Source organism: Tympanuchus pallidicinctus, unplaced genomic scaffold (assembly GCF_026119805.1).
Source record: "Tympanuchus pallidicinctus isolate F22 unplaced genomic scaffold, pur_lepc_1.0 scaffold6, whole genome shotgun sequence".
Taxonomy (NCBI): Eukaryota; Metazoa; Chordata; class Aves; order Galliformes; family Phasianidae; genus Tympanuchus; species Tympanuchus pallidicinctus.
Genome location: NW_026294780.1, coordinates 35,943,814 through 36,232,171, shown reverse-complemented (window position 1 = coordinate 36,232,171; position 288,358 = coordinate 35,943,814). Strand labels below are relative to the sequence as shown.

Genomic DNA, 288,358 nt, shown 5'->3' with positions numbered 1-288,358 from the left:
ACCAAATTACTCATTTAAAGATATTGAGCAATAGGGGATGGTTTTAAATAACTACCTTTCTCTTCAGAAGCTAAACTATGCTCCTGCTATACCCTCTTACACTATTTCTTTGCCTTTTCACAGAGTAGCTAACTACTTACATTTTCTCAATGTACATTTTCCATGTGTATTTATTTATAATGTAGTTTTACCTTCGAACTAGAAGACTTAATATCCAAGTGTTTCCCACCCAATTTATTTGTTCATTCATTCATTCATTCACTCGTTCATTCATTCTCTTATGTAGTTGTTTCTGGTAATATTCTCAATGAAACTGACAAAAACCAACCAACCAACCAACAAACAAAAAAACATTAAAAAAAAATAAAATTCTATTATTGAAATCATAGAATCATAGAATCACCGAGGTTGGAAAAGACCTAAAAGATCATCCAGTCCAACCGTTCATCTATTACCAATAGCTCCCACTAAACCATGTCCCTCAACACAACATCCAGTCTTTCCTTGAACACCCCCAGGGTCGGTGAATCCACCACCTCCCTGGGCAGTCCATTCCAGTGCCTGACCACCCTTTCTGAAAAGTAATACTTCCTAATGTCCAGCCTGAATCTCCCCTGCCGTGGCTTGAAACCATTCCCTCTGGTCCTATTACTAATGACACAAGAGAAATGTTCTTGTATGAGTGGTCTTACCAGTCTCAGACAGCAGATAATGAATTTTTCCAGTTAGGAAAAAATCATAATATTTTCCCAGATAACATTCAGATGGTTACTGAAATGAAGTCCCAGACTTGTGGAAGATGACTGCACTGAGATGATTCATTTTGTCACTGTGCTTGATAGATTCTTTGAAACACAGATGTGTTAGCACATGCCCAGAAAAGCCTTAAGCTGGATGAAATATTTCATGTGAATCTGAGGCATAATATATTATGAAAATGAGATTCAAAAAATAGTCTGTCTTACATGATCTCTGTTACATCACAAATATTGTTTGCCTTCCAGGATTTAAGCTTTGCTTTGCAATGATACTGCAAAAGTTTCCACCAGATATTATAGAAAAGCTATGAAGGAAATAAATGTCCAGGAGACTTAGTTCAAGATACATAAAAGTATGTCTCAAGCAAAACAAATAGTAACCTATTAACTGATGATGACATACAGTTTGTCAATAGTACCGAGCCAAGTTGTAGCAATATACTATACTGCTCATTCCTTCACCCTTTTCTATAAAGGAAATTGTTCTCCAGGGCATCAACTGAAGACATGTACAAGAGAAATGAGGTTAGTTTTATTAATTTACTTTCTTCACAACTGACTAACCATAGCTTTATTCTTTTATTCCCCTTGGCACTACTTTGTTCCTTTCTTTAATAACAGTAAATGTGAAAAATCAGGATTTGTTCTATTCAGCTTCATTTCACTTGGAGCGCTGTAGGGAGATGAGATTTGAAATTGTTCACTGCAATGCATAGGTTATCTAGTGGATTCACTTTACTGATGATGCAGTATCACTGCAGATGTATCTCTGCAGGTTGTATACTTTTATTTGAATATGAAGTCTCCAAGTTTTCATGCTTTTTGAGTAGCACACAGCAATTTCAAAGGAAGATATGTAAGCAGAATTCTTCTTCAAGTAGTTTTCCTCTCAGTGTAAATAGAACTTAAAAAAAGAGAACACAAAATCACAAAGAAAAGGAAATGAAATATTGAATCTTTCTCATAACTAATGAATGCTAATGAATGTTTTGTGCTCTCAGAATTTACAAAGGTCAAAAATTCACCTGCAGACATAATTGGTATTTTAAATGTTCATTGCCACAACTAAACTAGCTTAACTTAAACTGATTTTATTTTCATTTGAAGAATCAATAAAGTCTTCCAAGGAAAAAGTATATCATTTTTAAGCAAAAATAAAATGATTTATTTTATTTTGGGCCATTTAAGCTGCTTTTAAGAAATTTAAGAAAGAGAATTTGGAAACAAAAGTACTCATAAAAATTAGTAAAGACCTTGTGAATATCAGCAAACACAGATTTTCATTCCTCTTCTGATCTGATTTGCAGAATGGGCTTAAAAGTAACTTTCCTACACCATAAATGAGTACCCTGATAATGATTTAACAAATATGTGGGAGTGTTTATTTTCCTGATCATGCAATTTCATTCAACAACTGAATATCCTTTGAATATTCTATGCATTCTTATTCCAAATGACTAAAAGAATGTGAATGAAAGTATATTGGGCTGATGTGGCAATGTTTTGAGAACATGCGTTAGGGAGTGAGTTGCGGAGGTGATTTCTCTGAGAAGAGTCCATCAGCTGACCCAAGTTAGATAAAAGCCAATTCCAGTAGATTCCAAAAAGGATTAAACACTGGCCAAAGTAGAGACAATGTGTGATGTTGTTTCTGCCTCTGTGAGAGCCTATTTCAGAAAAGAAAAACTTCTTCAGAATAGCAGCATTCAAGAGTGAGAAAATGAGAGAAAAACAATCCTGCAGACAATAAAGTCAGTGCAGGAGGACAAGAGGCACTCTGGGTGCTGGGGAAGAGGTTCACTGTAGCCTATGAGGAGGTACACATTGGAGCAGGCTGTCCCTCTGCAGCTCATGGGGTACCATACAGAATAGATTTCATTTTGCAATTTGTGGAGGAGCCCAACTGGACCAGATGTGGTCTAAAGGAGGCTTCAGCCCATGGATGTCTTTCACAAGAGCAGGTCCGAGGCTGAAGTTGTAGCCAGTGGAGAGGAGACCATGATAGAGCAGCAGATCTGGGGGAGCTGCTGTCTGTGGGACCCAGTGCTGGAGCAGTATGCTCTTGAATGATAGTCCTCATGGTACAGACCCATAATGGAGCAGTTTCTGAAAAGCCGCTGTTTGTGGGAAACCCACGTTCAAGCAGATTTTGAACTGCATCTGATGGGAGGGATTCCGTACTGAAGCAGAGGAAAAGAGTTAAAATGGTGAAGCAGCAGAGATGAAAATTTATGGACCGAGTATAATCCCAATTCCCTATTCCCCTGTGCTATTCAGGAGGAAGAGAGAAAAGAATGTGGATGTGTGAAGGTGATATTTAATTTTCTTTTAGTTTCTCACTGCTCTCATCCGTTATTAGGCAATAAATTACATTAATTTCCCTTTGCTGAATCTTCTTTGCCTGTAATGGTAACTAGTGAGTGATCTCCCTGTCCTTATCTCAGTTCACAACCTTTATATTTCATCACATTTTTTGCCTTGTTTTGTAGGGGGGGGGGAATGAGAGTGTGGTGTGTTTGAGCTTAGGCTATAATTAGTGTTAAAACCACACACAAAAGATATTCTGGAATGGTCTTTCTGTGGTAATGAATATTTTCATGTACTCAGTACAGAGAAAAAAAAAAGAAAAACATTGTGTCAGTTTTATTTAATTGTATACAATGTATGTTTTATATTTTATATCTTAAATACAAATAGAAGACATATACAAATATTTGATGGGTGTTACATCACTCAGCTTTACAGGCACTGCAATTGTAATACACTATGTCTACATTTTTTGTTACTAATCCAAGTTTTCCTTTACATTTAGTTAATGGAAAAATACTTCGTTGTTATATATATATTTCAAATTGAAATCTATACTTGCACTTGATAGATGATCAACAACTAGATGCAACCATTGCTTTCTGTTAGTGATGATGGTAAGTTCAGATAACTAGACATGTTCAAATATGTGTGAGTCTCACATCAATTATATTTCTCTAAGTTGGTCTCATAGGACCTTGGTAGAAAAGGTGGGAGTAAAGACTGAATGAGCAAAATAAATTTTTTGCTCACTTTCACTGATCAGTCCAATCAAGTTTGTCAGGTGTGACTTGCCCTTGGAGAAGCCATGTTGGTTACCACCAATCACCTCATCCTTATTTTCCATATGCCTTAGTAGAGCCTGGAAAACTTCTTCAATTAATCACGCTTTCACTATTTTATTAGGGTACAACTGCTCTGTTGTGAGAGTGTTTGTACAGATTCAGTCCAAACCAAAGTTCTCCAGCTATATCATAATTTCTTCAGTTTGAAGAGGCATGTCATGAGTTTCTCTTAATTTAATTTATCAAAATATTCTATAGAGTCTCCAAAAGATCCTCTCAAGAAAAGAAATAAAATGAAAAGAACATGAATATGTCCCTTGTGTTATTTCATTAGTTAAAAAGAAAAACAAAAGCAAAACCAAAAACAACAACAACAAAAAACCTAGGAATTACAGGAATTGCTACAATTAAGTTCAAGTCAATTTGCATTCACTATAAAATTTAAGTTAGAAAAAAGCAGGAAAATCCACAAATAGAAAAATGAAAAAATCCAACCTAAGAATATGGGAAGAACTTTGATAAGGTTTGAGATTTTTGTAATGTTGTCAGTAGAGCTGTTGCTAGTACGTTGTTTTCCGAATTTAAAATTAAAGTTCTATTATCAAATGTATGGATAAATAAAGCAGGAAAATCATCACTAAATATTAAATAACATTTTGTACTGTAATTATCATTATAAAAGAAAAAGGGAACTTTTATTTTCTGTGCACAGATTTGCTTTTCAAGTGTGACCTTTATCTCATTTCCTGTTTTGAGTAAACCACAACAGAGTAATGGAAGTTATTTTTCTCTCTCCAAGAGCAAAAGGATGGAGTTTGTTTTGTTTTACTGAAGGTGGCTTGTTTTTTTTATTTTTTTTTTCTCTTTTGTACAGTATTACTTTTTTTCTAATTCCTTTTAGATAGGTTCAGTATCCCCCGATACTTAATGACTCACAACAAAATTAGCTTTGTCCCAGTAGAGTGACTCTTAGAAACAAACCGTATCAGCAACATTGAACAAAATGCAAATTAACACCGAACCCCAACACTGGGAAAAAACATTTCTGAAGATTTTTTTCCTTTAATAGATATTATTACAACTTATTTTTGAACTGCTACATCTGGTTAGTTATTTTTTCTCTCCAGTAACAAGGTATGCTTCACTGTTGCACATTTTGTTTTGTAAGATGTTGTTAGTAGTTCCATAAAAATAAAACATTTAATAGGGGACAAAAAAATCTGAGAACCAGAAAAAATAAGAATAATATTTGGGAAAAACAGCCAGAGGTTGAATTTTCTGTAAAATCAATGAGATCTTTGATTTTAGGGCTATGAATGTATTCTGGTCTCCCTGTATATGTTATATATAATCAACAATTCATTTTAAAATGAATAGATTGCACATATGCTGTTACCAAAGTTTAATATGATTTCACACTTCTTACATGAAAACTTTACAAAAATAGCATTGCAGTAATAAAAACAGTAATAATAGAAAGTTATATGCTTATTACAAAAAAAAAAAAAAAAAAAAAAGGAAAAGAAATGTTGGGAAAAAATATATTCTCTCTAAATATATGATCTTGTACTCTCTATTAACCTGGGGGGGGAAGGAGGGGGAGGGGGAAAGGGGTAGAAATCCAGCATATCTTAGAATATATGGAATCATGTAACACATGAAATGTGTCCCTTTAAAAGCTTTTTGGAAGAGAACTAAAACATATGGATAAAAACGGAATTGAGAACTTGCAGATTTTTCCTGAAGATGAGAATGTGCAAATAATCTTCAAGAGAAAAGATGGGTCAAGTCAAATGAAAATTAAAAATCACAATTAAATTTACCTGAAGGAGTTATCTTTGTTATGTCAATTAGAGCAATATTAAAGTAGGGAAAAGTATGAGACCAAAGAGAAATTAAGTGGTAGTGAGGTTAGATTATTATGATTATTATTTAATTCAGGGAAAACCAAAGCACATGTGAAAGTAGTATTTGAGGTCAAAAAATGATTAACAACAAAAAAAAATGGCATGAGATGAAGAAGTGAAGGAAAGAGCATTGAGGTAAAGCATGTAGGATCCAAGGGAGTTATAGGCAGATAGGATATGGGCTCTTAAAAAAAGTCTCAGTGCACCATTATAGCTCTAATATTGCAGATGGGAGAGGAGAAATAGGGAAGAAAGAATAAGAAAGAAATGAAGAGCTGTGAGAAAGAAAAAAAAAAAGATAAATTGTTCTCAACAGAAGAATTAAGAATGTGATGTTTAAACTTTAACCATGGGTATTTTTTTTGTATCTTCAAAGAACATTCCTGTTCTGATTTTTACAGTAACATCTGAGAAAAATAAAACCATCTCATACAAAGTGCATCTTGTTCTTTTGACTTGAGTAACATTGACTTTTTGTTTTATTTTCCCTTTTTTTTTTTTTAATTCTTTTCTCTTTTCAGAGAGAAAACTCAACTCTGTTTTCCTTTATTCTGTGCCAATCTCATCAATGATGCAATGCATTATATGCTATCAACACAGCTGAAAAATGAGGTTTTTTTTTTGTTGTTGTTGTTTTGTTTTGTTTTAGGAAAACTTGCCAGCATAGAAAATGCAAATTGTGCAGCTCTACAGCAATTGGGCACATTCACACACAAATTATGGCCATTCTTTGTTTGCTTTTTGCTTTCTTGGCAACATCTGAACAAATACTGACTAGGAAAAGAATATGGTACCCGAGATTATTAAAAAAAATATATATAAAGAAGACTAGATAGTTTATTCTTTCATTACAAATGTCATTTAAATTGATTTATACGTGGTTTTAATAAAGATAATTTGAAACATTTAATATTTATTTTTTACCAAATATTGTTCAGAATTTTTCTGCTAAACAACAACAACAAACAGAACATATTCTGTGTATCAAAATACATTTGTTCTTGGCACAAGAAGAAATAGAAAACCTTTTTTCTTCTAAACATGTTTCTACATCTACCTTTGTTTCTTATAGTCTTTTCAGTGAACACAGAGAATACTGTGATTGACTATACATACACATACTGTGTATGACTAATCAGTGTATGTAGATGACGTTTACATGGATATTAGTGACTTTTTTGACTTCAAAATACCATGAAGAATCAAACAGTTCTGCTTGCAAACCAACACCCAACATAAAATCAACATGCCATCAACAGTGGTAGATGGAAGGGACAATAACTGATTAAATAAAAAATGATCAAATAGGGAACATTCTATTAGTTGACCTAAACAATGTCCAGATCAGGAGACTAGTGATATAAATGCAACATAGTAAAGCAAATTCTGGGATAAATTGTACAGGAACATTAGAATAAAAGCCACTAACTTACTTGCCCTTACTACCTTGCAGAAACAGAAGAGCATGGCAGATTTATCCTTCTCACTTGAAAAGGGATGGTTAAATATTCTGCTTTCAGTTTGAATTGGAATAAGCACACAGGAGCATGATGTCAACAGCACACTGAAGCACAGGAATTTTACCACAGATTTTTGAGGATGCTAAGGAAATAAGGACTTCAGGAAAAAGAATACAAAAAAAAAAAAAAAAAAAAAAAAGAACTGATGAAATAACTGAATCTAGCATTTAGGAATATCCCTTGTGATTTAAGTATGTTTTAATATAGCTTATCCCTTGAGGTTTTATTAGAAATTTCAAAAGCACAGAAAGAAAACAAGTCAATTTACTAGTTAAGAAACAAAAGAAAAACTAATTAATGGTCTAAAACATTGGGAACAATGTTATTAAATTTTCTTCTACAACATAAAAAATAGAACACTACATTTGAATAGAATATTTTATACTTAACAAGCAACAACAAAAAAAGCAAGGAACAAAAATGATAATGGCAGAAGTTCTCAAGTTAGACCAGATTAAAGGTAGAGTTACTTTGTATAAGTCCAGATATTTTTGTATGAAATAGTATGGATAAATATATATATATATATTCTCTCATACATTACTAATTTAAAACACAACCTCTTCTGTTGTTTTTGTTTTGTTTTGTTTTGTTATTTTTTTTATAGTTGATAATTATTTGAGCTTGACTCTAAGGGAAAGAAAAATTTATCAACTTTAGCTTCAAATTCCATTTAATGGACTACTTCATGCTTTTCGCTTTTTTTATTTTTACCCATGTCCAACGCATCACAAAATTATAGGAGAGAGATAAATGTGAGTTGAAGAAGGAAGTACTGAACATGAGCTTTATAATATGGTTTCAAATTGGTGCTCCAATGAATATTTATTATTTATACAAAAAACAAACAAACAAACAAACAAACAAACAAACAAACAAAAAAACAAACCAAACAAACAAATAAACAAAACAGTTTTGACAGGGGAAATTGAGAAATATGCCTGCAGCTCAGAATAGCTCATACAGAACATGATTTCAAGTAACTTTTAAATTGCTATATCTATCTTTTTCTGTGCATGATTCTCAGGATTCTTCTGCAAGTGGTTTTGCTATCTCATCTTCCTAATTATACGTCGATCCAATTCTTCTCCTATCAAGCTGTACTCTAAATCTGCCATGGTAACTAAATTCTTAAATTGCTACCTTCTTTAACTTTGACTTTCAGGTGAGTTACTCCCTAAGGTTGTAAGTTGGAAGTTTTGGAACATTTATTTTGTAGGAAAGAGCAGTGAAATTAGATGGAGTTTGCTAGTCAGGAGACATAGTTCATATTGCATTTAAATTCCCCAAAGATCAGCCACAATTTTTACCATTCCAATCTGTAAATTGCTTTGCAGTGTTCAATATGTTGCATTTCTTTCAGGGGAAAAAAATGAAGAGTTTGTGACTACCAAGAGGATTCCTTCCTATTCCATTGTAAGCAGGCAAGTTTCTATCACACATTTGACAAGATGCTCATTTAAAAACAATTACTATTTTTGAATAGGAAACAGTATATATGACATTAGGAATAAAATTTTACTGCAAAAAATATGTAAATACAATAAAAATAAAAATAATAGAATGGTTTTACTTAGAGATTTTATTTCAATCTAATGAGTTTATAGTTAATAAATAGCACCTTGAAAGATATCCCAAGTGGAGAATGTCTATTCTAGCATTTGTGTAGCAAATGACATTTCCCTAGCATTGGGAAGAAAATCTAATGGTTTTACATATAGCAATATTTTGTAAAATTTCATTTCAGAAACAAAGTTGATATTAGTATTAGAAGATGGTTAATAGATACATATCAATCACCCATGAGTGCACACTGTTATCTTAACATTACCTTTGAAAGAGTATTACAGTAAAAACATCCACAGTCATTCAGATTTCAATACCTCTGTGAAAAATTACCTGTACTTTCCACTTAAGGTTTTCTAGAATGTCTATTTCTGGTGCCTTTTATTTGAATGAAAATGTGTGTACTGAGAAGCTAATCAATTAAGTTACTTATGTATTATTTTCTTCTCCTGAGTGTCGGGGATCTCCAAATAATATGTTCTTCATCATTCCATGAATATTTGACTATTTATTTTTACTTCTACTTTGTCTTCAAAAGATAATTAAAAACACTTAATTTCATTCAGCTATTTCATGCCAGCCATACCATATCTCAGTAATGATAAGTGATCAACAACTTATGAAATTAACATGCAAAGTTTTTCCTAAGTTGAACTATCAATTGTATCCCCCTGCACTGCTTCAGTTGGATGAGGAGAAGAATTGGGAATTCACATACTTTTTCTTCTTGTTTTCTTCCCTTGTCCTGTTGAGGGGGAAAGTAAGAGAATATCTGGGTGAGCAGCTGGAAGGCAGCTAAGGTCATCCTGTTACCTGTGTACATTCAGTCATGACTATAAGCCTAATGCATTGTCTTGTACACCTGAAATATTAAGTGCACCCACTTGGGAACTATAACTTTATGAAGATAAGAGTGTTGAAATATATTCTTCAAAGGTTCTTAACTAAGTACACATTTCCAGCTTGAGCACTGTGAGTGACCAATGAATCTACACTGAGAAAGACTAGGAAGAGTACTAGTAATCTTACAGCAAGCTAAGATAGGAAATTTGTAAAATGTGGCACAATCCATGGGAAAGGGATCATCCAGTGTTTTAGCAACAAGGGTTCCCAGTATCAGGAGGGACAGAAGTTTACTTCCACCTTTTTCATAATTTTAATTCTTTACTTAATAATTTAGTTATCCAGCTTTGAGTTTGGGTACATAACAGCTGTATTTTCCTACAATACTCTATGTGTGTATAACCTGTATTAATACAGACTTAAAACTCGGCAACCTTTTAATGCTGAATTGTTCCACGCTATGAGGTTACTCCTTAATACACTGCCTGGCAGCACTGGGACAGCTACAAAATCTATGCTTCATGTTAAAGTTGGCTGTGCTGATTTGTTATTTATCATTTTTAACAAAATAAGGAATATGCCTTCTTTAGCTCATCACAAAAAAAACTTAGTGTAAATTATTTAGAAAATATGGGGGACTTGAAATATTTCATAGACAAAAATATTTTTTATGATGTGTCTTGGATAGTTCAGTTCTTTGTTTTTCAAAAAGTTCTTTACCCTACCCTGAGTATTTTTATAAAAGCTGAGATCTTTATTTTTCTTTCTTGCAGGGAGCACTCAAAATTGATTTCTCATGCTGAATAAGGAATTTTTTAACTTACTGTTTAGAAGGAAGCCTGAGAATTTCTCTTTAGGTTACGTGGGAGAACCCAAATGTACTTCCTAATTGGTAAATGGATGGATTACCTGCAGATGTACTGAAGACTAAAGCAATGAAAGTGATGGGCCTTCATCCTTCATGCATTATTTGTGGACACTTGTTTGCTGGCAACATTGTGATCTGACAATAACAGAGCTACTCATTTAGGTACCTTGAAATGCTTAGATTGCTGTATCGGTGCTTTGAGGTGAAATGTCCTCTAAAGGAAGAGAAAGTAAAGTAGGTGAAATTAAAGACAAGCTAAAAGCAAGAAAAACAAAAATATCATGACATAGTTGAACAAATATGATAAAGTGGGTATTAAATGAAATAGACATTAACTTTTCAAATTATTTATACCTTACCATATTTCTTTTCTAACAGTGGTGCTCTAGTAAATAACTTTGGGATCATTTATCCAAAAATACAGACTAGGAAATGTAAGGAAAAAAGAAATAATACCTTATTTGCTGTTTCTTCTGTTGGCTCTCTTCTATTTCAGAAGTTTCCTAAGTTTTATATTTTCATAAAAATACACCATGGATTTTCTTTTGTTATACAAATTTCTGCTTCCTTTTCTTTTTTTTCATAACCTTGCATTGTGTTAGACAACAGAGACAAGAGAGACGCAAGTAGAGCTACTAAAATTGTATCAAATTCTAGTACTTCGATTTTACTGAAAAGGGATTTCATAAATACACCTTAATGCCAAATAAGATAGGGTGTTCTCTGTGAGAAAAATACCAGAGAGTTCTTCCAAAATTGTACTGCTTCAGTGATGTAAATTTTTTATTCAGTATTATTCAGATAAATTTTTAATTTCAGTATTGACTTGAGATGCAATGTTCTACCTCAAATTCCAGAAAAATCTGAATTATACATTAGGACTGGGATTTTCATACTTCATTTCAAAATCTTATGTCTCAAAATCAATCACAGATGTTTTTCAGACCTATTGTCACAACACTTTCCAACAATCTAGGTAATTCAGGTTTAGGTAATATTAAAATTTATCTCTGATTAACGCATCGTGGCTGTTTTTCATTATTGTACTTCTATAAATACCCAGTGAAGTCTATTGCATTTGTCCCACCATTAAAAAAACAGGGTGCTCCTTGTTCTTAAGTGGTACAATGTTATACTTTAATTTTTACAAAGGCTTCAAATTTCTTGAAATTTATTTGAATTGTCTTTTTTTTTTATCTCTCATAAGATTAGTCTTCATCAGATGGAAAACAAATTTCCTTTTAGTCTGGACTTCTATTTTGAAAGATTTTAAATGAAACTTTCTGAGAATTTAAGTCAAAAGTTCTGTATTCTTATGCTGCTCAGTCATGTTTTGCTGAAAGGTGCTCTAGGATACTCGTTTCCCATTTCCAAGTCTTCATAATACATAACTCTCATAAGCTTTTTTTTTTTTCTTTTTTTTTAATCTTCTATCCACTCTCATGCTTTTATGCTGTATATTCAAAAATAATGAAAATTGATACCATTATATTTTTCTCTCTGCTTGGACTTTGTTGATAGCTATATAACCGTTGTATAAATGAGGAAATATTGATGGTAAATGGAGAAATTAAGAGTGAAAGCAACAAATACTGCTGAGGAAAAAAAATTAAGAAAATCATTGATTTCCTTATTTACAAATAGATAAATGATGTATATTTTTTCTTTTTGTTTTTAGCTCACCATAGCAGAAATCCCCCTGAATCTCTGATAAATGATGGCTATGTATGTAAACAATACTGATTAATATATGGAATGATTAAAATAATAAATGTGAGGGATACATTTTGATAAATTGAAAGATGCTTCTTGTATAATAAAGAGCTATGGCTCCGCTTATAAATAAAAACAACTTGCTTGTCTCAGTTTTCTTATGGAAACAGTCTTTGACGATGATGACACTGCATAAATCACGTATTTTAGCAAAACCCTCTCCAAGATATTCAATTATTCTCTGAGGGAATAGTAGACTTTCTTGGTCAATCTAGAATTGGATTAGCAATACACAAAATTCCTTATTTTTTCTACTTCTGGAGCTTATCTATAGATTAACATATATTTATGTTATTATCAATCCATTGTCACTTAAAAATCCTAGTTTTATTTTTAAAAAGTGTAAAAATTCAACTATAGAAAAAAATCAGATCAATTTAAATTTTTCAAATCAATCCACATTTATGTTTCTTAAAAGAAGTAGACTGCTTCAGCATAAACAGCATTCTATTGTTCCATTCCAACTAACATTTTCAGATTAAGCAAGAAAACTGTATTTTCAAATTCTAAGTACTGTTGGTTGACATTCTAGAAACTTATTGTAGAATTTTTAGTTACTTGCAGGTCATAGTCAAATAATTCTAAATTCTCTGGATGGGTCCTTCTGAGATGAGAACACAAATGAAGAAGAATCTTCCTTATAAATGATTTTATCATTAATTTTGTTTTTCTGCTTTAAATATTGAACATCATTTTATTTTGCAAGGATAAAAACAAAACAAAGCAAAAACAATACTTGTTTTATTTGTGAATTCAAAAGAGGGTCATTATATATCTCTGTTATATCATATTCTTGCATCTTTTCAGCACTATTAAAATTAGTCTCCTGGCATGTATTCACAAGTGTATTGAGAAGAGAGAGGTACAGGAACATTCTATGAGTGGCCAATTACTTTGCATGGTCTTGGCAGTTCTTTCTCTGCTACATATTTCATTCCATTTAAAGAAATATCTGAGTCATATCCCTGTTTAGTATTTGGACTTGCTACAGAACTCCTTTTGAAGAAGTCCTCTAGAATCCTAATGGCCTATATGACTAAACATTCTACAGACCATTATCTCTCTGAAGCCCAAGTACCTTCTCCAACTTGTCTCTACATGTCAAAACTGAACAACCAGCACCACCCTCAGTAAAATAGCTTAATCAGAATTTCTTATTAGAGACAGTTCCTACCAGGCAGTGTCTCCAAACTGATGTTTTAAACATTATATGAGAGAGCAGTATTTGGTCAGAGCCAAAATAAAAATAAATAAAAGTGTGGTAGTGGATAAACTTGAGCCTGGCCCCAATTAAAAAAACTAATATACATGTATCCAATGCGATAAATTCAGACGGAAGCTTCAATAGACATTCTTGGAAAGGTATTGACTCTTTGAAATGAGAATTGATCTCTAATTAGCTTTTTTTTTTTTTTCTTTTTCCACCTTCAGTAATGCATTTCCATTAATTTTAATTATCAAGTAAATCACAGAATCACAGGGATTGGAAAGAACCTCAAGAGATCATAAAGTTCAAACACACCTGAAAAAGCAGATACTCTACAATAGGTGGCACAGATAGGCATCCAGACAGGTCTGCGAAAACTAGCTTCTAAGCAGGTAAGTCTGCTCTAGCAAGGGATCTGGAGTAAGAAGGCCAACCAAAAACCTCTTTTTAAGGCTTTTTTTTAAGGTTTTTGAGGCTAGCAACAGCACTATGCTTATCCTGGGGAGCTAGCAGCTTGTGGGCAGGCTCCTGAGTCACCAGGGGGGGAACTGGCACATTAGCGACACAGCTTAAACATCAGCCCTTAACCTTCATACTTGATAATAAGCTTTAAATAACTTCAATTACACAAAACACATCAGGTGAGTAATCACTGTTTCTGTTTGCTGAGAGAGGGGAGGTTCAGTGAGTGAGCACAGCTCACACTTCCCATAGGGTGCTGCATCTGTGCATATAGGAGGTGGGTCTAGTGGTGAGAATTGTAAGCTTTGGCCCCTCCTTGCTCAGGAAACCATTTTCCTTGGCAGTCTCTGTGACCACAGGCCAAAACGTGGTCTCCACTAGACAGCTGGCTTATTCTAAGAAGACCGTGGCAACCCAAACGGAGAGCTTGCTGAGAAATGTCGCTGTTCAGATCTCTGGCTGCAGGGAGTGCCTGAGCCTGCTGCTGCCTGGGAAGAGTGGCAGGGACTCCACCTGTGTGAGGTGTGAGCAGGTGGATGAGCTACTCAGCCTGCTGGTGGAACTCAAGGATGAGGTGCAGAGTCTTAGGACCATCAGGGAGTGTGAGTGGGAGATCGACTGGTGGAGTGACTTTCTGGCTTACCAGAGGGAAGGGTTCCAGGAAAATACCCCCAGAAATGTCTTGGACCCCCTGCCCTGTCACAGTTGGACAGACTTGACTGATGAGGAAGGTTGGAGAGAGTCCATACTTGGTGTCACAGGAGACACCCCCACGTGCCTAACCGACTTCCCTAGCTCCCTCTAAGCAACAGGTTCCAGTTGCTGGAATTTGAAGGGGAGGTGAGTGAAGAGAAGATGGAGGATCTGCCTAGGAGAGAACCTAGGGTGAGGCGGTCACCTCCACGCCTTCAGACTGCCTCTGACAGTAAAGAAAGGTGGTCGTTGTGGGTGACTCCCTTCTCAGAGGAACGGAGGGCCCCAAATGCAAACCTGACCCAGGCTGTCAGGAAGTGTGCTGCCTTCCTGGGATTTGGGTCAGGGAAATAACCAGGAAACTCCTAAGCTGGTTAGATCATCTGACTACTTTCCATTACTCGTAGTTCAGTTGGGCAGTGATGAAATTGCTCAGACAAGCCTACGATCTATGAAAAAAGATTTCAGGGGTTTAGGGCATTTAGTTCAAGGAGGGGAAGCTCAAGTGACCTTTTGCTCTATACCTTCAGGGGCAGTAAGGGACACTGAGCAGGATTGGAAAGTATGAGCAATGAATAATTGGCTCGGAGGCTAGTGTTGAGCCAGAAACTTGGGTTCTTTGATCATGGGGCATTTTACTCAGCCCCTGGCCTATTGTCTATGTGCAACCCACCTATCTCAAAGGGGGCAATGAATACTACTAGCAGAGGAGCTAGCAGGGCTTATTGAAAGAGCTTTAAACTAGCTATGAAGGGGAAGGGGACAAAACAGGCCTCCTCACAAGCGATGAGCCTAGGGGAACGATGCTTAAGCTGGGGGTGAGGCAGATGACTCGACTGAAGTACATCTATACCAATGCACGCAGCATGAGCAACAAGCAGGAAGAGTTGGAAGCGATTGTGAGTCAGGCTAATTATGACCTTGTTGCTATTAACGAAACATAGTGGGACCGCTCCCATGACTGGAGTGCTGTGATAAATGGGTACAAGCTCTTCAGAAGGGACAGACGAGGAAAGAAGGGTGGTGGTGTGGCCCTTTATATTAAAGACTGTTTTGATGTTAAAGAGCTTGGGGTTGGGAATGATAAAGTTGAGTGTATATGGGTAAGGATCAGGGGGAAGGTATGTAGGGGTGACGTTTTGGTGGGGGTCTGTTATAGACTGCCTAATCAGGATGAAGAGTTGGATGAAGCATTCTATGAGCAGCTCATGGAAGTCATGCAAATACCAGCACTTGTTCTTATGGAACACTTCAACTTCCTTGATATATGTTGGAAATATAATACAGCACAGAGGAAGCAGTCCAGGAGGTTTCTAGACTGCATGGAAGATAGTTGCAACTGGTAGGAGAGCCTACTGGGGTGGTGCCGTGCTAGACCTGCTCTTCAGAGAAGGACTAACAGAAAGGACTGGTGGGAGAAGTGAAGGCTGGGGACTGTGTTGTGTGGGGGAAGATGTAACTGTGAGCAAGTCAGCAAGGAGTTTATCAGACTCTTTGATAGACCCTATCAGTGTGAAACCTTGGGAGTCTGGAGTTTAAGACAGAGAGCAAATGGTATTTGTTTGCGTCTAAGGATAAAAAGGAGTTTCTGTTTGTATGCATTGTTAACCTTATCACACTTTAGAAACCTTTCATCCTTTATCACTGTGTTTTCGGAGAAGTTAGACCAATTAACGGATTAGAGAGACAGGAATTCCTGGCTTATAAGTGAATGGTATATAAGATGTATGTTGAACACAATAAAGCAGAACTATTCTGAGAACTATACTGATGCTACAAGAAACCATGAGAGCTCTCTAACTCGACTGAGCAATGACAGTGTTGGGCAGAGCGATCATGGAGTTGTAGAATTCTCTATTCTTGGAGATGTCAAAAGAGTGACCAGCAAAACTACTTTCTTGAACTTCCAGAGGGCCGACTTTGACCTTTTCAGAGCGCTTGTAGCACAGGTCCTTTGGGCGTCGCTTCTTAAGGGTAAAGGGGCCCAGGAAGCCTGGATGCTCCTCAAGATGGAAATCTTAAAGGTGCAAGAACAGGCTGTCCCTCAGTGCCATAAGGCGAGATGTAGGGGAAGACGACCGGTGTGGATGAGCTGGGAACTACTGTTGAGACTCAGGGAGAAAAAGAGTCTACGTCCTCTGGAAGAAGGGACAGGCTACTTGGAGAGATTACTAGGAATTAGCTAAGTTATGCAGGGAGGAATTTAGGAAGGCAAAAGCACAACTTGAACTCAGATTGGCCACTGCAGTAAAAGACAATAAAAACTCCTTTTATAAATATATTAATGGCAAAAGAAGAACCAAGGATAATTTTCATCCTATACTTGATGAAGCAGGGTCAGTGGTCACTGAGGACAAGGAGAAGGCTGAGGTCCTCAATGCCTTTTTTACATCTGCCTTTAATAGCCAGATCAGTTATCCTCTGGGCATTTTATGCCCTGATCTGGAAGTCTCAGAATATACCCCCATTAATATAGATTTCTAATTTTATTCCTAATCAAACTCCTAGCGATAAAAGACTTATCCTGCAAAGACTGATGGGAAGACTTTTACTCTTCACTACCAATTATTTCAGAATCATGAGTTTTATATATGCTTATGAACCATTCTCTAGTGTCAGTGCTTTTGTGAAGAAGATATTCAGACAAATATTTAAAAAAAAAAAACAACAAAAAAAAAACCTACAAAACTCCTGTTGGAAACAAAACTCAGAGGTATTTGGAATTTTGAAATTTTTGAGCTTTTGAAATGTCATCTGCCATATTCTAAGATAAACAGTGTGTGGTCAATCTGAAAACTACTTAAAAATCCAGATATTATTTTTCTGTTAGTGATTTATGCGTTAATGAATGATACTAGTAATAAGATTGTGATGGTAGAGACTGTATCTAAGAATTTAATAAGATTTTGTTCTATCTTTATTTAAACATCTGTGCAAGCACTTACACTACTGTCAATAGTATTTAATATTCTAAATTTAAATTAATTTTAGCATTTGAAAATCATATCTACAGGCACTAATGCACATAGATATGTACTTTGTAAAAGCTTAGTCCAGGAAGGTTAGGAGGATACAGCAAAAGCACATATATTCATCAATACCATATGCATATTAAATAAGACTCCTAGTAAATGAGACAAAAAACAATGAAAGTACTGGAGAATTAAATATATATATATATATTATTATTATTTTAAGCATCAATTTTCATTATTCTAATGTGAAAAGCAGATAAAATGTTCAAATTACAGTCCAAATTTTAATAACTAGAAAAATTTCAGAACTATATTTAACAAATGTACACACCTATTAACTTTTTTCAAAGCATATACTATTATGCAGCTAGTAAGCCCTATATCAGTTTTGAATACAGAGAGAATTATTTCCAAAGTATAATTTAAATACCAATGAGATTATTCGTTTCTATTACATCAGAATTAGGTTTTAATGCCTTCTTTTTAAACTGGCTTCAAAGGCAGTAACTTAGAGCTAAACAAATAGTCCTTGTATCTCTGAAATGGTTGTAAATTCTCAGTATCATATTCTATTTGTAGTACCTCATCATACAGGACTGCATATGATTTGCCATCTTTTCTAACACAATCTTTTCTACAAACATTTTAAAAGTATGGTTTTATTTGCTTTCTTGTTCCTTTAGTTTTTTCTCTTGAAGTCTGAAATTTCTGTATATTTATGATTTGGTAAAGAGTCTGAAATATTTTAGTTAATATTTTTAGTTAAGAAATATTTTAGTTTAGTTAATAGTTTAGTTTAGAAATATTTAGTTAATATTTTAGTTTTACAATTGTTAGACTGCAAACCAGTTATTTATAATAATACTGATTTGAAAATAGTACTGATTTATTTACTTAAGATTATAAGAAGTCTTATGAGCTGAGGAACAGTACAGCACTAGATGGAAAATCTGTGTTTAAATTAGTCTTTGTGTTTTGCAGTGTAACTATCATATTCTTTACCAATGAATAGCTTATATTAATGAAAAGTTAAATTAACAACAAATATCCCACTATCAGTTGGTGTATTTATTGGACTGAATATTTAAAGCATAATCTCTCTCTGAAAACACAGAGGCTTGTCATCAGTGTTGTTTAGCTTTCTAGACTTTAATCACTAATGAATAATCTATCACCAAAAGTTATGTCCAAAAGTTTGTTATTGCACGAAGAAAAATATGATGAAGTTAGTACTGCAAGTATTTATCATTTACCATTTATCGTGGGGAAACTGGCTGTCCGTAGCCTGGACAGGTCTACCCTTTTTTGGGTAAGGAACTGGCTAGAGGGCTGTGCCCAGCGGGTAGTGGTTAATGGAGTGAAGTCCAGCTGGCTACTCGTTTCAGGTGGTGTCCCCCAGGGGTTGGTACTGGGGCCATATTGTTTAATATCTTTATCAATGACCTAGATGAGGGAGTTGAGTGTAAGTTTCAGTAAGTTTGCAGATGATACCAAGCTGGGAGGTGGTGTTGATCTGCCTGAGGGTAGGGAGGCTCTTCAGAGGGATTTAGACAGGCTGGATCACTGGGCTGAGGTGTATGGGCTGAGGTTCAACAAGGCCAAGTGTCGGGTCCTGCACTTTGGCCACAACAACCCCATGCAGCATTATAGGCTTGGGGATGAGAGGCTGGATGAGTGTGAAGAAAAGGACTTGGGGGTGTTGGTTGATGCTTGGCTGAACATGAGCCGACAGTGTGCTCAGGTGGCCAAGAAGGCCAAAGGCATCCTGGCCTGCATTAGAAACAGTGTGGCCAGCAGGTGATCATCCCCCTGTACTCAGCACTGGTGAGGCCGCACCTCGAGTACTGTGTGCAGTTTTGGGCCCCTCACTACAGGAAAAATGTTGAGGTCCTGGAGCGTGTCCAGAGAAAGGCAACGAAACTGGTGAGGAGTCTGGAGCACAAGTCTTATGAGGAGCAGCTGAGGGAGCTGGGATTGTTCAGTCTGGAGAAGAGGAGGCTCAGGGGAGACCTCTTTGCACTCTACAAGTTCCTGAAGGGAGGCTGTGATGAGGAGGGGTTTGGCCTCTTCTCCCAGGCAACAAGCAGGACACGGGGTAATGGCCGCATATTGTATCAGAGGAGGTTTAGGTTAGACATAAGGAAGAACTTTTTCTCTCAGAGAGTGGTCAGGCACTGGAATGGCCTGCCAAGGGAGGTGGTGGAGTCACCGTCCCTGGCAGTGTTCAAGAGGTGCCTGGATGAGGAGCTGCGTGATATGGTTTAGTTTGTGGTGGCAATGACAATGAGAAGACAGTTGGACTAGATGATCTTATAGGTCATTTCCAACCTTATGATTCTATGATTCTAGGTCTTGAATACCTCCAGAGAAGGAGACTGCACAACTTCTCTCAGCAATCTCTACTAATTATTAACTTATTTCTTCATAAAAGCGTAATATAAAACTCATGTATCTGAAATAATTGGTAGTGAAGAGTAGAACTCCTCCCATCAGTCTTTGCAGGATATGTCTGTTACACTTCATATAAACTGAAATAAGACTTCTTATGTAGATTCAAATTCACACAAGTCAGAAGCTATCACCAGGAATTTGATTAGGAATAAAGTTAGAAATCTATCTTAATGAGAACATTAGAAGTGTAATTGTTTAACTGTGATTCTTGATTTGATCTATGACATTGGATACAATTTGAATGAATTTATCATTGCATGGCTTTGAAAGTTAATCGAATAGCTCTAAATTTAAAAAAAAAAACAAAAAAAACAAAAAAAAACCAAGAAATATAAAAATAATTTTTATACATAATACATATGCATATTATTATGTATTGTACATATATAATACTTTTGCAGTATATATATTATTATACTAACATTCTAAGACATTTTGCAGTGTACAAATTGTTACAATAGGAACATTTCAGTAAGGAAAGCAAATATAATTTATATAATGTATAAATATTTTAAAAAAAAAATTAAGAACAGAGATGGAAGAAGGAAATGAGCAAATAATGGACATTAACCAGTTAATCTACCTTCAGCTTTTAAATTGAATGTATTTGGCATTTAAGTTAGCCTGTTAGCTTTTTTTTTTTTTTACCTTTGCTATCTTTAATTATTATGATATAGAAATCTCTTTATCCTACATTTTAGATGGACTACTTCATCATGTGAAGGTGACTTTCCCCAAAATCTGAGTGAAAGCTGGGGAAATGAACTTTTAACTTCTTTTATCACACATATGTTTGTAATAGCACAATACAAATTAGGCTGAAAATGCTACAATTTGTTTAGATTTTTACATGTATCTTCTTTGTCAGTTGTCACATCATTTTTACATTAACTTATGTGTTCCAAATAACAACGTAGATTTGTTTAATCAGATGAATTTGTGAACATTTAATAAAAAGTAAAACCATCTGTTATCAAACACTTTTTGCTCAAGTGTTGTAGCACAGTGCATTGAGTTCATTAATTTTGAACAATTATAGGTGCAGTTCTGATATGAACAAAAGAATAAAAATAAAAAATAGAGGGTGACTCATGTCACTCAGATTTGTTTTTTGCCATTAAAACTAATATTGAATCTGTTGTTGCAAAAGTGGACCTTATTTACAACGCAGAAAATTTTGATTTGCTCCACACAGTAGGTGCTGTTTGCAGTATCCTAGGCATGGATTCATATGTAAAGAATCCATATTGTTTATTATGGTTTATCATTTATACATTCACAAGTTTTCTCTTGTAACTTTCCCACCCAGCTTTATGTGTCAACAAAACATTCTACAAACAATCCTGAACCATGCATGCAGACGCTTATCCAATCAGGGTCAGGAGTTGTTCTTAGCCACTCAACTAGGATTGCAACATGTTTTCAAGAATTAATATTATTGTCTCCTCAACAGCCCAAAAGTATTTTTTACTGTGCGTTACCAGAATACAATTTTTTTCCTGAAAGCCATAAAATCTATGATGAAAAAGCTTGACAGAGAAAGCAAATCCTTTCACCTTCATTCAGAACTTGATTATTACTCAGAGTTTCTCTTTCCAATTTGCAAAATAATGACAGAATTATTCCTCTATTTCTTAAGATTTAGCATCCAGCACAGCTCACTTTGTGCTATTTTTGCCTTAAGAATCAACTGCTGTACTATTCTGATGACTGATTTGTTAGAAAAGTCCTTCTGGCTGAAATTTAGTATGCATAGGGAACAGCTGTTCTATTACTGACACTTAGTAAAAAAGAACCTTAGTAATCCACAAATCACTATGCTGTTTGCTTTTAGCTCTTTGCTGTCAATAGTACTTATCTAAGCAGTGAAAATCTGCTTTGCTTCCCAAGATGCTGCATCTTGTAGAGCAGCATATAAACAAAGACTGTACATTCATTTCACACACAGGAGGACATAACACATTATGACAGTGCTGTTTTAGCATAATTCAGATATGTTTTACTGAACAATATTTCCACAATTTTCTTTGAATGTTGTATTTAACCATGAATACAGATTTTCGATACACATGAAAAATACACCATGACAAATTACAGTTTTGTGTTTGCAAATGCATTTTCATATGTGTGTTGAAAATTAGACCACAATACTCTCCAATACAAATATACCTACATATTGCTCAGTCTTCTAGTCATTATTCTTACCTCGACTCAACAAGAAGAAAACTAATGGAATCCAACCTGTATTATAACAAAATTAAAAAGAAGGGAACCAAATTCATTGCATTCGTGCTGTAAGAAATACAGTTTCATGATGATGATGTTAATGATGATGATGACAATTATTATTATTATTTTAATCTATTGATATTATTCTCTTTATACATTAAATTTTAAAATTGTCCTCCTTTTTGTTTCCCCAATTGGTAAGATGCACAAAGGGACGCATGTATGCCTTATGCAATAATGACGCTGTGCCTATGACATAGTGGACATTAAACATAAATTTTGTACTTAACCATAATCTTAAATTGACCTTTATCTATTAAAATGTTAGCACAAAGAGATCCAAAAATAGTATCAATGTAAAAAGATTTTATTTTCCTAAGTAATTAACATTTCATTTATTTTTCTCCCCCTGTAAACTTTTATCTTTGTTATCTATGATTAGGACTTCTGTGACTACCTGTTCATCTTAAAAGAAAAAAAAAGTGCTAACAACAACAACAACACAGAATCACAGAATCACAGAATCACCCGGGTTGGAAGGGACCTCAAGGATCATGTAGTTCCAACCCCCCTGCCTAGCAGGGCCACCAAACGTACACATTCAGATCAGGTTGCCCAGGACCCCGTCCAACCTGGCCTTGAACACGTCCAAGGACGGGGCATCCACAACCTCCCTGGGCAGCCCGTTCCAGGGCCTAACTACTCTCCTTGTAAAGAACTTCCCCCTAACATCCAACCTAAATCTTCCCTCCTTCAACTTGGATCCATTTCCCCTAGTCCTGCTGTTGTCAGCCCTTTTGCAGAGTTTACTCCCCTCCTGGGTGTAGGTTCCCTTCAGGTATTGATAGGCTGCACTGAGGTCACCCTGCAGCCTTCTCTTCTCCAGGCTGAACAAGCCCAACTCCCTCAGCCTGTCCTTATAGGGGAGGTGCTCCAGCCCCCTGATCATCTTAGTCGCCCTCCTCTGGACCCTTTCCAAAATCTCTCTGTCTTTCTTGTACTGAGGGCTCCACACTTGGACACAGTACTCCAGATGGGGCCTCACAAGAGCCGAGTAGAGAGGGACAATCACCTCCCTCTCCCTGCTGACCACCCCTCTCCTGATGGAGCCCAGGATCCCATTTGCCTTTCGAGCTGCCAGAGCGCACTGCTGGCTCATGTTAACAACAATATTGTTAACAACATTAATAACAATAAAACAACAACAACAAAAACAAACAAACAAACAAACAAAAAAAACAAACAAAAAACAAGACAACAAAAACATAGATCTCACAATGCAAAACAAATGCTTGTTCCCCAAAACTCAGGATTATAGCTTGTTTGTCAAAGCAGAGGTTTATTTACTTAAACAGATATGAGATCTGAGCAGCCAATGCCATCATTGCTCAGATAATTAGCCTACTGAATATCAAATCCCTGGATTAGATGACCATTTTGTCCTTGGTACTCAATAGCACAGAATTCCTTCCTTTTAAATTCCTTTTTTCTTCATTTTAATGAATCCAGATCATAAAAAGAGCTTCTTTGTTCAAAATCTTTGTATGTGTATTTATACACTGATCTTCTTTGCTAAGATGTTAACAACTGTTTTCAGATCTTTTAAAAGACATGACTATCTTTCTGACTATGTAAATTGAATGGGATAAAGTACTCCTTATGATATTTCAAGAAGTGGGTGGGGAGTATAGAGAAGGGAAGAAAAGGGAAGAAAAGGAAGCGAACTCAAAAAAAATCCCACTGAATCAGATATTCTCTGTCAAAGTGTAAAAATCTAAAATAAATTTGTTCTATAGCTGATTACCTCTTTTTTTTTCCTTCATTTTTCCTCTCTCTGTAATCTATGCATGTTTAAGACTGCTTCTGTTAAAAGCTCTCCTCTGCCCAAGGAGATTATTACCCTGTCTCTAATTTATTTTTTCTTTAGTCTAGCTTTCCTTTTTTGTTGTCTCATCTCTTCTCCTCCTAAACTATCTTTCACAGATTGTCTGATACATATCTAAATAAACTATGAGCTATTGTTTTCACCTTGTATTTTACTTTTAAATTTACTATCTATATTTTAGACTTTGAGAAATGCTTGCACTCTTGCAAAGCATAGTGATTTTTTCAGCCATGGAAATTAGTCCAATAAAGAGATACTGCCTCTAATGACAGATCGTGACAGTAAGAGCAATTGCACTGCAAGATAGATGTAAGATAATATACTATATTCAAGGTCTGCTTTAAAAATAATGCCTCCTATTTTACTATGTTGGCAAACTACATCAAATCCGGAAGTTGGTTGTATGGCAGTAGAAACTGAATCTTCCTACTGGTATTCTGTTACATTTTGTTGCTGTTACAGATGACAGTAAAGAGTCAGTCTGACAAAATGGCATCTAACATGAAAGTGCATATGAAGCAAAGGTACATAATTGAATTCCTTCATGCAGAAAAAAATTGCACTCACTGACATTCATCTTTGCTTACTTAACATTTACGGAGAACAGCAAATGTTAGCACAGTGACGCACCTTCAGAGTAGCTGTGAAACAGTGGGTCACCACTGATGGTGCAAGTTTTGATGAGCTCAACATATCAGTTCTTGTTCACCGCTGGTGAAAAAGCATAGCTAATAGAGGGAACTATGTTAAAAAAGTACTGTTTTGTAGCTGATAATTTGTTCTATCAAATAGTGTTGTTGTTCTCTTCTATATGTTGTTATTCCCATCAAAAAAAACCATGTGGCATTACTTGCAGATTGACCTACATATATTCCGTAAATTCAAAGAATCACAGAATTGAAGGGGATGGAAGGGACCTCAAGTGATCATCAAGTCCAAACATATCTGAAAAAGCAGGTACTCTAAGTGGCACAGATAGGCATCCAGACATGTCTTGAATATCTCCATAGAGGGACATTCCACAACCTCTCTCAGCAACCTGTTCCTGTTTTCCATCACCCTTACCGCAAAGAAGTTCTTCTGCATGTTTGTATGGAACTTCCTATGTTCCAGTTTTAGGCCATTAGTCCTTGTCCTATTGCTGTGAACCACTGAGAGGAGCCTAGCCTCATCCATTTGCCTTCCATATCCATTTAGATACTTATAAACATTTATCAGATTACTTTTCAGTCTTCTTTTCCCCTGTCTGAACAAACCTGGTTACTCAGCCTTTCCTCATATGGGAGAAGCTCCAGGCCCTTAGTTGTCTTTGCGACCCTCTCTGGACTCCTTCTAGGAGATCACTGTTTTTTTTTTGAAATGGGAAGCCTGGAACTGGACACAGTATTCCAGATGAGACCTTACCAGGGCAGAGCATAGTGGGGAGGATCATCTCCTTTGACCTGCTGGCACACTCTTTCTAATGCACCCCAGGATATCATTAGCCTTCTTGTCCACAATGGTGCACTGCTGGTTCATGGCCAGCCTGTTGTCCTCCAGGACCTTCTTCACTGAGCTCCACTCAAGCAGGTCATTCTCTAACCTGTACTAATGCATGTGGTTATTCCTCCCCATGTACAAGACTCTACACTTCCTCTTGTTAAACCTCATCAGGTTCCTCCCTATCCAGCTCTTGAGTCTGTCCAGGTATTGTTGAATGGTGACACAGCCTTTTGGCACGTCAGCCACTTCTCTCAGCTTTGCATAATCACCAAACTTACTGAGGGTATTCTCTATCCCTTCATCCAGGTCGTTGATGAAGATGTTGAACAAGACAGGATCCAGCACCAGTCCGTGGGAAACACTACTAGTTACAACCTCAATTAGTAATTTATTTATTCATATAATCCCGAGTAAATATCTATATAGTGCTAACCTCAAAATATTTTTGTTTTCAAGATACAGTAGCCTAAATTGGGATAATGGGATCCAACCTCTCTAATAATTAAACTTCTGACTGGGTCTCAAAATATGGTGACTCATTTACAATTCTAAGATTCCAGGTTCCAAGTCAGTGTTTTTGAATATTTGCATTTAAGGCCATTATTAAATGGAAATCGTAAGGTTCTAACAAAGTTTTTAGGTTTTTTTTTTTTTGTTTTGGTTTGGTTTTTTTTTCCCTATAGTTTCAGCATGATTCCTTATAGCATCCTTATAGAATTTTTTTTTTTATAATTATGCTTGAGATATTTGTTTTTTGTTTGTTTTTTTTGTTTGATTTTTTGTTTGTTTGTTTGTTTTTAGGATTAGTGTATAGACCATAAGAAAGGAAAACAGTATTTTCCTCTACAACAGGAGAAAAACACTTGCCACTAAAGTTTCTAGTATATGGCACTGTACAGCAAAACTACATAAGGCACAAGCAAGCAAATTTATAAAACTTACAGAAAGACCTATAAATGTTACAAACTTTATTCTAATTTGACATCTTGTACAATTCAGGACATAGAACTAAATCATTTTGAAAATTAAGGTACTACATCACTTGCTCTTCCTATTCAGCTCCTATTTCATCTCCTATTACGTAAATACCATTCTACTTCTTAACATGGTTGAGGAACCTCAGATTTTGTATATTTTTTCTTTTTAGATTACAGAGTGACATTAAAAAACAAACAAACAAACAAACACCAAGAATACTTACTGGAGTAAATATAAAATATTATTTATTCAGAATATATTTACAGTTATTTATATTTATACTTTATTATTTCATTCAGATCATGTTTTATCTATAAATACATACATTGGGGAGCAAAGACACTTACATTTCAGCATTCATTATACTTACCTTCCTACTCCAAAACATTGCAAGAATGGGAAGACATATTAAATTCAGCAGGAAGTGTTCAGAAGGAGTATGTTATATTATTACAATTGTAAAAGCACTGTGTAAACACAATATGTACAGAAAGAAGAAAACAATAGTTAAATAGCTGACAGAGAAACATAAAACATTTTCCAAAATAATAATGCATTAATATGCATGCATACAATTATCAACTGTGTTACATATCCCTATGAGCATAGAGAGAGAGAGCCCCTGTAGTGGTTATCCAAACAGAAAGCACCCTGAACAAAAAGACATTTCAAGTCAGTATGCCGAGGCAGAGCTTGACAGAAATTCTTCAGGACTGATGTGAATTCTTGCCCAAGCACATAGAGAGTAAACATCAGTGCCTCTTATTTGGAATTACAAAGGAAATGATCATTGACATTTAGGGTCACAATCCTGAAACTTTTGTTAAGTTTATAATCATGCATGTCCAATACAAGACATGGGGCCATGCAGCCCAGTCCGTCCCGTCCAGTGGCTGGCCCCTTCCCTCACTATCATGACAGTAACTCTTCTCTGAGCAGCCTAGTTCAGCCCCAGGCACTTACTCATTGTTTGGAGACAACTATACAGGATGCTATTAACTCTGTCTGTAATGAATCCAGGACACAGGGAGCGAACAAAGCAGTGCTAACCATACATCTCACACCTGACATATATACATTCAGCATAACTAATATCATTTCAAAAGAAAACAGAACCCTCCCTCCAAAAAAAAGAAAAATTGTAGATCACACACAGCTGTTCAATGAAAAACGGGCAGATGAATATTCTCTTTTGAGGCAAGTAATATGGCATTATGCTTAGTTTGTAAGGAAATTATGTCTCATTTTAAATATTACAATTTAAGGAGGCATTACATGCAAAAAACATGCTGCCAAATCCAATGCATATTGAGGAATGGTTCATAAAGACAAAATAGTGGTACTGAAAAAAGTCTGCCATCTCAATAAAAAATTTTAGAAGTTACAACACGAGCAAACTCTGTTAAAAAAAAAAAAAAAAAAAAAAAAAAAAAGCTACTTATGTGGTAGCAAATCTGATTGTAAAAGAATCAAAACCATTTACTGATAACAAGTTTATTAAGCAATGTTTGGAAATCATGGCAAATGATTTCCTCATTTTTTTTTCTCAATTTTTTCTAAAATCAGTTTGTCTCACCAGACTGTAGCCAAGCAAACTGGAGAAATAGGAAAATCTCTCAAAAGTAATTTGGAGAGTAAAGCTACTAATTTCAAATTTTGTGCTTTGGTGATAGTTGAAAGTACTGATGTTACAAATATGTCTCAACTTGCTGTTTTTATTAGAAGTATTGATAATGAATATAATGTCACTGAAGAAATACTTATTTGGTGTCATTAAAAAACACAAGTAAATATCTTGATTTTTATAAAAAAGTAAAAATTAAATGACAGGAATTTTCTTTAACCTTTGTCAACCTATCTGATATAGCTACTAATGGCACCTTGGCGATGGCTGGTAAGAAAAGGGAACTTATAAAATTAAGAGAATATGATGCAATTGCATCTGGGAACTTGCATTTGATGAAATATCACTGCATTGTACATCAAGACAATTCATGCTCAAAAAATTTAAAAATTGATAATATTTTGCAAATTGTCATCAAAATAGAGAATTTCATAAAATTCAATGTATTGAATCATTGCTCATTTCAGGAGTTCCTTAATAGTATGGATTCTGATTATGGGGACATCGTTTACTTTTCTGAAGTAAAGAGGCTGGGTTGGGGAAAAGTGCTAACATGATTTTATGATTTGTCATTTGGAATTAAAAGGAAAAAATGTGCCAGAACACGAAGATTAAAAATGGTTCACAGATTTGATATTTTTGGTGGGTTTTATTGCTCATTTAAATGAGTTAAACATGAGTCCTTAATGTGAAAATCAACTCATTTGTGGTATATTTCAAACTGTAACAATGTTCAAAAAGAAATGAAAATTATGACAAGATTAAGTTGTGGTTAGTCACTTTATGTATTTTGATATGTTAGCTAAATTTAGTTCTGTGAACAGAAAAAAAATATGCAGCCTTACTTTCTGTTTTGATAAAGGAATTTGAAAACAAATCTCACAATTACAAAAACAACAACAACAACAACAACAACAACAACAACAACAAAACATTTTTTTCTTTTGTATATTTGCAATTTTATTCCGTTTACATAAATACATTATCTACAGATTTTCTAGTGGGATGTACAGAATTTTAATCAGACATTCAACTCAGGGAAAAACTTGATCATGTCTCCTTACTAGACCTTTATAAGCTTTATCTTACCAGAGAAACATATCCATCTCTCCACAATAATGCTTTATTTATGTCATTGCTTTTTGGCAGTGAGCCTGACCTTGGTATCAGGGAAAGTTATGGAGCAAATCATCTTGGATGAGATTGCACAGCATGTGCGTGGTGTCCAGGGGATCAGGCCCAGCCAGCACGGGTTCGTGAAAGGCAGGTTGTGCTTGACCAACCTCATCTCCTTCTATGACTGGGTGACCAGTCTGATAGGTGAGGGAAGGGCTGTTGATGTAGTCTATCTAGACTTTAGCAAAGCCTTTGACACGATCTCTCACAGGCTTTTTCTGGGGAAGTATCCATTTGCAGACCAAGACACACTTCCCCAGTTAGGTTAAAATTAAGGCACTCTCTCTGTACTGTTTTGCAGCAGTTTTTGTGAGGGAATTTAAATGATACATTAGAGCACAGTCAGGGCCAGCTGCTCCGTCCAAAGCCAGGAGCTGCAATCTGGAGCAGGACAACTAGAGGAACAATGACAGCCATAATTTGGGGCTTTGGGCAGATCTCTGAGGTGAGCCCTAGGCTCGGACAGCTGTCAGTCTAGACCCTGTCTCACAGAGTGAAGACTGAGTGCTAGAAGGTTTGCGAAGCAATGAGTCTGGAGCTGTGTCCAAGCCTGAGTGAGCTGCATCCAGCATCAGCTCCCAGGGCCTGGAGTAGATATTCTGCCTCTGTCTTCAACCTGTGCTGCCCAGGAGCCTCTCTCAAGAGTCTATAGTGGGAATCCTCCGTGATGGCTAGCACTTGATCCCTGACAGTCCAGTCACAGAATCACAGAATCACAGAATTGTAGGGGTTGGAAGGGACCTCCAGAGATCATCGAGTCCAACCCCCCTGCCAAAGCAGGTTCCCTACACCAGGTCGCACAGGTCGGCATCCAGGCAGGTCTTGAACATCTCTAGAGAAGGAGACTCCACAACCTCCTTGGGCAGCCTGTTCCAGTGCTCCGTCACCCTCACTGTAAAGAAGTTCTTGCGCACATTTCTGAAGAACTTCCTGTGCTGCAGTGCCACAATACAGAGTCTGTGCCCTAGATCTCAATGACATATGTGCAAACGGTGACATCCTGTTGTTTCGTACGTATTGACATGGTTTCTAGAGAAGAAAATAAACATCAAACGGAAAGAATAGAAAAGCATGACAAAGAGGTGCAGTAAAAGAGGAAAGAAAAGACAGTGATCTTGCAAGGTAGTGCAAATGCAGAAATTGTACATTGTCAGAACATGTGATGTCAATTCATATTTTAAATATACTCTCATTAAGAGTATTTCGCTGCTAATAGAGAATGAATTGATACTACTGAGATTCAATAAACAAGGTACATAAATTTACTTGCCATATCATTATCCCAAAATGAAACAGGTAATAAAAACACAATCTCAATCTTATAAATAGGAAGAAATTATTTAAGTATTTTAATTAGCAATTGACTAGATAGCTATGACTATACTAAAATAAATGCCAATTAACATGCTAATTTTTGGCAATTAATTGATATCCAATCAACCCAACAAAATTATTTTGTTAAACACCCGTTAAATCCTAAAGCTCTTTACAAGTTTAATTTATCAATTACAGCACAAAAGCTCATTTAATGCTGGCATGGTTGGGTTAATTATAAGGCAAGCATATTAGGTTGGTACTACTTTTTAACTTTATTAATTCTTATTAAAAAGGTTATGTATTTAGTATACAATAAACATTCAATTTAAATTAAATATCTGAATTTAATTAACTTTTTAAAGTTTTAAACAGCTATGTGACATTACAAAGTAAGTATCTCAGACGTGAGAACAGTTTTAATCTATCTGTTCGTCTCTTCATAGAATCATAGAATGGCTTATGTTAGAGGGAACCTCAATGATCATCAAGTTCCAACTCCTCTGCCGCAAGTACTTTTGCCAGTCTCTAGATCAAACATTCAATCAGGTTACACAGGGACTCATATGATGGGGTATCCACAACCTCTCTGAGCAACCTGTTCCAGCATCTCACAAACCCTCTCAGTGAAAAAATTTCCCCTGACATCTAATCTAACAGCTGTTCCTCACAGCTGAAGATCCTTGATTTCTGCAGCCTGGAGGAGACTCAGAGGAGATCTCATCATGGCCTATGCCTTCATCAGGAGGAAGAGCAGAAGGGCAGGCACAGATCTCTTCTCATAGAACCTGAGGGAATGGAATGAAGCCGTGACAGGAGGCTGAGGCTGGATGTTAGGAAAACATTCTTCACCAGATAGTGTTTGGCACTGGAACAGGCTTTCTAGGGAAGCGGTCATGGCACGGAGTTTGCCAGAGTTCAAGAAGTGTCTGAACAACACTGTCAGATATGTGGTTTGATTTTTGCATGGTGTGAATTAAATTGGTGTTGAGCAAGTAGATAAAAATTCCATAAATAGCTTTTCAGTCTTTCTTTTCCTTTCCAAAAATGTAAGAAATACTTCAGTTATTTCAATATACACACAATTGCACTCTTAAATAACTTTACCAGTAGAAAATATTTGATAGTTTATGCATTTTAAAATGATTGATTTAAATATGAAACTCTCAATGATGAGTTTGCAGTTTTTATCCATAATAAATATACATGAAGAAACCTCAGGAATTGTCCAGAGGTAGGAGTTGTATCTTTCCTGCCTTCTCCCTCAGCAGATAATACTTCCTTGATTAGTAATCGAGAAAACATGTAACATGGAAAAGAATTCCCCAAGAACACAGCACTTCATGCATCCAAGATTTTACACTGCTTTTTGTAGCTAAGCTCCTGACGTTCTCAAGGCAGAACTGGGTGCACGAATCTGTAACTAGAAGTGTTACTGTAAAGATTCACATTCACTATTTTTAGGGTAAAAACAACAAAAGACAAGATTTGTTTTATTTAAGTGTTAGTAATAAAGTAAAAAAATGCAACAATAATATAATTTTATATGAGTGCATAATAACAATTGATCAATCTAGCTTTTAAGAAGCTTTTGTTATATCCCCAGCTCAATCTGATTTGGAGGAAAGACTTCCTGAGAAGTTTGGGGAAATAAGTCAGAATGGTTTGAATAAAGTTTCCAGTGAGGGTCATTTGCAAAACAGTCACCTAGAAGATACCTAGGCACCCTCTGAGATTTATTCTCAGTGCAAAGTAAAAATTTCAGTGCTTATTAAGAATGTTTTTTTTCCTATCACTGTACTGGGTTGAGGAAATAGGGAGGAAGGGGAGAGGTCTGTAGGAGTGGCCTTGATAATGAGTCCAGAAGCTCCATAACTCCAGTCTGCTCCAAAAGGGACCCACCGCTGGCCAGAACTGAACTGTGAGCAATATTGGCTGTGCCACCATAAGAGCACATTTAATAAAAGAGTTCTGGTCCTTTTGGAGCTGGCTGGAACTGGCTTTTAACTGACGTGGCAGCTTCTTCTCTCTTCTCACAGAGGCCACCTCTATAGACCTTTCCTACTGCTACAAATATCAAACAATAATAATAATAATGATAGTAAGCCCAGTACAAACCAGTACCTGTTAGGCAGAAGTTAATAGATCTTATGTTTCATTGAGCTTGTATTTTAACTGATGATGGTTAAAATACTGATGGCAGTTTCTAGACAGACAGTGATGTTCCATTTAATCTTAGCTTATATTCAAAACGTCTGCCAGGGCCTTAAGTGTAGTAACAGACTCTGCAGTCTCTTATCTCACACAGATTGAGCTGCTAGTGCTTAGTGCTATTTGTAGTATGACACAAATATTTAACTATAGATTAAATTTCTGTGAAAACTGCTATGTGAGAATTAACTTCGAGATCAGGAACAGGTAGTTCCTGTCTTCCTCCTCCATTTTGGCACTGGAATTGCATTTGAGACAGTAATTCTGGTCTGCTGACTTAACTGCTTGCTTTCACATACAGAATCAAACAGAATGGCCAGGGTTGGAAGGGACCTCAAGGATCATGAATCTCCAACCCCCCTGCCACATGCCAGACTAGAATACTAGATCAGGCTACCCAGGGCCCCATTCAACCTGGCTATGAGCACCAGGGATGGGGCATTCACAATCTCTCCGGACAGCCTGTTCCAGCACCTTACCACTCTCATAGTAAAGAACTTCCCCCTGACATCCAACCTAAATCTTCCCTCCTTCAACTTAAAATCATTTCCCCTTGTCCTGCTGTTGTCTACCCTTTCAAAGAGTTGACCTTTGGACCTCATTGCTGGTCTGACCTGTTGGGAGGCCCAGATTACTGTCACTCAGCCAGCTCTGCTTTTCTTGTTCAGCTGTTGTGCTTTGTGTCCCTGTTGCTGAGGTCACTGCCTTGAGTGCCTCACTGTCATTCTAGGCTCCTGGCTCTCTGTTGCTTCTGGATGAGCTTGTTCTTGCTGTTTTCTGGCATTGTCAACAAAATTGAAATTATAAAAATTTATTCATTTTCCACATACATGAAAAAGTGAATGCAGTGAACGTTTTCATCACATTTGAACAAAACAGAAGCTCTTTTACTGATTTAGATACGCAAAATGTAGATGTCTTAAAGATGTCTTTAAAAATTTTTTTTTTTTTTAACCTGTTTTTCAAAGAGCTGCACAAATTGCTTAATTTGTTCCTCAGCAAAGAGAAAAGGGATTTCAGTTACTGGTATCCACCTAGATAAATTCCCTTTTCAATTTCTATATATTCCTGCCAGTGTTCTTATGTTGATCAAATAGCTACTGATTTAATCTAGTTCTGCAACTTGGTACTTACTGAGTTCCAGATGTTGTAGTTCCTGTAATTATTCCTCTTAGTGAAACTTTACATTCAGTATTAATATTTTCTTCTGTGTAATAGATGCTAATGTGACTCAGAACAGAATTAACAACAGAATCTGATGATCAAAGATTTTGCTAAACTAGCCAATAAATCTCTTCACAAGCAAGGCTTTCGCTTATTGATGGCACATTGCGAGGTGAAAGATTCCTTGAATTCCAGGTCTGAAGCTTTCAGATAAGAAACTACAAGGGAAGTCATATTCAAAAAGGCATACCTACACACAGTGCATGTCCAAGAAGGAGTGGAGAGCAAGAAGACTTTTGCAGAATTAGTTAGCAGAGGAGGACCCATTGTTTAGAATGAGCTAGCATTTCTTGCTTCAGAATCATGATTGTGCATTTTGTATGGTATAAATGTCTGCTTATGAGCCACTAGTTGCACAACTGGGGGCAGTATTAGCCTTCATGCACCAGTGTGCACCTTAAACTAATAAAATTACCTTCATTCTGACTCTCTGTGAGTCTGAGTGGTGTTCCACAGGTCACAAGTCCAAGCAAGTCCTGGTCAAGGGTTGAGAAATCCTTTGTTTGGAGAACACTGATGGACAAGGCCTTGGGCAAGGTTTGCAAAATCTTTTGTGTAAGGGACAGAAGATGGACAAGGCCAGGGTCAACGAGAGAGAGATAATCCACAGCTTAATGGCTGGGAAGCAGTCTTTTGTGTGGACTTACCTTGAGGGAGATGGTCAACTCAGGGGGTACTCACACGACACTACCCAAGCACCCAGGGATGTAACGTAGGCTGGAAAAAAAAAGGATAATAAAAGAGGGATCGACAACCATATGGATTGGTTTTTAACAACGGATTCTTCATGAAGAAGACATTTCTGACAACAGATTCCTGATTTCTGACAACCAGAGACCTGCATGCTGGAGAAGAGCAAGAAAGGTGTCTATCATCAGAAGCCTCATGAGTTGCTGCCTGCAAGCTGACAGACTCACTCCTAGGCCTTCTACCTGAGACTTACTGCTTCCTCTTGGATTTAACCTGCTGTCTCTTCCTGGTATTTGCTTGCTGCCCAAGGCCGGCCACCCTGTTACTACTCTCCCCCTGCACTTTTGCCTCAGACCATCAGAACAGTGTGCAATGGGACCACTGCTGGATCCTGGTGGTGAATATCCCCACTTTACACAATTATTACTTCTGTCCTGTCTTTTTTATCACCCTCCTTCCCTTCCCCATCACCATGATTAAGATTTGTAATAAACTGGTCAGACCAGCATTTGAACAGTTGCTTCTTAATCTCACACCAAGTATACATATATCAAAGAACCTCCCTTCCCTCCTATAAATTGGAGCTAAACAATTTTTTTTTCCTTTCATGAATAATGGCATTTTTAATCCTATTTTTTTATATTTATCCTTTTTCCTGTGAGTACACTTTTCAATATTCCTTGCTGATGAACAAATGATTCTTAGGTGCCTCATAACATTTGCTATTATATATACTGTATAGATATATATCCACTGGGATATTCATTTGAAAAGCACATCCTTATCTGAACTAGAACAGTAGGCCATACTCTTTCTGTCCTGCTCTGTGTGGTTTTATAGAGGTGTATGTTAATAATTATAGCATTGTATTTGTCTCATTTCTGTTTTAGATGTAAAAAGAAGAAATAAGAAATTTTAGAATAACTTTGGTTTATAATTTATACTAGTGTTTGGTCTTTGTATTAACTTTTATTTATCACTTCTCTGATTATAGAAAAGCTGAAAATAAGGGAAAGTGTATTTAAATCTTGACATAAAGGTTGCACTACAATGCTTTTAAGTTATTTTATAGATCTATTCTCCATTTAAGAAGAATTTCCTATTTACTTTTCTGAACACAGTTATTTGTTACTTCAATGAGCTATATAATTTACTCCAAAAAGGAGGAAATATCATATTAAGCAGTTTCGATTTTCAAGTTTACTCCTTAAAAACCACCTGCCCAAGACATCTGTTGTCAATTGTCCTGAACTATGTTGTGTGGGGAATCATCACACTGAAATAACATGCTGTTTTACTGATGATAGTTCTACTATACTATTAGACAATTTATCTAGTTTCCAGACAATAATGACATTCTGTGTGTGGCTTGTTATTTAAAATGCCTGCTAGTATTTTGTCTTATGATCTACTAGAAAGCATGCACACATTGGAAATTCAGAATGAAAAGCAAGATATGAAGGATGTATCTTTAATTACACTGCAGCTTGATTATTTGATCTCCTCCGGGAAGCAAAGATTCACATAGACTAATTCACTGTCCAATCTCTATTTGCTTCCAACATCTGAAAAAGTCAACTGCTTTCTTTTTGTACCAGATATAGAATACTGCACTTAAAAAAAAAAAAAAAGAAAAAAAAGAAAAAGGCCATCCTATGTGAATTCTCAAGAAATCAATCCTTTGTAAATAATAGACATCAGAACTGGACATCTGCCAATAAAGGCCACTGATAATAATTTGGTTACTCTCCTTTCTCAACCACAGCTGGTACTTTGGCAGCTCTCCTCTCATATCAACCAAAAATCTGTCTTCTCTTTTGTCAAGATCCATCTGCTCTCTCCTACCTGACCCAAATGCCTAGTACAACACAATTTGAGAGGTTGTGTTCCAACTTCCATGTCTGCATTCAAACACTGGTACCTGGTCATGTTTGCTTTTGTTCTCTGATAGATTCCTGCAGGCTTTATATATGTCTTCCAAGAAAATGTCCTATATGTGTGCTAAAATATATAACCTGATTAAAAATAAATAAATAAATAAATAGTGGAATGAAAGAAAAAAAGATTAAAAAAAAATCCTTGCAAAATTTAACAATTCTACTCCATATATTACTCCTCCTAGAGGCTGCCTTGTCTTTGGCACTAAGAGCATAAGCATAAGCAGTGCCAAAACAAAATTGTTCCTGTTAGTACTGACATTCTGGATTAGCACTGGAGAGCTTGTACCTTGATGCCCAAAGGAAAATACTGTTTTGCTATCACAGTGCATGATATTATAGACTGAAATGACACTAATGTTCTTCTTTCTAGCGATTCAGCTTCTCAACTATTTGATACTAATTAGGACATTTATATTACCTCAGTAAGTCTACTACTGTGGAGAAGCAGACAGAAGCTGCTTCTTGTCATCATCTGCACTTTCAGCCATAATCCCATGTAACTCTTTTTTTGGATTCGAGTTTTCTACACCACTGCTCTATGATAAATTTCACAACCAGTGGTCAACTCAGAGATTGTGTACAAGCTGATAAAGATAAAATGAGTATTTTCTGGAAGACTGAATTAGAAATGAAAGTGGGAAAAGCAATTTAGATTGTGTACAATGCAAAGTGCAAATTCCCACATGCAAAGTGGGAATATAGAATCACAGAATCACAGAATTGTAGGGGTTAGAAGGAGCTCTAGAGATCTTCTAGTCTAAGAACCTTTGCAAAGCAGGATCCCTATAGTAGACTGCATGGGAAAGCATCCAGGTGAGTTTTGAATAGCTTCTGAGAAGGAGACTCCACTACCTTGCAGGACAGCCTGTTCCAGGGCTCTTTCACCCTCAAAGTAGAGAAATTATCTCTTATATTCAGATGGAACTTCCAGTGTTCCAGTTTGTGACTATTGCTCCTTCTCTTTTCATTGGGTACTGGTGAAATAAACCAGGCCTCATTCACTTTACATCCACTGATTAGATAGTTCTAACCAGTGATAAGATTGCCTCTCAGTCTTCCCTTCTCCAGATTAAGAAGTCCCAGATCTCTTAGCCTTATCTAACAGGAGAGGAGCTCCAGGCCCCTAAGCATATTTGTAGCTGTCCAGTAGTTTCCTGTCTTTCTTGAAAGGGGAGATGCCTTTATTCCTCTCGAGCAAATAGATGCCAACATTAGTTGATAGTAACTTCGTCAAGAACTGATCTGCACTAGTTCAGAGGCAGTAATGCCTTTCTTCTTATATGTGACAGTTTTGGTAGGTGTACTTATTTGTTTGTTTGTTTGCTTGCTTGCTTGTTTTTGCTAGCCCATTACATGAAAAACTGAGAAATATTGAGGGTTCTCAATTAATTCTAAAATTCTACCTTTTAAAATTAAAAAATAGTTACTTGAAAAAAAAAAAAAAAAAAAAAAAGGAGATTGTAGAAATAGTGCAGTTAATCTATCATTTCCTGTATCATAACTAACTGACAGCACTTTATCTGCATGACAGAATTGCAAATGAGGGGGAAAAAGTATTTTTAAATATAATTCTTTCTAATTTAAAGTTATAATGATTAACGTTCAGCTAGCTCAGGCAGCTCAATACCAAAACTATTAATAAATCATGATTTTTTCATCACAAGCAATCGTGAGAAAGATGCACACACTCAAATGTGCACATAACCATAAAGGCAGTATACCATGCAGACATATTGGGATTCTGTATGTGTGACATCTATCACAGTAATGTATTAGAATACACTGCAGTGTACCTACATACCTCTGCACAGTTTCTGGTATATTCCTGTTCTAAGAGAAGTCACTTATAGAAGTGACTTATAGACTAATAGAAGTCACTGGTTCTAATAATAGCTATTAGGTTGTTAGGTTTTAACTGGAAATGTTCATCATACTGAATTATTATATAATATATAATTCATATATATATATCATATGTATTCATTATATATATATAATATATATATAAATAATTCAGAATATATATATATATATTCTGAATTATTATATAATATATAATTCATATATATATATCATATGTATTCATTATATATATATATATTATATATATATAAATAATTCAGAATATATATATATATATATATATATATATGTATATATATGTGGTTTAGTTAGTTCCAAAATGATATACTTTAAAAACTTATACCTCATTGGAAATTGTACAAGAGGTATAGTTGGCCAGTTTGTTTCTTGTGCAAGAAATCCTATTAATAGATTTCCATGTCGCTAAAGATGAAGATCTTTTCAGGACTTTGCTGCCCAGTGCATTAGATGATAAATCCAGATTTTACTTACTTATTTTTTAATCATAGAATCACAGAATTGCCAAGGTTGGAAAAGACCTACAAGATCATCCAGTCCAACCAACTATATATCACCAATAATTCTCTCCAAACCAAGACCCTCAACAAAATGTCTGAATGATCCATTAACATTTCCAGGGCCAGTGACTCCACCACCTCCCTGGGCAGCCCATTCCAGCACATGAATAATTCTTTAAATTTAATATTGCTTGTTTTCCATTGGCTGTATTTTTCAAAGATATGATGAATTACACTAGTAAATATGTTTATTAGGCAAGAAATCACATTTATGACATCTTTCATTCTCATGTATAAGCTATATATGTGAACTATAACAATTATTTTTTCTGTACCTCTAACATCTTTCTAACAGTTACTGTAATACATTTTGTTCTGTGTTACATCTCTGATTAGCTGATATTTTTCCAATAACTCTTGTCAAGTTACTAATCTACAGTCTAGAATCTCCTTAGAGTTCTGTAAAATTATTTGCCATTGTCTGTGAAAGTTCACTGAGTAATTCCTTTAGCACCTAATTTCCTCTGATGTATTTAATCTGGCCCTGCTGATTCAAGACATTAATTTGGTCCAGCTATTTTCTCATTTGCTTCTTAACAGTGTTGATGTCTGTTCTCTTATGTTCTTAACCTACTCCCAGCATAATTAATCATTTCACACAAGAGTCCTTTTGAGTGAAGTGAAGCAGAGCAAATACTTAAAAATTTTACTTTTTTTCCCTCCAGTGTATTTCCCTTCTGATAATTAGAGCCCTTCCCTTTCCCTTTATCTTCCTTTTTTCTCTGAAGTAACTAAATAATTGTTTTTGTTTCCTTATCTATTACAAAGAAAATATTACCACTGATGTTTGCTTATCCACATTTATTTTTTATAACTTCTCACTCTGACTTTGCTTACCCTTGCAATATAATGTAGATGCAACAAAAACTTTTCTCTGTGTGTTGTGGAATTTCTGACTCTAGATCAGATAATTATCTCATTTTCTGTTTGTTTCATTTGTAGAACTTCCTCTTAAGTGAACCAAGTGTCGTATAAACAAATTTTAACCCCATTAAAAAGTTTTATACAACAAAATACCGAATGTCTTTAAATCATTTTCTATAAATGACCAATAATTAATTCAAAGGTTTTAACGAAAACCTTTGTTGAAAAAAGGTAGTGAACTGAATTTAAAGTACACACTGACTTTGGTGTGGATTCATCTGCTACAAAGTAGATCCAAGAGAGGTAGAAAATGTGTGGCTATATCATAAAAGGGATGCCTAGGATCCATTCAATACAGTAAGTAGAATTAATATAAGATAAAAGTATAGAACTTTAGAACCTTTGGGCAGAACTAGAAATAGTTCCTAGACATTCCAAGTCAGCAAAACAGAAACAACAAAGCAGAGAAAAACTCAACAAAATGTATAATAAATAAAATGCAGCCATTCAAAACTAAGTGTGTGTGTATGTGTGTGTGTGGGGGGGGGGGGGGGGGGGAAGGAGGGGGGGGGGACAGAGAGGGGAGGGAAGAATTAATCAAAGCATGATATTTGGTTTGAAGAGGCCAAAATTTGGATATTGATCTGAATTAAATATTCAAATAACTCATTATATTTGATTTATTAGCTTCAATTCTTATTATATTGTATTAGTTACCTTGCATTCCGATATCGTATTTAGTAAATTAGTTTGTTTCTCCTCAGATCGTTGCAGCTGTTTTCAATTATTTTGGGGTCCCCTGTTTCCCTTTTTCCAGAGGTGCGGATTTTGTGAAATTCCTCCACCCTGCTAGTCACGAGGTGGGCTGAACCAGCCCGTAAACCATTGACATTCTTGCTGGAGAGTTGCTTTTAGAACAAATCTCTCTCTTCTCTAGGAGAGCTTCGTTGGGAAAGTTTATCTCTTTCACAGGTGCTCGCTGAAAACTTGACCTTGAAAGTCCGAATAGGCAGGCTGCCAATATTCTGGGATATCTGTAAACTTTGAGCACTGCTATCTTCCTTCTGGGAAAAGAAAAAAAAAAAAGGTTACACTTTCTGTTTTAAAACTGCTTGCAGAGGGAGCTGCTAATTTTACAGAACTTGTGATTTTTAATCAGGTTCCCAATCTCTCCTCTGAATCCTTTATGCATTTTTTAAATGCTCATTTGATCATTTTGTTAATCTCCCTGAATGTACTGTTCATTATTTTATTTATTTCACTCAGTATCTGGATTTATAATATTTTGAGGAAGTCTTCCCCAGAACCAGAGAATACTGAGTGGCAGGGAGTGTGGAGAGGCCTGGGAGAGACTTTAGAGACATGGACATCTTTGGTATTATGGAACTTTACTCCTGAGCCCCTGAAAGACCCTGAGAGCTTAAAAAGATATTTGAGACAGGAATGTTTCAGCTCAAGCAGATCTCATGAGACACAAATGATTTGGGGCCTGGCTAATGCTTATCAGGCCTTATTCAATACTATCCCAGAGAGGGAGAGAGTTTCTGAAATTGAGAGTCTCCATGCTGAAAGAGAGAACCGAATCTCAGAACCTGTAGGGAGTATCTCCAACTCCAGAGGGAGTGTCTTCTTGCTGAGAAACAGAATCTCCAGGCTGAGTTTCCAAGAGAGTCTCCAAGCTGAAAAGGAGATTTTCCAGAAGAGAGTCCAATCCGATAAGGATAATCTCCAGGTCCAGAAAGAGAGTTTTCTAGTTGAGAAATAGAATCTCCAAATCCAAAGAGAGAGTCTCCATACCAAGACAGAGAACCTCCGGATTGAGAAAGAGAGTCTCCTAGCCAGAAGAGAGAATCTCAAAACCTGGCAAGCGTGTCTCTGAGCTGAGACAAAAAGTCTCCAAGCCAAAAGGAAAGATATCCAAGCTGAGAGAAGGAATCTCCAATCTCGACAAGACACCTTCGACTCTGAGTGAGACACCTTCGAATCAGAACGATACACCCTCCAAATTGAGCGAGTCATCCTCCAATCTGAACTAAATACTCTCATAATCAAATGAGATAGACTCTGAGCTCAGCTGGAGGGTAAGAGCATCAGAACTGATCAACCTAATCAATCACAGGAGGCACCACAATTGATGTCAGTTGCTCCTGTAAGACGACAGAAAATGAAACAAATCTTGACTCTGTTGGAACAGAAGAAAGAGGAGGAGGGTAAAGTAGAGGAAGCAGTCCCTATAAGAGAGGAGGAAAGAGGTCCAGAAAAGTGGCTCTGAGATCCAGGGGAAGCACCCCTGAGTCCAGGGGAGGGGTCCTCAATAAGACTGCAGTCACCAATGCCTACAAGGGCATCAAGGAGTCCCGAAAGAGTAAGAGGTGAGCAAGACATCATTACTATTACTGACTGATCTCTGAAAATGAATGAAATTCGAGGTCTGAGAAAAGACTTTTCACACTAACCAAATGAGCCTATTGCTACTTGGTTACTTCGATGTTGGGACAATGGGGCCAACAGTGTGCGGCAAGATAATGGAGAAGCTCACCAATGGGGAGGCTTTGCTAGGGACTCAGCCATTGACAGATATTGGTACATGCCAGAATGAACCCTTCACCATCTGGAAACAGATGTTGTTAGCTGTAAAAGATACCCCTTCAAAGACAATATCATGCCTGAGAAAAAGAAATGGACTGATATAGTAAAAGGTATCTGTTATTTGAGAGAATATGCCATGGTAGAAATGTTACATAGCCCCACTTTCATTCCTGATGATCCACACCAAGAGCACGATCCTGAGAGAGTCAGGTGTACACCAAACATGTGGCGTACATTCACAAGGACTGCATCAGAAAGGTATGCCAGGACATTTGCAGCAATGTATGGCAGAGGGGAAAGAAGACCCCTTATAAATGAACTGATTAATAAACTTCAAGACTTGAGTTACATTTAAGTCCTCTATGAGCTTGTGTTAGAGTCATTGCAAAAGTAGCTGAAAAATTGCAAAGAATGGAGAGCAAACAAGAAGATATAATAGACAAACTGTCAACTGTGCCTAATGATGATGGATCCATGGTGGTATCAGATATATCCAAGGGAGCCAGGATTCCCAAAACTGACGACTGCAGGGGCTGATAAACTTGGTTTCCTCCCAGCCAGCACCATCCGATGTCTCAATGTCATGGTTTTATGATTTTTGGTTGTCAGTATTCCACATCATAACATCATGTAGTGCGCTGGGAGTTTAACTGTTAATGCTCAAGTCCTGGATACCTGTCCGGAAGAGAAGAACTACCAGGGGGCTTTGCAGTCAGAGAGGAGATGTAACTCCTGACAAGGTCATCAGATGTTCTCTTCTTCATCTGTGTTTTTTCGTCTGTGCTTCCTCGTCTGCTCTTCTTCATCGGCTCTTCTTTGTCATTTTCCTCCTGTCTCCCTGCTGCTCAACTGGACTGCACATCTCACCTCAGCATTATGGTGAGGCCTATCCACCTTTTGGACATTCTCTCTCTCATTATATTTGATTTATTAGCTTCAATTCTAATTATATTGTATTATGGTGTGTTATCTTGCATTCCCATACAATATTCAGTAAATTAGTTTGTTTCTCCTCAGATCATTGCCGGTGTTTCTGATTATTTTGGGGTCCCCTGTTTCCCTTTTCCAGAGGATCCCTCCAGCCTGCTAGTCACAGAATAGGGACAAACCAGCCCATAAACTGTTGACACTCAGCTATCAAAAGAAGACTTCCTCCTTCTCAAGCAAGTGACAACAGTAAGACTACATTGCATTTTGCCTTGTGGCATTACCTACATGACCATGGAGGAGATATGAAGAAGTGGCATAAAAAAACCACTCCTGCACAAGTAAAAGAATTACAAGACAGATCAACCAGCAAGGTGAACTTCTCCATACAGGTGATTGTTCCAATTGCTACAGACAACCAAGGTAACAAATAGAGGGGCCCTGCCCCCAGCCTGGGAGGGAAGGGATAATAGAGTTTGTTGGACTGCGTGGATTAGATGGCCTGGCACATCAGAACCACAAAAATATAAGGCCCTGGTGGACACTTGTGCAAAGAGTACTCTAATGCCCTCGAGTCACCAAGGGATTAAATCAATTTATATTCATGCGGCGACTGAGGGTTCCCAAGAACTGACTGTGTTGGAGGCTGAAATAAGTTTCACTGGTAAGGACTGGCAAAAGTACCCTATTTTGACTGGTCCAAGGGCTCCATGTATACTTGATATTGATTACCTCAGAAAGGGATACTTTAAGGATCCCACAAGTATTGATGGGCCTTTGAAATAGCTGCTGTAGACACAGAATGTGTTAAGCAGTTGTCTGTTTTGCCTGGCCTATCAGAAGATCTGTTGCAGGTTTGCTACAAGTGAAGAAGCAACAGGTACCGATTGCTACAAAAACGGTGCACAGACAGCAGTACCGCACAACAGGGATTCCTTGCTCCCTATTCATAAGTTGGTTTGTCAGATAGAGAGTCAGGGAGTGATCAGCAAAACTCACTCACCTTTTAACAGCCCCATATGGCCAGTGTGTAAAGCCAATAGAGAATGCAGGCTGACAGTAGAGTACTGTGCCCTGAATGAAGTCAGACCCCAACTGAATGCTGCTGTACTGGACATGTTAGAACTCCAGTATGAAGTTATTATTTTGAAATACTAAATGAAAGAGTTATTCATAAAGAAATAAATAAACAAATAAAAACATTTCAATTAAACTACACTCAAATAAGCCAGGTGCTAGTTCATACTGAAATTATCTACTCTAGAACGTAACAGTGTAACTGGATAATTTGTAGAAGAAAAAGCTTGAATTTTAGTGATCTAATTCCAATCAAGATATTGTGTATAATCATTTAGTAGTTGAGAAACTGGTATTTCCAAGTTTATTTCAATTAACAGGAGAGTTACTTTCAGAACTCATTAGGTTGGCGGTTCCACTAATAGGGTGCAAATGACCAGATTTGTGGCCAGGACATGACACATAGCTAAAAATATATTTTCTATCAATTTTCCTTATGTGCATGGCTTTCATTTTGATTCTAGACATAAACTGAAGAAAAATAATCTAATAATGATATTATATTATATGTTTCATTTCAATATTCCATTATAATTACCAAAGTGCTTTCAAAAAAAGATGTTGGCTTATATTTCTGTGTGGTCACTATTTTCATTCACAATTTGATTTATGAATATTAGCATGATTTTTATGATTCTTGTTATCCAGTGCTTTGCATAAATTAAATTATATACAAAATTCTTTGCCTTATATATGGTAGTTTGGAAAATACTTTTCTTTTAGATACGTATGTCACGTAGTTTAAGAAGTAACGGCGTTGTACAGAAACCTACAGTTACAGTCTAATGATGAGAGTTACGTTTTGTTTTTGCAACTCAGTTCTTCTGGACAGCTCTACAAAAGCATTCTAGCAAAATTTACAGTTGTATGTAGATGCACTTTCTTAAACTATTAGATATTACAAAAAAAATAAAAGTATCTCATTGGAAAATACGAGTCTCTCAGCTGTCAGTCTGAAGGCCAAAGAGGGGAAGGTTCTGGACACTACACACACATGCTAGAGAAGACCATTAAAGATTTAAAGATCATTAAAGGTTTATCACTGCAAGACCAAAGCCTTTTCTGAAATCACATATGAGGATGGGGTACGGAATTCTAGGGGACTGTAAGTTCTTGGTTACATAAACAGGAGAGTAAATCAGTAATTTGGCAGTAATTTAAGATTTGACTGCCAAATATTAGTACCTGATATTTTGGAATAAACAGAAAATATAAATCTCTTGCTTCAAAGATTGAGAGGTTTGAAAATATTATTTTTCACCAATATTCTTAATATAATATTACAAGAATAATTTGAAAAATTAGGTCCAAAGGGTTAAATTAACACTTCTGTATCAATGTGTTATAATTGAATATGTATCTGCTCCTCTCTGTATCAGTTAGAGTATTAGGCTGCTGTGGAAGTATTTAGAGTACATATCAAGGTATATATCAAGTCAAACTTTATAACAAAACATCAGTAAATTCATTAATTAACAACACATTTCTGTATAGTTGTACAGTTACTGCCAATGGCTGTAGTTAATGGTGGTTCTTAAATTGTAGACACCAAAATGATCAATCTAGGAAACATTTTGGCAGATATGGAGTTCTTCTCTTCTGGGATCCAGATATCCGGAAAATTGTCAGTCCACAGAACTGGAGTATTAACTCTTTAATTACCCATGCTTCACATGATGTTACGATGTGGAATACCAATAACAAAATTATAAAACCATGACAGTTACCCAGTTACCCAGTTTCAAATATTTACATTTGGGTTCAAGGCCAACTGAAACTCATTATATCCTTTTTAATTCGTTTGTACTTTGAAGTTGTTTCAGCCTCTGAAATGCTTTGGTGGATTTTTTTTTACTTTTAGACTTTCTTTCTTAACTTCCTATTTACTTTCTTCAATTGTAAACCATGCATTTACATGTACTTTTTTTTTTTTTTTTTCTACAGTGGCTTTCTCTATATTAACTAGTTAGCTCTGTTTCACATATTCATATCTGTATGCGTCCACCATTAAAAACTGGTCATACATTACATGAAACAGATTAACAGAGCATTGCCTGAGATGTGCTATTCAATTTATTTTCCTCTGCTTACTCTGTAACTCAATTTGCTTAATTTTACCATCTTACTTTCTTGGAAGTACAGAATTTCTGTTGTTCAGATCAACATTTACAAAAACAGACAGACAAAACAAACAAACAAACAAAAAACCACTAGTGAATTCTAATGTTTCCAGTTAGTTTTCAAAAACTGTGTTAAAAAAATAACAAATACACAAATCAAAATAATCAAAATTTACTTTTTGTTATGGGAACTCATTATTTTTAATCTCAAGAGATGTGCATTTTTTATTGTTTAATATAAGAATCTCAGGTTATTTTTTTTTTTGTTTCTTTTGGTCATTTATCAATGGCCAAATATATAATATATTTCTTTGATAATGTCAAACAAACATATCTGAAAGAAAGAAAGAAAGAAAGAAAGAAAGAAAGAAAGAAAGAAAGAAAGAAAGAAAGAAAGAAAGAAAGAAAGAAAGAAAGAAAGAAAGAAAGAAAGAAAGAAAGGAAGAAAATAGTATTGTAAAATAATGGAACTAAGAATTCAAGACAAAAGTAATTCCTGGAATCTACAAGAAGAGTAATATGGCTTAGTAATGTCATAGCATTTTTCAGATTCTACTAAACTGTGACAGAAACCCCTACTCCTGGATTTGAGCTCTGCTATTATGATATATGCAGCTGTTATTTTTGGCTTTCTGATAAAAAAGATTTAAAAACAAAGAATATCATGGAAGCATGCTACATTTAATGTGGAGAAATGTGGACATGTGCAGTCATTTCTAAATTCCAGGAAATGACAATGACAAAAGCAACCTATTAATGACAGTGCAGGACTTCAGGAAGTGCCATGACTTCTCCAAGGTTGTAACAAGCCTAATAAGAACCATGAAAATAAAGAGCTGATTACAAACTGAATAGCTTACAGAGGGAATATGCACTATAAATAATATGGGGCATGGTGAGATTAAATATAATTTAATAAATTGAAAGAGCAAAATTAAAAACTACTGAGGCGTATAAGGAAAATTTCATATAAGACATGAATCAGAAGGACAAAATAATGTCCATTCCTCCCCCCCCAATATTTAGTTTAAAGATTACCAGTTTTATATCAGACCTTGAATAGCTTCTAAAGTGATAAACCCATCTGATCTTTGAATCTGTGTCAAATTAATGAAATATGCAGATGGTCATTTCAAAATTTGTCTTGCTACTGTTATAAATTTACCAATCAGTCATAAAGAAAGCACTTCGTTCCAGAGTTTGAAGTAATGATTCTCCCTTCTCTGTTTTCCTTGCCTTCCCTCAAACCCCATAAAAAGATGTAACAAAGTCAATTATAATGGCCCATCAGAGCTACAGAAGTGAAAAGATGGAGAACTAACATCCATCCCAAAAATCTCTAACAGGTTCATTAGAGAATACTGAAGCAGGTAACAGGGTCTGAAAAGACAATGAGCAAGTTAAGATTAAATAGTCAACATGCAGAAACCAAACTGAACTAAATTATTTGTTGTTGTAAGAAAGTGTTTCTCCTGTATGTGTTAGCTATCAGGTCAGTTTTTGGTCACTAGTGACAATAGTATTTCAAGAATGTAGATTTGTTCCAGTGTAGCAATCAGTAACTGAAGAATTAACAGTTTATCTTGTGCTTGCTGTAGTTAAGTTTATTTTCATTCATTATGAAGCTATAATGGATTGTATAGAGGATGGAGAGACAATTTTTTATGAAGCTGATGTTCTTGATAGGACTTGGAGAATTCTGTAGTATTCATGCACAATGCATTTATATCTTGTACCTTGGACACTGATCATGAGCAAATTCTGTTACACGGTGAAAACGATTGCTGCTCATCTGCAACACCAGACTGTAGGAAATAATCTATACACTATAGGAAGTGCTGGTGTAAATTTGCCAAGTGTATACATGGTATAACAAATTGTACAATGATACTTTAAAGAAAGACTGCGTTTCTTAGGCTTTTTTTCGGGTCACTTATAACATGCATTGGTTTTGCTAAATACTTTATTAATCCATTATATAATATCCTTTATGAGCAACATTAGTAAGCCATGAAAATATTTTGCTGGAAACAGAACTTCAGCATGATGACAAGGAAACTTTACCTTTACCTTGTATATCAAGAATGGATGGTAATTTTAAAGGTACAGACAGACTTGAAAAGTGCCATATTTTATCACAGATTGCTTCTATTCCAAACTTAGTGGGAATTTCTGACCCTAATGTGAGTGAATCTACAACTGGTCTACTTCAACCCTTTGAGAAGTATTTTACTTCTTAGTCGTTCAGCTCTTTAACATTTTTGCAAAACATTCATTTTAAATTACAGTATAATCTCTTTGAGAGAACTATCATAATTTGTTTCGTATTTGTTAAGTTTGAAAGTATCTACAGGAACTGTGTCCAACTTCAGGGGAAATAAGACAATTGCATAGTAAGTAATTACTGAAACAAAATATGCTACTCTTAGGGTCTTAGGATTGACTTTCATTTTATATGGACATTATGGTGACTTTTAATTGTGAAGTAGAATATAATTCAGCACATTACTGTTTTCATCAAAGTGATTATGTATTTTACCATGCTGTACATTTCCTTGCAGTTTCATCTTTCACACTTGTTTTATGTATACTCATAATTCCTAAGATGGTGCAATTGGCACATTAATATTATGAAGTATATTTTGACATGTTGTTATTTATTATACTTTTTAAAGACTTCATACTATTATCTGAGAGCTGTTATGGTGGGCTTAAGCACCTCAAGTCAATAGTTTTGGTGTAAATCATGACATGTTGTCACTGTAACTCATAAGATTTATGCTATTAGTTTTATATTGCCTTGTAAATTACCTAGCTAATAAATAACAGTTGTGTCACACAGTATCACAATTACCGGGTTTCATATAAGTCAACTTAGAACCTATCATTTTATCCATGTTCAAAGGATACACATGAAATGGAGTATCTGTGAGACAATGAGTAGATCAACTCGCATGTTGCATCATACTCATGTTTAATTTTCTTAGTATTGATGAGATTTGTTAGTTACACTGAGCCAAACTTGTTGTTCAGTGATGAATGTCTGTAAGAAAATACTTATGTGCAACAATGGTAGAAAAGAACTAGTCTTACTGAAATAGAAAATCAGTATTTTGTCATCTCTATCAATTATTTACAGTAGCACTAATTCTTCCCAGCAATTAAGTATATTTCATACTGTGAAGTTCAGTAAGTGCAACTAAATTTATTTTAAACTTATGCTAACACTTTGTTTTCAAAAAATAGGAGTGAACTTGGAACACGGTTTATCATGGTTAATCTGTAGCTCATTTCAGTTTTCAGAGATCTGAACCTATAAAAATTGTCACAAATACGTTCACCGCTTTGATTCAAGAAATTCTAATATTGTAAATATTGTCCATTATGGAACACAATTATTAGAAGTCTATCTAACATACACAGACACAAAAACAATCTGATAAGATTTGCTACTATTTATTTATTTACTATTGTTAAGTTTGCTTGTACAGAGTTTTTTTCCATGAAAATTCAAATGTGACACACAATAAATTAATCACTTTTATTTTCTTCAAATCATAAGTAATATTAATCACTTTCCATTCTGGTATGCAACTAATGTAATAAATGAACTGTTGTCATACATTTTGAAAATAACAGATATATGGAAATTGTGTTTTTCAGTTTCATTGGGACTGAAATTTCTTGCTTGTTTTGTGTTATTGTTTTTTTTTTTTTTTTTTTTTCTCTGAAAATAGCACTATCTTTGTTTATATATATATATTTATAAACATTATTATGTATATTATTATATATTGTCAATGATATATATATATATATCATGTATTTTTATGATATATTTTGATGATTTTGATATATATTTTTATAAAGTTTTTCATTTAGTTTGTTGAACTTGTTTTCAGCTCTGGCATTGCTGATGTACTAACTCCTGTTTCCTATTCTGGAAGTATTAGCCAGTTTCTTTGATAAGAAGATTTTTCTCTCATAATTAAAAAGACTATGTTACTAGGAAGTTATTCATATCCTCCTGACTTTGTATGTGAATTGGTATCAAAACAGGGAAAGCTTTTACAGCTTTTTACTTCAGCTAAAACAATTTTTACAGTACCCAGTATACAGAATACTTTAATACACCTAGTGAAGCAGATTATTTTCCACAATTTTTTTCTTTTTTTCCTTCCTTCCTTCCTTCCTTCCTTCCTTCCTTCCTTCCTTCCTTCCTTCCTTCCTTCCTTCCTTCCTTCCTTCCTTCCTTCCTTCCTTCCTTCCTTCCTTCCTTCCTTCCTTCCTTCCTTCCTTCCTTCCTTCCTTCCTTCCTTCCTTCCTTCCCTTCCTCCCTTCCTCCCTTCCTCCCTTCCTCCCTTCCTCCCTTCCTCCCTTCCTCCCTTCCTCCCTTCCTCCCTTCCTCCCTTCCTTCCTTCCTTCCTTCCTTCCTTCCTTCCTTCCTTCCTTCCTTCCTTCCTTCCTTCCTTCCTTCCTTCCTTCCTTCCTTCCTTCCTTCCTTCCTTCCTCCCTCCCTTCCTCCCTTCCTCCCTTCCTCCCTTCCTCTTTCTTTCTTTCTTTCTTCTTCTTTCTTTCTTTCTTTCTTTCTTTCTTTCTTTCTTTCTTTCTTTCTTTCTTTCTTTCTTTCTTTCTTTCTTTCTTTCTTTCTTTCTTTCTTTCTTTCTTTCTTTCTTTCTTTCTTTCTTTCTTTCTTTCTTTCTTTCTTTCTTTCTTTCTTTCTTTCTTTCTTTCTTTCTTTCTTTCTTTCTTTCTTTCTTTCTTTTCTTTCTTCCTCTCTCTCTCTTTTTTTTTTTTTTTAATATATATTGATATTTCTTGGGCACAAAATATTTGTTATTGTTTTAAGAAAATACAGAGGAATATAACTATAAAAAATACTGTTTCTATTAATCTGGTTAAATATTTTACCTTTTCTCTGGAATTAAAAAAAGAAAAAAAAAGAAGAAAAAGATCCTTGAGTTGGGAAACAACAATCTATGTTCCATTCCTCATTATTGAGTTTACTTATTACCAAGAATTATGTTTTTTTGTTTGTTTGTTTTTTAGCTAGAGATGAAAGGTTGCAGGAGAAATTGATGTCTCTTCTCTTCCTTGGATATTTTTCTAGGAAGTTTGTCCATTTTGGTTTCACATAAGCATTAGAGGTTCCCTGTGTAATCTATTTCTAAAATTTCTCTGATATCCAAATCGGAGCTAGTGATAAATGTGAGCTGGGCAGAGATAATTTGATCTGCATGTGAGATAGTCTTTTAGTATTTAAAAAAAAAAAAAAGAAAAAAAAAAAGATTTGTGTTATTATATGTGCAGGCTGAAGGCTCAATTGATGCATCCTCTAAAATCAAAAATGGTTTCCAAGCCTACCATCCCAGTTTTAAGGTGACAGTCCAAACTAACAAGACTCCCCACAATTATTAGTTTTCCCTTCTTCAAACAGAAATTCTAGGAGTTAATGATAAATAGTAGGCCAGAAAAGTTTTTTTAATGAAACACAACCCATTTTCTAACAGTTCCTATTGTTTACCCTGTGGCCAGTGAAGATGTGCTAGAAATAACTAGGACTATGTGCACTATCTATTGTACATTTTCAGTGTTGCCTTATGAAAATTTTGCCTTATTGGAAAGGTTACTTTATTCATCTCAGTATACACACAGCATTCTTACAAGAGCTAGAAACTAAGGCTAATATGACTAATTTTTAATTTTCTTTTATTTGCTTGATATCTTTTATTTTTAATGGGATCAGAGCCATAGTCATCATTTGGCAGATGTTTTCTTTCAAGGGATTTTTACTTAAAATACATTTTTTAAAATATTATAATTTTACTGCTCAATGAACCTTGCAATAACAACATTTAAGCATCTATCTGCCATGGCAGATGGCAAACTAATGAGGCCTGCTGTAGCTGCATACTGATATGTTCTGTACGCAACACTTCTGTGCTCCAAAGGCAGGTCAAAGAACAATTTTTATTTATATTCTCTGTTGCATTCGATTGTTGAAAATCATACGGCAGATTTTTAGAACAGAAGAAAAAACATTTTTTGCGTCTCTTAATTAGATTTACTAATGTTTATTTCAAACTATAGAGCTAAAAACAAAACAAAACAGAAAAAAAAAAAAAAAAAAAAAAAAAAAAAAAAAAAAAAAAAACCAAACCAAAACAAAACAAAAAAAAAACCAGAAAAAACAGGGCATAATCCATATTTCAATGTGGCTTAATTTTTATTTTTAAAAAGAAATAGCACTATTCCACAATGATTTTTTCCCATCTGTTTAAAATTTGTGTTAGAATCAAAGTTAATATTTTTGCTATTTGTGTCATCAGTCATTTCAGTAAAATGTATATTTTACTTTGTTAATTTTTGTGTATTAAGGATAGTTGCATAGGAAACTTTCCATTTTGTGTTTCAAGTAACCAGTGAATATTTCCCAATCCCTCATCCTCCCCCTAGAATTCTATATTTTTCCTGAATGTATATGCCAGATAATTTTCATTAAATAAGGTGGAGGATAATCAATTATAACTTAAGTTTTTAGTGACTTTATGAAAAATAAGGTAAAACAAACATGAAAAACAATGAGCCTGTTAACATGAGCAACTGACTGACCACAATCATCTAAAAGAAAGGTATTTAATATAAATATGTGATCTAGATTTCCTGACAGAGCAAAGGAGTTGTACAACAGAGGAACTAACTAACACTTTTAGAAGATTATTAATTCAACTCACCTTCAAAAAATACCTGAATCACTCTTTTTATTTCTCCTATTTATTTCTCACTCTTTCGTTATTGTTGTTGCTTACAGGACAAAGGCGTAGACTTGGAGAAATGTTGTCATTAACTCTTACCATTATCTTTACAATATATATGTTAACTATCTTTATTATTATTATTCAAATTCTAATATAGATTTTCTTTCTTTAAATGATTAGGGTCTAACATTACTTTCAGTATGCTCATTTTACATTGATGTGATTTCACTTGTTTCTTCTTTTTTATGCATCTATTTCATTTTTTGTATACTGATGTGAAAGGACTTGGAGACTATTCTACTTCGATAATATGTGTTTATATTAGGTTTGCTTTCCAATATAACACAGTTAAAAACATTTTGGCACAGTAGTAGGATTTTAAATATCACAATAGCCTAAAGGTAATATTTTACATTTCTGTGTACTTTCAGTCTTTTTTTCTTTTTTTTTTTTTTCTGAGATGTCTCACTTTTCTTTAAGATCTTCACCTTCAGTTGTTCTGAGCTGGAGTAGCTCATGGTTTAAGAATATTAGCAGTTGAAATCTTAGTTGAAATCTTAAATATTGATGCTGTCATCTTTGTCTTTTCTGTCACTCACACACTAGTAAGAGATAAAGAAAAAAAAAATCCTATGGAATAAAAATTACTATTACTGTAGTTACAGATAAATTATAAAGATGCAAGTGACTCATAACTTCACTGAAAAGAATCAGTGGATTGTGAAACTTGACTGTCTTGTGCGTTGGCTAGTCTTCAACTCTGTTTTTGTTTATTTTGTTTTTGTTTTTGTTTGTTTGTTTGTTTTTCCTCCAGAAAATGGAAGCCCTGAAATATTCCTGGAATCTTTGAACACTTTTAATGCCAGTTCCTGAGTACATGTTTGTAGATGTTGGTAGCAATTAGTACTCAAGTGAAGTAACACTACACAAAAATTCTTATCAGTGTGAATTTCTGAGTTTATTCTACATGTTATTTTAAGGGTTATTTAATATTTCTACTCAACCCAGAGGGCTTTCAAGAACGTCATTAGCTATTGTGTAATCTGACCATTATCTTAACAGTTTGCCATAAAACACATATGATAGTCAGAAGCAGCTCCCTCAGTATATTTATGGAAAAGTCATGCAGGGAACAAATATTAAACTATTTTCAGTTAGGTATGTGTGGTTTTCTTACAGCCTATCATTTCAAAATATAGTTTGAATGCTAATTCTAAATTACAAGTCATCTGTACACTGGTTGCTTGATAATGGTAGTTCTTCATTTTAAAAATTTGCTTTTATATCTCTAGATGGTGCTATATGTATCTCTATTGGTTGAAGCAGCATAAAGAATTTTAATATAAAATTACACATATTATAATAATAATATAAGTAATAATATATTACTTATATATATATTATATTATATATTATATATTATATATATATTATATTATATTATATTATATTATACTGTAATAATAATATCAGTAATAATAATAGTAATAGAACAAATAAACTACTTTGAAAAAGTTCTTTTTGCTTTTGCTGTAGGTCATGTAGGTATTGTCAGGTGACTTTGCTCATAAGAAAGTTAATCCTGTGCAGTATTAAGTAGGAATCATAAACAAGTGCCATAAAATAAATAAATAAATAAATAAAATTACATTTCTTATGGAAAATATTGGTCTAATTCCTTGTCACAAGTAGACTGCAGAAGCTCTTCTTTAGTCAGCTCTATTATATGTCAACACCTGATGTTCTCATTCATCTTCTTTAGATGTATAAGTTACCTAATAGGAAATTCCTTATGTTCTATATATAAGATCTGCACCAAAGGTAAAGCATGCTATTTTATTATGTTGGGACATGATGTTGGAGGCAGATGTTAGTGATACTGCAGGAAAAACTGGGAAGCTACAGGCCACTGAGTTTCACCTCTGTTCCTGGGAACGTATGGAGCAGCTTGTTCTCGATTCCATCACCAAGCAATTGAAAGAGAAGGTCACCAGGAATAGTCAGCATGGATTTACCAAGGGAAAACTGTGCTCAACCACCACATAATCTTTTATGATGGCACCACCAGCTGAATAGAAGGGGGGAGAGCAGGGGATGTCATTTACCTTGACTTCAGCAAGGCTTTTGATACTTTCTTTTTTCTCCCATAACATCCATATAACTAAGCTGAGAAAGTGTGGGATAGATAAGTGGACAGTGAGGAGGGTTAAGAAGTGGCTGACTGGTCAAGCTTGGAGGGTTGTGAAGCCTGTGACTAGCGGTCTTCCCCAGGGGCTGGTGCTGGGTCCAATCTTGTACGATATCTTCACTGACAACCTTGATGAGAGAACAGTGTTCACCCTCAGTAAGCACACTGATGGTACAATGCTGGGAGACCTGGACAAACTGAAGAGCTGGGCAGCAATAAACCAGATGAGGTTGCAAGTGCAGTCTTGCACCTGGGAAGGAATAACCACAAGTATGAGCACAGGCTGGAACATGACCTGAAGGAGAAGAGCCCTGAGGAGAAGGACCTGGGGATCCTGGTGGATGACGGGTTGGTGATGAGCCAGCAATGTGGTCAAAAAGGCCAGTGGGAACCTGGGGTGCATTATAAGGAACATGTCCAGCAGGTCAAGGAAGGTGATCCTCCCTCTACTTTGCCCTGGTCAGACCTCACCTGGAGTACTGTATGCAGTTCTGGGCTCCCTGGAACAAAAAAGACAGAGGTGTCCTGAGACAGTCCAGTGGAGAGCCACAAAGATAATAAAGGGCCCGGAGCGTCTTCCACATGAGGAAAGGCGGAGCGACCTGGATCTGTTCAGCCTTGAGAAAAGAAGACTCAGAGGTGATCTTATTAATGTTTATAAATATCATAAGTGTGAGAGTCAAAGAGACAGGGACAACCTCTTTTCAACAGTCTGTGGGTAAAGGGGAAACAGCCATAAACTGGAGTGCAGGAAATTCCACACCAGTATGCAAAGAAATTTCTTCATGTTGAGGGTGATGGAGCCCTGGAACAGGATGCCCAGAGGGCTTATGGATTCTCCTCTTCTGGAGATATTCAAGACCCACCTGGATGCCTATCTGTGCAGCCTGACATAGGGAGCCTGTTTTGCAGGGGTATTGGACTCGATGACCTCTTGAGGTCCCTTCTAGCCCCTAAAATTCTGTGATTCTGTGATTCTGTGAAAGGTTGGACCTTCCCCTCAGAATTCTGTTAAATTTTGTTGCTGTGAGACACATGGCTGCAGAGGGACAATAGTGAAACAATAGTGTAAATGGGTATGAAGAAAAGGGTATCACTGAATTTCTCCATATGGAAAATATTGCATTTACTGACAATCACTGACATTTGGAGAAATTTGTGTTTGATTGGACCTTAAAGATAATGAAATTCTAATCCCTCTAACATGGGCAGAGATAATTTTCAGATCGGGTTGCCCAAGGCCCCATTCAACATGGACTTGAATACCTCTAGGAATGGGGCATTCACAGCTCCTCTGATCTACCTGTTCCAGTTGTCTTACTCCAATTTATAGGAGGGAGAGGAGGTTCTTTGATATATGTATACCCAACATGAGATTAAGAAACAACAGTTCAAATGTTGGTCCAGCCAGTTTATTACAAATCTTAATCAGGGGAATGGGGAGGAGGGAGGCCGGCGACTATTACGGTGATAGGGAAGGGAAGGATGGGCGATAGAAAAGATAGGAAAGAAGCAAGAATTATGTAAAGTGGGGACAGTCACCATCAAGATCCAGCAGTGGCCCATTGCGTGCCATTCTGATGGTCCGAGGCAAAAGTGCAGGGGGAGAGCAGCAGCAGAGTGGCCAGCCAGAGGCAGCAAGCCGGTACAGCGACAGCAAGTCCAGGAGGAAGAGGCAGGTCTCAGGTAGCAGGCCAGGAGGCTCTATCAGCAGGTAGGCATCACATTGTGAGACATCTGATCAGATACCTACCCTTATGTTATTGGTCCCTTTTTTATCCTCCTCCTTCTCCCAAAGTGGCATTCCTGGGTGCTTGTGTCAGTGCCCCCTGAAATGGCTATCTCCCTTGAGATAAGCCCACACAAAAAAACTGCTTCCTGGCTGCAGCTTATCTCTCTCTCTTTGCCCGGGTCTGCAAATCTTCAGACAAAAGATTTGGCCAGCTTTGACCAGGATTTGCCTGGACTTGTCCATCTGTGTCTTTTAGACAAAGAATTTCTCAACCCTTGTCCAGTACTTGTTCATCAGTCCTCATCAAGCTCTGAGACAATAGTGCAAAAAAATAATCTCTTACACCAGTACCTTACCACTTTTTGAGGAAATAATTTCTTCTTAGTGTCTAATGAGAATCTATCCTCTTTCAATTTAAAACCATTATGTTTCATCCAATTGCTGTACTTCCTGATTAAGGACCTCTCCCCATCTTTCTTGTGGTACTGGAAAGCTGCTTTTCAGGTCTCTGTGGAGCCTTCACTTCTCTAGGTTGAACAACTTCAGTAATCTCAGACTGTCTTCATAGGAGAGATGCTTCATACCCCTGATAATTTTTGTCTCTTTCCTCTGGAGCTGCTCTATTAGGTCCATGACTTCCTTTTCTTGGGGGCTTCAGAACTGGCAGCCTATGGCACTCCAGGTCTTACAAGAGTGGAGTAAAGAGGGAGAATCACCTAGGATATGATTTGATTGGGTTGCTCGGCTGTTAAAAAAATTAAAAATAATAGATCAGGGATAACAACAAAATAACTCTTGAATAGCACATTATATTTTAAAAGAAAATAATGTAAAGAATGATAAAGTGTTTAACAATATGAATTTGTGAATACAAAAGAGCAAATCTTACAAGAACAGCTGTGTTCTGTTCTTGGGACCTTTACGGACATTACAGAATATACTAGATATGAGTACAAAGCAAAATCAGCATGTGCGCTTTGGTTAAATCCTCTCCAATTTTATTTGTGGTTCAAGAATCAGACTGAGAAAAAGATGCATCTGAAGTGTGTCACCTTGATGAATTTGAAGGGACAACACCAGATTACGATTTTTTTTCCTTATAATATGCTTGTTAATGAAAGCTTGGAAAGTAAAAGGAAGAAGAAAAGAATTCAGCTAATAATCTCAGTTCAGAATTCAAACACATCTCTCTATCAGAGACTGTAAGAGCATAGCATAGATATATATTTATATATATGTACATACATATCTCTATATTTTTTTAGATTATCAGCTGCAGAAAATGTGTGCTACACTTTTCCAAGCAAGAGTGCATATTTATGCAATTAATCATAAGCCTTTTTAGGACTCTTTTCACACTTCATTTACATATTTTAATGGAATAGAAGGATAGCAAGATAAAGTATTTATTGTCTTGTTAAATAGTTTCATAGCAGTAACCATTGGTCTCTCCCAAATTTAACTTGTGGATTATGCTTGCTGGTAGCATTTGCTAATGTAAGTCTTGTTTATGAACTATAAACTACTGTGTTTTTAGCTTTCTTTAAAATGTAACCTTTTTTGCAGTGAGGAAAACAATGCTTTATGAACAAACAAAGGATGCAGGGCCTGATCTGATACTCAACAGTACATTGTTTTATTGACTTCAGAGTGTTTTGAAATCAGCTTCTCTAGAAAATCTGCTGGAAAGCAATCTCTGTGAATGTACATCTGAATTTTTAAAGTGCACTTAGCATACATTCAGATTCTTCTGTTTCTTTTCTTACAACACATGCTAAAAATGCACTTAGAAAATTTTGCAATGAAAATAACTATAATCAGATGTTGGAAAATACTCATTCTAGTCAATTTGCATAGGTAATTACAATTTGACAAGACAAGAGGGGGAAAAGAATAAGAATGATTCTACGCTAGTAGCCAGGTCATGCATTCATAATTATGTCTATATGCTGAAAAAAAAAAAAAAAAAAAAAAAAAAAAAAAGTTAATAAAGTCTATAAAACAGTCTCAGAAAAATAAAGAGAATTCACATGTTCACATCCTCCAAAGATCCTTCAAAGCTATCCACATCTTGGTGAACAGAGTATTCCTTGCTAGGGGGGGCAAATAGAGCTTTAAGATATCTAGAGTAGAAACAAGTTGTAAATGAAATTATTTTATATACATTTTTGTTTTAAGCATTAGGAAAAATTTTACTGTTCTAGGTCTCCTGAGAAAAACCTATAACATGACTTTTAGATATTATTTTCTGGAAGCTGATACAAGTTTTTATGTTGCTTGTTGGAACCCTTAGAGCATTAATAGGCTTTATCTGTCCTGAAAAACTTCAACTGTGTCCCCTGCCCCCTACTCTTTTACCTGTATGCCCAGGACTGCCTTTTAAGTTTGGGTGCTCAGATCTGTTCTGTGCTATGTCTTAGGTGTGCTGCACTCTGCCTTTGTTTTCTGCTGTACTGATGGATTGTTGTGGGTTTACTTGAGTCAATTGGCAGGTGCCTACCAAGCAGATACCTCACTTCTTGTCCTTAGCAGTAAAGGGAGAGAAAATATGATGAACAAGCTTGTGGGTTGAAATCCAGACAGGAAAATTGCTCACGAATTACTGTCACAAGAAAAACACACTTGAGTTGAGGAAGATAAATTTAATCTATTGCCAACATATTGAGAATTAAACAGAAGCTAAAAACAACTTTCACTCTAGCTCCAAGCTCAACTTCAAACTCAATTCCTCTACCTCCTCTCACCCGTGAGCATCACAAAAGGATATGCAATGGAGGTTCTGGTCAGGTCATAACTCTTTACCTCCGATGTTCTTTTCTCCTCATACACTTCACCTGCTCCAATATCCCTCCCATGAGATACATTCCTTCATAAACTGATGCAAAGTGGGTCCTTTCCATGGGCATTGGGAATGGACTGTTTCACTATGAATTCCTTAGGAATTATAATTCTTGACAGACAAGTTGCTCCAAAAGGAGTTCCTCTCTACAAGTTGCAGTTCCTGACAAGAATCTTTTTGTTTGTAGGCTCTCTATAGCCTGCAGCCTTTTTCAGGGCAAATTCACTTGATGTGACATGGATTCCTCCACAGAATGTTGCTGTTTTAATTGCTCCATTGTGGTCCTGTATGGGCTGCAGGCAGTCACCTTCTTCACTGTGGTCTTCTCCATGAGCAGCAGATTAATCTTTGCTCCAGCACCTGCAGCATCTCCTCCTCTTCCTTCTTCATAGACACTGGGGTTTGCAGAGATGTTTCTCTTGAGTTTCCTCATTCTTTCAGCTCCTATACAGTGTTTCTTGCTCTTTCTTAAATATGTAATTGCAGAGATGCAAGCAGTATAACTCATTAGCTCAGTGTTGTCTAGTTGCTGCTCTCTTTTAGATCTAACTGGAACTAGTTCTATCCAACATGTGGCAGCTTCAGGACTGTTTTGCAAGAAGCCACTGCTGCAGGCCCCACTAGTAAAATCTTGCCAGATAAACCCAATATGTTTCTATATTTTGGTGGATCCAAGTCTACATTGCAAGTCACCTTCAGCCATACCTCCAGAATGGACTGTAGGATTTACAATACAACTATTATACAATACAACAATTCAGCCTGGAGAAGAGGAGGCTCAGGGGAGACCTCATTGCTCTCTATAACTTCCTGAAGGGAGGTTGTAGTGAGCTGGGGGTCGGCCTCTTCTCTCGTGTCATTAGTGATAGGACCAGGGGGAATGGTTTCAAGCTACGGCAGGGGAGATTCAGGCTGGACATGAAGAAGTATTACTTTTCAGAAAGAGTGGTCAGGCACTGGAATGGACTGCCCAGGGAGGTGGTGGAGTCACCGACCCTGGGGGTGTTCAAGGAAAGGCTGGATGTTGCGTTGAGGGACATGGTTTAGTGGGAGCTATTGGGAATAGGTGAACGGTTGGACTGGATGATCTTTTAGGTCTTTTCCAACCTTGGTGATTCTATGATTCTATGATTCTATGAACTAGTCTTGTCTCAAGTCAACTTTCTGGGCGAGCTTTGAATACTAACCCAGTCCTCCCCCTGTGCCTGTTCTTGCTTGTGCGATGGACATTCAGAATGAACAGCAGACCTGACTCATTACTTTTGTCTTGGTCCTGATGATGAACCCTTTTGGTATCACCAATGTTACCCTCTACAAACATTTTGCATGGTGATAGTTTGGTGTATGCTAAATTCACAACTTATGTGTCTTCATGGAGCAGCCCCACTCCTGTGGCTTCCTAATGCTATTAAATTATCTTCCTCTGAATCATCAAATGAATTTATGTGTCTTCTGAAATTATTTTAGATGATAGCAATGTACAAAACAAATATTCTAAGGTAAAGATATTTTTTCCTTAATATATTATGATGAGTACAGAGAATAAAGATAGAAGCATTTCTATCACCCAGATATCCAAAATCATCAGAGGATTCACAATCTTCTGTTCACAATCCAACTGCTGTTCAGCTCAATTAAATGTGGAACTGAATTTCAGAAAATATTTTTTAAAATTCTTTAATGTGCCTGATTTCATTTTCAGAAATATGAAGGTTTTATGGTACATAATGTGGGAATTAAATATTGTTTCTGCATTAGAATTGGAAAATATATATTTTTTTTATTTCATGGTCTTTGCTGACATAGTTCTTTTTGGGAGTCTTTCTACTTTACTTGGGAGGGGGGGTCTCTGATAGTTTACATCCTCTAGATGAACCTTCCCCAGGAATGCACGCAAGGTATGTAGGTGTATATATGTACACATACACATTGCAAGAATATCTGCACGAGATTTATCGAACCAGATAACAAGTCATGGCATGTCCAAGGAAATGCCTGAAGAGACATCGGGAAGGCCTGGCATCACCCCTGCTCCCCTGTGCTCTTTGTTTAACAAAGACTTTGAAGAAAATTACCATATCAGTAGGACAGGAAGAGCACTGAGACATCTTGGAAACAACAGGATGGCTACTGATTGACACCAATAACACACCAATTAACAAGTGTAAAATGGGAGCTAGATTTATGAATGGATTTAATGATTACTCTCACAAATGCTGTTATTTACACTATACAGGTGCTTTTACTAATTTATTTATGATTTTTATTAGATCAACTATTCATATAGTTATATGAAAACACATAGTATGTAATATTCATGTAATTAGTATTAGTGATAACCACTGTAATATTCTTCCAGTCTGACTCCAAATCTAGATAAATACATTTTACCAGCTCCTGAGCATGTTTAATGCATACATTCTATATAAAATCTATATAAAATATTTACTTTTAGGACTTAACAGATTTTCTCACAAATCCTAGAGTGCCATATTACATCCAAGAAACTAGGAGTTGCAGTATGGTGACTTGACTCTTATTTTTGTACTTCTACCCTTTCTACCAAACTAGAAGGAATAGATTAAAAATAATAATAATTATTATTATATGGAAACTGATTTTTATAATAGTTTATTACCATGGGAAATCCACAGATCATGGCTGTCACCAGAGAAGTCCCCTCTCTTTCTCATTTTCTTAAAAATTTGTGATTCAGATATCCACATTTTGCTGCTATGTTTCACAAGGCTGTTTTCTTATTTTTAGTTTTAATATCCTCATTTTCTGTTCTTCATGTGAAGTGAATAGATAGCTTTTACAGCTTGTCCTACTGCAATAAAGCCAAGTGATGTTTTGTCACTTGAATTGTGTTTATTATCAGCAAGTACAGGATATATCAGATACTTTATGTCTGTCGGGAAGGAGGAAAGTTATAGATTAGCAATATTTGACCAGATTTATTTGTTGCTGAAAGGGAGTCCAGATACCAATCTTTGCTGAGATCAGTCTGGAACATAATTTTATATTTTGTTCTTTCCTTTTGTCTGTCTCATCACTTACTTGTTGCAAAATTCCTATATGCTAATTTCTTCTCTCCAGCAAAGGACTTCCTTGTTCAAGATTCAAAGAGGGAATTCTAACTTTCCATTCTACCTTGCTTTTTAAATACTTCAGAAACACTTGTCACTTTAAACTTACCATCACTGATCTAAGTTCAGGCTATGCAATTGATTGCTTGTTTCAAGATCATCTACTCATCACTTTATCTCTGGTGAATCTAGCCTAGATGCTGTGTGAGATCTACAGAATTCTTCCCACTTGTTCTGTAAGTACATTTATAATGAGCTGCAAGAACTTCCAGAAATATCCACCTACAGCCAAATGGCAGTAGCCAAGACTCTGGACAGAAACTGAAGTCAAGTTAGGTTTTAAAATTACGCACTTAGTAGAAAGACTGCCTGAAACTCTGTCATGTTCTTTCTATGACAACACATCCTGACAATCACCTGGTAAACATTTGTAGAATATACTGGCTGAAACACAGCCAGACAGTTGGCACTGTGGCTTCACTGATCATCCCCAGTGAAAGTACAATACAGCAGTTGTAACTAAATGTTATCCGTGGTGTTATGTTGCTGACAAGTGGCTACTCTGCAGCATTAGTTTCCTTCAAAGTGAGAACAGCTACATAGAGACAAGAAAATGTTCTATGTTTTCCCATCTTCCTAAAGTCTTCCATTTTGGGGAATGCTGACATAAATTTAGTCTGAACATGGTGCCACATGCACAAATAACATATTTATACTTACACACTGAGATATCACAATGTATTTTTGGTTCCTGTACATATGCACAAAGGAATACCTAAATTAGCTTAGAAGTACGAGCAGAATATGTGTATTATCAGACGTATTTTGAGCATAAGATATTTTAAGTTTACTATTATATTATTTATCTAATTACTACTTTATCATCATATGCACAAATTGGAAAGAATGTAAACACCCTATCTATGATTCAAATATTATGAAAATAAAGTCAGTTCTCATCAGACCTACAGTGCTGTAACTGTGAACAGAATTCATCTCACTATAGTTGACTAATGGAGAATTACTAAGTGAAAACCAGTTACAGCTTTTCATACTGCTGCTTCTGTTTTAGAGGTGTTTTTAAGTGAACTTGCTTCTGTTTCCTCTTCTGGTATCTGGATATATGCCAGAGGTTCATAGGGATATAATTAAGGTCTTCACATGCCAAAGACTGAATGAAAAACGTTACCAAGTACTGTTTAGGGGCTATATTTTAAAGAATGTCCTGCCAGGAAAATAGGGAAGGATGCAAGATCTGGAAATGGTAAATGCCTTTGGGATATTTTAAGAGAACCAGACAGCTGCTCAGGAAACAGAAAGCATACCATCACTTTAATTAGTTCTTTCTCCTGAAGAGAGCTTGAATTTAGGACAAATTTAAAGTGAGGGGCAAAAGAGCAAGAGCATATCTCATTCTTCAAAATATATGCTTGCAGGAAAGTTCAGCTGTTATGCCACATTAAACAAGTTTCTATTATGTGCAGAAAACAGAAAATATCAAGCCATTACATGTACTAACAATTTCTGCTGTACAAGAACAGACTATCAAAAAACACTTATTTTGTATCATGTTTTATATATAATGTAATCTGTTACCATACTTTACGACCGTAAAAATTTATTTAACCTTTTACTTTACAGCACAGCACTTTTAAAAAAAATGTGATAAAAGCATAGCTTTGAAAGTAGAGACACATTGTTTTTTTTGTTTGTTTTGTTTTGTTTTTTTTTAATAATGAAAACAGTAATCATTACACTCTGAGTTTTCTTGTTCACTTGTTAGATTTCTTCAGATATTAGGGTGTAATCAGGAGGTGACAGAGTTTAACTTGATGAGGAATTAGTATTTTATATGATTACCAAATCATATAAATCACTACTGATTGAAACATACTCTCAGCATTCACTGTTGGAAAATTTGTACGGAAAAGAAAACCATCTGCAAGATTAAATTTTGTGGGGAAAAAAAATTCAAGTCATCAGCTTTTTTAGAAATAGTTGACTGCTTATAAATAAAATAGTAGAATAACTACCAAAATTAGTGAGGTTGTTTAATGGATTATCTCATGTTATATCTATTGTCAGGAAGTCGGAAGGTGCCTATAGACATCAACAAATTCCAACATCCTTCCTCAAAGCAGGAAGGATCAAGTAAAACAGGTGGCTGCATCAAGCTGGGTTTTGAATATTTTCAAGAGTAAAGACTCCATAAACTCACTAGTCTAAGTGTTCTTCTCTTTCATTGCTTTAACAGTAATATATATATAATAAAATATATTATAATGAAATTTCCCGTTTGTTATCATTGCTTTTTTTCTTTGCTTTAAGTACCACTCAAAAGAACTTGACACTCTATTCTTACTCTCAGATATAATGTTTTTATGCTTACTGCTCAATTTTCCCTAATTCCTCTCTCCCCCAGGCTAAACAACCCCATCTTTTTCAACATCTACTACTGTTTGTTTGTGTTTCTTCATTTACTCTCTTCAGTATATCCATATCTCTCCCGTGCTGGAGAGCATGGTACTGATCCCAGCACTCCCAATGTCTCAGCATTACTGAGTACAGGGGAAGATGATGTCCCCTGATCTGCTGCCAATGCTTTTGCTAAAACAACTCAGGCTTCTATTGGCCTTCTTTGGCCACAGAGGCATACATGTGGCTCCAAGTATGCTTAACATGTCACAAGATAACTTAGCGTGTCACAGGAAATATGCAAGGTATAATTTCTGACCAGGTAAAAAATACTGCATTTCTGTTATTTTGAATTTCATCACATTACCATCTGCCATTTCTCCAGCCTGTTTATGTTCCTCCGAATGGCAAAACACCGTTTGGTTTGTCAGTAACTTTTGTGTAGTCTGCAGACTTGCTGAGAGTGTGCTCTGTACAATCATCTAGGTCATGAATAAAGCTATTAAAGAGTTTTGGGACACATGGGGCACACTGCTGATGACTGGCCTTCAAATGATTTTGTGGTGCTGATTATAACCCTTTGAGCCTGGCAGTTTGTCCAATTCTAAGTCTACATCGTTGTCCACTTACTTGCTCCATACCTCATCTATCTGTCAATGAGGATGTTACAGGAAACAATGTTAAAACCATGCTTAATTCTTCTGGTGCCATGCCCCCTTATCTGCTGATGTCCTATTGCATACTCTGTTTTGTTTGTTTGTTTATTTCAAAAGAAAAAGTCGAATATCATTTTGTGATTTAGCCTAGCAGGTATTTAAGCACCATGTAGCCATTTGTTCACACCTTTCTAGTGGAATGAAGGAAAGAATTGGGAAAAAAAAAAAAAAGGGGAGGGTGGGGGAGGGAGGGGGGGGGGGAGAAGGGTTGGGAAAGGAATGTGTGAAATATCACAAATAAAGAAAATGATATAGAAAGTAAGTGACACTATTGCTAGCTACCAACTAGTCAATGCCCAGCATAGGTACAAGACCAGGTTGCCCAGGACTCCATCCAACCTGGTCACACATATTACCAGGGATGGGGCATCCACAGCCTCTCTGGGCAGCCTGTTCCAGCACCTAAACACTCTCTTGGTAAAGAACTTCCTCCTGGCATCTAATTTGAACCTTCCCTCCTTGAGCTTAAAACCATTCCCCCTTGTCCTATCACTATTTACCTCAGCAAAAAGTTGATTCCCCTCCTATTTATAATCCCCTTTTAAATACTGGAAGGCTGTCATGAGGTCCCCTTGCAGCCTTCTTTTCTCCAGATGAACAAGCCCAGGTCCCACAGCCTGTCTTCATAGGCTCCAGCCCTCAGATTATCTTTGTGGCCCTCATCAGGACCCTCAACATCTCCACATCTTTTGTGTATTAGGAGCATCAGACCTGGATGCAGTACTCCAGATGGGGCCTCACAAGGGCAGAACAGAGAGGGACAATCACCTCCCTGTCCCTGCTGGCCACACCTCTTCTGATGGTGCCCGGGATGCCATTGGCCTTCATGTTAAGCAGGAAGAAAAGAAGGTTATCAGGAGTAGTCAGGAGGGATTGGTGCTAGGTCCAATCCTGTTCAACATCTACAGCAGTGACCTGGATGAAGGGACAGAGTCAACCCTCAACAAGTTTGCTCATGATGCAAAACTAGGAGGATTGGCTGACTTGCCAGAAAGCTGTGCTGCTATTCAACAAGCCCTGGACAGACAGGAGAGTTGGGCAAGGAGGAACTTGACGAGGCTTAGTAAGGGTGAGTGTAGAGTCTTGCTTCTGGGGAGGAGCAACCACATGAATCAGTACAGGTTAGGAGATGAATGGAGAAGAGCTCAGTGAAGAAGGATCTGGGTGTCCTGGTGGACAGCACATTAGATATGAGCCAACAGAGTGCCCCTGTGGCCAAGAAGGCCAATTTTATCCTCGGGTGTGTTAAAAAGACTGCGACCAGCATGTCGAGGGATACGATCCTCCCCCTTTACACTGCCCTGGTGAGGCCACACTTATACTACAGTGTCCAGTTCCAGGCTCCTCAATTCAAAAAAGACAGGGATCTCCTAGAAGGTGTCCAGGGAGGGCCACAAAGATGATAACTGGAGCATCTCACATATGAGGAAAGACTGAGTAACCTGAGTCTGTTCAGCCTGCAAAAAAGAAGACTGGGGGGGAATAAAGGGAAGTGAGAGGCAAATGGATGAGGCCAGGCTCTTAATGGTGGTGCATAGCAATAGAACAAGGACTAATGGCCTAAAACTTGAATGTACAAAGTTCCATGCAAATGTAGAAGAATTGCTTTATGTTAAGGGTAATGGAACACAGGGACAGATTGCTGAGACAGGTTGTGGAGACTCCTCCTATGGAGATATTTGAGACTTGTCTGGACACCTTTATGCATGACCAATTGTAGGGTACTTGCTGTAGCAGGGGGTTGGACTCAATGATATCTTGAGGTCCCTTTCAATCCCCACAACTCTGTGATTCTGTCTGAAGATATGAGGATACTTGTTTCTGTCTTTGAACATGATCTTCCTATTACAATAACTGTCCTGAAATAAAATTTTGATAACTACAACTCTTGGAGATTTTAGTTTAGTGCTTTAGCAGATCAAAATGCATACTTTCTTGTCTCTATTCGCTAGGCAAATATTGACTCTTTTGTCTGTGATATGTACCTAAACAAGATGAATTCTTTGTTTTCTCTGGTGGCACAGCCTCAATAAATTATATTGATAGAGCCTGTTGATCAGGAGTCCCTGTGGACCAGAATGCAGAAATGTCAATATGCTGTGTATATTGTATTCATACACAATGAATTTTATTTCCAGGAAAAAAAGAAAAAAGTACTTTCTCCAGACATATTGCAAAATAAACTGAAATTACAGTTGATTTTTTTTCAAGAAATATATTCAAGCAACTACCCACAGAAGCAGAATATGCATTCTTTTTTTTTTTTTTTCTTTTTTCTTTTTCTTTTTTTTTTTCTTTTTTTTCTTTTTTCTTTTTCTCTTTTCTTTTTCTTTTTCTTTTTCTTTTTTTTTTTCTTTTTCTTTTTCTTTTTCTTTTTCTTTTTCTTTTTCTTTTTCTTTTTCTTTTTCTTTTTCTTTTTCTTTTTCTTTTTCTTTCCTTTTCCTTTTCCTTTTTCTCACTGAACAGGCACATTTTCTACACATTCCAGAGCTTTTGTCTTGAAAACATGAAATATTAAACATATGCACACTTTTACTAGTTCATATTGTTTAAAGCTAATTCTGATAGGTAACTAAGCAGCACTAGTTGCCCTAGACAAGCTGGAAGCTCATGTCTTGGATTGGTACACTCTTTGCTGGGTAAATTACTGTGTGGAGAACCGGGCATGAGTGAATGAGAGAATGGTCGTGAATGGAGTCAAATTCAGCTGATAAATTGTCATGAGTGGTGTTTCCCAGAGTTCAGTACTGGGCCCCTGTCCTGTTTAATATCTTTACTGATGACTTAAATTAGGGGATTGAGTGAAAACTCAGTAAGTTTGTAGGTAACATCAAGCTGAGAAGAAATGTCAATCTGCCTTGGGACAGAATCACGCTTCAGAGGGGTTTGGACAGGCTGGATCACTGGGCTTAGACCAGTGGGATGAAGTTCATCAAGAACAAGTGCTGAGTCCTGCATTTTGGACAGAACAATACTATGCAATGCTGGAGGCTTGGGACAGAGTGGGATGTTGGCTGACACTCAGCTAAACATGAGTCAGCAGTGTGCCCTGGTAGTCAAGTAGGCTAATGGCATCCTGACTTGTATCAGAAATAGTGTTGCCAACAGAAGCAGGGAAATGTTCTTCCCTCTGTATTCAGCTCTGTTGATGCTTCACCTTGAGTAGAATCATAGTACATAGAATCATAGAATCGTAGAATCGTAGAAGCATAGAATCACAGAATCACAGAATTGTAGGGGTTGGAAGGGACCTCCAGAGATCATCGAATCCAACCCCCCTGCCAAAGCAGGTTCCCTACACCAGATCATAGTATCATAGATTTCTTAGAGTTGGAAGTGACCTTTAAAGATCAGCTAGTCTAATGATCTAATGCAATGAACAGGGACATGCACATCTAGATCAGGTTGCCCAGTTCCTGATCCAACCTTGCCTTTGAAGTCTTCAGAGATAGGGCATCAACCACATCTCTGGACAACCTGTTCCAATTGATTTGTTGAGTTATAACTCCTCTCTGTGACTGCAAAGCCCCCTGGGGAATGTACTTCTTCTTCTCTTCTGGACCGGTACCCAGAACCTGAGCATTAACAGTTAAACTCCCAGTGCCCCACATGATCTTATGATGTGGAATACTGAAAACCAAAAATTACAAAACAATGACATCCCATCCCATCCATGACATCCCATCCCATGACAACAATCCCATCCATCTGGTGTGTCAACTGCATTTCACAGCTTGGTGTCAACTGCAAACTTGCTGAGGGTGTACTTGATCCCACTGTAAATGTTACTGCAGAAGATATTAGAGCATTGGTCCCAGCACTGACCCCTGTGGGACACCACTCATTACTGATCTCCGAGTACTGCATTCAGTTTTGGCCCCCTCACTACAAAAAAGACATTGAGGCCCTGGAGTTTGTCCAGAGAAGTGCAACAAAGCTGGTGAGGAATCTGGAACACAAGTCTTATTAAGAATGGCTGAGAGAACTGGGATTGTTTAGTATGGAGAAGAGGAGGCTCAGGGTAAATCTTATAGCTCTCTACAGCCATATGAAAGGAGGTTGGGGCAATGTGCTTGTTGGGCTCTTGTCCTGTGTAACTAGCGATAGGACTAGAGGGAATGGCCTCAACTTGTGTTAGGAGAGATTCAGGCTGGATGTTAGGAAAAGTTTCTTCTCTGAAAGAGTGGTCAGACTCTGGAACGGGCTAACCAAGGAAGTGGTTGAGTCATCTTCCCTAGACAAAGAGAGAGATTTTTCCTTTAAATCAAACAAAATGCACAAAAGACAATTAATTCATCTTGTCAAGTGTACAAACAGATTATTCTACACTGCTGCCTTGTGCATTCTTTACAACAAATCTTGCCACAGGTAGTAGGACACTTGTCCAATTCATCAATAAATTCTGATTCTTATACTGATTCTCTCTTTCCATTCCTACCTGTTTGCTGGACTCCTTTTCTCCTTTATGGCTTCTTCCTCTTCCTCTCTCTCTCTCTTTCCTTCTTTTCCTCCTTCTATCTCCTTATAATTCATTTCATCTTTGGATGTTTGCAAGGCAAAGAAGAAAACAAAATAAAACATGGTCTCATCCCACTTAGTAGATTTCGAGAGAAGTAAATCTTTTTCCTGAGTTGCACCTCCCCTCAGAGAAATAATGCACATCAATTTATTGAGAGCTTTCTTAATAACAGCTAATATTCCACATGACGGTAAAATTGGCTAATTTGCTAATTACAATTAATAAGCATTACAGGTAAGAAAATATTAGGCAATTGCTACTACAAAGAGTAAAATAGTAAAAGAATAAAAAAAGATAAAGAGAAAAGAGAAAACGGAGAAATAGATACATATACAAACATATCAAAGCAAAGCAGATCACCATGCTTCAATTCAGCAATGTGTAATACTGATCTTCACTAGTGGTGGGTCATGTAAGGTTATGTTGGTCAGTTGACAACTAATGATATTACAAATTCTTACTTATAGTCTAAAGTGGCTGGGCCTTCTCTTTTTGAGTGACAATTTCTGGCTTCAGGTGTCTCAGCAGGAACTCTTCTGTTCTCATCTTGCAACCTTGCAAATTTAGATCAGCAGATAAGGGGAAGCAGGGAGATGCTAGCCTTGTATTTGCTTTCACGAGATACAGTAGTATAATCTCCCCATTTCTTGTATCAAGCTGGAATCTTTTGCTCACGGGCCACCTCTTCAGCCAATAAACCCAACTGAAACCCTTCAGGGATCTCCGAGACAACAGAGCAGCCGGTTGACGCAGCAGAGGTGTTGCCAGGGCAATGGCAGGAGATTTAAACAGGCGCAAACCCAGAAGAAGCCCTTGACTGATGAGGTTCACAGAATCACAGAATCACAGAATTGTAGGGGTTGGAAGGGACCTCCAAAGATCATGGAGTCCAACCCCCCTACCAAAGCAGGTTCCCTACACCAGGTCGCACAGGTCGGCATCCAGGCAGGTCTTGAACATCTCCAGAGAAGGAGACTCCACCACCTCCCTGGGCAGCCTGTTCCAGTGCTCCGTCACCCTCACTGTAAAGAAGTTCTTTAGCGCACATTTCTGAAGAACTTCCTATGCTCCAGTTTCCGGCCGTTTCCCCTTGTCCTGTCTCCATTCACCACTGAAAAGAGTCCGGCCTCACCATTCTGCCCCCCACACCTCAGATAGTTATAGACCTGGATCAGGTCCCCTCTCAGTATTCTTTTCTCAAAACTGAACAGACCCAGTTCACTCAGCCTTTCTTCATAGGAGAGATGCTCCAGGCCCTTCACCATCTTTGTGGCCCTCCGCTGGACTCTTTCCAAGAGATCCCTGTCTTTTTTGTACTGGGGTGCCCAGAACTGGACACAGCACTCCAGATGAGGCCTCACCAGGGCAGAGTAAAGGGGGAGGATCACCTCCCTCGACCTGCTGGCCACGCTCTTTTTAATGCACCCCAGGATGCCATTGGCCCTCTTGGCCACAAGGGCACACTGCTGGCTCATGGCCAACCTGTCGTCCACCAGGACACCCAGGTCCCTCTCCGCAGAGCTCCTCTCCAGCAGGTCATCCCCCAACCTGTACCGGTGCATGCAATTATTTCTCCCCAGATGCAAGACTTGTTTTTGTTAAACCTCATCCTGTTTTTTTTCTGCCCAGCTGTCCAGCCTGTCCAGGTCTCTCTGAATGGCAGCACAGCCTTTAGGCGTGTCAGCCAATCCTCCCAACTTTGTATCATCAGCAAACTTGCTGAGGGTGGGCAAACTTGCTGAGGGTGGAACTTGCTGAGGTTCGCTGCTTTGGAGCTGTTCCAGCCAGAACTACAGCGACTGACTGTGAGGTACAGGGGGTTTCGGTCAGTTCCCTCATTCAGGGATCTCCAAAACAACAGAGCAGCAGGGCAGTTCTTGCAAGAGCGGCAACGCAGCAGGGGCATTGGCAGCGTAACAGCTCTGCATTCACCTAGGGGGGTCTAGGAAAAGCTTCTGGGAGGCCTTTTGAATGTTTTTATTTGCACAGTGCTACTCTAACTGGTCTAGTAATGACTGCTGTATTTTCATTAGAAGTTAAGATTTTAATTAAATTAACAGTGCATCTTGGGCTCTGTGTATGATTTGTTCCCTTTTGCTCATAGCAAGACGCTGAGTATAAGATTGCCTATTATAACTGAAGATTGTAGATTATTGGGATTATAAAAACAAACTGAAATAATTTACATTACTCTAATGCTATCATGGATGGATATAGACTGTTAAGAAAGAGGTTTAGGAAGAATTGAATTCATTTGCAAGTAGTTTGGTAACCAGCGAGTTGACAGTTTACAGACAAAGACCAAAAAAAGAGACTAACACAGGAGACCTTGGTGGATATTTGCAAAACACAACAAGATCAAGAAGAAAAGAATGTATATAGTCTTTTTCAAACAATTGGAGGAAGTCTGACATTTCTAGGCCTTACTTCTAATGAGCTAAAATCATCCCTACATCTGTTAGAAAGGTAATGCTGTAAGAGAATCTCCGAAGCACATAAACAAAAAATTGTTGATGCAGGTCACTCATTAATTGATATTCCCACACTAATGAAGTAAGCTACTAAATGGGACTTATTACTCATAAAATATTGTAGTTTATTAATTGTATGAAGACTGGTGTTAGTCTTGGTAGCACCATGTATAAGTCAAGAAACTAGTGACAAAGGATATACAGAATTCTAAGGCACCTTCAGCACCTTGTCTTGATCTTTACTAGTAAGTTTGCCCTTAAACCTTGAATTTTATTAATCCTGGTGTCAGAATTGTAGGGGAATGAAGCATGGGTGAGAAGGATGTAGCTGAGAACTGCTGAACTGCACTGTATGTACATTTATGTAGGCTGCTCTGAAAGTAACGCCTCCTATTTCTTTTAATGGAAACTACAACAAATACAAAAAGCACAATCACTCTATTTGATAGAGCAAATTCTCAGCTTCTGTTTCTTCAACATGATCACCACAATTAGCTGTGCACTTTTGCCAATGATGTACAAGAGCCTGTATACAGTGCTTGTAAAAGTCTGCACTGGGGGAACTGAAGCATTGTCTCTGTCACAATTGCTGATATGTAGCCCCTACTACTTCACTCTGCTCGCATCCACAATTCGGTCTCTGTAAACACTCATCAAGTGTTGATAAATGTCAATGGGTGCCATTTTTTCTGCATGGAAGAGCTCAGTTACACACCTTTGCTTCATATGCATTTCTGTGTCAGATGTCATTTTGTCAGACTGCCCCTCTGCTACCATCTGTCACACAGCAACAAAATTTAACAGAAATTGGTAGGAAGTGTCCTCTTCTACTGCTCTACCACTAATATTTGCCTGATGTCATTGGCTAACATATTAAAATAGGAGGCACTGCTTTCAGAGCAGCCCTTGTATTATTACTAAAAATGGGAAAAAATATATATTTTACTGTACCACGGTGTTCTATTTTACAAAAGGCCTGTGAAAGTTATCAAAATATACTGCTTATCATTACTATTATCTGAATATATTCTGTGCATGATCATGATCGTAATGAAAGTGCCATTATCACTATCTTCTGTACAGTTTTTTCTCATCATTCTTATTTTCTCCATAGATCCACTAGCTAGTTGGAAAGCAAATTAGTGTTCTCCTGAATGTGTCTAAAAGTGTAGTAGTTTAATCAATAATTTGAACCATAACTGAGAATCAAAAATCATAAAATAATTCTCCATTCAATGTGTTCTTTTTTAAATTTAACAAACCACAAATATTTAAAAAAAATTATATAGAGATAAACTGCTCAGCTACACAGTGCATATATATATATATATATTTATTAATGAGATTTCATGTAAATTGAATGTTTTGAATCTATATTTAGACGATTCATTTAAATACAGTACAAAAATGAATTAGACATTTGATAACTGCATGTTTTCTGCTTCAAAAAATTAATGGATTATTTTTTATGTGAAAGTAATACCCTGCGTTTGTGAGTCATTTTTAATTATGGTGGTACCATTTTTATGGAACATATGCAGTGTTGGTCAAGAGGTGTTGAATCTACCCTCTTTTCTCTATCAAAAATTTACCCTGGAACAACCATTCCCCAATTTTGAACAATAATCTGTTCATAAGAATTGCTAAGATAGTGTTTTGACTCATATTAATAAAAGATAAGCTGTAATTTACATGCCGCAGCTTGCTCAGTACACATCCACACATGAAAGAGATTATACCATTATTAGTAGTCTTTGTTCAAATGGAAAGACTTTGTCAGTTTGCTCCCTGCCTTCTGCTTCCTAGAATGATTACATTTTGTGTAGGCAGTATTTTTCCATGTGTTTTATGAGATAATCTAACATCACTAGTATCTTGCTCCAATTTATATGAGGGAGAGGAGGTTCTTTTAATATCTGTATACCCGGCGTGAGATTAAGAAACAACGGTTCATATGTTGATCTGATCAGTTTATTACAAATCTTAAACAAGGAGATGGGAAAGGGCAGGATGGGCAGTATTATGAATTAGGGTAATGGGGAAGGGAAGGAGAGCAATAGAAAGGACGGGAAAGAAGAAGCAAGGAGTCTTTCTAGGCAGCAAGAGGGAGATAGTCACCACCATGGATCCAGTGTGTTCAGAGTGCTGGGTCATAGAGCATTGTTATTCTGTTGAGGATGACAGTGACCATGGTCATGATGGCAACTTTTCAATGGTAGTACCAACTTATTTATAAGTCCAAAGTGATTGAGTCAGTTCTTTTTTGGAGTGACAGCTCAAATCCAAAGTAGTTGAGTCAGCTCTCCTTGAAATGGCAGCTTCTGGCTCTGGGATCTCAGTGGAAACTCCTTTGTTCCTATCTTCCTGGTCTTGCCAGCAGATAAGAGGGAGCAGGGAGGCATCAGCTTGTATCTTGACTTCACAGGAAACAGTGGTATCATCCCCCAGTCTCCCATAGTAAACATGAGTTATTTGATCACAGGCTAGATCTTCTGCCAGTAAACAGTTCTGAGCACTATCTTCCAAAGGTAAACAGCTCCAAAGAAATGCTTTCAAATGTAAAATTGTCCACACAGTGATGTTGATTACCACACAGCAACACCCATCTCCCATCTACTAGATTCTTATTACAAAAATACCTCAAAAAGCAATCTTTGAGCCAGAGAGCAAAGAAGGATTCATAGAAGTAGAGATATATATAAGCATTGATAATTGTTTGGGGGCAGATACTCGCTGATCAAACCTTGTAATGCTTATATTCCTTGTCCTTGTTCTACTTGTAGGCAAGTGGAAACTGAGTCTTGGTTCCTGTCTTACAAGTTACCAATTTAGTTTGCATTGCACATTGCAATAAGGATCTAAGATGAGTAGTATACATATGCACTCCTACTATAAGTAGGAGTACATATATATATATATTTCTGTGGTATGAGCACTTTTTTTTTTTTTTTTAATATATAGAGAGAGATTTATACAATGCCTAACAAAACATTATTCTCTGCTAATCATGACAGTTTTCTGGTACTGATATGAGTTTACCAGCAGGTTTTGAACTGAATAAAACAGGAAAATGCTCTCACTTGTTTTAATTTTAGATACAAGTGGTAAATAACACTCTTCATTAAAGAATAATAGCTGCTTATGTGCATAATGATAACTAAATGCACCTACTTTTAAATTACTTGCTCTTTGTCTGTTACAGTCAAAAAGAAAAAAAAAATATTTATCTTTTTCCTTCAGGTAGGTCTATGTGCCCTTTCTTGCAATACATCCTTTTCAGAAGGCACCAAACACATTGCATAATTGGCATACATTTCCCTTAGTAGGCATCACTAAGTGAGAAGCATGGTAAGCATGCAAAATTTGTCTAAGACATGAAATACCGATTTTTCAAATAAATTGCATAAAATAAAGAGTAAAAAGTTTTAAATTTATCTGGATGTGCATTCCTTTCTATTGAAAGTAAAGGCAATAAAGCATATTTTATTAGCCTTTTACTATTAGAGTAAGAGCACAATGAATTAACACCCCAGCAAAATACATTTTCAAAAAGACTACAGAATCAAACAGAGATTGTTACAAAGAGAAAAGAACACAATCAATTTTGTATATTGCAATTGAAATATGTATTTGAAAGGTTTATTTTTTTTAGAAATGCACTCTTCCACAGCTGACTCTGTTTGATGAAATGGCTATTTTTACTCATTCTGAAGATTCTTCTATTGAAGATTCATCTGTCTCCTTTGCAGTTTTCTAGCCTCTCAGTCTCAAAGCAGGATTCAAGATTAATAAAATATGCTTGGCTGCTTCTTTCATACAGAAATCTACAGAATCATGATAAGGAGCAGTGGGTACATACGTTGCTTGTAGGTAACACAGTTTTGAAAAAAACAAATAGTATATAAGGCGGTATTTTGTTCACTATTAAAGGGATACATTCATTTGGGAATACAAGGTCGTGACTGTACTGAAGTCTTAAGCTGCATAATATAATCCTGTATTAAGCTCAGAATTTAAAGTTATGTGCAGGTTAACTTATGAATCACAGTGTAGAACAACTTTTTGTGCTTTTACTTTATTTAAAAAAAAAAAAAAAGAAAAAGAACAACAAAACAGAAAGAAAAAGAACAAAAAAAAAAAGAACAAGTCACTCAATATATTTTGAATGGGAAGCTGAAAGTATGCTTGCCTTGTGAGGCTTTTCATTTATCCAATTCTAATGGAGCATTTTCTTAATCATTTCTGTAATTTTTTCTCTATCTCAGAACAAACAGAATTTAATTTTACTACTCCCTTTCCTATTCTTAGTCCCTGATTTAGGTGTCAAAGACACATGAACTACCTAAATAATGCTTTGCTGTTAACTTTACTTAATATGCCAAATCAGTTTAATTACAGTTTCTATAAATAATCTATGCAAAATATTTCCCTGAACAGAATGCACTTTTCCTTCTGTATGTGGTGCATTTAATACTTAAAAGCATTAGAACAGATGTTAGGTGCCTCCTAAACTTGTTTTCAGTTTTCTTTTATTTATATGTTAATGAGAATTTAATTACTTCATGAATACTTAAACAACCTGAGGGTGCCTGATATCATTAGCTTGAACACGACAAGCACCTCAAGTGACCACATGGGAAGACTGAAATTGCTTTTAGTTTACTTGATGGCAGAAAGATGAATTAATTTCACCCCCTGCTATGTTCTACCTGTGACAAAAAAAAAAATAAAAATAAAAAAAAAAATTCTGAATAAGTAGCAGGCATTGCTTATTTGTTTCAGATTGACCAACAGTATGTGTGGAAAGAATGTGCACCTAAATACACAAATTGTTCCTATCTCAGTTTGCCTCACTGTCCTTTAATAAACAATCTGAGAATGTCTGTTACTGCATCTTATTTTTTCTTAATAGTTTTTTCATTGCAAAATTGCCTTCTGTCATGTAAATTCCTTGTTCAGGTTTTGTAAAATTATGCAGAACTCAGATACACCCTGAAGTGATCAAATTATTCAGGATAGAAAAACTGTACAGAACAAATCTTAACTATGTCTATCAGCAAAATTGTAATACAAGTGTCTTTCATGAATGTTGCCAAGAAAGAGATAGGAACTGACTTTGACCTATGGAAATAATCAGAGAATGGACAAAGAAATTGATATTCATGGAATAGGATTATTAACAAGTAGTAACTATTTTCTGCATGTTGTATTTGTGGCTAAAGACAATGAATGTGTTACTGGAAACCACATAATTAGAAAATAATGTTTCTGAAATATGTAGGATGCCACTATTATTTTGTTTGTACAGTTCTCTTTCTCATGATATCTACGAGAAAAGAGGGTGGAAATAATATGAGTACTAAAAGGAATAATGATTTTATTTTTAGTCTTATTTTCTGATGGGGTGACAAAGTGGGTTGAAAAACAGTATGTGACATCTTCCCAGGCTTTGGAAGGACAGTCTTTGGAAGAAATTGATTTCATTTTGATTCTGACTCTGCAGAAATTCCCTCTTCTATAAATTTTACTCCTATAAATGTCACAAAGAACATATTTTAAGTACAGTAGGCATTTTTTAAAATATGTGATACAATGCAGTTCAACATATCACTGAAGGAAACTTCTTCATTTATTATTCATGGTATCTTATATCCACTTCCATTCAGTGCTAAAGAAATCAGAACAGCATTTCAGGTAAGCACTGCAACAAAACTATGAATAAAAATAATATTCTAGTTCATTGAATTAATTTGTTATTTCTCTTGGCTTGGTAGGAAATGGAAATGTAATAGAGCAGCTTAGAAATAACATTTGACCAAGAGTGAGATGAAAGGGACAGACCATAAACACTCAGAACAAAGAATAATGATTTTAAAAGAATGTAAATAAGTTCCAAAAGTAAAACTGCTGCCATGAGGTTCTCACAGTAGCATTCAAATAGCAAGTATCTCACTGACGTTCCTAGCTTTACAGGATAATATAATCTTTTATCTGAAATGCCTGAAAAAAAATTCCTTATATTAGATACATCAAAGATATACTTGATAATCAAACCCTTCCAGGTTAAAAATAAAAGCTTTTTTTTTTTTTTTTTTTTTTTTTTTTTTTTTTTCCATATAATTATTTACCTGCTTCACAGTCATTGCAATCCTTTGTCTGCATATCAGATAAATGTTTTATTAACTACTCCCTAGAATCAAGATAGGTAAGGTACAAGATGCTTAGCTGCAGCATATCTATTTTAAGGAGAAAGACTCCAGTCTTGAAAAATCCTTATAAAAGAAGGAGGCTCATGACAAATTTTCCCACACAGCTCGTTTCATGTCTGATCCAAGACCACTCAACTTCATAATATGAGCTGGCCTTGAATACAGGCAGCTAAAGTCCCAGCATGCTTTTAATTATTCTTCTGATTTTTTTTTTTTTTTTCCTTTGGAGTGGTGATACTGATAATTTTAGATAGCAATAATAAGAAGACACATGGACATGAAAACTAGAGATATCTTCTCTCCACTGTATTCCAGTATTGCTGAAGAAGACTGTGTGACTTTGTACTCATATGTTGTGTGCTCACTGGTGTTTTCTTGTTGTTGTTGTTGTTGTTTTCTGTGACATCAAATAATTTTGGGATATGAAATCTTACAGTAAGATGAATATTTTTATATTAAGAGAATATGGGAGGTTAGGCCTGGAGAGAGCAGGATATGTGCATTAAGGTGCTGAGGACCATAGTGTCATCTATTTAACTTCCTAGTTAACTTTTGGATCTTATCTTTAGATGTGGATAAGCCACGTTTGAAAAAGCACCAGTTCTGGCCTTCCCTTTGAATATAACAACTAGTTTTCTTCAAAATAAATTCTTGCTCCATCTCCAGATACTGTTAATTTCAAAGACAGTATAGGCAAGGCAGTAAAAATCTGTTCTTTCCACCAACACTCTCTTAGCACTATCAAATACACATGCTCTAATGGCACATGCAAAAACAACTTAAACGTCCTTATATAAAATTAGGACTCAGTAAATGCCATATAATAGGAATATAGTCATTGTCTTCTGTAGGAGCTATAAGCAGTGTGGAGACTAGCACTTCTGCAACACTTTGCATGGGTGAAAAAAAGGTCACTGCCAGAAGCACAAATGTGTTGTTTTGGTTAATGGCAGGAGTGATAGATGTAAGGAATCTTTCAGAAGTAAAGTGGAAAAACTTGAGCATCAAGAGCAAGGTGAAAGAATCTGCAAACATAAACAGTATTCTACTGTATCTAAAAATGAAAGATATTTTTTCACCAAATCAGAAACATCTGATTATAAATCTTACTACCTCTATTTACTGTGCAACATGAAATGCTTCCTGAGACTGATTGTTTCTTGCTGCTCAAGCTGGGCATTTAGAGTAGGTTTTTAATTTCAAAGCATGTCCTTTCAAAGTCCAAAAGTATAACAATGCAAGTAAAGTTATGTTGGTGGGATTGGTTTGATTATATCTTGTGGTAATCAAGAATAATCCTCTTGCAACTGATGAAGAGAACATGCACTTGTGAAGCAATATAGTTGCCAGAAGTTACTGTAGTAATGTAGAGATCTCAGCATTTCCCACCTATCCTCAAAATATACTTCTGAAGCACGTAAGTCTCCCAAATGCTGCATAGACTACTCTAATAATATGTAGTCCTATGTCACGGAGTTGACTAGATCAATCTATGTCCGTGACAGGGGCGACAGGCCTCTGCCCTCCCCCCCCACCGCAGTCCCACAAAAATGGGAAGGAAGGAAGGGAGGAAAAGAGCAGCGGCAACAATCTATGGAGGAAAACTTATTTTACTATAATATTGGAATACAAGATAACACAATATATACAATTTAATTGAAATTGAGATGAATAAATCAGACAAGATGAGAGAGAGAGTTCCCGGGACCGATTCAAACCTGAAAAGCTTGGAACGGCTAGGAAAGCACCTCCAGCACCCACTGCCAGGCAGCAAGAGAGCGCCCCCCCACCCGGAAGGGCCAGATCCCGTGACTGCTGTAATGTACAGGGATAGGTACTTGGAATTGGGGCAGTGACACTTTAATGCCCCATACACTGCATGATGTTTTGATGTGGAATACTGAAACCCAAAAACAAAAAACAAAACAAACAAACAAAAAAAAACATAGAACCATGACATCCTATTTAGATGTCACTGATGCCATAAGATACTTCAAATGTCACTAAATACCTGTGTTGGGGAAAGCAGACAAGGTTAAGGTGCATATAAATGTCTATATTTAGATAATTGAATAATATTTTTTCACAGCAAATAATGTCAGTTCCCACTCAGTGACAAGACCAGCAAAATGAGTGAATATTTCCAGTTCATTCAGTAAGTGGTATTCTGAAGAGATGGACAAGACTGTAGCCAAATAAGGAAGCCCTTACAGAGGCAATATTTTTACTGCCAACAAGTACAGGATGCATCAAATCAACTCCATGTCTACTGGAAAGCAAAGCCATGGGTGACTTTTGACCACATTTGTGTGTTGCTGTAGTGAAGTCCAGGTACTGATTTTTGGTGAGGTCAAGTAACAATCCAACATGCTATGTAGATTTAATTTCTTCTCTCCAGCTAGCACCTTCCTTGTATCTGTCATAGAGGTGATATATTACAGATCCTCACTTTTCCCCTCACTTCTTGTGGTCTTCAGAATAGTTTGTTTCCCTTATTACCAAACTAAATTAGATTAGATAACTAAATAAGATTAATTGTTGTTTAAATAGGATAAATATTACAAATGCTGTTTATATCTTTGTTTAAAAGGCTTGTTTAGCTTAGACTAGGGACTGTACAGGAATTCTGAGGGTAGAATCAATGTTTTTTTAAAAATATAGCAGCCTTCCATTTTGACATCTGCATCAGAAGCAGTTGCAGAAGATCTCTTTGGAGTTAGTAAAGTGAAATAGGCACTGCTAGAGCAAATTCTTATCCTAAAGTAAAATTTTAAAATTAGCTAGAGAAGTCATACCCTAAATGTGTCCTCTTTGTTGATAAGGAGACACAGAAAATCTAGCTCAGAACTGTATCTTTTACATTAGATGAAATATCTTATACCTAGGATTAGGAATAAAGGCTACTATAGTGGTCAATACTGCTCAGAATCATAATCTCCAGCAGTACGATAAGCAAGAGGTTCTGTAACTACTTGTGTATTTAAACTTCCATGTATTTTTTAAATATGGAAGTAACTTTAAATTCATATGTATTTATTTTAAATACATATGTATGTATTTGCACTCAAGAAATCTCAGCTTTAAGAGGGGAAATTCCCAAAGCTGCTTGAGATTTTTGCCTCCAGACTAGTAACACTGCAGAGGAAGATACTATAATGAAGTTTGCTTAAGATGACTATCAGCTGGATTAAGCAATAACCAGTTTACCAAGACATTTGTAAAAAAAAGTGAGTTAGATTGAAAGTATTAAAGAAGGATGTCAGTTTGTGCTGGAGTGAAAAGAGGGTACATGCGCAGCATCCTAATGTGTTTTGATACTGTCAGAAATCCCCTCATTGCAATTTGACTCCTGTCCAGGCTGGGATCAGCAGCATCCTCCCTGGAAACTGCGGCAAGCAGCTGCACTCAAGCTAGTGAGGTAATGCAAGAAATGTTGAATGCAAGAAATGGGAACTTGCATCTCAGTTGTATGTGTATGGCCTCATGGGCTGTACACTTGTATGCGCATTAGTGAGGTATAAAATGTAATTTATGTGCATCTTGAATGGACAGAAGTCTGGAGTACCTGACTGGGGGAGGGATTAAAAGTTCTTGCTGTGAATTAAAGACAGAGTTTTAGGACATTGTTTCACAATGCATATAGCTCACTGATAGCTGGTTAATTACATGTTGTTAATAAATCAATAAACCACTCCTATCCTGATTTCTTTCAAGCCAAGTGTGCTGAACAGCTTTCTTCCTGCAACATATGAACTACATTATTAATGATCATTTTAATTAATAATTCAGATCTATGATTTCCACAACAAAATGAAAACGATTTCAGTCAAAATAAAAGTCCAGTATACAGAACTACTTTTCTCCATTTGAAAACAGGCACTAAAAGAAATTAAGAAACTGAAACTATATAGAATTTGTAAAAGATGTGTGAATGTATGAAGTACAACAGTTACACGCAATATACAGTTAAAAAAATATATAAGAACACGCACACACAAATACACACAAAATAAGAAAATAAATCAAAAAGCTATTCAATTATTAAAAGCCTCTCCATCCAAATAACTGCTTGTATTTGCTACCTTTGAAAACGTTTTAGGCTGTATTTAGCCACTTGTTTATTGTCAACTGTCTTAATAGCAATTCCTGTAGCAGGAATGAGGATACTAAACAGACAAGCTGTAAGCACATTTAGGACTGAGGCTTGTAAAGAAAAGCAATCAGCAGTCAGTTTTCATGCTGCCATGTTGTTCTGAAGACAATAATAATTTACTGGCATAAGTATTGATGATGTGCCAGCTAGCTCCATTCCAACATTCTGAATATTAAGAATATTAAATCTGCTAGCATAGATGACAAACTCACAGCAGAAGACATGAAGGAGCTTTCAAGATAAACCAGCTTTCTACTTCTTTATCAGTTAATTTATAATCAGGATGGAGTAACAGCAGTACTTCACTGTGTTTTGAGTATGTTAACACAACATAGTATTTTATATATAATCACACTCCTTATCTTTCTTAGAAATATTTCCTTGCTCAGCCCTATGGTGCTTCATACTATGATAAAATTCCAAGATGAAATCTGAATGTCTTTGAACTCAAGTGAAAAATTATTGATTCTTCTAGGCTTAGGATGACACAAGAAGTCAGATGTATTTTCATCTCCTGAAAATACTTGAATTACCATGATATAAAAGAATTAAGCACTCCATCTTAAAATTCGTGTTCATCTGATCCAGTGTTCCAAATACTGCCTTCAAATTAGAGAATATTCCATTGTACAACTAATTGTGACTCTTCATGTCAAATAGAAAAATACAGAATATTACAGAAATATTTATATTAAGGCTTCAACTAAAAATCAAGCAAACAAACAACAACATTTAGGAGGAATAAAAAAGTCTAATAGCAAAAACAATTGTAATTAATTTGCTTGAATAAAAAGTCTTGAAGTCTTTGAATTAAAAAGTTTTGAATAAAACAAGAGAAAAGTCAGAACTCTTGAATTCTCTACTGTTAGCCAATGACCAGTAAAACAGAAAATCATCTCTTTCTCAATGCTATTTGTTCTTCACGAACTTTGCTATGATTGTCCGCTGACTGTCATCAGACAAGGAGAATGTAATTCTTTTCTTTCTTCTTCCTTTCTTTCCAAAAATTTGTAGGCTAAAGTGCTTGTTTATGAGCTTGGAGAAATAAGCATGCGGTTCTCAGAATGGAGCATAGGTGAGTCATCTAAGTTAGACTGTAGAGCACTAAATCACTAAATTTTTTTTTTTTTTCTTTGCATACTTCAATACAACAAATTAAAGTATGGGTATTTTTTTGCTTGAATACTCAGAGTGAAGAATTACAGACAATGAATTATGCTACTATAGGCTGAATGATATATAGCAGTTTGTGGACAGTTCATAGTATAGCTCTATATAAATTCTACTGTTATGTAATTTATATAATTCTATATGCAGAAGAAGCAGGTTGGGGCTGAAATCTGACAAACATAATCTAATATTTTACTTGTATTAATGCTTAAAGTTATTAATTGATGGGAAGTTTCCTACAATGTTTTTCTTGTTTTACCTGTTTGCCAGCAGTTTATCTTCTGGCATTTCAACTGTATTGATTTCACATGGCAGTTGATAACTACATTCTTGCACCTTTTTCAACAAACAAAAGTAACAGAACAGCCATGTCAGGTTTTCCCGAAGCAAGTAATTGTATTTTAACTTTGATGATTGAGTTTATTCTGTCTTGTCTTCATAATTAAATCTTGACTTCTGCTTGTGTGGAGTTTATGACAGTATTTATGAAATACAATGGCTCTAAAAGGGGTACATGTGCATGACTTGAAATATTGAGAGAGTTTAGTGGGCCAAGAGCACTAAACAACTCCTTTTAAATAATAGTAATAGTTTTATATTAAAGCTATTATAATTAAATTTTATTAAAGTTCCAGTAGATCGTATATTGATTATGTATATTTTTAGAATTGTGATAAGATACCGCTTTTCATTTAAAATTACATCTGTCTTGAACAGAAGATCTCTATAACATTCTTGTCATGATGAAGAACTTTAAATTTCAGATATTTCAATCTCATCATCAGTATTTCCTGTTGACAAGGCCTCCTATCCTTCCAATCCTATCCTTTTTAATCTCTTAATTTCTTAATCTTCATGTGTTTCTAAAGTGAAATATCCCTAGCTTATTTAAAAGAGAAAGAAAAAAGGGGAACAAAGCAAAAACATGCTTAAAACTGGTAGACTATAAGGCATGGCAAATCTTAAATTTCTTTGTAATTTGAAGTATCAATGTTGGTAGGGAAAATGGAGAGCTCATTAATTCTAGATATAGCTATGGATAGCAAGAACATCCAAGTGTTAAGTCACAGAGGATCTATGACTTCGACTTTTTTTAGTTAGCTTTAGTAAATTTAATATATTGTTCAGCATGTAGTAAACTGCAACATGAGAGGTGCTGGATTCTACGTATGGACGAATAATGTCACCTAAACAGTATAGCTCTTTCAATGAAAATAAAGTAGAAAACAATTTATGTGAGTCAACAAAAACATACACAGTATAGAATCTGATTAATTATATTGTGTCAGAATCTGGTCTTGTACTCAACAGATGTGCTTGAAATACATCATTCCTTTTTTATTTATCTCAAGTAGCTTTAGGTGGCTTGATTTTATCTTTTACACCTATCACAGAATCATAGAATTATAAAATGGATTGAGTCGGGAAGGATTTTACAGATTTTCTAGTTCCAGCCCCCTGTTGCATGCCTAAATCAGGGCACTAGTTCACGTAGCCTGGTTGCCCATCCAACTTGACCTTGAACACCTCCGGGGATAGGGCATCCACAGTTTTCTGGATAGACTGTTTCAGCACTTCACCAGCCTCTCAGCAAAAAATTTCCCCTTGTCATCTAATCTATATCCTCCATTTCTTAGTTTAAAACCATTCCTCTTGTCCTTTCACTGTCTAAATCTCTACATTTTTCTATTAGTCTTACTGTCAAGCTTCCAGCTTCCCCTCATTCTTTACTCCTCCAATAATCTAAATTACAAGCAGATCTATCTATCTATCTATCTATCTATCTATCTATCTATCTATCTATCTATCTATCTATCTATCCATCCATCCATCCATCCACCCATCCATCCATCCATCCATCCATCCATCCATCCATCCATCTATCCATCTATCCATCTATCCATCTATCCATTTATCTATTGATGGAGACATCCAAAAGTACTCTCTGCTGTTTGGTGAGGGATTAAATCTCTACAATCCTCACATTAGAGAGAAGGTAGATGTTTTAATTTAGTATTCTGGGTCTCTTTCGTACCTTGCAAATACTTGCTTGCAAAAATTTGAAAAAAAATTACATTTTTATAACCTTCTAAATGAAATGAGAATAAAAAAAATAGGATAAATGATAATAATAGATAAGTTAATATAATGTAATGCAAGTGTAACAAAAATAAAAAGAAATAGGAGGATAAAATGCTACTGAATCTTCAGCTTTAGGCTGACAAAAAGAATGGGACAATACTATTGCATATATATCTAGTCAAATCAGTCCACTTCAAATGCTAAATCTAAAAGTAAATTTAAAAAATTAACCTCTGTAAATTTAACTTGAAGCCATATTTCATAAAAATTGTACTGCTTTCATGATTCAAGTCAAACTAATTTATTACTAAAATGAACTTCAGATGTACTTCACAAAACCTGTTAATGTTCTACAAATTCATTGAAATAGCATCAGCCTCTTCCCTGACTCCTGAATTTCCATTGTAGTAATGATATGTTGATGTTTTTGAACAGCTACTGATGTCAAAGTCTGATGGCTGTGACTATTTATAGATCAAGGTATAAATAAATTACATTTACTAATCAGTACAGAAATGTGGGGGAAGATACAACAGTCAGCAAGTCACCAAAGAACTTATCAGACTGTTTGACAAACCCTATCACTGTGAAACCCTGGGAGACTGGAGTGTAAGACAGAGCAAACAGACTGTTTGCGTCTAAGGGTAAACGGGAGGTTCTTCTGTCACAATTGAGAAACTTTCATCCTTTATCACTGTTGTCTGGGGGAAGCTAGGGCCAATTAACTGATTAGAGGAATTGTTAGAGCAACAGGAACTTCTTGTTTATAAGTGAATTGTACATAAGATGTATGTTGAATACAATGAAGTAGAACTATTCTGACTCTACAAGAAACTATGAGAGCTCTCTAACTCGACTGAGAACCCACACAGAAGCAGTTGCAATACCTCTAATGCTTTTACAGACAGTAGGCTTATTATTAATTTTTTTACAGTTATTTAGGCTTTTGTTTTGATTGCAGTAAACTTTGAGTAAGTACAAAGAAAAAAAACGTTTCTTCAAATGTAACTATATAGAACTAAGCTATATAAAACTAAGACTTCTAGGGTAGTTATGTTGTAGCAAATGTGTTTAATAATTAGCCTTTGCTTTTCCTAAATGTGCTTTTGAAAGTGCTTAAAATCTATTTAAAACTTTTTTTTTTTCTTTTTTTCCTTTGAAAAATTTAGAAGTATGAAAATTATCAAAGGCTTTGTGTTTCCAGTAGATGTTTGGTGTGAAGTTCTAGTAGAGTAATTCACAAGGCTGAGTTAGGTTTCCAAGTGCACGCACTGTAACTTTTGGAGGGAGAGAAAGTTAGAGGCGAACTGGGGGATCTGTAACAACTAGTGTATGTACGAAGGCTCTCTTGCACATCTGGATTTCAGCAATCTGTCCAAGGACTAAAATACTCTCTACTTCTTAAGCCTGAGATTTTGAATATCAATCAGTTAAATACTTGATGATACATATCACTCTTAGTTGTGGAACAATATTTCAAGAATGAATATTACCATGTGCACTAAACAGTTTGAGAGTCATGAAGACTGAAGAAAGAACAGCATAATGCTTTAAGAGTGTCAGTAGATGACTGGTTCTGGTTCCTGCTTCTTTGCATCATGCCTTATTTTATTTAGTGCTTACATAAACAGCCTATGATCTCAGGAAACCATTCCCAGATGAATGTCCAAATCTTCCAAGACTAGACTAGATGTGTGCACAGGAAATATCACTTTATATCATAGCTGAAGAAGTGTCTACATGCTTCTACAATAATAAAGATGAGAATGAAAGTAATGATTAACACTAGGAACTGTGCTATCATTTTAATTATAATTCAAAGTATTGGGATAAAGGATTTTTTACCAATTTAAAACCAAAATAAATGGATTCAATTAGTGATAGAATTTTACAGGTTCACTTCATTTTCTGTAAATATCACTTTTTGAAGTACCAGCCCAGTCGCCAGTCATAAGTTCACTGAAAGCAACTAACAAACAACATGCCAAGATAAAATGAAGACTTCTTTACTTGAACTCTGATGCAACAAATTCAACATAGGAAGAAGAATCTATTTGTCTTTTATGGGTTCTAAAATGATTTTTTTGCTGATAAAATAATTAAAACATATTCTTCAACCACTAGAAAGCATTTTGTGTTCCATCTTTTTTCTACAGTAACTTCTAAGGCTGCAACAAATCACTTGTGTTCTATACTACTCAAAATCAGTCAACCCTGGCTGTACTTGGATGCCAGAATTGCAATTCACATTTCATATAAGAATATCTATACCATAACTTTTGTTTTGTTTTGTTTTGTTCATTTACCCTGTAAAATGCATATAAATTCTCCTGACTCTTGCAGAGAGATAAACAATATCTTTCCTTTTTATAAGGAAATTCAAGTTTTTTGTAAATTTGACATCACTGTTATTTTTAAGCATTATATAGCATATACTCTTGCCCATAATGTCTAACATAACTAGTAGAACTAATGCATGTGAATGAACGATGTTTCATTTTTCAGTAAGAAAGATAAACAATGTCATAGAATCATAGAATCACCAAGGTTGGAAAGACCTTCAAGATCATCCAGTCCAACCGTTCGCCTATTCCCAATAGCTCCTACTAAACCATGTCCCTCAACACAACATCCAGCCTTTCCTTGAACACCCCAGGGTCGGTGACTCCACCACCTCCCTGGGCAGTCCATTCCAGTGCCTGACCACCCTTTCTGAAAAGTAATACTTCTTCATGTCCAGCCTGAATCTCCCCTGCCGTAGCTTGAAACCATTCCCTCTGGTTCTATCACTAATGACGCAAGAGAAGAGGCCAACCCCCAGCTCACTAAAACCTCCCTTCAGGAAGTTAAAGAGAGCAATGAGGTCTCCCCTGAGCCTCCTCTTCTCCAGGCTGAACATTCCCAGCTCCTTCAGCCTCTCCTCATATGGCCTGTGTTCCAGACCCCTCACCAGCTTTGTTTCCCTCCTTTGAACGCGTTCCAGGGCCTCAATATCTTTCTTGCAGTGAGGGGCCCAAAACTGGACACAGTACTCGAGGTGCGGCCTCACCAGTGCCGAATATATTCCCTATAGGGGAACAATCACCTCTCTGCTCCTGCTTGCAACGCTGTTTCTGATGCAAGCCAGGATGCCATTGGCCTTCTTGGCCATCTGAGCACACTGTCGGCTCATGTTCAGCCGAGCATCAATCAATACCCCCAGGTCCATTTCCTCTACGCAGTCCTCCAGCCACACCGCCCCAAGCCTGTAGCATCACCTGGGGTTGTTGTAGCCGAAGTGCAGGACCTGGCATTTGGCCTTGTTGAAACTCATCCCATTGGCTTCAGCCCAGCTCTCCAGCCTGTCCAAGACCCTCTGTAGGGCCTCGCTACCCCCAGGCAGATCCACACTTCCAGCCAATTTGGTGTCATCTGCGAATTTACTGAGGGTGCACTCGATGCCCTCATCGAGGTCATCAATAAAGATATGGAAGAGGACAGGCCCCAGCACCGACCCCTGGGGAACACCAGCTGGATTTGACTCCATTCACCACCACTCTCTGTGCCCGGCCCTCCAGCCAGCTCCTTACCCAGCCAAGAGTGTACCCATCCAAGCCTTGGGCTGCCAGCTTCTGCAGGAGAATACTGTGGGAGACAGTGTCAAAGGCTTTGCTGAAGTCTAGGTAGACCACATCAACAGCCTTTAACAGCCTTGATATTAATCTGTTGCATTCTTCAGAGACAAGATTCTGGCCTTAAGGTTAAGACAATCAATTGAATCCCTCCGCCACTGCTAAGTCACAGAACTGGGCTGAATCAGCCCGTAAACCGTTGACAATACCTTTCATAACTCATTCATAACTTATGACTGTGATGTTCCCCTTCACAAGACAGAATAATTTCTTCTGTTAAATAGTTAAAAAGTTAATGCATTCCAATTGATAAATGATTGAATGCAGCATTGATAGTATTGCAGTAGCAAGCAGTTCAATACAAACCAGACTTCTTAGGACAGCAGAGAAGGATTAAACTCAGCATCGTCAGGCTGGCTGTGGCTTTAGGCAGCCTGGTCTAGTGGTTGGTGACCCTGCACATAGCAGGGGTGTTGAAACTCGGTGATCATTGTGGCCCTTTTCAACCTGGGCAATTCTAAGATTCTAATGCCAAACTTATATTGTGATCAGGCTCAGGCTAAGTAATTTTGCTTGACCTCAGGATAGCAGTGTAAGAATGTGAACACTTTTTTATAGTAGTAGCAATATTTATTAAAAAAACAAACAAACAAACAAACAAAAAACAAACAAAAAACCAGTCTGATTGCTGTAACAGTGGCTTTTAATGAGAAGTTTTTTTACAGAAATCTCCTGTTTCCATCTGTATTTGGTGTGGAGAGATTGGCAACTTAGAATGTATCTGTCTTACAGATTTGTCTGAGGGTGGACTTACTGAAATATTCTCCCTGTATATAGGAGACTATAGAAATAATATGACTGTTTTAGGCCAAAAATAAACCAAAAAACACTGGCTTTCAGACAGTTAAGCTAAGATCTAATCATTTCTTTAGTAAGTACAATGAATATAAAAACAATACAAACACTAAGAGAAATCAAAATAAAACAAATATAAAAAGCTCTGTAAGTTACCTTAAAGTTCATAGAAACAATTTTTCCAGCAATTCTTCTCTTTCTGCACTAAGCTCTACTGAAGTTCATATTTATGCGGGGGGCAGAATGGCAAGGCCGGACTCTTTTCAGTGGTGAACAGAGACAGGACAAGGGGAAACACCCAGAAACTGCAGCACAGGAAATTCCGCACAAATGTGCGAAGGAACTTCTTTACAGTGAGGTGACGGAGCACTGGAACAGGCTGCCCAGGGAGGTGGTGGAGTCTCCTTCTCTGGAGATGTTCAAGACCTGCCTGGATGCCTACCTGTGCGACCTGCTATAGGGAACCTGCTTTGGCAGGGGGGTTGGACTCGATGATCTCTCGAGGTCCCTTCCAACCCCTACAATTCTGTGATTCTGTGATTCTAACATTCATACATTTTACTTGCACATCATTAATATTGAATGTTATGAGGAATACAGTTCCAGGTATGGGACAGTTCAACATTTACTATCAAAACCACTTCTGAATGTTAATAGATTTTCTAAGAAGTCTGGTATGATTGGAGCTTGGTATTGCATTCTCTATTTAAACAACTAATTATTTATTCAGTAATCAAAATATCTCTGAGATGAAGAGAACAAAACAGAAGGAATGAATACGTTCAATTTGAGACATGAAGAAAAGAATATAAGAAAATATACAAATAAATTAATGCATTACAGTTGAATTTGCCTTATCAAATGTCGAAATAATAGTCTGAAGTTTCAGCTTGATTGTTTAAGTGCATCTGCTACTGGCACAAATAAAAATGCTCTATTATTAAAGCAAGCTTTCTGTTGTTATTTTTTGTCGATTCCATTCTGTTAAATGTTTCCTTAAATACTACTTCTGAAATCAAGCTGTCTGAGGTCTCGATTCTTCTTCTTTGGAAAAAGAAAAGTCAATGGGGACACTAAACACAAACCCTGCAAACAGTATTTTCAATGATATTTCCTTAACATTGTCCGTAACATATCCTTTTCTTGTTTTTCACTGATACCTGCATTTTAAATTAGATAAAAGAAATGCAGAAGACCCCTCAACAGAAGAAAAAAAGAAAAACATTGCAGTGAACTTCATAATGCCAATTTTCTTCCAGTATGGATGAAAAAAAAGAAGAAATGACTCATTTTTCATATAAGTATTTTTAATATTTTGAAGGGCAGTTCAGATTTTAAACTATTAAGAGCTTTCAGAAGTAAAGCAATGAAAATTCCACTGTTCTTCCTTCCACTACATGTAGAAGCTCTTGTCGGCGTCAGATCTATATTATTTAGACTTTTTTTCCCCACTTAATATCAGTTCCGTATTATTGTCAATAATCCCACAAGTATCTTCTTTCTCCAAACTTCCATAAAGGGTAGTCAATATTGTGCTTTATCAAATCTTGCTAATGACCATAGCCTCTTCCAGATGTAACTGTTATGCTCTGAAAAGTGTCTTTATATTCTTTATTTTCATAAATTTAACAGTGTTTCCCTTGCCAGTTTTAGCTACAAGAAGCTTCTGAAATGCTATTTTTTTTTCATACCAATTAACTATTGGATTTTAAATTACATTACGATTAATTTTACACTGTTAACATTTTAAAATAATTCTCCTAGTAGAATTATGCTTATCTTAGACCACTTCTTTTTCTTTCCTTGGATAACTGCAATTGCAACAAAGCAGCAATGGAATTTTTAAGACTTTCTAGTTTCCTTCCCAAGTATGTTTGTGTGAGTAGAATTTGTACCTTCTTTGAAAATATGAAATCTGTAACTTTACAAGCATAGAATGTGATTATGAATAAAATACCTCCCCTTTTACTCCTTTCAAGAGTTGGAAATGAGAAAATTAATCATCCTGAACACAGTGTTAAAACAAGGTTTCATTTGGTCTACCTAGAATCTCTTTTTTCTTTCTTTCTTTCTTTCTTTCTTTCTTTCTTTCTTTCTTTCTTTCTTTCTTTCTTTCTTTCTTTCTTTCTTTCTTTCTTTCTTTCTTTCTTTCTTTCTTTGATTCATCATAATTTTAAAAGAGGAATGAAGCATGCTGATATTATTCCTCTTTTCAGTCTATCTATGATATAAACAGAAAGCTCATCATCCAAAATTGTATACTACTACTAAACAATACTAAAATAAAATTAAATGTAAACACCTTACTGGACATTTTTCCTTTTTTGTCATGATTTAAAATCAAACAGTGCGGATTCAAAATATTTTGCTTACAATTCAAAATATTTAAAATAATATGTATATATAATTAGGAACATTTAAATGAATAAGTCAGTTTCAACAAAAAGAAAAGCCTTCATGAAACATGTTAAACCAAATTAAACTAAGTTAAACATGTTAAACTAAACATTGCAAATGTAGTTTAGTTCCAAAATGCAATTGATGACATACATAATATACACAACTAATCCTTACAGTAATGGTATTCAGGAAGATTTATTTGTGCTTGTTAAATACCATGTATTCTGATTTTTCTGTCTTATTTTTCTTTATAAGATATATCTCTGCTTAGATTAGTGTACATCCTTCAAGTATTCAATTCAAGCAATTGAATAATACTTGCATAATTATAAGTTGTCTTTCTTTGAGAGAAATGTTAAATTCCATGTAAAATATCATTTCCTTCATAGAAGTTCAGAATTTTTCTTTATCAATGTAATAAAATTCCAATAGCTGTGATCCATGACTTAGAGAACAGAAGGTGACTGATGCCTGCCTATGGGACTAATAATGGCATTGCCTGAAATAAAAATATACTTAATGTACTGTGCAGTATAGAGTGACTCCTGAAGTCTCTACATCACATGGATCCATATTTACTGAAAACACTCACATCAGTGATTATTATCTTTGCTTGCCATAGTTAATGTTTAAAGAAATTTCTACTACATTTCTAACTGCTTGTGTAGTTTACTGCTGAATTTTCTTTTGGATTCAGGTTTCACTAGCTTCTTACACCATCAAATTTTAAAAGCAGCTTAGGGATTTGCAACTTCAGATTTCAGTGTGAATCCACCAAAGAGTATCAATACACCAGAGTAGCAGAGACCACTGTCACGTAACCACTGATGCTGCTGTTAAGTGTCAGTGTTAACTACAAGAGTGATTTATATCAGCATTGTCAATTATCTTACGCAAATAAGTTTAGTTATACAGTGCCTCTCTGTGGACGGATTTATTTTAAAATTTTCACATAGTTGTGTTTATGCACCATTTCTACCAACAATAATAGCAACTAATAGCAACAAAAACAGAAGACTTCCGGCTGACTAAACATAGGTATATGTACAATATGCACAATAGATATATAGAACACTTACAAGATATCACAAAAAGAAAAGATTCACACAAGTTTTGTTTAAAAAAATATGAAGAAGGAAGAATGTATTAAGCTATTTTTTAAAGAACATTTTGATTTATCATCCATAATTCCATATGAATTTTAATAAAGAGAAGAATTCTGCAAGGAAACTCTACATAAGAGGAGGAAAGGAAAAAGTTTTACTGCAGAATATGTTGCAGTTTATTCCATTTATAGCCAGTGTTCAAATATCATTGCTGAACATTTGTATAAAAGACCAGATCTCATTTCTTGCTATTTCTTCATTTTCTTTTTTTTTTTTTTAACATAAATAATGAATATACCCCTATAAGAATGTGAGTTCTTACAGCCTTTCTGTAATTTGAATAGTATTCCAATGTCTACATAAATAACTTTATTCTGTTCTTCTATATTGACAAAAACAATAAATATTATTAATAGTAAATTTCCTAAAGTTTTAAAAATGGACTAGTAATTAAATTTTCACTGAGTAATACAATTTCTATACATTGTAAAGATACCTTCTGCATGGATAAGTGGAGAAATAATGAATGTAAGCAGGGAAAAATTCATTATAATCTATATGAAATGTAAATTTTAAGTATTAGAATTAGTTGTATTATCACTATTATTGAAAGGATAATGTGATAATATGAATTTTTCAAGAAGAATATGGACAGTTCCAAGAAGAATATGGACATGTGTTCAAGAAAATTTAAACACTAAGAAAGAATAATTCTAAGCTTTAGGAAGGTCTGATGATTGGACACCAAAATTTAGATATAAAAAATATTTTTTGTACACTCAAGCTTATAATGCCTAAGCCCTCATGAGTGGAGATTTGGGACTTAATCCAATTGTATAAAGACTGCTGATTAATATGGCTTGAGAGCAGACCTGAGGAGAAAGATCTGGGGATTTGGCTGATGAAAGATTAACATGAGACAGTAATATGCACTAGCATCCCAGAAGGTCAACCATGTCCTGGGCTGCATCAAAAGAAGAGTGATCATCAGGTTGAGGGAGGTGATTCTGCTCTTGTGAGATCCCACTCGGAGTACTGGGACCACCAACACAAGAAGGATATGGAATTGTTGGAGTAGATCTAGAAGAGGACTATGATGTTGATCAGAGGGCTTGAGCATTTCTCCTATGAAAACAGGCTGAGAGAGCTAGGGCATGGAGAAGAGAAGGCTCTGGAGGGACTTCATAGTAGCCCTCCAGTACCTGAAGGGAGCCTACAGGGAAGCTGAAGAAGGACGTTTTATAGCAACAGGACAAAGGGAAATGGCTTTAAACAGGAAGAGGGTAGATTCAGATTAGATATTATAAAGAAATTCTTAACTGTGAGGGTGACGAGACACAGGAACAGGTTGCCCAGAGAGGTAGTGAATGCCCCCTCCCTGGAGATGTACAAAGGCTGGACTGGATAGGGTGTTGAGCAACCTGGTCTAGAGAGAGGTGACCCTGCATATAGCGGAGGGGAGTGGAACTAGGTGATCTTAAGGGTCTCTTCCAACACAACCAATTCTATGATTCTATGAATATGATTTGATGTAACATTCAGCACCACAAAGTACATTGTGTGTTATCCACAAGGTACTGGATCATATAGAACCTCAGAGCAATATGTATATATACTCTACAGCACCATCTATTAGGGCATATGAACTTTATTTTTTTCAATTGGTGATCTTCTTAAATAAACATTTGTGTGATTATTATATTCCCTTAAAAAGTTTAAGTGTAACTTATTTTGTTCATTCCCTTTCTCTGGCTTCTGTGTTTCTTTTTTTTTTTTTTTAAATTTATTCTACTTAATAAATGCTTACTGATAGCGGCAGATTCCCCTCAAATAATACTAAATATTGCTTGTTAGCAATATTGATTCATAATTAGACACTTGTTACAATATGAAACCTACCAAAAAACCAGTGACTGACTGAATTAAACCTTGAGTAAATTTCCACAGTTCTAAATACAGTTACATGATATGAGCTGAGAAATTTAAAAACAAACAAACAAACAAAAAAAAAACAAGTTATGTGGTTGTTTCTTTATATCTACCTCATTACTAGTCCTCCTTTTATGAATATCTAAGAGCAAACTAGCTACTGTGCGATCCATTTATTATTTGCAGATAAAAAGATGCAACTACAGAGAGTATTTGTTTTGATGCAGATTAAGTGTTCTCCTCCAGGGCAATAAATATCTTCTGAATGTATTTGCTCTTTCCAGTTTTGGTGTAAAGTGAATATAATCATTTAAATCAGGGAAAAATGTCTTTCCCTGAAATCAGGTAATGTATGAAAGAGCAAAACTGAACTTGTAATCTAAATATCTAGGAATGCAAGCAGTGACTCAGCCTTCTAAGAATCTTCTAACTGTATTTTCCCATACAGCTTCTGTGACAGTTCTGCATGACTGCCAGGTCAGGAGTCACAGATCTAGTAATGAGTGAAAATATTCATATGAATTTAACTCACAGAACTCATGTAACTTCATGTAAAATATTTATAATTCACAGAATCATAGAATGTTTTAGGTTGGAATGGATCCTTAAGACCATCTAGTTCCAATCCCCCTACTATAGGCAAGGATACCTCCCACTGCAGCAAGTGGGAGGACAGGAATAGTGAAGCCATTCTGAAATGTAATATAGAACATTCTCATGAAATATACAACTTTCTTAGATTTGACATTTTCAACATATTTCACTCAAGCTTTCCTATTTATATATTTTCAAGTAATGTAACTTTCATGCATCAGTTAAAAATTAATTGACCTGTAGCATGTGCAGTAGTCAACGTCCGACATGTTTGCAACAGGGGAAAGTAATAATACTTTTTTTTGGTTTGTTTGTTTGTTTATTTTTTGTTTTTTATTTTTTTTGCCTTATGAACTACAAGTAACATTTCTGCAGTGCAAAACACAACATAATAATTTTATTCTTATAACCAAGCATGAAACAAAGAACATAAAAAGGCTCAATTCTAACAGATAGAGAACTCAAATAAATAAAAATCTTGGTTTTGCAGTTGCAAGAATGGTAACTTGCGTAGGGAAACATCAGAAGATGCTACTCATTAGCCAAACACTGGACACATCTCGTTTCACCATTTTTCACTTTGATGCAAAAAAAAAAAAAAAAAGTATTTCCTTGTGCTATTTTGAGCTGCCCAGACAGGATTCAGCTGTAAATCTTCTGTGGTGTTAACTCAGCACCATGTGAGATTTAACAAGTCCTGCTGAGAGTAAAATACTGTAGAGACATACTAGACAAGTGTGAAATACCAGTCTAATCACAATTTCTCTTTCAGAACGAATTTTTTTTTTTTTTTTGTTACAAATTCCATTTATAAAATATGAAAGTAGATGCTTTGTGCAGATCCTAATTAATGTTGTTTCAGGAAAAATAAAAAGATCCAATGATTTTTAACAGAGTGCTATGAAGATATAGTTTGACTGAAGAATTAATGAAACTATTTTCTAAATTCTTCACTAAATAGGCCTTACCAATAAAGAAATAACTTGCAAGTTTTGTTCAGCAATTCTAAATGCCATTAACCAAGTATGTATTCTTCAGGCTTAATTACACATTACAATATCAAGTGGTTGAACATCCAAAAGATAATAAAGTGTGTCACTACCAAGAATATAATAACATCTTAATAATTTAAAGTACATTACATGTGAGAAATTGCAGTCAAGATGTAAGACTTTACAAGTAAGGTAAATTATATATCCTGCCAATTGACTAAATTAGTTATACGAAAATGTGATCAATTTGTTTCTAATTCTCTCCCTTATTAGTTTCTGCTCCACTTTTTAGACTGATTATAAAAAATCACTTTAATTATTCTGAAGCATAGAGGTGACTTCCTGTTTTTATATAAATGAGTTTTGCTTACATTTTAAATCTGTATTTCTCCAGTAGTTTACTTTCCTAGAAAAAAATCTAGAAAATCAAATAAAAATCTCAAGAGGATGTAACACAATCTCTGATGTGTATCATTCATAAGGGTAAAATTCTTCCCTGATTCTCTGAAATCGTGGGCTTTCACAGCTCACATTTAGATAACATCTTGGATAACATATCTTCTTTAGAAAAAAATGTATATACAGATAATATTCATGAAACTGTACAAAAGGATTTTTGCCATAAACTGATCATGTTAAAGAGAAAAGCATACCTCAGAGAAATTAAACACAAGTGAGTGAATTATAAAGTCTTTTGAAGCAAAGAAAAAGATAGTAAGATGAGAAGTGCAAAGAAAGTATGAAATGCAGTCAGGGTCAGGGGAGAGACCTTGCATGGAAGCAGTAGCAGTCAGACACTTCCAGATGTACCCCATGGCATCAGAACTCTTACTCAGGCTGGACAAAGCAATTTCATCTTCAGCTGTTGAGAGCAGCTGCCTAGCTTTGAGTTCTGCCTTGTAGGTGACTTCTTCTTCAGCATGTAAATTATCCAACTGTAGGGTTTGGTTATACAGGCAAAGGTAGAGCACCTATGTCTTCCTCAGGAAAACGTATGCACACCCTGCTCTCCCAGGGTGGGTCTTGATAACTCACAAGGCCTTTGAAAGTGGGAGTATACTTTTAGCTGTGCACATATATAACAGGGAAATGAGAACATTTAGTGAGTGTGCACTCTTATATATAGTCATATTTGTCAAGAAAGGAAGTTGCTCCACTTCATTCTTTCTTAATGACTTCCTTTTTTATTTTTTTCTTTTTTTTCTTTTTTTTTCCTGTATCTCTGAGAGTTAGGTCCATTTTCTGCTTCTCAGTGATTGCTAGAGAACATCAACTACCTTACCCAAGGCTAAATTTTAGAAATGACTGGAGGATAAATTTTAGAATTGACTGGAGGATAGCCAGTGTTGCTCCGGTCTTCAAAAAGGGCAAGAAGGAAGATCCAGGTAATTACAGGACAGTCAGCCTCACCTCTGTCCCTGGAAAGGTGATGGAACAGCTGGTGCTGGATGCCATCTCCAGACAACTGGAAGAAAAGGAGGTTATCAGGAGTAGTCAGCATGGGTTCACCAGGGGGAAGTCATGCTTGACCAACCTGGTAGCCTTCTATGATGTTGTCTCTGGCTGGGTGGATGGGGGAGAGCAGTGGATGTAGACTACCTTGATTTCAGCAAGGTGTTTGGTCTCCCACATTCTTGTAACAAAGCTAAGAAAGTGTGGGATAGATGAGTGGACAGTGAGATGGGTTGAGAACTGGCTGACTGGCAGAGCGCAGAGGGTTGTCAGTGGTGCAGAGTCTGGCTGGAGACGTGTAACCAGCGGTGTTCCTCAGGGGTCTGTGCTGGGTCTGGTCTTGTTCAACATCTTCATTGGTGACCTTGATGAGGGGACAGTGGCCACCCTCAGCACATTTGTTGATGATACAAAGTTGAGAGGATACACCTGAAGGCTGTGCTGCCATTCAGCGAGACCTGGTCAGGCTGGACAGCTGGGCAGTAAAAAAACCAGATGAGGTTCTGTCACGGTTTTGTGATTTTTGGCTTTCAGTATTCCACATCATAACATCATGTGGGGCACTGGGACTTTAACTGTCAATGCTCAAGTCCTGGGTACCTGCCCAGAAGAGAAGAACTACATTCCCCAGGGGACCTTGCGGTCAGGGAGAGGAGGTTTAACTCCTGGCAAGGTCACCTGATGTGCTCTTTCTTGCCTGCGCTTCGTCATGGGCGCTGCTCCCGTCTCCCTGCTGCTCAACTGGACTGCACATCTCACCTCAGCATTGTGGTGAGGCCTATCCACCTTTCGGACATTCTCTATCTCATTATATTTGATTTATTAGCTTCAGTTCTGACTATATTGTATTATAGTGTGTTATCTTGCATTCCGATAATATACTTAGTAAATTAGTTTGTTTCTCCTCAGATTGTTGCCGCTGTTTTAATTATTTTGGGGTCCCCTGTTTCCTTTTTTTCTGGAGGCGCGGATCTGCGGATCCCTCCACCCCGCTCATCACGGAACCGGGCCGAACCAGCCCTTAAACCATTGACAGGTTCAACAAAAGCAAGTGTAGAGTCTTGCATCTAGGGAGGAATAATTGAATGCACCAGTACAGGTTGGGGGATGACCTGCTGGAGAGGAGCTCTGCGGAGAGGGACCTGGGTGTCCTGGTGGACGACAGGTTGGCCATGAGTCAGCAGTGTGCCCTTGTGGCCAAGAGGGCCAATGGCATCCTGGGATGCATTAAAAAGAGCGTGGCCAGCAGGTCGAGGGAGGTGATCCTCCCCCTCTACTCTGCCCTGGTAAGGCCTCATCTGGAGTAGTGCGTCCAGTTCTGGGCTCCCCAGTACAAAAAAGACAGGGATCTCTTGGAAAGAGTCCAGTGGAGGGCCACAAAGATGGTGAAGGGCCTGGAGCATCTCTCCTATGAAGAAAGGCTAAGTGAACTGGGTCTGTTCAGTTTTGAGAAAAGAAGACTGAGAGGGGGCCTGATCCAGGTCTATAAATATCTGAAGTGTGGGGGGGAGAGTGGCGAGGCCAGACTGTTTTCAGCAGTGTGTGGAGACAGGACAAGGGGAAACGGCCGGAAACTGGAGCATAGGAAGTTCTTCAGAAATGTGCGCTAAAGAACTTCTTTACAGCGAGGGTGACGGAGCACTGGAACAGGCTGCCCTGGGGGGTTCTCCTTCTCTGGAGATATTCAAGACCCGCCTGCACACCTACTTGTGCAACCTGGTGCAGGGAACCTGCTTTGGCAGGGGGGTTGGACTCGATGATCTCTGGAGGTCCCTTCCAACCCCCACGATTCTGTGATTCCGTGATTCTGTGAAATACATTTAAATATAGGAATACTGGTTTCCAATAGCATTCACTGTCCCTGATTTTTAGCTCACAATCAAGCAAAGTGAATTTGTCAAGGGTTTCTTCAGCTTTGAGGAAATGGAAAGGCACATACAGCAGCCAGTCTACTGCAGTGTCTCTGAGAAATTGATCTTGTTCTTCTGTGACAGAATAAGACTTTGATGGCAATGACATTTTCAGCTGCAGACAAAATTTTTTTTAATGTATTTGAAAGGAGAAGAGGCTGAGATGATTTTCTGTTTCAGGATGTGCTTTACAGTTTGACTTAACTTTAAGGACTACCAAACGGTTCAGTGGTAGTTGTGGGATTCCTTACTGGTACCGCTTTGTAGAAGCCGAATTATTAGTTCTGCTCTGAATGTAACACCTCTTATTTTATATGTTGACCCACAATATAACATCACAGGTGGTTGTTGGTGGCATAGCACTAGAAATTGAATGTTCCTGCAAATATTACATTTTGTTATTGTGCAACAGATAACAGCAGAGGAACTGTCAAAATGACAACTGACGTGGAAGAGCATATGAAGCAAAGGAGTTTCACTGAACTCCTCCATGCAGAAAAACTGGCACTCATTGACAATCATCACTGTTTACTGAATGTTTACAAAGACCATGCAGTTCTTTGTATCACACTGAAGTGGCAGGTGTTGTGTTTCAGTTGTGGCAACACTGACATGAAAGATAAGCCACATTCCAGACAGCCATGCACAACTGTCACAGCATGAAATGAAGAGCATCTCGATCAGCTTATGTGCACAAACTGGCTAAAGGTGGTGACTATGTTGAAAAATTGTCTTTTGTCACTGAGAATTTTCTCTATCAAATAGTATTATTGTGCTCTTTTTCTCTGTTGTAGTTTCCATGGAAGTAAATAGGAGTCATTAATTTTGTAGCAACATACATATTTAGAAAATGCTTTTCTTTGGAGGTAATATAGTTCAATCTAACACTTGAAAACTAAATTACAAGGATAACAGGAATGTTGACCTGAAAACTGTTGCATAAGGCTGACAAACTTTAGAAAAATGCCATGTATAAGTGAGACAGAGGATAATAGACTGTAAGTACAAATTACTTTAATTTCTTCTTCATTTGTCTCATATTGGTGATGTCTTCAAATCCAATTCCATGCCACCTTAGCCATAATTTTCCCCTTTATTTTTGCATATTTAAATTATTTTTTTAGGCATTCCATCTTAGTTGAGAATTTCCAAAATGCCCCAAGATCCAATGTCTTCTCCAGGTACTTGACTGTATTTTATTGCATCAGATAATTTTACCCTTACAGTGCTTCAGTTTCTAAAATTATCTCAAATTATTAATGCCACATCAGTCAATAGACAATATAAACTTATCACAATGTAGTAATGGAAAGAACTGATTATTTATCTCGTTTTTATCATTTTCATGACAACCTAGACGTTCTGAGTGATAAGCATGTTTCTGCTTCTCCAGATAGCAATAGTTGTGCAATTACTATTTTCAAGGTTTAAAAGAGAAAGCAAATTGGTTTTATGTTCTCAGAATTATTTATTCTTTTTATTCTGTCTTCTGATATTAGCATTCCAGCTGCATGCATTCATTTTTTCATGTATGAATGGTAAGATGAAGTTTAAAAAGTGGTAAAACTCTTGGAAGTGTTTACTAAAATCATATTGTCTAGATACAAATTCTCAAAGTTTGCTTATTTTTAAATTTTCCCTGGGACATAAAATAAATAAATAAATAAATAAATAAATCTGGAGGAAAAAAAAAATCACAAGCATAATGCAAAGTACATACTATCTGAAGAAAATAAAATCGTTCTGTACCAACTCATCATACTGCACTTTTTGCTTCTTGGACAGCCTATTTCTGTAGGAACAGATATTACACATGAGCATTCCTTCTCTACTCTGTTTGATCTTGATCTGGCTAAGGGCAGCTAGTAGGACAGAGTTTCTTCCATATATTTCTAGTGTAGACAGAGAAATGCCAAACGTGTTTCTGACTGCCTAAGTATCACTTTACCCAGCCCATGCTTGATGGCTGTATTGAATGTTACTGTTTTCATTCTACATTCAGTCCATCTGGAATTACTAGTGGGATAAAGCAAACTGTACTGCCTCCTACTGTGGCACAATTTCAGTGGAGGCTTGTATAGTGGGGTACAAGGTGCCTCAAAGGCAACAAACTGTATTATATTTCAACATATCTAGTAATCTTAGTAAAATGAATGTCTAGCTAGTATTATTTAGAAGCTTTTGATCAACATTATTTGAGTAAAAAATCATGCACATGTATGGAAATTTTTTCTCTCTGATGATAAAGACATCTGATCAAGTAAACAAACTTTTCATATTTTAAAAATATCTAGAAAAATAAGACTATTTCTGTTCTTCAGAGATAAGGTTTGCAACTGTACCCTGGAATCTTAACAGATTTATGACTGGAATGAAAATAGGGTAGAATTTCCAGAAGTTAGTTTAATATAACATTTAGATACAAATATTTTTATAGAAATCTATTCTAATGTTTAAACTTTATCTTTTCATAGAGATAGTTTTTTTTTCTTTGTGTGCTTTTGTGTAAATATAAAACTGTAAACAAGTACAAGTAGATTAGTAGATAGAAAAATAGATAAGGATATATGCTTTAAAAGAAGTCACACAAAAAGAAAATCATTCAAAGAGCTAGCTCCTCAACTGGTTGAAATTACTTCTTCTCTTTTAACAGTTGAAAATATGCACTCTCTCTTAAAAATATGGTGAAAGAAGCCATGTAAAGAACTAAGGAATTCTGGAAACTTTCAAATACATGATTATTTTATTGATAATATTTATTTAGAGAAATTGAAGAGAAAAGGGAATAAGTGTAAGTAATTTCAATTTATAAGATAGAAATAATATTCATAATAAGAATTTGCTGTTAAAATAATAATTTTAAAATGTCCAGAAGTAGAGCTCATAACACCCCAAATCACTGAAAACAAAGATTACTTGTTATCAAAGATTACTTTTTCAACTAAGATGATGATTGGTTTGCAAATACAAATATGATTCCTGTCAATGTAACTTTTAGCATCCCCTGCTTGAAAAAAAGATCATCACACATGCTCCATTTTGCCTTTGTGCATTTTAGCTCATAAGGTCATAGCAACCCTCTTATCAGCCAACAGCAGAGCCACAGCAGTAATAGGAGATGCCATCTTAGATTAATGCAAGTGAAAATTGCCTCCAATTTTTCATACTTATGTCTCTTGGGTGCACTTTAAAGTTTCATTTTTATCTCAGAACATTCTTGGTCACAGAAGTCGTTATATTTCAGGAAAATAGTTGAATTCATTCTTACTCATAATAATTTTTTCTAGAAGTTGTGGGAGACCAAAAGAGAATATGCCCCAAGAGTTATCTGTGTATCTACTTAAATATATTGCTTTAAACATGCTCTAAAAGTTAGTATAACTTATATCATGTGACACACAATGTGACAGCCATTGATTTCACTGGCAATTTATCAATAAATTTTTTTTCTGCTACACTAATAGAAGTGCGATCAGAACATCTTTGATATCCTGATCATCTATGGAATTGATAATTTTTAGTTATGCACAATACTTGCATAATTTTTTGTACTGCAGTGTGCAATATCGTGTCTTTACATTTCTGGCAGTTTGTACTGCAGCCTGACAAAAGAACTGATAAAAGAATGTTGCACAGCATGTTTTAACAGCATATATGGAAAGTTAAGCAGTTCAATATTTGAGAGATCTTGTAGTGCTCATAAGAATATAGTAAAAATGCTGTAGTTGCTTAGTTTTGCTAAAATTAAAAAAATAAATAAATGACTCAAATGAATAGTTGTTTTCTGTAAGATCTTGATTTTTTCCTCTGTCTTTCATAGTTGTATTAAAATGAAAATTCTTAACACAATTGTACATTAAAATCTACGCTATGATCTTGAGTTAGTTCAAATCTGAAGAGGCATTCTTCACTGATCAAAACCTTTTAACAGATTTCTGCCTTATTTTCATAATGCTAACAGCTTTCAGATTGTGAAATAAATTATGCTCAGACAGAAAGAAAGAAAGGAGGAAGAGAAAGGGAGGGAGATTGAGAGAGAAGGAAAAAGAGGGGAAAGAGGTGTAATTAATTGAAATTAAAGACAAAGTGGAATTAATTGCTGCATTATCAGATTAATTTTTAATTTATTGATTTTACGTCACTGATAACATGGGAAATCATTCCTCTGATAATATGGGCCTTCTGTAACTTTTCTGTTGTGTTTTGTTTTTTAAAACATATTTTCATTTTAATTTTATCACAAGCACACTATGGAAATAGCATTCATAATATTTTGCATTTGATCTCTTGCTTGAGCTAATTTTTAACAATTAAGACTCAAGGCCAAATGCTTTAATTTAGCTACAAATGTTAACAGCTCCTAAAAGGCTAAATCTGTCCAGTGAAAGAAGAGGGTTTGGGTACACTAGAAATAACCAAGTCTTAGCTAAAATGCTACAGACAGTATCTTCTATATTAGTTGCATTACTTATATATAGGATAAGTCTGCAACTCTGACAAAACGCTAGAAGAGTTAGTTTTTATTGTTTATGAATTTTATCTTATATATGTCTCTATTAAGACAGTCACTCTAAGAATTAGGTATGGACAGATCCACTTAAGAAAGTTTTGCCTGACTGAAGGTTCTGAAAAAAAATTGAAACATTTTAATTTTTCATAATGAATAGTAGCACAAACATTAATCATTATTATAACAGAGATCTTCTTCCTCCAGAAACTTGTAGAAGTTATATTAAAAATTATGACATATTATATAAAAATTATGAAATAAAAATAAAACATTATGAATTTGATGATCTACTGGATCCAGAAAAATGAAAGTTGAGTCATTCACATATACCTGAGCAGAGATAATAAAAAGTCCTTTGAAAAAGCACAACGTAAAGTTTTTTCTGAGAAGATTCCAGTGGATAACTAAGACAAACAAATTGTTTTATGCTTCAAATTCTTACCAGAGCAAAGAAACAGACACTGACAAGTATACTTGAAATGTCTGCATATACATCCACATAGTAATATAGGTGAAAATGGTCAAATAAATAAAAGTTACTTTGGTTTAAAACCTAATTATTTTATTCAGTCTGACAGATTTAACATTTAAGTTCCTAGACAACACATTCAAATCTATTCTCAAATGATAATGTCCTTACAAAAATCTTGAGACACAAACTTCCACTTAAAACACTACAGTTATACTACATGTTAAGAACTCAGTATTCTCAAGCTTAAAAATAAATATTTCATAGGAAATTATGAAAATAAGAGACTATTTGGAAAGATTAAAGAAAGCATGTGTTTATAAAGATGTCTATGTTGTATCTTAAAGTACTTAAATTGTGTTAAGCAGAAATAAAGATAGCAAGCAGCAACCATGGCATATTTTTAGTGATATCACGTGATATGATTCAAAGCAACTGTGACAGTAAATGTAATACACCAGCTCCAGCTGGTGCATGCATACACACAGTTACCAAACTGTGAGGAACAAGAAACTTCATGGACAAAAAATACTACAAAATCATAATATCCAAATTAAATAATATCAGAAATATGGAAGAAATACTTCATAATTATGTAGAATTTAAGAAACTTAAAAATCATAGAAAAATATAATGAATATGTTACCACAGATTATGAAAATAAGACAATGAGGAAAAAAAAAAAAGAAGTAATTAAGCCTTAAGGAGGATTATTCCAAAATGTGTAAGGAAGATCATTAGGAGAATTCTTATAGTTTTCAGATCTGGAAAAAAATAGAAAAACACCTCAGGCCACCCAATCAAAAACAGTGTTGTGCAGATAAGGAAGATTTCAGCAGAATCAGCATATTAACATACAAGGAATTTGTTGAAGACCATCTTACAGGAAGGAAATTAAGTTTCTGGACTGCAGAGCTTCCTCAGTGTACACATTATCTTTCTGCACTATGGTTATCTTCCAGAGTCCTACCTAGGAAAGTACTATACAGAGAAATCAGTAAACAGAAAATTTAAGAAGAAACAGTGATAATTACTAAACAAACAAACATACAACAACATATCCAAATGAAAAATGATTCTTATTGCTCAGCTGTCAGTCCCTCAGAATTCTTTTAGGCTCTTGATTAGAACTAGTTTCACAATTAGCTACTTAGGATATTGTTCACAATGTCTTTCTTTCATGTGATTCAAGTGGATTATACAACCTTCAGTTTGATGTGTAAGAATTACGCTGAAAATTAAAACTTTGACAGAAAACTGTTCAGTTCCTTAAGCCAGATTTACTACAAAGGCTGTTACAGAATTTTTTGCTCAAATGAGATAGTTGGAACAAATGGTTAATGTGGTAGGTAAGATTGAACTCCATTGAATCAATTTATTTCAGCATGATTTATATGTCAGATTATAGTGAACATGATGTCACTGTCTAAAGTATTATGTCAATTGAAAGGGGCCTCCAGCAGTTATCTTGTCCAGTCTTCTGCTCAGATTCCAAGCATTTAGGGCAAAATGCTTAGAATAGTTTTATTATCTCCACAGATAAACATCATATAGCCTCCCTGGGCTACCTATTTGTGTTTGACCATTTTCATGTTAAAAATGTATTTCCTTATGTTGATTAGAATTCTCATATCATTAGCTATGTCATCATTGTGCCTGTGGACTTCTGAAAGTATTAAGCTCTGTCTTTTATTTATTCTCCCATTAAGAGACAGCAGTAAGATCACTCTGTGGCTTGCTCTTCTTAACACAGAACAGGCCCAGATCTCTTAGCTTCTCCTTGCATGCCTCGTGTTCCAACTCCTTGACCATTAGGGCGTACTTTGCTGAACTTGCTCCAGTATATTCAGCCCTTCTGGTATAAGGGAAGTCAAAACTGGATGTGGTACTCCAAACGTAATCCCATCTGTAGAGAGATGAATAACTTCATTTTAGTGGATATCTTCACTTCAAAACATGACTGACTTTATTTGCAAATTCTTGTAAATTTGTCCACCAAGACATTGAAGACATCTTTATGAAACAGCATTCATGTTTATGTAGTCCTCTTCAGTTCATTTCTTCAGATTATTGCATGATTATGTGATTAATGTGATCCCTTCACATTGCAGACATATTGTCCATCATATCAACTTCTATTCCCAATTTAGAAACTTCTAAAAACTCAGTTATTGTGTACTCTATCCATCCTATCTTATCACTCAGGTCATTATTAAAGACATTGGAAAATTATTTAGAATAGGTAATTTTCAAATTAATGAAAAAGATTAAAATGTAACAATATAAGAACCAAGGTCTAACTTCTGATTGATAAGCGGGTTAAGAAATACCTGCAGTATTGTCTCGCTCCAATTTATAGAAGGGAGAGGAGGTTCTTTTAATATCTGTATACCCGGCGTGAGATTAAGAAACAACGGTTCAAATATTGGTTATTACAGATCTTAATCAGGGAGATGGGGAAGGGGAGGATGGACACTGTCATGAATTAGGGTAAGGGGGAAGGGAAGGAGGGTGATAGAAAAGATAGGAAAGAAGAAGCAAGGAGTCTTCATAGGAAGCAAGAGGGATATAGTCACCACCATGGATCCAGTGTGGTTTGTAGTTCAGTCATTGATCTTCAGTAGTGCTGGATCTCAGGCATTGTTGTTCTGTTGGTGACGACAGTGACCATGGTAATGAAGACCACCTTTCAGTGGTAGTACCAACTTATTTATAAGTCCAAAAGTGGTTGAGTCAGTTCTTTCAGCTCTCCTTTGAGTGGCAGGCTTCTGGCTCTGGGATCTCAGAGGAAACTCCTTCGTTCCTATCTTCCTGGCCTTGCCAGCAGACAAGAGGAAGCAGGGAGACACCAGCTTGTATCTTGCCTTCACAGGATACAATGGTATCATCCCCTAGTCTTCCATAGCAAGCTGGAGTTATTTGATCACAGGCTAGATCTTCTGCCAGTAAACAGTTCTGAGCACTATCTTCTGAAGGCAAACAGCTAAAATTGTCCACACAGTGATGTTGATTACCACACAACAACACCCATCACTCATCTCCTAGACAAGTCAGTCTTATCACAAGAAATACCTCAGGAAGCAAGCTTTGAGCCAAAAATAAAAAATAAAAAAATAAAAAATGAAAAGACAAAACAAACAAAGAAAATGAAGAAGGATTCATACAAGTATGTAATGTACAGATTACTCTAGGTCGTTATTTCAGTTGCACATTCACATTCATTGGAAATACAGACAATATAATACATAGAAAATTCACACTTTGCAGAGAATGATATGTTGCAGAAAGCATTCATTCTTCATCCAAAGCAATTAACTATGGAAACAGAAGTTTCCACCAAGAAAATTACAGCAGAATTGAGACTTTAGTTTCAGAAACTCATATTTTACCGTCTCACATAATCAACTATATTTCAGCTTGATGACTAAACTTCCTTTACAATCAACGGGCAAGTAGTCAATATGGTTGTTGGAGCATAAAGAGCTATTCAAAGATCTTATTTGAATGCTTCTTTGAAAGCAATGCATTCTATTTTCTTGTGTTGGCCATGAATGTCAGAGGGATATATGATATGATAATTATATGACAATAGAGATAGCAATAGATAGTGCAGAGGGGCAGTATGACAAAATGGTGTCTGACATAGAAGTGCATATGAAGTAAAGGTGTGTAAATGAATATGGAAAAAAAAATGGCAGTCTTTAACACTTACTGGTGGTTGTTGAACTTTTATGGAAAACAAACAGTAGATATGAGCACAGTGAACAAAGTAAGGCAATGGGTAATTCCTTTTAGCAGCAGTCACAGTGATGTGAAAGACAAGCCACATACTGGATGGCCATGCGCAGCTGTCACACCATGAAATGAAGAGTGTCTCAGTCAGCTCATCTGTGTGAATCAGAAGATTACAAACAGGAAAGTGTGCAGAGAGATGTGTATTGGCTCTAGTACACTGGAAATTATAGTGGTAACACTGGAATAAAGCAAAGTTTGCACATGATGGGTCCCACGAAGGCTCACGCAAGAGCAGAAAGAATAGCATACAAGTTTGTCAGGACCACGACAGAGCTGAAAACAACATCTTCCTGGATTGCATAATTACTGCTGATGAGATGTGGTGTTACCACTATAAGATGGAGTCAAAACAGCAGTGATGTGATTTCCAACCAAAAAAAAAAGTTTAAGACTCAACTCTCAGAAGTTAATGTGCACCATATTTTAGGATAGGGAAGGAGCGATCCTTCTTGATTCCCTGGAACTCAGAGAATAACCATCAACTGCTACGTTACAGTGCTGACTAAGCTGGAGGCTCAAACTTCCGGAGTGAGACCAGAGAAGACAACCTTTCTCTTGCAACATGATAATACCAGTACCCATGCCAGTGGGAAGACAGTGAATTACATTGCTGATCTTGGCTGGTCAATCCAAAATAACTGTATAATCTGTATTTTGCACGTTCCATTTTCATCATGCCAATGAAAAGACTGTGTGGGCATCATCTTTTTAGCAGCTAGTGTGTCATAGCAGCTGTGAAAAAGCAGGTCTTTCACTGCTGCAGATTTTTATGAATGTGGCATGCAGGATCAAGTTATCACTGGTGAAACTGCATAGCCCACGGTTGTGACTATGTTGACAAATAGTGTTCTGTAACTGAGAATTTGCTCTATCAAGTAGTGCTATTGTGATCTTTGTATCTATTGTCTTTTCCATGGAAATAAACAGCAGGCATTATTTTCAGAGCAAGCACCTCCTTTGTTTCGTCAGTATTTGAAATTCTATTAACTATACAGGATGTATTTCCACTACCTGTCAGGTCTGTATGGTCAATGGCGTAAAGAGGAATAGATGCAGAATATTATTCATTACATGTTAAGACACTCCATATATAGAAGAGAAAATTGAAACTACTGCAAGGAGTAAGATAAAAGGATTACTAGCAGAATACAGAATCCTCTAGATGATGTAAGACTGAGAAACATATAGAGCAAACAGCAAATAATTTTACTTCAGAAATGAAAAAAATAAAAATACGTCTTAGTGACAGAGATGTCAGCACAGGAAAATCAGATTAACAAAAGCAACGTCCAGAAGCAGACTCAACAAGGGCATGTATAACGCCTAAGCAAAGCAGTACATAAAAACTTTTTCATTTCTGAAATCTGAATAATCTGAATAATCTGAAATTTGCAGATTATTTTTAAGATGTTATTTATTCTCTTATTTTATTTTAATAAAATTTTTAATGTCAATGTCTCTTAGTTCTTCTTTGGGTACCTAACTGCGGAAAAATGGTGCATCAACTTCAAAGCTGTAGTTAGTCCAGAGTTCCATAATAATTAATTATTTCTAAAATAATTACTTCTCCAATCTTCATATTAAAAAGAAAGAAAAAAAAAGAGCTACACTATGAGAACTCCTGAAATTCAGTGAGAACCACAGAATCACAGATTCACAGAATGGCCAGGGCTGGACCTCGAGGATCATGAAGCTCCAACCGCCCTGACACATGCAGGGCCACCAAACTCCCCGTTTAATACTAGACCAGATTGCCCAGGTCCCCATCCAATCTGGCCTTGAACACTCTAGGCCAGGGCATCCACAACTCTCTGGGCAGCTTGTTCCACCACCTCACCACTCTCTCTGTAAAGAACTTCCCCTGACATCCAACCTAAATCTTCTCTCCCTCAACTGAAAACTATTTCCCCTTGTCCTGCTGTTATCTACCCTTTCAAAAAGTTGATTCCTTTCCTATTTGTAGGCTACCTTTAGGTACTGAAAGGCTGCAATGAGGTCACCCCACAGCCTTCTTTTCTCCAGGCTGAACAAGCCCAGCTCCCTCAGCCTGTCTTCATAGTGGAGGTGCTCCAGACCCCTGATCATCTCTGTGGCTTTCCTTTGGACCTTCTCCAACAGGGGGGGGTTGGATAGAGATCTCTTAAAATTACCCCAATTGTAGTAACAAGTTTGTGTCTCTTGATCGAAATTTACACCTTCCTAGACACAAAGCTAATCACCAGAAAATTACTAATCCAGAAAATCACACATAATTAGCCCCAGCAATCAGGGAACTCTTTGCTTAAAATCGGTAATGTTATTTCTTGCAAGAACTAAAGGTAAATTAGGATAAAATAATATCCATACTTCTTTTATTTTCTTTTTTACTGAATTTTTAATTAACTTCAAGGTTCTTGACACACACATAGAACAATTTCAGTTATAAGCTGAATCACTGAATCCTACTTGTTTAACAATTGCAGACTGGTTGCAAAGCTCTTAGAAGACTGCTTATAAAATTGTTTCTAAATTGGAACTTCTAAAATACGTTTTGCCTGGAGAGAGAAATTTTTGGATTGCATGTGTGAGCTGCATACAGTAAATTTTAAAATACACCTGACTTTCATCCTTTCTGGTTGATTTTTCTGGTATGCTACTTACTTGTCTTCTGTTTAGTATTAGCCTTTTTATTAGTGAGTGAGGTCTTATGTTGTAATGAATCTACCAGTTACCTTTTTATTGCATATTTTTCCACTGTAGTATACTTTTCAAAGACTTAGCAATTTTGCATATCAATGCTTCTCCTTGCAGAGCCCTGAGGGATTCATTTCTCAAAAGTAACACCATACCCTGCAGTATAACACTGAATTTGTTTTTCTATCAATTGTTATTCTTTACCTGCATAACCTTTTCTATCCGTTGCTTTCGAAGGAAAATGGCACCGACTGCCTGCTGAATGTGCAGGGACTTGTGCCTGTATGAACTGAGGATTTATAAGACTTTTCCTTGCACCTTCATTTGTCAAATCAGCAGTTTAATCTGCAGAAATACATTCTGACTGAGTAAGCCTGAGGTAGACAATGTTTAATTCTCCATTACAAATCTTCCAGAAATACAAGACAGATTCAGATGCAGGGCATCCATCCTGTCAGTGCCCTATTATCCTAACACATGGTTTACTCTGTTACTGACTCTAAGTTTGCCTTATTCAGTCTGATTATCGCATTAGAGCCTTTCCCTGTATCACTGTATTCACAACACATTTAAAAACGTGTTTACAACACATTTTTATGCAGCTACTACCTGATTATTGTCTATCTATGATCAAACACATTTCAGAAGACTTTCAATACTCAAAACAGGTTGATTGTATGCTGAGAAGGAAAATAACTTGAAAGGAAATAAATCAAAGAAGAAACATCTGTTGATAAAAAAGAAAATAAATACATAGTTTCTGTGTTTTAGTTTTTCATAACAAACAGAATATATTCATTCCTTGCACTGATATTAGTACAGTCACATATAATAGATATCTGTGTGATATCAGTTGCACATCATTTGCTGTTTTCCTTGACATATTTTTTCACTCCCCAAGGCTTCTAGCACCTTATAGAGAACTTATAGAGCACATCAAATAAAAACATCATGGGTCGCAGCATCAACATACAGCACGAAGATAGGCTTTAACTACCTATAATAAATTAAACACATTTCCAATTTTATAAAATTAATTTGAAGTTTTTAAAATACAGTATGCCAGAGAAAACTTTTTTTTTTTTTTTTTTTCCCGAAACTGTCACTATTCTGACTGCATCCAGCTGAAGCTGAGAGAAATAACAAGGTTTTGGAAAGCACTGATGGGTTTTCAAAGGAACAAAATATAGAATAAATACATCAGTTACATCAGATAGGAACTCAGTAAAAGTTCGCAACTTAAGCATGCTCAGAAAGTTTCAGATTTCAGTTTCTAGGAAAGTTGTTAGTGTTCCATAGCTTCCATACCTTCTGTATCTAAGTGTTCAATTTTATTCTTCTCAGATTCACAGAAATAATACAGATGTTTCTTGAAGCTGGTATAACTCCTTATCTCTACTTCAAAAAAAAAAAAAAAAGTATAAAAGTATGCTAATACTGTAGCAAATATTTTTAAATCACATTTCCTTTTAAAATTAGATTATTAAATAGTATCTTAGTCATACAACAGTATGAAAGAAAACAGACTTGAGACAATAAACTGAATATAATTCTGAAAACTGTTATTAACTAGTTACTGGTGATAAACCATTCACCTGATAAAGTTATTCAGATCTGGTCTCTTGCTTCCTCATTGTTACAAAAGAAAATAGAAAGAAAAGTTTAAAATTTTGAAATGTGTTCTTATCATGTGGCTAGCATTACTTTAACTACTTAGAAAAATATTAGTACAAAGCTGTTTTCCAGGCCACGGTCCAAGAAAGTGCATTTATGAACTCACATGTTAATGGCTGTATCTTACAGTGCTGATTATGTTGGGAACAATTCTAACAGCATTTCAATATAGAAAATTAAGTTCTGATGTCTGGGAACATTCCTAGTACTATCTAATTTCTGGAACACGCATACTTACACTAGCTTCACTGACCTTTGCTCCACTTACAAGTTTAACCTTATGGATGTTTCTTTTCATTAATTTTTATATTTGATTTTACTTATTTAATTTCATAAAATTAAATGTCTGTTCTTCATTTTTTGCTGTTACTTTTCAGGGTTTTTTTTTTTTTTTTTTTAAATCTGCATATTTGCAAAATTATACATTCAAAATATAAACACTTTCTTTTCTGAAAATCTAAAGGGCAAAACAGAATTACTAATAGATTAAAAATCTTTAACCTTTTAGCACAAACTAAATGTTTTGCTGTGTTTTTCTGAGAGATTCATTTGTCAGAACCCAAATCAGAAAAAATCAGATTAGCTTTTGATTACATCTTTTCTTCATTAAATCATTTCCTAAAAATAAGCACTCATTTTAGTAACAATTTCCAGAGATATTCATATGAGTCAACTATGCACACATATGTTGAAAAGAATTCATTTTTAAAATTAGATTCCTATCCAGTGTGACTGACACTGCTTCAGCACTACCTCTTATCTGCTGATGAGAGCCAACTATCTTTAGTAGCATTAAAAGGATGACACAGAAAATTAGGAGGAGATTAGGAAAATGCTCAAAAATAATGATGTTTAGATAGCCTTCAGCTGAATCATAATAGCTTTACTCAAATATATTTTGTAAGTGATTTGTATGTCTGTATGTTTCACAGTTGTTGCATCCATCCAGTGTTCAGACAGTAAGCTATTCTGCTGATGGTGGCACGCTGTTGTTTTTCTTGTTTATGTATTTTTTAAGACTTGACAAGAACCTAGTCCTTCACAAAATGACCAAATGATTAGTTCAACTTCCCCCAGATTACAGAATCACAGAATCATAGAAGTTGGAAGGGACCTCTGGAAACCGCCTGGTCCAGCCTGTCTCCTAAAACAGGTCCTCTATGGTAGGTTACAAAAGAAAGCATCCAGGTAGGTTTTGAATATCTCCTGAGGAGATCCCACAAATTCTTTCTGCAGCTTGTTCCAGTACTTTGTAATCCTCTAAGTAAAGAAGTTTTTCCTCATGTTTTTATAGAACTTCCTGTCTTCTAGTTTGCTCCCATTGCCCTTTTTCCTGACACTGTGCATCACTGAAAAGAGCCTGGCCCTGTCCTCTTGACTCCTTCTCCTATTAGGTATTTATAATCATTGATAAGATCCTTTCTCATCCTTCTCCATGCTTAACAGTCCTGAGTCTCTCAACTTTTCCTCATAAGGGAGATGCTTCATGCCCTTGCTCATCTTTCTGGTCTCTGTCAGACTCTTTATTTGTCTTTCTTGTACTGGGGAGTCCAGAATTGGACAGAGTACTTGAAGATATGGCCTCATCAGGGAAGACCAGAGCAGGTGAATAACTTCCTTTGAATTGCTGGCCTCACACTTTTTAATGCATTGAAAAATCTGACTAACTAGATTTCTACCTGATGTAAAAAACTATTTTCGAAAGTGTGACACATCTTAGATGAAGAAATTTCATCCTTGCTTTTGAAGCTAGTCTCCTGCACAGGCAGGGAAGCAAATGATAATGTTAAACTGAGATCAAGTAAAAGGAAGCTCACATAATCATCTAGGTACAACATAAAGCTCAAGAAGCTTTTTGACTATTAATTTGCCAGCAACTCAAAAATTGTAACATTGAAACAATTATCCTACACTTTTACAGTTTTCCATACCTTTCCCACATAGCAGATCCTGACACTGCCAGAGAATTAAAACTGGATTTATCTGTAGGATGCAATGTACAGTTTTCTGTAATAACAACTTTTAAGACACTTATGTGTGAGCAGGAAAATTTGTGGTTCCTACCATTATTCCCTAGGTATCTTCTGTTTATACACAACGGTAGTCTGATTGTAAAATGTGTATCATTTCTCAAGACTAAAGTGGTTCTAATGGCTCACCTGGAGACCCCTGTGTTTTAAAACATTTACTATTGATTCCAAATGCCTTCTGGAATTTGTTAGAGAGTCAGAAGAGAGAGGATGAATCTATAAATTAAACCATTGTGTTTTTCTAATTACAGATTTATCTGAAGTTTGAATTTGATTACCCATGAGCACATTTTAACACAAACCATGAGCACAAAGTTAGTCTGTCAGTGAAGTTGGAGCTACTGATCTGCATAGCTGGAGAGACATTGACTGGAAGGGTGAATATAACAAGAAAAGGGATTTATATTAATGTATTTTCTTTCTTTCGGTTTTCTGTCAGATTGGCTATTGTAGTCAAAAAAGGGAGAATACTGATTCACATGGCTCTTAAAAGGATAAAAAAAATATATGTATATTTTCAATTTTATATTGTTTGTTCTTGGTACTATCCTTTGTTCTCTAATCTATGGCTAATGGCAAATCAGGGAAAGCAAAATTTCTTTGATACCAGAAAAACTTGGACTACTGGAAAAACTTTGATTAAAGCAAAAATGTTCTAAAAAGGAATGATTAAATATTAGTATTAAATGGGGGAAAAAAGAGTTACTGGGAAGCAACAGACACAATATTTTATTCAGAATAAGCAGTACTCATTAAATATGAGAAAACAGTGGAAGTTACTTCAAATATAAGCTAGGAAGTACTCCGCATATGCTATCCATACCAACATCTCTTACCTATATTGTCAATACTGCTACTGGAAAGCCATTTCACACCATGTTAACATATTAACAAGTTTAAATATCATTTAGGAGTGAAATAATCTTACGCAATTTTATTAATTAGCAGGTGATTTTGGTTGCTTCTTGAAAGGAAAATAAGTTTTTGTTTGAGAATATAAACCAGTAGATTCAGTTCTTACTGTCCCTTCCGTCTTGTCTCAGCCAAGGGACAAGAGAGGTGAATGCTTTTCCGAGTTGTGCGTCCCCTAGTCAGCAGAGGTCATACTTGAATTTACTCACCCAAGACCTAGAGGAATAATAAAAACCAATTTATTGAGAGCTTTCTAGCAACAACTAATATTCTATGTGGAGGTAAAATTGGTTACCAATAGCAATTAAGTGTTACAGGCAAGAGTACTTTTGTACAGAGTTATTTCTATGCTAAAAGTTCTAAGAAAATACTAAGCAACAGCTACTTCAAAGAGTAGAAGAGTGAAAGAAAATAAAGGATAAAAAATGGTGAAAGAGAGACAGACAGACCTAAAGACCTACAGATATACAAACATAGCAAAGCAGAGTGGTTCATCTCTTCTTGATCCAGTGATGTCCTGGCATCAAATGGTGCTGATCTTTGGTAGTAGTGGGTCATTCAAGGTATGATATTCAGTTAACAGTGACAAACATACATGATCTCTTAAATAAAATAAAATAAAATAAAATAAAATAAAATAAAATAAAATAAAATAAAATAAAATAAAAATAAAATAAAATAAATATGTTAGCAGGTAAAGACTCACTCAGAAAACATTCCTGGGCCTTCCTATTTGAAAGCAAATAGTATCTGGCTCTGTCCAAAGGAAAACTTTTGAATGTAAAACAGTCCACAAAGTATTGCTGATTATTTCATTTTGATTTGAGACTTGCTAGTCTGAGACTTGCATTCCTTGCTAGTCTCAGACATATTCTGTTAGAGTAAATGCATAAGCTTGAAGTTTATGAGAAACAATACTTTGGCTCCAAATAAATACCACAGCACAAAATATACTGACAACATTGATGTGTGTTCTCTTTTCAATTATTTTTACAAGTATGCAATAAAGAACAATGACATTTAAAGTGTTAGGCCTAAAATAATATTAATAATTTAATATTTTAATATTAAAAAATATTTAAGAATGCTTCCAGAGACTTACATCTATTTAGCATATTACAGTGAAAGTAAAATTTGTGTCAGGTTTGAGATACTGCCAGCTGAAGAAATGTAAAGTGATATCATTGAATTTGAAGGCAATTCCATATCTTATGCACTAATTTCATAGAGAACCCTCTTCTTTTGTCTTAGTGCAAAAAGTCAGTTCTTTGGGACAAAGTCAGAAGGGAATTAATTTTGTTGCTTTTCTGAGGAAGAGACCCAAGGGAAATAGGAACTCTCAACTATCTTCTAATGATTCCCTTGCTGCTATACAAGTTACAACCCATGCTCCATAAAATCTTTATAACATTTGCCCTATAGCTAATAAAGAAACAAGTTTGTATGATGTATTTCATCCTCAGGGGGTTAAAGATTAATCCCTTAAATAGATATCTAGCCTCTACCTCTAAAGAAAACCTGATCAATTAATTTCTCCTCAAGGTCAAATGAAGACCACAGATAGAAAAAGATTTGAGAGAAAAGAAGGACTGCAAATCTCTATCCAGTCTAGTCCAGACAAAATAGGTCAATATGGAGAATACATAAAATATGTCAAAATATGTCTTGAAAGCTTGTACTTTGTTGTTGTTACTTGTTTCTTTGTTTTCCCAGAAATATGATTTGGCATAGCGGTATATAGATCCTGTACCCCTGCAATTGTATTTAAAACATGTAGAGAGAAATAGTATGAAATTAATGCTGAATTCAGATTTAAAAGGTAAATTATTCATAAAATCGTTGTTTTTAAATGTTTTATACTATCGGTCACTTAAGCATCGGAGAAAGTTTTTTTACTTAAGATTTTTTAACTTAATTTTTTAAAGTGCATGAGAAGTTTTATATAAATGATGACATTATGATCCGTCTCCAAAGTTGTGTTCTGATAAGTTAAAATATATATCCAAATGCAGCAATTAAGGTCTTCAAAGTAGTTTGCAAACTGTCATCTATAGCATAAGAATGATATTTAAGAATCAGGGAAAGAGGGAAAATATGAATTATTACAAAGATGAAGTCAATTGTCCAAGACTGAAAAAGCCCAGTTCCACTGGCCTGCATGTTTCTGTGGTATGTCTCTTCAAGGTTGGAAGCTAGCTGTCCTAATTTTAGCTGGGAAAGTTAGTTTTCTTCATAATGTTTGTTATGATGCTATATTGTGGATTTAGGAAAAAAAAAAATAATGTTGGTAACACACCTATGTTTTTGTTGTTGCTGAGCAGCTGTACAGATCCAAAGACATTTCAGTCTTGCCAGTGAGGACGTCTGAGGGGCCACAAGGAGCTGATGGAGGGTACAACCAGGATAGCTGATCTAAACTGGCCAAAGGAATATTCTATGCCATCTGACATAATGTGTAAAAAGACTATAAAAATGTAGGGAGTTGGCAGGGAAGGGGAAGGTGGGAGGCTGCCACTTCTCGGAGACTGTCTAGGTGGTGAGCAATTGCTTTGCACATCACTAGTTTTGCATATATATGCATTTATATATAAATAATTGTTTTAAGTGTTATTTGTCCCTTTCTTTTCTGTTCTAGTAAATATTTTTTTTAATCTGAATCTACAAGTTCTACATTTTTTATTTATTTACTTTTTTTCTGATTCTCTCCCCAGCCCACTGAGGGGAGGGGGAAGAATGAGTATGAAAAAAGTCTGTGTGGTGTTTAGCTGCTTGTCTAGCTTGCTAGTAGCTTAGCTTCTTCCCCTTGCAGGAATTTAACACAAGACTGTCAGTCTGTCTGTGTCACTGCACAATACCACACATCAACCTTTCTCTCCAGCTCTCAAATATTATGCTGTTTGGTGAATTCCTCTCAGAACCTGTTCACTTGCTTCAAAGTTTGATCAAAATGGGCACAGCTGCACCCGTGACATCTCTGCTTTCAGGTCCCTGGGGGCTTTCAGATTCTAGAATTCCCTACAACCAGACATCTGGGAAGCTACACTACTCCTTAGGAGGTCTGTCTTCGTGCATAAATTAGCATTGAAGGGTTTTGGCCCCTTCATCTGGATTTCTACCTCGGCCCCAATCAGTGCAGGCACATTCTGCAGGAGAGTGGAGGTTCGTGTTGTGCAGGGCATCATCCTGAAATCAAAGTAGCCCCTGGGCAAAGGGAGACACCCACAGTTGCCAGGAATCCCCTGAGAGCAACTTAAGAGACATGGCTAAGACCAGAAGCAGCAGGCATTAAGACATTACTTTCGGAGCTGCTCTCATATATTTCTAGAAAGTAATACTGATGCTTTTAAAAATAGGAACACTTGTTCTGACCTTATATAAACCTTGATTCAGCAAGATAATTACATGTCTGCTTAGTTTAATTGTATAGGTATTGCTATGCTATTGCCATCCATGAAAATGTTCACTTGTTTATAAGCAGGTACATGCTAAGTGTTTTTCTGAACCAAGTCTTTGGATGACTAGCTTATTTGCATGGATTTCAATTAACAAAGTTCTTCTTTTCTGGCTGTTTATCAATAGATGCCTTTATAAGATCTTCATTACTTTCTAATTGCCAAAATTTTTCTTGATTTTTTTTTTTTTCTTCTTCCTGACTGGATATTTTAAAGCAGGTTCCTTTAAAGCAGAAGGTCAGCTGCTCAAGACCTTCATTAATTTCTTCCTTTTCCCATTTATTTACTGGACTAATCTTGCCCTATAATTTTTACATCAATATATGTTATAGCCTGTTTGATTTTCTCTAAACATTTGGCAACATCAGCTCACCAGTTTGGCTGCTTATTTCCCTCCAAGTTATAAGTTTATTTCTGTACTAATACACTTTTCTTATTGTCTTACAATATAACTTACTTTTACCCCCAACTCCTCAGATACTATGTTTTGTACTCTTGCTTTAAGCTTAAATTTCATCTAGTCCAATACTCTTGCTAAAGCAGGTTCCCTAGAGTAGGCTGCCCAAGAAAGCATCCAAGCAGATTTTTAATATCTCCAGAGAAGGACTCCTTACCTTCTCTGACCAGCTTTTTCCAGTGCTCTGTTATCCCCAAAGTAAAAAGTTTTTTCTCATATTCAGATGGAGCTTCCTGTGCTCCAATTTGTGCTCATTTCCTCTTGTCCTGCCACTGGGAACCACCAAAAAGAGACTAACCCCATCCTCTTGACACTCACCCTTCAGATATTTATATACATTAATAAGACCCCCTTCAGTCTTCTCCAGGATAAACAGGACACCTCTCTCAGCCTATCCTCATATGAAAGATGTTCCAGCCCCTCAATCATCTTTGTAGCATTTCACTGAACTAGTTCTAGTACTTCTCATCTTTCTTGAACTGGGGAATCCAGAAATGAATGCAGTAGTCCAGATATGACCTCAACAGGGCAGAGTAGGAGGGGAGGAGAACCTCCCAGGTACTATAGGCCATATTCTTTTTAATGCATTGCCTTCTTGGACACAAGGGCATTCTGCTGGCTCTTGGTTTACCAGGTACTCCTCTGCAGTATTACTTTCCAGTAAGTCAGCAGCCAGCTTATACCAGCTTATACTGGTGTACGGGGTTACTCCTCCACAGGTGTAGGACACTCACTCTTGTTGAAATTCACAGTGTTCTTCTCTGCCTATCTCTGCAGCCTGTCAAGTTCCTTCTGAATGGCAGAGCAGTCCTCTGGTGTATCTGCCACTACATTCAATCTGGTATAATCAGTATACTTGCTGAGGGTGCACTCAGTGTCTTCATTCAGGTCACAGGTCATTCAGGTTAACAAGACAGGTCCCAGTACTGATCCCTGGGGAACGTTACCAGCTACAAGCCTCCAACCAAACTCAGTAATATTGATCACAACTCTGAGTTCTTTCAGTCATTTCTTAATCTGCCTCACTGTCTACTCATCTAACTCACATTTTCTGAGTTTACCTATGAGGATATTATGGGAGACATTGTCAAAAGCCTTGCTGAAGTCCAGGTAGACAACATCCACTGCTCTCATCTCATCTCATCTCATCTCATCTCATCTCATCTCATCTCATCTCATCTCATCTCATCTCATCTCATCTATTCAGCCACTCATTCTTTATAGAAGGCTATCAGTTTGGTTAATCATGATTTCTCCTTAGTGAAACAATATTGACTCCATGTCACACAGTTATCTAGATCAATCTATGCCCGTGACAGGAGGGAAGTAGGCACGTGGGCCCCCTGGCCCCCAAAATGGGGGAAAATGGGAAGGGCAGGGAGATGGGAGCTGTGCTCAAAAACAGAACAGTGACAACAATCTAAGGAGGAAAACTTAATTTTACTAAATATGATATCAGAATGCAAGATAACACAATATAATACAATCTAATTGAAATTGAGGCTAATAAATCAAATAAAATTAGAGAGAGAGCGTCCAAAAACTGAAACACCTACTTTGAACTGAAGGTGCATAGCTTGGAAGTACTCTCTGCCAGGCAGTGAGCGAGAGAGAGAGCTTGAGTCAGAGAGTGAGATCCTGTCACGTCTTCCTGTGACTTATTTTCCTCTCTGACCATGAAGTCCTCTGGGATACGTAGTTCTTCTTCTCTTCTGGGATCCAGAAAGTTGTCAGTCCATGGAACTGGAGTATTAACTCTTTAATTACCTATATTTTACATGATGTTATGAAGTGGAATACCGATAGCAAAATTAAAAACCATGACATTCTACTTTATCATTTTCTTGTTCTTCATATGCTTAGAGATGGATTCCAAGATGGGCTTTCCTGGGATGGAGGTAAGACTGACTGTAGCTTCATTGGTTCTCTTTTTTGCCATTTTTGAAGACAGGAGTGGCATTAGTCTTCTTATAATAGTCAGCTATTCTGTTTCCAGTGACCTTTTAAAGTTGATAGATATTGGCCTAGCAATAACATTATCAGTTCCCTTAGCAGTCATGGGTGCATCGCACTGGGGCGCATGGATTTCTGTGACTTGTTTGCCCAAATGATTTTTAACTCAAGTATCTTCCACTTCCAGAAAGTCTTCCTTGACTTCCTCCCTGGTCTCCAGGGTCTACAGTTCCAGAAGGCTTGTCTCATAAGTAAAGACTGAAGAAAAGAAGGTATTTAAAAACTCTGCTCTCTCAAAATTCTTCATCACTGAGACTTCTGCTCCATTCAGTAACAGGTCTACATTCTTTCTAGTCTTCCTTTTGCTCCTAGTATATTTGCAGAAGCCCTTCTTGTGGTCCTTTACACCCCCTGCCAAATTAAATTCCAAATGGGCCTTAGCCTTTCTTGCCATGTCCCTGCATAGACTGACATTCCTTTACTCCTCCCATGTGACTTGTCTCTTTTTTCACATTCTGCACACTTCTTTCTTCTGTTCATGTTTTCTTGTGATCTCCTTGCTCATCCATGCAGGTGTTCTTCCTTCTTTACTAGACTTCTTACTAGTATGAACACCTTGAGTCTGGAAGATGAGATGCTTGAATACTGACCAGCTCTCTAGGATTTTTCTTCATTCCAGGCCATGATACAACTGGGTTTCCTCAAGTATGTTCCTGAAGAGGCTAATGTTAGCTCTCCTAAACTACAGAGTTGCTATTCTCATTGTTTCTTTGCATCTTGCCTGCAGGGTCCCAGAGCTCTACCGTCTCATGATCACTGTAGCTAAGGCTATACTCAAATTTCACATCTCCAACCAGTCCATTCTTATTTGTTAGCACAAGGTTCAGAAACACATTTTTCTTCCTTGTTAACTCCTCCATCACCTTTGTCAAAAAGCTTTCATCAATCCCCTAACAGAATATCTTGGACTACTTGTACCTGGCTATGAAATCTTTCCAGCAGAGAGCAAAAGAGCACAGATGCACTCTATCCTCCAGAATAAGAAATCAAGCAGATAAGACAGGAAACTGGCATGGCTGAGGGAGAACCTGCTGGTTAAACTGAGGGATAAGAAGGAAGTGTACAGGCAATGGAAGCAGGGATGAATGGTGTGGGAAGAATACAGGGATGCCATCTGGACATGTAGAGAGATCAGGAAAGCCAAAGCACTGATGGAACTGCACTTGGAAAGGGATGTGAAAAAATAACAGAAAGGGATTCTACAGATAAATCAATAAGAAGAAACAGGCAAAGGAGAATGTACCTCTTCTGATAAATGGGAAGAATAGAACTGTCATTAGGAGACATGGAAAAGCCGGAGTTACTCAATGAGTTTTTTGTCTTGATCTTTACTGGCAGTCAAGCTTCCCACACCACTCATGTCTCTGGGCAGGGATCAGGGAGAGCAAAATCCTTTTCACAGTACAATAAGAGTAAGTCTGTGGCAGTCTTGTGAGACTGAATGTGTATGAGTCTATGACATACACCCCAAGATCCTGAAGGAACTAAGTGATATGGTTTCCAAGATATTCTCTATCATATTTGAAAAGTCTTGACTGTCAAGCAAAATCCTTGGTGAGGATTTTGGGAAAAAACTGGAAACATCACTCTCATTTTCAAGTAAGGGAGAAAGGAAGACCTTTGGAACTATAGGTTGGTGAGCCTCGTGTCTGTGTCTTTGAAGATTATGGAATAAATCCTCCTGAAAGAGATATTAAGAAATATGAAACAGCCATCATGGCTTCACCAAGGGCAGATCATGCCTAACCAATCTGGAGTGATGGCATCAGTGGACAAAGGAAATGCAACTCGTGTTGTCTATCTGGACTTTTGCAATGACTTTGGCATCGTCCTGCACCTCATCTTTAACTCTAAATTAGAAAGACATGGATTTGAAGATTAGACTGTTTGGTGGATAAGGAATTAGTTGGATGGTCATAGCTAGAGGGTTGTAGTCAATGGCTCTATGTCTAGACAGAAGCAAGTCAGGAGTTGTGTCCACCAGGGGTCCATCTTGGGACTGATACTCTTTATCAATGACATAGACGGGTAGATTACCTAAGGCAAGTTTGCAGACAGCACCAAGCTGAGTGGTGCAGTTGGCATAGTAGAAGGAAATGATACAATCCAGAGGAATCTGGACAGGATTAAAAAGTGGAGCCATGTGAATCTAAAGAATTTCAAAAAGGCTAAATGCAAGTCATTGCACTTGGATCGGGACAATCCCTGATATGTATATAGAAAAGAACTTCTTGAGAGCAGCCCTGAGGAAAAAAAAAAAAAAAAAAAAGAACTTTGGAGTTCTGGTGGACAAAAAGCTGGATATGAACCAATAATGTACACTTATAGCCTGAAAGGCCTTTTGTATCCTGTGCAGCATCCAAAAAAAAAAAAAAAAAAAAAGGATGGCTACAGGGCAGGGCAAGGGAGGTAATCACACTCCTTCAGTCTGCCCTTGTGAGGCTCCATCTGGAGTACTGTATCCAGTACTTGAAGGGAGCATATTAGTAGGAGGGGGACAGAATTATGTTATTTGATCATGGTAGGATAAAGGGGAATGTCTTTAAACTAAAAGAGATGAAATTTACATTAGATGTTAGAAATAAATTTCTTACTCAGTCACTGGTGAGGCACTGGAATGGACTGCCAGAGAATTTTGTCATGTTGGCCCACAGTGTCAAAGGCAGATGTTGGTGGTATGGCAGTAGAAACTGAACCTTCCCACCAATATTCCATTACAGATTGTTGCTATGCAATAGATGGCAGCAGAGGTACAATCTGACAGAATGATGTTCGATGTGGAAGTGTGTGTAAAGCACAAGTGTGTAACTGAATTACTTCATGCAGGAAAAATTGCTCCCATTGACATTCATCAACACTTGCTGAACATTCATGAGGACAAAACAGTAGATGTCTGTACAGAGAGGTGGTGGGTGGTGCATTTCAGCAGTGGCAGCAGCAACAGCAGGTCAACTCTGCTGGTACAGCTTTTTACAAGCATAGCATTCAGACTTTTGTTCATCACTCTTGAAAAATACAGTTAATGATGGTGACTATGCTGAGAAACAGTTCTGTAGCTGAGAATTTGTTCTATTAAATAGTGTAATTATGCTTTTCTACCTGTTGTAATTTCCAGGGGAAAAAAAATAGGAGGCATTAGTTCTGGAGCAACCTAGTTAAATCCTTTGATATAAGAAAAAAAGTATTTAAAAATCTTGTTGAAAACTAAGATAAGATACAAAATCTAAAAAATCTAATTTACTTGCCAGCATATTTGCTGAAAGGGAGCATTTTTTCTCTTGGCTGTTTAATTATCATATTTTATATGCAGTAAAATTTTTTGCATTGTTGAGTAGTGTTTGTTTTTATTCTCAAGGAAAAATAAATCTTTCAGAAATGATTAACAAACACTACTGTTTTCAGAAGGCCACATTATTTCTTTTTTTGAAGCATATGTGTCACATTTTGATGCATCTTGTCAGGTTTAATCAATCAAATTGATGCATGTGAGACATGATCCAATTTCACATTATAAGAATTACTTCATTTGACATACCAGCATGTGACATTTGAGGTCAAAGTAAAAACAGCAAACAAACAAAAACTTTGAAGTGTATTAATAGATTTTAAGAATGAAGCACTAACTTTGTAAAGTCAGGTAAGGTATTTTGTTCAGAACTGAAATGCTTGAATTTTAAATATTTGTGATATTTAAGTGGCCACATTGGATTTCCTGTGTTTATAAATATATCCAGCTAGAAATTGAATGCTCTAAGCACATTTATTTTGGTTTGATAATTCATCTGTAAAGACTGACAGAGCAACTTGATGTAAAGAATGAGAATATGTTTGCCTTTCTGTTTTTTAAAGACCGAATTGAGAAAGCACTAAAGTGTACAGTACTAGATGTTGTTCCAAAAGCATTCTCTATCCTTTCATGTATATTTTATGAAAAAGCAATTGAATAACTGATGCAGAACTGATTTATTCTTATTTTTACAATATGTCTCTATATATTTCACAGAATCACAGAATTGTAGAGGTTGAAAGGAACCTCTGGAGATCATCTAGTTCAGCTCTCCTGATAAAGCAGGCTCCGTAGAACACATAACATGGGAAAGCATCCAGAGGGTTTTAAATGTCTCCAGAGAAGGAAACTTCACAACCTGGGTAGTGTGTTTGAATGCTCTTTCACCCTCAAAGTAAAACAGCTTTTTCTCATGTTTAAAAGGAACTTCCTGTGTTCCATTTTGTGCTCAATGCCACACTTGATTTTAGTTCTGTGACATATATTAATAGGCAGCAACTAAACATGCAAAATAGATAGGGAAATTAAGTTGGTTAATGATTTAATGCAGCTTAATTTGAAAGCAATGATTAATTTGTTTATTATTATTTACATTTTCATCCTCACTGAGACAGTGAGAAAACCATGACAATGTGTAGGTCTCCATTGTTTGAATTTTCACACTACTGTGTCTTGTATGAACAAAATAACTTAAAGCTTATTTTGGCTTTATCCTTGGAAAGATAAAAGAAGATAATTACTGGGAAAATAAAGTCTTTTAATACCACCCTGTGGAGACCTGGAAAGCTGAAGCAAGACAGAAGAGGGCTAACATGGATAGTACAGCAAGGAAGTCATTTTGACTTAGTGTTAGCCTCAGAATAAACTTGTTTTCAAACACAGATAAACGTGAGATTTTATATATTAATATACCCAGTTGGTACTTGATTCATAGCAAAACAAACAAACATACTTTTGAGGAGCAAAAATACAAGTTACTCCTTGGTGGCTTGTTTATATCAGATTTTAATATGTTTCATGTGAATGAACTTACCATTACTGTTCTTCATCATCTGCTTTATAGATACAAATTTTCACCTTCAGATATGATGCGATAAACTAATAGTTTATGAAATGCTCAGTGTCTCAAATTCTATTTGATTTAATCAACATGTTTTTATGAAGTTCTTTTTCAGACTGAACTACAAGGAATTCTGGAACTGCACTGCTATCAGTGCTTCTGGAAAATGTTTCTATGTAAAATATCACTCTCTAAGCGATACCATTTTTATTTATTATTATTATTATTATTTTCTATAATTCTAATATGACAGAGAAGTAGCAACTAAAAAATAAGGAATTTGTTAATCTGATGTGAGTTAAGACCTAAAATAAAACGAAAATTATTTTTTCTGTTCATTTATTTTTAGTTCTGAATGTGATGCTCCAAATACCTGTTACCCAGGAATGCAAGGATTCAGTCTCTAAGATCATTTCCAACCCTAGCCATTCTATGAATACTACATAAGCGATACACTTCCATCATAGGTCTTAAAGATACTCTGGAGAGATCAGCTAACAATTTGTAGGAAAGATCTATAGATAACAACAACTTTGACTCATAGCTCAAGAATGCCTTAAATATAAATCGGAAAAATAACAGCCAAAACAGCATCATCAACAGCAAAGAAAAAAAAACAAAATTACTTATTTGATTTCTCATTATTCTATTTCTCATTGCTCTGCTGCAGTGGTACTGTACTAGATATGGGTGCCCAGATGCAGGCAGTAGAAGTCTGCAGGATGCCTCAGTGAGGAGATGTTGGGGCTGCTGGCTCCAGTGGCCCCACTTCACTAGTCAAACAGCCTCAGTAATGGTGACATATGGAAAGTGTATTTAAGGAAGGGCAAAAAATGCTGGGCAGGCATTGGACAGGTTAAGAAAGCGTGACAAAGAGCAATGCAATATCATAACATCAGAACAATAGGCCGAGAAAAACCCACACCAGAGCAGTAGTTTACTCCTGATGAAAATATGTTCCATGGACAGCCCACCTCAGAGCAGATGACAAGTGTCAGAATGAAGAAGCAGCAGAGAGAAACACTTAAAGAATGGCCATGACCTCCTTCCCCTAATTGCTTGAGGTAAGGGAAGATGAACTGAAGGAATGAAATTTAAACATGAAAAGGACAGTGGGAAGTGTCTTTGTTAATGTTTGTGATGTTTCAAATTACCCTAATTAATAATTAAAATTTATTTTATTTTAAAGTAAATGAAATTATTTGTCCCTAGTTGAATCTTTTTCATCCACAATGGTAATTGTTATCTCTCTGTCTTTATATTGATACATCAGTCTTCTCATCTTGTTCTCTCTCTCTTTTCCAATGAAGAGGGTGAGTGGCTGGATGAGCATTTGTTTGCCAGTGCTAACCTCTTGTAGATACCCAGAATACTTTTGTTAATTTAGGGTATAGGAAACACATACGTAGGGATAAATTATAACCTTTTCTTTGTCCACTTTTAGCGTTTTGATGAAAAAGGAAGGAGATGAAAGAGTCTTATGTTATTTTCACAATTGCAAAGAGAAGCATTAACCTGAGGAAGAAAGGCTAAATCCATTCTAATAAATGAGGATTTATGTCTGAAAGAGTGAAAAATGTTCAGAACAGTGGTACCCACTGTCATTTGAATGATCAAGATACACAATTCTCAGCAAGGTATGGTTATTATTCTGTACTACAATATGGTGTATATGAATTACTTAATATATATGACTATTAAAATATCAAATAAAAAATTTTGACACGAAAAAATTCTTACATAAAATTATTTTAATCAGCAGGTAATGGATTGAGGTGCTGAATTTTAAAATTAGTAGGATAATTATTTCTCTATTGAAAATTAATAGATAAAAATCAAAACATGCAACAGTCATACTGGAATGAATAAGTGGAGCAGTCCATGCAAAGTTAATAGGGATAATCTGTGTCTCAATCTATCCAGCTCAGAACTATATTACTCTTGGACTACAGCTTACAATAGCAAAATTGTAATTAAAATGTGATAGCATGAAATTGTCAATGAATATTCATAGTTAAAATGCTAGATATTTTTTTCTTTCTAGTTTTAAACATTATATTTCCTTTTTCCATCCAAATGCTACTTTCAAAAGGTATCCCATATTTCATTACTGCTTTAGTTACATAATTCAGTTTTGGAGCCATAATTAAAGGTAGGTTTCCTCATTTTGAGGTTGCTCAAGCATAAATTAAGAAGACTGATGTATTTTCTCTTACAGATGAATCAAAAGGAGATGCACATTTGAAATAAATAGAGACCAAGATTCATTCTTACAGAATATAGGAAAATGGTACTATAATTTGTATTTTGATAATATTTTAATCTACTTCTGTTAAAAGCTGGTTGAAAAGATGAGGCTTGATTTTTTATGTCGTTAGCTGAGGTCATTTCTGCAACCTGTTGACAATGTTTTTTACCAGTATAGTCTGAAACAAATTGAGGTCAGTGTACATTTTCTCACAGCCTTGCTCACAGATTTCTTCCATGAACTGCAGAAAGTTTCAATTTACTGAAGCACTGGAGTAGGTAAGATCCAATCAAAGTAAAAGCAAAATCAATAAATGCTCACCTCAGTGGGCTAAATAGTAGTGACATCAGTCAGGGGAAAAACTGTTTGCAGAGCCAAAATACAATTGTTCTGTACTGAGAAGAAAATGAAAATGAACCTATGTTATTGTATGACTTGTTTACTGATATGTATTTAAGATATTTGACAACTAGGATGGATTTTCTATGTTGGAGAGAAGTATATTTATGTGTTCAGGCAAACACACAGAAAGAATCCATGGGTGCTAGTTTGAGGTCAGTCCAAATTCTGCTAATTTTAGTAGCATATTTCTGATTGCTTTATCACCTAACATTTAATGGCTGATGTAAGTATATCATACATTTTAAAACATTATGATCAATAAATTATGAATAAAATACTCACGTAAACAGTTATGTGTTTAATTGGATATATGAGTCTAGTAAAAATTTTACATTCATAGAAATCAATTGTCTCTGTAAACAAAACTGCAAATAATTGTGTATGGTTATTTGGAAAAAAAGAAGCAACAGCCTCACACTTATTCATTTTTTGTGACAGCATTACAATTTACAGGATAAATGTTTTAAAAAGAATAAAACTGTCTTCTATAATTAACAGAATAGTGTTATGTGCATTCTTATACATAATTTTAATCTTGCTTTTAAGAAAAGTGATTTTATTTATTAACTGAGTGTCAGTTAAACTTCATTTTACTCAGTGCAGCTCTGTTGTGTCAGCATTCATGCAAATTATTTTTCACCTCTCCAGGAATTATTATAAGTCAGCATTAACTGTGATTTTCCTTTCACAGCTCTATCAACTATGAAGTTATTTTAAAATAAAAAATAAATAAATAAAAGAGCTTGTGTCTTTATTATTAAAGAAGGAAAGAAGTATATAATGTGATCATGCCTTGATGGAGTTTGCAATCTTGAAGAATGCAGGCCAGGCAAAAAGCAGAGCTAGGACCCTGAGCTTTAGCAGAGCAAACTTCTGGCTGCTCAGGGAACAGTTGAGTGGGATCCCCTGGGAAACTGTCCTTAAAGGCATGGGCACAGAACAAAGCTGGCAGCTCTTTAAGGACACTCTTCTGAGTGCAACAGCTCTACATCCCCCAGTAGACAAAGTCAAGCAGTGGAGGAAGATCTTTTTTGTGGCTGTGCAAGGACCTGCAGCTTAAACTGAGAGAAAAGAAGGAAAAATACAGAAAGTGGAAGGGTTGTGTAGCCTGGGAGGAATGCAATGCATGTAGATATATGACTAGGAAAGCCAAGGTGCAGATGGAGCTGAACCTGATGAGGGAAATGAAAGATAACAAGAAAGGGTTCTACAGGTACATAGGCAGGAAGAGACAGGTCAAGGGAAATGCTCCTCCTCTGATGAAAAGTAACAGGGAGCTGGCTTCCTCAGAAAGCTGAAGTACTCAATGAGTGCTTTGCCTCAGTCTTCACAGGTGGTCAAGTTTCCCATGTCTGCCAGGATTGTGAGCCTCTAGGTGAGGGTTTGGGGAATGGTTTCTGTCCCACTCTAATGGTGCAACAAGTCCAAGTCCTCTTCATGAAATTGAATATGTTTAAGTCAGTGGGGCTGGATGATATCCATCCTAGGGTTCAGAACAAGCTAGATACAGAAAACCTGACAAGAGCTGGCTTTTGTTTATTTGTGTGCGTCTGTGTATCATAGAATCATAGAACAGGCTGGGTTGAAAAAGACCACAATGATCATCTAGTTTCAACCTCCCTGCTATATGCAGGATTGCCAACCATTAGATGAGGCTGCCCAGAGCCATATCCAGCCTTTCCTTGAATGCCTCCAGGGATGGGGCATCCACAACCTCCTTGGGCAACCTGTTCCAGTGTGTCACCACCCTCTGTGTGAAAAACTTCCTTCTATTATCTAACCTAAACCTCCCCATCTCAGTTCAAAACCATTCCCCTTTGTTCTATCTGTATCCACCCTCATAAACTGCCTTCCCCCTCCTGTTTATATGCTCCTTTTAAGTACTGGAAGGCTGCAATGAGGTCTCCCCGGACCCTTCTCTTCTCCAAGCTAAACAAGTCCAGTTCCCTCAACTCTTCTTCATAGAAGGGGTGCTCCACCCCTCTAATCATTTTAAATGGCCCTCCTCTGGACCCATTACAAGAGCTCCATGTGCCTCCTGTACTGGAGACACCAGGCCTGGACGCAGTACTCAAGGGATGGCCATCAGGGCAAGGGAGATGATTATTTCTCTCTACTCTGCCATGGTGAGGCTCCATCTGGAGTAGTGCATCGAGGCCTGAGGTCCCCAGTACAGGAAGGATGAGAAGCTACCGGAGCAGGTCCAGAGAAGAGCCACAAAGATGAACTTGTTTGCAGACAAGTGTTCCACTTGGGTTCTGTATCACGTGTTTTCCACATAATTGGAAAAAACCCGCAGACCCTGGAGAGAATAGAGACAGAAGTAAGGCTGTAGTGAGTTCGGAGAGGAAAAATGCACTTTGAAGTGAGGAATGCCCTGCTGACACTACCTATCAAATCCACTACTGGCATTTTCCTTCTCCTTCTCCTACTCAGTGTTTTGTCTGTCTCTAAACGGTCGGTAAGTAATACTGAACTTGCTAAGGGAATTTATGCTTGCCGCTTACTAGGGTTATCTAAGTGGATGCCTCTGTGTGTGTGTTTGCAAAACAAAACTTGTAACTATGCTGCCTTGAATGTGTGCTTGCTTGCCCCTGCTCCTGAGACATCCTGTCTCTTGGACCAAAACATACCTTTAAGGAATGGTCTGATAGCAATAGAACCAGGGCAAATAATCTGTTCCAGTCCAAGTCATTCTATATTCTATGAACTATGCGTGATTATTATTATTTTTTTTCACATGATAAATAGATTATGCTCTTTCATCTAAAGGGCGAATTTGGCATGAATCTTACCTGAAACAAATACCATGGCTTGCTTAAAATGCTTTTTACTGTATCTGCTCAGAAAAATCAGGGAACAAAGTGGTTGCTGTCAGACTTCATTTATAGTAATGTTCTGACTTTCTTGGCAGTTTCTGAGCATTTGGATTAGAGGAATCAAGGCTTAAAGATCTATGGAAATCTAACATCTAGCTACTCTGGGTCAGGCTGGATAAGGGTTCATCAAGCTCAATGTACTCATTCTAAAATAGTTCAATAGTAGCTAATTAGGTAAAAAATACTATGAGGGAAAGAATGTGATAGTATTTCCCTGCATTCTCTCCCATCTGAAATATTTCTAATTCATCTTGTAAAGATATATACAGTGTGGATGAAAGAAATCTGTGTTTTGATATAGCACAATCAAAATATGAACATCTCCTGAGAAAATGCTATTGAACTTGTGTATGGCTAAACATAATTTAAAATTTTCCATATCTCTACAAACTAAATATTTCTCATCTCCTCTAAAAGCACCAAAAATGTAATTTTGGAGAACATCTTGGAGAATATTATCACACTGACATCACATTGATGACACTAACATATTAATTCATGAAAATTTACAATGTAATTAAAATAACAATTTTATATTATTTTTTTCTTGATATCCAGATATACCATGAAAATAATATTCGTAAACTAGTTCTACATTTATATATTATTATAATAAAATTATACTATGTTTCCTAATGAATTTAGCATATTTAGCATATTCAGCAACTCAAGAGATTTGAGACTTTTTAAATATTTAGAATTGATCATAAGATTGCACAGAAAGGATACTGAAATGTATTATGAAAGATCACTTGATTCTCTTTTATCAAAGATGGTATATAACTTGACTATTATAATCAGAGATAAATACATATTCAATTCTTTAAAAATCTATGATCTATTTGCTATTATCTTCCTGTTATTTACTGCCTTTATTACGAAGGTTTTTTTCAACATTTAACATAAATTTTTCTCCAGCAAAATAAGGACATCTAGTTATTGCCCTTTTCATTGTAGTTTCTGTAGTCTGCCAAATAAAATCAAACCAGTCTTTGATCTTTCCTCCTAAGGTGTATTTCAGTTATTGTTGTAATAGCTATCATTTTTTATCTTCTTTTTGGACTACAACTTTCATTCAAAACTGAAATTTAGGATAGAAAAAAATATAATCTGCATTTAAAGCACCTGGTTTCCTAAATGATGTTTTCATTTTTCATAAGAATCAACCTCCCTATGTTAATATATGGATCACTGTCATTCTCTAAATCTTTCGAGCTGTAGTGTTAATCATTTACTCAAGTTTAGCACAGTACTACTGTCAAGTGATGTTACCTTTATCTTGTGAACTTCAAAAAACAATTCTGTAATGTGTTTGCAAACTCTTTTAACTCGATTTCATTAAATTTGTTATCAACAATTTTAAAAATATTCTCTAAATTCTGCCAGCTAGCAGATATGAAAGTATTGAACAAAACTGCATTCAGACCAGAAAACCTACATATTAACCAATCACAATACTTACATAATTTCATTCAGCATTATTTTCAATCAGTATTGTAGATGTCTCAGAGGTAACTGTCTTTTCTCTGCTTGGATTTCGAGAATGTTGTATTAGCCACTGTAAGAGCTTTTTTAAAATCAATGCCATTGTTTCATTGTAATCTGCTAAACTAGTTATTCTATCAAAGAAGAATACTTGATGATCATGTCCTAATTTGTTAATGAGACATGAACATTTTAAAATAGCACACCAAAAATCAATGATTAATATAAAAGACATTGCAGGTAGAAACCAATTTATTCATAACAATTCTTCCTTCTGCCTTTGTCTTGTCATGCCACTTAAATATTGATAGCAGAAGTACGCAGACTTAATTTTTCAGTCACAGAACAGTCAGCTACATCATTGAAACACTTTCATAATATAAAATTCTACTACTTTTTTTTCTTTTTTTTTTTTTTGTCTTTTTTTTTTAATATTGTATAGGAACTGCTGAATCATAGCCTGAACCTCTGATTGATCACCTGACGTGAACAATGAGTCAGCCACAGCAGCACAGGTGAAGGCAATTCACCTGTGCTGCCGGAAGGGGTGGAGCCTGACTCCACCTCTCCTAGACCCATTTAAGAGCTGACTACCAGTGGGAAAGGATCTCTTTTGGAGATCTCTCTTTTGGAGCTTTGCAGTGAGACTGGAATGTGAATAAGCATTATATCTTTTCTCTTCTTGTTATTATAACCTGCTTTCCCAAGTTCTCTTATTTCATAACTGTTACATCTTTATATTCATTGTTTATACAAATATTTATATATGTACACATTTGCAAAATTCAGAATGATTTATGCTAAAAAATCTTTTGGAGAGCTAATGAGCTTAATCATGAAATATGAACTTGTACAGATTCATTCAATATCATAGTTACTATTTTCTTGTCACACAATGAATAAAAAAAAAGTAGTAATTTATGTTTGTTTACTCAAAGTCATTTTGACTTCTAACACACTTGGTAGTGTCCAGTCAGTACTAGTGCCTTTGTAACTTAACTCACAGACTTTCATTCTTCAAGGTTATAAGGGATAGTCACATGATTTGCTTATAGAGTATGATATTTAGCATACAACTTCAGTGCTATATCTCATTCCAGAAACATAAAGAAAACTAGTGAGAACTATTGGTGATAGGTGGGTGGTTGGACTGCATGATCTTATAGGTCTTTTCCAAACTTGGTGTTTCTGTGGTTCTGTGTAAAACTTATGGAGACTCAGAATGCTATTTTTTGAATGAAAGTTATATTTTATACAAAATAATTACTAAATTAAAAATCAGATCATCCAATTCATTGCTATGTTTAAATATATAAGATATCAGATTTAGTCACAAGAAGTTATATTTTATGTTATTCACAAACAGAATTTCTCATATAAATAAAAATGCTGGTTCCAAAACAACAACAACAAAAAAAAACGCAAACAAAAATGCAAATTAAAAAAAATGCAAACAAAAAACAAACCATCAGGTAAAAAGATTACATACTGTTTCAGGTCACTGCGGATTTTTTTTCCTTCTTTGGTACATTTCCTTTACCAAGGCATGTTTGATTAATTCTTGCAGAATATGTAATTTCTAAGTGTAGAACATATTCAGTTGCTAGAAACAACATTAGAAAGTAAAACAGGTTAGTGTTCACACTTTTTCAAGCGGGAAGATTTTGCTAGCTTAAATGTTTTTACAGTTATAAACCTTTCAGTGTCTTCCATTATCTTTGCTGTTATTGTTTTTACGGCTGTGCAGCAAGTATGTCATGACAAACACACTTAAGGTTATAGTCTTGAACACTGTTGTTTATAGTTTCTGTTCAGTGAGGAGGATTGCATCTGAGAAGCAAAAATGGTAAATTTGAGAAGTTTTTTTTTGTGGAACATTGCAAAATAAACATAAAACTAGCCAAAAGGCATGTTTAGAAAGATTCAGTGTTGGTTTTTTTTTGAATGCTACTTAACACAACTTGTATTTTACAACTGCATAATCCATCAAGCAAAAGTAATTTGCTCTTGTATTTTTAATAGATCTATGAAAGAACCCCCCAAAAAACAATAGAAATAAATAAATAAAAAGTTTTTGTATTAGAGTTAAACTATCATCTGTGTCCTCAGTTTTATTAGAACTTTATTTTCCAGACATTTATGATATAAATTAATGACAGGGTAAAACCTTGAAGCAGTGGCATCTTGGTTTTTTTTTGTATAATTAAGGTCAATCAGTTAATTTCTGGTTGATTGATGCCTTTTTTTCTGTAATATTTCAAACAATAGCAAATTAAATACTTGTCTTATTTCAGTCAGGCAAGTTCTAAAATATTATAAAATGTACCATTTTACTGGCGAATGGGGCTGTTGCATGACAGCTCGAGTATCTTGCTACAGCTGTGAGCTTAAACCTTGCTGTGGAGTGGCTTTGAAACTGAATTTAACAGACCTGTTTTGGGGCAAGAAAAAAGGAGGGAAAAGAATAAAAAGGTACTAAATGTATTGCCTATACGTTCCTACATAGATAATTCTTTGATGCTGCTAGCTTTATATTTTAGTGTGTGACAACCTTGACAAGCCAGGGACTGCCTCCTGAACTCTGTCTTCTCTAGGACGTGAACCTATCATTAAATAAGAGTTCCTGATAAAACTGCAAATCCCGTGTGACAATGGACCTCTTTTCAAGGTAACTTTTTTTAACTGATGTAAATTTACTTCTGGCTGACGTATGTGTTACTTAAGCTTATCTACCAAGAACTTCTTCTCTCCAGGGAGAAAATCACTTTAGGTTTATTCTGTCACTTATTTTTCAAGACAGATTCAAAGACTGTCCCAGAAGGTCACATTATTGCATTGCTTGAAATTAGCAATTTAAAATAGTTCTACAGGTAGTAGTATTTTCCCTAATCCACGTAGGTGATTCATCCTTTCATCACTGAAATGTATTATTTTCAGAGCAAGGTAGTCACACTGTATCAGATTAGCTCCTAAAATGGTCACCAAAAAGATAGTTAGGAGATGGCAGAAACAGAGCAGGTATATATAAAATTTCTTCCTAGTATTTTGTTAGCCTTCAATTAATTGCATGCTGATGTTGTTTTTTTTTCATTATGTATGAACTCAAAATGTATTTATTCTCCATGACTTACACTATCTGCATCTTAGAAACTGCAAATTCTATCTATGTATAATATCCCATAATGAGGAGTTGTACAAATCTGTTATCAGTTATAGTATGAAGAGTCTTTATTGTGCATTTTTTTCCACAAGATTTTGATTATTAAGATTTACTATATTTTTAGGACAATGGGGGAGAGTAGGGGCACAGCCTTAATAAAAAAGCCTTCCACCTTTTTATTCTTTCCTTAAAAGAGAAAGTACACAAGCAACTTTCTTCATGATACATGCTTCTGTGCAGAACACTTCTCTTCAAGACTGAAGTCCACTTAGTAGTTCTTATCACACAAGTCATCACAGAGGAAGTTGTCCAATTTTTAAAATCTTCATTAGCCTTCTTTAAACTATCTTCCAGGTATGCTTTTTACTTTTCAATAAAGGCCAGAATTATTCATTCTTTTCAAATGAAAGTAAATGAAAGTTTCACACAGTGGCATAAAGATATTCTTACTATTATTCCATATTTTCTAATATATTTGGGTTGTTGTTGTACCAACATTTTCCTTTTTAAAAATTCAAAAGCATATTTTCCTCCTAAGTGTTAATGAAAAGTTGGAATCCATTGTTTTATATAGGAAATTCAAATTATTTTCTTCATGTGCATCTCATAACTCTTACCTACATGTAATGTCATCTAGAATTTATTACCCAGTCACAAGGTTCCTAGCAGTGTCTACTTGGGTGACTGCACATTCAACATGAATCATTGGTTTTGACAGATACGAGTAGAAAAGGTAGAAGCCAACATGTCTACTGGAGTCTGAAAAAGTAATCTGAAAAACTACAGGAAAGAAATAAACCTTACACTTCAGCACAAAAGTGCTGAAGTTGGCACAATTTTTTTTGCACTTTTTTTTAGGTATTCAATTTACATTACATGCAGTTACCATTCCTACAGCACCACAACTGTATTCTCTGTTCTAGAGATGATGCCTAGGCATGAAATTAAGGATAGTTCCTGTAAAATTGTGTCTAGAAGAAACTGTACTCCTTACAGCCAAATCACAGAATTGTAGGGGCTGGAAAGGACCTCTGCAGATCACCTAGTTCAAACCCCTGTTGAACCAAGTTCACCAGAGCATTTTATACTGAAAAGCATCCAGACAGGTTTTGAATATCTCCAGAGAAAAGACTCCACAACTTCTCTGTGTTGCCTGTTTTGATGCTCTGTCACCTTCAAAGTAAAGAAGCTTTTTTTTCTCCTGGGATGCTTACCATCTGGCCCAAGTACATATTCAACCCCATGTGGGGTATTGGACTTGGTCTTCTCTTACAACAGGAGTGATTTTTCTCCCCAGACCCCTCCTTAGGAATTCAGGGACTTGGGAGGTGTGGGAGGCCTGACTGGTAATGCAGACTGAGACAAAGAACTCATTAAGTACCTCAACCTTCCACATGTTTGAAGAAATCAGCTCTTATACTTTTCTTTTTTTTTTTTTTCTCATCAGTCTGACCAACAGGTCTTTGCTCACCCATTCTGGTTTCCTGCCTCATCTGTCTAATTTTTTATTCTGGAAGATGGTGTGCTCTTATGCTCTCAGAAAGGCATACTTGAAATGCTTCTAGCTTTGTTCTGTTCCTTTGTCCATAAAGACAGTTTCCCATGGGTCTCATCCAAGAATCACTTATACCCAAAGTTTACTCTCTCAAAGTTCAGGGTCCTGATTCCATTTTATAAATCAGTCTCTGAGCATTATAAGGTAATTTCTGATATTCTGATTCTGATGTTCTATATTTTTTGTGGAATTTGTATTGACAGCAAGTTAGGCCTATCTCTTCCTGATGTTTCTCTAATATGGCATACGCTAAAGGTGTAGTAATACTTTTCAGGATTTAAGTCCTCTGACACTGAAATTAGGGAATAATTTTGTTTTTCTGTTTAATAATCCTGTTTCCTTGACTAAACTATCATTCTTTTGAGGAAAGGCTGAGCAAACTGGGTCTGTTCAGCCTTGAGAAAAGAATACTGAGAACTTTTTAATGTTTATAAATACCTTAAGTGCGGGAGGCAAAGGGATATGGCCAATCTCTTTTCAGCGGTTGAGGACTGGACAAGGGGAAACAGCCATAAACTTGAGCATAGGACGTTCCACACAAATACGCAAAGGAAGTTCTTTATGGTGAGGGTGATGGAGCACTGGGACAGGCTGTCCAAGTAGCTTGTGGATTCTCCTCTGGAGACATTAAAGACCCTCCTGGACGCCCACCTGTGCAGTCTGCTGTAGGGACCCTGCTTTGGCAGGGGGGTTGGACTCAATGATCTCTGGAGGTCCCTTCCAGCTCCTACAATTCTGTGATTCTGCAATTACTGAAGCTTGTCACGGGGACCACATACTCATCTTAATGGGTCATTGTTTACAGAATCATAGAATTGCTCAGGTTGGAAAAGACCTTAAAGATCGAGTGCAACAACAACCTAACCAAACTACCCTAAACTAACAACCCTCTGCTAAATCATATTCCTGAGCACCACATCCGAATGGTTCTTAAACACATTCAGGAAAGGTGACTCAACCATCTATCTGGGCAGCCTATTCCAGTGCTTAATGACCCTTTCTGTAAAGAAGTGTTTGCTGATATCCAACCTAAACTTAGACTGGTGAAACTTCAGGCCATTTACCCTCATCCTGTCACCTGTCACAAGTGAGAAGAGACCAATCCCACTCTTGCTGTAAGTACCTTTCAGGTTTTGGAAAAGAGCAACCAAGTCTCCCCTCAGCCTCCTCTTCCCCAGACTAAACAGCCCTAGATCCTTCAGTCACTCCTCGTTGGGCATGTTTTCACAAGCCTTGGTGCCCTTCTTTGGACCTGTTCCAGCACCTCAATGTCCTTTCTGGACATTCAAAACTGAAAACAACACTCAAAGTGAGGCCTCACCAGAGCTGTGTACAGGGGCAGGATTACTTTCCTAGTCCTGCTCACCACACCATTCCTGATACAAGCCAGGATGCCAATGACTTTCTTGGCCAACTGGGCACACAGCTGGCTCATGTTCAGCTGACTATCCATTAGTACACCAAGGTCCCTTTCCATCAGGTAGCTTTCCAGATGGAAAGGGACCTTAATGTACTGATGGAAAGTTGGCTGAGTAAGAGCCAGAAGTGCCCAGGTGGCCAATATCTCCTACAGTGAACTATAAAGCTCAAAAAGTTGGGACACAAACATTACACAGGAATTAAGGTTGAAGCTTTTCAGAACCTACTGAATTTACATTTTGATCAATATGAGGACTTTCTAACTGAATGTCTCCTCTAACCCTAACCCTATTTCTCAGAGACTAGGCAGACTACCTCTGCTATACTCACCACTTTTTAAGAAGTGCCTAAAAAAAGCCCCAAAAAACAGGTCAGGAAACTTCTTTTTTCCACCTTTTAATTATCATGCTGGAACACATATGGGAAACAGTAGTAATCAGTAAGAATTCAATAACGGAAGCCAGATTAACCATGCTTGCATTCTTCATTCTTCAGGAGACAAAAAGGACAGATCAGAAAGATATCTTCCTTCAAAGCTTCTTGTAGCCAGAGTGTTTAATTAAGGCCTTACATAAGGATAAAGAAATATAAACAGATAAGTAACAGCTACATATGCAAAATGACATAAAAAGGTTTTTCAGCTTGTAGGAAAGATCTAGAGGTTAAACTCTCATGGTGTCAATGGTTTACGGGCTGGTTTGGCCCGGTTCCATGATAAGCAGGTTGGCCATGAGCCAGCAGTGTGCCCTTGTGGCCAAGAGGGCCAATGGCATCCTGGGGTGCATTAAAAAGAGCGTGGCCAGCAGGTCGAGGGAGGTGATCCTCCCCCTCTACTCTGCCCTGGTGAGGCCTCATCTGGAGTACTGTGTCCAGTTCTGGGCTCCCCAGTACAAAAAAGACAGGGATCTCTTGGAAAGAGTCCAGTGGAGGGCCACAAAGATGGTGAAGGGCCTGGAGCCATCTCTCCTATGAGGAAAGGCTGAGTGATCTGGGTCTGTTCAGCCTTGAGAAAAGGAGACTGAGAGGGGACCTGATCCAGGTCTATAAATATCTAAGGTGTGGGGGGCAGAATGGCGAGGCCAGACTGTTTTCAGTGGTGAGTGGAGACAGGACAAGGGGAAACGGCTGGAAACTGCAGCATAGGAAGTTCTTCAGAAATGTGCGCTAAAGAACTTCTTTACAGTGAGGTGACGGAGCACTGGAACAGGCTGCCCAGGGAGTTGTGGAGTCTCCTTCTCTGGAGATGTTCAAGACCTGCTTGGATGCCTATTTCTGTGACCTGCTGTAGGGAACCTGCTTTGGCAGGGGGGTTGGACTCGATGATCTCTGGAGGTCCCTTCCAACCCCTACAATTCTGTGATTCTGTGAGTGGGGCGGAGGGATCCACGCCTCCAGAAAAAAAGCAGACGGGACCCCAAAATAATTAAAACAGCGGCAACGATCTGAGGAGAAACAAACTAATTTACTAAATATAGTATTGGAATGCAAGATAACACACTAAATACAATATAATCAGAATTGAAGCTAATAAATCAAATATGAGAGAGAGAATGTCCAAAAGGTGGATAGGCCTCACCACAATGCTGAGGTGAGATGCGCCGTCCAGTTGAGCAGTGGGGAGATGGGAGCAGCGCCCACGACGAAGGGCAGGCGAGAAAGTGCACATCAGGTGACCTTGCCAGGAGTTAAATTTCCTCTCCCTGACCACAAAGTCTCCTGGGGAATGTAGTTCTTCTTCTCTTCTGGGCAGGTACCCAGGACTCGAGCATTAACAGTTAAAGTCCCAGTGCCCCACATGATGTTATGATGTGGAATACCGAAAACCAAAAATCACAAAACCGTGACACATGGATTAATTTAAAGTGAAAAATCTCATAATTGCGATTGTCCTGAAATTGTCTTCAACACAGCAGTGAGAAGGATTGTTGTCCTGAGATCAGTTGATGCTATCAAACTTTTAGGGTAGAGCTGATCTCCAGTGTGTCTTAGATCAGCTGGAAACTGTTCTGTCTTATGCTACTTACCTGACATTCCTAAAAGTACTGGATAGGATTAGCAAGAGCACAGTGCACTCTAACTAAACCCTTTTCTACTCATTTTTTCATTGTTTACTGGTATGGGTGTGACTACAGTCACCTACTCTAATTTGGGATATGACCAGGTAATTTCAATAATTTAGCACACATAATTTTGAAACATATAACTATCTGTGATATGCCAAATGCATGAGATGAATGAATCCAAAATGATTATTCAATGTGTGACCACAATAACAAAAATCTGTTGTAGAAAAGTGTTTTCAGTCACATAGAATTACAGAATCTGAGGGGTTGGAAGGAGCCTCGGGAGATCATTTTGTCCAACCTCCTAGCTAAACAAGGTTCCCTAGAGTCTGTTACACAGGAAAGTGTCCAGACAGGCTCTGAGTATCTCCAGAGAATGAGTCTCCTCTGGGGAGCCTGGTCCAACGCTCAGGAACACTCAAGGAAGTTTTTCCTCATGTTCATGTGGAACTTTTCTATTTTTTATTCCAAACTTTTCAGTTTGTGCATGTTCACAATCACCCCTTACTCATGCCATCTTTTTTTGATGGTACACAAAATTGTCAGGGGTTAAGTACAGGAAGAGTAAAGTTTCATCAGCCTCTGATGAATACCTTGACACCTCATTGATAATTGCAGTCACTACCATCAAGCCCACGTATTAGTTTTACAAAAACAATGTCAAATATCCCATTAGTTTTATGTTTTGGTTCCTCTTTTTTATTTTTTTTTTTTATTATTTTTATTTTTTTTTTATTTTTTTTTTTTTTGTTTAATGTTTTAAGATTTTTTTTTTTAACTTTTTTATTAACAATATTGTATATTTTGCTAGGGCTGCTCAGACAATAATGCCTCTTGCTTTATTATGTTGGCCTATAACATCAGATGTGGATGTTGGTGCTATGGCAGTAGCTGAACCTTGCTACCAATATTGTTACTTTTTTTTTTTTTTTCCTGTGTGGCAGATGTCAGCAGAGGGGCACTATGACAAAATGGCAGCTGACGTGGAAGTGCATATGAACCAGAGTTATGCCACTGAATTCCTCCATGAAGAAAAAATTGCAGCAACTTCACCAAACATTCATCAGTGCTTGTTGAATGTTTATGGAGATCAAACAATGAATGTGAGTGATGTGTGGAAAATCAAACCCTGTAGCCTGTAAGGATATAGAGAAGGTATGTTTTATTGACAATTGTGCAAAAGCCCTGGTGTAAGGGGGATAATTCCTCCAAGCTTGCACACCATCTAGAAAAATCGTGGTACAGATATAGGCCAAACTAATACATACTCAATAGTTTCCTGGAATTCGGATACATATTCATTATACCCCAAAGCATGCAGACCCTCCCCTATTGCGCATGTGTAGTGGGTCATGGATTGAAGAATTTGTTGTCTTTTTCATGAAGGCTTCTGACCTTCCTTGCCATAACTCCTGACAGAGAAGGGGAGCATCCCCCAAACTAGTTTTATCTTACTCTGTGGACATTAATCACCTCCCTGCCAGATGTCTCAAATCTTATCAGCATGGCCTTCATCGCCCTCACTATCCCAGACCCTGTGCTGCTATCCCCCTTTCTCTAATGAGCTCCACATTCCTGCTTCTATAAACTATTCCTAACTATCCCCTTTTATCTCCCCCCCCCCCCTCTATTCTCAGTTACTGTGAAACCTTCTTTTTGCCTTTTACTTTTCCTTATGGGGTCCCTTTTCCACCTTTCAGTGAGCACAGTGAGGCAGCTGGTTCAGAAAAGTCTGAAAACACATTCAGGGGGTAAGATGAGAAAAAAACAAGTAGCTTAAAACAAACTCAATTATTTCAAATTGATAATTAAACTTAATCTGTTGCAATCAAGGTGGAAATAGAGGAACTCAGAAGAGGTATGCAGTATGTCCTTGCACTCTGCTGTTAATCTCTCAAATCTGCTAAGGACTCTGGTAAAACAAATAGTATTTCCCACTTGATATTTACAACAGTCCTTACATTAAGATGATAAAGATAGTCTACTTAGATTTCAGCTGCATGGGAATGCATGCAATGTACTTATTCATGCTATAGCAAAGTTAGTAGATTTTCTTTTCCATCAAAGGAATATTATTTTCAAATATTAAAAACAGATACAAAAGCAAGACTACTTTTTCTTATAAACTGTGTAAGACACCTGTAGTGTGTTGGGTTACTTTTTTTTTTTTTTCTAAAATTTTTAGTCATAGTAGTGACTTTAGAGCATGGTAGTATTTTTACTGCATGAAACTAAATGTGTGAGTTAATATCCTGAGGCAAGATGAGAAAATGCAGAATTTTTTTTGAAAGATAGGAGTCTGCAGGGGTAGTACTGGAAGACAGTGTGAAATAGAAAAAAAAAAAAAAAAAACAATCCAGTGCAATTTCTTCTTTACTGATTTTGAGAGTAGCCCGAAGAGTAAATCATACTAGATATTGTCCTAGAAGGAGCTAAACAGAGTAGTGCAAAACAGAATCAAGAAGTAAACTAATGAATTAATAGTGCATAGCTCAGTTTTTACAGTATGCCTCATGGACTCATTTCCTGGCTATCTCTATATTAGAAATAATCTGAAATGACAAAGGGAAAAACAGAAAATACTAAATAAACAATAGAAGGACAAAAAAAATGCAAAAAATATCTAATCTAAATGAGAATGAAATAGTCCTCAGTGTGATGAAAACCAGAACGTGGTGTAGAAGAAAGTGTGACAAAGAGAAGACTAGACTGGAATTGGAAGACATACTGTAGCTTAAAGCATGACAGTGTATTAACGATATTGTATCTGATGTAAATGGGAAAAATACTTCACATGGAACAGTTGGTTGAAACAGCAGAGACAGCAGGATAGGGGATGGGTGCTAGATTACTAGTTGGAGTGGGAGTAAGGATTCCATTTAAACAAGAGACACTGGCTTCAGCGGAAACGTTCCTGAGACCAAATTATCGTGGAAATCAGTATATCCACTTTGTGGTACAAGAATAAGTTCATTTCCTTTGCTCCAATTTTTACTTGAGTCACCTCGAGTCAAACCTGTTTCCTGAATGACTAAATGCTCATATTGATCCTTTCCCTTTGGCTCCACTTTCTTCCCTTTCCCTCTTTCATATAATCTCTAAGAAAATTAATATCTAGTGTTAAACACTGATGAATTAAACACACACAATTAATTTGATGCAATTTAAATGAGACAGCAAGCTACATTTAACTTATCAGTTTCCTAATTAAAGTTTTAAATCATGATGATTCTTCTGTCCTTTATTAATGCTAAAATTGTAATAATGAGTGATCAGAGTTTTCAGAATTAGAAAATTAAGGAGATTTCACTTTGAAGAGAATGAATTTATTAATGCTTGAGAGTCTGATCCAACATTCAAAGGCAGAAGAATTAATCTATGTCTAGGTAAATCACTAGAAAATGCAGACAGATTTTAGAAAATTGACTGTTGGATCAATGGAAAAATCATTTTCATATATGCAAGCAATTTTGATTTATTGCTTTTAAGTATTTCTCACATGAATATAAGATCAAAGTGTATATGGATAAGGTATTCACATTCCTGAGTGATCTTTGTTTTTCAGATTTTTTGCAGAAAAAAAACCTTTTAAAAATTCAGACTTCCTTTACACATTTGAAAAAAAAAAAAATTATTTTCTGTTCAAAAAAAATGAAAAAACTGCATTATAAAATAGAGCAAATATAAAATATGAATGTTTTGCTGCCTCTGTCAAAGTATCCATTTCTGAATGCCTTACACTTTAACATTGCAGACAAAATATAATGCTTTTCGTATTTTTAATTCAAGTGTAAACTTGAGTTATATCTTTCCTTAATAATTAAAAAGTAAGAAAAGTTTTCATAACTGATCGTGAAGTTAAAGATTTTTGTGCCTTTCATGTTTTAATCTATCAATCAGTGACATAAAATTAAATGCAAGACAAGAGATTTCTTATAAAATATTGGCAAAATTATTTATTTTTTTAAGGAGAAATCATAGATACATGTAAATAAATATGCTTTGAAATATATGAAATATGTTAGTCTTGCAAAAATAATAATAAAAAAGCTAGATAGTAGTAGAAAACTAAGCATCATCTAGATTCAGTTAAGGACAACAAAATATAGTACAAGAATGTTAATAGATCAGATTCTTCTGGTAAAATATAGAAATAATTTATCTATAAATTAGACCTCTCTGATCATTCAAAAATATTGGCCATAGGATACACTATGTATAAATTGAGTAAAGAAATGAACATCCAGTGAATAAATCATGGTAATATTACTCAGAATAGTATGCTGAATAGTATCAGAGTTAAAATACAAATACACAGATGTCTCTGATATTTCTACTGTTTTGTGAATGTCCTTAACTGAAGCGGACCAACAGCTCAAGCAAGAGCAGTAGGCACATATCAGAGAGTAATACTTACATCTCAGTATCAGTAGTGTTTGAAGAAGATCTCACAGGTGATTTCTGAAGCTGATTAGCTTCATTAGCTTGTTTAGGGTACTAGTTGACTGAGAAAAGAACATTGTGAAGTTCCCCTATTTTATTTCATTGCAACATCCAGCCATATTGGCCTAGCTGTTCTGCTCCTATTTATAGGAGGGAGAGAATATTCTTTATATGTATATGTATACCTTATGTGAGATTAAAAAACAACCATTCAAATCAACTCAGTCAAGAGTAGGAAACATCTAAATCAACCAAAGCAGATTGATATGGCCTCATGAAGGTAAATTAAAACATACAATTACATATATGTGTGTGTGTGTATGTACCTGTGAATGTATGTATTTGTGAATGTGTGTGCAAAGAATATGTAATATCCTATTATATTTTTTTTAGTATTTAAGAATTTTTTCTTGGTCTAAAGAGAATGTAGCTTAGAAAGTGACTGTATGGACAGATTATTCCTTAAGAGGATTTCTCATGTGAGTGAACCACTTAACAGAAATACAAGATTTTACTGACAAAAGCATAGTGTCATAGAATCAAGATTGGAAAAGACCTCCAAGATCATCTAGCTCAAGCTTCCACCTACCACCAACATTACACCACAAAACCATGTCCCTTAGTACCACATCTAAACATTTCTTCGACACCTTCAGAGACAGTGGCTCAACCACCTCCCTGGGCAACACATTCCATCACCTGACCACTCTTTTGAAGAAGAATTTTTTTTCTAACATCCCACCTCAACCTCCCCTGGTGCAACTGGAGGCCATTTCCTCTAGTCCTATCCCTGGTTACGTGAGAGAAGAGGCTGAGCCCCACCTCAGATAGTTGTATAGTATCTTTATTTTTAGATAGATGCTGGCACATAGTCTTATAGCTATTTAGAATTCATCTCTTCAAAGCTTTTACTGTGTCTGGATCTCAAACAATTACATAAAAGACCTTCACAAATATTTGTTATCATATAATGCTTTTCTGTAAGCAAGTTTATTCATGAGAGGAAAAAAAAAAAAAAAAAGGAGAATTTGATAATTAATTAATTCCATTAATTATCTTTTGTCTTCCTTCAGACTTACACTGTGAAATTTATTCCTCCGGTTAACTGATCTTCTACTCAACAACTCTCCCAGACATCCTTACCATAAAGTTATGCTCCATATTGCACCTTAAGAGACAAGGCAGTAGCACTGTATTTCTTCATTTGAATTCCACCTCAATTCTAATCCCAGACTGAATTTAAAATAAATAAATTGCTTAATGAGATAGACCATGCAGCAGTGTTATACATTTTCTGAACCTCATTCTAGGTAATTGACACCAGTGTAAAGTTCATGATTGTATTTAATAGACATAGTAACAAGAGGAAATAAATGATCAAAATATGATGCTTTGAAACAAACACAGTATCTTGAGAATTAATTCTTTAAAAGAATGCAGTCATTAAGTTCAGTGGAAAATGGTGTAGCGTAGTTCAAAAGTCACAGTTTTGTTTGTTTACATCTTCCTACACTAATCTTCTGTTTTGAAAATGCAATTTTTCTCTTATATTCTGGGCCTTCTTTTCAGAGATATTTTTCAACTCTTTCCACCACCCTTCTGTCCTCCCCCACAAGAGTTGTTGTACGAGATTTATCTTAAGAAAGAGGACATTCATGTTCCATGTACCTATACAGATTAATCAGTTAGGGTGACAGTTCTACTGGAAATCAATACAGAGAAAACAAGAAAAAAAAAAAAAATCAAAAATTGTCAAGTAAGTAGTTTGTGAGGGCAGAAACTTGAGAAAATAATAGCCAAATATATGTGTTCCTGCCTATATGAGTGAATGACAGCATGATCAATTTCAGGTATATCTTATATACATTTTTTTTTTTTTTTAACTAGTCAGTAATTTTCTTTCATTCTGTTCTCTACATGTTCTTATACTTTCAGTCAAATAATGATAAGCAAGAATCACAGGTAGAGTTATGAATTAGGAACCTGTGCTGCCTTTTCAGCTCCTGATTGTAGAATCACAGAATCATAGAGTGGCTTGGGTTGAAAAGGACCACAAAGATCATCTAGTTTCAACCCCTCTGCTATGTGCAGGTTTGCCAACCACCTCCAGGAATGGGGTATCCACAACCTCCTTGGGCAACCTGTTCCAGTGTGTCTCCACCCTCTGGGTGAAAAACTTCCTCCTAAACCTCCCCTGTCTCACTTTAAAACCATTCCCCCTTGTCCTATCACTACCCACCCTCATAAATAATGCATTTCTTTGATTTTTTTGAACAGACAATCAAAATAGTTTCTTTTCTTTTTTTTTTTCAAATGTGTAAAGGGCTTTATTTAAAAAAATATATATGTATCTGTTGATGTTTTCTTGAATTTTCAGTAAAAGAATTGAAGTGTTCTTCTTATCCAGTGACTAGTACACTTAACTTCCAGTGTAATGAAAGACTCTTGGCTCCCCTATATTTTCACTCTGCCCTTCAGCCTTTCCAGAAGAGAGTAACTCTGATAAATAAATAAATAAAATTCTTCACAAGCTTTTAAAGATTTTTTTCCATGGATACAAGTAATTCTGTATACAAAGTCTTAGGTTTTTAGTTTTTGTTTGTTTTTTAATCTCTGTTCAATACAACACTGTTATGTGTAATTTCATTCTTTTCCTTCTAAATTATCATCCTCTTAGCCAAAGAAATCCAGCTTCTATCAATCAACATAGTAGCTTGGGATCCATATATGTTTTATATTATTTCATAGAATCACAGAATAGATTAAGTTGGAATGGATCTCTAAAGGTCACTGTCGATCAGACACCTGCTCAAACAGGACCACCTAAGGCAATTTGCCCAGGATCATATCCTGACAGCTTTTGAATATTTCCAAGGAGGGAGACTCCATAATATCTTTGAGCAATTTATTCCAGTGCTCGATCATTTGCATAGTAAATAAGTGTTTCCTGCTGTTTAGACAGAACAAGAGGTTTCAGTTTTTGTCAAGAACATGGATTCATTTTCTGTGCACCCTTCTTTCAAGTATTTATAGTCACAGATAAGATCCCCCAAGTCTCCTTTTTCCAATATGACCAGCCTCTTGAACATCTTGGTGGTCCTGCATTGGACTTTCTCTAATCCTTGTTATTAGCAGTTATATTCCTACATATTTATTACGAACACGTAAATGTTTTTAGTGTGTGCAGTTCATCAGTCACTCTATATTAATGCACATGCCATTTTCTGTATATTATCCTGTACATAGAAACTCTTAATTGCTGAAAATCTGCTGAAACACTATATTGTTGAATACCTGTCAGTGTAGAGCTTCCTCTTACAGTAAACTGTCCTCTGGTTTATCTTGATATGTCTAGTCACACTTTTGCTGTCTCTTCCTTGCCTTTTAATAAACTGAATCTGTACATTCTGAAGGGAAGAGGAGACAAGAAGAGGCTGAGACGAAAGGAAGGAGAAGAGAAGATGAGGAGAGAAGGACTGAATTTTCCTTCTTTTAAAAGAACTTTCCTTTTTCTCAGGAATGAGCAACACTTTAGAAATAGTGTCATAAGCCTTATGATAACTTGATGTTAATATAAATACCTTCATATTGAGGTTGAAGTCAAGATCTAATATACTGGGATGTGAAATTTAGTAAGGATATTGAAGTTAATGAAGGAGAAGAAAAATGGGACTTGTCTCATTTTTAGCATATCTCAAAATTAATTTTCTCTTCTTGACAAATACACAAGAAAAGGTAGTCAAAATCAGTGATTCCTGGTTTTTCGGACACTATGTCATCTGATGTGTACCAAGGATTAAATCTACTGTCACAAATGTTAAACGGATTTTGTAATTAACTTCACAACATCTGATCTTTATTGAGCTGCACTGTAACTTATATAGTTCTCAGAAATTCTGACAATATTTTATAATTTTTATTCTATCACATTGTTTTATAAAAAGATGCAGAGTAACATTTCAGCTATATATATACTAAAGATGAATACTCTAAAATATTTCATTTTATACTTTTTTTTTTTTTTCTCACCAATTATTCTACAATCTATTGTGTGCTATTTTTCTTACTTTCTTTTTTGACAGTTTCTGATATAGCTCCAAAGAAAAACAGCAAGACTGAGATTGAAAAATTTCTGTTATTATACTGGGTAACTTTTTTATTCAAGCAGAAAAACACAAAGGCAAAAGTGTGCTTTAAATGTCAACCTGAAATAAAGTAAGTTTGTTCTGCATGCATATCTGCCTCAAGAAAAGTAGAACAGAAAGAGGAAATTTCAACAAAACATAATTTTTTTATTAAAGAAATTATGTTTATATTGATTTTATGTGAATCAGTAATCAAAATATAGAACATATAACTAATATAACACAATACAAGTAGATATATTCTTCATTGATTATATTATTGTATTTTATACATTAATTAAATATTATGAACATACAGCATTATAGCATTTTGTCTATTTCATATAGTTATGAAATAAACAAACAAAAAGATACTTGATTATCTATACTAAAAGATACTTGATTGCAAGTATTATAGATACAAGAAAGTTTTCAATAAACAGTTTTTCATTGTCTGTAGAAAAATACAAATTCCAGTTCAGAATTTGCTTAAAATGTGTAACAAAGCCTTCAGTTGCAAAATGCTCCCAGTTTGTGAAATGAATCACTGGGCTACTAAAACATAACAAAAATTCAGAAGAAGCATCCCCTATAGACCCTTTTCAACACTGACACTTCTGAAATGATAGTAAACTATATTGCCTCTGGACATCACTGCCTCTAATATAGTGAGGGCACACCAAACTGTTTTCAGGCACTTTATATTGTAAATGCATGGATCATAATTTTGTAATACAGTTAGAAAAATTCTATTCTACTGCAACTGGTAACACTAAAGAGAGAGAAAAAATAATTATCTGAAAGAAAAATGAGAATTTGATTAGGTTAAATGATATAATGTTGACATTGAAAAAAAATGTACAAACCAATCCAAATTAAAAACAAACAAACAAACAAAAATCCACAGTATCTGCTAGTAATTATTTATTAATTATCAAAACTATCTGATATTCAAAGAGTGGAAATGAAAAGGGACAAAAAAAAAAAAATTAAATTACCTTTCTCAAATCTGTATCCTGTGTTTCCAGCAAGTAAGTTCAAAAATTTTAATACAAAAAGACAGAGGAGTAGTACAGAATTATATGCAGGATGTAAGTCTGAGTTCTTTTCAATCTGAGGAACAGAACAAACTCAGTTATCTTATTTGAGGGCTAAAACTGCAAATATACTCTTCAAGTAGGCAATACTTTCACTTTTTTTTTATCTAGCTTTTGTAAGTATGTGTCTATGTCTGTGTTTATGTTTGTGTTGTGCCTTTTTTCTTTTCTTTTTTTTCTTTTTCTTTCTGTTTTCCTGTCTTCTATTTATTTGTTTGTTAATTTCAGTTTTTGTTTGTTTGTTTGTTTGTTTTGGAATTTGTTGGTCTTCAAGCATTGTTCAGTGTACTCAGAATATCTGCTTTTTCCCCTTCCTCATTATTTTCTTTTTCTTCCTTTCTCTATCTCATTTTTTATTTATTTTTTTTAAAGTAGGTAAGTAAGTAAGTGTTAAGTAGAAGAGATTCTTCCATTCAGTCCTATTTTCAGTGGGAACGTTGCTGGAAAACTCCCTTGGATGTCAATACTTAAGTTTTCACTTCAGTCTTAAATACTAAAGCTGGTTTTTGTGTCCTACTATGATTTTGTGATATTGTGTAAATGTGACCACAAACCACTCCTTTTTTTTTTTTTTTTTTTTTTTTTACCTGTGAAATATTTGTCTAATTCACATTTCTCTCAACTTATCTGCTTGAGATGTTGCTTCCTAAGCATTCCTTATTCTGGCCTGACCACCACCATTATGACTTGACCTGGAATTTCTTTGAGTGTTTGTGAACTGAGACTGTACTCTGCCAACAGTCTTAACTGACTGAGGAAGAAGCCCCTAATCTTCCAGTGCTATCAGTTATGCAGTATTCTACCCAATACTCACCAAAAAGTATAGATAGAAACGCTAACTAGATTTTCAGACCTGTACACCAATTCTGTTAACTTCCATGGCACGTATAGCTATCTTTAGAACTTGACAACAGAACTGATCCTCAGAATTAAGCCATCATATATGGCTCAGCACTTACGCATAATTTCTTCAAACCTTCATTGGTGAAAGCAAAGCAAACCTCTGTAAGCCCTCTTCACTTTCTGTTCCAGCACTACAGTGTGCCATAAGCAATATGTCACATGGGTAAGAGGAATTATGCCATTAGCTGGCACTCTGAAAAAATTATGTTTTTAATTGTAGCTCCTGTCTGTCCCACCAGCTTCTTACATGCTGATAACTGCTTTGTGAGAAGTGTCAGATTTCACTGAATGGGGAGCTGTTTCCATTGTGCCTGGTTATTGAGCAGGCAAAAAGCTAGAAGTAGGTGCTTCAAAGAGGTTCTGACATAGAAAGGAAGCATCCCTTTCTAAGTAGTTCCTTCTGTGGTCATCTAATGGAAGTGTCAAGACATTAGACCCATTCTGTCAGAGGCAAAGGAACATTGTCTCTTTTCCTGAATGGTAGGAAGAAGCAAGGGAACAGCACCACGTGCAAGTACATCTCATAACAAAACCACAGTCAAAACCACAGACAAAACATCAACCAACTGAGAAGTTGATGCATTTGGAAAAGACAAAGATGTACTCCAGAGAAAATGTGTTGTCCTGTCCCTTTCAGTGGGTTTCGAGGGAGGAGAATTATTTTCAGTATCAAGCTGGAGTTATTTGCTCACTGGCCAAATCTTCAGCCAAATAAGACTTGTCAATAGTTTACAGGCTGGTTTGGCCTGGTTCCATGACTAATAGGGGTGGAAGATGCATGGATCCATACCCCACAGAATGGGGAAGAGGATAAAAGGGAAAGGTAGGGCAGTGGGCCTGAAAACAAAACAGAAGTGATCTGAGGAGGAAAGCTAATTTACTATACGTAATATCGGAACGCAAGATAATACAATGTAATACAATATAATTGGAATTGAAGCTAATAAATAAAATAAAATGAGAGAGTGTGTCCAAAAACTGAAGGCCTTACTTTAATGCTAAAGGTGAGATAGCTAGGGAGAACACAACTGCAGAGATGATCAGAAAGGGAAAAAAAAAAAAGGATGCTTGTGATTTGTGAACAATTTTATCTTTCCCTCTGAATGGAAAATGGAAACGAAAATCCCTCTGAGATATGTAATTTTTCTCTTTTGAGATAGGTATACCCAGGAATATCAGCAGATCATGCAACTGGAGCATGAACTCTTTAACTCCCAGTACTCCACATGATGTTATGATGTGCAATGCAATAACAAAAATCATTAAAAAAATGACAATGCGCACTTCCTTTTGAAGACAAACAAGAAATGCTTTCAAATGTAAAGATGTCCACAAAGTGATGTTGATAGAGTCATGTTGAACTGAGACACAACCTTACCAGTCTCAGAGGAATGTTAGAAACTCACAAAATTGGATGGGTTTGCTGACTGAGTGTAACATAGTCCCTGGGGTGCTTTCCCAGTAATGATGCTCAGAGGTCCCTCAGAGACTCTCTGAGACCAGTGGATTTTCTGGAGTGCCTGACTCTCCAAGAGAAAAAAAAAAAAAAAAAAATCTAGATAGACAACAGTGATAACAGCTGGTCCATTAAAACCTTAAATGAGTAATGTATTGTTGCATTGCCTTCTACACTACTAACCGTAACCAGATCAGGGCCAAATAACTGCACGTATACACCAATATGATGAACAGCAAAATGGCGTTTATTACATGTGAAACCTAGCTTATATACCCTATGTGCTTCGTCTGTGCCCCTAAAGCATGTGCCACACATCAATCATAGAGCAGGGGAGGTCTTGACGCCTCACATTCTGATGAGGTGTCTCGCAGTCACCTGCTACATCTCCCCCTCCCCAAGCTCAATAAAGCCTTACCCTTTACATCGCGATCCACCAAATAATTCTACCCTAACAACCCAATAACCTCACAATCCTAACGTCCTAAACGTGGGTTCTACATAAAGCGATATATTGCATTCTTAGACAATGCTGATTCATTCATATTAGCATTTGCCATTCGAGTCATTCATCTCAGCATACGCCGTACCTATATATATAACACAATATAACTACAAATATGACTACGAACACTAAGCATATTAATGTAAGACCTAATACAGCTACAACTGAATACAGTATAGAGATAAACAACCCCATTGCTTTGGTGGACCATCCAAGAAGCACCTCCCACCAGTGGTGTTCTCCGTCCTTCTTTACTCTCTCTAGGACGTGATGTATCTCTCTCATGTCATGGTGAACAGTGATGAAGGTTTTCTGTCCACTGCCTCTTAGCAGTTGGTACAGGTCATCATGTTGCAAGAACTTCCTTACCAAAGCAAGATTCATTCCATTTGGAGTGGGTGATAGGTCTTCAATCAGCATATAATTAGCCTGCAATAACTGATGTGATGTCACTGGCGCTGAATAATTAAAAGTCACACCCTATGATACTGGTAAAGTTACAGACAGAGATTAGAGTGATTGCTGATAGCTCTAGTGGCACTATCTACGAGTATGAAATTACAAAGGGTCCTTATGCAAACACATACTTTCCCAATATATAGCAACACTGTCTCAGGTACCTCATTGGGGTATACCTCAAAATGACAAACATTTGTTCAGTGTCAAGGCAGATGTCTTGAGCCTTGAGAGCATTGCTCTCATGAACAAATCCTTGTTGCTTGTTCCCCAGGCCTCAATCTGGCTACCTGTCCCTGAAGGGAACCCATTCTGATGCCCACAATGTATACTTGGCTTAAGCACAATGTGCATCAGATTCATTATATCATGAGGAAGGAGGGGCCTGGTGCTCTCAGAGCTTCTAATGCATTTAGAGTGAGGAGTGATTTCAATCCCTGTTTCTCTGCGCAATCTATCAGGAGGGTGATGCCTTTCGGATCAAAGGGTACCCATTCCAGGCCTCTGTTGTCATTCCCTACTATCAGGAAGGTCTCCAGTACTCTTTCTTCCTCAGGCTAGATCTAAATTTCCCCCAGTCTGCTAGTGCATCTCTCTTAACTCCCAAACACAAATTTGCCTCTCCCTCTCTTTCGCTATCCTCTTCAGTCGCAACAGGAAGCTGCGGGCTTCACACCCCTCCCTCTCTGCCCATCTCCCTTTGTTCAAGCACTGACTGTTGTAGAGGTTCCTGATTGGTTGCATGCACCCTCAATCTTGTAAAAGGATATGTAGGTCGAGTCAGTGGGTCCAGATACGGTGGCAGGGAGTGGGTCCGGAAACGATCGTCATCTTGTCTTTCTCTGTTGGGTGCAACCAGAGCAGATGGCGCCGGCCAGATGCCATCTCCTCCATCAGGCACGATCAGGGCAAATGGCGCTGGCTGGACACTGTCACCCGAGTGCCTGTAAGTTGCATCACTTCCTGTTCCCTGTCCTTTCTCTTCTAGTGCTTCCCTAACTTTTGACCAATCTGTACCCAGACCTTTCCCACAGTTCCCACCCCCTGGGTTTAACTGCGCTCCACCTCCAGACAGGAGGTGAATGTCCCATCCCTGTTCACTTCTTCCCCTGCCCCCACAGGTGGTGTTAGATTATACAGAGAAGGATACAGCGGTTGTCATGGATACAGCGGGGGAGCTTCAGCGACCTCGGATTCCTGCACTTGGGCGGTGTTGCAAAATAAGGGTGCAGACAGTTGAGTGCCATCTTCTACTTGTTTATCCGAAGCTGGAGCTGAGGGGGGTGCTGAAATATTAGATCATGCGCAGGTGAGGATATCACTCATATAACTGTTCTGCTCTTCTGTATTTTTTTATTGTACGAATTTCTTTTTTGTTTTAAGTTCTCATTTTCCTGTGGATTTAAGGCCATTTTCTGAAGCGTAAAGCTTGTCAATCATTCAATCAATCAATCAATCAATAAATCCCAAGGAACATTCTTTTAATAAAAAGAGTATTTTGAACTATACAGAAAGATTTTCTTTATCTGATTTTTGCTTAAAAAAAAATCAGAAAATAGTGAAGTGTAAAAAGTTAACATTGCAATCTCCTGGCTCCTTACTTTGGAAACCGCAGGATCTATTAATCTCCAAATATTAAAAACTGAAAGGAAAACAACAACAACAACAAGAAGACAACATTTTTGAAGATTGGATAGTAACTACTATAAAACTCCATAAATTTACTTTCAGAACCATTAGTTGTTACAATGAAAGAACTATAGAAAAAGCAAGCATATTGATTAAGTCTTTAATTTGCAAAGTAAAATAGTCTGGCATACAACTGATATGTTTTTATAAACCAATTAGAGGCCAGATTCAGCTGCAGTGATGAGTAACTGGTTGAACTGTTTAAAAGCACCATTAGGACTTAGAACAACTATAAGCCTATTCATGTAAATTAGGATTCAAAACAAACAAACAAACAAACAAAAACAACAACAAAAGGCAGTTTAACAGAACACTGTCATACAACACAAGTTTCTAGCTTTGGAACAGCATTTAAGGAATAGAGAGAAACCATGAAGTAGCATTGATAACATCTCCTCATTCTCTGACAGAATTGCATTGCTAATGTGTTGTTTTGTTGTAAATGAGGATCCAAACCATAATGTAATATATAAACTTTTAACATATATCTGTGACTCTTGTGTGACTTTTTTTTTTTACTTTTCCATGCCAAGATGATTTATTTGTTTTCTTGTTTTGTTGTTTGTATAATTAAACTGGAATTAATCACTGTTAGAGAACTAAAAAGCAAATGTAGCAAAAAGGATAGCAAAGTAAGTAGCAGTTTAGGGAGTAATCAATGACATCAAGATATATGGTAATTTTCCTTTCAGTATGCGATATGTCACAGATTTGCGGGTTTGCTAGAACTAAGAGCAGGTTGAATGCTGTGTTAGAAACTAGCAAAAGGTACTGCAGCTGAATGAAATTTTCAGGATATATTAATATGCTTACAGTCTCTTCTGCTTACAGTGATCTAAAACGAGTAAAACTTGAAAATGGAAGCAAAACTGCCTTTCTCAAACAAATACACAGTTGAGATAGTTTCAATGGATAGCTAATTTTTGCTTTCAAAATATCTAAACTGAGTTTTCTAACACTTTCTATGGCATTGAAAGAAATATGTACTTCTGGGGCCACCTCATTTTACCAAATTTCAACACTTATCTTAAAATAAGTTAATTTGTTCACTGGTGGTTTGTTGACTGAAAAAAAAGAATTGTGGTTGATTAGTTGTGTGCAGGCAGCTGGAACACGGACTTACATTATTTCTACTTTAAAAATCTAATGCATCTTGCAGGATTGTGTAGGAAACACTGACAACTAGACTTTAAGATTATATTTTTCAACAGAATAAAATAGATGTGATATCTTAACACTTTGAATCAGCTTACCAAACTCACATTCAAGCTTAAGTTCAGTGGTGAAATCTAGAATATTAAATCTTAAGCCTTCTTTTCCCCTTTATTGCTTTAAACACCCTTAATTCCATTTGTCTTTACAGTACAAGTATCTTCCCTCTTTTGTTAGAGCTTTCACTTAGAAAACTCATCAAAGAAGGTGAGTTGATAAATAAGGGAATTCAAGTGCAGCTGCATCTTCCAACCTCTCTATTCCAGAGAATGGCTGCTGTATCCATCTGATCCTTGTGCCAAGATTCTGCCTCCTCTCAACCCCTAGAGTAGATCCTCTAACAGGCTGCTACAGCTTGAGGTTTGCTACTGAATGCACACACATCCTGCACATACCACTTTGGAGCAGATACAGACACTTCCCCAGAAGCCAGCAACAGGTACACAAGCTGTGATCCACGTCCACCTTCCAGCATGGGGCTTCCATTCTTCTCCATCAGTCCTACCCCCTGGTTGATTTGGGGACACACAGTCCTCCTACCCCAAGGGCTTGGGGCTGAAGACCTCCACTTGCTCCATGGTCTCATGCTGAAGCTCCACTGGCTCTAGCTGGTTGATCTTTCTGGAATTGGTCAAGTTGTTTTTTGAAAGCCCAACAATCAGTATGACTGGGGGATTTACTTGTCTTTGTCTACTTGTCATTGAGTCCATGCTTGTTTTGTCAAGTCTGTTTCTCTATATATTTTTATTTCTGCTTTCCCCCTTTACCACATAGTTTCCCCACTGACAAGATCCCTGACCAGATGGCATTTTTTGAGTGTATGTTCTCACTCTCCCACATGCCCTCATCAATTAATATGGCTCACCAGGTTTGGTTTCCATCTCTACCTCCCTTGTAACTTGTCAGAAAGATTTGTGTCTCTGTGTATTCTTGATTACAGCTTCCTCCTTTAATTATTTTTCCTTACTGCACTGGAAAAGGTCCTTGACCAGATATCCGTAAAGGAGCAGATGCTGTCTACTTCTGCCGCCCTTGGAGAGATCACTTAACCATTAGCTACAGAGATTTTACTACTGAGTTCACAGTAAAAATAAATTGAAAAAAAGAAAGAGAAAAAAAAAAGCAAGGAAGGAAGCAAAGAAGGAAGGAAGGAGTCAGGAGAGAAGGAAGGAGCAAATGAAGGAAGACTATTTCATCTTATAATCAGGCATCTGTGTGTGGAAAAGTATTGGAAAAGTCTAAAAATTGCCGAAGTAATAGCCAAACAGTAAAAATAACAGGTCTCTCAACTCCTCTCACTCAGATTGTTTGATATGTCTTAGTTCTGCTAATGTTCCATTCATCTGCACAACCTTAAGAAAAGTGCCAATCTTAAAATGTACATAACAAATAAAAAAAAAGAATGACTCTCCACTGAAACATATGTAAGCTTTTTTAAAGCAGAATAAAAAGGCAGAATTTTTAAGATTTTTAAAAGGCAGAATAAAAAGTGTTTTCTTACAATAAAGCGCATCTATGAACAATTTCTATTGTGCTCAGCAATTGATTTTGCAAATATTCCTATGAAATTGTAGGGCAGATTCTTTGACATAAGCTGTGGTAAGGACAAACCTAAGACAGTGTGTCTCATTTTCAAAAACAGATATCACAACAAAAAGCAAGGGACAATGTCAGAGGGAGGTGATGCACTGAAAAAGATTGCTCAGAGAAGCTGTAGATATCCCATCCCTGAAGGAGTTTAAAGCTATATTGGATGGGGCTTTGGGCAGCCTGATCTAGTGGCAACCCTGCCCATGGCAGGGCTTGAAACTATATGATCTTTAAAGTTCTTTCCAACACAACCATTCTATAATTCTATGATTCTATAATTTAAAATTTAAGGATTTAACTTTTAAATATTGAATAAATTAGTGTGCTTCAGATAAAACAACAAACAAGAAAAAAAAACACCCAGCCCCATCCGCCTGCCCAAAGAAACCAACAGTAACAACAGTGAAGAAACAACTCCAAACAAAAGTCCACTACAAAAGGTTACTTACCAAAGAAATGGAGACACAATAATGCAAAAGATTGCAGGTAGGCAGCTTTGCTATTGCTGAAGTGCTTCAAATTAGGTAGCATTTCAAATTAGGTACTGTCCTGAATATGTGGAATTTTGCTGAATAAGGTAAACTGTCAAGAATCCTATATGATGATATATATACCTTGTAATCACAGTGCTCTCTGGTAGCAAGAGAATACATTCAGCACAATGAGAAACAGTAAGATATTGTAAGATTAAAGTAAAACCAAAATATAAGAGTGTAGTTGAAAATTGCTACTCAGTCTAACAGATTTATGTCATAATTCTTCAAAATCTGAAGATTCAGTAAAAATTATTGAAAAATATATACTGAAAGTTGTTCTGTGTATAGAAGTCTTTTTTTCTGTGTAAAAGTCTTTACATGCCATTTTAAAGAAAAGCGTTTGCTTTTTTCATGTAAACATGAATTTTCAGGTAAAAACTACCCAGATGTCAGTAATAGAAAGATTATATTTCAGCTTGTGATCTTTCAGGAAAAATGGTCTAGGATGCATATAAAATAAATAAATAAACAAATAAATAAATAAAATAAAAACAGACCAAGAAGAATAAGAAGAATAACATAAAAAATTTTGAAATGCATCATGTATACTGATACACAGAAGGATGGCAGTTTTATTTGTATCTTTAATATACATACAGAAAAAAAGCAAACAATTTTATAGCAATTAAAATGTGTTGAGTTACTAGAGCTATGAGAGTCCCATATTTCTTGACTGTCTGCTATATGTTCTGAGATCTTCTGAAGTTTATTAAATAAAATTATAATATATATACTATTGGCATGTTTTTTTCCTGCATGTCTTTTGTTCTTTCTGACTGCTTTCTTGGTTGGTAATAAATAAACTCAGTTTATTTCAATTTTTGGATGATTGTTAATTTTTTTTTATTTTTTATTTTTTAACTTTCAGCAGTCAGGTTAGGGAACAATAAAGTTGGAAATTATCAGTTTTCATAAACATGTTCTGTGGAGCTTTGCCTTTACTTAAACTCATGCATTTTTATTAATACTGTTTTTCTAATATCCAGAAGCAGTGATGGAAGTTATGAGGGAAAGAGGAGAGGAGAGGGGAGGGGAGGGGAGGGGAGGGGAGGGGAGGGGAGGAGAGGAGAGGAGAGGAGAAAGAAAACCGCTAAAATAACCCATATAAATTTACCATCTCTAAGATCTTCGCACTGAAACATGAGTATAGAATATACAGGCAAAAGGGAAGGCAATAAGAACTGTCATCTTGGCATCATCTGTGAAGATGTTTATATTTTGTTCTTCTTTTCTTTCTCCCCTGCTTGTAAAGATCCTCTTCCCTGACCCTCACAATCTACCTGATATAGATGTTTTTCCTTATCTTAAACACAAGTTAAACTGTAATAAGTGAAAGGTAATTTCACTTTCTCCTATCTAGTTGCATTCTCCAGTGGGAGATAAAGATTTCTGCACATCGCGTATCTACACTGGCTTAGTAAGATTAACCAAGATTTAAATTAATGATTTAAACCTTACTATTAAGGATTTAACTTACTAACACAGTCCTTTATGGCTGTTCAGCTCATTGGTTCAATATTCAGCAAAGCACTGACCTCAAACTCACTGCTTCCTAATAGCTCCACTTGTAAAATTTCTCATTCATCCTTATGGGTTCTACCTACTACATGCATATGGTATAGTCCATTCTTCTTTCACAAGGAGGAGATTAAGAAATGAACCGTTAGAAAAGGTCTGTCAGATAGATATCATGTTTTGCTTTTGCAAATACTTATAGATATTTTCTACCCTTATGTTGCAACAATGACAAATGACTTTCCCAGCATGGGGAAAAAATTATCCTAATAAATGAACAAAAAGTGAATGATTCTAATTTTGTTTGTTTTCATAAACTAATAAACCTCTGAAGTGCTTTAAGAGAACTGCTGAAAACATCAACCATGTATTTCCTTATTTCTCTTTAAATATACATTATATCTATTTTCCTGCTTACATACAAAATAATATACACATTTCTTCATCTTACTTGAGATATCATCAGTAAACTGAGTTATGATATGTGAGAACTGATGATGATTATTCTTAGTATCTCCACATTTAATTAAAAATGTACCTTATATTTTTGAGTCATTTTGAATACCATTAATTTTACCTAGTTTCAAGTTCTTGAAGTTAGATGTCAAGTTTGATTCACTTTTCTAGGTTTTTTTCTATGCTCTGCACATGAGTTATGATATGTGAGAATTGATGATGATTATTCTTAGTATCTCCACATTATTTCTTTCAGGGAAGAGATTAAATCCTAAGAAAAGTTTAAAATACATGGAATGAATTTCTGGCAACAGCTATCATGACAATATATGATAATAAAATTTGCTTTGGTTACGAAAGGATCCCTAATATTGCTATAATTGTGTTATAAAATGTATTATAGTTCCTACCCAGGTTCAACACGTAATCGTGAACCAGATTTCTTTCACAACATTCAGAAGAACTCATTTACATGACTGTGGTGCTAATGATGCTGCTGAATCCCTGTTTTATATATGCATTTTGAATATAATTAAAAAATAGCATTTTTTGTCACTGCATTACCACTGGAAAAGAAAGAAAAATACACAAAAGCTATCAGGCTATCTGTATTTCCTTAGCAGAATATACATTAAATATAAACAGTAGGAAAATAAATTAGACAGACAAGTGATGCTGAAACAAGATAGGTTGGATGGGGCCCTGGGCAGCCTGATCTAGTGGGTGACAAGTTGAAACAAGATGATCTTTGAGGTCTCTTCCAACCTAAGCCATTCTATGATTCTATTATATGACAGACGAATATTGCTGGGAGAAAGAAATGCTGAGTATAACAAAAGCAGGCAAAAATACCTTATGTTTTTTATAACATTCATCAAGAAAATAGAAGGCCATACTAAATGGCACAACATTCTCAGATGTTCAATTTAACATTGTCAGAAACGTTTTTAAAGCTTCAGCATATTTTATTTTATTAATACCTTAGCTTTACAAAACAGAGAGGAAAAAGCTTTCATTCAATGTGTAAAAAAAATGAATATTTATTAATAATATCTTTTTTTTTTTTTTTTTTTTCTCCTTTTTTCTGGCAACATGAAGAAATCCTAAGTTGCTAGAAAATTACTGTAATACTAATTAGCCTTGAAATGACGGCGTCCGTTAGTTTTACCTAAATAGAATTATTTTCAAGTGATAATGACTTACTGCAGCTGTGTATAATTTAATAAAACACAGGTGAAAGTACCTAGGTATTATTAAAACAAACTTCATTAATTCTCTTGGGTAACAGCAGAAGTTTTTCTACTTTTAGACAATGACAAAATACTGATCTTTCATTTAATGTGGATTTATGCATATTTCATTGAGGATTTTTCATATAATATTAATTCCTTTTCAATTAAGTTTCACTATGGAAAAAAAAAAACTTAAAAAATAACCTTCAAATAAAAATATTAGGTTTAACTAACATTCAGAACTCTTAACTTTGAAATTTCAATTTAAACGCTGTCTACATTTTAGTCTTCTACAAAGTGATGTTAAAAATAGTGTAATTTCTTTGAATGAGAACTAGATCAAGCAAAATCTCCTATTTAATCATAATTGCAGGCCAAAAAAAAAAAAAATGGTGCAGAAGACTTTAATTCATGAGCTACATAGATAAAAATGAACTTAAGAAAATAAAAGAGCAACTGGAAGGAAACAACCAGATTTCAGAAGGAATTGGTAGGGATTTTTATTTTAATAAAATAAAATTTAAATTATTTGGGCTTGGTTTTGCAATACTAATGATTGATAACTGGAAAAGTAAACAAACAAACAAACGAATAACTATGAAGACTGCTCCAAAAATAATAGCTCCAGTTTTATTTAGTTGACTTTCAACTTCAGAGGCAGATGTTCTTTGTATGGTAGTAGAAGTTTAAACTCCTAGTCAATATTCTGTGACATTTTTTTGCCATATAACAGCTGGCAGCTGAGACACATTCTGACAAAATGGCTTCTGACACGGAAATGCATATGAAGCAAAGGTGTGTTATTGAATTCCTCCATGCAGAAAAATGTAGTGACAGTCATTAATACTTGTTGAACGTTAATAGCAATCAAAAAGTGGATCTGAGCAAGTTGAGGCAGTGGGTGATGCAATTCAGCAGTGACAATGGCGACAGTAATTAATCACTGGTGAAAACGCATAGCTAATTGTGGTGACTATCTTGACAAATAGTGTTCTGTAGCTGAGATTTTGCTCTATCAAATAGGGTTGCTGTGCTCTTTGGTTCTTCGTACCTGTTATAGTTTACATGGAAATAAGTATGTGGCATTACTTCCAGAGTGATTTACATATATTCTCTGCTGAATTGATTTCCTACAACAATTTCCTGTTCTTTTCAGTCTTAAGAGGAAACAGACCACCTTTCCTACTGTTTTGTAGTGACTTATGTTTAATTAGTTTTACCCAAGAAGCATTGGTTTGGTATGAACAAAATAGGATAAATTTTTCCTACATTTATTTGTGCCAATTTACAACAAAGTATTGTGTTCTTCTGGAATGGTGTCCTATGAATTAATTTATTGGAGATCATTACATGGCCACAGCAGATAACATACAGAGACTCTTACCATGTTTGCAAGATGAGCAGTCACCTTCCCTAAAGTGGGAAAACTATCCACAGATGGTGTAACTGGCAGTAGTTAATAGGTTTTATTTGGAAAACAAACATTAATGGTTCTTGACAATGCCGATTTCCCTTTGTGTTTCTATACATACTCTTGAGTCTCCAGAGGCTACTTTTAAAAAGTTTTGTGAGCTAAATGGAAGGTTCTGTCATTTCCATCATTATTTTCACAGTTCAGATCACACATTTATTAGAAGTTTTCCATTTCTTAAAATTATCCCATAGGAAATATAGTTAAATTGAGTTTCTAAAGGAGTTCTTTAGATATGGATTATATAAAGATAGAAAACATTAGAAGATGCAATTCAACTTTTTTATAACAGATTTTCTTATTCCTTGTATTTAAGCAGCAACACATAGTGTGTTCATTTATTAATAAAACAAGTGGAATATTTAAACGAGAATGGAAGATAAAGCTTTTTACATCTTTTAAATTTTTGAGTAATTGACAAAAAAACTGAAATAATTTACTTCATTGAAATTTTTCTTCAGGTACATGGACAAAAAATTAATTTATATTTTGCAAGATTTGAAATGATGCAAAGAACTAGAAATAAAATTAATATGGCCTGGAACCACATTAACTTCATTAAAATACGTGAGAAACTGTAATCTAATACAGTACCTGTTAGGTTTTATCATAGGTCATCTAGCAATGTCACAATTATGCAAAGGATATATGGAGAGCTCCACAGTTGTACAAGAATTTAGCACTGATGTTTGGGTCTAGAGAAAATACATCTACAACTCATTTTATTATTTTAAGTGAATTTTAGTAATCATTATAGAAATGTATTTTTTAATTCATTATTCTTCCAACCTGTTCAACATATATAAGTTAGCACAAGATGAATAAATGGTATTAATAATATCTTAAGATAGTATAAGAAATGCTATTATCTGTATTGCCTTTAAAGGAAAGCTGTGGTGGCTAGCTGAGAGGTCATTCATATCTGTGCTTTAGATCCAATATGTATCACTAAGAGGAAACCATAAGCTGTAGCTCATTGAGACCCACAACACATTTTCCCTCTCTCTTAGATCCAGTCCCTCAAAACTGTTTCCAAGGTCAGTGTTTTAGGCAACTAAATCCCTTCACACCATCACAAGCATTCCTCTGTGAATTATAAACTCTGAGCTTCTGAGAAGATAAAAAAAAAATTGCAAACAGGCTAGTCAGTCAGAAAGATATGCCAGGCTTATAAATACACATACTGCGATCTTCACAGCAAGACCTGAAAATCCAGACCTTCTTTAATTACAAAATGAGAAAGTCTGGAGCTGTTCTGCTGTTGTTTTAGGCACTAGATGTCCTAGAAAAGAAAAACACGATTCAAGCAAGAATGTATCAAAAGCATGACTATATTTTATTATAATCGTACAGCTTAGTACAGGACTTACAAAATATAATATTTATTTTTAATTGTATTTTAATGCAGAAAATGTAAGAAGCTATGTGATTTTTTTTTTTTATAATTATCAAAAGGAAAAAAAAGTGTATTCACATATGACATATTATGTTATATAAGCCTACTCATTCTGAGATTTCCAAAGAAAATTTTAGTATTGGACTCAATTAATTTAATCACAACTATGTCGTCACGTCTTATTTTTAATTAGGGCAGGTCTTTATTCAAAGCATATCAAAGAAAACTGAAACTTAGCTACTGATTTCACTAGGTTTAAGATCAGTTACTTTGAGTTGAACTTTTACATAATAGTTAATTATTCTTTTTACAGCATATCCTCTGATGAAAGAACAAGCTGAAATAATATTATTACATTTATTATTCCTGTAGCCCACAGAGTACTTTCTTTTCTCTTCTGCCCTGTAGTTTCAAACTTTGTCCTAACACTCATTTTTTTCTTAGGCTACAATATAGATTTTTGTCATTCCTAATTCAGTTACTTTATTGGCTAGATAATAAAGGTCTTTAGGACTTGTCTTGTGTGAGCCTGCTCTAATATTTTTAACTATGATACTAATTATCTGTGAACCAGGCGAATACTACTTTCTTGTCCTGGTTCATCTCTGTGATAACTATCCCTAGTAAAGGTCTGGAAGTCCTATGTAGTCAGTAAAGTTGAAAATATTAGCTCTGTATGATGCTTTGGGAGACAGTCATGCCACCATACCTAATAGCTTATTTAACACTAGACCAGGTTGCCCAGGGCCCCATCCAATCTGGCCTTCAGCTTCCAGGGACAGGGCATCCATAACTCTCTGGGCAGCCTGTTCCAGCACCTTGCCATTCTCTCTGTAAAGAACTTCCCCCTGATATCAACCTAAATCTTCCCTCCCTCAACTTAAAACCATTTCCCCTTGTCCTGCTGTTATCAAACCTTTCAAAGAGTTGACTTCCCTCCTGCTTATAGGCTCCCTTTAGGTACTGAAAGGCTGCAATGAAGTCACCCCGCAGCCTTCTTTTCTCCAGGCTGAACAAGCTCAGCTCCCTCAGCCTGTCTTCGTAGGAGAGGTGCTCCAGTCCTTTGATCATCCTAGTGGCTCTCCTCTGGACCCTCTCCAACAGCTCTCTGTCTTTTTTGTACTGGGGCTCCAGACCTGGACACTCCAGATACTCCAGATGGGGACTCACAAGAGCAGAGTAGAGGAGGACAATCACCTCCCTGTCCCTGCTGCCACCCCTCTTCGGAGGGAGCCCAGGATCCCATTTGCCTTCAGAGCTGCAAGAGCACACTGCTGGCTTATGTTAAGTTTTTCATCTATCAAGACTCTCTGGTCCTTCTCCACAGGGTTGGTCTCAAGGAGCGCTCCTTCCAGTCTGTATGGATGCCTGGGATTCCCCTGGCCCAAATGCAAAACCTTGCACTTTGCTGTTTTGAACCTCATTAGGTTCACCCAGGCCCACCTTTCTAGCCTCTTGAGGTCCCTCTGAATGGCATGCCTTCCTTCTACCTTGTCAGCTGTACCACTCAGCTTGGTGTCATCAGTAAACTTGCTGAGGGTGCACTCAGTTCTGTCATCGATGTCATTGACAAAGATGTTAAAAAGTACTGGTCCCAAGACAGACCCCTGGGGGACGCCTCTCATTACTGGCCTACCTGGACATACAGCCATTGATGATCACCCTCTGTCCTGTGGCCTTTCAACCAGTTTCTTATCCATCAAGTGGTCCACCTATCAAATCCAATTTGGAGATAAAGATGTGGGGACCATGTCAGAGGCCTTGCTCAAGTCTAGGCAAATGACACCGGTCGCCTTTCCCTTTGTCCACCGATGCCATCACTCCCTCATAGAAGGCCATCAGATTTGTTAAGCATGACCTTCCCCTGGTGAAGCCGTGCTGGCTGTCTCAGATCACACGCTCATTCCTCATGTGATGAAGCATGTCCTCCAGGAGGATCTGTTCCATGATCTTCCCCAGCACCGATGTGACACTCAGCAGCCCGTAGTTCCCCTGGTTGTCCTTGCTCTCCTTCTTGTAAATGGGAGTGACATGACCCTTCCTCCAGTCATCCTCCAGGACCTCACCTGACAGTCACGACTTTTCAAATATGATGAAGAGCGGCTTGGGAATCACCTCAGCCAGCTCCTTCATAACCCTGGAATGCACAACATCCAGCCCCATAAACTTGTACACATTCAGTCTCATGAGGCAGTCTCAGATTTGCTCTGCCCTCACAGTGGGGAGGGATTTGCCACCCCAGTCTCCACCTAGAGGTTTAGGGATGCAGAGCTCAGGGATGTGAGAAATACTGCAATCCTGGCTGCCAGTGAAGACTGAGGCAAAGAACTCATTCAGCCTTCTTTTCATCCCTTTGAGCCAGTTCTCCTTTTACATTTACCAAAGGAGGTATACTCACTTTGGCCTGTCTCTTCTGGCCAATGTACATGTAGAATGTCTTTTTATTGTTTTAATTGTTTTTCACAGTTCAGTCCTGCCTGCACCTTGACTTTCTTGATCCTACATCTGCAAGTATGGATGGCATCCCTGTTTTCTTCCCAGGTGAAACGGCCTAGTTTCTAGAGCTTGTATGCTCCTTTCTTCACCCTCAGCATGCCCAGCAGGCCCTTGCCAAGCCATGCCGGCTTCCTACCTCCTATGCCCACTTTCTTATTCAGAGGGATGGAGAGCTCTTGTGCTCTCAGGAAAGCATCCTTGAAAAGTAGCCAGCTCTCTTCAACATCTTTGTTTTTAAAGACAGCATCCCAGGGGATCTTGGCCAACAATCCATTGAACTGCTTAAAGTTTGCTCTTCCAAAGTTCAGGGTCCTGACGCCACACTTTACCAGGCTGATATCCCTCGAGATCACGAATTCAATCAGGGCATGGTCACTGCAGCCCAGGCTGCCTCCAACCTTAACACCTTTAATGATTTCCTCCGCATTGGTGAGCAGCAGGTCCAGCAACACTTCACCTCTGGTTGGTCTGTCCAATACCTGGACCAGAAAGTTATCAACACATTCCAGGAGCCTCCTGGACCTCCTGCAGTTTGTCTTGTGGTCTTTCCAACAGATATCCTGATGGTTGAAGTCTCCCATCAGAACAAGAGCCCATGAACACAATGCTTCCCGCATGCGAACCAAGAAAGCCTCATCAATAGTCTCCCCTCGATCAGGCAGCCTGTAGTATACTCCTTTCACCAGCTGGCCTTTGTTAGACCCATCCCTAATTGTAACCCACAGGCTCTCAACCTGTTCTGACTGTTTCTCAGAGGGGGCTCCTCACAGTCTATCCACTCTTTGACATAGAGGGCAACTCCCCCACCCTTCCTACCTGCCTATCCCTTCTAAAGAGCTGATAGCAACAAGGTCATAACTTTCCAAGCGCATCACAGTTTCCAACTTGTCTTGTTTATTTCCTAGGCTGTGTGCATTGGTATAAAGACACTTCAGCTGGATTTTCCATCTCACCACCTTTATAGGGGATCTAGGATCCCTTAGAACAGCAGCATCCCCAGCATTTCTGTGCCCCAGTCCATCCCTGTGTACTCCACTGTCATCACCCATCAAGTTTGGTACAAGCCATCGAACGACCCACTCAACCCCAGCAGCCCTCATTTTTTCCCCTTCCCCCTTCATACCCAGTTTACAGACCTTTCAATGAGTCCCACCAGTTCCTCAGCTAAGATCCTCTTACCCCTCAGAGACAGACTACTTCCATTTGCAACCATCATGCCAGGTGCTGAGTAAATTGCTCCATGGTCAAAAAACCCAATATTCCTGTGTTTGCACCAACTTCTAAGCCAGTATTTTATGAGGTGGGTTTTTTGGATCCTCTCAGTATCCTGCCCTGCCACTGAAGGTATAGAAGAAAACACCATGCCCACTCCATCAACTACCTGCCCCAGTCCCCTGAAGTCTTTCTTGATGGTCCTGATGCTTTTCTCAGTGACTTTGTCACAGTCAGCCTGAACTATCAAGAAGGGGTAATAATGAGAAGGGGGAATCTGTTCAGGAAGTTTCCTAGAAATGTCCCTGACCCATGCCCCGGGGAGGCAGCACACCTTCCTACGGGTAGGGTCAGGCCAACATATAAGGCCTTCCATTCCTCTCAGCAGGGAGTCACCTACAACAACCACCCTTCTGTCCTTCCGGGTGGAGGCCATCTTGAGGTGTGGGGTCCACCGCTTCACCCTAGGCAATCTCCCTCCACACTCTCACTCACCTCTCCCTCGAGTTCCAGAGCCTCAAACGTATTGCGCAGAGGCACCTGGGAGCCAAGGATGATCAGGATGGGGGATGCCCACTTCGCCGAGCCTGTACTCGTTTCCGCTCAGTTTGTTGCTAGGGGGAGAGAGGACAGGGGGCTCACTGCAGTACCGTCTGCCTGCCAGTACCCCTCTCCCACTTGTTTTCAAGACAGCAGGGAGTGATGTGTTCCATGTGGTGCATCAGCTGGGTGCCAAGATCTCAGGGCCGATCAGTCTCCCTCTCACACTCCTTTATGGTCCTCAGCATCTCCACCTCCTCCTTCAGGTTGACTACAAGGCTGATTAAGTCATTTAGCTGGTCACATCTTATAAAATTGCTGCCTCCATCACCTGGCACTGCAAAGGCCAGGCTCTGGCACTCGGCACAGCCAGTGAGCTACATACTAACATCCTGTGTTGGGGCCTCAGTCTGAGTCTCCATACTTGTCTTAGCATCAGCTATCCTTTCAAGCATGCACAGGACATCAGTCTGGATCTCCACGCTCTTTTTGGATGCAGTCTTTTTTCTGCGTGAGCGTGGGAGTTCTGTTTGGGTCTCCACAATTTTTGTGCTGGTAGCCTTCCGCCAGGGTGCAGTCATTGCCAACCAGTAGGCACACTAACACTACTAGATAGCCTTAACGGGGTGTGACTAATTAGCCCCACCCTGCTGCTGGTAGTGCTGGCTCTGCCCTTGCCCTGTTGCCAGGTTGTTAACAGGAGCCCACACACTTATCACTTGCTTGACAGTGATAACAACCGTCTTCGCTGTGTATTCCCGTGTATGGATGGCTTACTGTTTCTCCTCAATAAATCAGCCCAGGTGATTCTCACAAACTGACTCCTCTCCATCTCCCGGAGGCCTTTTCTAGGCGAGGGGGTGGATGCCGAGCCACTGCCCTGGCAATGCCCCCACTGTGTCAGCCCCTCTTGGGAGAGCTGCCCAGCCACTCTGTTGTCTCTGGGATCCCTGAATGAGGGAACCAACCAAAATCCCCTGTACCTTGCGATCAGTCACTGCACTTCTGGCTGGAACAGCTCCAAAGCAGTGAACCTCAGAGATTAAGGCAAGCTTAATTGAAGGGAATAGATGTTAATATTAGGAAGCCCATGACACTGTGTCAACAACTTCTGAACGTTGCAATATTTGCAATAAAAACTGCTAAAACTGCTAAAACTCTCATTAGATTAATAGTAATTATAGAATACTTCTCTGTTTTTCCTCTCTTTGCCCATGGTAAAACAAACACAACTGTTTCAAGAAATACAACATTAATCTGTCTAAATCTCAGGAAAACCTCAGACTCTGCCTAGATTATAAAATTATGTGCAGACTAGTTATTCATTATTATGATTGTTGAATCAGCTTATGTGAAGAACGAGAGCATGTTGTTCCTTTTGTTTATCCTATGTGCAGTTGTTATTAAATTCTTTTTTATTTTTCCTCTTAAAAATGTTGCTTTTTCTCCTATTCTAAGGAATCTACTCTTTGTTAAAGAGCCTAAACCTGCATGAGCCCTATGGAAAAGCACAAAAAATTACATTTAGGTTAGTAAATTAAACATGTCTATGATGGTTGTTTGGTGTTCAGGCCAGCTGGCATGGAACAGCTGGTATTCATAATATGAAATTCTCCTACTCTCCCAACAGTATGGCATATCCTCACTAAGAATCTTCCATCTTCTATGTTATCTCTAAAAGTATCTTTGGAAATTACTGTTGAGAAAACTGTTATTTAGATTAGGTAAAACTGTGTCAGGGACTGTTCTTATGGTTGAACTTTATAGGCAATTGATTTCTAGTAAGTGGGAAGTAGCTTAAATCTATCTCAGACATATCTTAATCGTTTGAACCTTTATATACTTATGTACTTTCTTCATTAAATACTTAAGTATAGTTCCATCGTAATTAACACCTCTCAATCATCTGTAAATTAACAGTTTTACGTGGTAGAGAAGTATATTTGTACTTAGTGTATTTCAATTATGGAGTGCTAAGATAAAGATCTATTAAAGTCCTATCACTGGGGTTGAATTCATCCATTTAAATTTTGGAATAGAACTTTGGAAACCTAAAAGCCTGAAGACATTTTACAGCTTTAGGTTATTCAATTTGATCTTCACTGGATGCTTTTAGACAGTATGAGTTTTTAATATTTCATGCATCTGCCAGTAAAATAATTCGAAAATGTAAGAAAGTAACCTCAAGATGGCATTAGACATGTATGTTTTCATTTCAACAATATCAGATTGTCTCTGTATCACTTCTACAACCAGAGTGCAGGGTAATCACCAACCATATGAAATATAACAAGAGAAACTGTCATATTGTGTGCCTGGGACAGTGTAATTCTGGACATACATATAGGTTGGGAGATAACTGGCTAGAAGTGCAGACCTGGATGTTTTGTTGTTGTTGTTGATGGTAAGTTTGATAGAAGTCAACCATGTGCCTTGGCAGCCACAAGAGCCAGTTGTATTCTGGCATGCAATCTAGCTAACCAGTTAAAAGAATAGACTGTGCCAATATAATCAAAATTGGTGCAGACTCACCTCAAGCAGTGTGTGTGTGCGATTTTTGGGCTCCACAGTTTAAGAAGGATATAAAAATACTAGAGCGTATCCAAAGGAGGGATCCTTTTGATCATGAGGAACATGGAACTGGCAAAGAGTGGGGTCAGGACTCCAAACTTTGGGAGAGCAAACTTTAGTCTGTTTAAGGAATTGTTGGCTGAGATCTCCAGGGAAGCTGTCATTAGAAACAAAGGAATGGAAGGAAGCTGGCTACTCTTCAAAGATGCCTTTCTGAAAGCACAAGAGCTTTCCGTCTCCCAGAACAAGAAACCAGGCAGTGGAGGCAGGAAAACCAGCATGACATGGCAAGGACCTACTGTTCAGACTGAGGGAAGAGATTGTACCAGCTGTGTAAACAAGAGCATGTCAACTTGGGAGAAAACAGGGATGCTGTCCAGACTTGTAGAAAGGGAAATATGAAAGCCAAGGTGCAGATGGAACTGAACTTGGTGAGGGATGTTAAAAACAACAAGAGCTCCTATAGGTACATTGGCCAGAAGAGGCAGGCCAAAGAGAGCCTAACTCCTTTGTTTAAAAAACAAAACAAAACAAAACAAAACAAAAAAAAAACAAAAACCAAGAAAAGCAGAACTGGCTATGACAGATACAAATAAGGCTGAGGTACTAAATGAGGTTTTTGCCTCAGTCTTCGCTGGCAGAAAGGATTCTCATATTTTTGATGTCCCTGAAGCTTGCATCCCTGATCCTCTAGGTAGGAACTGTGGGAGTAAATTCCACACTTCTCCTTCCCTCCCCCTCCCCCTGCAATAAGGGCAGAGCAAGTCCGAGACCTCTTCAAGAGACTGAATGTATACAAGTCTATGGAGACAGATGATGTGCATTCTAGTGTCCTAAAGGAGCTGATTGATGTGGTAGTTGAGCTGCTCTTCATCATATTGAAAAGCTGTGGCTGTCAGGCAAAAAAAAAAGAGAAACATCAATCCATTTATAAGAAAGAGAAGAAGGAGGACTTAGGAAACTACAGGTCAGGGACGTAGACAAACTAAAGATGTTTAAAACCTTTTTTGCCTTTGTCTTTCATAGAGTGATGTGCCTGGCTAAGTTATTGAGAAGACTATTCTGGGAGTTACTGAGGAAAAAACAAACAAACAACAACAAAAAACACCTGGAAGACAATGCAGCCATTGTCAACACAGGTTCATAAAGAGAAGTCCCATTTAACAAGCTTAATTTCTTTTATCACAAGGTCATCTAACTTATTCAAGGTCATCTAATCTAACTAAGGGAACCCATCTCATATAATCTTTTTGGATTTCAGCAAATTTTTTGATAGTTTCTCGCAGAATCTACTGCGCAACATGCAGCTAGGCCAAGACGTAATATACAATATTGCTAGCTCACCGAAGAAAGGGACTGTCTAGCGCAGTCTCAAGTACTGTGTGCTGTTTTGAGTACCATCACATAAAAATATTTTTATAATATATATATAGCTATATATATAAATATGTATATAATATAATTGCTAGATAGCATCCAAAGGAGGATAGCAAAGATGGTGAAGAGCGTAGATGGGCCAGATCTATAAGGAGCACTTTAATCAGCTGAGAGAAAAGACATCTGAGAGGAGGCCTCATGGTAGCCTAATGTTCTTAAATTGATCTAGATGTTATTAAATTCCAATTAAAAATAAATTTATAGTAACAGAAAATAGGCACATAGTAAGTACACAGAAGGTGTAAAAATCCTTCCACTGAATGATTCAAATTAGATTTTTGGCTTCAGTGATATTTTTAATATTGTAACTTAGACAGACTATATTTATTTATCTGTTTGAACTTGATCCAGAAAGCATCTCTGATTTATGCATGTTTTCAAATACAACAGATATGTTAATTTAGCATGTTCGCATGTGTTTTAATCCAGAGATCCTTAAACATTTTTTACTTACACATATTTTTCACAACAGGCATAAGTAAAAACTAAACAAAACAGAGATAGTCAAATACACTGAAATTGTCACTCCCTCCCATCAATTTGTCTCTACTCTTCTGGAGACATGAAAATAAAGTTATAAATTTTATCACTTACAGCTCAGTTGGTCAACATGTATGTAAATTCCTTCTAGATTGAAGTGTGTTTGCAATGGAATAGAAGTGATTAAAACAAACAAACAAACAAAAAACAACCGAACATTCTGAAGTATACAAGCAGTCATTAAAATATGTATGTATAAAACTATTTGTCAATATCATCAGAAAAAGTTTCATTTCATAATTGCTAACGTGTTACTGTTGCATTTTTGAAGTGATATTATTTCTTAATTTCAATTTAAAAACTCTGATTAAATCCTAGTTGAAGACTGGTGAGAAAGCAATTTGGTATCAACTGTATGTTAAAAATATATTTATCACATAATTTGTATGACTTTCAAACTAGAATTAAGTATGCAGTTACTAGTATTCAGATTATAAGAAGCCTATATGCATTCACTTATGTAAAACACAGAATGACTTTTGTGTCTGCTTCATTTTATTGAAAAATTATTTCCAGTGGCTTAGTAGCAATATACTGATTCATTGGTTCATACTCATACCCCTATTCACATGAAGTTCAACTACGTAAACCACTCAAGCATGTAATTGACTTAAGTAAGGAATGTTGACAAGTGCTGAGCTATTTTCTAAATAGGAATAGGATTATACACATTCTTAAAACTAAGAACATACTCAAGTGAATTGAATCAAGTCTGAAAAGGAGAGAGTACAACTAGCTGACTCATCAGAAACACTTAGTGAATTATTTAGAGGGTGTTTTCTTTTTTCTTTTAAAAAGCTTTATTCAAATGCTAATTAGATTTGTTCATTCTTTGTTTGCTAGAGTTTATAGTTTGAGGTTTCATTACAGCGTATTCAGCCTAGTTCAGATAAGAAAATTAATTACATTGAAATCTTTAAATCTGAATAGACTTTAAATTGATTTATCACAGATTTTTGTATGAGGATGGTCTATTCACAGTGCCAAACATTTGCTATCTTGCCTACATTTGTTGATTTGAACAAGTCTTTAACTTGTTCAAGACTTTAACTCTTTCTTTTTAAGAGTTAAAAATTTAAAGAATATTTTCTAGCCTCATTGTCTTGCAACTGGCTATAATGTAGAATTTCTCTCAGAGTCTTCTTCTTGAATTAGTTCCCTCTCATGAAACAATTTAAAATTTATAGGACAGACATTCTTGATTAATGCATTACTTAGAGTGCTAAGGAGTCTTTTTTACTCTCCTGGTCTCTGTCACTGCCATTAAGTATGCAGATAATGCAGAAGAGTTCTCTAAAGAAAAATGAGAAACATCTTTTCTCTTTTTCACAAGGACAGATTACTGAGGAAATGTGAAATTTAAATTTGGGTTTGATAGAGTGAGAACTAAGTTTCATATCCATTAGTATTTTCATAGTCACTAGCTTATGTATCTAGTCCTTCGATACTCCTTTGGTTAAATCTACTTCTGGAGATGTTGGACAGAAATAAATTTCCAAGTCTGTCCTTTGGCTGCATCTACCATTTAGACAGACAATTTCCATGTTTGTATACTCATCTCCAAGTCTATATCTAAGCTGCTTCTGGATCTCTGAGGATTTCTTCAGGATTTCTTCCTGCTCTTCCTCAGATGCCCTAATTATTGTGAAGGACACAAAAAATTCTGGAATATGTCAAGTCACCACCTCACTTAAATCTCCATCCTGATAAACTGAACATCAGTACCGCAAGCAGCAATTCACCATACAACTGGCCTTTATGTAGCTAAGATACCTACTCAAGCAACTAAGCAAGTTCCAGAACTGCAAGGAATATAGTTACCTTAAAAGATTAGTGTTTTTTCGTTGTTGCTTCTGAGTGAAAGCCAAAAATGTTGTATTAGTCTCCCATCTACTTAAAAAGTTAATTGAGGGCAGTAAGATTCTTTTAAAGAGCACCCAGTGCTTCTGTGAATAGTGGAATATTCAAAGAAGCATTAAAAGGCAGCTAGTAAAAAGAAACTAAGGAAAACAAGGCTGAGGTCAGAAAGTATCTCAAAGATAAAAAGTCTATTCTGGGGTTTGGTGATTTCCCCAGTGACTGAATGACTCACTTTAAGTTACTGTATACTACCCAGAGTAGCTAGGTACAACTGGTTTTGAAAAGAACTGAAAAATTGCTTATCTTCAGAAAACAAAATCAGAAAAGAATAATTAATTATATTGCTGTTCATTTTGATATCATAGCCTATGAGTCAGGACAACCGTGAAGCAGATTGTATTGGTTCAATTATTGCTTCATTTCAATTTGAGAGAAACAAATTCACATTTCCTAGGAGGCAGTTAATAACTAAATTACATGTTGGGATTGTTTATTTATTTATTTATTTTTAAATTTGCCTTCTCATTGGTATAGCAATATAGTAGATGAATTATTTCCATAACAATTTCGCCATAGGAGAGAGAGAGAGAGAGAATACAGGAAGGAAAGAAATAGTCTCATATTATATGCTTATGGCAAGGACATGCATATTAAAAATTCCCTATAAATTTTTGTGAGTCGTAACAGCTATCCTCTTGCTGTGCTTTAAGAGAAAGAGAGGTTTTGTCTATTTAATATAAATATATCAGTGAAACCAGAGGTTTTGTTTTATGTACTGAAGAGAAACTGTTATCTTGTTTTTGAATTGCCTTTCAAATGTTTTCTGTGTTATATTATGCCATGTAACATACTCTTCGTGCACTGTTTTCAACAGTTTGGGGCCAGTTCAGTCCAGTTTCATTACTAACAGGGGGACTCATGGATGCACGCCCCACAAGAGTGGGAAGGTGGAAAAGGTAAAAGGTAGGGAGATGGGCCTAAGATAGTGGTAGTGAGCTAAGAGTGAAAACTAATTCACTAAATTTGGTAGTTGAATGTGAGATAACACAATATAATGCAATATAACTGGAATTAAAGCTAATAAATCAAATAAAATGAGAGAGAAAGTGCAAAACTGAAGGCCTTACCCTAATGCTGAAGATGAGAAGGTTATGGAGCACACACCACAGAGTCAAGCAGATTAAGAAGAGTCTCCTGGGGAGATGAGAGGAGAGTGGGAGGCAATAAAGCTGTGGGGGCATGAAGGAGAGGGCCACTGCTTGGGGATTAGTTGGGTGGTACTGGGTGGTGGGCTGTGAGACATTGCATGGCTAAATTATTCTAACACCATAGATGTAGCAAGTAAGTTTAGAGACTATTAATACTCATTTCACTGGGAGTTTTCTTTTCTAGAAGACAGTCTCACTCCTGTATTAGAGAATACAGTTTGCTACTGATATAACTGGAGTCAGATTTACTTGTAGTAAGTGCTGGACCATTATAGCTTATGGGATTAAAAAAAAGTTACCAGAAAAACTTAAAACAGCATTAATAAATGAAACATTGACCCTTTGAAATAACTTAGAGTTCTTTAGAAGGAATCATAGTGCTGTAATCTAAATGCAGTTAGCTTTTTCCCATCTTTTCCTTTCATGAGAAACTTAACAGCTGGGGCCTCGCACAGGACACATTTGACAGATAAAGAACTCAGATGCCAAGGTCTAGAATAAATTTTTTATCAGTAACATCTGTGTCCATTGCAAAGCCCTTGGCTGATTTCTTGGCCGGCTGTTTCACTGTCTCTGCTGTGTCTGTGACTCCAGCACTGGCTATGCTAATGGGCATGTAGTGGCCCCTTGTGCCCTCTTGGGGAATTAAACTGCTGATAAACTTGCTGGCTTGCCTTGTCCCTGGGATCTTTTTTTTTTAGCTTTGAGTGACCTGCAGCTGGAGCAGTTTGTACCTTATTTGAGAAAAAGGCCCCTGAACAAATGCTCACAAGTTGAGTGTATGCAAGGCCAACTGATGCTGCCAAAGGAATATTTTGCTGTCTACAGTAAAGTCACATTCTCTTTTCATGTAACATCTCCTCAGGCTACTGGAAATATTAAAGATTTCCAGGGAAATGAAAAGATTCCGGAAGGCACAGATATTGTGTGTAATCACAATTTATTTTATTGATCATGAATTATTATTGTATTATGAGTTTTTGTTTTCCTACAGCACATATATTCTAGTTATGTGGGGCCATCTCTTGTTTTAATTTGTTAATCAACTCAATCTTTGCAAAAAATGATGTTCTTCCAGCAGGGATTTGTTTTCTGAATGGATGGTTGGCTCATCAGAATACAATGCAGGTAACTCTTCATTGGCAAAAGTACCATTTTTATATATACATGTATATATACTTTCAGTACGAGAACTCCTTAAGTAGATTCTAAGCCTGAAAGGATATTTATATGTATTTAACCTGTTTTTTTTTTTTTTTTTTTGTGAAAACTCTTTCTTTCTCTGCCTCTAGTTACTCCAAATCAAATACTCAATGTCTTTGTCACAGACTCTTAATGGCTATTCAAAATAATTTTACCTAAAATATATATTATTACTTCATTTCTGCAGACATACTTTTCAAATGCACTCTTGAAGATGAACAGTAAAGACAGGGTGATGCTGTTTGCCTAAGAGAAATCCTGCTTCCTTTACGCACAGAAATATAGTAACACTTTAGGGTCTGACCATTCAGTTCCCTTGGGTTTCTTTATGCATTTTTATGATATAAAATACTTGCAAATATAAGTAAACATTGCCAAGAGGGAATATTAGGGCATACAGAGCAGGTCAGTGAAGTGGCTGAGAAAAGCGTGTGTGACCAAAAGCCTCAAGCTATTGTAAAGAGAATGAAACAGCAGTGTGTGCACTGTTTTTTCAAAGACCAGGCAGGCAGGGTTTTGGCTTGCTTCAGGGTCCAGTTTCTTCCATAGAGGAGAAACTCAACCCCTCTTCCTTCTGAAAAGAAAAGAAAAGAAAAGAAAAGAAAAGAAAAGAAAAGAAAAGAAAAGAAAAGAAAAGAAAAGAAAAGAAAAGAAAAGAAAAGAAAAGAAAAGAAAAGAAAAGAAAAGAAAAGAAAAGAAAAGAAAAGAAAAGAAAAGAAAAGAAAAGAAAAGAAAAGAAAAGCATGGATTGAACGGACACAAAACAAAAAGGAAATTGAAATTTACTCAAGATTAAGGCATCTAACTTTTAGGTGCCCTCTCACGTAAGGTAGGTAATTGAGTTCTAGGCTAATATTATTTAGGAAATGAAGGATAGACTGATGTGTCCATGGAAAACATTCCTAGATGTGAATAAGAGGCAGCTGCTAGTTATGTAGTTACCAGCTACAAATACTGTGCAGATATGAAGTGCCTGTGCTGGACAACTTCCAAAAACTTACATTTTTCATATATGATTAGACAGAAATACTTTATTCAGAATGACTGCCACATTCCAGAGCTAGTTGCTTAAGACAGGTTAATTTTTTCCTTTCAGGAACAATGAGAGAAAGGAGGCGTGTTCTGAAGCACTGTCAAAGCAGACTCTCCCACGTGACTACCTCCTGATTGGATTTCTGAATGTCTGGTATATCCTGGTATATCCTATTGTATTTAAATTCAAATATGTTTAATGGATAAAACTAAAATAAAATAATCTTAAAATTTTATAGATTCTCTGATTATGATCCTTTCATGAGAATGAAGCAATTTGAATATCTGATCTAAGCCAAGCAAAGAATGGATTTGAATCTGTGATGAGTCTCTTATGAATTGAAAATTTATCAGTGAGGTCCCTGTAAAAACTTTCCTTTTTCTTTTGTGTCATAGTAGGTCTATTCTGTCATGGATAACAATTAGTTTTATATCTACATATGACACATATGTATGACTGATACTTTAAAAAAGTTGGATAAAATGATATATTACACTATTAATTGTTTGGCTTCTAATTTCTATTTTAAAAATATAATTAATAATAAATAATTTAAAACATAAAAAGACAGAATAGTAAAAACATACTGACTGTCCATTCAGGATTTTTTTTTTTTATTTTTTTTTGGTTAACATTGTTACAGATCAGAAGATTTTTTTTTTTTTTTTTTTGACAGGTAAAGATCCATACAGAAGGAAAAAGGTGAAGTAATATCTCGTGGGATATACAGAAATAGATCCCATCAAATACTAAAAGGTATATTGCGAGCAGCTGTCATGCACTGATAAATGAGAGTTAGGTTTAGGTTTTTACATTTCAGATTTTTAGGTTTAATTTAAGTTCCCCAGTAGTGTCTCCTCTGCCTTGTTAATTTACATGATTCTATTGCTGAACATTTTAATTATATTACTGCCATTTAGAAAGCAGTTGACTTTTATAACAGCTGATGCAACAACTTTCCAATGAAGACACATTGCAGTTCTGCAGCAAGGTGTTAATAACAACAGTATGATCCTTTGAATACCAGTATAAAAAAAAATCTCTGAGATATTAAGAATGAATATCTCTGGAACAAAATGGCAAGACAAAAATCCTTAATATGAATACGAATTAAAACCTTTTTAATGGTAGAAATTAATATTTTAGAAACAATACAAATTTTAATAACGCTTTTTAACTCCCTGTTTTTAATAATGTATCTTATAGGAATTTAAGAGAGAGAATAAACAATGCTAACTGTACTTGACAAATAATCAACAGAGCTAGAGTTAATATGACTAAGGTTGAGAAGCATCATATCAGCAGAAGATTTCTATTCATGTTGTGAAGTGTTACACTGACCAAATCAGACTTGCAACATACCCTTCAGCATAGAACTGCATTATGAGATCCATTTCTCACATTTCCATTGCAAGAAATTTAGCATGAATGCTGTCAAGAGTGGAATCAAGTGCTGAAATCCAAAATCTTGTTAATCATCAGCTTACGATCCCTAGTAAAAATGTATAAGAATATATATTCTTGTGTATATTACAATGGGTATAACTATATGCATATATTATAATGCATATAACTACACTGTGCATTAAACATGGCTCTCAGCTCTTGTTCTTGATTCACTTTGAATTGTCACAACAGAGTTGCAAACTACATTCAAGTAGTTTTTAGGTGACATTTTAGGTGACCTGTGGAGCAGAACATAGTATTTTAATCAGTGGTTTGTGCATGCATGTGGCACAGTTTGTTCAGCCACACATATTGTTAGTATTCTGTCTGTCTCCACATGGACATGCTCACATGAACAATAACAAAGAACCTAAGCTAAGTCTTCCTTTACAACAATTTAAACATTATAATAGTGAGTTTCGGAGATGCTGGCTTATGTAGTGTTGACTTGAGGGGCAGATTGGAACCAATTTCATATCCCAGCACATTGTTCCTTCTAAGTTCTCCATTACTAAAGCAAGACAACCAAACAGAAACACTGAAAGATACCACCACCATATTTTCATTATTGTATCATATGAAAAAAATGCAGAACTGACACTCTTTGCATAAAATATTCTACTTTTGAACTATGTTAATATTTCCTATTGTCTGGTGAGCAATGTTATTACAGAGAGTGAATGTTAAAAGTCTCAGCATGTACAATATTCTGGAAAGATTTTTTTATTTTATTTAACTCTATTTCATTTATTTTTCAGTATAGTATTTACTTTTGATGTCATATAAGGTATAATTTAATGAAAATCTTTGTTATAGTGAAGAAGACTGTCAGCATATCAATACTGCTGCGTGCAACAGAGGCTGATGCTTCAGATAATGCTGAACTAACTTTAGATTGGTATAACCATAAAGAGTTAATTAGGACTGTTATGCATAAAAGTGTGTCAGTGTACGAAGTTTACTGCAGTAGAAAAATTCAATTAATTCTGTGCTAATTTTAAGCAATTAAATAATCTTCACAATTAATAACTTGACTCCTTCATATATGTCATAACATTCTGTATAATAAAATTTCATACTCTTCTTGCAGAGTCCCTTTTTCAAGTATACAAAATGCATAGAATTCTGTTACCAAGCACTTTTTGCAACATTTTTATATCTATTTAGCCTTTTTCTAGATGTACCCAAATCAAATGTTGCTCCAAAGACAGAATTATTTATCTCCTTGTGCGTTTTTCCTCTGGGGAACTTGAATGTATTATACACATTGTTTTGTGTGTGTGTATGTGTGTGTGTATGTGTGTGTGTGTGTGTGTGTGTGTGTGTGTGTGTGTGTGATCCCTAAGAAGAGATGAACTGAAATTATTTTTCAGGTGATGAACAGAGACAGACATAGAGAAATTAAACTCAGAGCTTAACATTTAGTCCGGTTTTATAGTGTAAAATGCCATTGAGCTCTAAGACCGTCCTTTTTATAAATTAGGTCCCTGAGCTTTCAGGTTAGATATTGGGAAAACTGGGAAGACATATATATATATATATCTATAATATAATATATTATAGATATATATATATATATGTATGTATATAAAAGATATATGTGACCTTCAGTGAAGAAAGCCAACTCTATACTGAGCTGTATTAGAAAGAGAAGTTCTCACATCAGTGGAGATCCAAGTAGATCTTCACCATCTGTAAAGCACTTCTGAAGCAGCATTTGAAGTTCTAAGTACACAGCTAGACTCTTCCACAGGACAGATATACTGGAGTGTACCCAGCAGAGACCACAGAGCCAGTCACAAGGCTGGGGAAAATGGTGTATGAATAGAGCCTGGTTGTGATCAGCCCTACTAAAGGCATCTAAAGGGGAATCCTACTGATGTCTATGGAAAAGTTAAAACGGAGTTAGAGCCAGGTCACTCCTTGGAAGATTTCATCACAAAGAAAGTGTGAGAACTCAGTCAGAAATTATTTATTTTTTAAATCTGAACCATGATGTGATCATGCAAAAAAGTCCAGCACCTATATCTGCTCAAACAAACTGTAATTTTAATATTGAGCAGACTGGAGTTCGACTTAAAATTACAAACAACAAGGTAGCTACCAAGATCTCTTTCTATCTTTCAGATTTCCAAATCTACGTGGGAACAAAACAGTTCATTCAGAGAATATTTCCTTTGAGTAATATACTGTGCTCTATGGCAAATGGCCATATGTTTTCCATATAAAGTTACATACTTTCATCAATAAGATAGTAATACGTGTGGAAACAAATGATAGAAGGAAGCCTATACTATATACTGTTAGGAGATGTTTAGAATGCAAGTTGATAGAATAAGCATTTCATGGTGGAAAAGAAAAATACAAGTTTTTCTCAGTAACATCTTGCAGGCGCTGCATAAACCGCATGATTTAGTTCTTTGGGATAATTGTTACTAGATTTTTGTAAACTTATGGCAGATGTGTTCATGAAAAATTATGGCTGTCACAGAAGATTTGGAAAGAATCCTAGGCTGCCCAATTATGCAAGAGTTATAGCTTGTGTAAGGGACACCTACTGTTTTAAAGAGGAAAGTGGGAATTATAAATTTCCACAAAGGAAGTTCTGTCTGAAAGATTTAATGGAACTGGGACTTGAACAAAAGGAAAGGAAAAAATGTTCAGTCAGTTTGTTTTGTTTTGTTTTGTTTTTGTTTTTTGACACCCATTTTGTCAACAGCAACTGGTTTGTTGTTGTTGATGTTGTTTTTCTCTCTTAAAGGAATTCTTGATAGTTATTGTGCATATTGCAAATATAAATACTTTCATATTTATTTAATTATATATTAATATAAAGTTTTAAATGCAAATAGCTTGGGAAAAAAAAATAACATTAATTGTAGAATAAGATTTGTGTAATTTTTTCATAGTGTCAAAGATAAAAAGCAGCAGTTCTTTACTCTTTATTTGACCTCATCTATTGTACAGACACTTTCTTGTATGTTGTCACCTGAAAATTTCTGCTGAAGGCTCATAACTGAAATGGTGAGGGAAAGTAAAAGCCCTGTTTTATGAGAATGCCTGAAATTTCAGACATTTGCTCTATCTGGGAAAATAAATGAAAAATAACAGAACCAAATACTACTTTTCCAGGAATAACTTCAATTCACTTCAGTATCAAAATAAAAATAAAACCTGAATAATAAGCACTAATTTGCTGCTGCAGCCCTTATTCTCTAGGAGGCACCTGCTTCTTAGAGAATAAGTAGTTGTCCTTTTGGCATAAATTAGAACAAATTTTGACATTGACTGTATTACTTCTTATTGTGAATTTTGTTGACAACAGATTAAACGTAATTCTGGTTACATTCATATGTTTCTTTCACAGGTATCAGTGTTAGAAATATGAAATTACTGGGATACTGCTGGTGTCATAAGCTTAGTATTCTGTATCTTTTTCAATAGTCTACATATATTGTAATTACAGATACCATAAAGATTAAAGAAAGCTTAATTTCCCTGAAGATTTTCAGTTTTTTCAGCAACTTTCAGAGTTCTTAATGACAGGCATTTCTTATCCAATACATGGTGTCTCACGTAACTAAATCATATTTGTTACTATATCAGCTAATTATAAATTAATACTTTTGAATGAATATAATATGGATTTTTCTTGACTTTTTTGTATTACTTTAGATTCATCACAAGTATTTCCAATTTGGTAATGGAATGACATTTTAAAAAATTCTAATTTACATTACAGCCCGTTTAACAGGAAAAAGTAATTTATCTACCTCAAGGGTGAGATACAGAACTGACATTTCATCAGCACTTTTTATGAATATTTAAAATATAGAAGGAGATGCATTTTGAGAGAGGAGTAATATTAGAAAATAAAAAAAAAAGGAGGAAGCTAGAGAGGAGTCATGTAAGAAATTTGATATTATATTGCATTCTGATAGTTTCAAAAAGCAGAAATATGCTTATAGATACTCTATTAAGAATCGCTATATAAAATCTGGAAATTTCTGCCATTTGTAAAACTTTTAACTATTTTCACTCAACTATGTTGTAGTTTATCATCTCTTGGCAAATAAATACCTAACAGTGACAGTGCAGAAAAATGTCTGAATGTTGACTGAGTCATAACCTGTCACCTGCAGGTTATTAGATATGCTATATATCCTTTGAATAACTTCAACCAAGAGACAATAAAAGTGTTGTGATGGTATCATTGTAATGCTTCCTAATGCCTTGGAATGGCACAGTTCACCAATTGTGTGAGAACCCAGCTTAATTCTGAGCAGAGATTTGTACTTGGATTTTGGAAAAGTAGAAAAATCTATCACCAGCTGTGGAAAACAAAACAAAACAAAACAAAATCTTCTTATATGGTGCAGTCTTAAAATTTCTCTCCATAATTCATGCATTAGTTCAATAATTTATAATCTACTGCAGGGTTCCACGTGGGAAGAACAACCTGTTGTGAATGCTTTCTCATAAGGGGAATACACGCTGTTAGTCAATGCATTAAAAGTAGTAAAATATTTGATTACATTTACTGAAAATGTAGTCTACCTCTACTTCTGCTGTTGTAACAGTTAATAAAATAAATAAAATAATAAAATATTTTGGCACTAGTGGATGTAACGTGCGCTTTCAAAGTTCCTCCAGATTTGTTCAAGATGATTAATTTATTCTCGTGGTCTAATCAGAGAAAGAAATAGAGCAGATGAATTTTGAAGAAAAATTTACTTGGGCAAGTTGAGGCTTGTAAAATTGAGAAAAAGTAGAAATTTCAATGAACTACAGCTAAATAAGGAAAGATGAAAGTAAGGTATTGTGTAGTATACCTGGTTTAAAATGTGCTGAAATTTTCCTTAACTGGTCAAGATCAGGAGCTGGGAATTCATGCATAAGATAATGCACAATGTTCCCCTTTAAAATATATTTTTAGAATGGAAACACCCTTGTAAATAACTTTATGATGTTGCAGCTGAAGAATTATTGTCCTTAAGCATATTTGGAAGCAAGATCTCCAACTCAAGAAGAGGATTTACTGCATCAGGATCTTTGAGGCTATGACATTTCTTCATCTTGTTTATTAAATTTATTTGAAAACACTGATGTAAATCACAGAAAATTTGCTAAGATAAGCATATCAGTGATATTTCTTATTAACAAAGAAAATAGATTATCTGTCTTGTATTTTAGCAACAATTTTGAAACTGTCAATTAATGTTTGTCCAACAGCTGTTCTCTTTGAAGGTTAATATATCAGATTAAGCTTTTTGGCCTAAATAATGTGCAACATATTCATTTATTTTCTTTTAGACATGTATTCCATATTCTTATTCTACCATAATTGCTAAATCAGTACTGTTTCCACAAGGGCTACTCTGAAAGTAATGACTCTTCTTATTATGTCAGCCCATGAAGTTAGAGCTGAATGTTGGTCATATGGCTGTAGAGGTTGAACCTTCCTGACAATATCCCATTACAATTTTGTTGCTGTGGGACAGATGGCAGCAGAGGAGCAATATAACAAGTCTAATGTGGAAATGCATACCAAACAAAGGTGCATCACTGAATTCCTCCACGCAGAAAAAACTGCATGCAGTAACACTCATCAGTGCTTGCTGAATGTTTATGGAGACCAAACAGTGGATGTGATCACAGTGAAGAAGTAGGATGTGCATTTCAGCAGTGACAGTGGTGCAGATTGTTATGAGCTCAGCATGCAGTCTTGCTCATTGTGGATAAAAATGCATAGCTAATTGTGGTGTCCATGTTGAAAAATAATGTTCTGTAACTTTTTTTTTTTATTATATATAATTAAATAATGTTATCGTGTTCTCTGTGTCTGTTGTGGTTTCTATGGAAATAAATAGGAGGCATCATTTTCACAGTAATCTATGTTATAAAAACTTCCCTACCTTTCCCACTTCATTTATTCTGATATGGCATTGGAAGATTAGATAAATTGCTTCTAAACTTTGTTCTGCTCTTAAAAATACGCAAATTACTCTGGAATAAAAAAGGTAGAAATAATGACTGCCAGGGAAAGAGATGAATCTTGCCTTCAAGAAGCTATAGCAAAAGGTGGAGAATGAAGCTAGTATAGCATGTTTACTCTTTTTCTCCAGTTTCTTAGCCAGTTATTTAGAACATTTATAAGTAATAGCAGAAGTCTGGTGGTTGTAATTTTACAGTGGTCACTGATGAAACAAAGAAAGAAAATGAAGGTAAATGTTTGCTCAGTGTATACAGGAGCAATCAAATAATGGATTTCACCATCAGTCTTTCAGAGTACCCAATGCATTCATGCTGGATCAACCTTTTTAAATCAGTACTAATGCAGTCCAGCATGTTTGTATTCATTCTAACTTGATCTGGTTAGAGTGCATACTGAAGTCTATTTGTGTTAAGTGCAGGTAGGTGTGTACTTGCAAGAACTAGCTCAAAGTAGATTATGTTTATCAAAAGCAATCTTCAACACTATTACATAATGACACTCTCCTCATTATCAACAGACGTGTGAGCAATGTAATCATGCATAAAATAAGCATCACTGAAGGTATGAAAATCAATGTGGGAGTTATTACAATAGCATAAATGATAACTTTTTTCCTTCACTGGCTGTCAGTGACACAGCTTTAGATACTTTACAGCAAGTGAGAGGAATAGTTATAATAATGATTCACTTTAAGCATAAATCCACATCCCATTAGCTCAGAAAATCCAGCAGAGTGCTACAGAACTGTGATGTGTTAGGGTTCTTTGTTGATGTTAATTGGTTGGTTGGTTTCTTGCGTTGTTTCTGTTTGTTTGTTTGTTTACAAAAGTTTTGTATCTTGTTAAAAATTATACCTTAAGAAGTTTTTAATTGTATAGATTCTCAAGACAAGTTAAGGAGGTGAAAGATATGCTACTGTTTCAGCATGACTAATATCAAAAGTACTTCTTATTTCTGTCATATATCACAGGAATACTACGTTTAAAATCTTTAAAAGCTACAGCTGAGAATAGGAGAGAATTCCCATTATTCACCCTACACACATATGCTCAGTAGAGAGTCAGGCTAAGGAGTTTAAATTCTTCCTGTGATGAAGAACTTCAGCATTCTGAGGAGCACAAACATTACTCTTGATTAATATACATTGCTCACTTGAATAATTATTGTACAGGAAGGCTTGTAGAATTGAAGAATTATTAATTAAATGTTGTTTCAGGTAGGGAGAGATGACTAATGACATTCAGTTAATTATTGCTCTTTACTGTTATGACTATTTGTTTAGGAGATAGTGCCAAACCTCCTATCATGCTTGGAAATTTAAGAACTGTAATATTGATTGAGGGTCCTCTCTGATATCAGAAAACCCAAATCACACATATACATCTGAGAATGAAATATATTGAGCTCTTAAATCTAAAATTTCAAATTTACTTCCAGGAAATTTCTATTTTTTTTCATTTGTCCAAGTCACTTTGTAGCTGTTATATACTTATGCATTTTGTTAGCTGTTTTGTTTTGTTTTAATTTTATATCTCTCTTTTCTTCATCACTTGTTATTCTCTTTATCTCACAAACAAAGAATGGTTGAGCTTGGAAGGGACTTCTAGAGGTCATCTCTTTAAACAGCTAAGCTCAAACAGGAACATCTAGGGCCTCTCAGCTAGGATCATGTCCAGGTGGCTTTTGAACACCTCCAAAGAGGGAGATGTCACAAGCTCTCTCAGAAATCTCTGTTACTGTTTGGTCACTCTCACAATGGTACAGTGTTTTATTTACCACAGTTTTGTAAATAAAATTAACAAAGAGAAAGTATTACAGCTTATAGTATTCGCCATTAAGAAAAAAAAAATAAAATAAAAAAATAAAAAACCCTACACTTTACTGAGAAATTTGTAAAAAAAAAAAAACAAAAACATTGGATTTTATAATATTAGTGCAATTCAGTGATAATATATCACAACAAGAAGCTCTTCTGTCCTCGTTATAATAATATTTTGATTGTATGAAAAGATAATTTTAATATTCAATTAGGAGAAAGGTGCAAAATCATAGTGATCATCATTGCAATGCCACTCATTCTCTATATTTATTTTCCTTTTCAAAACCAGTTTATAATGGAAGATGATAATGGTGTGTATTCATTTTATGGCTAATGACACTGTTGGTTGGATTTCCATTATTCTAAATTAATCTCATTTTGCTTAATTGTTCAGAATATCTTCATATTACATTTCAATAGTCATTAAATATCACAAGTGGCTTACTGTAAAAGAAAGGGTAAAATCAACCTGAATTTTTACAATTTTTATATTTAAAAAAATTAAAAATAGCATTATGGGCAAGAGCATAAGTCTACAGTTTAGGAATAGGACTGGAAATCGCTCTGCAATCAGCAATGTCTTTGAATATGAAAGTAAATTCCACAGGACAAGGTATGGATTATTGTCCTCATTTCTTCTGAGTAAGACAAGTTTCTGGGTTGAACTTCCCATAGCTTCTTCAAACAATAGAAGACTTGACTGTTCTGCTCAAAGTGGCATGTGTATTCCTTGTCAGCTCAATATCAAAGCACTTATCAAAGATTTCTGACAGAGGAAGATACTGATTTTCTAGAAGTATCTGCAGCTTATAAAAGTGAAGTGGGGTGACTTCTGCATCCCAGAATGTACTGAGAAAAGTATGCAATGAGTTATGCTATAAATGAAGTGTGCAATTATCTGTCTGTCCTTGTTCTATTAACCTTGAAGAACACATGACAAACTTAATGGGCACAGCTGCCACATCTTCCACTATCTAAGCTTTCACTAATTGCAGTGTTTCAGGCACTAAGTCATAATTAGATATTCACATATATATTTCTTTATGTTGTCAATGAGTCTGTAATTGTAGATGGCTGAATAACATAAGAAAGGCTATGACTCCAGCAGAATGGTCGTTACAACTGTATCAGCAACACATGTGGTGAAATTCAGAAAATACTACAAAAAAAATTCTAGATTTCATTCTAGATGAAAATCTGTACCAGTAATAGAATAAGCTATTAAGAAAACTTAAATAACAGATAAAAAATAAAAGAAAGTTGTGCTAAAAAATCATAAAATCACAGAATCATAGATCATAGAATCGTAGAGGTTGGAAGGGACCTCTAGAGATCATCCAGTCTAACCCCCTTGCCAAAGCAGGTTCCCTACACCAGGTAAGTGTCCAGGTGGGTCTTGAACATCTCCAGAGAAGGAAACTCCACAACCTCCCTGGGCAGGCTGTTCCAGTGCTCTGTCACCCTCACCATAAAGAAGTTCTTTAGCGCACATTTCTGAAGAACTTCCTATGCTGCAGTTTCTGGCCGTTTCCCCTTGTCCTGTCTCCACACAACGCTGAAAAGAGTCTGGCCTCGCCACTCTCCCCCCCACACCTTAGATATTTATAGACCTGGATCAGGTCCCGTCTCAGTCTTCTTTTCTCAAGGCTAAACAGACCCAGTTCACTCAGCCTTTCTTCATAGGGGAAATGCTCCAGGCCCTTCACCATCTTTGTGGCCCTCCGCTGGACTCTTTCCAAGAGATCCCTGTCTTTTTTGTACTGAGGAGCCCAAAACTGGACACAGTACTCCAGATGAGACCTTACCAGGGCAGAGTAGAGGGGGAGGATCACCTCCCTCGACCTGCTGGCCACACTCTTTTTAATGCATCCCAGAATGCCATTGGCCTTTTTGGCCACAAGGGCACACTGCTGGCTCATGGCCAATCTGTTGTCCACCAGGACACCCAGGTCCCTGTCTGCAGAGCTCCTCTCCAGCAGCTCATCCCCCAGCCTCTATTGGTACATGCAATTATTCCTCCCTAGATGCAAGATCTACACTTGCTTTTGTTAAACCTCATCTGGTTTCTTACTGCCCAGCTGTCCAGCCTGTCCAGGTCTCACGGAATGGCAGCACAGCCTTCAGGTGTGTCAGCCAATCCTCTCAACTTCGTATCACCAGCAAACTTGCTGAGGTTGGCCGCTATCCTCTCATCAAGATCACTGATGAAGATGTTGAACAAGACCGGACCCAGCACAGACCCCTGGGGTACACCACTAGTTACAGGTCTCCAACCAGACTCTGCACCATCAACAGTGAACCTGTGTGCTCTGCCAGTCAGCCAATCCTCAACCCACCTCACTGTCCACTCATCTCTCCCATGCTTCCTCAGCTTTGTTATAAGAATGTCGTGGGGGACAGTATCAAATGCCTTGCTGAAATCAAGGTAGACTACATCCACTGCTCTCCCCCCATCCACCCAGCCAGTAACAACATCATAGAAGGCTACCAGGTTGGTCAAGCATGACCTCCCCCTGATGAACCCATGCTGACTTCTCCTGATAACCTCCCTCTCTTCCAGTTGTCTGGAGATGACATCCAGCACAAGCTGTTCCATCACCTTTCCAGGGACAGAGGTGAGGCTGACTGGCTTGTAATTACCTGGATCTTCTTTCTTGCCCTTTTTGAAGACCGGAGTGACACTGACTATCCTCCAGTCTTCAGGCACCTTCTCCATTCTCCAAGACCTCTCCAAGATGAAAGAGAGCAGTTCAGCAATCGCCTCCTCCAGCTCCCTCAGCACCCATTGGGTCCCATGGATTTACGAACATTGGTGTTGCCTAGGCATTTTCGGACTGCTGTCGCCTTTGTTTCAGCGACCCTGATTGAAGTCTCCTTGTGAAAGTGTTCCGACGGCCCTGATCAGTTTCGCACGCTTTTCATGACACCAATATGGCGAGCGGCAAAATGGCGTTAATTGCAAGGAGCACACCCTTCTTAAAACTTTCCCCATGCCTTAGGGCTACTACCTGACCAATGGACATGTGGCATGTCTTGTTTCCTCCTTATTTGGTCTAACCTGTTCTTCTCTCTTATCTTCAAGACATTTGTTGCCATGGTTTCCCAGGGGCCAAGGGGCCCCTGTCAGGCCCCTGTCAACCCTGGCAACTGCCCCAGCCCATTCAGTTAACTACAGACTGCCTCTTCCCTGACTAAAGGGAAGTCTTCCATTCCCCAGACCCTCTCACTAACCTCCAGGGTCCAGGATTCCCGAGGGAGAGATTTTTCACTGAAGACAGAAGCAAAGAAGGCATTCAGTATCTCTGCTTTCTTGGCATCCCCCATTACCAGAACCCCCCCTCACTTAGTAGGGGAGCCACATTCTCCCTAGTCTTCCTTTTACTGTTAACATACTTACAAAAGCCTTTTTTTATTATCCTTTATCACTTTTGCCTGTGGGCTTTAGCCTTCCTTGTTGCACCCCTGCAGGTCCTGATAACATTTCTTTATTCTTCCCAAGTGGTCAGACCCTTTTTCCACATTTCATGGACCTTCTTCTTCTCTTGGAGTTTGTGCACAAGCTCCTTGCTCATCCACACAGGTCTCCTGCCACCCTTTCCTTATTTCTTGTTCACAGGGACACACTGATCCTTGGAAGAAGAGCTGTTTAAATGCCAACCAGTTTCACAGGTCCCCTTACCTTCTAACACTCTGGCCCATGGGATAGCTCCAAGAAGGTCCTGGAAGAGATCAAAGTTGGCACATGGGATCATGACGCCACTTCCAGTTGCTTGTGGAATGCCTCATCAACCTCCTCCTCCTGATCAGGGGGCTTTTAGTACACACCCACAACAATGTCAGCCATACCAACCCGCCCCTTGATTCTCACCCGCAAGTTCTCCACTGCTACACCACTGTCCCCTCGGTGGAGTTCAATACGTTCTAGCTGATCTCTCACATAAAGAGCAACTCCACCACCCTGCCTCATGAGCTGATCTTTCCTAAAAAGGATGTAACCCTCCAAGACAAAATTCCAGTCATGTGAGTTGCCCCACCACATCTCCATGATTGCAATGAGATCACAGCTGTGTGACCGCACGCGGATATCCAACTCTTTTCTGATATCCAACTCTTTTTTCTGTTTATTTCCCATACTGCACGCATTAGTGTACAGACGCTTTAGGGAAGCAGCATCCCCTTGCCACTCTCCATCCCTTCGAACTCCACCCTCATCACCCATCAAGCTCTGTTTTGAGCCTTGAACTACCTGCTCAACCCCAGTGGCCCTCATTATGTCACCTTTAACCTTCTTACCTAGTTTAAAGGCCTTTCAGTGAGTCCCGCCAATTCCTGGGCTAGGATCCTTTTACCCCTGGCAGACAAGTGAGTTCCATCTGCAGCTGTCATGCCAGGAAAATAAAATAATATTCATTGTACATGATCTTTACTTCTTCTGCATTTACGATACTGTGTCTTACTAGACTAAAAACACATATTAATTTGAAATTTAACACTGGCTCCACACACTGATGAGTGCCTTCCAAGTTTGGCCAGCAGTGTCTTCCTTGAAAAAAAAACAAAAAAAACACCTCTGAAAAGGCTCACTATCCCCTACAGAGTTCTGTGTTTCAACTGTATTCATTTAAATGGAAAGAATTCAGAACTGTGAATATTCAACACCTTTCAGGAAAAGACAGACAAATAATAAAGTACTGTATTTAAAGCCACAATAAGACACAATAAAATAAGACAACATAATACAAGTAGGTAAGATAAGATTAAATAAAATGTTACAATAAAATAGAAACCAAATCATATTAAAGTAAATAATCATGTGTTTAAGTTTCAGAACAAAAGGATAAAAGCATCTTATCATGAGGCTAAAATGTTTCATGCTAGCTGCAACATAATGCCTATAAAAACTTTGGAGTCCATTACTGCAGCAACAGACCTAGAAAATTTGTTGCTCTGTCAGGCAGAATCTGAAGAAAATGACCACCTGGCTTCACTGGCTTTTACTTATCTGTATACATAAATATTTCCAAATTAATAAGATTAATTAGATTAGATTTCTTTGATTGAAAGAAAAAACAGAAGTCGTAGACAGAATTTAGTGACTTTGTCTTCTGATTCAGCATAGTAGGCAGCACGGCTCTTGGGAAAAAAAAAAAAAAAAGTCATATTCTTGAGAGGGAAAAAATGATACAACTCAATTAAAAAAAAAAAAAATCACTTAAAACACTTCAAACAATTTATCCTTCAATATTTTTCTTGTAGACAATAGGTGTATGTTAGCCTTCTGTTAGCTTCTTTTCAATTATGGTGTTAAAGGAGGATGGTAATTTTTTTCATTCCACTTCACTGCAGTAATTCAATATAACACTAAAATATTCAGAGAGAAACAGCAAAAGCTCTCAGAAAGAGTAAGAAGCAGTTGCTATAACTGTCTTAGAAAAAATATCTTTGCCGCTGAATAGAACTGTTGATATAAACACTGAGGAAGGAAATGAATAATCAACAAGGGGCCAGATTAACGTATTAGTCTTCACTCAGTAGAGGGGCAACTGGAAAAGCCTTGGGGAACAAATTCTCTGATCTTCATTCAGTAACTGGGAAAGATGATGTCCACTGTAAAGCAAGAAACATCTATTACTATAGACACAATTGAAGTATTTTTATTTAATATTAGTATTAACATTAATAATTTCAGTATTAGCTTACGAAACTAGATGAAAACAAAGAGCTAAACCAAAACAAACCAAAATAAAGCATGATTTTTCCATTGTATTTAGTAGATAAAAATGGTAGCTATTTTGGGGTTGAAAATGTCAGAAAATTTATTGGATTTGAAATAATTTTACCGAGAGATTAACAATTTAATCTTTTTGATCCTATACTAGAAGCTCAGTATTGAATGTTTTACTTTTTGTCATTGCACACTAAACTGGGCAGCAGGAATGTGAAGCTGTTGAGAAAATAAACACATAGAAGAGTAAGAATAGTAAAAGTAAAAAGCTAGAGAAAACTGAAGCAAGAATAATAAAAACAATGACTGATAAAACTGTTTTCATTTTGAATATTTCATTGAAACTATCCAGCCTTACAGAGAACTGTTTAATTTTTTATATTCCATTTCAAAATTGAATTTATTTAAGGATAATACAGTATCAATATTTTAACAAGACCCCTTTTGTAGCTGGAACATTACCCCATGAAGCCTCTTCAAATTTTAAATAATTCTCTGTTATACCTAGAAATTGGATCAACTTTTTTTCAGTTTTTTTTTTTGTTTTGTTTTTGTTGTTGTTTTTTTTTTTTTTTTACTTTTGCAGACCTCAGATAAATTTGAGCAAATCTGAGTAATACAAAGGCATAATTGATTATTGTAGGAAATTGATTGATATTCCATAGATCAATTCTGTAATGTTCTTGGAAGAGAATTTTATTTATGTATATGGAATTCTGTTTATTCAAGGATATTCTTGAAAACTGTACTAGTTAAAGAAGATAATTGTTAAGGATATTATAAAATGTTAATTTGAAAATCCAATAAAGTGAGAATCCTTCTTAGATTCATTAATTTAATCAGATACTACATTTAGAGTAGTTGAAGGTAGGATGAATACTTCCAGACATTGTAATTATGACTTTATATTCATAGGATCTCCATACATAAAACTTTCTTCTAAGTTTACATACACTCCCTTTCATAACTCTCATCTGAATGATAGTCTGTGATTATGTCTTGAATATAACCTTTTACTTTTTTTTCTAATTTTTTTCATAACAATTGTAAGGAAAAAAACAATAGTTTTTTAAGTGTGACATTTGGAACTCCAGCAGCAGTACACCTAATTCAACTTTTGGAACTCTCTATACATCTACATCTATACATCAATTCACTGAGTTTCATAGAGTTTATTTCTAGTCAGCACAGAGGAATAAACACATACTTTGTGAAGTGTTTCATCATAGTATGGAATGAGATGCTCCTGGAAGTTATGCTAAAGCATATGTAAGGGTCTTGGACAAGTCATGACTTCTATCTAGGGAAAGAAATAATAAGGTGAAAGTTTGGCTCTACAGGTTCAGTCCTATGCATGTTTGTGTACTTTCTTTTCTCACTGGTTTCATTGGAGTTTTATATTCATCACCACAGAGTATAACAATTTGTTGCACTGTGGGAGAAATCCAAGAATCTCTTGACTTTCACACTTTGATACGGATGTATTTTTGCTTGTCATCATGATCCCACCTTTGCATTTGGGAGGAAAAATATCCAAAGTCATATTTGTGCTCACAATTCACTCACATGTATGTACAATAGTTAATCCACACATAAAACACTTGAAAGCTATTCTCTATTACTCTAGCACCAAAATATTCTATTAATATTAGTGCCTGGTGAAAATTGGGTAGAATATAAAAATATTTATCAAAGCAATCAATATTAAAATCAAATAGTAAAAGTTATGAATGAGAGTGGGTGAATTTTTAGAATGTTTAGATCTGGTTTGATATCATGTATGCCAGGACTTTGGACTTCCTAGCTTTATATCAATTCATCCAGAAACAATATATTTAAAATAATTTTGTATCATCTGTTGCAGATGAGACAAAGCATGGTGGTCAGAACTTAGATAATTCAAAAAACAAAAACAAAAATAAAAACAAAAACAAAACCACACAAAAAAAAAAAAACCACAATAAAAAAATACCCCTACATTTCAGACCATATACTAGCCTCAGGATAAAGCAGCTGACAGAAAATGCAGCAGATTTTTGGTGTTTTCCCTTGTAGCTTACCTTAGAGAGCCTTAGTCACATGCCTTTTGTCAATTCTGTTTTTGTATCTTCTGCTTTTCCATTTTATACTTTAGAAATATTTGTTTTAACTTAGTCAAAGACTGAATGTGATGTACTGCCAATAACCATCAGGTACAATGCACTTTTTTTTTTTTTTAATATGAGTTCAGAAGTCAGAGTCACTGTACTTTTTTAATGATAATGATACTGCAAGACAGTTTTAATCCACTGCAACCTTTCTAAATCATTATTGATTTCAGTAAATAAGGGCATACTATTTCAAGTGCATTGTTTCTGCAAATGGGATTCTGCCTAATATCGGGCATACACCAGACTGGAATTAATCTCAATTGCCCCACTGCTTTGAGCTGCAGTGCCTCTGAAGTGAAATCAGAAGAAAAACCTCATTTTTAACATCAAACTAATAAAAAAGTAACTTTGAATAAATAATGAATCATAGAATCATAGAATCACAAAGTTGGAAACAACCTATAAGATCATCTAGTCCAACCATCTCCTCATCACCATTGCCACCACAAGCACTAAACCATATCACGCAGCACGTCGTCCAGACGCCTCTTGAACACTGCCAGGGACGGCGACTCCACCACCTCCCTGGGCAGCCATTCCAGTGCCTGACCACTCTCTGAGAGAAAAAGTTCTTCTTGATGTCTAATTTAAATCTCCTCTGGTACAATTTGCGGCCATTTCCTCAGATGCTGTTTGTGGGAGAAAAGGCCAATCCCTTCCTCATCACAGCCTCCTCTCAGGAAGTTGTAGAATGCAATGAGGTCTCCCTTGAGCCTCCTCTTCTCCAGACTAAACAATCCCAACTCCCTCAGCCTGTCCTCATAAGACTTGATAATGATAATACATTAAGTACATAGTAATTTTTGATATGTAATTCCAGATATTTTATTCAATTTTATTTTATTATTTTTTTTGAATATACAAGCATTTTGCTAATATTTGGAATTAAAAGATAACTTTTTTGATATTTGTAAACATCAAAATATTATATGTGAGAAATGAACTTACGTCATATTAAATTCCCTAAGAGGAGATAGTAATAGTAATAGTAATAGTAGAAAAATGTAACAACAAAAAAAAAACCAACTTTAAATAGCATTCTTGTATTTCTAGGGCTGCTGCAAATGAGTAGCTGTTTTATTTTGAAAACAACAACAACAACAACAAAACTTTATACAAAAGAAAAAATGAAAGTTCTGAGCTCAAGTAACAGTGCACAACAGAATAAAACTTATTTAATTTAAGAGGCAAATTAAAAAAAAAAATCTATGTTCTAACTTATTTGGAGTATTTTTTAATTTATTTAGATTCAAAAAGGATCTGTGAGATCCTTGCTATTTGAGCATCAATATTTCTTGAATGGAAATCTAGAATAGTCCTCAAGGGTTGATCTTCACAATAGATAGCATCATTGTCAAGTCCATAATTGTTTAACAAAAAAAAAAAAAAAAAAAAACCTACACAAAACAGGATAGTACCTAGAAAATAATTTGCATACATATCATACATATGGGTTTTTTTAGTTTAAGTCTGTTGAAGTTACAGTTAGAATTAATATGCTCCATTATGTCTATTCATATGGAAATACAGATATTAAGGGTATTAAAAATTAAAAATCACAATAAAAATTTGGAAATAGCATAATAATCTACAACAAATAATTAAATACCATGCTGTAAACATATGGGCCTTAAGAAACAGAGCTGTTAAAGCAGCGGAAGAATTAGACCAGTCCAGAGATTTCTTAGTAGGAGGGAAAATCGTGGCTGCACTGAAGTCAACAGAATCTTTTCTATTCCTTTCATGTACACCAGGAATTGTCTTAAGATCTTTTAGAGCTTTTCCAAGTCCTATTACATGAATGTTATCTCACCAGAACAAATTTTCTTTTTCTTTTTTTTTTTTCTTTCCTTTTTTTCTTGCTTGTAGGAAGAAAAAATATTTTTTTCTTCTCCAAGGTCAGAAACATATTTCATTGGATATGACAGGTCTTTAGGCACACTATATTGTATATGCTAAGAAACAATAGAGGAGTAAAGCACTTCAACCTTGGAAACCTTGAAAAAACTAAACATTTTTGAGAGTAGTGGTGACAGTGTTAAATTGTTTGTACATACAAACCCAGTAAATTACTGGCACAAAAAAGCTTGCAAAATTGTCCTGCTTAGGTGCTCTCTTTGAATGTTTGGTTTTGTAAAAATTATATATGTTGCTCCAAAATACTGTAGTCCTTTTTGTTTGTTGTGTTTTATTTGTATGTTTATTGTGCTTTTTGCTTGTTTGTGTATGTTTTATTTGGTACTTAGTTTTTTGTCTGCTTGTTCGATTTTGTTCATGGACTTTTACTAATAAATAATAAATAGTTACAGGTATTTATTATAAGGATAAGGGGAAAAAAGTTTCATAGAATATATTAATACAAATTTGCTTCAGATGAACAGTCTATCCAGTTCAAAATTATGCCTAAAAAAATATATATATAGAAACACAAAACCAGAGTATATTAGTTTGAGAAAATGATAAAATAATTGTATGTATGTGAAGAGAATAATATGATTATAATGAAATTTTCTGTTTTCTGAACTTCATCAATGTTGAAATATTACTTGAAATGTGCGATTATATAAACAATTTGCATCCATTTGTTTTTAGTAATATAGATATAGCTTATTTTCTACTATATTATTTCTCATGTTGACCTAATCCACTGTGTAAAATATTGTCTTTAGAGTTTGACAGTATTACACTGTAATAATGAATTCAATAAGTTAATTCTTCTATGTTCTGCTCTCATTTATGAAGATAGTGTAGTGCTTTTTAGTTGCACTGCATAATCCACCAATTCAGAAAAAAATATGTGGTTCCTTTTTAAAATAATTTTTGAATTACTACAATTAACTTAAACTCATAAATTTATTTGAGGTGCTCAGCAACATTCTTTTATTTTCTTTTTCTATTACAGACTTACTTCCCTTTGATATTCTTGTAATACTGATATTCTCTACTGTATCTTGTTAACCTTTAAATACTTTTGTTTAATTTTCTTCAGACTGTCCATCTAAAATCAATATAGTCCAATGGAAAAAAAGAACAACAACTAAGGACAGAATTTGTCCCAGTGCAAGTCATGGACCAGAAAGAGGAGCAGCAAAGGAATATTATTAATAATATTAATTTTTATATTGTTATATAATTAATATTAATAATATTAATAATATTGATAATATTAATCTTCTGAACATCCATTCATATGTTCTATGAAAAATCCTGGCTGGTCAGGGTCAGAATCTTATCTCACATCTGTAACTTTATTCCATGTATTTTCCACAATTTTTATTCCAGATTTACTGTTTAAGAAAACTGACTAATTCTTTTTTACTATTGTTGTTGTTATTGTTATTATTATTATTATTATTATTATAAGTCAATACTTTTGTAATTCCTAAATTACATTCTTTTTTCAGGTAGAAAATTTTCCTTGTCTTTATTTTTAACTTGCATTTTGAATCAGCCTATGAATTAGAGATCAATTGCTCAAATAATCCATGTTCATTGAAAACATGATTATTTTCTCATCTTACTTTTGAGAGACTGTTTATTTAACTATGTCTCCCATAACTTTGTTATATTGTGTGAGTTCACACCATAACTATCAATTTAATTTTCCTTTTTCTTTCAAAATTTCATTTCTATAGGTACTGAATACTGAATCTCATTACTTATTCTAAATGATAATTTCTTTTATATCTGGAAGACTGAGAATGCCTTTTTCCTACTCTTGTCTTTTCTTTCTTTTTTTTTTAAGTACAGTTCTTAGTATTCTATTTCCAAGAGATATGATTCTATAATTATTACTACTATTTAGTGTTTTAACTCCAGTTGTTGTAACTCTAGAAATCAGTCTCTCTGGATAGTTCAGAACTAAATTATTCAGGGCTACTTCAATACCCTTGGGCTATTATATCAAATAGCTAAATGGGTTGAGAAAATAATTTCTGGAGACAAGAAATTTCTGAACAGTCATACATTAAATCAGTATGAATTTCAGCGACTATCATTTATTTAAAGATAATAGATTTTTCTAAAGACTAAACAGCCATATGACCAATGATAAGAAAAAAATAACACTGGGATTAGGAAAAAAAAAAAAAAAAAAGAAAAAAAAAAAAAGATTAAAGGAGTCATCAGGAAGTATCCAGCAAACAGAGAGGGAAATTGCCGTATGGTATTGTACAGATCATACAGTGATATGGGTAGAGACTTACAGCCTTGTTGTAAGTCCCTGCAGGGAGAAGAAGCTTCAAATCCTGAGGCGACAGATGGCAAAAAACTTGCAGGATGAGGAAGACTGGACTCTCATCTCTTCTCAGAACAGAGCGAGGAGACTGTCCGTTGCCCCTAGCTAACAGATACTAAACTCTGGGAATGGAAAGAGAAAAAGGTGTGGATAATGGTTCAGAACTGGAAAAGGGCAACCATATTAATATCATCCATGAAGGACACAAATCAACCAGTGCCATTAAAAAAAGGTGAAAGCTTTCATAGTAGGTGGGGAGTCTGCACTCTGGGGCACTGAGGCACAGATTTTCCACCTGGATAACCTCTCTAGAGAGGCTGCCTGCTGCCTTGCAACTTCCTGAGGGCTCACATTCAGGGCATCATTTAAAGACTACCATTTATGATAAAGCCAGAAGACTATTATTTGCTCCTGCTCTTTCAAGCTGTGTCACAGGAAGCTACAAATGAGAAATTATTAAATAATTAAAATGTTTTTAAGCCCCTTGGGATGATATTGAGGGGATTTGCAGCAAAGTAGTTCTCTTGTTGATCCTTGTGATCTCCACAAGTTGTGTTGTTCAGTTGACAATGACTTAAAACAACAGTACAAAATCTTACTTATAGTCCAAAGTGTTCGAGCCTGTTCTTTTGGAGTGACATCTTCTGGCTTACAGATCTCAGAAGGTACTCCTTTGTTTCTGTCTTCCAGGCCTTGCAAATTTTATGTCAGCAGGTAAGAGGAAGCAGGGAAGCAGGGAGATGCCAGTTTGTATCTTGTCTTCACAGGATACAGTGGCATCACTTCCCAGTTTCCTCTACTAGGCTGGAGTTATTTGCTCCCAGGCCAAGTCTTCAGCCAATAAACACCCCTGAGCACTCCCTGTTTAAGACAAAGAGCTCCAAAGTAATGCTTTTATATGCAAAATTGTTTTTAAATTTTAAATTGCTTTTAAATATAAAATTGTTCAGAAATTGATATTGATTGCCTCATGCTGATTTAAAAAACTCATTACCAGTTTCAGACAGATGTCAAGGGAAGGTTTTCACTGAAAAGGTGGTGATACTTAGGAACAGACTGCCCAGAGAGGCTGCGGATGCTTGTTCCTTTGGGGTGTTCAAAATCAGCATGGATGAGACTCTGTACAAATGGATGATGGTCAGGCTCCCCATGTCTGTCAGGACCTTGAAGCTCTAGGTGTGGGTGACAGAAATGGATTCCATCCCACTCTAATAGGGGAACAAAACTGAGACCTCCGCAAGAAACGGAATGTATATAAGTTCCTGGGGCCAGACAATATGCATCTAAGGGTTTTGAGAGAAATAGCTATGTCAAGTTTCTTTTGAATATATTTGAAAAATTATGACCAATCTGGTGGCCTTCTATGATGGAGTGACAGCATCGATGGACAAGGGAAGGGAGATGGATGTCATCTACTTGGACTTCTGCAAAGCCTTTGACATGGTCCCTCACCACATCCTTCTCTCTAAATTGGAGAGGTATGGATGTGAAAGATGGACTGTTAGGTGGATTAAGAACTGGTTGGCTGATCACAGCCAAAGGGTTGTGATCAATGGTTCTATGTCTGGGTGGAGGTAAATCACAGGTGGTGTCCCCCAGGGGTTGGTCTTGGGACTAGTGCTTTTCGATATCATTATCAATGACATAGACGATGGAATTGAGTGCACCCTCAGCAAGTTTGCAGATGACACCAAGCTGAGCAATGCAGTCCATACTTTGGAGGGACGGGAAGCCATCCAGAGGGACCTCAACAGGCTGGAGAAGTGGGCCCATGTGAATCTAATGAGGTTCAGCAAGGCCAAGTACAGGGTGTTGCACTTGGGCTGGGGCAATCCCAGGTATTTATACAAATTGGGGAAGATCTCCTTGAGAGCAGCCCTGCGGAGAAGGGTCCTGGTAGACAAGAAGCTGGACATGAGCCAGCAGTGTGCACTTGCAGCCTGGAAAGCCAACTGTTCTGGGCTGCATTAAAAGATGAGTGGCCAGAAGGTTGGGGAGGCGATTGTCCGCCTCTATTCAGCTCTTATGAGGTCCCATCTGGAGTACTGTGTCCAGGTCTGGGGCCCCCAGTACACGAAGGCTGTGGAGCTTTTGGAGGAGGTCCAGAGGAGGGCCACTAAGATGATCAGAGGGCAGGAGCACCTCTCCTATGAGGAAAGGTATGATTCTATGATTCTATGAAAGGCTGAGGAAACTGGGATTGTTTAGTTTGGAAAAAGGAAGGCTCTGGGGAGCCTTGGACATGGTTTTCTCAGTATTGTATGATACATGTTGTATTGACAGGAAAAAAGCTATATGCAGAATTATGATTAAAACTTCTAAATCATTCTGCCTTTCTTGATAACTAGATTGGGAATTTAGTGTCTGTATGGGTTATGTTCCCACCAAGTTATTAACAATTAATTAGCAATACATTTCAAATGCTCTCTGAACTAGTGTTCTAATTGCATGGCACCAGAATGGTTCTCCACTTGATGAATAAGCTCTAGCCATAACCATTAGTTTCAGATGAAACATATACAGAGTTTACATATATTTTTCCTGTTATAATCCAGTTTTTACACAGATTTGCATCCAAGAGGCATAAAAGCTATTTATGAGTTTTGGGTGAAATTGTTCAACAGTTACACATCAGATAAAAAATGAAACAATATTGCTTATATGATATTACTCTCTTATCATTCCTTCAAGACTTTATAACCTTTCCTAATCACTCTATATCAGAAATCTTGTTTATATTCAGAAGAAAATTTTAGGAAAGTTATCTCCCAAGGAACATTTGGAGGATTAAAACAAACAAAACTGTAGATTCTGTCAGTCTAGAAGATTGACAATTACCATCATTTCCTATATTTTCTAAGTAATTTAAGACTATTTAATCCTCAACTAGAGGAATTTATGTTTCTCTAGGAACTGGAATGATAGAAACAGATGTAAATAATATGCAGAATTAGATATATGCAACAGATAATTAAATTGAAAACTACGTTTATACAGTTGCCTCAGGATTTATATAAAAGTTGATGTGTCTGCTTCTGTATCTAGCTGGTGAACTAATTCTTAACCACTTGAGATATAATATAGAGGGACGATAACAGATGAGAAGTATTCACAGATGGTGACTATTTCGGAGTTTGCTTTTGCTAAACTGCAATGAGGAAAGCAGGATTTTGGAAAAAGTAAAAGCAATCCTAATTTGTCAGTTCTTAAATGGAGGAAGTTTTGAATATACTCAGCTAAAACAAGAAAATAAATCAGAATGTGTAACAAAAAAACACAATCTCTTAGAGTGAAGAAATGTGAACAGCTTGAATATTGTATAAAACACTGGTTTATTCTAAGAATAAAATATCAACTATAGCAAAATTTACACTGTTACAATTTTTATGTCTGAAGTCACCCTTGAATCTCAATTATATTTAAATGAGCTTGTTTAGAAATATATTTTTTTGATGTAGTTAGAACGACCTAGATACCTATCATCTTTGTGCCCCTCCTCTGGACTCTTTTGAGGAGATCCCAGCCTTTTTTATACAGGAGAGCCCAGAACTGGACACAGCACTCCAGATGAGGGCTCACTAGGACAGAGTAGACGGGGCAGATCACCTCCCTTGTCTTTCTCTCCACTCTCCTTTTAATGCACCCCAGGATGCTACTGGCTATTGGCTATTCTTGGCCATTAGGGTGCACTGCTGGCTCATGGCCAACCTGCCAAAGTTGCAAAATCTTCAGAAAGGACAAAAAGGAGGAGCCAGGAAACTACAGGCCAGTCAGCCTCACTTTTGTCCTGGATAATGTGATGGAATGACTTATTCTGAATATTAACCCAAGCAAGTGAAAGAGAAGAAGGTTATTAGGAGTAGTCCACATGGATTCAGCAAGAAGAAATCATGCTTGACCAATGTGGGAGTCTCCTAGGATGCCTAGGACTAGGACTCTCCTAGGACTGGATGGGTAGATAAGGGGAGAGCAGTTTACCTTGACTTCAGCAAGGATTTTTGTGCTGTATCCCATAGGCAAACTTTGAAAATGAGGGATGGATGCGTGTACTGTGAGGTGGACTGAGGACTGTCTGACTGGTGGAGCTTAGGGGGTTGTAACCAGTGGGCCAGAGTCTATCTGGAGGCCTATAACTAGTGGTGTCTCTAATGGGTCTGTACTGGGCAGTTTGTTCATCAGTGAGTTAAATGAAGCAATAGAATGCATCCTCAGAAAGTTTGATGGTTGTACAAAGCTAAGAGGAATGGCTGGCAAATCAGAAAATTCAATGAGACATGGATAGGCTGGAAAGCTGGGTGAAGAAAGCCTTATGAGCTTCAACAAGTGAAAGTGTAGAGTCCTACATATTGGTAGAAATAACCACATGCATCAGTACAAGATAGGGGCAGACCTATTGGAAAGGAGCTCTGCAGTAAAGGATGTCCTGATGGGCAACAGGTAGACCATGAACAAGCAGTATGCCCTTGTGATCAACAGGGGCAAAGGTGTTCTAGGCTGTGTTAAAAGGAGTATGGCAGCAAGGGATGTTCTCCTTCCCTCTACTTTGCCCTGGTGAGGATACATCTGGAATATTGTCCTACAGTTCTGGGCTCCATGGCTCAAAAAGACAGGAAACTTTATGAGAGAATGCATTAGAGGAATACAAAGATGGTTACAGGCCTGGAGAATCTCACTTAAGAAGAAAGACAGAGAGACATGGGGCATTTTAGCCTGGAGAAGACTGAGAGGGGATCTTGTCAGTTCTTATAAATATCTAAAAGGCTGGTGTTAAGAGGATGGGGCCAGACTCTTTTCAGTGATGCTCAGAAACAGGATGAGAGGCAATGATTAAGAACTGGAACATAGAAATTCCCATTAGTAATTATAAAATTGGCGATGTATTACAGAATTTCTTTTTGGTCATTTTGTGGCAGCCATCCTGGTTTTGTCCCTTCCAACTCCTCGTGCCCCCCCCCCCCCCCCCTCCACTCACCATCAGAACAGTATAAAAAGTATAAATGTCCTTGGCTCTCCAAAGCCACTGCTCAGCAACAACTAAAATATTGGTGTGTAGTCTATAATTTGTTTTTTTCAAAAGCCAAAGCATAGCATCATAGTGGATACTATAAAGAAGAAAAACAACTCAAATGTCCCAGATGAAACTAAGAAAATATTTAAGCTAAACTCTCTTTCCATTCTATTCAGCTGTAGCATCTTTACCAAGATTTGAATTCAATTGTATTTATTTCACTGATAATTATCATACTTTTCATATATTTTAAAAATTCAATATTATTCAAGATTTTTTTATGAGAAAGAGTGAACAGGAACAATAAAAACTTCCACAAAAATTTATCAAATATACATTATTACCCAGTTTCTGAAGATATTCTTAATATTCTGGACATTGTATAAGGCTTTATTTTATCTTTTTTAATCTCAAAGATCATTTAAATTTTTATTTCTTTTACAATTTTGCTTGGAAGTTTTTGGGACATAAACAATGTTCGTAAGCAATGAACTTGAGTATTAGAATATAGTTTGAAAACTTTTTGTGTCAATAAAAGAAAATTCATGATGAGATGATGAAAACACTTTTATGTTGACTACCTTTCAATAATTGCAATATGATATTAAGGAAAAAAAAAAAAAAAAAAAGCATGGTAATTTCTGAAAAGGTAGTTGATAGTAAAACCAATGTGGTAGAATTCTGTAAAAACTGATAAAGTAACAGTAGTGTTAAAAAGTTCTAAATCAGACACTTCCCAAATCACAGCTGGCTTAACAGCAAAAATGAGTTCATTCAATCTAAAAAAATACTTGTCATGTATCTTCACTTGCAGTAATAGGTCATTATGTTCTATTTTCAAAGATATCACAGAAATTGAGGAAGTAATGGAATTCTATTGCAAGTGCTTAGAACAACTCCTATGGAAATCTGAGATTTATGTACAGAGAATAATCAGTAAAAAATGTATCCTGATAACAAAGGGTGAGTTGTAATAATAATAATAACAACAAATAAATTGTACTAGTCATATCGCAGGTGCTTGGTTTCATCTGCTAGATTAAGTAGTTTTAGAATTCTAAGTATGTGTGTTTTGAAAGTGAAGGCATGGTGAGACAATAGTACTAAATAGTACTGAAGACAGTGTTCTTATTTTAGCTTTTTTACTTTTTCCTGTGCAGGAAATCTTAAAGTTGATATTGTATAGGCTAAAATTTCATGTTCTGTATATTTCACTTCAAGGTAATCCATTATTTATTTACACATCAAATATTTTTGCTAGAATATTATTTGGAGGCTGAAAAAAAAAAAAAAAAAGAAAAAAGAAAAAAACGAACATATTACTGGCAGAGATATTACAGCTTTTATCTCTTTTATTACTTTTATTTATTTATTTGTGTGCGTGTCATAAAATCATAGAATCATAGAATGGCCCAGGTTGAAAACGACCACAATGATCATCTAGTTTCAAGCCCTCTGCTACGTGCAGAGTCGCCAGCCACCAGACCAGGCTGCCAAAGCCACGTCCGGCCTGGCCTTGAATGCCTCCAGGGATGGGCATCCACAATCTCCTTGGACAACCTGTTTCAGTGCATCACCACCCTCTGTGTGAAAAACTTCTTAATGTCCTGGAACAAAGATTAGTTTTTGTAAATAGCTGTCATACAGACTGCTAAATTTGTCATTTATCATTTGAAGAATTATGTATTTTTATTGAAACTTGCAAAAATGTAATGATTAAATCATCTGAATACTCAGTGTCACTACTGCTATTTTCACATGCTTCTGGTACATCTTTTATGGTCTTTCCCAGCAGTTCTACCTCATCAACTTGTGCCTGTTAACTGCAAAAAATGAGAGGAGAAAAAAATGGGCAAAAAGACCTGGATATGAATGCTATAAGAAGTTAAAAATTGACATCTTAAAAAATAGGTAAGAAAAGAAATAAACAAATAAACAAAAAAAAAAAGCAAAACAACAACAAAAATAAGATAAATCTGTCAGAAAGACAAAGCACAAAGATGGTGTTGTCATTAAGAAGAGATAAAAAGATAAAAGAAGGAGAAAAAAAAAATGAGATTGTGTAAAATAAACTCTAGAAACCATTAACAGAATTGAGAAGTCAAAATTAATGCAAAGAGCTATTTTAAGATGAATATACCCAACATATGGAAAGTGTGAAGATGGGATTAGGTAGTTAAAAAGGTATATACATTTTTAGAATGCATGGATAATTTTTTTAAGCAAATAATAGAATAAAACTTGAGTTTTATTTTGATCATATTCTTCAGAAGGTTTTATGAAGATTACTTGCCTTATACTTGGAAATAGCATTTACATCCTTTGTAATATCATAGAAACACAGAACTTTAAGGTACCTTTGGAGATCATCTAGTCCAACCCTACTGTTTATGCATGTTCCCTATAGTAGTTTGCAGTGTCCAGGTAGTTTTTAAAGTTCTCCAGGGTAGGAGATTCCACAACCGCTTGGAATAGCTTCTTTGAGTTCCTTTCAGTAGTTTGGCTTTTATTGTTGAAAGATATATTATGGAACCAGATGTTAACTGAAGGAAAGGAAAATTTGAATTAAAAAGAGAGTGGGAGAGAGAGAGAGAAAGATAGTTTATTGTGGTACATGCTAAAAAGAAATCAGTAATTTTGAGGGGCATATTATTTGTGGAAAATCATATTTTCGTAAGGATTTTCTACCATTTCTTCTTTTATTTTCTCACTTATGTCAGAATAGCAATCATTTCCTCACTTCACTTTGAGTTCCCTTCACTTTGGTTGCTGACAATTAAATATACAGTTGCTGTGACTCTTTCCAAGTGAAAAACTTTACATATATATTACACATTACTTGTTACATATTATCCTTGGAATATATTGTATCTGTAAACATACCACCTGCAAACCTTCCAAAAATAGCAATTCATTTCAATTATGCAATTATATAAATTTGTATCAGTAATAAGCATGAAAACATATGTTAAACTTGATAAAATTTTCTTTCAAAAAATGTGATTTGAATAATGATAAATATTAGATAACTTTCGAAAAGTTGTATAATTACATGTTAGATAGTTTTCTATCTCATCAGTCGTTAGCTTGTCCCTGAGTTTCTTGTATAGTGTTTTCAGGAATATTCTTTTATATCAGCTGTCACTGATATAAAGCAAAAATAGAAGCAACTTCCTTATTTTGAAGTTTGCATGAACAATCCATATTGCATGAACAATGAGATTTACTGATTCAAGAGATAGCTCATTAGTGTTCCTTTAGTGCACAGAAGCTCACTAGGGTTGCCAAAGACTCAAAGATCTGATCTTATATATGTACAGGAAATAAATACTATTAAAGGAATGTATATAGTAAGAAGTATTCATAGTTGAATACACACAAAAGAATGATAAATTTATAATCTTATCTCACAGCAGTTCTTTTCAGAATTCCATTGATTACAGAAATAGAAGAATGAATTGTCAACCGTAATTATCAACAATCTCTTCCCAGATTTAACAATTAAAAAAAAAAAAGATTTAAATTTAGTAAATGGCAGCATCTTATAATGGATGTACTCTTTGAAATTTTGTTAGAAAAGTCCCTTTTTTCTTTTTTCCTTACAGAACCATATGTTTCTATTGATCTCTGTTGTTTTTGACTGAATAATAAATGTACATGTTAGAAGTTTCCAGCTAGAGGTCTACTTCTCTGTATTCTCCATTAAAATTAGCTGCAAAATCTCTCCCTGTTTCTCAGAAATACCCTCCTTAGTGTGACAGGTAACAACAGCACAGTGGATCAAATATTTGCAAAGGCTCTTTTGCTAGAATTCAGTAAAGATTAGCAAAACTCAATATAACTTTCTAGGAAATTTCAGTTGGAGATAAATGATTTTGTTGATGTATACACTCAAAAGACTATTATAGAATAACAAAACAGTTTGCATTGGAAGGGTCCTTTAAGATCATCAAGTTCCAATTCCCTTGCTGTAGGCAAAGACATCTCCCTCTAGATCAGGTTGTTCAAAAAATCTCATGCCTTGTACATCTCCAGGGAGGGGGCATTCACAACCTCAAAGTAAAGTATTTCTTCATAATATCTAGACCAAATCTACTCTTTTCCAGTTTTAAGCCATTTATCTTCTGTCTGATACTTGAAGAATTGAAGCATATTTCTGAAGATATATATATATATATATATATATATTTAAGAGCAAGATGAAGGAAGACTTGTCACAGTGGTCCAGATGAAAGATCAAACAAAAATGTGCTCCAGCAAGAAAATATTTATACCTACCTCCAAAGAAAAATAGTGAGGATTATATCATATTCTCCAATTAGCTCATTGAGTAATAATAATATAGATCTTTTCAGTCTTAAAGATATCACTATGAGTGTAATTCGTTAAAGGTGCATAAGCTGAGACTCAGAGTAGAAATAAGACATTTTTTTAATAATAAAAATACTCCAACTAAGTTACACCTGTTCACTGTTTCCTACACTAAAGGCTAGAAATTAAAATTTTAGCTGGAATGTGGAAATGTTTTAACTTACATCTGTTACAAGTTTTACTATTAACATTGTCTTCGTAATCGTGCTTCTGTTATTTGAACTCTTACTTTCATGAATAATTGGTTGAGACTGATCTAAATTAGAAAAAAACTTCACTGACCCTCTTCTTTTCTTCTTTTGAATAACATGCCTTTCCCTGTCATTACTTGATCTTTCCATTTGGAATTATGCTTCACCTTTAATGATACTAGATATGATCTGTCACTAATCTTATCATAAGGAATAATAATACAGGGGGAAAAAATTAGAAAGACCTCTGCTGTACTTCAGAGAGGAAAAATATAAGTAATTCATATATTATCTGTTAATCTGCATGTAAATTAAACTTCTTAATTATAAAAACAACATCAAAGAAAGGGAGATCATTTCTTTCTATACAGTACTATATACACAATTGCACATTTCTGTCAAATACTTTTCAGTGCTAGTGTTAAGCTGGAGTGAGTCTACCCAAGACTGTAAATAATTTCCATGCCACAGAACCTCAGTACTGTTGGTAACCTGGACCATTTGTTTAAATTCTTATAAATTCTTAAAAATGTTTGGCATTGGAAGGAATATCAAAAATTACCTAATTCCAATCCCACTGCAGGGACATTTACCACTAGATCGGGCTATCCAAAACCCTATTCAACCTGGCCTTAAATACTTCCACAGATGGGGCATCCACAAATTCTCTGCGCGATATGTTCCAGTACTTCATCACTCTCAGTAATTTTCTTTTTTTCTTTTTATCTAATTTAAACATACCATTTTCTAGTTTAAAATCACTACCTTTGCCCTGTTACAGCCTCATAAAGAGTCTCTCCATATCTTTCCTGTAGGGCCCCTGGAAGTACTGAAAGGACACGACAAGATTGAGGCTTCTCTATTTTAAGGTAAATAATACTTTTTTTTTCTTATTCTGTTTTCATAGCAGAGTTGCTCCAGTTCTTTGATCCTCTTTCTGGCCCTCCTCTGGACTTACACTAACTGGTCTATGTCTTTCTCATGCTGTGGACTCAAAGATGAACAGATTTTTTAAATCTTCACTAACATCTAATACCCCCAAAATACAAAGATTTATCATCATTTCTCTCCATTATTCAAAATATTAAAGTAAGACCCTAAATTTCTCTTGCTGGATATATATTTTTAGGATTGTCAGTGTCAGAGTTTTATATATTGCATTCTGTGTGTAATCTACTTTAGTTTTCTATCTGACCTTTTGATTCTAAGCATTCCTGGACAAAATCATTGGCACTTTACTCTGATCTCCTCTCTTCCGCTTTGGTAGATAAAAACACTCTCCAGCAGTATGACTAAAATCTTCTGCCTCAAAGATGTAGTTCCTCAACACCACCAAGCACTCCTGGGGAGTGGTTAGTTGCCATGAGCAAATCATGTAATTTAAGATATTCCTAGTGATTGAGGTATTTTTAGATTTGTTATTTTTCCTCAGCACAGTATGTTGTAACACATTGACAGTAAAAGGAGCCAGAAAATAAAAGGCTCTATGAGAGGAATGAAAACATTCCTAATCTTACTAAGACTAGATGATATAAGATCATCAAAGCAATAAGTTGTGAACTCCTGCCATTCATCCAGCTACTAACTAATTTTTCTTTCTCTCGGAATCTTAAAAAAATTATATTTATTGGTGATTTGATTGTAAACCAGAATTTATCTTACAGAACAATGCATGAGTGTGTTTTCTTAAACAACAAAATCAAAGCAACTCAAAACGTGAAAATTTAGTATATGAGATTTCAAAGGGTGCCAACCTAAAAGCACTGCACGTTGTTTTGCAAGGCAAGGTTTTGGTAATGGGGCCTGCAGAGGCCTCGGTGAGAAGGATCCAAAAACTGCCCCATGTTAGACAAGAGCCAGTTCTAGCTGACTGCAAAAGCTGTGTCTGGCTAGATCCAAAAGAAACCCACTGGTGGTCAAAGATGATCCAGTGAATGATGCTAGCTGTGCCTCTGTGAAAGCAGATTTAAGAAATGGGGGGGGGGGAAAAAATGCTGCTTAACTGTAGCTGGAAGAGAGGAATAAAAAGATGTGAAAGACAAAACTCTGAAGACACCAAGGTTAGTGAAGAAGGAGAAAGAGGTGTTCCAGGCTCGAGAGCAGAATTTCTCTTGCAGATCATGAACTCCATGTTGGAGCAAGATGTCCTTCTGCAGCCCATGAGAGCACCATACAGAGCAGATCTCCACATGCAGCCTGTTGAGAAGCCCACAGTAAAACTAGCTTGTGGCTCAAACTGCAGCTTTATAGAAGAGTCTATGGTAGAGCAAGGGGTCTGGCAGGAGCTGCAGCCCATGGAGGACTGGAGCAGAATTGCACTCCATGTTATGGACACATGCAGGAGCAGTTCTTAAAGAACTGCAGCCTGTGGAAAGCTCATATTGGATCATATGGGAAGGACTGCATCTGGTGGGAGGTACATTATGCTGAAAAACAAAAATGAGAATGGAGGAGCAAGAGAGACAAAGTGTTATGAACTAACTACAGCCCCATTCTTTACTGCTCTGCACTGCTTGGAGGAGAGCAGAAGAAGGTGGAAAGATGGAAAGTGGCTTTAGTTTGCTTTTAGTTCTCATTATTCTGTGCTGTGATTAAAAAAAAAGTAAATTGCCTACTAAGACTTTGAGGAGACCGGACATTTCATACTGATTTTCCTATGCTTTTTCTCTCTGGAATCACTCTTGTGCTTGACTTTAACGAAAAAAAAATTATTTAAACTTTACAAAAAAGTTCAATGTGCAATTTTTAATTTTTTAACTGAGAATGAGAATTATGAATATATGTGTTATTCTGATGAAAACAAATAATTTTACTTTACATAGGGAAGGTAAATATCATATAACATGGACACTATCTAAATCTTACAATGAATATTTTTCAGATCTGATCTGGAGGTATAATATTTTTTACTATTAAGCTTCGAGAAGAAATATTTACATGGTGATTACATTTTGCAATTCCAGTAGAATAATTTAGAGCTCAGTTTATATGTTCTCTTTCAATTTTGCTGACAATTAATAGGGTGAAAAAACGAATCTTTTTTGGAAATCATAATTATTAACTGTTGTCACAAAAATCTTGATACCATAAGCAGGGTGAAAGTATATTTCAAGATCTACTTATCTACTTAGATTTTCCTATAGATCAGCATATTTGAAGATTCCTTTTTCTTATGTCATAAAATAATTAATTCACCTAACGCCATTCTTTCATGTACAGAAAACCCATAATAACAACAAATTTAAAAATAAATAAATAAATAATGTTAATACATTCTTAATGTACATTAAATGTACATTCTTTTAATATTTTGAGAGATGGATAACATTTTTTTACTTTCTTCTCCTATTTACTGCATCTTCATGTTCACTGAAAATGTAACATTATTATAAGACTCCTGTTACTTAATGAGCAGTGACTTTACTAATCTTTCTATCTAAATATATGTTGCATGTGCTGACTATATATTCTAGTTAATACTTTCACTGTGTGATAATTTAATAGCAAGCCTGTATGTTACCTTATAAACTTAATTTTAATGGACACATAAATTATCAACTTTCCATTCTCAGCTATGCATTGCCATCATCCATATGTTGTCCATTTGTTTTGTTTTGTTTGGAATGTGAGAACTTAATTTATTCTCAGTTAATTTCCAGGACTTAAATGGCAAGACTAATCTCATTTTAACTTATTCTTCAAGTGAAAAAAGCTGAACGTACAGATCTGTATCACCATTAAAAAGTATCAGTAACAATCAGATATTAGTCATGCTTCTCATGTGCTTTTTCCAATAATAGCTTTGATCTGCTCCTCAAGATCTAGGGAACAAAACTGACAGAGTTCAATATGGTTTTTAGATCCCGATTAATTCATAGATGGAGGAGGTAACGTTGCTAAGGATGTTGCAGATAAGCTTAGTGTTATGAAGAAGTGCAGACTAGCTCTGCCTTTCTGAGAAGATCTACTAGAGTCTGAGTAACACATGGAACAGCATGATTTATTATGTTATGCAAAACAAATTTCTGCGCTCAAGTCATAGGTCTGGTGTGATGTCCTTTATAGCTATATCATTAACATTTTGCCTCTCTTTCCTCTGAATTTTTTATAAAATACTACTTCTGAAGTACAACATAAATGACAGTAGCCACAAAAACTGTGCAGTGCCCAGCTGGCAACTAGCAGTCCACAAATTTGATTCACACCTCTCTCTCTCTCTCTGAGAAAGCTATTTTATTGCCTTGAAAATTCAAGGAAGTGCAGGGCAGGCACATGCACCTTCCTTGAGTTTCAACTTCAAAATCTACAGCTGTAGTACCTTTGATTTTGACTGAGTGACTGGATTTTTATCTGTGTAAATCAGCTTAGGATAAATGTCAAGATACACTGACCTTTCATGATAAAAAATGTAGAATGATATATATGATCTACTAAAAAAAAAAAAAAAAATAGGCTGAAATTTTAACTTTTCTTGTTGTTTTCTTGTTTTAATTTTGTAAGCCTAATGTGAACACTATCAAGTTATTTTATTATACCCTCTGCCATATTTTTCACCTTGGCATTGGCTGTAAAAAGTCTTAAATATGCATCCTTGGCTAAATATATACTTAAGAAACATGCTATAAACATCAATCCAACTATTGTTGTTGCAACCATTCAGCATCAAATAAATCTGCTTTTTCTATTTACAGAAAATATAATTTTCTTTCTCTTTCATTTTCTTTGTTCTTTTTTTCTTTTTTTCTTTTTCTGTGAAGAAATTAGCTGTGTTCATAAAGATGACAAAAAGAAAAAACTGCGAAGCTTGTGCTTTGACTTCTAACTATAGCACCATTAAAACTCATAATTAACAAGCTATGTCTCAAAAAAGTGATGACAACCTATATTTGACTTATTGAAGTCCATTTAAAATCCTTGAGAATGTTGGCTTAATGCAGAGAAATTGAAGTATTTGCTTTCTTACATTGATCTTTTTACTATAAAGGAAATACACTTGCTCTTCTACAAAAGAGCTACTGTATCCATTGTATATAACATCCCATCCAGAAAAAATGTAGTGAATTTTCTTGAGTTGCCATAATTGTATGAATTTGACCTCATCTGAAATCTGCATCACCTACATGTTATTACATAAGCTGTTTGTTATTATGTTTTTTTTCTTCTTCTTCTTCTAAATAACAATTAAAATAGCTGCTAATGTTTAACAGTTGTTCTATTGGTTTTTTATACTCATCGTTCTACTGCAATACAGTTCTGAACAAAAAAGGTCCATGTTGCATTCCTAAAGCAGTACCTTTATAATATCAAATACAGGTAGTAGCTTGAAAATTGCTTGGAATTCTTCTAAATATTGCTGCCTGGCAAGCAGAGAAGTTAATCTTATGATTTAAGCAAATAGAATAATATACAGGTTCTATACAGCTACAAGTTACAGTTATTTAAATATATCTAAATATAGCAATCAAATAGTTATTTCTGCATGAAGTACCCTAAGGAGACCACTGTACCTCATGAAGGGTATTCAAATACAACAGAGACAATGTAATATGCAAAATATTTGTCCTCTTAGTCTAGCAGTCAAAAACCAAGTGATTTACCTCCTGCCACAATCTCAAAGGAGGCCATCTATGCATGATGAAAAGATATAAGCTATAATGACTGTATGTGATTAGTTTCCCTACCAGCATTTATATGCAGTGTGAAGTAGTCAATGCACTCGTGGCATTCAGAGTGGGCTTTTCAGCTTCCCCCAGGATGACATCTAGCCATATGCAGTAAGCTTGATGTTATTCATCTGTCCACACACACACATCTAATATCATTTACTTATGTCAATCCAGGGATGTCTCAGTTATTTATACAGAAATGAGAGCTATGTCATCATGATGTAAGATCTACGCACTTCTGGAATAAAAGCTGAAAGTAAGGTAGTATATAGGATTTAAATCACATGATCAGGGCATGCTGAGGTGACAAAAGACAAGTCTTTCTGCAGAATGACTTGGACAATATTTCGTTACATATGATCTGATTTCTTAAGGTAAATGTATTGTGACATTTGCCTGCATTAAAAACAGTGTGGCCAGCAGGAGCAGGGAGGTGATCATCTCCCTGTAGTCAGCACTAGTGAGGCTACTCCTTGAGTACTGTATTCAGTTTTGGGCCACTCGCTACAAAAAAGACATTGAGGCCCTGGAGCATGTCCAGAGAAGGGCAACGAAACTGGTGAGGGGTCTGAAGCACAAGTCCTATGAAGAGCAGCTGAGGGAGCTGGGATTGTTTAGTCTGGAGAAGAGGAGACTCAGAGGAAATCTCATTGCACTCTACAACTTCCTGAAGCGAGGTTGTGATGAGGAGGGGTTTGGCCTCTTCTCCCAGGCAACAAACAGAACCCAAGGAAATGGCCTCAAGTTGTACCAGATGAGGTTTAGGTTAGACATTAGGAAGAACTTTATCTTTCAGAGAGTGGTTAGACACTGGTATGGCCTGCCCAGGAAAATGGTGGAGTCGCTGTCCCTGGCAGTGTTCAAGAAGCAACTGGATGAGGAGCTACGAGATATGGTTTAGTAGCTTGTGATAGCAATGGTAATGGGAGGACTATTGGACTAGATGATCTTGGTGGTTGTTTCCAGTCTTGTGATTCTATGATTCTATGACTCTATGATTCCATGATTCTATGATTCTGTGACTTGTGCTGCCAACCTACTAGTCTATGGCATGCACAGATCTCTAGTATCCTGTGTCATTCCTGCCAACTCCATGTAGATGTCTCGGACAAATTAAATAATCTCAAATTACGCTGTATGTATTTGTCTAGACTTGAAAATTAAGCATTGTTTTTTTTCTCTGTCACCTGAAACTGACCCACACACCTAGAACTAAATGAGTAAATTGTTGTTCTAACTCTGTTAATCCTTCTATTAGCTAACCTGGATGCTACTGTTACTCCTGGAGGTTGTGTAATCATTCTCTTTATAAAAATGTGATGCAGCTTGAAAAACAATATTGTTAGGTAGCTGATAGGAAATTCTGATCCTTTAAAATAAAAAACTTGATGTTGCTATGATTTGCCATATAATGTCTGACCATTTAACTAGCTAACAAGGGCTAGATTTAATTGCTTTTATTGATGCATCCTACCAAATAAATTCAAGTCCATGACTTAAAGTATAATAAATTATTGGGAATGGTCTCATAGTTTTTCAGAAAGTAACCTTCAGAGAAAATTTAAAATAGTTATAAATACAAGTAAAGAATTTTGCTGATACTTTCAGTTTTATGAAAGCTTTGCTTTTATCTCTCCAGAAAAAATTAAAGATGAAAGGGACAGAACAGAATTTTTTTCACTGGTTCTGTTATATAAGTTAATTATAACTTTCTTAGAGAAAAAAAGGAAAAAAAAAAAGGAATTTATTCCGCTTTCCATCTTTAAATATTACTCCACAAAATAAAATTTCTGCAAAAGGAATTTGGAGGAAAAAAAAAGGCGTGTTAGCATTTCAACTTAGTATTTTCAGATTTACCTGCTAGACCAAATTCTTAATATGTCCAAATTTGCAGGTAATATCTCAAGGACTTCGTGGAACACATGAGATAATTTATTGTAATTAATTTATTCATCTTTTTTAGCATTCTGAATAGCACATATTTACATAGATTGCTCTGAAAGTAATTCCTCTTATTTATTTCCATGGAAACTAGTACAGATACAAAGAGAACAGTAATACTATTTGGTAGAGCAAATTCTCAACTAAAAAACATTATTTCCCTTTCCACAATGCCTGTGAGAATCCTTCTTTGCTTTTTTTGGCTCAAAGCTTGCTTCCTGAGGTATTTTGTTGAGGAGGCAAGTGATGGGTTTTGTGTGGCAATCAGCATTGCTGTGTGGACAATTTTACATCTTTGGAGCTGTTTGCCTTCGGAAGATAGTGCTCAGGACTGTTTACTGGCGGAAGACCTAGCCTGTGACAAAATAACTCCTATTTGCTATGGGAGGCTGGGGGATGATACCATTGTATCCTGTGAAGGCAAGATACAAGTTGGTGCCTCCCTGCTTCCTCTTATCTGCTGGCAAGGCCAGGAAGATAAGAACAAAGGAAGTTTCTGCTGAGATCCCAGAGCCAGAAGCTGTCACTCAAAGGAGAGCTGACTCGACCACTTTGGATTTGAGCTGTCACTCCAAAGACAGCTGACTCAACTACTTTGAAACTATTGAAAAAGGGCCATCATCGTCATGGTCGTGCTTTGTCGTCCTTCGTCGTCGTTGTCAACAGAACAACTCTGCCTGACGACCCACCACTACTGAAGATCAAAGACTGAACTACGAACCTCGCTGGAAACATGGTGGTGACTATGTCCCTCTTGCTTCCTATAAAGGCTCCTTGCTTCTTTTCTATCTTTTCTATCGCCCTCCTTCCCTTCCCCATTACCCTAATTCATAATAGTGTCCGTCCTCCCCTTCCCCATTTCCCTGATTAAGATTTGTAATAAACTGGTTGGACCAACATTTGAACCCTTGCTTCTTAATCTCCCTCCTAGTAATTGGAGCGAGACAATGCCTTTCCACATGCTGTGAACAGCAGCCTGCATGCTGTGCTTATAAAAATCTGCATCAGTGGAGGTAAACCTCTGTTGCTGTCACCACTGCTGAAATGCATCACCCATCACTTCACTGTGTAAACATCCACTGTTTTATCTCCTTTAAGAATTGATGAATATCACTAGTTGCAAGTTTTTCAGCATGGAGGAATTCAATGATGCACCTCTGTTTCATATACACTTCCATGTCAAGTGCCATTTTGTCGGACTGCCCAACTGCTACCATCTGTTACATGGCCAGAAAATGTAATGGAATATTGATGGGAAGGTTCATTTTGTACTGCTTTACCATCAACACCTGCCTCTGATGTTGTAGATCACCGTAATAAAATAGGAGGCATTACTTTCAGTGAAACCCTTGTAAGATTGTATTGACCGTGTTTTTATCACAAGCTGATTAGCATGCAGTTGTGATTGATGAGATAGAAACTGACAGGCAGTATTAAGAAAAAGGACATCATTTAAAAAAATTGTTTTAATTTCTATGTAATAAGTTGAACAACATGTAAATGCAACTTAACGTAGAATTGCTGTTTAATGTCATGCTAAATTGTTTCATAAGTTGTGAAGTCATTACCTGTACGTATGTATGCACCTGAGTTGCCCAGAGATACGGTGGATGTCTCATGTCTGTTCATTGTAAGGGAGTTGGACTATATGACCTCTGAGAGTTCCTTCCAACTCAAACAATTCTATGGTTCTATAAGATGGTTAGCAGTTATTTTGTGAATCTTTATGTATACTAATTGTGGTGTCCTAGTTTGGTAAGATGTTTTTTGTTTGTTTGATTGTTTTTTAATGTTCTCCAGTATGGCTGCTCTCCTGCTTTCAGCTGGGGCAGTTGATTTTCTTCATATCGTCTGGTACAATGTTGTGTTTTGGCTATGGAAAACAAACAAACAAACAAACAAACAAAAAACAATGCTGATAAAGCACTGATGTTGTTGTTGTTGTTGAGCAGTACTATACAGTGCTAAGGATATTTCAGTCCTGCCAGGGAGGGAGACTGTAGGGGAACAAGGAATAGCCTGCACAGGAACAAAAATAGCACCATATGCAAGTTTGTCCATGCTTATTGAACTAATAAGAGGCTGAAGGTGACAGTTTCCTGGAGGAACAGGTGGTGAGATGTGATATCACCACTACGAGCTGGAATCAAGACATCAGTCCATGGAGTGGTGACGTGAATTCTTCACCAAAGAAAATATTAATGATGCAACCCTCAGTGAGTAAAGTGATGCTGTCTTTGGGAATAGAGGAGAGGTAATCCTTCTGGATTTCTTGGTATGCAGACAAGCCATTACCTCTGGCTTATACATTTTGAGACTGACTTCCAGAGTCAGGCCAGAGAACAAGATAACCTTTGTCTTGTAATGCATTAAGGCCAGACCTCTGACAAGTTTGAAGATTGTGGTGCACACTGCCAGTCTTTGCTGAACTATCTTTCCACATCCAACAGGTAGTCTGGGTTTGACATCTTTTGCCTTCCGCCTGGCCAATGAAGGATGAGATGCAAAGCAGCTGTGAAACAACAGGTCAACTCAAATGATGCAGATTTTTACAAGTGTGGCATGTGGACTCTTGTTTGTTGCTGTTGAAAATGCATAGTTAATGGTGGTGTCTACACTGAAAAATAGTTTTGTAACTGAGAATTTGCTCTATCAAATAGCACTATTCTTCTCTTTGTATCTGTTGTAGTTTCCATGGAAATAAATAGGAGGCATTACTTTCAAAGTGACATAAATGTTATTATCATTGCTATTGTTTGTTATTTGTGGGGTATTTTTTTTTTTTTTTAACTTATTCTGTCTTAGTAAATAATTTTTATGTCAAACCACAAGTTCTACTTTGTTGTTATTTCTCAGTTCTCTCTGTTAACCCACTGGGAGAATGGGGGTCAGTGAACTACTGTGTGGTGCTTTAAACTGATGGGTTAAACCACAGCAACCACAAAATACAAATTACCCCGAAAGCCAATAAATAGCCTCCAGACTGCCATCCTCTCTAAAATTTATTGTTGCAATAAATAGCTAGTGCATGAGTGCAATGAATATAAACTGTGTGAAACTATAAGAATACACAAAGGGAAAAAAATAATTTGAAACAAATGCTCCAGCTCTGAGTACCCTGGTGAATACTGCTAAACACACTACAGTTGATCAGTATCTTATATTAAAGGAAAAAGAAATGAACTCAGTATTTTGATGCAGCACAGTGAGTATCGAGTAGAGAATTTTTAATTTACTGGCCATACTCCTATTCATAAAACCCAGATGCTCTTGTCCATCATTACTGTCAAGACACACTGGTGTCTCATGTTCCAGTTACTGTATACCAAGACCACCAGATTCTTTCCCTGTAGCTTCTCCCCAGATAGTCAGTCCCAGTCTTTTCCTTTGCAAAGAGTTACTCCTTCCCAGCTGCAATAAATATGCTCTAAGAGGTTGATTCCATCATTATCCAAAATATTAAAATGCAGATGACGGACATATAACTTCCCAGATTCTATTATTTTTTACATTATTTGAAGATGTATATCATTTACCTTTATCCTGATCTTCATGTGTTTTGAAGATGTTATGGTTTTATGATTTTTGGTTATTGATATTCCACATTACAACACCATGTAGTGCACTGGGAGTTAGAACTGTTAATGTTTTAGTTCAGGGCACCTGTCCGGAAGAGAAGAACTACATATCCCAGAAGACCTTGCATTCAGAGAGGAGATATAACACCTGGCATGGTTACAAGACCTTCAATTATTTTTCAGCTCTCCTCCCTGCTGCTTGACCTGATTGTACATCTCACCTCAGCATTATGGTGAGGCCTTTCCATCTTTCAGACACTCTCCATTATATTTATTAGCTTCAATTCAAATTATACTGTATTATAGTGTGTTATCTTGTATTCCGATATCTTATTTAGTAAATTAGTTTGTTTCTCCATAAAGCTGTGGGGAGTTGGCCAGGGAGCTAGTTGCTGCTCATGTTGCTGGTTACCATTTAGGAGTAGTTGGTGAGTAGTTGCACAGTGTACCAGTATGTGTGTAAATCATAGAATTGTAGAATGGTTTAGGCTGGACCTTTCTTTTCCTTTTCTGTCTTAGCAAATAGTTTTTATCTCAACACATGAGCTCTGTTTTGTTTCTGATTCTCTCCCTCATCCCACTGGGGGAAGGGGATGGTGAGTGAATGACTGTGTAGTGCTGAGCTGTTCATCATGTTAAACCATAACACATTCATTTAATGATTTTTTTTCAATGGTTTGAGGTCAGCCTGGGATTTCTGTATGATTTGGTTCTTTCCTCTGTCTGAGATACATAGTTTATATATGATTGCTCTGTCTCTCCTCTGGATCGGTTGTTTCTTGTAGGAAGTAAGTTAATGGAATGAGAATGCCAGTTTGAACACATAATCTTTTTTTTTTTTTTTTTTTTTTTTTCCCATAGAACTTGTCTGCTAAGGTGAGACCTGAAGTTTAGTTACAGCTCCCATGACTATGTTACTACACATAGTACAGGTAAGAAATCCCAAAGATAGTATAGAAAAGAAATAAGAGTAATCATATACTGCTTAATTGAAAGTTTGATGAAAAGCAATATTTTTTTTCATGAAAGCTAATGCTAAACAAAGATAATTGAATATTATCAGAAGAGTAAGATATACTTGTGTTCTTCTAAATATGACAGGTTATTTAAGACACCTTTGAATGCCAATGAAAAAAAAAGTTCAACTAGACATAATTATCAGTGTACAGTGGAAGAATCATGATTGAGACATTAAGCAGCAATTTTAAAATTCACATATCCATATAGACAAAAAAGAATTTTAAACAGTGGACTGAAATGGAGGGGTCTCGTTGGTTTTGAAGAGAGTTTAGAAGTTTACTTGACAACATACACACACATAAATGTGTTCCAGGTATAATAATTTCCATCTTTGGTCTTCAAATATTTATGGACCTATCATATCTTAATTTAGACATCAATTAGTGTGTAGATATTTATCTTTTTAATCTTTCCTTGTAAATCATGTCTTACAGTACTTTGATAATTTTGTTACTCTTCTCTGAATATTTTCTGATCTATCAAAATGTTTCTAGGAATGCTGAGTCTGAACTGGCACACATGGCAGACCTCTATGTGAAATGGAACAATGAATCAATGCTAATGTTTTGACAGGGTTGGGTGTGAGGGAATGGGGGATTTTGGATATCTAAACTAACTTTCAACCTGTCAAAGAGTTTCCAAAGTTGCAGTGGTTGTACTGCATGGTGATTCCACGCTGATTGACAGCAAAGCTCTACCGTGTTACCTTCTCAACAGAACAGGGGAGAAAATTCTGAAAAAAATCTCATGGTTTGAAATAAGAACAGAGAGATTGCTCATCAATTACCATCACTGAAAAACCAGAACCAGCATAGGGAAACTAATGTAATTTATTGCCTATAGCTAATAAAAGACTACTAAATCAAGAAGCTAAAAGCAAAATAAAAAGCTTATATCCATTCATTTTCTTTTATCTCCTCTCCTCAAGCAGTGCAGAGGAATAGGAAACTGAAATTATGGTCAGTTTATAAGTCTTCATCAGCAGTGTGTCCCATTTGGAGCTGTTACTGGCTCTTCTTTGACATGGTACAGCTTCTCTTAGAGGCCATCCCTAAAGCCCCCACTCCCCAAATAAAAACTTACTATGTAGGTCCAGTACTGACTGGGAGTTTTATGACTGGGAAATTGATTATATATATACTCTAGCAGACAGATGAACTGTGAAGAAAGATATTATGATAATATCTTTCATTTCATTATTGAAATTACTTTTTTATTTATTTATATATATATATATATTTATAAATATATATATACTTTTTTATTTATTTATAAAATTACTATTGATATTGAAATTCATTTCATTAATGAAATTACATGAGAGGTCGAGAGATTAAGAAAATTAGATAAATGGAAGAAAATATAGAATGAAAGAAAAAAAATTGCTAAGATCAAAGAAAAGGAAGAATGAAAATTGAAAGAAAAAAAGTAACAAAACAGGAAACAAAAGTTGTAATGATGAGAAAGATATTGTCCAACTGGAGAAAAAATATATGCAGTCTGACTAGGAATCTGAGTGACTATTCTCTGTCCAAGCAAGTTGGATTTGGAAACTACGGCTTCTTACATTAAGTACTTTCTTTGTTCTCTCTCTCTTTGGAAGACATTATATTGTGTGTTCAAGTACTTTAGAAGAAAGAATATTACAGTCAAAATCGAAAAAGTTTTGCTTGGATGACCTATTTGCATATTATCTATATTTTTAAAACAAGCTATCAGACATATAAAACAGAAAAAGGTAAAATAAAATGAAAATCTGAAAATAAAGGCTAGCAACAATGAATATTGACAAGAAATGGACACAGTTTTTGAAAATAAAAGTAGAAATAAAATAACAAAAAGAAATTGGGGGGAAAGAAAAAACGATATTTTCTGATAATCTAGTTGAGTGAAAGATCACAGAAAGTAAAAGTATTTCATGTTTGGGTTGTGCTTTTCAGGATCTTCATAGCACTTCAAAACTTGTGATGACAAAAATTTGGTGACATGAAGGCTGTGTGGATTGAGTCTATTTCTGTCTCTCTGGGAAATAAAGAGACTGAGGCTTATGGGCATCTTGAGAAAATTAAGTCCATAGAGATTATCTGGTTTTGAACTCAACATGAGTTCATTTTTAAGATTCAAGGACTGGATTTCCACTGCTTGAACTCAATATCCACCATGTTAAGATCTTCAAATTAACAGATATTTCACATGCTCCTAAACTGTATTTGGGAGTCAGAGGCATTCAGTGCAATCTAGTAACTTCTTCAATGAGGGCTGCTCCAAAAGTAATGCTTTCTATTTTTTTACACTGGCCAATGATTTCAAAGGTGGATGCTGGTGGTAAGGCACTAGAGGTTGAACCTTTCCACCAATATTCCATTGTTTTTTGTTGATACGTGACAGAAGCAGGAGAGAGGCACTCTAACAAAATAGTGTTTGACATGGAAGTGTTTTTGAAGCAAAGGTGTGTCACTGAATTTCTCCATGCTGAAAATGTTGCACCCATTTGCATTCATCAATGCTGGCTGAATACTTAATAGAGACCAAATCATGGATATGAATACAGAGAGGCAGTGAGTTGTGTGTTTCAGCAGTGATAACAGTGACAGCAGGTCAGTTCTGTTGGTGCAGATTTTTATGAGTGCAGTATGCAGGCTCTTGTCCATTGCTGATGGAAGTGCAAAGCTAATGGTGGTGACTATGTTAAGAAAAATGTTTTGTAGCTGACAATTTGCACTATCAAGTAGTGTTATTGTTTTCTCTGCATCTGTTCTAGTTTCCACTGAAAAAAATAGGAGACATTCAGGGTGACATATGTAGTTCTGGATATACATGCACCAAATTCCAGCTAGAGTTTCTGCAGTAGGATTATTACTCAGTCTTTTACCTTATGCACAGGATTCTGGGAGGCTCATGTTGGATAAACCAGAGAATTTATACTGAATCCATTACAGAATCCAAAATTTGGTAAATAGTCAGAGGTTTGTGTAATGCTTTGAAGAAGGAAAAAATAAAATGTTGAGCCATAAATGAATATTGTGCTAGTTAGAATGTAATTAATGTTAGTTTATTGGAGTAGGCTTGTACTATATTCCTAGGGCTTTCACTATGGTCATGCTAGAAGAATGTAATTAGGAAGAGTAAATAAGTGTCAGGAAACACTGCAGTGATAAAGCCAATTCAACATGTAAGTGTATTACATAAATATCTCAAAAATGTTCCCACCTAAGGGGAGAAAAATTGTGCATTCAGGAGTAACTGAGAAACATTAAAAAAAGGTAAGCAAATTTCTAAGACATATCAGAAATGACTGAAGGTGGATTTTCAACTGGTAAATTGCATAAATACAGTAAAGTTAGTGGGCCCATGATAACCATAAGAAAATCTTCCTAGATAATTTTAAAAGTATCTATATATCAATACAGGTAACTACCTCAATACTATGACTCCTTGGAAAAAGTGACTTAAATTTGGATACAACAATCTTAGGTATTGAAATGCTGATATATTTCTCAAATTTATCCTTAGGCCCTTACTTATAACTTCAGAACATACAGAATTAAGCTCTTGAATAACCCTTGAATGATTCTCTCTCTCACCATTGATGGAGGTGCCTATGTAGACCAGTTCCACAAGAAAGTGTGGAACTCTTTTGTATATATACACTACATTAATCTCCAAATAATTTGAAATGTTTGTCTCACTGTAGGGGAACAGCTATTAAAGATTTGTAATGATGAATGGAAATAGTAAACTATGGAATAGTGAAATTTTACTTTAAATCAGCAGCATACTAGAAATATCTGTTTCCCACCCCAAAAGCAGAAATCATTCCGCTCTAGTCATTCTGTCTTTCCCTTTTATTACTTTCCTTTAGGATATGATATTATTTAAGAAAGTTGTGTATATTTTTCCTACACTAAAGTCTAAACCATGTCCCAAGAAGAGGAACTCCTAAGTATCATTCTAACAACAAAACAATGAGTAGTTAAATAAGTGTAATTTTAATAGTACACATTATAATCTATATGAATCAGAGACTATTATTAGGAATAAATTAACTGCACACAGGTTGAATAAAAGAGTTTCAACTCTTATATTACTGTAATCAAAGATTTACATATGCCTAGTTAATTTAATATAGCATCGCTTTCTCAGAATGAATGTGTAAATGCTCCTCTAAAGACTCCGGAAGATCTGAAAATCGGTCATTTTTGCAAGGTTAGTTTTCATCTGCAGTACCTATTTTCTCACTAAGCAAACAAACTGGCAAAAGAAGAAAATGTACTGAATGCAAGAAGTACAGATTATATTCTGTGTGGTTTTAAATAGAATGAAAAATGTAAAAGTAAGCAGTTAGATAGCTTTCCTTATTAAAAAGGAATAGGGTAAGAAACTCTTGACAGTTTGTAAAAAAAATAATGATCATAATAAAGAAGCAAATTGAAGGGAATTCATCTTCCTTCATTTGTATCTAACTGTATTAATATTAAATTGCAGTAAAAACATCTTAGACATGACATCTATAGTCTTTATTTCATAAAATACATGCATTTGATGTGAGAATTTTTTAAATTACTCATTATTGATGAAGATGAGAATAAATCTTGAAGAAAACTCATAATTTATGTATTTTCCAATAGCTGCCAGTATTGTGCTACTATGTATGTTTTAAATATGTGACATACTTCCTTCTATTAGAGAATAAATCTATTTCTTTCTGGGGGAGTTTTCTCTATTCTTTACAGTTTATATAAGTGAAAACCTTTTAAGTGGCTCAGGAAAATAGATAAATTACAGAAAATCTTGTTTCAGGTAAAAAACAATGTTTCATGCTGAGAATAGCTGAGTCATGCAATTATCAAATGGAATTCATATGAACTTCAGTATTTGTATGGAGAACAAAGTTTATTTAAAGCATTTTTTTAATAACTCTAACAGTTTTCCAAGAACAAAGAATAAAACTCCAAACTTCACAGTTAAAAAAGTATGTATGTTAACAAAAGATTATTGCACTTAATTACATGATTTCATTGTTGATGAGCTTATCTATTTACAGTATTGTTACTGTGATAATACTGACAACATTTTATGAATTTTTTAATGAACATGGGGAAATCTATACACTCCGTTCTCAAACTAAGGGAGTTAACATCATCAGTAACAAAATAAACCACTTATAAATAAAATCAAAGCAAAATCATACAACAAAGAAACTTAACACATTCAGAACAAGAATTTCTGAGAGCATGGAATCAATTTTTTAATGATCTTATTCAAAGTTCTGATAAGATATGACCTCATCTATTTCTATACTCAGGATGTTATAGTGCTAATATTAGAATCATAGAATCCTTGCAGTTGAAACTGTCCTTTAAAGGTCATTTAGTCCAACTCGCCTTGCATGTACACCTAAATCAGGTTGCCCATGGCCTGATCCTGAAGGGTGAGAAGGGCCCTGTAGTAAAAGAGAGAAAAAGGCTTCACAGGGACTAAGGATAGGGAGGGTGGGGAGGGTGAAGGGGGTAGTAAGAGATAGTTTATAGAAGCAAGAATGTAGAAGTTGTTAGAAAAATAAGGGATGGCAGACACTGGGTCTGGGATAGTGAGGGGGATGAAGGCCATACAGATAAGGTTTGAGAACAGCCTGGAGACATCTGGCAGGGTGGTGATTAGATGTCTATAGGGCAAGAAGAAACCAGTCTGAGGGCTGACCCCCCAAAAGTTTGGAAGTTTATAGCAAGGAAGACAATGAAGCCTTCATGAGGAAGACCACAAATCTTCATCCCATGACCCACTACACAGGTGCAAGAGGGGAGGGTCTGCATGCTAATTAATTCTCAGGGGTGTAAAGAATATATACCTGAATTCCAGGAAAACTATTGATTATGTGTTAGTTCAGCCTACATCTGTAGCATGCTTTTTTCAGACAGTGTGCAAGTTAGGAGGAGCTATCCCCTTTGCACCCAGCATATCACAGTGCTGATTAAACATACCTGCTTTTATAGCTACTTTGTGGTTACAGAGTCTGATTCTGCATGTCAATCCAGCCTCGCCAGGAAAGTCTCCAAGGATGGGGCAACAACCATATCTCTGGACAATCTGTTCCAGCACCTCATCACTGTCACTGTAAAAGACTTTTTCCATATATCTAACTTAAATCTAAAATTAAAACCTTAAAGTTTGAAGCTATTTCCCCTTCTACTCTTCTAAAGGGTCTGTTCCTTTCATTCTTTTAGATCTCTTTTCAATACTGAAAAGTTGCTATCAGGTCACCTTGTATGCTTCTCTTATCCAGACTGAACAGTCCCAGCTCTTTCAGCCTGTTTGCTCTTGTAAAAGAGGTGTTCTCCCTCAGATCATTTTTATGGCCCTCCTCTGGTCAGGTCCCAAGAAGTCTATGTACTGAGGACTCCACATCTGGACACAGTACTCCTGGTGAGGCCTCACTAGTACAGAACAGAGCAGTAGAATCACCTCCCTTGACGTACTGATTGCACTGCATTTAATACAGCCTAAGATACATTTGGCCTTCTGGGCTGCAAAGGCTCATCTCTGGCTCATATCCAGCTTCCTATCCACCATTATCCCCAGATATTTTTTTGGCAGGGCTTGCACTCAATCCTTTCATACCTCAGCTTGCATTGGTAGCAAGAGCTGCTTTGACCCAAGCACAAGACCTTGCTCATCAGGTTCACCTGGGCCCACTGCTCAAGCCTGTGTCTGGTGTGTCAACCACACCCCACAACTAGGTGTCATCAGCAAACTTTTTGAGAGTGCACTTGACTCCACTATTGTAGTCATTGATGTAAATATTAAACAGTATCAGTCCCAGCACTAAATTCTGTGGGACACCACTCATCACTGATCTCCATCCAGACATTCAGCCACTGATCACCGCTTTCTGGACTCGATTCTGCAGTCAATTCTTTGTTTACTGAAGAGTCCACCCTTCACGTCTTTATCTTTCCAATCTGGAAACAAGAATGTTGTGGGATACTGTGTCAGATGCCTTACTAAATTCCAGGTAGATAACAATTACTCTTCCATTGTCCATTGATGTAGTGACACCATCACAGAAGGCTACTAGGTTCTCCTTGGTGAAGCTACGCTGGCCCTCCTGTATCACCTCCCTGTCTTCCATGGGCCTTAGCATAGTTTCCAGGAGGATCTGTTCCATGATCTTCCCTGGCACAGGGGTAAGACTGACAGGTTACTATTTTCCCAAGACCATCCTTTTTACCCTTCATAAAAACAGATGTGATATTGCCTTTTTTCCCAGTCTCTTGGGACTTCACCCGATTGCCACACCTTTTCAAACTTCATTGAGAGTGGCTTGGCAGCTACATCCGCTAATTCCCTATCAACTCTGGGATGCATCTCATCAATACCCGCAGACTTGATGGAATCATAGAGCAGCTTGGGTTGGGATTTGATCATCCAATACCAACCTCTGTGCTATAGTCAGGGACACCTTCCACAAAACCATAGTGCTCAGAACCCCTCCTGCCTGGCCTTGAATGCCTCCAGGGAGGAGGCATCCATAGCCTCACTGGACAGCCCTGTTCCAGTTCACACTACACTCACAGTAAAAAATTTCTTCCTAATATGTAGTCTAAATCTACCCTCTTCCAGTTTAAAGCCATTTCCCCTCATCCTGTTGCTACATACACTTGTAAAAAGACCCTCCCCACCTTTCCTGTAGTCCACAAACTTGTGGATGTTCAGATTCCTCAGGTGGTCATGAACCTGATTTTCATTTACAGTGGGAGGGATGTTGCTTCCCCAATCTCCTCCTACCAAACCAAGCATTTGAAGGCTGTGCAACAAGCAGTTATGAGAGAAGGTTAAGGAAAAAAGTTATTAAATACCAACAGATTTCTCTTTGTCTGTTGTTACCAGCTTTCTGCATCATTCTTTCAGGGGAGTATGCCCCCCTGGATTTTCCTTGTCTGGTTGAGGTACCTGTAGAAGCCTTTTTTTGTTCTTCCTGGTACCCCTAGCCAAGTTAGTTCAAGTTGGGCCTTGTATTTCTTGACTCCATCCTACGCAGCCTAGCAGCTTCCATCTACTCTTCCCATGGTATCTGTCCCTGTTTCCACTGCCTTTGCATTTTCTTCTTGCTCTTCCGTTTGACCAGCAGGTTTCAGTTCAGCCATGCTGGTCTTTTGTCTTCCTCTCCTGACTTGCTACACCTGGGGGTGGAGACCTCTTGGACCCTGAAGAAAGCCTCCTTAAAGATCTGCCAGCTCTGCCCTGCACCTATGCCCATGAAAACAGTATCCAAGGGTATTTTATGGATTAAGCTCTACTAAAATTTAGCATCCTAATTTTAGTCTTTGCCTGTCTCATAATCCCTTGAAATGAGAACTTAACCACAGCATGGTCACTACAGCCCAGGCAGCCTCCAGTCCTCATGTCACCAGTTTGTTTGCATTGGTAAGAAACAGGTCCAGTATTGCAACTCTCCTGGTGGGACCATCTATTACTTGACTCAGGAATTTATGTTCAGTGCATTCCAGGAGCCCCCTAGATTGCTTACATCTGGCTGTGCTACTTTTCCAGCAGATATCTGGGTATTGAAATCCCCCAGCAGGATGAGAGCTGGTGATTGTGATACCTGCTTTAGCTGGAGATAGAAGGCCTCATTGACCAGCTCTGTTTGATCAGGTGGCCTGTACTAGACACGGATCACACACTTTGCTGCCTCAGTCTCTAATTGTCATCCATAGGTTTTCGACTTGCTCATGACTATTTTTTAGTGACAGCTCCTCACATTCTTTCCGAATGGAGACAGCAAGATCCCCTCCCCTTCGTTTTGAGTTATGATATTATTTATTATTCTTGAGTTACACTAATATTTTAAATGTTAACAATTCTGTGTACTGATGAGTAACTGGAAAAAGGAAATAGCCTAAAAGGGAAATAATTATATTTTTATACATGCATATTGTGAGTATGTACATATCAATATGCATGTTAAAAGAATTAAAAACTTGAAATATTCATCATTAAGATGTCTAGGGAATGCTAGACTAAAAGCTATATATGCAAATATAATTCAGCCTTACATATATAAATATCATGAATTGTGGCTTAATTAAATTATTAGGAATTATTGTCCAAAATATCATAAGCCTATATTCCAGTATAAAATTGTACAATTGTTTTCACAGAAATAATATTTTGAATCAGAAAATAATATATATTTAATCAATGGATAAATAGTATTTGCTCCTTCTACCTACTGAAAAAAATAATTATTTTTTGTCTGAAAGGAAGAAATATTTTGGAACAGAGAATTAGTTTCTCTGAAGATATTTGATATTATATTCCAAGGCTGGTATCTATACATAACATGTTATATAACATCATAGAAATGGTCCAGGTTGAAAAGGACCACAATGATCATTGAGTTTCAGCTCTCCCACCAACCACTAGACCAGGCCGCCCAGAGCCACAACCAACCAGCCCTTGAATGCCTCCAAGGATGGAGCATCCGCAATCTCCTTGGGGAACCTGTTCCAGTGCATCACCACCCTCTGTGTGAAATACCTCCTCCTAACATCTAACCTAAACCTCCCATCTCAGTTTAAAACCATTCCCCCTTGTCTTATCACTATCTATCCTCATAAACAGCTGTTCCCCCCCCCTTCAAATATTGGAAGGCCACAGTGAGGTCTCCCCAGAGTCTTTTCTTCTCCAAGCTAAACAATCCCAGTTCCCTCAACCTTTCCTCACAGGAGAGATGCTCCAGCCCTCTGATCATCTTAGTGGTCCTCCTCTGGACCCACTCTAAGAGCTCTACATCCTTTATGTGCTGGGGGGCCTAGGCCTGGACAAAGTACTCCAGATGGGGCCCCACAAGAGCTGTATAGAGGGGGACAATCACTTCTCTCTCCTTGCTGGCTACCCCTTTTTTTTAAATGCAGCCCAAGTAAGATTTTGTCTGCAAAACAAATTTACTGTCAGTCATAGTTTTAATTTTGTAACAGGACTCTGATAATTCTTCCTGAGCATACAACATAAATCTGTACTTTTTTTTTTTTTTTTTTACTTAAAAAAATCAAACAGAAAAGATTCTGGCTATCTCAGCAATGGATGCTGTTATTTACCCAGTTGTTGTCACTTCCTCTCTGCCCTGTGTTACAAGAAAAATAACAAATTTTAATATAGCTCTTAACCTTTATCCTCCTTAAGGTATGTGTCAACATTTGCCAATTGATTTCAAATGCACTGATTTTGTGTATTATTTCATCGTTAAAATGATATACTCCATTTAAAATAGTAAAAGTAAATGGAAAACAGAAAGTAGAAAGAATTGTAAAAAAAAAAATATTGAAGCTTTATCATCAGAGAATAGGTAATAATATCCTTCAGGGAAAGATTCATTAAAAAGGAGTACCTGAAATGCAATTGAAGTTATATTTATTTTGATAAGTCTCAGACATAAGTTCGGGTCCAGAGGAGGGCCATGAAGGTGATCAGGGGACTGGAGCACCTCCCCTACAAAGACAGGCTGAGGGAGCTGGGCTTGTTCAGCCTGGAGAAAAGAAGGCTGTGGGGTGACCTCATTGCAGCCTTTCAGTACCTAAAGAGGGCCTACAGAGTGGAGGGGAATCAACTCTTTGAAAGTGTAGATAACAGCAGGACAAGGGGAAGTGGTTTTAAGTTTAGGGAGGGAATATTTAGGTTGGATGTCAGGAGGAAGTTCTTTACAGAGGGAGTGGCGAGGTGCTGGAACAGGCTGTCCAGAGAGGTTGTGGATGCCCCATCCCTGGAGGTGTTCAAGGCCAGATTGGATGGGGCTACGGGCAGCCTGGTCTAGTATTTAACGGGGAGGTTGGTGGCCCTGCATGTGGCAGGGGAGTTGGAGATTCATGATCTTTGAGGTCCCTTCCAACCCTGGCCTTTCTGTGATTCTCTGTTTCACTGATCACAGCTCTCTGCTTATTCTCATCAAGTCTTTCTGCAGACCTAACAGGACTAAGGACCTCAATATTAAGCTATATTCAAATTTAGAGTAATGGTCAATAGTTCAATGGCTGGATGGAGACCAGAGGTAGTCTGGGCTGCAGCAACCATGCCCTAGCTGAGCCCGTGATTTTGAGGAATGAGGCCTTGTCAAAGAGTGGAATAAAGACACTGAACTTCAAGAGTGCAAAATTCCAGCTGTTTAAAGAATTTTTGGATGAGATCCCCTGGAAAAATCTCTCTAGGGACAAAGGAGCTGAACAGAGTAGGCAGCACCTTAAGGACGTCTTCCTAAGATCAAAACAAGTTCCTATCCCCATAATAAAAAAATGGGGCAGACGAGATCAGTATGGCTAAGCAAGGACCTGCTGGTCAGACTGAAGGTAAAAAGGGAAAATAATAAGCAGTAGAAGCAGGAATGAGTGGGATCAGGACAGCCAAGGCACAAATGGAATTAAAATGGGTGTGGTACGTGGGGAAAAAAGAAGCAGAAGGGTTTCTTCAGATCCAATGGGCAGAAAAGTCAGGAAAAGGGTGTATTCCCTCTATAAATGAGAAAGGAGAGCTGGCTTCCTCAGACTTAGAGAAGGCTGAGATACTTACTGAGTTCTTTGCCTTAGTCTTCATGTCCAGTCAGGCTTCTCATGCCTCCCACATTGCACTTGGGTCAAAGCAATCACAGGTATACATTCATACTGGGAATAGAACTCATTGAGAGCAGCCCTATGGAGAAGGACTTAAGGGTGCTGATGGACAAACAGCTGGACATGAGCCAGCAATGTGCTCTTACAGCAGCCAGAAGACCAATTTTACCCTGGGCTGCATGAAAAGAGGGGTGGTCAGCAGGCAAAAAGAGGTAATTTTCCCCCTCTGTACTGCTCTTGTAAGGCCATGTCTATAGTACTGCGTCCAAGCCTGGGGCCTTCAATACAGGAGGGGTGTCGAGCTTTTTAAGAGGGTCCAGAAGTCCACGAAGATGATCAGAGGGCTGGAGCATCTCTCCTATGAAGAAAGGTTGAGGAAGCTTGGAGAAGAGAAAACTGAAGGGAGATCTCACTGTCGTTTTTCAGTACTTGAGGAGAACTTACAGTCAGGAGGGGCACTGACTTTTCACATAGTTTGATTAGTGATAAGACAAAGGGGATATATATTTTCTGAATTTTCTGAATTGCAAAAGCCTAGGACAGCATTTTATAGATAACTATACAACTTTCACTCAGATGCAATATGGCTTTGTTTTTATAGTACTTTCCTCAATCTAGTATTCTGAACAATTTTTATATAACAAACATTACTATGAAGCAAACATACTTGAAGTGTGTCTTACGCATCAAACATTAAAAGCATTCACTCAGTTAAGAGAATTTTTCTGTGGTAGCAAACATCCACACTATAATATAGCTCCATGCCTTACTTCCAAAGTTTTTTTCTTTTTTTTTTTTTTTTTAAACTGTTCTAAGGTTAACATACATTCTTTATTGCATTTCTACTTGACAGTAATATATATATAAAATTATCTCTGATGTTTCTGAAAGGAGGAATAAATGGAAGGTGTTTTCTCAGAGATGCATCTATTCATATGACTGCATTGAAACAAAACTTCAGAACTCGTTTACAAAGTACATAAGAAACAAGCAGATTTTTTCTGTCCCTACCTACATTGATAATGTTGTTATACATATAGAGAATACAGAAATAGCTTAACATTAAAGAGTAACCCTATAAGTGAATGTATTTTGGTTGTATGTTGACTCTACAAATAGATTCTCTCCAACATCATAACCCTTGAATATTAAAGTAAAACAATTCATCTTAATCTAATGCAGGCTACTAATATCACAGAAATTTAAAATTCAAAAATCCCTCCCTAGATATATCTATCTATCTATCTATATATATATTTAATATTTGTCAATGGTTTGCAGGCTGGCTTGGCCTGGTTCTGTGACCAGTGGGGCAGAGGAATCCATACCTTCAGAAAAAAAGAAAAAAGGGAACAGGGGACCCCAAAATAATTAAAAACAGCAGCAACGATCTGAGGAGAAACAAACTAATTTACTAAATATAGTATCAGAATGCAAGATAACACACTATAATACAATATAATCAGAATTGAAGCTAATAAATCAAATATAATGAGAGAGAGAGAGAGAGAGAATGTCTGAAAGGTGTATAGGCCTCACCACAAAGCTAAGGTGAGATACGCAGTCCAGTTGAGCAGTAGGGAGACAGGGGAAGAGCTGACAAAAAAGAGCACATCAGGTGACTTTGCCAAGAGTTATATCTCCTCTCCGTGACCACAAACTCCCCTGGGGAATGTAGTTCTTCTCTTCTGCACAGGTACCCAGGACGTGAGTATTAACAGTTGAACTCCCAGTGCCCCACATGACATTATGATGTTGAACACCAAAAACCAAAAATCACAAAACCATGACAGCATTGCATTAACTGTTTTAGTTCTTGAGAAAATATTTTATTGATTACTTAAGTGAGATTTAGTATTACTCTGCTTCAGTTGTTTTTTTAAAAAAACAATATTACAGGTGGTGGTGAAGTTTTAGAATACTTTTTAATTGTGGGAAAAAAAAAGTGGCAACAAGTAATTTAAATGAAACTTTACTCATAACAAGCATACAATCAACAGGTGCACAATCAACAAGTATACAGAGATTAAGCTTAGTAAGATTATCATGGTGAAAAGATAAATGAAAATAAATGGAAATACTAACCAGTACTATAGGCTCATAGTAAAATTTACAAGGAGCAATCTCAGAAAAAGATCCATCCTCAGTGGCAGTCAGCACTTAAATGGGATCTAGGAGAGGTGGAGCCAGTCCTTACCCCTTCCAATAGCACAGGTGAATTATCTTCACCTGTGCTCCTGCAGCTGACTCATTGCTTACCTCAGTTGGTCAATCAGAAGTTCAGGCTGTGATCAACAGTTCCCATAAAACAAGCTGCTCAGATTTTTATAGAGTTGACATGAAAATTTTTGATAACTTATTCTACTAAATCCTTTGCATAAAGGAATTTGATAGAGCTTAACATATGTGGGTTTTGTTTTTTTTCCCCTCAAAGTAAAGCAACTAAATTTTCTTGGAATCATGATCAACTGCTGCAATTGCATTACAGAATTATCGCAGCACTGTCAGATGATTACATTTTATATAATGTATGAAGAGTTTTGTGTAATGGTTCCTAATTTTATCTCCAGTTGAATACTAATCATTTGGGAGAAATATATATATATATATATATGTATATATACATATAAAGCAAACAAAAACAGGTATATATGTCAACTGTGGATGATCTCTTTTCTTGCTGATGACTTTGTTGACAGCATTTGCATTCTTCCAGTACATACTTAGTGTATCTCAACTGTTCTATGAAATCATAAATCATTCATTGAGAAAAGATGTATAGAGAAAGATCGTAAAACGTGCATGGAGGCATTGAATGATATCTTCTTACCACCATTTACATTAGAAGTAATGTTATGTCTCTTTGGAATACTCCACCACAGTTGCTACAGAGCTGGTGTCACAGTTGCTTTAAAGCTGTCTTACCAGTTGTCTTACCTGATAGCATCAGATACAGGGCTGTTTGATGTGTCAGAATTAGGTAATGTATGTTTCACTTGTCTATCATTTTATATGTCATGATATAAGTGCCAGTATGTTCTTTCCTGTATTTTCCTTCTTATCATTCTCTATCTGTTTTCTGAAAGAGTGATTCAGGTGCCTGCTTGTACTGAATGTTCCAAAGGTATCTGAAGCTTGGTGCATTGGTTAAATTAAGAGATCTCCCTCCACTAATTTCCAGGTCCCTTTGAAATATGAATCCATGTTCCCAGGGTCTGCTCAGATAGCTAGTAGTAAATTCTGGACACTGTAATTTGACAAAGCAGGTGGCCTAATGAATTTAAGTCCTTCACTTGAGGCACTAGGAGATGTAACACGCAAAGCTCTTCTTCACATGTTTTCCAAATGTTTTCAACAGTATTGTTTAGTTTTTAAACATCTTAAACTCACATTTTAGACAAATTTACTAGTTCAAATTTACTAGCTCATATCACCTTTCAAGTTACAGTTTAAGCGTTCTCCTTTAAATTTACCGAAAAGTACCCTTGATGAGGAAATAAATCCAAGAAAACAGGGAGGGAAAACATGTTCTCATCTTCTTTTCTATTACACTAATGAGTTTGTTACTGTGAGAACCAATGTAGGAGGACATGGTTCTTATCGCAGTTGGAATTACTAAGCATGAATCTTGCTTAACAAGTTTCTAATGACACATATATGTATACTTCAAGGAGAATAGATCAGGACCCAGTATTCCTTAACAGCAGACTCACAGAAATCTGTCTTAAGTACTACAGTTCACAAACTGAATACAATGGGTTTTCCAGAAATTCCTGTGAGTCTAATGTTCACTGATATCAACACTATACCACATAACGATTAAACAAAATAATTACAATAATGCAATAATATGGTGCTTGTTTTAATTAAATACTTATGAATGTGATAAAACTATGTTTGCTTTGTCAGAGTTCATTAGAACACCTAATGATAATCCTTATTTAATTATAAAAGTGGAGTAATACATTTTCTGCCTGTAACTTAGATTTTAAATAATGTATCATAGAATAGTGACTATTTTATATAAGTTTATTAGGAATTATTTAGTTATACATACTGACATTTGTAACGTTTTGAAACAATACTAGTCCTAGTTTTCAGTGGTACTGTTAGAACTCTCACATTCAAACACTGATCTTTTTTTGTCCATAGTTTTGTAAGTATTCATCACTTGCTTCCTATTAAACCTTTTCCTTTTCCTTTTACTTTCCTTTTCCTTTTCTCTATCTTAGTAAATAATTTTATTTCAACCCGCAAGTTCTACTTCATTTATTTATTTATTTATTTATTTCCTGGTTCCTCTCCCATCCCACATGGAAGGCAGGGGAATAAGCTAACAACTGTGTGGCAATAAGCTTCCTGTTGGGTTCAACCACAACAGCTAAATCTGGAGTTTTATTTTATTTTTTTTCACATTCCTACTGCTCACTCACAAATATTCTGGGGAGTGAGAATACAGCATATATATGAAATCTAGAATTAATTTTTTATATACTTAATGATTTGATAATCTAGTAATCTACATTACCTAATTTATTCAGAAAAGTCTCATTAAAACTAAAGTTATATATATATATTTTGCTACAAAATGCCTCTCAAGTATCAGTTCCTTTTCTCTGATGTTTTGCTCAACCTCTTAGTGTCCTCCCGTGCACCACCTAAGAATGAATATTGCAATCTCCCTCTTGAACAAAAAGAGGATAAGAATAAATTGTCTCTACTCTGAGTTCTTTGTTAGTAATCATTTCTTCCTCTTCAGTCTTAGGTCCATTTTTACTGATTTTTCTATTCTGTTGTTGCAGGACACTTCCTTCCCAATCACATGCTGCTAAGCTTTGAAAGTTGCTTGGGAGATTCCACAGAATCACAGAATCACAAAATTGTAGGGGTTGGAAGGGATGTCCAGAGATTATCAAAACAGGTTCGGTGTAGCATGATTCATGGTGTAACGTTATTACCCTGCACTCTCCGCTTAATATAAGGATTCCTTCCAATAATGAAAAATATCATATTAATTGAGCTACATTTCACATGATTATTCCCTGGGAAGATGAGAACGTCTTGCTTCACTGTATCATAAGAAATCATCTGGAACAGATCCAGTTAGGAGCATATAGAGTTATATATCCAGTTATGGTATATAGAGACACTGGTCTGATGAATTTCTAATGTCAAGGTTATATGCTTTAGAGCAGCATCTATTGATAGCTAACACTACTCACATCTAGTTCCCAAAGTCTGTCTCAGGTACTGCAATAAGTGGATGGAATAAGGACTTGCTGTGGGAATCCTTTGAGTGTAGCAAGCAATACCTAAAACAGTTACAAGATCTGAAGCTCCAGAACAGCAAGCCAGTGAGGCTTTTTACCTCATTCATTCATTTCCTGTAGTTGCTAAAAACAAGTGAGTAGAGAATAATTCTGTTTTTTTGTTTTGTTTTGTTTTGTTTGTTTGTTTGTTTTTGTTTTTTTTTCTTTCTGTTGTTGGTGCTGGTTCTTTGCTTGTTGTTTTGTTTGTTTGTTTTGCTTTGTTTCATTTTGTAACTTCAAACTTTAAAAAAACAAACAAGAGAACTTTGTGTGTCATACACAGCATTAGGGGAGACAGACTACTCACTCAACAATACTAGTAATAAAAAGTCATAAATAAATAAATACACACAAATGTGAGAATGAATTGGAATGCTTGCAGAATTGGTACTTCCAGTCTGTATAAATTCAGAACTGCTCTGGCTGTGTTTCCTGGCTCAGCTGCAACAATTCCAGTGATATGCTATGCTTCAATAAACTTTGTCCTAAATCCTCCTACAGTTATTATAGCAAAGGAACTTTAGCCAAAAAGTGATTCCTTCGTGACTTAAATAATTATAGCCAAACTAATAATAATTAAAAATAAAAATAGTAAAAATCACCCTCCCTCTTCTTCAACTAGTGTATCTCAGAAACTCAAAAAATTATTTTTTGCTTTCATCACTTTTTATATGAAAAAAAAAGTTCAGGTATAAAAGGACATTTGATTTCTGTGGGGTTTGAATGCCTGGGTTTTCAAATCCTAGTGATTTTTAGAAGTTCAGGAAAAATATATAAAACTTAATTCATCCTCTAAGGTTTATTCTGAAGTACAGTGTAATTTTAATAATTTCATAGGAATTGTATTTTGCATCCCATTATCCTATTTTCACAATTACAACTTCTTTTCCTCTGTGCCACTGTTGTGAATCCAGAGGTTTTTTATCAGTTATGTAAGTACCATATTTAAGGATCATGTCAGTCATATATATATGGGAAGAAAAAAAAAAAAAAAAAAAAAAAGGAGAAAGAAGACTATGGTGTTCACAGCTCTCTAAGAAAAACTTCTGGTCAGAATGCTAAACAGGAATCAAGTGAACATCTGAGATATTCCCTTACTAGAGGCCAATTCTCAGCCATTCACTTGAAAATAATAACTAGGAACCTCAGAACAAAACAGTAACAACAACAAAAACAACAGATAAAAGCTCTAGCAGCAGATATGTTGCAAGATTTAGATTAGCCCTAAGTCTAATTAGACTAATAAGTCTAAGTATTATCACTGCAGGAACTTGTAATATCACACTATTTGAAATAAACCTAGAGATGTGTGAGCCAGATGCACTTCTGCTGTCCTGTCATTGCCTGCACTTAATTTCTCGCTGTATCAACGGTCTTGAATGGCACTGGCTGATTAATTTTTGTTAAAGGCATTTTTTGTTGTGAGATCCAATATGAGAAAAATACTTGGCCAATGCTTAGAAAATTTTTTGAGATCAACAGGACTTTTTACATGGTTGATAGTGATAGGAAAAGGGAAAATGATTTTAAAATAAAAGAGCAGAGATTCAGGTTAGGACTTAGGGAGAATTTTTTTTTAATCAGAAGGTGATGAGGAATTGGAAGTGGTTGCCCAGAGAAGTTGTGGATGCCTCATCCCTTGAGACATTCAAGATTAAGTTGGATTGAGTCCTGGGGTGTGACAGATGTGCAATACTGTCCACAGCATGGCTAGTATTTCAAGTTGTTTTGTCTTCTACTGGCACAGACTCAAATCTTCACATGTGCTAACATTCACTGTTTGGTCTTCATAACTGTTCAGCAAACACTTAAGAAAGTCAGTGGGTGCATCTTTTTCCACGTTGTGGAATTCAGTGACAAGACTTTGCTTCATATTCACTTCCATGTCAGATACCATTCTATACCATTTTGTCAGATGCCTCTCTGTTGCTATCAGTCATTTGGAGATAAAAATAAATTGAATGCTGTCGGGAAGATTGAGCCTCTATTTTAATACCACCAATATCTGCCTCTGATGTTGTAGACTGAATTAATAAAATAGGAGGCATTACTTTCAGAGCAGATCTTATATAGTACATGCATTTTTATTACTTGTGTTTTGAAACTACCTAGTTCTATTGTATCTATCAACTCTGCTCTTGAGTAATGGTTATTTATAGTTTTGATCTATGATAATGGTGATGAATTGAGGATTCAGAATATCCAACAGTTCAATCCTAAGAAACAATCAGAAATGAAAATATTACAAAACAAAAATATAAAATACTACTTGATTTTCTAGAAAAAAAGCTTAGTATAGAGCAGTACATGGCCATATAGTAATTAACTTGTCTTTTCAGTGTAGGCTGCATGCTTCCTGATTTTTTTCTTAAATAAATAATGATGGCTTTATCCAAGTATAAATTTTACACTATTGTTATAATTTCAATCACATAATATCACTATTCTACAAGTGTTACAAATACTCATACATAATGGTAGCAAATTCTGAAATTTCAGTGAATCCTCAAAGTGTTTCTATGTTTGGTGAATAATTAATTATTTTTCATTTGTAGCACCACAAAGATCTTACGATCTTTACTCAGTGAGATGAGAATCTCATAAATTGTTCTTCACTTTCTTAACTCAGCCTTGGCATCCCTATCTTTTTGAAGTTGTTGGCAGGGATGTTATAAGAAATTGCCTATGAATTAAGATTAAATTACCTGTAATTATTATTCAGAAAATAATGAGACTGAGAGCAAATAATGTCATTAGCAATAGCTTTTATTAGTATTTTATTAGTATTAGTGTCATATTTTCTACTCTGTTTACTGCTAAAAGTACAGTTTACCTAAAGAGAGAATAAGAGAAGAGATGCTGGAAAAGGAATTAGTAATGAGCAAGAAATTTATGTTTGTATTTTTGTTGAAGTTCTAACTACGGAAATTCCTCTAATGGCCACCACCAGACATAGAGTACTTGACTGGAGAGATCCTAACTCTGACCCACCTCTATTCTTGGATTCCTGTAGATTCTATAATTCTACCGGCCATTCTAGTATCTTTCACTTCCACTAAAGTCTGAATGTGAAAATGCAAAGGTTACTCTTCCTGTTACGGACATTAAATTTCTATTTTTAAAATGACTGAACAGACAAGTTTGCCTGTCCTGTGATACTTCTACTTTAATACTCTCTTAAGTTCTGATTGCTCATGGCTCAAGCATAGTTTCTATGCATTTAAGCTCTTCCGTCCTTACATCTAAATTAGATGCTTAAAGGCAACCACGCTTTGATAAATGCAAATAGTCTTCTGAAAGTCTGAGAAAGATATCTCAGGCTAAGGAGCTCTATTTCAGGCATGGCAACATAGGAAAGAGATTTCCTGACGCAGAATCAGCTTGAGTTCAGGGCACAATGAGGATGTTGGGAAAGACAGATAACTAAGTGAGGGAAATATGTCAGGATTATCTTGTATGTATAAAGCTGCAGCATGTAGTTATTTTTATGAAACTCATTTCTGAAAATCATTGTTAAGCATACGAACTGTGCTGATTCATTTCCAAATTCATTTCTGATTAGCAACTTACAGCCAGAGGTCTTCATGAATCAGGGGTATCCACTCTTATTTTAGCCAACGTAGATCTTTTCTGTACAGTATATAGATATCTATGTAGCAATTCAGCTCAGTCATATTAGGCAGTTAGAAATCCATTCAGTTGCCTGAACATAATATTTGTGAGAGAGCTCAGGTTGTCTTAAAAATTCTTAGAGAGTAGGCAGATATTATTCTCAAAGATAGGGACCTATCTGAAGTGGCAGCTGGAAACCAGTCTCAGATGGCATTCAGTAGAAAATGCGTGGGCAACTGAAGTGAAACAATAATGTCAGAATTGCATTTAGAATCATAGAATCCTTGGAGGTGGAAGGGACCTCTGAGGGCCGTCTAGTCCAACTCCCCTGCAATGAACAGGGTCACTGCAGTTTTTAGATTGTGTTACCCAGGGCCTTATACAGCTTCACCTTGAACGTCTCCAGGGATTGGGCATCAACCATACTAGGCAACCAATTCCAGTGCCTCACCACCCTCACTGTAAAAGATTTTTTCTTTATATTTAACCTAAATCTACCCTCCCTGAGAATGAATCCATTTCCCCCTGTTCTACTGCCACTGATTTGCTAAGGAGTCTGTACCCTTCTTTTCTGTAGCTCCCCTTTAGATACTGAAAGGCTGCTATCAGGTCACCTGCAACCTTGTCCGGGCTGAAGAGCCTAATCTCTTTCAGCCTGTCCTCATAAGAGAAGTGTTCCATTCCATGGATCATTTTCATGGCCCTTCTCTAGAAAGGCTCCAAAACGTCTGCTTCTCTTCTGTATTGAGGACTCCACATCTGGATGCAATATATGTGATTTTTGCTTTTGTTTGCTTGTTTATTTTAAATTGGTAGATAAAAGGACAGATAAAACTACCAATTTTGAGACTGATACAAGATTTAAAAGCCAGTACTGCGATTTGGGGAAACTGAGTACATCCTTTGTATGAGCTGAATTTTGTAACAACACTCTGATAAAAATCTAAAAAGGAAATTACCTGCTGGCAGATATTATGCTACTTCGCACAGGCTGGAGCTTATGAGAGAGAAAGATTATTTTGGCACTTTGAGCATCACAAAGAATCCAAGATGCCGGAAAAAAAACAAGGCACAAAGGCATTAAGATGCCAGAGCCCAGTGAAAGCAATCACAGTCCTGCAGGCTATACCTAGAGACAAATCGAACAAAATCAAAAATATCAAAGAGTCTGAATGTACACTGAGGAAAAAATTGAAGGAAGTTTAATGGGTAGCAATACAAGAACACATCAGTCTACAAATAATAACAGTAAAATACTGATAGCATCCCTGAATTATCTGATTTCACCATAAAATAGTTGGATAATCTTTCTGGAAAAAAAATAAAAATAAAAATAAAAAGGTTGTTAATTACTTTTAAGCCTGGTGAGGTGTTTTCCTGTGTTTCAAGAAATAAGGATAATAGCAAAAATAAGTGATAGACTATAGAAAGTATGCTCAGTATTATAGAAATTTACAACATTGTATCATGTGTAAATGTATTGGTAAATCTTGGAAAACAGAAGAAATACTGTTTTAAAATGTACCATATACAATAAATAAATAAACTTGCGTGCATGCACACACACATATGCAAACACACACAAACAAACTAAACCAAGATAAAAATGACAAAACAACCAGCAGAGCTAAATGTGTACAACTTAGTGACCTGACAAAGGTGCAATACATGGAGAGAGAAAAGAAACTGTGTGAAAGGGGTAAAACAGTCTGAGTGATAGCGAGAGCGTGGTGTAACGTTAATCTAAAAATTACTTATTCCAGATATTTTTGGAGTTTATAGTAAGATAACTCATCTTTGTGTTATGATAGAGGCTGGATTGGGTCATTTACCACTTGGACTGGTCCATATGGCAGTCAAACAAAAATGACTGAATTTTTGTTTATAAAGAAACTAGAGTAATCAAACATGTAAAAAGGAAATATCTGGGACCTCATAGCAGAGAGAAGTCTTTAAGGAAATGTCAAATTGTGTTTCTTGAGTTTAAGGATATTTTTAAAGGTACCCTTGGAAAACAAACAAACAAAAAAAAAACCATCTGTGAGCATTCCATATGTCTCCAGGGAGACTGTTTCTTTAGACAGACGTGGATTTTGTTCAGTCTCCAGAGTATTTAACAGGAAAACAGAAGAACCTTACAATGTATAGATGATGCATGATAAGAACAGGTGGGCAAAGAAAAAAATGTTGGGGAGAGCAAAGGAAAAGAAAGATTCTAAATGCAAACATCACTAAATCTTGTAGCATGGCTCAGTTACAGCAGAAAAAAAAAAACTAATAGCAAATTCTATGTTATAGCAGTAATATAAATCAGATTAAAAAAAAAAAAAAAGAAGACACAAAAACCATGCACAGCTTAAGACGTACTTTGTAAATAGCCCTAAGGAAAAAAATAATCTTAGAAACTGAAGAAACTAATTCTTGAAACCCTTATCTTGAGACAATATGACATTAAACCTAATTGTCTATCACTGTCTCCAATGATCATATTACCCCTGGACTCCTACAACTCCATGAGCGAAAGGTCAGATTCCTATTCTGAACACTGATGGAACTGTCAGGGAAATAAATAAATAAATAAGTAAATATAAATTAAAAAAAAAAAAACAGCTAAAATTCTTACCATTCATTTGCACTTAAGAAAAATAGGCAATTCTGGTATTTTTCTAAATGAGTATAGTACTTTAGGGTGAGGTAAATTTGCACCAAGAAAAACAGAAAGGCATGCATCTGAGTGATTGCATGCAGTAGGATAATTTGTTTTGTAAAGGATGACATTTTTTTAATAGCACATTATTTTTCCAGATTAACAAGTGTAAATGATTCAGAGCTGTAACTAAGTTGCTCTGAAAGTAATGCCTCCTATTTATTTCCACAGAAACAACAACAGATATAAAGGGCTCAATAACATTGATAGAGCAAATTCTGAGCTACAAAACACTATTTGTCAACATAGTCACTACCATTAGCTGTACACTTTCACTAGCAGTGAACAGGAGCCTGCATTCTATGCTTGTAAACATCTGCACCAGAGATGATCCACTATTTCCACTGCTGAAGCATACCACCCACCACCTCACTGTACTCACATCTGCTATTTGGTCTCCATAAAAATTCAGCAAGCATCAGTGAATGTCAACGGGTGCAATTTTTTCTTCATGGAGAATTCAGTGTCACACCTTTTGCTTCATGTAAATTTCCACGTCAGATGCCATTTTGTCAGACTGCCTCTTTGCTGCCATCTGTTGCACGGTAAAATAATTTAATAGAATATTAGCAGGCAGGTTCATTCTCAACTGCCGTGAACATCCATTTCTGATGCAGTGGGCCAACATAATAAAATAGAAATCATTACTTTCAGAGCAGTCATCAGAATTTTCACATTTTACTATAGTGGATATTGCAGACTCCAAATTATGGGCTTCTTCATTTAAAATAATTTCCTATTTTTTCCATATTCAGCAGTTAGCATCAAATAACTTCTGGTATTTTCTTGAATTTGTTTTTCTTTTGTCTTAAAGTGCCTGATGCCATTCATAATTCCTTTTAGCAACTGTTACCTTAAAGGGCAATCTTGAAGAATGAGTATGACCACCAGTATAACAGATGTCTTTTAAAATTAACTTCAATTGCTTCTATATGACCTCTGCTGAGGAAGTAAGACTTAAATTGAAGTCAGCAAGAGCAGCTGTAGATTCTGCTGTTAGATAACAGTGACCTGCATTCCCAAGGGTAGTGCCCATGAATAAGAGAATTGTGGACTTGCAAACAATAAATGTGATTAATGCCAAAATAACTTAGCAAGCACAGCTTCAGACACATAGTGATGTGACATCTTGGGTCAGAAAGAATAGAAACAGTAGCAACAATTAAAATATATCCACTAGGTAAGCAAATTTCAGCTAGGCTCAAGAGGGAAACTTATACTGAAATTAATTCTGTCATGGTTTTACCAACTTTTTTTCTTTGTTTCACTTCCACTTCTTACATTCTTTATCTCTCCTTTTTATATATAATTATATTTTATAAGAATCCATGATTTTAAATTGCATATATATATATAGAGAGAGAGAGAGAAAGAGATCAGTTTAGACATCTAAATAATCTAAATTTTTTTTAAAATGTGTGAGAACAGCTTGCCTCATTCACAGAAGCAGTAAAAGATACAGTAGCAGATACAGTGGAAATCACTACATAGCATAATGAATATAACTTCAGCAAAACAGATCTAACATAGATTAATTATTTACTTATCTGCTTGAGCAGACTTTGTAACTTTATTTTTGCCATTATGTATCTCAAAATATGTGCATATTACTTGACTCGACAGTAGAAATGCTTTTGATCTTAGGATAACTGTAAGTATACAAGGATCATCCTCAGATAACACTCAAATTTAGTTGAAGTTGATATATCAAGACTGCTAACAGTTGTGATCATAATTTTTTGGGTGTGAAGAAGCCAGAAACACTTTACAATTGTCTCAATGACTGTATCCTATCACAACACTAGATTTCATGCTAAAACATAGTTTAGCAGCAGCAAGGACCTGAACTGTTTCATTCACACATTCATTCATATTTCCTCTTTTATAATGAGTTTATATCCTACTAATACAGATTTCACTGACACTAATACCTTTTATGTAAAATCACCTATTTGTTGTCAGTTATTAAACAATTTCAAAAAGTATATAGAAGTCCTCAAATCTTATTAGTAACTGTGTTTGCAGTTAATAGCAAAACACTGATGTTTGTATTTTAATTTAGTATCTTATCACATTTTATTGGTGGCCAGATTTTTTTTTTGTCTTTCTTAGGAACAGAAAAGAATATCGAAGGATCTGGGCAAATTAAGGTATAGATTTAAAGTCTCAAAGTACAGACTATTCAATGTAAATATCTGTTTCAAAATATTCCTCCAATAATATCACAGCTTCACAGTGGATTTAGACTGGTTGTACCACATATCTATATGTTCTCCAGCCATGAAAACAAACATCCATATAGTGAATCACTTCTGAAAAGTATTTACATTATTGGTTTAAATGTTGACAACATACACATTGTGTAATAAATTGGATAAAATAAGAAGCATAGTGCTATGTACTACATGAAGCTTTTGTTCATTATTGTCTGTGCCAGGAATACAATGGAACATGTTGTCAGAGACCAGAACAAAAGAGCACAAAGTGTGGCCCTATAGTTTAAGTATGATATTGTTACTGATTGTTACAAGTGACAGTTTTTGCATTAATATAATGTAGACTTCAGGATTTGCCAAACTCTCAGCTTATATGCTTGTTTGTAGTTCGTTCTAACTTGATTTGTAACTGCTAATGGTCAGGTAGTTAAAACATATTTTGTCTAAGATTTGTTTGTCCTGGTCCCTTAAGAGCTCTAGTTAATAACTTTCATATAAATAAATAAACAAACAAACATAAATAAAGCAAAACAAACAAACAAAAACATATTAATGCTGTGTAGAGTGACTTACCTGTAACCATAAAATAAACAGTCTGAGTAAAGCAGTACAGACAAAAGGTAACAGCAACTTCCTCAAAGGTTTGTGCATAGAAGCTGAGCCCTGAGCTCTTGACAACAAAGTAGCACCCAGTTAGGGGTAATATCACAAACCTAAGATTCGGATGAAAACCTAACGCATTCACATTAAATGTGTGCTCCATTTTTGTTCATGATGAGAAAGTAGTAAGGGGGAGAGATTAGAAAAGAAGTCTGCAAATCAGGTAAAAAGAGTAGAAATAATACAAAGTTATATCAGAATAAAAATCTATATTATGATATGTCATTGAATTGATCTTAGTTTTTGAAATATGTGGCTTTTAACTGCACAGGTAGGCTCTATTTCTTTTGGATATCTTTCTCAGTGTGTTCTGAGAGGAAATGCAGAATTTGTTCTTCATTGCTTGAGCTTCAATTTTAAATCAGGCCTAGTCCAAATCCTCCTCTGTATGAGTCCAATGCAGATTCTTCACCAATGGCTCCTTTCTATTCACACAAATAATACTTCCTTCCATTTCTTCATATCCAGGGAAACTAACTTATTCTTAATGTTGTGGGGTGTTGTTTTTTGTTGTTTGTTTGTTTTGTTTAATTCTATCCGATTTCATGTGAAATTTGAATAATTCAATATAAACCAATAGACTAAAAATAAATAAACAAAATCTGTGTATGTACAAGTGAAACTCATGTATGTATATGCCTATGGTTTCTACTATGCTGTGCTTTGAGTGAAACTATTTTACTAGAAATTCCATGAATTCTTTCAGAAATGCTTTGAAGTAAGCACAAAGAATTTTTCTTTTTCAATAAATGAAATAAAATTATTTGATCATCTTCTAAGAGGTTCTGTATAATTATCTAATCATTAAGATCTCTGGGAAAGAGCTAAGGCTTAACATGGCAAGCAGACAAAACCGTTTGCTTCCTCCACCTAAGTGGGGTGAACAAGGGAACTGAAAACAGAAGTTGTGGATCGAGATAAACATTATTTACTAACACAGAAATGGAAAACGGAAATTAAAACACAATGATAGCAATATACAAGAGCTGCTCCAGAAGTAATGCCTCTTATTGTATTATGTTGTCCCACGATGTTGGAATAAGCTTATGAGGTTTATAGCAGTACAGATTGAACCTTCCTGCCAATAGTCAGTTACATTTTGTTTTTGAGTGACAGATGGCAGCAGAGGGGCACTCTTAACAAAATGGCATCTGACATGGAAGTGTGTACAAAGAAAAGGCATGGAATTGAATTCTTCCATGCCTAAAAAATTGCACTCATTGACATTCACTGACATTTGCTGAATATTTACGGGTACCAAGCAGCCAATGTGAGCACTGTGAGGCAGTGGGTGATGCATTTCAGTAGTGGTGACAGTGACATGACAGATAAGCCACTTTCTGGATGGCCATGCACAGCTGTCACACCACAAAATGAAACATCTTGGCCAGCTCATCTGCACAAATCAGCACACTGCAATGAGAGAACTCTGTAGGGAGCTGAATATCGGCTTCATCTGGAAATCATTGTGATAACGTTGTAATATTACTAATTTTGCTCCAGGTTGGTCCAATGGACACTCACATGGTAACAGAAAGAAGACTATAAGCAAGTTTGTCAGGACCTATGGAACAAATATGAGGCTGCAGGTAGAGGTTTCCTAGATTGCATCATTACTAGTGATGAAATGTGGTGTCATCTCTATGAGCTGGAGTCAAAACAGTAGTCCATGAAGTGCCAGCACATGAATTCCCGTCAACAGAAAAGTACAGAAGTCAACTTCAGCAGGTAAAGTGAAGGTTTATATCCCTTTTCCAATTGTTTTGTCAATGCCCTCTTCTTAGAGAGGGATCCCAGCTGTTTAGTTTCACTGCCTGCTCAGTTCAGGCTATTGTTTATTATCCTATCATCAGCACAGCCATACGATAAAATGCTCACCAACATCCTGCTGCCAGTATCACATCCCACCACTGATGCCCAGCAACTCCCAAGCAGTGGCAAAATAACCCTGCTCAACTCCCTACAGCTTTATAGTCTTCTGCATGATGCCATGTATTATGGAATAATCTCTTGACTCAGGCCAGCTGTTCTGCTTCTGCCCTGTTTCTTGTTGTCACATCATAAAGGCAGCAGCTCCTCCCCATTAAGTAATCTAGACCTGTTCTACCTCAGCCTAGAAATGGTTCTGCCACTCAACAACCAAAGCATTGGTGTGTCACGAGCATCGTCTTGGCTGAAAGCAGAACAGAAATGTGCAGATTGCATGAAATTTCAACCTATAAGTAAAATAGCTAAGAGGGACTTATTTTCAAGAGCAACTAGACTGTGAGTAGCGATTGTACAATATGTTTGTTTATGCTTAAACAAGAATGTTTGTTTTTACTAACAATTTCTGGAGTCATAATCTAGAATGTTTGTTCTGAGGAATGATAGTAAATGATGTTTACAACACTAAGTATTTTTCAACTATGATCTTTCAATTTATAAATAATTTCTGAATAAGAATCCAATTTTCATAGAATTATAGAATCATAGAATGGCCTGGGTTGAAAAGGACCACAATGATCATCGAGTTTCAATTCCCCTGCTATGTGCAGGTCGCCAACCACTGGACCAGGCTGCCCAGGGACACATCAAGCCTGGCCTTCAACGCCTCCAAGGGTGGGGCATCCACAGCCTCTCTGTGCAACATATTAAAGTGCTTCACCAAACTTTCACCAAATATCTAATGTAAATCTCCCGTCTCAGTTTAAAACCATTCCTCCTTGTCCTATCACTATCCACCCTCATAAACAGCCATTGCTCTCTTGTTTATTATGCTCCCTTCAAGTTCTGGAAGGCCACAATGAGGTCTCCCTGGGGCCTTCTCCATGTAAAACAATCCCAGTTCCCTCAACCTTTCCTCATAGGAGAGGTGCTCCAGCCCTTTGATCATCTTAGTGGCCCTCCTCTGGACCCACTCCAAGACCTCCACAGCCTTCTTGCACTGTGGGCCCCAGTCCTGGATGCAGTACTTCAGATGGGGCCTCACAAGAGCTGAGTAGAGGCGGACAATCACCTCCCCCAGCCTTCTGGCCACTCATCTTTTAATGCAGCCCAGAACAGTTGGCTTTCCAGGCTGCAAGTGTACACTGCTGACTCATGTCCAGCTTCTTGTCTACCAGGATCCTTCTCCGCAGGACTGCTCTCAAGGAGATCTTCCCCCAGTTTGTATAAATACCTGGGATTGCCCCAACCCATGTGAAACACCCTGTACATGGTCTTGTTGAACCTCATTAGGTTTTCATGGGCTCACTTCTCCAGCCTGTTGATGTCCCTCTGGATGGCTTCCTTTCCTTCCAATTTATGACTGCACTCAGCTTGGTGTCATCTCCAAGCTTGCTGAGTGTGCACTCAATTCTATCATCTATGTTACTGATGAAGATGTTGAAGAACATTGGTCCCAAGGCTGACCCTGAGTGGCACCATTTGTGACTGGCCTCCACCCTGATACAGAACCATTAAGCACAACCCTTTGGCTACATTCAGCAAACCTATTCCTAATCCATCAAACAGTGTATCCTTCAAATCCGTACCATAATTTAGAGATACGAATGTGGTGCGAGACCATGTCAAAGGCTTTGCAGAAGTCCAAGTAGATGACATCCATCACCTTTTGCCTGTCCACCAAAGCCGTCACTCCATCATGGAAGGACACCAGATAGGTCAGGTAAGATCTGCTTTTGGTGAAGCCACGCTGGCTGTCTCAAATCACCTCTTTATCTCATACACTTTTCATTAATTAAATATTCTAGTTTTGTTTAGAATACTCAAGATCTTGCTGATCTGTATGTTAAAATGATTTGTTCATTATGCATTTACCAGTAGAAATTAATTATTTTTGAGGATTTAAAGAAGTTGATATGATACCTGTCCCCTTTCAGTGAAAATACAGATGCATAATACTGTTTGGAATATTCCTTTTATGAACACTAATTCCTCTTTGAGTTTTAAAGGCCTGACAAATATGCAGTCTAAAAAAAATATTTTTTTTTAAAAATGTCTGCTTTAAACTTTGCCTGATTGTAAAGGTATTCAGTTTTCTTTAAAGGTATTAAGGCAGTTTGGTATCAGTTTTTTTCCTACCTTGTTAGTACTGTTAATACAATACAGTAGTGCTCTTTTATATAATTTTAGATAAATTTAGAATATTGTTCTGTGAATATGAAAACAGAGAAATATTGTCTTTTTTTTTCTGTATGACCTCTTTTATTTCTACACCTCAAATATATTACCCAAGATTAGTTGTTACAGGTTTGTATAACTTTTATAAATGTATAATTTTCATTACTAAAATTAAAATATTGGTGTAAGAACAGCTTTTTAAAGTACATGGTCTATATATACATGTTTTTGAATATTTCCTATGTCAGAATAAAATTAATCTTACTTGAAATACATTAATAAAATGCTATTGATTGATGTGATATTAAAAGTACATTATCATACATATAAGGATTAATTACAAGCATTTTAGATGTTTATCACACTCGCTATTGAGACATACGAAATCTATTCATATGTTAAAGGAATAAAACATAAGAATCTGGTTAAGTTATATTAAGTTATGAGGAATAGAATCATAGAATGCTTTGGGTTGGAAGAGACCTTTAAGATCATCTAATTCCAGTCCTTCTGCTATAGGCATGGACACCTCCCTCTAGATCCAGTTGTTCAAAGCCCTATCCAGCCTGGCCTTAAACACCTCCAGGGTGGGAGCATCCACAACCTCTCTGGGCATATCTATTTTCGCTCGTCATCTCACATCTCAACGTAATGTTAGCTAGAGATATTATTTCCTTTCCTCTTCTTTCATTTTTCTGAGTCTATTGATCCTGATTTTGTTTCACTTTTTTCCTGTACAGTTTTTATAAATGATTTTCTAAATACATTGTTCCATTGTTATTTTAGATCATAGACTCCTAAAACGGCTTGGTTTGGAAGAAACCTCAAGGATCATTAACTTCTAACCCTCGCCTAACAGGATTCCTTACTGCTGGATCAGGTTATAGATTAGGTTTCCCAGGGCCCCATCCAACCTTGCCTTGAATACCTCCAGAGATTGGTATACTCAGCCTCTCTAGGCAGCCTGTTTCGCCACCCTCTCTGTGAAAAACTTCTCCTTGAAGTGTAATCTAAATCTCTCCTTCTTTAATTTAAAACTTGTCCTATCGCTTGTCCCCTTGTCCTATCACTATCTTCCCATGTAAAATGTTTATATCCTTCCTTTTTATAATATCCCTTTAAATACTGAAAGGTAAATAGATGAAAGATGAAAATGTTTTATATTGAAATTATGATCTTCTGGATTATTGCTTTACAAATCCATAATACTGCATACAAAGAATATCATTATATTCTGTGAAGACTTGTGTAAATCTAATATGAATGTCTGCTGATTTCAGTAATTGAAGCACACAGCATATTATGTCTTCAAAGATTATTTGTATGTATGCTCACTAAACTTAAGAATTTTGGGAACAGATATAGTAGAATACATAATTACAAACACTTTTTCTGTATTAAGTGGCTTCAGTCATAAGTATACAACATAACCAGGTCGTTATTTTAACTGTTGTTTGCCCACTGCAAATGTCTGAGAAGTGGTGTTTTTGTTTTTTCTTTACAGCCTGTTTTTTTTGTTGTTGTTGTTTGTTTGTTTGTTTTACATGTTTAAATGTTTTATTCATGTTTTGAGACAAAACTGAAAGAATACCAAATGAAAATTATTGTACTGCTTTTTAAAGTCAGTGTGTTTCTACAATTATTTATAAGCTTAAAAAGTATAGTTTACCATAGCTTGTGAAAGACAACAATGGCTATACAGTATAATGTACGAGTTCTGACACCAAATGAGATTAAATGAATTAAGAAAATGGCAGAACACTGATAAATAGTTTTCAGACTGCTATGATGGAAAACTGGCTTAAAATGGAAAGCTCTATTCTGCAAAATTGTGAATAATCTATAACAAAAAAGCTCATTAACATTTTGGATTACTTGAAATTTACGGTATAATTTTTTTAGTTGGATAGTTTATTTGACAAAAACTTTAGTCAGTTTGAAATTTAGGTCCCAAATGAGTTCTCTTCAGTTAGACTCCTTGTCACGGAGTTGACTAGATCAATCTGTGTCCATGACAGGGGGCAACAGGCCTCTGCCATCCCCCCCCACCCCAGTCCCACAAAAATGGGAAGGAAGGAAGAGAGGAAAAGAACAGCAGCAACAATCTATGGAGGAAAACTTATTTTACTATAATATTGGAATACAAGATAACACAATATATACAATTTAATTGAAATTGAGATTAATAAATCAGACTATGAAAGAGAGTTCCCGGGACCGAGTCAAACCTGAAAAGCTTGGAACGGCCAGGAAAGCACCTCCAGCACCCACTGCAAGGCAGCAAGAGAGCGCCCCCCCTCCCCCACCCGGAAGGGCCAGATCCTGTGACTGCTGTAATGTACAGGGATAGGTACCTGGAATTGGGGCAGTGACACTTTAATGCCCCATACACTACATGATGTTTTGATGTGGAATACTGAATACTGAAACCTGAAAAAACAAAAAGCATAAAACCATGACAGTCCTGAAGTAAAAACAGAATAAAAAGTGATTTTACAACTTCTTCAATGTCTTCAGCAGGATATTTTCATGTGTTCTTAGAAAGTCTTTTATTTAATTAGTCTTTCCCAGTCATTGAGGCAATACATTACTCTTCAAGAATGTTTAAGTCAAATTTGACTACATAGTAATGATACATTAATGTGTCACTTGGCCTTTATCTCCAAAATAGCTGATTACCTGTCCTCTTTGGTTACTAAATTAACTTCTGAGAGATCAGATCAGGATGACACTTTAGAGTACAAGAAGTCTATGCCAAGCATGTTCTTTTCTTCTTTTTTCTTAAATTCAAAGCACATTTGCTACTGTTCGGGAAAGTGTAGTTATATACATAATAGTGTTGTTAGTTGCTTTTTGAAACATTTCATGCACAACAGCTATTAAAATAGAATCTTGTCATGGCTTTGGATGGGATACTTAGTTTTATTTGTGAAGGCTCACATGATGCCATGGTTTGGGTTGATGAAAACAGGGGTGATAACACACCAGTAATGTGTTGTTAGAGTTGTTAGAGAACAATACGTACACAAAATCAAGGACTTTTCTGTTACTCATGCTGCCCTGCCAGTAAGGAGATGGAGGACATGCAAGAAACTGGGAGAGGACACAGCCAGAACAGCTAACCCAGACTGAATGAAGAAACATCCCATACCATATAGCATCATTCTCAGCAAGAAAAGCAGGGAGAAAGAAGGTAGAATGTGGAACATTCAAAGTGATGATGTTTGTCTCAAGAAACTTATGCATTGCTTTTCTGGGAATGGCTAAACATCTGCCTGCTGATAAGAAGTAGCTAATGGATTCCTTGCTTTGCTTTGCTTGTGTGAATGTCATTTGCTGTACCTAGTTTGCTATATTTATGTCAACTCTTGAGTTCTTGCACTTTTACCTTTCCAATTCTCTCTCCCATCGCGTCTGAGGAGGATAAGAAAGTGACTGCATTTGTAAGCTGCCTACTGGGGTTAAACCACAATAAATCTGTAGAAAGTGTAAAGAAAATGTCATTCCTGAGAAATCTTAAAAAGGATATTAAAAATATATATTTTTGAGTTTATGTTTTTTAAATATCTGTATAAACTTAGAAATGCAGAAGGAAGGGGGAAAGAAGTTTTAATTTTTCTTCCCAGATGCACTTTTAAAAAATGAAAGTATATCTTTAAAAACACTAGGAAATTTCTATTTTGTTTTCCCTTCTGTATTCCTTAAGAAATTTCATTTTGTATTAGGAGTATTCTTATTATTAATGCAATTTATTAATTCAATTAAAACTTTCAGAATAATGAATTATTGGTATTTAGTTAAAAAATAAATTATTTTAAATAACTTCCAGGTTTTAATTCAATATTATAGATTTAAAGTGACCTTGTTCTTTCTCACATTTTCACATTAAGTCCTTTTTTTCTTTTTCTTTACGGTTTTTCTTTTAATCTCTTAGCTGTATTCCTGTGTTTCAATAAAATTCCTGCAAGGGGATGCAACATGAATAAAAGTCTCAACATGTGAATCCTGCTGCATAAATTCACATACTCTCAAAGTACTTTGTGTGAGTGAGAAAAAAAAATAAATCATTAATTTGCAAGTAAATAAGTATTTTACAGGTTTTAGTTCCTCTAGAATTGATTCTTCAGACAAAGATGAATGAAGGTCAGTGAGGAAAAGTCTAAATATATTATAATTTTTTTCTAATCCTATTACTCACCTATTGAGATTGGATGACAATCTCTATGTAACACTGTTCACTCTAAAAGCTGTGATTTTTTTTTAATTAAAAAAAAAATACAGTATTGGATACTGTTTTTTAACCTAACAGACAGCCAAATACCACACAGCCATTCAATCATTACCACTCACTCAATATTCACCCTGCAGTGGGATGGCTGGCAATATTGAGAAGAAAAGTGCAAGAACTTACATGTTGAGATAAGGAAAAGGAAAGCCTAAGAAAAAAGGGGGAAAAAAAAAGAAAAAAAAGAGGAAAAAGAAGAAAAATAATAATGAAATAAATAAATGTCCTGATTTCCTCTTGAACAAAGCTGCCTTTTTTTTGTTTGTTTGTTTTGTTTTTTTCTTTTTTTTTTTCCCTATTTTCCCCTTCGTAGTATCTGGTACTATGCATGTTTTGTTTTTTTTTTTAGTAAAACAATGTTGATAACACATTGCTATTTTAATTGTTACTAAGTTGTGCACAACCAAGAACATTTAAAATTCTTGTACTGTCCTGCTGGTGAGATTGAGAAAGCAAGCACAAGAAACTGTGAGGGAACAAAACCAGGACAACTGATCTAAATTGGCCAAAAGGACATTCCATGACATATGAAATCATGGTGTGTGTGTGTGTATGTGTGTGTATCTGGGGGGGCAGGATATTTAAACTGTGGGAAGTGGCCAGGGAGCAACTTCTGCTTGGACATCAGTTGAGTGGTGAGAAATTGCTTCTGTATCACCTGTATCGCCTGTATCGCCTGTATCACGTATTCTTATAATTACTATTACTATTCACTTAGTTACTTCCTTTTCTGTCCTAGTGAATAGTTTTTACCTCAAATGATGATTTATACTTTGTTGGGTTGTTTTGTTTTGGTTTTTTTCCTAATTTTCCCTCTGTGTTCCTCCATACCACTGAGTTGAAGGCGTGAGAGAATGGCCATGTTGTGCTGTGCTGCCTGCCATGTTAAGATGCAACAATTTAGCATAATTTTTTGAAGTATTGTATAGCTTATATGTGAGTTCATACCTTGATTTTGAATACAGCAGTTTTCTCCTTGCTCCTAGAATTGAAGGAGTTAATCAAGTAAAGGTTGTATTAGTAAGGTGGTCTTTTTGTTTGTTTGTTTTTACTGAAACAGTGAAGATTCAGTTTATCATTTTTCAGTGCTTTCATTCCATATTTGCAATGAAAGATCTTCTGTTCTGTTTTCTATGTTTTAAAGTATTGTTACTGAAAACAAACAAACAAAAAAAACCACCTGCTTAAAGCAGACAGTAATTAAAACTATATTCTGACCTTTTACAAACACATTCTTCTAAACGCGTGCAGTCTCCTCATTCTTCCTTGCTTTTCTTTTATACTTTTTATCTAGGAAAAACAGTGGAGTTATATATTTTCCAGGGAAAAGTTATTGGTAAGCAGAATGTTGAGGACCTGAGAATTTAACTTATTTTGAGGAACATTGACATATGAAAACAGATCTTCAATACATTGTTATTAAAATTATTCTTACTATTAAAATCACTTAGAATTATGTGGTAATAAAAATACGTTTCTAAAATGATTAAATATTTGATCATAATTATAACCAGATGGAAGCACTAAGTACCTACATGCAAACAACACAGTATTGCAAATATTCAATAAATAAAATAAGGAAAAACATCTTAGTTTGTCTTACTCTCAGAAATGTATCATCAATTTTCTCCAGAGAAAATAGTTTACACAGATCAAATATTCAGTAGATATAATTGCCTGTTATGATAACAATGTTTGAAGAGAATCAGAATCAAAAGAAGTTTGAGGACTATATTTTCCTGGGGAATTCCATTTCTATCTAAATTTTTATTTTAAGTCCTTACACTTTTTGCTTAACAGTTTTGAAAACTCCTCTTCATATGCCACTCATTCAGTACGTAGCTGAATCTTTGATAGAAAGGTCTTCTAAAGCTTTCCAGATAAGTCTGGACTTGCTGAATAATATTATCAAAAGATGAATCTAAAGGAGCTTTCGGTACACTTCATACTGTGATGTTTAACTTTTATCTCATGTTTTCTTTTTTCTATATACATGTTCCCTATCCAGTCATGGGAACAGTTCAGTATACTAGTAGAAAATCTCAGTGACAAAACATCAAACAAGGTTCAACTTAGGAATAAATACTGATGAAACGGACTGTGTTGAGGTACTCAGAGTTTTTTCTTTGGCAATTACAATTTAGTCCAGACCACTGTTCATTATTAAATTTCAGAATCTGTAAAGAAAGAAAAAAAATTAGCTGCTGCATTGGTTCCCTATTATATATCTCACCCACTGGACAAAAACAAATGGAATGCAAAGTTAGAGAAAAATTAACATTTATCACAATGTACAGATAATAATTATATATATATATATATAATTATTATTAAATAATAATGTACATATAATAAAAAATAACATTTATAATAATGTACAGATATTTTTTCTCCTATACAGGAATTCCTGACTTATTGTTAGAATGTGTGCATGAGAATATAAGAGTTGGTACCAAGTCTGCCTTCTCAAACAGTGGAAAACATAGATGATTCTGTCTTAATTCATATGTTGCACCAATAGGGTAAAAGATAAATACGTTATAAAAATTAACCCACTTTTTGCTGTCTTATAGTAACAATATGAAACACATTCAAATAAAGAAAATATTTATCCCTTTTTTAATTTGAATATGGACCCCAGAAGGAAAGAATTTACAATCTGCAAAGATGCAAAAAACATTGTACTTGATATTTATAACTGGATGATCAAATGATCCAATCAAAGTATTCTTGAAGTTAAACAACTGGCTGTGAATTCATTTCCATAGCAGTATTTTAGCAAATTGACTTTGCTCTTGATTATCTCATTCCATTTCCTAATATTGGTATATGGATACCGAATCTGATTTCCCTTCTACTTTTGTGTTTATTTTCTTTTCTTGTCCCACAGCTTCAGCATCAAGAGATTGAAATGGTATGCCAGGAAAGCAGACAAGTCTTAAGGGCAGTGAAAAAAATTTTCCATACAGAATAACCACAATTTTGAAAATTATATATTTATTACTTTCTGTCTTCTGATGGTTCCTCTGCTGGCAGGAAGAAATAGCCCTCAATAATGGAAATCTATAGGAACTTTACTTTTCAGTAGAAGTCGAATAACTGCTTTAGGAGTTGTAGTATTCTATAAATCTACCTGATGAAGCAATAAAAAAAGTTCGAGAAATGATTAGAGTAAGTGAAATGGAGGATGTGAAAAACAACCAAACAAAAGAAAACCTGACAGGTTTTAGTTCCTTTAAAACAGAAAGGAGCAGGTTTTGCTCCTATGCTACCTGCTGCAGATAGCCCTCAGCGTCATGTGACTTTACAGGAGATCTCTTGAAAACATTAATAAACATAAATTTTCATTAAAATATTGTGTCTAGACTAGCACCCCATTTTATGTACATCTTAATTCATAGCAAAAGGGCAATGGACATAAGAAGTTAATGAAGTTATTTTATTTTACTGTAAATTTGTATCTCAAAAATCTAAGAAAATAAAAGGAGAAAAAAATGATTTTACAAACATGGATTCTTATGTTTGTTTGAATATCCATGTATCTTGTTCAAACATACTCATGAGACAGTGAAATCATGTTAATTTAATCTAATAAATTTTCTCCACATAAAGCTAGTGTGCCAATATTGTTACATATCCAGTAGTCTTTAAATAACTTATTTACTTATCCTTTACCAAAATGTGGTAAAACATGAACAAACGTATCTAATGAGAAGGATGCTACTTACCTAACAAAAAATAGGAATATTGACATAAAATTACTAGAAATTTTGCAAATATCCTGAAAGCCAGAAAAATATGGAAAAATTTTCTTTCAGACAAACACATTTTACAGAAACCTTGGAATCTACTATAAATTTTGAATCTGTAAATGAATAATAATAGATACATCTTTAGCTACACTGTAGTTGACTATATCCCAAAACTATCAGTGTTACTGTAATACCTTAATTGATTTTTATAGGACTTAAATTATAAAACTTCCAAAATTTTCCCCTTTGTAATATATCTGGACGTACCTGGAACAGCTATCAAGTCTGTTATTTCCTTTTTTTTCTTTCTTTTTTTTTTTTTTTTTAATCTTTAGAACTTAGTTGAAATAAAAGGATCTACTGTTTTCAAGTGCAGAATAGAGCCTGTAAAACTGCTACTCAAATTCTGACCCTTGTTGCATTGCCTCCTGTGCTACTAACCATAACCAGTCAGGATCAAATAACTGCACGTATACACCAATATGGTGAACAACAAAATGGTGTTTATTACACGTGAACTCTAACTGATATACCCTATGTGCCTCGTCTACGCCCCTAAAGCATGTGCCACACATCAGTCATAGAGCTGGGTAGGTCCTACCGCATCACATCCCAAGGGGGGTCCAGCAGTTGCCTACTACAGACCCTTTATGGGTGGTAGTTATACTAACTAAATGTTTATAGATTTATGAAGAGGACAATGACTCTTGTCACTGAAATAGAAAGTTATGATAAAGAGCATATTTTAGTGATTCAGAAAACAATATTGAAATCTGTTGATAATCAGAAATGACCAAAACAACATTCAGTTTTCCTGAAGATTGAAAGCTAAATAAGATTTCAAGGTAAGATGATGGACTGGATCTGACAAAGAGTTAATTAAAACAGCAAAACTAGAAATAGTCAGTTCAGAATCTAAGAGGCATAGGCACAAATTATCATCAAATTTAAGACTCCATATCTATAAACAGTTATGCTTGACCAGTATCATTTCCAGAATTGTGTAAAAAGGAAGTAGAAAGCACCTGGGGTTAACTACAGTCTTATAGAATATACATCCTAATGTCCTTATTTCCGTTGATGATATAAGGAATCGTCTCTGACAATATTTCTTTCAACAAGAAAGAAAACAAGGCATTTCTTTCAACAAGAGTAGTTAAATTGGAATTTTTTACATGAAAGAGTGTATCTACATTCATGGATCATAATAAGTAAGTCCTGAAGCCCCAAGTCCTTCTGTGCAAGGCTTTTTAATATAATGAATTTAAATCAGCAATACTTATCAGTAATACAGACAATTTACCAACATGTTAAGCACCAAAATTTCAGTTTTTATACTTCAAAATTAGTGGGTTTTTTTAGAATCCTCAGATGTGTTATATCTTTATATAAAATACAGATGAAGATAGCTGAATGTATTTTGCAGTGAGAATAGGTAAAGTTTCACACTACTCAAAATCTGTTCAGGCTTCTGAAAGGCACTTTGAACTAAATGAAGCTCAGTTTTTCACATGATTAAAAGGATGAGCATAGTCATTAACAAAACTGACTAATGGACTAGAGGGTTCTAAAACTCCCAAATGCCATCATGATGAAATGAAGCAATTTTCTTATTAATTTTCCTGCATAGATCTTAACTGGAGAACCAAGAATCTGTTATTTCTTTGAAACTTCCCAGACAACGTAGGTGTCATGGCTGCAGAGTGAAAATGATTACCTTTAACTAAAAACACTGCTTTTTGCATTCTACCTATAACATAAAAGATTAGCTCTGTTTCTTGTTTCACAGGTTAAAATGTAAATATGGAGTTATTTATGCAAGTTAATCCCACTACTTCAGTTAGGAATTACTGAATAGCCTAAGTTCCTCTATCAAAATTTAAATATACAAAATAGATTGGATGCAGATACATACTGCCTAGCTGGACATTTTTTTCCTTGACATATTAAAAGATGTTGCTGATTAATTAAAAAATGATTTGTCACATCTGTATATAACATTTTTAGAATATTTCAATCCACGTGGTTTCTGGTACACAAACTCTCTAAAATCTCCAAACTGTGCTGCTGGGTTAAATATTACAGGAAACAGGCTACCATTAAATATTTTATTAAAAGTATATATATATATATATATATAATAAATTTCTGTCTTGAGGCCACATTCTTTTGGTTATAATATGAGAGAATGTGAGTTATCAAACCAGCATTTACATAAAATAAGGAAAAAAATACTTAAAAATCATGAGTTCATTATCTCTGAATTGAAAATTTATTTTCAGGAGCAAAAACTAGAAAGTCTTTTCCCATTTAACTAATCCATTTTCTTATTACATAAAATCAGAAGTTTATTTGCAGAATTTATGGGTCATAGCCTTAATTGTTGTTTTTTTTTTCAGACTTCATCACTTTGTAACTGTGATTGTACCCTCATCATTTAAGTAGTTTTAAATTAATCTATATTATCTACTGTATTTACACATATAAATAAAATCTTTGTCATTGCTAATGTAATAGTTGTTGCCGAAACAAGAGTTCTAGCATACTGTGTTTGTAATAATGACTCATTCAATTTATTCCACTATCTAAATAACGGGGTAATTATTTAATAACAATCAAGAAATCTGTAAACAAAAAAAAAAAAAAAGACTCCATGCTGTTTTTTGACTCAAATTTGGGAGGTATATCACCTGACTTAATTTCTAATGGTTATTTTACTTTGGATGTAGAGAGAGTCACACATACAGCTGAAAACACTGACTAAGGTAACAATATCTTTTCAGAAACCCATATCACATTGTAGTTCAGTTTCACTGTGGTCATAATATTTCAGTCTATGGGTTTGCCAGTGACAGTAAGTGCTAAACTCCCTTGATAATCTGGGTTGAAACTAACAAAAAAGTAGATACCTATAATGTTCACATAGTTACAAAAATATAATAAATATATAGCTTATTATTTTCTTCTAAATGAAATTAAACTGTCAGTATAAACTTTTCTAAATGTCAGCTAACATCTTTATTGCCAAGTAACTTCTTTTTCTATCGATTATAGCACACTGTAAACATGTAATCCATAAGACAATTGAGAAAGATCTACCCTTAAACAATACTTAACTTTTCAAAAATCTTTTCCATGACTCGGTAGCTGCTGAGTTATATATATATATATATATATTTTTTTTTTTTCTTGTAAAAATCAGTACAAGTACTCTGCATATCCTCGGAGTAGTAAAAATTGTGATAATGTTCATCTCAATTACAAGGCGAAAAAGATGAAATATTTTGTTTTCTCTGTCTACCTTACCTTACAGAGATTCACAGCCAATGTTATTAGATCTTGTTTAATCGTCTATTTGGGAACACAAAACTAAGGTCTGAAAGTGCTTCTTTCCATTTTACAAATGACTGGAAAATTCCATGAAATTCTGCTGAAATACACAGAGTCTAGAATACAGTTTCTACATTTAAGAACAATGTAGTAATCCCTTGATTTTTCTCAAACTTCGAACAAAATTTTCTCTACAGTTTTCCACTTTACACGTGGTAACAACATACACACAGATCTGGAGTGAGATCCTAGCTGGAGGGAAAAGATATGTTTTATGCAAATTGGGTTAGAATCCTCTGACATTTCAGAAAAAAAAAGTACTTTTACAATGTTGTGTTCTCAATGTTTCTCAGTCATATTATAGCTTTCTGATCACAAGGTTATTATAGATATTATTATTATACAAGAGGTTAAGAAGCAACAATATTTATTTGTTTGTTTGTTTGTTTGTTTTGAGTTGAGGAAGGGAGAACTTACTTGCTTTTGAGTACTTACTGAGGGTAGTTCGAAGAAAGTGTAATAATTGATATTGACAACAGTGAGTATACTTTCCTGAGCACCGTGGAGATTCTACAACACATAACTATGTCAAAGCATAGACAAAGAGACAAATAATCATAGCATTATTGAATATTTCAAACTAGAAAGGACTCACAAGGATCACTCAGTCCAACTCCTGGCTATCTAAAGGACTAACAAAAAAAAAAGTCAAATAATATTTTTGAGAGTATGGCCTTCTTTCCTGTCTACCTTTCTCTCTCTCTTTCTCTCCTTCTTTCCTTCTCTCCTTAATTTTTACATTTGGGGTTTGATGTTTTTTTTGCAGATAATATTTTTCTTGTTCTTTTTTAAATAACAATAGTTCTAATTATTTTCTGTAAATCTTAGTTTTAATTTGAGAAAGAATATCATGATATAAAGCATTAAGCTTAGACGTTCTAGAGGATTTTCCTTCAGCTTTTGTGTCCCACTCATTGCCTAGATGTTCTTACATAATAAACATAATGATATTTTATCCACTCCTCCTATTGTCAGACGTTATAAAAATGCCTACTACATAAAATTCATTTCCTTTTGGTTGCATGTTCACTATGAGATGATCTAAGTAATAGATTCAGTAGTGAGAACTCAGATAAGAAGACCATCATCCAAGATGAAAAAAATAAAGATTTAGGCTTCTTACGATTACTCTTCTGATAAGTATTTTGACTGATACTTGCTTCTTTTTAAATTTTTTAAGTCATAATCATCATGTTTTCTGGAAAAAAAAAAAAAAAATCCCATCAAAGGAATAAAAATAATAATACTAGACAGCCCAATGTAATCTAAAATTATTTTTATTTTCATTTCACCTGTGTATTCTGGTTGTCTTGGAGCTCTTTAAAATACATAATAGAATATATAATTTTAATATACAATAATGAATATAGAATAATGAACACTAATGAATATAGAATATACAATTTTAAAAAGGAATATTTATTTTTATGGTTGTTTTTTTTTTAAGTTTATTTTTAAGTTAATTTTTTTAAGTAAATAGGGCTGCCTAAATAGAAATACAAATATCAAAACTAATTGCTGGAGTTCAAAATACCAGTTAGTTTTTAGGCATTTGCTTAAAAAAGAAACAGTGGGTTTCAAGACAGAAGTGGCCAGTATGGAAGTAGAGCAGTACAGTATAAATAGCATTACTAGAACAATTTGTTCTTAGGAAGAAATGCCTCAGACATTACACAACTACTGAGTTTTTGATAGTAGGAAAAGGTATGGAAATTTTATAAATGATTTAAAAACTGTGGTAAATGTTACTTTCTCAGTTAGGACCATAAATAACACAACACCTCTAGGTAGAAGTCATATCTTTAAAATTTAATAGCTAAGTATGTATATATATATATATTGTAAATCTGAGCTAGGATGGGTGACAGTTTTTGTCAGAATATCTTGTTTGTAGGTGACCTCAGTTGCAGTGAAGGCAAAACTGTAATTTATGTATATAATATGCAATATTTTAAAGTTCTGAAAAAAAAAAATATATATATATATATATATATATTAGCCAATAATTTTACAAACAGACCAAACTGAGGAGAAATTCTAAGACTAATTCTCCTCTATATACAAGAAACATGAAGTAGTTAGAGCTAAGTTTCAAAATTGAAAATCAAAACATTCCCCACAAGTTGCACTGCATGAAAGTTCTATCTAGAAACTTTTGAGTCTGTAGACTACACTGGAGCCTGTTAAAACTGCAGCTACTTTAACAAAGCAATGTCTAAATTCATTACTTATCATCCAGAATCTTGGATGTCAGGTTACAGTAAAAAATTTGTACAACAGTTTAACATACTTATTTTTTCCTATCTGGGAGCAGCCTATTCTGCATTCCTGTATAATCACAAGATTCGTTAGATACCCAGCAAGGAAATGAACTGTATGAATGTTTGGATTAAGGCAGTGAACCAAAAAGACTGCCCTGCATAAAAAAAATGTGTGAGATAAGTAATGAGATATGCAGAGCAGGTTCACAGCTGGACTGTGTTGGGAGTCTTGCAGAAGATATTCCAGAAGTTACTCATATTGAACTAGCCCCAAGATCATGGATCAAAGAGCCATATGTTAGCATCAGTGACTACTGTGTAGCCCCAGCTAAATTACAACAAAGCAGAATATGCTGAAAGACTGTAGATATACAAGTTTCCTAGATACTGCTTCTAGATCAGTGTGGCTAGGTATGCTTTGGTTAGTATTAAGAAAAACATTCTTATCTCTGTAAACAAGTCACACAATTTTATCTGTAATACTTCAAATACAAAGCCACGCTAATAGTGGAAAAGTGTACCTTCAAAAATATGGGAACTTTGCAGCTTGTTTTGATAGATTTGTGTTGGTAATTCCATAGAAATTCTGTAATATATTTGCAATTTTGACATTCTTATGAAACGCAGACATTTCAAATATAAGCCAATTAGGCTTATACTGGTCAGACTCTGGAAACAACTGCCCAGGGAGGTGGTGGAATCACAGTCCCTGAAGATGTTCAAGAAACACTGGATATTAGGAAAAATTCCTTCTATGAATTAGCGCTGCCCAGACAGCCCAGGGAAGTGGTGGAATCACCATCCTCAGAGGTGTTCATGAATTGTGTAGATATGGCATTTAGAGACATGGTATAGTGGGCATGATAGTAATGGGTTGACAGTTGGACTAGATGGTATTACAGATGTTTTCCAATCTCAATGATTCTATGATTCTATGCAGAATATTGTAAGTATGCAGTGCAGACTACAGCAGTAATTTGTGTTAGCCACATTATAGAGAATTTCTTACGGCTATGAGGAGAGTTTCAATGTTTTAAGGTTAGATCACCTACAGTTTTTTATTTTTGTTAAAATCTATGGACCATTTCAAGGCCATTTGTGCTCCAGTCACAAGCAGGTAGCAATTCTGAACACTGCTTGATCTGGAGAGGAAGTTTGTTCATTTGTGTCAGGAAATACGTATATCACATTACTTAAACTTTACAGCCTTTGCATCAGGGAGGAAGCAGGCTGGAACTCTGACTTTGGTCATGTTTCCCTAAGTCTGTCAGATGGCAGAGAACAGCTAAGCTATAGAACAACTTGGAGTATCTGGGGTCAGTGATACAGAACCATGTCAAGACTTTGGGTACCACTGGCTGATTAATTTTATACATCTTTTATGTATCTTCTCTGTCAATGCATTAAATCATACAACAGAGACTGTCAATACTTCACTGCCTATCTGAATAACTACTTTTTACAAAACATCACCACTAGCGTATCAAATGAGACTGAACTCAAGAAATTGCATGGGCATTGAATAACAAATGATTTATTTGCTTACAGTTTTCTGAGAAATAGATGTTGCATACTATAAAAATTTGGCTTATCAATGGAGAGGAAGATTTACCTTGGCTGCTGCTCCCCAGACAACAAAATTTTGCTGTCCTACAGAGCAAATGAGCAAACAAAGCTGGAAAAAGCTCTTGAAGTTCAAAATGGGGAACTAGAAAATAAAACAGTAATGATAAGGAATCTATAACAGGTAAATAGTGAGAGTAACCCACAGTCAAAACACAAACAATGGAGAGACAGAGAGAGAAAGGAGAGGGGAAAAAGTAAGAACTCACTTTTACACCTTGCAAGGAACTGTGTGGAGATTGCCACAAACCAGGAAGTCATTATGAATTTCTGGACTGAAGAAAATGACCCATACTGACATGACTGGCATAGTAATAGTCTTCCTGAGCAATCTGTTTTATGATCTTGCTCCAAGTCTCTTTATTAGGAAAATAGATTTTTTTCTTGTGTTCAAATATAATTTAGCTTTAAAGATGAAAAGTTATTTCAGTATATTTCAAAGTGCTCTCAGCAAGAAAATATTGTGGACTCATCTACCTCAAGATTTCCTTATAATATACAATAAATAAGTATTAAAATCTGTATGTAGATAATATGAGAACAGAGAAACACAATAATTTTTTTTTTTCATGAATTATCTGCATTGCAATATTAAAGACTGTCTAGTGTGGAAGGAAGGGATGCCATTCAGAGGGACCTCAACAGGCTTGAAAAGTAGGCCCAGGTGAGCCTAATGAGGTTCAACACAGAAAACTGCAAGGTCACCAATTGGGCTGGAGGAATCCCTGGCATCTATATAGACTGGAAGGTGCAGCGCTTGAAAGTAGCCCTGCAGAGAAGCACCTGGGGGTCCTAGTGGATGAAAAACTGAACATAAACCAGCAGTGCGCTCTAGCAGCAGGGGCCACAGATTATCAAAGGGCTGGAACACCTGTCCTATGAAAACAGGATGAGGGAGCTAGACTTGTTTGGCCTGGAGAAAAGAAGGCTGCAGGGTGACCTCATCGCAGCCTTTCAGTACCTACAGGGAGTCTATAAACAGGAGTGGAGGCAAGTCTTTGAAAAGCAAGATAATAGCAAGACAAGTGGAAATGGTTTTAAGTTGAGGAAGGTAAGATTTAGGTTGAATGTCAGGAGGAATTTCTTTACAGAGTGATGAGGTGCCGGAACAAGCTGCCCAGACTTGTTGTGGATGCCCTGTCCCTGGAGATGTTCAAGGCCAGATTGGATGGGGCTCCAGGCAGCCTGGTCTAGTGTTACATATGGAGGCTGGTGGCCCTGCCTATGGTGGGGGGGTTAGAGATTCATGATCCTTGAGGTCCCTTCCAACCCTGGTCATTCTGCATTCTTAGAATCACAGAATACTTAGCAAATATGAAAAAAAAAAAAAAAAAAAAAAAAAAAGTTTTAAATGAAGTGCAGTCCAAGCAAAGTATGCAGGAACATCATCAGTCCCTTAGAAAATCATTGAACCTGACAATTTTCCATTTATAGCAGCTAACTTTTTTTTTTTTTTTTTTTTTTAAATTTAAATGGATTATTGGTCTGCTCAGAAACACAGCAGAAATTACATTTAGAAATACAGCTGAAAGGAACTTTGAAATTGTATATAACAACGCACTCCAATTTATAAATAATATTTGCATTAGTAAACAGCAGGAAAAAAAAGAAGTCCACAAAGCAATTTACTTTCTGTGTCTTTAATTTTAATTAATTAAAGTAAGTAGAAGAATACAGACTATTTTCTTTTCACGGGGAAAGAAACTGTACACACTAATAGTATCCATCCCCACAGAATAGCTAACATTTCACATTTCACATAGATTTTTGCTACATTTGGTATAGTAATCTCTATCAAGGGGCAAATTGACTTTCCTTTTACAGATCATTAACAGCTGTAATCCAGCAAATAGGGTTTGCATGAAATGGTTCTAGATTGTCTCTAGGTTCACATGAGTTTATTCAGCACTGTAAAGGACACTAAATAAAAAGAAATCTTTCTTTGAACTGTTATGAACAGCTTTGGGCTTGTAACTGTAATACATCAGTTTCACTATTATTTCTGCATCCTTTAAACACTTCCTTTGCAAAGGATTTGTGTTTTCAAATACATCAAACGTATAGTGAAGCTATTTTTTCTCATTTTCTCATGAAAATAAATAGATTCTCAGAAGAAAAAAAAAACAAAACCACAAGAGTGCAATCCACCTTATTCACAAATCCACATTCTTGTAAGGATCTTCCCAAATATTCAGCTCATTTTGAATAAGCAGAAGTCTGAATCTTGAATTAACAAAACAAGAGACAGGGAACATTACACCTTTCTGTCTTTAAGATAAAATGTTTTATTCTAAAATGATTCTGGTAAGCCTGTTGAAATTCTCTGAAACGCTTAGTGTGGATTTACGCATGGATATGTATGGATTTCTATATGCACATCCTCAGACAGAATATAGTCTTTAGAATGGTTCCATTTGTCTTGTATGTGACAATTTTATACTTTCCTTTAAAGTATTTTTTCACCTGATAGCAAATTTTTGAATTCCAGTTCTGCAACACAGCAGTTAGCTAGCACTCAACATAGCTAAGTAAAGTGCACTTACATCACTAATTTGTTGTCCCTTTCTGAAGGACTTGTTTCTAGATGTGTAAGCAATAAAAGAGGAATACAAATTCCAGGTGGCTAGCCTCAATAAAAGCTGAGAGACAAGAAGGGCTTGCGTCATTTTTATCTGTATAAATCATAGAACCATTGAACCTGGAAGGAAGATCATCTGGTCCAACAAATGCAAATCAGATTGCTTATCAAATTAAGATTTAAATACCACCTATTGTCTCTCTGGGCAATCTGTTATACTGCATTCTGAGGTCTATACAATTCAAACAGACTCTCTCTCTCTCTCTTTGTAGTTTACTAATACTATATTTAGTAAAATCATTTGTTCCACCTCAGATCAGTGCTGTTGTTTTTTCAAGTATTTTGGGGTCCTCTGCTTCCCCTTTTCCAGAGGCGCGGATCCGCAGATCCCTCCGCCCTGCTGGTCACGGAACTGGGCCGGACCAGCCCATAAACCGTTGACAACAATGTTTCTTAAAATCTAATTTGAGCTCATCTGTCTTCTTAGTGTTTTCCAAGACCCCTGCACTTAAGGAAAAGATTCAGAAAAGAAAACCAGTGGCAGTGAATGGTGATCACATCAAGGATTACTTGAGACTACTCAACTCTCCAAATCGTGGGACTGAGGAGGCCACATCCAATCCTTAAGCGAAAAGAAACTTCCAGTGTTATTATACAGAGATCTTTGAGAAGTTGTGCAGACTGTGAAAGGGCTATACAAAAATCAGTGTTATTGGAAAAGAAAAAATGGTCAACCTAGGGAAATACAAGTCAACTAGTGTAACTATGTTTCCTAGGCAAGTCACTGACTGAGATCATGATTTTGGCACATTAAAAAGAAGATATGCTTTACGTCTTAGCAGTGAAAATAAATTATCTTTTATTCAGTACTATGTAAGAGAGCTAAAAGGAAATACTTAGCATTGAGGAGTAACAGTAACAATAACAGATTGAACATTTTTAACAGAACTTTTTCCCTGGTCTATAAATTGACATAATTCAGTCATAATCACTAGATTAAAATGAATGATATGATTATTTCACTTCTACCTTCAGGGGAGAAAAATCTGAATGTATGTCATCATTTTGGAAACAAACAAAAACCTAAGATATTTTCAAAAGTCTGGCTCCCATACAGAAATAGTAAGGTGATATTCACAGCAGAGATCTCACACAACCATAAAGACCCCTATGTTACTGATATTCATCATGATAAGTCATCAACTATAACATGTCTCTTTTTTTTTTTTTTTTTTTTTTAAACAGCAACCATTTGGCAATCCTACACTACTACTGACTACCTGTACTACTCACATAAGTCTACCAGTTAATGTATAGTTTTTTTTCCTCTTTCTGAGGGAAAAAAAAAAAAAAACCAAAAAAAAAAAAAACAAAAACAAAACCACATTACATTGAATGCACAGGCTTTTGTTGGATGGGAAGCCCTGAAATTTGGTTACTGCTTTGGAGGTCAGTTTGATTTTAGAACATCCTGAAAATGCAGGAACGCATCACAGAATCGTAGGGGTTGGAAAGGACCTCCAGAGATCATTGAGTCCAATGCCCCTGCCCAAGCAGGTTCCCTAAACCAGGTAATGCACGTGTACTTAAAACACTGCTGATTCAATGCACATTTTGAAGAAAAGTGTTATTGGTCTTGGAGACTGACAATTTAAAACACATCTGGAATAAAATCTGTAGACATGAAATTCTTTAGGTTTTCTAAAGAGAACATGTTAATACGGAAGCAAAAAAAAAAAGGCATTTTAATGTTGCACTACTAATAATTTGAATTTAGAATCACAGAACACCAAGGTTGGAAAAGACCTACAAGATCATCCAGTCCAACCATCCACCTATCACCAATAGTTCTCACTAAACCGTATCCCTCAACACAAAATCCAAACATTCTTTGAACACCTCCAGGGTTGGTGACTCCACCACCTCTCCGGGCCTGGGCACCCCATTCCAGTTCCTGAACACTCTGTCAGAAAACTGGCATTTTGTAACACCCTGTCTGAATATCCCTTAGTGCAACTTGAGGCCATTCCCTCTATTCCTATCACCGAGACCGACCCCAAGGTCACTGCAACCTCCCTTCAGGTAGTTACAGAGAGTGATAAGGTCACGCCTGAGCCTTCTTTTCTCCAGACTGTACAATCCCAGCTCCCTCAGCCGCTCCTCACAAGGCGTGTGCCCCAGTTTTACCAGCTTAGCTGCCCCTCTGATATAAGCCAGGATGGCACTGGCCTTCCTGGCCACCTGGGGACACTCCTTGCTCATGTTCAGCCAAGCATCAACCATTACCCACAAGTCCATTTCCTCTACACTCTTTCCTTATGTAGACCCCATATTATAGACAAAATGCTATAATTATTATGAGAATTTTCTGCAGTTACACTTTTCTGAGAGTCAGTTCCAGGAGACTTCACTCATTGAGAGCTGAAATCAGCTTCAGGCCCCTTTTTCACCCCTACTTGCTGTTTTCACATTAAAAATACATTACAAGCTCTGGTAATCTCCTGGGAGGTGCAAATTAGTGATACCAAGGGCTTGCCTAAGTTCTCAGAGTTCTATGAATCTTCTTCAAATCACATAATCAGAGAATGGCCAGGGTTGGAAGGGACCTCAAGGATCATGAATCTCCAACCTCCCCACCACAGGCAGCGCCACCATCCTCCATATGTAACACTAGACCAGGCTACCTGGTGCCCCATCCAATCTGGCCTTGAACACCTCCAGGGACAGGGCATCCACAACCTCTCTGGGCAGCCTGTTCCAGCACCACATCACTCTCTCTGTAAAGAATTTCCCCCCGACACCCAACCTAAATTTTACCTTCCTCAACTTAAAACTATTTCCCCTTGTCCTGCATTATCTAGCCTTTCAAAGAGTTGAAGAGTTTTTCAAAGATGTTATTAAATTGTAAATGTTCAATGATCCATCACTTTCAAGATTCATGACCTACATTCACTATCACTCAGAGTAACAGTATATAATTGACTGTTATTGATTTAAAGAAAAAGTAAAATTATCCCAAGTTTATGCCCAAAACCAAAAAAATTTTATAGGCTCTAGCATGAAATATCTGACTAGTCTAGTTTCATTATTACTACACATTGGAAGAAGTGGTATGAAATTTTGCCATACTCATTTGGTTTGATTTATTATAGTTATGTATCTTTACTAGCCAATCACCCTTCTCCTTCAATTATTTCACTTAATTTGTTAGTTTATGCTTTATTATTCAGACTTTCACTGATCGTTTCAAGGAGAAAATGAATCATTAATTAAATTTAACAATTAGTGAAATAATTACTTTTTTTCCTCTCTTCTCTCCTCTTTCTTTCCCTCCCCTTGTCCATTCCAACCTAAGCTATTCTATGTTCCGATGATACTACAATACAAAAAAGATTACAACTAGACTTACCTTGAAAAATTCTTGAGCCAACTTTACCATGCAATAAACTTTGCAGGGGACTTTAAGATGGATTTTGAGAGTGCTTGACCTTCTAATGACCTTCTAGGAAATGAGCTATACCCCCATTCTAGATTTTGCCTATCATCTTTATTAAGTATGAGGAATTGTATTGTTTTTGAAACTATACAAACCAAATAATTTATGTAAAATCTCTTTGATTAATTTTGCTGCATCTCTGTAAATGACTAGATTTTGAAGATAAGGTAGCTGCGTCAGAAAGACACATAGCTGTGCAGCCTGACATTGTGTGCAAACTGATATGTATCACCTTACTTCAGATACTTTTTCTGCTTCCAATATTTGCATCCATGACAACGATATTCTTTGATTTCTAGCCTTGTTTGCTTTTCTATGACAGACTGAATCTGATCATAGTGAATATATATTTTTAATATCCTGCATTTGTTTTGTCACCAATTTCTCTTCACTGCAACATATCCTGTATCTTACTTATAGATACTCTGAAATTTACCTAAAATCTAAAAATTAATAAAATCTAGATGAAACAGAACTTGATACATGCATTTCTGTATCTGGAAAAGAGGGATAATGCTATTTTGTTATTTTGTTCCTTATTACTACAAAGATTTGCTCTATATGAAATTTATTATTTTCTTTTAATAAGAGTCAGCTTCTCTAATATTTATTTGTGAACTTTTTTAAATTAGTGAAAAATAACACCTGCTATCAACTAATTGCATGTCAATTTATATTCTGGCATAATAGGTTTCCTCAAGAAATGCAACATCTGGCCAACACTTAGATAATTCTCATACTCCTAGCTTTCATATTTGAATGGTCTAGATCAGGTGTATTAATTGTGTTTAATATTTGATCTCACCATCCAGTGTTCACAGTGTTCATCCTCCTTAAGGCTTTTAATCCTCTCTTTGCTTACGTTTGTGTAGCAGCTGATGATAAACAGGTTAGGATTAGCATTCTATTTCAGAACTGTTATTCCCTTCATGTATGTTTTAACATGTTAGGTCTCTTCATTGCTTATGTGTACCTCCTCCAAATAGCTCTACAGTTTCTATGTGATTCCTAATTAAAAGATCTCTTCAGCTTTTTTTTCCCACTTACCAATAATATTTTAACAGATTCTATTTCTGTTAAGTTCCAATATTGTCCTGGGTTCATTTCAATGGAGCTTTGCAAGTCACTGAAACTCTCTCTTTACAAACTGTCACATTTATCTCCTAACTAACTGTTGTCACTGGGGCTTTTTACTAAAACTTTACCTCTGCCTCTTAGCATTTGATTATATTTCTTTTGCCTTTATTTTTCTTTTGTGACACAGGGTTTCCATTTTTGAAGTGGAAACTGTTTTAGAGGTTAGTTCTGTGAAAGAGAGTATCCTATGAGTTACAAAATACTCAGCACCACAAAGCTGAGATACTAACAATTGCTATGATTTTATACATCCTGAAATTATGAAAGATACATAAATATTTTGATTAATCTGATTTTTGTTATTGCATGAGTATAGCACAGGCTTTTTGTCTGAGTAATAAACAACACTCAATGAATGAATTTTATCTCCTGCCAGTATCTGTTGGTGCAATGATTTTGACCTAACATTTCAATATAGCACTATCAACTTCTATAATATTCATGGGAAAGAATGAATTAATCATTTTAAGAATTATTTCACAGCATATTTTTTTTTTTAATAAACTCCCTTCACAATTGTACAACATGTCTTTTTATAATGCAAATGCAGTGGCACAGTTTCCTAAGTCTTCTCAAGCAACAGAAGTGATTAGATGTTGGCATTCTTAGCAGCAAGCTCTTGACAAGCTGATTATCCCCCCTGAGCTTGCAGCAGTCACAGCCTGTAATAAGTAAGAGGCTGTAAATTCTAGGGGCCACTCATTTTCCCATTTCACTGTCTGCAAGAGCAAGCAAAAGCTGAAACCCTTCTATTCTGCCCTTTTAAATCAGTTAAAATAATAGCCAAATTTATTTTTTCTCCTAGCAGAATATAATTGAGATGTAGGTGATGGTGCCAGGAAATGAGATCATTTAATCAAAGGTCAAATTAGTTTCTCTCTCCATACACCTGTCTAATAAAAAACTCTCTTTTTTGTTACCTGCATAGAAAATTCTAAGATTGCCTTGCTTTCTACTAGTGTTGATCAGACATTTCCCTGTAGTGCTCTGTCGCAAGTAATCCATTTACAGAAGTGCTCCTATGACATTTCTGTTTTATTGTTCTTTGTTCAAGGACATAGGCTGTGGGTAGAAAAAATCAAAACACAACATTATTTTTCTCGGTGATGTTCAATCACTCCACATTACTGTAGCATTATATAATAAAGTGTTTTTAAATGATAGAAAAATTGAAATTTAAAAACAAACAAATAAACAAACAAACCCTTTTATTTAGTTGTTGAATTATCATAAAAATGTTTTGCTTTCTACACATAATAATCAGGCCAAATAATTCCTCAACAATATAAAGGATATGTAAGTGAAAGATATGTTAGAATAGCGATCTGTCAAGGGCAGGTTGTTTGCTTTGAAATCTCTGACATACGACTGTTAAGCACTCTTCTCAATGCTACTTCTCCTTAGAATTATTCTGTTAAATTGTCTTCTTTAATCAAACTTCCTAATGCATAAATATTTCCAGTGTCAGTGAGCAGTAATATTACACTGTATGATTACCTTTTTGTTAATTATGATTTCTACGTATTTGAAGAAATATTTGTTTACTATTTTTTAAACAACTCTGCTTTTCATGACAGGATTTGGTACTTCCATTCACTGTCCTTCTTTTAGGGAACATATTTTTGTAATTAGTTCTTCTCTTTCTAACACATGAATACACACCCAACAAATTCTAAATACACCATTAATCAAGCTGTTTTGTAAGATCCTTTGGGGCCAAATGAAAGGATAGTCTGCCGAATAGAACAAACTCACATCAAAAAGTGATTGAAGCTCTACATTAAAGATTTTGCATCCACCAGACAGACACCCTTTGATGTAGAGGAGATACAAAATACAGAATTCATATTAAAAAAAGAAAATTTGTGAACAGGATTGAGTCAATATAGTATAATTGGCTATGTATCAAAGTGCCACACCAGTAGAACAAATATTGTAATATTTTAATCAGATGGCTTAATATTTTTAATCATCTCCAAGGAAGATAAAAAATAGAAAAGCTTTTTTTTCCATATAAAATCAAGCATATTTAAATAAAGAATGTAAAATTTCATGGTGGGAAAACAAAAAAGAAACAGAGGTCATTCCTATGAATAAAAATTATAATATTTTCACCACAGTCATACGTACGTATCTGAAAAGAAAAATCACACAGAATTAATAATGATCACTCAAGCATAATGTCTAAAACATCTTCCTCTTCTCCATTAAGCTAATTCTAGTTTGGCAGGACCCACTGTCAATCCTGACATTAAAGAAGACTATGTTTATTAAGATGCCCATATTGAAGATTCCAAAATCACCTGGAAAACCAGCTGGCTAGTGAGCCAACTGAAAAAGCTGACCTATAACAGAACATGATACTTGCCTACTACATAGGTCAGTGAAAATGCAAATTACATCAAGTTGGTTTGAGAATTATAGCATTTCAGACAAAGTGCCATCAGCTTCTCTTTCTATGTTTTAAGATGAGAAATTTGGTTTAGACAAATGAAAAACAAAAACAGACAAATCTGAGCAAAAGAGCCAGTCTTCACTAGCTGATATCAAAAGCAGAGATCATTCCCCACGGTAAATCACAGAATCACAGAATCACAGAATTGTAGGGGTTGGAAGGGACCTCTAGAGATCATCGGGACCGACCCGCCTGCCACAGAATCACAGAATCACAGAATCACCTGGGTTGGAAGGGACCTCAAGGATCATGTAGTTCCAACCCCCCTGTCTAGCAGGGCCACCAAACATACACATTCAGATCAGGTTGCCCAGGACCCCGTCCAACCTGGCCTTGAACACGTCCAAGGACGGGGCATCCACAACCTCCCTGGGCAGCCCGTTCCAGGGCCTAACTACTCTCCTTGTGAAGAACTTCCCCCTAACATCCAACCTAAATCTTTCCTCCTTTAACTTTGATCCATTTCCCCTAGTCCTGCTGTTATCAGCCCTTCTGAAGAGTTTACTCCCCTCCTGGGTGTAGGTTCCCTTCAGGTATTGATAGGCTGCAATGAGGTCGCCCCGCAGCCTTCTCTTCTCCAGGCTGAACAAGCCCAACTCCCTCAGCCTGTCCTCATAGGGGAGGTGCTCCAGCCCCCTGATCATCTTAGTCGCCCTCCTCTGGACCCTTTCCAAGATCTCTATGTCTTTCTTGTACTGAGGGCTCCACACCTGGACACAGTACTCCAGGTGGGGCCTCACAAGAGCCGAGTAGAGAGGGACAATCACCTCCCTGTCCCTGCTGACCACCCCTCTCCTGATGGAGCCCAGGATCCCATTTGCCTTTCGAGCTGCCAGAGCGCACTGCTGGCTCATGTTCAGTCTCTCGTCCATCAGGACCCCCAGGTCCTTCTCTGCCGAGCTGCTCTCAGGGACCACTCCTCCCAGCCTGTACGGGTGCCTGGGGTTCTTCCGGCCCAAATGCAAAACCTTGCACTTTGCCGTGTTGAACCTCATTAGGTTCACCCAAGCCCAGCCCTCAAGCCTGTCGAGGTCCCTCTGAATGGCATCCCTTCCTTCCACCGTATCAACCGCACCACTCAGCTTGGTGTCGTCAGCAAACTTGCTGAGGGTGCACTCAATTCCTTCATCAATGTCATTAATAAAGATGTTAAAGAGCACCGGTCCCAAGACAGACCCTTGGGGGACACCACTTGTTACCGGCCTCCACCTGGACATAGAGCCATTGACCACCACCCTCTGTCTGCGGCCTTTCAACCAATTGCTTATCCATCGGGTCGTCCACCCATCAAATCCACTTCCCTCCAATTTGGAGATGAGGATGTGGTGGGGGACCATGTCAAAGGCCTTGCTCAGGTCCAGGTAAATGACATCGGTCGCCTTCCCTTCGTCCACCAATGCCGTCACTCCATCATAGAAGGCCACAAGATTAGTCAGGCATGACCTTCCCTTGGTGAAGCCGTGCTGGCTGTCTCGGATCACATGCTCATTCTTTATGTGATCGAGCATGTTGTCCAGGAGGATCTGTTCCATGATCTTCCCAGGCACGGAGGTGAGACTCACCGGCCTGTAGTTCCCCGGGTCCTCCCTGCTCCCCTTCTTGTATATGGGAGTGACGTGACCCTTCCTCCAGTCATCCGGGACCTCACCTGACAGCCACGACTTCTCAAATATGATGGAGAGCGGCTCGGCAACCACCTCAGCCAGCTCCTTCAGGACCCTGGGATGCCAAAGCAGGTTCCCTAAATAATATTAGCTGCATAAATGTAGCTTTTTGTTTATTCAACACAAAATAATACAGTTAGATTTGAACTTCAATTACATGAGCCATTTCTATTTGTTATCTGCTATGCTTAAGATAAATGATTGCTGCCCATAAATGAAGTATTGCTATGTTATTACAGTATTTCTACTGACAGTACTGATCTCCTTTTCCACAACAAAAATTACTACTGATTACTCTAGTTTACTCCCCTGTCAATAGCTGTCTGATTTACAAGAATACTCTTACCTATCTGATCAGTCTAACTATTATTCTTGTTTGTTTCTTTTCAAGTGAGATAAAAAAATAGACCTGCCAGGTCTCTTTCTTGCATTTCTTGTAGGGAAAGCTCATAGTTTTATTTAACTTCATAAAACAAAACAAAAACAAAACAAAAAAACAATCCCTCTTTTCCACTTCCCAGATACTATTTTGGGGTCAAAATTGAAACAGAAAGTTTCCTTCTTAGGGAAGCTAGTATTACCATTGCTTTCTATAGTTTCATTTTACCATTTATTTTTTTGATTTTATAATTTTTCTCTTCGCATTTTTCTCTTTTCACTCACTCTCAGTTCCATTCATGTAAAGAACCCGTACACTTATTTCAGACTCCATGAATTTTGTTTTAAGTGATGAAACAGTTTTGATTCTTGTGTGTGTATAATCAATGATTATAAAGATATTATAATTATGAAATAAACAAGAGAGTTTTGCAAAGCAGATTATAATAAAAAAAGAGAACAGACTGAATGTTTACCCATGTCCTGGGCTCACTGAAAAACTCCAGAGGAGGAAACTCCAGAAGAGACCCTTTCCCACTGTAGTCAACTCTTAAATGGGGCCTAGGAGAAGTGGAGCCAGGCTCCATTTCATTCCTTCTGGTGATCCTGAAGGCTCAAAGACTCACAGGGAGTAATACAGATGTTTCAGGGGTACCAGGAGGGGAAGGTCTGCTCTCCAGGGCAAGATCTAGTCTGTATTTCTATCCTGGGTCAACACTCTGACTTGTACTGGGGCATGTACTTGGGCACGACATGTACTTGGGCACGACACCAAGCTGGGAGGGAGTGTTGATCTGCTAGAGGGGAGAAGGGCACTGCAGAAGAACTTGGACAGATTGGATCGATGGGCCAAGGTTAATGGCATGAATTTCAATAGGGCCAAGTGTCGGGTCCTGCATTTTGGTCACAACAACCCCAGCCAACCCTACAGGCTTGGGGAGGTGTAGCTGGAAAGCTGACTGATGGAAAGGGACCTTGGTGTTCTGATGGACAATCAGCTGAACATGAGCCAGTTGTGTGCCCTGGTGGCCAAGAAGGCCAATGGCATCCTGGCTTGTATCAGGAATGGAGTGGTGAGCAGGACTAGGGAAGTCATCCTGCCCCTGTACTCGGCATTGGTGAGGCCTCACCTTGAGTACTGTGTTCAGTTTTGGGCATCTCAGTACAGAAAGAATGTGAAGGTACTGGAGCAGGTCTAGAGAAGGGCAATGAGGCTAGTGAAGGGCCTGGAGAATCAGCCCTATGAGGAGAGGGAGCTGGGGCTGTTTAGTGTGGGGAAGAGGCAGCTGAGGGGAGACTTTATTACTTTCTTTCAGTACCTGAAAGGTGCTTACAGTGAGAGTGGGGTAGGTCTCTTCTCACTAATGACAGGTGACAAGATGAGGGGAAATGGCCTCAATTTGTGCCAAGGTAAGTTTAGGTTGGATGTTAGGAAACTTCTTTACAGAAAGGGTGGTTAGACATTGGAATAGGCTCCACAGGGAGGTGGTTGAGTCACTGTCCCTGGATGTGTTTAAGAGCCGTTTGGATGTGGTGCTCGGAGATATGATTTAGCAGAGGGTTGTTAGAGTTAGGATACTATGGTTAGGCTGCTCCTTGAGGTCCCTTCCAAACTGAGTAATTTTATGATTCTATGATTCTATGTCCCGGCCACCTGTACCACACCTTCTGGCCAGATGCCTGTGGCTGCATAAGTATATAAGGCACCAAAGCTGATCTGCCATAGGGACATGACGGGGGACATGAAGATTGGAGTGTTGACCACAATATCAGTAGTCCATGTACCTATTACTGGAAGGACTACTGAGCCTCCCACTGCCAATAATCTCCCCCAAGGTGCAGGTAGGCCACACCACTTTGGTCCTACCTGCACCTTCCAAGGCCATTTTATTCTATAGGTACCTGGGTCTAAATTCACAGAGGCAGGGAGCAGAAGATTATTTTTATTACCAATCTGGGGTCTTACCTGATGATCAGTGCCCGTAATTTGGGATTTTTGGATGATTGGATTGGATGGGCCCTTGGCAGCCTGGTCTAGTATTAAACAGGGAGGTTGGTGCCTGTGGCAGGGGGATTGGAGATCTGTGATCCTTGATGTCCCTTCCAATCCTGGCCATTCTGTGATTCTGTGATTCTGTGATTCTGAGTAGTAGGTCTCTGACTATGTCCTCCTGAATCATGAGGGGTTTAATCTGCACCCTAGCTGAGACTACCAGGTCAGAGAGTGGAGTTATCTGAGGATAACTGGTCTGACCTTTAAAGACAGATGTAAAGAAGGCATTCAAAACCTCTGTCTTTTCCTTATCCTCAGTGGTCACATTCCCAGCCTCATCCAGGAAAGAATGGAGATTCTACGTAGTCCTTCTCTTACTGTTGATATATTTGTAAAAGACTTTCTCATTCTTGTTTCACACCAGTGGCCAGGTTGAGTTCAAGATGGGCTTTTGCCTTTCTGATTTTCTCACTACACAACAACTTCTCTGTACTCTTTCTGAGTTGCCTGTCCCTTCTTCCACAGGAGTTAGATTCTCTTTTTCTCCCAGAGCCTCAAGAATAGCTCCCTATTCATCCATGCTGTTCTTCCCCACCAGCTCATTTTGCGGCTCAGGGCACAAAAGGCTTAAAGGTGCCTGCTCCTGCGCCTTTAAGATTTCCTTCTTGAAGAGCAACCAGCTATCTTGGACCCCTTTACTCTCTAAGACTGTAACCCAGGGAACTCCCATACTAGTCTTCTGAATAATTCAAAGTCCACCCTCACAAAGTATAGGGTAGCAGTATTTATTATTAACAGTATGGGCAACTGGATCCCAAATTCAGTCTGGTTGTTCCTTTTAGATCTGGGAAAACAGATCTGATAGCTACTGAATTTTTTTTTTTTTTTTTTTTTTTTTGGGGGGGGGAGGGGGGGAGGAAGAGGGGGGAGGGGAAGGAAAAGAATAAATGCTAATAAGGTGATATTGGCCTAAGAGAATTATTGATAAAATATTTACTGAAAGGAGAACTATCTAAGATTCAAACATTAAAAACATACAGCAGGAAGAATCATAGAATGGTTTGGGTTTGAAAGGACCCTTCAGATCATCTAGTTCCAAGCCCCCTACTATAGGCAGGGGCACCTTCCTCTAGACCAAGTTGCTCAGACCCATCCAATCTGATGTTGAATGCTTAGAGCAAGGGGGCATTCACAACCTCACTGAGCAACCTGTTCCACTGTCTCACCACCCTCACAGTAAAGAATTTCTTCAATATCTCGTCTAAATCTACCCTCTTCTTGTATAAACCATTTCCCCTTTTCCTGTTGCTACATGCCCTTAGAAAAAGTCCCTCCCCAGCTTTTCTGTAGGCCCACTTCAGGTAGTGGAAAGGTGCTATAAGGTCCCCCCAGAGCCTTTTCTTCTCCAGGCTGAAGAGCCACAGATCTCTCAGCCTGGCCTTAAAATTCAGACTGATGCATGCAGAATTTATTGAAAAGGTATGAAATACAATATTGAGGATACCAGTTAAGATTTGCTGCTTGTTTCTTTTCTTTTTTTTTTTTTTCTTTTTTTTTAATTTCTGTTTCTCACATTGGCAGGAGCTTTACAACAAATGTGAATATTTGAATTCAATATTGACACATGAATGCCACAGTTTTCTTCACATTAAGAAAGCCATATAAGTAAATGTGTTAAAGCTGAAATTTGCAAAACAAGAAATGGATTAGGGAGCATGCAAATAATATTTACTGGGGAGATAATATAATTTTTGCAAAACATATGCTTAGTGCATTAAAAAAATTAGTTTGTGACTCTCTTTAGCAGTCTCTCAACAGCATGACTTTGTTGACTTACAACGTGAAGTCAGGATTACAGAACTATTTCTGTAATTTATTTTCCCTCTGTGTATATTCCCTGCATGTTTCTTAATTGCCCTGAGAAGGCAGAATAATAGAGATTTCTCTTGTTTTGAAGAGCACACATGTTTAGACAGATGCTGAACTTTGTAAGGAAAATAAAATGCCTTCCAGTGAAAAGTCTGATAGATCTTAAGCACTTAGCTCGATCTTTCACACAGAAAAACTCTTCCTTCATCATCACAGAACATCAAAGCAATATTTAACAACTCTTATAATTTCATCCAGGAAGATAACTCCTGTGTTTAACATCCAGGAGAAGCTGGAATTACTTTGTTTAGACTTAATTAATTAAGCTGCATGACAGTTTGTGAAGTCTTTTTTTCTGGAGATATCTGCTTTAGAGGGGAAGGTGGACTACATGAACTGCAGAGGTCCCTTCAAATATCTACAGTTCTTTGATTTTGTAATTTTTATGTGAAATATGGATTTATTTTGAGGTCTTAATCTCCCAAGGGTTAAACCTAATAAATACATCACTGGGACACATGTGGGTCCCATATGAAATTACACTGGGTCTTGTTGATATGAAGTTAATTTTTTTTATAATATCCCATGTGGTGATGTGCGTTAGAGATTCAACCAAAACAGTGTTGACAGTACACAGATGTCTTAATTACTACTGAACAATGTTTAGATACTGTAGCATTTTCCATTTCTCACCCTGCCCCACAGAGTGTAGATGGGCTAGTGTAAGAGATTATTCTTTTACATCATTGTCTCAAAGCTTGCTGGGGACACAGATGAACAAGTCCAAACAAGTCCTGGGCAAGGGTTGTGAAATCCTTTGTCTGAGGGACTCAGATGGACAAGGCCAGGGGACGAGAGAGAGAGAGAGAGAGAGAGAGAGAGAGAGAGAGAAGTGACACCTTAATGGCCGTGAAGCAGTCTTTTCTGTGATCTTATCTTGAGGAAGATGGCTGCACATGTCTCTTAACCCAAGCGCCCAGGAATGCACGATGGCAGAAGGATAAAAAGGGGACCTACATTCATGAGGTTTAGGTTTTCTGGCAATAAATTCCTCATGAAGAAGAAGAGGTTTCTGCCATGAGAAGCCTCACAACCTGCCTCTCTCTCTCCTGGACTTGCTCTCTCCCTCCTGGACTTGCTCTGCTCTCTACCACGATGCTGACAAAGAACAAAGGTGTCTGCCATCAGATTCCTCACTATGGAAGCCTGCATGCTGACAGACTCTCCTGGGCCTGCTACCTGAGCGTTGCTGCTTCCTCCTGGATTGGATCTGCGACTTCTTCCTGTTACCTGCTTGCTACCCAAGGCTGGCCACGCTGTTGCTCTTCCCCCCCCCTCCCTCCCCCCCCCCACTGCTTCTGCCTCAGACCTTCAAACGTCGCACAGCAGGACCGCTGCTGGATCCTGGTGGTGACTATCCCCACTTTACACAATTCTTGCTTCTTTCCTATCGCCCTCCTTCCCTTCCCCATCTCCCTGATTAGGATTTATATTAAACTGGTTGGACCAACATTTGAACCATTGTTTCTTAATCTCATGCCGGGTATACATATATGAAAAGAACCCATCTCCTTCCTATAAATTGGAGCGAGACAGCTAGACAAGAGACCGGGAGAGAATGCAGCCAGGACACCAGACTTAAATTAACAAACATTCTATTTCACATAACATCATGCTCATCAATAAAACTAGAGGGAAGCTGTTGCTTGGGTACTGGCTAGGTATTGCTGTATTTTTAGCATAGTGTTGAAGGATTGCTTTTGCATTGCTTGTTTTTCTTCATTTCTATCTGTTCTGGTTCTGTGTTTGTTTGTTTGTT

At 36.2% G+C, this 288,358-nt stretch overlaps 2 long non-coding RNA genes across 2 annotated transcripts; one reads left to right on the top strand and one right to left on the bottom strand.

The window, feature by feature from the left end:
- Positions 1-81,416: 81,416 nt before the first annotated feature.
- LOC128092130 (uncharacterized) lies at positions 81,417-258,150 on the bottom strand. The gene is made up of 2 exons (XR_008211644.1): positions 258,013-258,150; positions 81,417-81,659 (listed from the first exon to the last, which is right to left on the bottom strand). It is a non-coding gene; the product is annotated as an uncharacterized LOC128092130 (long non-coding RNA).
- LOC128092139 (uncharacterized) lies at positions 138,465-145,251 on the top strand. The gene is made up of 3 exons (XR_008211654.1): positions 138,465-138,590; positions 139,277-139,436; positions 145,064-145,251. It is a non-coding gene; the product is annotated as an uncharacterized LOC128092139 (long non-coding RNA).
- Positions 258,151-288,358: the final 30,208 nt, after the last annotated feature.